The 255,000-nt window shown below is 42.2% G+C and overlaps 27 protein-coding genes and 1 pseudogene across 32 annotated transcripts in view; 27 read left to right on the forward strand and 1 right to left on the reverse strand.

Moving 5' to 3' along the window:
- Positions 1-623, forward strand: part of LOC134080449 (protocadherin alpha-C2-like) — a 27,626-nt gene extending 27,003 nt beyond the window's left edge. The window contains exon 4 of the mRNA XM_062536891.1: positions 1-623. This exon is cut by the window's left edge and continues 3,242 nt beyond it. The gene's annotated coding sequence lies outside the window, so the exon portion shown is untranslated.
- A 12,490-nt stretch (positions 624-13,113) lies between these two features.
- Positions 13,114-16,204, forward strand: LOC134080807 (protocadherin gamma-A11-like). The gene is made up of 2 exons (XM_062537418.1): positions 13,114-15,444; positions 16,121-16,204. The coding sequence occupies exons 1-2, from the start codon at positions 13,117-13,119 to the stop codon at positions 16,202-16,204; spliced, it is 2,412 nt and encodes an 803-aa protein (XP_062393402.1). The 5' UTR covers positions 13,114-13,116.
- Positions 16,205-16,741: 537 nt separating this feature from the next.
- Positions 16,742-19,706, forward strand: LOC134080808 (protocadherin beta-15-like; annotated as a pseudogene).
- A 1,725-nt stretch (positions 19,707-21,431) lies between these two features.
- Positions 21,432-24,930, forward strand: LOC134080809 (protocadherin gamma-A11-like). Its single transcript, XM_062537419.1, has 2 exons — positions 21,432-23,825; positions 24,880-24,930. The coding sequence occupies exons 1-2, from the start codon at positions 21,432-21,434 to the stop codon at positions 24,928-24,930; spliced, it is 2,445 nt and encodes an 814-aa protein (XP_062393403.1).
- Positions 24,931-25,357: 427 nt separating this feature from the next.
- On the forward strand, positions 25,358-27,778 carry LOC134080810 (protocadherin gamma-A12-like). Its single transcript, XM_062537420.1, has one exon. The coding sequence runs from the start codon at positions 25,358-25,360 to the stop codon at positions 27,776-27,778; it is 2,421 nt and encodes an 806-aa protein (XP_062393404.1).
- A 1,824-nt stretch (positions 27,779-29,602) lies between these two features.
- Positions 29,603-32,784, forward strand: LOC134080811 (protocadherin beta-15-like). Its single transcript, XM_062537421.1, has 2 exons — positions 29,603-31,990; positions 32,761-32,784. Exons 1-2 carry the CDS (start codon positions 29,603-29,605, stop codon positions 32,782-32,784), a joined length of 2,412 nt encoding a protein of 803 aa, XP_062393405.1.
- Positions 32,785-33,750: 966 nt separating this feature from the next.
- LOC134080812 (protocadherin beta-15-like) lies at positions 33,751-40,086 on the forward strand. Its single transcript, XM_062537422.1, has 2 exons — positions 33,751-36,218; positions 39,007-40,086. Exons 1-2 carry the CDS (start codon positions 33,795-33,797, stop codon positions 40,084-40,086), a joined length of 3,504 nt encoding a protein of 1,167 aa, XP_062393406.1. The 5' UTR covers positions 33,751-33,794.
- A 1,452-nt stretch (positions 40,087-41,538) lies between these two features.
- LOC134080814 (protocadherin beta-16-like) lies at positions 41,539-43,974 on the forward strand. Its single transcript, XM_062537423.1, has one exon. It carries the CDS (start codon positions 41,539-41,541, stop codon positions 43,972-43,974), a length of 2,436 nt encoding a protein of 811 aa, XP_062393407.1.
- A 2,130-nt stretch (positions 43,975-46,104) lies between these two features.
- Positions 46,105-51,971, forward strand: LOC134080815 (protocadherin beta-16-like). Its single transcript, XM_062537424.1, has 2 exons — positions 46,105-48,513; positions 50,895-51,971. Exons 1-2 carry the CDS (start codon positions 46,105-46,107, stop codon positions 51,969-51,971), a joined length of 3,486 nt encoding a protein of 1,161 aa, XP_062393408.1.
- Positions 51,972-53,523: 1,552 nt separating this feature from the next.
- Positions 53,524-57,309, forward strand: LOC134080816 (protocadherin beta-15-like). Its single transcript, XM_062537425.1, has 2 exons — positions 53,524-53,765; positions 54,991-57,309. Exons 1-2 carry the CDS (start codon positions 53,524-53,526, stop codon positions 57,167-57,169), a joined length of 2,421 nt encoding a protein of 806 aa, XP_062393409.1. The 3' UTR covers positions 57,170-57,309.
- Positions 57,310-58,204: 895 nt separating this feature from the next.
- On the forward strand, positions 58,205-64,817 carry LOC134080817 (protocadherin beta-16-like). The gene is made up of 2 exons (XM_062537427.1): positions 58,205-60,619; positions 63,756-64,817. The coding sequence occupies exons 1-2, from the start codon at positions 58,205-58,207 to the stop codon at positions 64,815-64,817; spliced, it is 3,477 nt and encodes a 1,158-aa protein (XP_062393411.1).
- A 3,964-nt stretch (positions 64,818-68,781) lies between these two features.
- LOC134080450 (protocadherin beta-16-like) lies at positions 68,782-217,005 on the forward strand. 6 transcript variants are annotated; one of them, XM_062536893.1, is made up of 5 exons: positions 68,782-71,175; positions 210,809-210,867; positions 211,490-211,543; positions 212,689-212,795; positions 214,345-217,005. In XM_062536893.1, exons 1-5 carry the CDS (start codon positions 68,782-68,784, stop codon positions 214,617-214,619), a joined length of 2,889 nt encoding a protein of 962 aa, XP_062392877.1. In that variant the 3' UTR covers positions 214,620-217,005. The 6 variants fall into 6 exon arrangements, with proteins under 6 accessions (XP_062392877.1, XP_062392880.1, XP_062392879.1 ...); XM_062536896.1 differs by lacking the exon at positions 211,490-211,543; XM_062536895.1 differs by lacking the exons at positions 68,782-71,175; positions 211,490-211,543 and adding an exon at positions 76,473-79,078.
- LOC134079698 (protocadherin gamma-A10-like) lies at positions 73,025-75,466 on the forward strand. Its single transcript, XM_062535777.1, has one exon. It carries the CDS (start codon positions 73,025-73,027, stop codon positions 75,464-75,466), a length of 2,442 nt encoding a protein of 813 aa, XP_062391761.1.
- Positions 96,495-99,029, forward strand: LOC134079699 (protocadherin gamma-A12-like). Its single transcript, XM_062535778.1, has one exon. The coding sequence runs from the start codon at positions 96,588-96,590 to the stop codon at positions 99,027-99,029; it is 2,442 nt and encodes an 813-aa protein (XP_062391762.1). The 5' UTR covers positions 96,495-96,587.
- Positions 106,158-108,596, forward strand: LOC134079700 (protocadherin beta-16-like). Its single transcript, XM_062535779.1, has one exon. The coding sequence runs from the start codon at positions 106,158-106,160 to the stop codon at positions 108,594-108,596; it is 2,439 nt and encodes an 812-aa protein (XP_062391763.1).
- On the forward strand, positions 110,493-113,299 carry LOC134079702 (protocadherin gamma-A6-like). The gene is made up of 2 exons (XM_062535780.1): positions 110,493-112,919; positions 113,279-113,299. Exons 1-2 carry the CDS (start codon positions 110,493-110,495, stop codon positions 113,297-113,299), a joined length of 2,448 nt encoding a protein of 815 aa, XP_062391764.1.
- Positions 124,732-127,649, forward strand: LOC134079703 (protocadherin gamma-A11-like). Its single transcript, XM_062535781.1, has 3 exons — positions 124,732-124,784; positions 125,064-127,392; positions 127,638-127,649. Exons 1-3 carry the CDS (start codon positions 124,732-124,734, stop codon positions 127,647-127,649), a joined length of 2,394 nt encoding a protein of 797 aa, XP_062391765.1.
- Positions 128,031-130,669, forward strand: LOC134079704 (protocadherin beta-4-like). Its single transcript, XM_062535782.1, has 3 exons — positions 128,031-128,336; positions 129,624-130,387; positions 130,658-130,669. The coding sequence occupies exons 1-3, from the start codon at positions 128,075-128,077 to the stop codon at positions 130,667-130,669; spliced, it is 1,038 nt and encodes a 345-aa protein (XP_062391766.1). The 5' UTR covers positions 128,031-128,074.
- Positions 131,087-133,420, forward strand: LOC134079705 (protocadherin gamma-A7-like). The gene is made up of 2 exons (XM_062535784.1): positions 131,087-131,348; positions 132,636-133,420. The coding sequence occupies exons 1-2, from the start codon at positions 131,087-131,089 to the stop codon at positions 133,418-133,420; spliced, it is 1,047 nt and encodes a 348-aa protein (XP_062391768.1).
- Positions 134,013-136,540, forward strand: LOC134079706 (protocadherin gamma-A8-like). Its single transcript, XM_062535785.1, has 3 exons — positions 134,013-134,362; positions 135,650-136,412; positions 136,508-136,540. Exons 1-3 carry the CDS (start codon positions 134,013-134,015, stop codon positions 136,538-136,540), a joined length of 1,146 nt encoding a protein of 381 aa, XP_062391769.1.
- Positions 137,290-143,365, forward strand: LOC134079707 (protocadherin gamma-A8-like). The gene is made up of 5 exons (XM_062535786.1): positions 137,290-137,661; positions 138,934-139,701; positions 141,274-141,374; positions 142,074-142,953; positions 143,348-143,365. The coding sequence occupies exons 1-5, from the start codon at positions 137,290-137,292 to the stop codon at positions 143,363-143,365; spliced, it is 2,139 nt and encodes a 712-aa protein (XP_062391770.1).
- On the forward strand, positions 143,716-146,130 carry LOC134079708 (protocadherin gamma-A6-like). The gene is made up of 2 exons (XM_062535787.1): positions 143,716-144,065; positions 145,353-146,130. Exons 1-2 carry the CDS (start codon positions 143,716-143,718, stop codon positions 146,128-146,130), a joined length of 1,128 nt encoding a protein of 375 aa, XP_062391771.1.
- Positions 149,609-151,969, forward strand: LOC134079709 (protocadherin gamma-A10-like). Its single transcript, XM_062535788.1, has one exon. The coding sequence runs from the start codon at positions 149,609-149,611 to the stop codon at positions 151,967-151,969; it is 2,361 nt and encodes a 786-aa protein (XP_062391772.1).
- Positions 152,464-154,872, forward strand: LOC134079710 (protocadherin gamma-A11-like). Its single transcript, XM_062535789.1, has one exon. It carries the CDS (start codon positions 152,464-152,466, stop codon positions 154,870-154,872), a length of 2,409 nt encoding a protein of 802 aa, XP_062391773.1.
- On the forward strand, positions 155,355-157,685 carry LOC134079711 (protocadherin gamma-A3-like). The gene has a single exon (XM_062535790.1). The coding sequence runs from the start codon at positions 155,355-155,357 to the stop codon at positions 157,683-157,685; it is 2,331 nt and encodes a 776-aa protein (XP_062391774.1).
- Positions 158,520-160,895, forward strand: LOC134079713 (protocadherin gamma-A2-like). The gene has a single exon (XM_062535791.1). It carries the CDS (start codon positions 158,520-158,522, stop codon positions 160,893-160,895), a length of 2,376 nt encoding a protein of 791 aa, XP_062391775.1.
- On the forward strand, positions 189,833-196,232 carry LOC134079714 (protocadherin gamma-C5-like). Its single transcript, XM_062535792.1, has 3 exons — positions 189,833-192,280; positions 195,210-195,923; positions 196,224-196,232. The coding sequence occupies exons 1-3, from the start codon at positions 189,833-189,835 to the stop codon at positions 196,230-196,232; spliced, it is 3,171 nt and encodes a 1,056-aa protein (XP_062391776.1).
- Positions 217,006-249,311: 32,306 nt separating the features above from the next.
- Positions 249,312-251,073, reverse strand: LOC134079576 (cerebellin-1-like). The gene is made up of 5 exons (XM_062535668.1): positions 250,683-251,073; positions 250,337-250,390; positions 250,186-250,248; positions 249,960-250,088; positions 249,312-249,857 (listed from the first exon to the last, which is right to left on the reverse strand). The coding sequence occupies exons 1-5, from the start codon at positions 250,975-250,977 to the stop codon at positions 249,580-249,582; spliced, it is 819 nt and encodes a 272-aa protein (XP_062391652.1). The 5' UTR covers positions 250,978-251,073; the 3' UTR covers positions 249,312-249,579.
- Positions 251,074-255,000: the final 3,927 nt, after the last annotated feature.

The raw sequence follows: 255,000 nt of genomic DNA on the forward strand, positions 1-255,000 counted from the left end.
CATGCTCGCATGTACGTGCACATACACGCGTGTGCACGCAAGCACACATCCTCACCCAAACACACACACACATGCCAATATCCTAACATTCAATACACCGAGGTCATGCTGGTTTCATCCCTTTGACGTGAACTTAATCTAACCTTCTAGATATATGTAATGACGTAGTGTAATGCTCCAAAACCATTTTATTTGACAACATTTTCTTTTCTTTTGACAATTAAATAGGTCTATCCTTTGTTTCGTGTTAAGCTTTGAACTCATGATCAACCAAACACTGTAACGTGAAACTGATTCATATACACCTATGATATATGTCCCTTTCCCCCTTTGAAACAAAATACAAAAAATGCAGTAAAAAAAAAGAATCAAAAAAGAAAAATCACAAAAAAAAAAACAGTTTAAATATTCTGCTTGTGTGTAGTGAATGTTCATCGGTTGATTAGTGCCTAGATGGCACAAAGCTGTTGAATCTGACAGTGCAGACATGTCAAATAACCTTTTGTACACCGGATCATCAGTGTAATGGTGAAATAGTGTTCCTTTTTTTATTATTTTATGAATACTGGTAACGTGTTTTGTTTATAAATCACAAATAAATTTTCTTTCATAAATATCTGAAACAGCAGAGTTTGAGTGGTGATTTGGTTCTCGGGCGTGCATTGACTCCCTCTCTCATTTCTCATGGCAACTGCTTCTTTTCATCATAGCGATCTGTCTCTGGCCTGCTCTCAAATGTCTCAGCAGTCTTGAACTCAAATAAATGTCATGAAGAATAACCCTATATCGGCACAGCATCGACAACTATAGAGATGTCAACAAACTGATTATTGCATCACATTACATTTACAATACATTTGGCTGACGCTTTTAACCAAAGCGTGAATGTAATGTAATGATGTGGAGTATTGTGTAGGAGGCTGAAATAAATATAGGGGTCTGTCAACACAAAGTAATTACAGTTTTTTTCAATTGCTTACACACAATTTTTCAAACCGAGTTCTTTTTAACAAAATTTAAGCACAGGTATCCAAATGCCACACTCAGTTTGCATAATTCCTAGATTCTTTGCAAAATGAAACACTTCAGTCAAAACAAACACGCTTCAGTCAAAACATACACACTTCAGTCAAAACATACACACTTCAGTCAAAACATATACACATATTTGTAAAAATGCTATTAGTTGTCATTTAACAAACACAGTCCTCAATGATCAGACACTATCGCAGCCAGTTTCACACAGCAGTGATAAATGCAAAACGCATTTGTAAAAAGAAAAATTAGGAAATAGCATGTGCTAGATTTTTGCCCAGGCATTGTTATGTAAGGGATCATTTAGATGTCCAAAAAATAGTGACAAACCCACAACATTCTTCATGATTAGTTCGACATAGGGAAAGTGTACATAAATAGGTCTATAAACTTGCACTTGCACTGTACAACACTGAAGACTGCTGTAGACTGAATATTTCTTTCAATACTTACAGTATTTCTAACCATAATCAGTTACAGTAATCAACCAACAATGAAATCAATTGAACAAATAAAATCTGTAGACAAACAACAACTACTGCATAAAGTACATACACTTTGACTCTGAAGAGCAACTACTGCAAAAGCAACAAGACTGTATAGCACACCTGAGTAATGCGTCTTCAAATTTGCACATGTGTGCTTACACACCTGGTGGATGTGATTATCCAATTCCTTCATTAGTGTAGTCATTGGCGATCCAGGGCTTTGTAATGACAAGGAAGTAACCTCACAATCCATATCTGTGTCTAAGGTGTGGAAATGTGTGTAGAGTTTTACAAATCACTGTGTGTAATGTTTTGCAAAAAGGGTGAAGCAGACATTGTGTGTAATGTTGTGCAAATCTGTGGAGGTGTTTTGCTCCTTGGAGTAAAATTTTGCTAATTGTGTGAAAAAAAATATTTTTGTGTGTAAACAATCGTAAAAAACTGTAAACTGAGGGAATCGTATCATACACACTGATGTTGGTTTAATTTCTTTAGCGATGGGCAATATGTGCAAATACATTTTTTATGGTTGAGGTCCCAGCAATGCCAATAAGAAACCTAACCTGCATGATGTTTCTTTTCTCTATTACAGTTTTTTCCAATTGCTTACACACAATTTTTCAAACCGAGTTCTTTTTAACAAAATTTAAGCACAGCTATCCAAACGCCACACTCAGTTTGCATAATTCCTAGATTCTTTGCAAAATGAAACACTTCAGTCAAAACAAACACACTTCAGTCAAAACATACACACTTCAGTCAAAACATACACACTTCAGTCAAAACATATACACATATTTGTAAAAATGCTATTAGTTGTCATTTAACAAACACAGTCCTCAATGATCAGACATTATTGCAGCCAGTTTCACACTGCAGTGATAAATGCAAAACGCATTTGTAAAAAGAAAAATTAGGAATTAGCATGTGCTAGATTTTTGCCCAGACATTGTTATGTAAGGGATCATTTAGATGTCCAAAAAATAGTGACAAACCCACAACATTCGTCATGATTACTGTAGTTCGACTTAGGGAAAGTGTACATAAATAGGTCTATAAACTTGCACTTGCACTGTACAACACTGAAGACTGCTGTAGACTGAATATTTCAAGTATTTATTTCAATACTTACAGTATTTCTAACCATAATCAGTTACAGTAATCAACCAACAATGAAATCAATTGAACAAATAAAATCTGTAGACAAACAAAAACTACTGCATAAAGTACATACACTTTGACTCTGAAGAGCAACTACTGCAAAAGCAACAAGACTGTATAGCACACCTGAGTGCTGCGTTTTCAATTTTGCACATGTGTGCTTACACACCTGGTGGATGTGATTATCCAATTCGTTCATTAGTGTAGTCATTGGCAATCCGGGGCTTTGTAATGACAAGGAAGTAACCTCACAATCCTTATCTGTGTCTAAGGTGTGGAAATGTGTGTAGAGTTTTACAAATCACTGTGTGTAATGTTTTGCAAAAAGGGTGAAGCAGACATTTTGTGTAATGTTGTGCAAATCTGTGGAGGTGTTTTGCTAATTGGAGTAAAATTTTGCTAATTGTGTGAAAAAAAATATTTTAGTGTGTAAACAATCGTAAAAAACTGTAAATCATCACATAATACTCCTTTAGTAGTAGCAGCCATGTTGCAGCAATGCTGACTTAATCGGCAATGGTGTCTGGGTAGTTTGTTGGATCATAAACCACTGGTTGGTATGAGGCAACACAACTTTCAATACCAACACAGTAAAACTGACAAATTACAAAAAGCTGTCTATTTCATGTGTCCTGCTTAAGGTGGGGAGCCGAACAATCCTTGCGTGCAGTGTGCACTCTCTCTCAGCAAGAGAGAGAGAGAGAGAGAGAGAGAGAGATGATGCCTTTTCAGAAATGGAACCCCTTTCTGTGGCTTTAGACAACACCCTGTTGACTCCACTGTCCTCACAATCATATGTGAGCAAAAGGCTTGGTAGATCGCCGCATGTTTGGGAAGGTTATATAACTTCACCAGACTGCGGCGAGTGGGATGCCATGAGGCCAGAAGTCAGAGACAAGAGAAATCACTGCACAGATTGAAAGCTCAAAGGCACTGGCAGAAAAGGGTGGTTGACTTAGGTGGAGTGTTTGCTATGGCTGGGGCTCTGCATGTTAGAGTGCTGCGTCTATTTTAAATGCCACTCCTCCCTGAGGGGCTTGGCTGGATGGAAATCAAGCCGAGACGCTTCTTTCTGGAAATAAACTCATACATGAATTTGTGCTTAGAGGAGTGGACCAAAGAGTACACTTTGGGAAAACTGAGTGTACACTTGCGGCACAATCCATATTTACCCATATGCAAGAACAGCGTCCTTTAAAAAAAAAATATATATATATTATTGGTACCAGCAAGAGATGTTTAGCACTTTTAAAAGTCAGATCCCAAAAGCATATTGATTCATATGACTGTGTGCGTGTGTGTGTGTGTGTGTGTGTGTGTGTGTGTGTGGGACTAATCTGCAAGCTCCAATATGGTGGGGGTGTAGCCTTCAACAGGGGTGAAATCTGAAATCTGTCACTTGATTCCACACTGAGTGCTCATTTTGGTGCCTCGCTGTGGAATGCCTGTGGGCCCTCCAAGAGACAGAAGTCCATTATTACAAGGTCATTGAGAGGTTGCACAGCATACTGTCTAAATACTGTTCATATCTACATTATAGATAGGCCTACAACATATATATTTTTTAATAAAGCGTTCATCCTGAGAACTGAAATAAACACAAGCCACTATGAGCCACCTTTGTGCATGTGGATGCTGCTACATTCGAATGTACAGTATGTGGATGCTGCTGCTGGCATGTTACGCCCCTCTGCACCCCCACTGGCCCTGCAGTGACAGTGCAGCAGCCTTTGGGTGGTGAATGGGCAAATCAGCCTAATTGTGTACACCTGAAGGTGTGCATAAGAAGCTCCTGAGTTGGCCTTCCAGGGCTGGTATTTTTCACCACACCAGAGCAAGCCATGCTCTTGGGTGTGGGTGTCTTTTTCATATTGAACCCCTAGATTTTAGTGTATATATATTTATTGCAATAAACCCTATATTTTTGATAAACTATGATGTCCGTCTCCATATTATGTTGCGGCTTCTGAGCCGGCCGTAACATAATTGGGGTGCTCGTCCGAGATTTTGAACGTTTTTACTATGGAGACTGGACTAGAGTTTTGGGGTGAGGTCTGTTGTTTTGGTGAGTATGGTTGGTTAGCGTTTGGTTTTTGTTAATGTTTTTTGCAGTTCTTGGACAGATTAGTCTGCATGGAGGCTACCCCGGGGAGGGGGCACGCTTCAGATTGCTGCAGTAGGCTGTCCTTGGTTTACTGTGGTGTACTGAGTTTAGCGTTAGCCTCGAGCCCGGTATGCCTCAGAAGATATAGTGAGGTTAGTTTAGCTAATTTGGTAGGTCCAGGAACTGTTTTTCGCATTGACTTTTTGACAAACAAACATACTCACCACCCTTTTGTTTTGAGTTTTTGAATGGTGTGTACCTGAAAGTTAAAATGATCAGTGGCAGTTTGTGGCTTGTGGGAAGCCCTGTAATGTGTAGGAGCTTTGAGCTTGTTAGAGAGACCATTACTACCAATTGCCTGATTAGTGAAGTGGTAGCACTGCAGCTGTGTGTGTGTGTGTAGTGGACATGCCCACTGAGTGCATGGATATCAGCATTTATGGATGCCTAAACTATGAATGACCATGAGGGGAGTGTATTGTCTTATGTGATGTGACCTTTAGTGTTGTGGTGGTCAGCCCATTTTTGTAAGATCACTTGTGTATGTTGCTAGCTAGGTGAATGCAGCAACTTTGTTTGTGTGGTAGTGAGCCACACTAGGTGATCAGTGTTGTGGGTGTGGCTTTCCAGAATTATTGGTCACAGGTGTGTGTGCTACATTAGATTGCAGTAACTAGTTGTGGTATGGGACCACTGTGTATGTGACCATTTGTGTGGTGACAACAGGCCACTTTTTGGTTGGGATTATTAGTTGCTACTTTTGGTTGATATGTAGTAACTTAAGTGAGTAATCCTTTTGGTTTGTGGCTGTTGTGCTCTACTTTGTGTGGGTCACGTGTTACTGTTTTCTGTGTTCATGTGTAGCAATTTTGTGTTTGATCCTCATGTGTGCATGTGTAGTGGCATCATTGTTTGTTGGGCAAGTCCACTGAACTATTCGAGTGAGCGCATTTAGTTGGAGAGGTGTAGTGCTTGTGTGAGACTGTGACTTTTTGGCCTGTGGCTGCAGCACCCCCATACTTGGATTTCTCTGTTCCCCTCTCCCTCTTTCTCCAGCTTTCTCCTAGGTGTGGCTGACCGAAGACTGGCGGAGATTACAGCAGAGGGGCTTTGAGTCTTTTTAGGGCTCCTAGAGGAACCCTTTTAAGGGGGGAGGTGTTACGCCCCTCTGCACCCCCACTGGCCCTGCAGTGACAGTGCAGCAGCCTTTGGGTGGTGAATGGGCAAATCAGCCTAATTGTGTACACCTGAAGGTGTGCATAAGAAGCTCCTGAGTTGGCCTTCCAGGGCTGGTATTTTTCACCACACCAGAGCAAGCCATGCTCTTGGGTGTGGGTGTCTTTTTCATATTGAACCCCTAGATTTTAGTGTATATATATTTATTGCAATAAACCCTATATTTTTGATAAACTATGATGTCCGTCTCCATATTATGTTGCGGCTTCTGAGCCGGCCGTCACTGTCTCTGTCTCATATCAGCACAACAAAACGGACATCAGTGTCCATCAGCCGAGCTAAGGCCCTAACAGCACACTCTTCATGTCAGGCTTTGTTGCACTATGCATGCCAGAACTCACTGAGATCACACAGCGCCCACTGTGGGCCATCTGATACTTTTTTTTTTTCACTCATGTCCACATTTTTCGCAGGCATGCAACATGTATTCGTTCAGAGTTATGCTATAATTAAGAGAGAGCCACGCGGACTTTCACGAGTAGGCCTATGATACAGCTGTCTGAATATGAAAAGAGGCAGTAACCTCATAGTCTTGAATTTATCCTAGGGGGTCAATAAACTATCTATCTATCTATCTATCTAGTCAATCATGACTTGAAGACAGGCAACTGAAAACAACCCCGTTTCCCCAACACTCAAATCACGTGTGACCCCGCGAGACTACCTGAGACGAAGTTCAAATCAAATGTTTACGCTACATCTTGGCGGTGGTGTTGTAGAACAAGGCAAATTCAAGTCAATGAACGAATTGTAACATGAAATGGAAATGTCTAACATAGTGATAATCCTCGAGATACAAAGTTGGTGAGTAATGAATTCTGGCTTTCAGAATAGCTGCTAGTCCACCTGAAATAGCCAGTCATCGAACAATGGATATCAGTCATCGTTCAATGACTTTTTTGGTTCACAGCAGCCATTTGTTTACATGGAAGTTGTGTCAGGCCCGTTGCTCATATAACGACATATAAGTCCACATACAAGTCGAGCCACCGGTGTGAGGACCTTTCAGTCATTATTGCTGTGACTTGCTTTGGTCCAGCACCCTACATTTAATTTACATGGATGTGCGAGCCTTAACGACTTTTCATCCAGGTGTAGGCCTAACTAATGACAAGGTTCTGATTGTGCTAAACTGAACAGAGACTTCATTAACGTAATCTGGTAACACCTGTGCTGCTTGTCCTACTATTTCTTGTCAAAATGGGTGGTGTGACAAAGGTCTCTTAAGATGGTAACCACAGACACATCAGTCCACACAGCATCACTACGTATGGAGTGTAGTTAACTCAATTTCAATAGTTGGCCGATACATCCATGTCGTCTCAGGCCATCATGCTAACGGCTAATAATCTGATACATTGACACTGTCGATTCATGTTGATTTAGGCCGACAAGGATGCCATTTACGCAAGCAATGCCAGTTTTATTTGTTCAGTGATGCAATTATGTAGGCCTATCATGAAAAAAGTAAATTGTTTGACAAGTTAATATCCCTGGAATGGAAATAAAGCCAACCTATCCATCATGTTTTCTATCTCCAGTCATTTTGACCTGCTTCAAAACAAATGAAAGGCCAAATACACTTTACCTCCATTTTTATCTGTCATGTCTAAAATCAGTGGCAGCTGGTGCAGATGAAACAAAGAAAGGCCTACTTGAGGACAGTCAACCGCTGGTCGTTATGAGGTGGCACAGCTTTCAATGTCAATATTGTGCCAAAATAACTCTATAAGAAGAGGGTTTGAAAGCATTTGGATTAAAGCAGTTTCCAACTCAACTTTATGAACTATACATTCTAGAAACCATTGATACAATTCATCTAGGCTCTGTCTCTTGTCCCTTGATAACATGGTTCTGGCGAGTTGAGTTTATGTGTGATCTTCCTTCTTTATGTACACAGTGGCATCTTGTCCTGACATTAGGCCTACTGTAGTTTTTTTTTTACGCTTTTTAACCAAACCAATAGGTTCAGATAATATTCTGTTGTACAGTGATGTATTTCAAAGACTTGATGCATATTGTGTTGGTTTCTGTTACTTTTAGTTAGAGCCTTGCATGGAGCTCTAGGGAAGGTTGTGGTTCTGCTCTGATATGCTGTTACATTGTTTTGGTGAATCCAGTTACTCCAGACTGTAAGTCATGCTGCTGAGGTTTATTTTCTTTCCTCGTATTATACTGAAGTCTTCCTGTAAATCTTTGTGAATTACTGTCTGTGGGTTGATTATGTTGTCCTCTCTTTCCTTCCCACAGATGCTTCAGTGTGAGATGGATGCTCAATCAGTAATAACACAGCAGCTAGTGGAATGTGTCCAGGTAGGAAAAGTGCTTTATTTCACTACAGTGTTTTGCGGTTCATCATTATGGGACAAACGTGGAAATGTGAGCACCCAACATTTTCTTTTCACGCTTTACTATTAACCAGTGGGAGAGGAAGGCAGGACATTAGGCCGGTAGGAGGCAAGGTGTTGGCAAGACATTGGTCAGACAGATTGTTACTCAGGCATAGTGGTTCACCAACATGACATTTATTGCAGGCAAGAGTTGCTTTACTTAGAAAAGCACTGACACACATGTTCACAAAAAACTCACCGGCAGCATCAGTGTGTGTTCAGATCTATTGGAGAGATGTGTTTGGGGACTACGCCCTCTGCGCTATCCATCTATACCTTTATCTTTACATTTAAGCTATATGATGTTACAAATCACCTTAGATGATTTTAATGACTTCAGACTGTGGACTCTGAGTAATAACTGTTTGCTCAATAGAGACTAGTTGATGGTAGTTGGCACACCATTTTGTAAGTATATGTTAAATTAAATTGGATGCTCAAGGGGGAAAAAGCTGATTTCCTATTTCTTTCATTCTGGTATTCCTGTCAAGTAAAAATGTAGAGTGCAGTGCTCATATCAGACACACATGGCCAGGTATGAAAATAATACAGTGGTGTTTTACATTTTAAGTTTTCAAAAGGTATTTCACTTACTGAAATCTAAGTGACATTCATAATGTGGTGGAGGACACACTGCTGTTACATGGCACATCACTGCAGCATTACGGCATCATTTCACAACCTTGAGCGTTCAGATTCAGAGACACAGCGCCATCTAGCCACCAAAAAGCAGAATTACGCTGTGCACTTGTGCAGCTCTTAAATGTAGATTCCTGAATGGTGTGTAGTGCATTCATTCATACATTTACATGTTTGTAAGGGAATACATATTAATTGTAACACAATGAAACACACATGTGTGATCTGTCAGTGTGATCATTTAGCAGGATCTGTCATGTTTCTCATTTGGACTTTTTTAGCCACACAGTTTTGTCAGGCTTTTTGTCAGTCCTTGTTTATTTTTTCAATGTGTTGATAATACAAAGCATCTTGGATGAAATGCATTTTTTGGAGAAAATGAATCCATGGTGATGCCTTTGTGGTTGTTCTTCACTTGTGGAGTGGGGTCTTGTCTGTGCATGATAGTGGAATAGACTGGTACATTCACTTCCGCTGTTGTCTTCCCACCAGCTGAATGGTTTTGAAACAGTGAGAAGATGGATTATCCTCAGATACCTGTATCACTGTACATCATGCACACACACACACACACACACACACACACACACACACACACACACACACACACACACACACACACACACAGGGAGGATGGGAAGAGAGAAGGAGAGACAAATCAGACAAAATCAGGGTACAGGGTATAAATGGTATATGTCAACCACACTCTTAAAACAACTCTGTTGAAAATAGCACAACTTTTGTGTTGTTTTTAAACACATAGGCCTATTTGTCTAGATTGGGACAACACATTTTGTGTTGTTTCTAACACATCACTTTTGTTTCGCTTTTAAGAGTGCACACATTATGTGTTGAAAATAACAACTTTAAAAAAAAAAAAAAAATCACATCTCTATGTCCAGATAGGGACAACACATATTGTGTTATTTCTAACAAATTAGTTTTAAGAGTGCATTAAATGCTGGTATATGAAAAAATGCTGTCTTGTTGACTGCCATTTGAAGTCACACAAAATCTGAATAAAGCTGCAGCTGCAACTGAAGTATTCCTTGCATCCGGATGACTTCTTGAGATCATTAGGATTTTAAGTGGAGACGTGGGGGTAAAGAAATGTTACCACAGGACGCCTGTAAAATAAATGGCTAATTCGCACGGGGTTAAGAAACCTCTGTACCACAAGTGGGAGGGGTAACTCGATTTACGCACTACAGTCTCCTCCCTATCGCCATGTGTGTGCTACGTTGCTTTCTGATATCGCATTCATACATGACATGGCCTGAATGATGTTTATTTGTTAGTGCAGTGTCAAGCTCACGTTTATTTGTCACATGCTAAATATGTCAAGGACAACTGCAGGCTACAATTAAATATGTGTGATGAGATTCGGGTATTCTACAGGCTACAGATGGAAAAACATCACACACATTCACCCTCCTTGTCGATTACATTGGTAACATAGGCTACTTTACCTTACCAGGCAAAATCATCACTCTGTGGTTGCCTTGTATCATATACCGAGTGCCTCTTCAAGCGCTTTCATGCTAAACCCCCCCCCCCCCCCACAGAAAACTATGTTTAAACAGGATATAACGGAATATCTACATACAGAGGGTCGTATTAGGGTATAGGGTATTTTTTCCGGACCGTTTTGTCGCCGTAATTTCTACTGATATGACGCATTCGGACGAGACTAAAACCCCTGGTAATAATTACTTTACCCGACGTCGCCATGTAAAACTAATCCCGTCCGAACAGGGCTTTAGTTGTATGCTAATGGTCAACATTATTAACCTTCAATATTTGATGGAAGTAATACATTCCCTTGTTTAGATTCTTTATAAAGACTTTGCTTTTTAATCACTCTGGTGTGTGAAGCCTTCCTTGAAATATTTGTTAGAGAAGAGACATAAACTCGTTTTACATTATAATGAATCGTCAGCTGGCACCAACATAGCGAAGCAGTTATTTGCTGAATGGTGCGGTGTCCTCGCGACATTATCCAAACGTGTGGTTTCAATTTCAGTGTGATCATTGTCGTATCAAATCAAATAAATTAGCCTATGCATTGCCAATGTTTTGTTGTGAACGTAAAAACATGCGGCAACAGTGTCAGTGAGCCTATGGATTATTTCGTATTTTTATGGATTATTTCTGGTAGAGTTTATACTATAATGAAACTCGATTTCTTTTGAAACCATTTTTTCCATACTGTCTTTTTTTTAAACCCAGTGTATATGTGAATAACAACCGATTAAGCGATCCCTGTGTAGAGCCACGAGACGTGTCGTGCCAGTGTTTGCAGTTCCTCTTGTAAATCTGTGCGCGCCGCTGCTGCTGTCTAAAATGCGCTGCTGACGCAACTGCAAACATATAGCTTCGCTATGCCACATTTTGTGCAGTCCAACAGCAAGGAATTACGTTTTTTCTTGAAGTTATTTTTATGCTTGATTTGTCAAATTGTCAGACTGTGAATGTGATGCTATTTTACAGTATAACATTGCATAGTGTAAGTTGATCTACATGGACCAAATCAGACCAAATAGCTATCGCTCTAATAATGGGTGATGTGTAGACCGATCTGGAGAATTACGCATGTCCCCTCTCTTGTCAAGCGCGGGGTTGCTGTCCATGGTGCTGACGACCTGCATACCGCCGTAATGCCCTGTCAGCCAAATAAGGTCTTGTCAAACATGGATTTTCCGTCTGTTTTAGACTTTCTTCTTAATCTTATTTTCACAAATTGAATTTGAATAGTTCCAGTTGCACGTAGAGTAATCAATTTCTGTTCTAAATCACGAATCAACTCACCGTAGTTTGTACTCTCAGAGTTTAATCCCGAAACTCTGTTATTTATTTCGTTTTAAACAGAGGAAAATAATAGTAGCTGTTTTTGCAGTATGGACGAGGCTGTGTCTGTGGGGAAGTGGCAATTATTGTCTTCTCTGTTTTGTTTGACGCTAATCCTGTCTGGGTACACGGATATGCGGTATGCTGTTGAAGAAGAAACTAAGAAAAATCATGTAATTGGAAGCTTCAGCAAGGATCCGAATCTGGATTTAAACCGACTGAAAACTGAAGTTGTCGTGTAGTCTGTACAGGCCATTACGCAGATATGGATGGAATTTTCCGTAGGACTTACCATTATGACGACAGGGTGTCAAGTTTGTGACATCATACAATGACAACACCTGCGTTTGGACAGCTGCACATTACTAAAACGCAGCTTTTTGATTTTACTGGAGATTCATCTCTGCTTAAAATTGAAACAAGGTAAGCGGAATTCAACTGATTACTATTTTTTACTCCTTAGTGTTTTTTTCTCAGCTTTAACAGACACTTAATGTAAACACAGTAGCCTATATATCAACTTAATTGACTAGGTCACTTACTTTACGGTATTGATTCCGTTGAGTTCACGTTGGTGATAGATTTCTGCTTTAGTGTGATCAAACGGTGTCTGTGTTTTTTTTTATTTATTTATTTAGTTCGTTTTTCTATGTGTGCATTTGAAATGTGAAGTTAATGGATTGAAGTTCAAACGTTTCCATTTTAAAGGAACAGCGTTGTATGTTTTGAATGAAATCCGGAAAACAATATTTCTGCTTATGGTGGACTAATTTCAGAAAAGTGATACAACCTTGGTGTTTATTGTCGGCGATTTTATCCCGTATTAGACTACAATGTGTAAGCTATGTTGAGATCCACTAAAGTTTATGAGTTCCGTTCTCTACAGAAATTGCGCACCTCTTAAGTGACTTGTTATTTTCTCTTCAACCACCACGTGTCGCTATAGGATAAGAATGAACATGTATGGTTTATTCTAGTAGGTCTAGATGAGAAGTATACGTCAACACCCATTTTGGTATTTCACACTATTCTGCCTTTACCTTTTCTGGTATACGGTAGTGTTTAGTTTTTAACTTGTGAATATTCTGATTTACCGTCGAAATCAAGAAATACAATGGATTATAGACCAGTGTATCGTGATATGGTAGTACGATGGCGCGTTTTTATACCATTTCTGTTCACGATTCCATTCTGCTTGGGAGATGTACGATTATCTATGATGGAGGAGCTGAAACGAGGATCTGTTGTGGGCAAAATTGCTCAGGATTTGGGAGTAGATCTGAAGGCTTTCTCTGCTCGGAGTCCCAAAATTGAATTTGATGGAAGTAAGCGTTATTTCGACATCAATCTCCAGACAGGGGAGCTGATCGTGAACGACCGGATAGATAGGGAGGAACACTGCGGACAAAGGCCGACCTGTAGCCTACAATTCGACTTCTTTTTAGAAAATCCTCTGGAGCTGCATCGAGTCGTGGTTGATGTACAAGATATCAATGACAACGCTCCATCATTTCCTAATGACCATATCAGTTTGGAAATCAGAGAATCTGCGGATACGGGGGCCCGGTTTTCCATCGATGAAGCCCTTGACCCAGACATTGGAATAAACACTGTTCAGGGTTACAGCCTTTCCCCCAACGCTCACTTTACTCTTGCCGTGCATAACAATGCAGAAACAGGTAAATACGCAGAACTTGTCTTAGAAAAAGAATTAGATCGTGAAAAAGAGGACAAGATATCCCTTATTTTGACAGCACATGATGGCGGCAATCCGCTGAGGTCAGGGACAGTAATGATACATATTCAGGTGTTGGATGCAAATGATAACGTGCCTGTTTTTACTCAAACAGCATACAGAGTAAATGTCGCTGAAAACGTGCCGCTTGGGACATCAGTTGTTACTGTTAGTGCAAGTGATGCAGACGAAGGGGCAAACGGAGCCGTCACATACGATTTCAGTCATGTGTCGACCAAGGCTAAAAGCGCATTCACGCTTGACCAGAAAACTGGAGTCATAACAGTGAAAGGACCATTAGATTTCGAAGAAAATCCGTCTTTTGAAATGCGCGTTAAAGCCAAGGATGGGTCTGGTCAAGCAGCGTCGTGTAAAGTAATTGTAGATGTAACAGACGTTAATGATAATGCCCCTATTATCTTGATCAAGTCATTAAAAACTCCCGTCTCTGAAAATGTGCCCGTCGGCTCAGAAGTGGCTATTATTTATGTTCAAGACAAAGACACGGGTCCTAGCGGCAAGGTGTCTTGCTTGATTCTTCACAGCACTAAATTCAGATTAAATGCTTCAATTAAAAACCACTTTTCTTTAGTCACTGTTGATTCTTTGGACCGTGAAGTTGAGTCAGAATACAACATCACAATCGTTGCAACTGATGAAGGCACTCCTTCTCTCTCATCCTCAAAAAATATACATTTGGCGGTTGCTGATGTGAATGATAATCCCCCTGTATTTGAACATCAGTCCTACAGTGCATATGTGACTGAGAATAACAAGCCTGGCTCCTCTGTCTGTTCTGTTACTGCGAGAGACCCAGACTGGAGACAGAATGGCACAGTGTTCTACTCTCTGTTGCCCAGTGAGGTCAATGGTGTTCCGGTCTCCTCATATGTATCCATTAATGGAGACACAGGGGTGATCCATGCTGTGAGGCCCTTTGACTACGAGCAGTTCAGAAGCTTCAAAGTTCAGGTTGTAGCCAGAGACAATGGTTCTCCTCCACTCAGCAGCAACGTGACTGTGAGTGTGTTCATAACAGATGACAATGATAACTCTCCTCAGATATTGTACCCTACTCCAGAAGGAAACTCCTTCATGACTGAGATGGTTCCTAAAGCTGCTCTTTCTGGCTCGCTGGTCTCCAAAGTGATCGCTGTTGATGCTGACTCTGGACAGAACGCGTGGCTGTCGTATCAGATCGTGAAGTCGACTGATCCGGGACTTTTCACTATTGGTCTCCACAGTGGAGAGATCAGGGCTCAGAGGGACATTTCTGAATCTGACAGCATGAAGCAGAACCTTGTGATCTCAGTGAAAGATAACGGACAGCCCTCTCTCTCTACAACCTGTGCCGTATATTTACTCATCTCTGATAACTTGGCTGAAGTTCCTGAGCTGAAAGACATGTCTTATGAGGAGAACAGTTCTAAACTCACATCTTATCTGATCATTGCTCTGGTGTCTGTTTCCACATTTTTCCTCACTTTCATCATTCTCATTGTGGCCATACGGATTTGTCACAGGAGAAAGCCCAGACTGTTGTTTGATGGAGCAGTAGCCATTCCCAGTGCATATTTACCTCCCAACTACGCAGATGTTGATGGAACTGGAACTCTCCGTAGTGCTTACAACTATGACGCCTATATGACCACAGGGTCACGTACCAGTGACTTCAAGTTTGTTACGTCCTACAATGACAACACTCTGCCTTCTGGCACCACTCTGAAGAGGAGTCCAGGAGACAACAGTGACTGCCTCAACTTCACTTCACTTGACTTCACTGAGAATGGATCTCAGTTCTCCACTCTGGTAAATATTAGAAGTGTCTCATATTCTTTTGGACTGATATTGTTTTTATAAAATCAGTGGATACTGCTTTATTGGGCGATTCCTGTGAGTCATATCAAACTAGTCATTTTGCAGTGTCAGAATAAGATATCTTAGATCAGTATGACAAGAAATTGCTGAGTTAATACAGCAAAATAGAAATACATGTCTGTCTGTCTGTCTGCTTGTCCATCCTTTGTATCCACCTGTCAGATTGTACTTTCCCTCTTGACTGTTTTCTTCCTTCCGTTTTTGATTGCTAGATGAATCCCTAACTATTTTGTGTATTCTTCTTCTTATTATTATTATTAATATTATTACACATAAACACCAGGATTTCCCCCCCGCTGCATGTCTTGTGTGCTTGTGCATCTGTGAACAAAGAACAAGCACACTATGAGCAGTAACAATACAGAAAGCAAAGAGACATACTGTATATGTGGTTCCCGTGGAGCCGTTGGGGTTACACTCTTAAAGCAAATGTGTTGAAAACAACCCAACTTGTGTTGTTTTCAACACGTATATCTATGTCCAGATTGAGACATACTTTATTATTATTATTATTTGTCACGCAGTATGTGTTGAAAATAACATAACTTGCGTTGTTTTTTTTACACAACTCTGTGTCCATATTGGAACAACACATTTGTTTTAAAAGTGTTTGCTGAAGGGCACCACAGCTATGAAGTTTGGCTTTGTGCTCAGCTCCCCTGCTCACAATTTTCCCTACCAATCCAGATAATTGATTGCATGACATTTTTATCCCAAGCCCACTTCTGAAGTCTGTAGCCCACCTCACCATACCCTCCTGAGTCCTGTCTGAACTCAATCTGTTTAGAAAAAGGTTTATCTGTGTTACTTTCTTGGCTTGGCTCTATGTTTTTTTCTTGGCTTGAATGAAATGTGTAATTACAACCGTCTTTAGCTGATATTGTACACCGACTAGTGCAATTTTGACGGCAATTTTGATAACATGTAGTGCAACAAAAAATACTCCAAGGGGCGCTATTTACCAATTTTAGCCATTTCAAACGCACCCACACCCCTTGATTTAATATTTCAGTCGAAACTGGGCTGTCCGTGAAGGCGACACAAACGACAGAACCTCTTATGTGGTAGCCCTAGTGTGTATAACTCTACAATTATAGATACATTTTATTTTGCATGGTTATACAACATTCGATATTAGGCTACGTTTTGTTTGTTTCTAGGGCAGGTAGATTGCTTTGCGATAAAAAAAATAATGAAGGGAACAGAGGGGATTTTACATGTACATGCCATGATAAGGATTGCAGTCTTTGTTGTGTTTTTGCGCACTTGCAATTGCGATCTGAGCTATTCTGTGCCAGAGGAAATGAAGAAAGGAACAGTGTTTGGAAATATAGCAAAGGATCTTGGTCTCGCTATTAAAACACTGTCGGATAGGAGGGCTCGGATTGACATGGAGAGTGAAGACAGGCGTTTTTGCGATCTTCAGAGAGGAGAACTGGTTATTGCAGAAAGAATAGACCGCGAACAGCTATGTGGGTCGAAACCATCCTGCACGTTAAATTACGAATTGGTGTTGGAGAACCCCTTGGAATTGCATCGGATTACTCTACAGATCGAGGATATAAATGACAACTCACCTCGTTTTCCGAAGAGTGAATTAAAACTGGAAATCGGGGAATCGTCCATTAAAGGAGCACGTTTTCCTTTGGATGAAGCGCACGATTCCGACGTGGGCCGAAATGAAATTCAAGCTTATGCCCTGGAGAAGAACGACTATTTTACTCTATCCTTGAATTCTCATCCTAACGGACGAAAGTATTGCGAGTTAGTTTTAGATAAAGAGCTTGATCGTGAAGTGCAGCAAGAATTGACATTGTTGCTTACTGCAAGCGACGGAGGCTCTCCACAAAGATCTGGTACTGCGGTCATACGTGTTATTGTCCTCGATGCAAACGATAATCTTCCGATATTCAGTGAAACCGTCTATAAAGTCAGTCTACCTGAAAATTCTCCTTTGAGTACTGTAGTTGTCACCGTAAGTGCTACAGATGCAGATGAAGGGGCTAATGGAGAGATTACATATGAATTTACTCATATATCTGATAAAGCAGTCAGGATGTTCTCCATTGATGAAGTTAGTGGACAGATATCTGTTGTTGGACCTATAGACTATGAGGACCAACATGAGTATGAGTTATGGGTTAAGGCAAAGGATGGTGCAGGGTTGGCATCAAATGCCAAGGTTGAAATAGAGATCACAGATGTTAATGACAACGCACCTGTGATAAATATTAAATCACTTAATGTCCCTATCCCAGAGAATGTAGCCCCAGGCACAGAAGTAGGGATTATTAATGTGCAGGATAAAGATACAGGAGGAAATAAACAGATCCGCTGCTCCATTCAGCAGAATGTTCCTTTTAAATTAAATCCATCTATTAAAAACTATTACACACTAGTTACTACAGCTGAATTGGACCGTGAACTAATAAGTGATTATAATGTAACAATCATAGCTACTGATGAAGGCTCTCCACCATTGTCATCCTCCAAGACTATTCATCTCTCTGTGTCTGATGTAAACGATAACCCCCCTATATTTGAACATCAGTCCTACAGTGCATATGTGACTGAGAATAACAAGCCTGAATCCTCTGTCTGCTCTGTTACTGCAAGAGACCCAGACTGGAGACAGAATGGCACAGTGTTCTACTCTCTGTTGCCCAGTGAGGTCAATGGTGTTCCGGTCTCCTCATATGTATCCATTAATGGAGACACAGGGGTGATCCATGCTGTGAGGCCCTTTGACTACGAGCAGTTCAGAAGCTTCAAAGTTCAGGTTGTAGCCAGAGACAATGGTTCTCCTCCACTCAGCAGCAATGTGACTGTGAGTGTGTTCATAACAGATGAGAATGATAACTCTCCTCAGATATTGTACCCTACTCCAGAAGGAAACTCCTTCATGACTGAGATGGTTCCTAAAGCTGCTCTTTCTGGCTCGCTGGTCTCCAAAGTGATTGCTGTTGATGCTGACTCTGGACAGAACGCGTGGCTGTCGTATCAGATCGTGAAGTCGACTGATCCGGGACTTTTCACTATTGGTCTCCACAGTGGAGAGATCAGGGCTCAGAGGGACATTTCTGAATCTGACAGCATGAAGCAGAACCTTGTGATCTCAGTGAAAGATAACGGAAAGCCCTCTCTCTCTACAACCTGTGCCGTATATTTACTCATCTCTGATAACTTGGCTGAAGTTCCTGAACTGAAAGACATGTCTTATGAAGAGAGCAATTCTAAACTCACCTCTTATCTGATCATTGCTCTAGTGTCTGTTTCACTTTTATCATTCTCATTGTGGCCATACGGATTTGCCACAGGAGAAAGCCCAGACTGTTGTTTGATGGAGCAGTAGCCATTCCCAGTGCATATTTACCTCCCAACTATGCAGATGTTGATGGAACTGGAACTCTCCGTAGTGCTTACAACTATGACGCCTATATGACCACAGGGTCACGTACCAGTGACTTCAAGTTTGTTACGTCCTACAATGACAACACTCTGCCTTCTGGCACCACTCTGAAGAGGAGTCCAGGAGACAACAGTGACTGTCTCAACTTCACTTCACTTGACTTCTCTGAGAATGGATCTAAATACTCCACCCTGGTAAAGTTGAATGTTTTTTTTTTTGTCTTTGGTTCAACTCTATCACTTTATTCCAAGGAAGTTAATGTATAGTGTTTCCTTTCTTTGAAGCGTAACCTTTGAATTTAGCTTGTTGTCCATGTTGGTGAAATGTGCGGATATCAGTTTGTGACCTTCCCTATAATTATATATCTTTTGGTTCTTTGCATTTTCAGGAATATCCAAATACTAGGAGACATGTTATTTGTGTGTATATTTCATACTAGAATGGATTTAAAATGCTTCACTCTAGTACACAAGTTTAATCTTGTTTCATTCGATGATATTTTATAATAATAGATATTGCTGTAAAGATTTGGTCACTTGCTGAAATCTTCAGTAAACGCAATATTTTCTGTTTAGCGAAAGATGCCTTGTTGTTGTTGTTGTTGTTGTTGTTTAATGAGTGGTTACTATGTTTTATTGATGAACTCAAGTGAGTTATATGAAACAAGCCTCTTTGCAGTGTGAGAATAAGAAACCTCAGAGTAGGGAAATTGCTGATTTAACACAAATGGAAACCAGTGTCTCTGTCTGTCTCCCTGTCTATTTATCAGCTACTATTATCTTAGTTGTGGCTTTTATCAATCACCTTCATTATCTTAGTTGTGGCTTTTAGGATTTGCTGAAGGCGAAAGCCCAGCCTGCTGTTGATGGAGTAGCTATTCCCAGTGCATTTGCCTCCAAATTACGCACACTGAAATTCTCCGTATTACATACAATTATGACGCCTATATGACGACACGTACAAACGATTTCAGTTTTGCCCGGTCTTACAATTAAATGTAGCACACTCACTGCTGTTAACACATTGCCAAAGAACTCCAGAGATTTCATTTGTGAAAGCATTTTGTGCTTGACAGATGCAGTTGACCATATTGAGGTATGACTTTGAAATAGTAGGCCTATTGCTTGTTTGCCTTTTGTACAAATGGAAATTAGGCTATGCCTATTATTCCTGCGAAGTGAATTCTCCAAGAAAGTTGTCTAGACCTCAATATTTGTCATGTGTTACATATGCCTCTCCTCGTGGCTGAACTTAGCAAAGTCAGAAAATAATCTCGTTAAAACCTTTTCATTGAATTAAAGACGTCACTCTGTTTGAAAGCATGATGTTGCTCTATCAGCACCACTTCTGTGGACAGCGACCAGCAAAGTCTGGCACCGTCCACTAGATACAGTAATTTATTTATGAAAGCAAATGTACGTTTTCAGTATTAGACTACTAATAACATCGATGCAGCTACTGAGTAAACTGTAGGCTATAACATTTATGTTGTACCGTTAGTCACAGAGCATTTCATTATTGCGGGGTTGATCTGTCACCGGGACATGCCATTTTACTGTATGCAGTTATACTTTGGTTAACTATCGCACATTTTGGGACAGAAGGATAATCTTGCTTCTGTGTTCACAAGCTTTACCTCAAAGGTGTAGTAAATTCACTATTGTTTACAAGAATAAGTGAAGTCGCTTTGAAGGCCAGTATAACTTTTATTTTTCAACAACTGTGGAAGTAGGTAGCGGTAACCTGCGTTTTATTACTTCTTCTACAACAATCTTGAGTGACTATAGTGCGTGTGTTTACAAATTACAATGCTGACGCCTTACCTTCCTCAAACCTCATTCGTATTTTAATACAGGGTTTTCCCATATGCTCCTTAATTAATACACACTTTTCAAGAGACTACCTGTTTATGACATGTCAGCACTAGATTTGTGGACAGCACCCGGGCCTTATTATAATCACCGAAAGGAATGTAGGCTATGCCATGAGCTAAAACGTTGCCATGAATAATACCCCTTTAATTCTGAGTAACACAAAACATGTTCTTCGTCAGCATTTTTATCACTTTGCAAAGTATTAAGAAACAGGCAATTGATGTTTCCTTAAATTATATTATTATGTAATGTACAATGAGATCATATTTATTTTAACTCGGTGTATCGGTATGCATACACCCTTAATACATCTGTCCGAACGCCACTTTAAAATACGTGTGAAAAATATTGCAGTTTTACAAATTAACGCACAGCGTCGCTGTTTACCAGGTTTTCTTCGAAGTGAGGACATTGCTCCACTTGTATGTCTCAGTACCACAAAGGGAGGAGATTTCTAACATTGTTTTTTTCCCCCAAGTGTACGCTTTGGATTTGGGCTTTACAGTGCGTCTTCTACAGTAGGTGACGGCGTCAGTGTATAGAGGATTTAGCACGGTGTTATCTTATATTGCACAATAAACGGGTCAGTTAATCATTTTAAAGTAGTCATCGATGGTTTGAAAATGCTATGCAAAATGATATATCTGGTGATGTGTCTCTCGGTCGTCAACACCGTTTTTGGGGATGTAAGCTATACTATACCAGAGGAATTGAAACGTGGATCAGTCGTCGGAAACCTAGCTAAGGATATTGGACTTGATGCCAAAACTCTTTCATCTAGAAAGGCTCGCCTTAATACAGATGATGGAAGCAAACGTTATTTTGAGATCGAGCGTAATGCCGGCACTCTCATTGTTGGAGACGCTATAGACCGGGAGGAGCTTTGTGGATCAAGGCCGTCGTGCTCTTTGAAATATCAGCTTGTGCTTGAGAAACCACTGGAAATACACGGCATATCTGTTCAAATTCAGGATATCAATGACAACGCACCGCAATTTTCAACAGATCTGATTAATCTGGAGATACAAGAGTCGGCAAATAAAGGGACGCAGTTTCTGTTAAGCGAGGCGCATGACGCAGACGTATTGCAAAACGCAGTGCAAGGATATTCCCTCGAAAAGAATGATCATTTTTCTTTACAAATACGCACTAATTCAGACGGGATGAAATATAGTGAATTGGTAATGGAGAAAGAATTAGATCGGGAGCAACAACAAGAACACAATTTAATACTCACGGCCTTTGATAACGGTACTCCACAGAAATCCGCTAGTGTGGTTATACACATAAATGTGCTAGATGCAAACGACAATGTGCCAGTCTTCAGTCAGCCAATTTATAGAGTGGAGTTGCCAGAAAATGCTCCTTTAGACACCGTTGTTGTCACCGTGAGTGCTACAGACGCTGATGAAGGAATAAATGGTGAGGTGACGTATGAATTAAGTCGAGTACCTGACAAAGTAGCCAGGACGTTTTCTTTGGACAAAGCAAGTGGGCAGATTAAGGTGACTGGGCCCATTGATTTTGAAAAAGAAAATATTTATGAAATGCGAGTTCAAGCAAAAGATGGGCTAGGATCAGCATCCAATGTCAAAGTCATTATTGAAATTACAGATGTGAATGACAATGCGCCAGCAATTGTGGTCCAATCATTGAACGATGCGGTTCCCGAGAACAGTGTAGCTGGTACAGAGGTGGGAATAATCAATGTCCAGGATAAAGATTCAGGTAGTAACCAGCATATTCATTGCACTATCCAGGGAAATGTGCCCTTCAAATTAAATCCATCAATAAAAAACTACTACTCAATTCTAACAACAGGAGAGCTTGACCGTGAATTCATAGCATACTATAATCTAACAATTACTGCTATTGATGAGGGCACACCCCCACTATCGTCCTTCAAAACTATACAAATATCTGTGTCAGATGTAAATGATAATCCCCCTGTATTTGAACATCAGTCCTACAGTGCATATGTGACTGAGAATAACAAGCCTGGCTCCTCTGTCTGTTCTGTTACTGCGAGAGACCCAGACTGGAGACAGAATGGCACAGTGTTCTACTCTCTGTTGCCCAGTGAGGTCAATGGTGTTCCGGTCTCCTCTTATGTATCCATTAATGGAGACACAGGGGTGATCCATGCTCTGAGGGCCTTTGACTATGAGCAGTTCAGAAGCTTCAAAGTTCAGGTTGTAGCCAGAGACAATGGTTCTCCTCCACTCAGCAGCAACGTGACTGTGAGTGTGTTCATAACAGATGAGAATGATAACTCTCCTCAGATATTGTACCCTACTCCAGAAGTTAACTCCTTCATGACTGAGATGGTTCCTAAAGCTGCTCTTTCTGGCTCGCTGGTCTCCAAAGTGATCGCTGTTGATGCTGACTCTGGACAGAACGCGTGGCTGTCATATCAGATCGTGAAGTCGACTGATCCGGGACTTTTCACTATTGGTCTCCACAGTGGAGAGATCAGGGCTCAGAGGGACATTTCTGAATCTGACAGCATGAAGCAGAACCTTGTGATCTCAGTGAAAGATAACGGACAGCCCTCTCTCTCTACAACCTGTGCCGTATATTTACTCATCTCTGATAACTTGGCTGAAGTTCCTGAACTGAAAGACATGTCTTATGAGGAGAGCAATTCTAAACTCACATCTTATCTGATCATTGCTCTGGTGTCTGTTTCCACATTTTTCCTCACTTTTATCATTCTCATTGTGGCCATACGGATTTGCCACAGGAGAAAGCCCAGACTGTTGTTTGATGGAGCAGTAGCCATTCCCAGTGCATATTTACCTCCCAACTATGCAGATGTTGATGGAACTGGAACTCTCCGTAGTGCTTACAACTATGACGCCTATATGACCACAGGGTCACGTACCAGTGACTTCAAGTTTGTTACGTCCTACAATGACAACACTCTGCCTTCTGGCACCACTCTGAAGAGGAGTCCAGGAGACAACAGTGACTGTCTCAACTTCACTTCACTTGACTTCACTGAGAATGGATCTAAATTCTCCACTCTGGTAAAGTTGAACGTTTTTTGTGTCTGTGCTTTATCTTTAGCACTTTATTCCAAGGAAGTTAATGTGCAGTGTTTGCTGTTCTTTCAAGCACAATCTTCAATTTAATTTTGTAGCTACTTAATTTCAAAACTTGTTTTCCTTTTGCTGAAATGTGCCGATATCATAGGTTGTGGCTTTCCCTACGAGTTTGTATATGGCATGTGGTTCTTGTTGTTGTTCGTCTGGGTTGTTGCTTTGTCTGTAGAAAGGAGGGTGTGTGACCCAATGGCTTTTCAGTATTTTAGGGAGAATACATGTTGAGGGGACTTTAGTGATGTTATGATTTTGTGAAATCACTGAATCATATTAATGGGATGCTGGATCATGTAAGTGAATGTGGAAACTGGAAACATTTGCTCACATTTTCAAAAAACATTCTATCCCATAACATGCGAACACTTAAACACATTTGAATACAGTGTATCACTTGTACTGTGTTGAGAAATAAGCGGATGCTTTATTCTCTGGGGTTTCCTGTGATTCACACTTATCCTTCTAGAATTTTCAAATCCTTAGCCATGAGTGTAGGCACATTTTCATGGGAAGAATGATGATAAATTGGATTTCTCTGAATCATGGACTTAATTGAGAAAGTCATTAGATGATATATATTTTAATTAGTTGAAGGCTTTATTCATAAAGGACATGGGGGTGGCTTCATTTTCTGTGTTTCTGGATTACATTTTAATACTTTCTGATTTTGTTTTTGCTCATGTAAACCTTCACCGGTTTGGTCTCCGCTTTTGTAGGAACACAACCCGCAGTGCAGTGGAATGCATTTCAATCGGCATATCATGTGCTTTATGGTAAATGCTTAGTTTTAGGGAAACAGATCATTGAAGACTTCAAGACTCATCAACTACACTGCAGAAAGGCGAAGACCACTCTTTATAGAGTGATACTAAAATAGTTTGACAAAGAGATAGATTTGTGCACATTATAACTTGTGTCAACTTTCACTTGAACATGTTCGAAGAGAACCTCTGACTCTGACAAAATTACACTGTATTTTCAGGTCATTGCTGTTTTTTTCTGGGCTCCCCTGGAAATAGCAGGGAATGTCTAGAAGGGAAGGGTATTCACTTGCAGTGGAGTTTCCAACTACAGCACTTCAGAAACAGCCCAAATGCATCAAGTAAAGAGTCAAGCCTATTAAGTCATAACAGCATTATATACTATAATAACATTTTATTTCTGGTGCTCTAGTAATATAAAACTGATGAAATAGTATGCTGCAGATATAAACTGAGCCAAACTGAATGTGTTATTTCAGGATGTCTGCAGTATGTCAAAGTATACTCTGAGTGGCGCCATTTACCCATTTTATTCTTTACCAAATACGTGCCCACCCCTTCATTTAGAATTCATTATCAAATCCATATATACATGGGCAGGGATTTACGTCAGATGTATCGCTACTTTCCATGAGAAAATACGCCTTGGTTGATCTCCAGCGAGGATATAACGTGTGAGTAAAATTTTGTAATAAAACAATGAAGCAAATCGAAGGGATTTCACATCTCCGTGCTGCGTTCTGGATGGCATTAATTGCTGCATTTGTGCGCATTTGTAGTGGCGATCTGAGCTATTCCGTGCCAGAGGAGATGAAGAAAGGATCAGTTGTTGGAAATATTGCAAAGGACCTTGGTCTTAGTATCAAAGGACTTTCCGATCGCAAGGCTCGAATAGAAATAGAAAGAAATGGCCGTCGTTTTTTTGATCTACAGGGAGGTGAACTTGTTATTGCAGAAAGAATAGACCGCGAAGAGCTGTGCGGATCAAAGCCGTCGTGCTCGTTAAATTATGAATTAGTATTGGAGAACCCTTTGGAATTGCATCGGATTACCTTGCAGATTGTGGACATAAATGACAATGCACCTCGTTTCCCGAAGAATGAGATCAGACTGGAAATCAGGGAATCTGCCCATAAAGGCGAGCGTTTCCCCTTGGATGAGGCGCACGATTCGGATGTAAGAGCAAACGGAATTCAAAGCTACTCATTAGAGAGGAACGAACATTTTACCCTTGATGTGCAGTCTAATTCGGATGGAGGTAAATATGGCGAATTGGTTTTGGACAAAGAACTTGATCGGGAAAAGCAGCAAGAGGTAACTTTGTTGCTGACAGCCAGTGATGGAGGATCTCCACGTAAATCAGGCACAACAGTTATTCATGTTATTGTCCTTGATGCAAACGATAATCGACCAGTATTTAGCCAAAATGTTTACAAAGCCAATCTCCCTGAAAATTCACCCTTAGGAACAGTGGTAGTTAGTGTAAGTGCCGCCGATGCAGATGAAGGAGCAAATGGAGAGGTGACTTATGAATTCAGTCGGATATCTGACAAAGCAGCCAGACTGTTCTCTATTGATGAAGTGACTGGAGAGATCAAAGTGAGTGGCCCAATAGACTTTGAGGATAAATATGAGTATGAGCTGAGAGTTCAGGCAAAGGATGGTGCAGGGCTGGCATCTAATGCCAGAGTTAATATAGAGATTACAGATGTAAATGATAATGCACCTGAGATACATATCAAATCACTTAATGTGCCTATCCCTGAAAATACAGCACCTGGCACAGAGGTGGGGATTATTAATGTGCAGGATAAAGATAATGAGGGAAACCGACAGGTCCGTTGCTCCATTCAGCAGAATGCTCCCTTCAAATTAAACCCCTCAATTAAAAACTATTACACTCTAGTTACGACAGAAGAACTAGACCGTGAACTTATAGGAGAATACAATGTAACAATTACAGCTGTTGATGAAGGCTCACCACCATTGTCTTCCTCCAAGACAATCCATCTCTCAGTGTCTGATGTGAATGATAATCCCCCTGTATTTGAGGAACAGTCCTACAGTGCATATGTGACTGAGAATAACAAGTCTGGCTCCTCTGTCTGTTCTGTTACTGCGAGAGACCCAGACTGGAGACAGAATGGCACAGTGTTCTACTCTCTGTTGCCCAGTGAGGTCAATGGTGTTCCGGTCTCCTCATATGTATCCATTAATGGAGACACAGGGGTGATCCATGCTGTGAGGCCCTTTGACTACGAGCAGTTCAGAAGCTTCAAAGTTCAGGTTGTAGCCAGAGACAATGGTTCTCCTCCACTCAGCAGCAACGTGACTGTGAGTGTGTTCATAACAGATGAGAATGATAACTCTCCTCAGATATTGTACCCTACTCCAGAAGGAAACTCCTTCATGACTGAGATGGTTCCTAAAGCTGCTCTTTCTGGCTCGCTGGTCTCCAAAGTGATCGCTGTTGATGCTGACTCTGGACAGAACGCGTGGCTGTCTTATCAGATCGTGAAGTCGACTGATCCGGGACTTTTCACTATTGGTCTTCACAGTGGAGAGATCAGGGCTCAGAGGGACATTTCTGAATCTGACAGCATGAAGCAGAACCTTGTGATCTCAGTGAAAGATAATGGACAGCCCTCTCTCTCTACAACCTGTGCCGTATATTTACTTATCTCTGATAACTTGGCTGAAGTTCCTGAACTGAAAGACATGTCTTATGAGGAGAGCAACTCTAAACTCACATCTTATCTGATCATTGCTCTGGTCTCTGTGTCTACATTTTTTCTCACTTTCATCATTCTCATTGTGGCCATACGGATTTGCCACAGGAGAAAGCCCAGACTGTTGTTTGATGGAGCAGTAGCCATTCCCAGTGCATATTTACCTCCCAACTATGCAGATGTTGATGGAACTGGAACTCTCCGTAGTGCTTACAACTATGACGCCTATATGACCACAGGGTCACGTACCAGTGACTTCAAGTTTGTTACGTCCTACAATGACAACACTCTGCCTTCTGGCACCACTCTGAAGCGGAGTCCAGGAGACAACAGTGACTGCCTTGACTTTTTTGAGGAGGCATCAAAGTGCTCCACTCTGGTAATACATTGATTATTTTTTCACTAATTTACAAAACTTGACTCCCCTGACAATGGTTTGAAATGTTCCATTCTGGTAAATATTAATTAATTAAATACTCTACAAAATGTTTTATAATTGCAGCTTTTAATTAAAATATATTGTCACTTTCTATGGATTTTACTTTCCTATTCTTTAAAACTCTTTGCATTATAAACAATAGCTGCATTTCAACTTATTGAACTTCAACTTGCTTATGCCTAGATAGGAACTGAGCTGATGCTATGTTATGTGGGGTGTCCTCAGGGTCATGGTATTTCATTGTAAGAATGAGAACTTAAGATGTGTTTGTGTGCTAAGTACACAATTCATTTATTCCCTTGCTTCAGTGCCACTTCTGATTAGTGGGTTTATGTAGGTGCTGTGTGCTGATGTTGTTGAAATGGACATGGCTTTTTCTTCTTATCTTCTTGTGCTGCAGCATAATATGAGGAGTTCATATCTGATCTATCCCAGAAAATCAGAGAATAGTGTTGTTTTGTTTTGCTATTCTACTCGTTCTAATGTTAGAAAGAAATTGTTGACTAAACTACAGTATTCATCAGGTAATATCAGACGTCAATGAAAGATTGTGAAAATGGTTGGGTGATGCCATCTTTTCCTACTGTCTGCAAAGATTATGTTCTTTCACTTCTTTGCATAAGTAGGTAGGAGAGTGTACTGTAGGAGGAAATTATTGGTGTCCTACAGTTTGAATACACATTCATGTCAGTGATGGGTTTACAGTTTACCAGTTTGTCAGACTGGAAGACTATGCATGTTGGAGTAGGAAGTATAGTCTGACATGTCAGACACGTGGTTGATATGAAGTTTCTTGAAGATGACGTGTGAGCTTCTCTAATCTATCTGTCTATCTATCTGACAATTTATTGATCTGCACAGTTCTATTAATCTGTCATTTTCTGCTTGTATTTGTTTCGTCCAGAATCACTAATACTACCAGATAATTACCAGAATAGATAATAATTACGACCAGAATTACTCATTAAGAATTACTATCTATCTATCTATCTATCTATCTATCTATCTGTCTATCTATCTATCTATCTATCTATCTGCTTCATCAGAGCAATTCTCTTTGTTCTCTTACTCTCTTTTTGTGAATGCCCCATGTTTTTCTTTCTAGCAGTTGGTTTTATTTTAATGGCTTGATGTTTTCGATGGATTTTTAGAAAAACAAATATTAGAATGTTCATGGTCATAGTATGAGGGGTACAGTTTAATGCATGCAAAGTTGCAAACAAATGTAATGAAATTGATTCCTGCCCTTCAAACTATAGCAGAATTGTGGGAGAAATATACTGTATACTGAAAATATTAGTGTCTGCTGCAAAGGATCAATTTGCATTTAGATTACATACTCTTTAGATTAATCACATCAAACTGCACTACAGGTAGAAAACAGTAACATTACCGTTCTGTTTTGTTTGTTTGTTTATTAGTGAGGGGACTGTGTAATTATTGCAGCCGCAAGTTGAACGTGAATGCTTATGACCACATTTCGAAGGCGAGTTTGATCATCTATGCAGTACACCAAAAATACTCTGAGAGGCGCTATTTACCAAGTTTAGCCATTTACAAGCGCATCAACACCCCTCGAATTAATATTATAGTAGAGAGTCTAGGCTATCCATGATAACCACGAAAGCGACAATAGACGTGGTAGTGTAATACTGAAGGGCAATTGTCGACGTTTCTTTTTTGTTACGTTACAGTCTATTGGTATTTAGCTTGTTTTTGAACAGAATTGTTTTGGAAAACATAATGAAATCCGAGGTCATTTTGCATTTTACTGCGATGTACTGGGTTGTATTCATCGCTCTCTGTGTGCATACTTGCAATGGCGATCTGAGCTATTCCGTACCAGAAGAAATGAAGAAGGGTACAGTATTTGGCAATATAGCCAAGGATCTTGGTCTCGGTATTAAAGGACTATCAGATCGAAAGGCTCGGATAGATATGGAAGGGAATGAAAAACGCTTTTTTGATCTTCGGGGAGGAGAACTTGTTATTGCAGAGAGAATAGACCGGGAGGAGCTCTGCGGGTCAAAACCATCATGCTCGTTAAACTACGAATTAGTTCTGGAAAACCCTTTGGAATTGCATCGGATTACGCTACAGATCGAGGATATAAATGACAACGCACCTCGTTTTCCGAAAAATGAAATTAAACTGGAAATTGGAGAATCTGCTGTTAAAGGCGCACGTTTCCCACTGAATGAAGCGCACGACTCCGACGTGGGGCGAAACGGAATTCAAAGCTACTCACTGGAGAGGAACGACCATTTTGTCCTAGCTGTAAATTCAAATTCGGATGGAAGAAAATACAGTGAATTAGTATTAGATAAAGAGCTGGACCGGGAGCAGCAGCAAGAAGTGACATTGTTGCTTACTGCTAGTGACGGAGGCTCTCCACAAAGATCTGGTACTGCAATCATACGTGTTATTGTACTTGACGCAAATGATAATCTTCCAGTATTCAGCGAAACCTTTTATAAAGCCAGTCTACCTGAAAACTCTCCGTTGGGTACTGTTGCTGTGACAGTAACTGCTACAGATGCAGATGAGGGAGCAAATGGTGAGGTAACCTATGAATTTAGTCACATTTCTGACAAAGCAGCTAGACTGTTCTCTATTGATGAAGTGTCTGGGGAGATCAAAGTAATTGGAACTATAGACTATGAGGACAAAAATGACTATGAATTAAGGGTTTTGGCCAAAGATGGTGCAGGGTTGGCATCCAATGCCAAAGTTGATATAGAGATCACAGACGTTAATGACAATGCTCCAGTGATATACATCAAATCACTTAATGTGCCTATCCCTGAGAATGTAGCCCCAGGAACTGAAGTAGGGATTATTAATGTGCAGGATAAAGATACAGGAGGAAACAAACAGATCCGCTGCTCCATTCAGCAGAATGTTCCATTTAAATTAAATCCATCTATTAAGAACTATTACACACTTGTTACTACAGCTGAATTGGACCGTGAACTGATAGGAGATTATAATGTAACAATTACAGCTACTGATGAAGGCTCACCACCATTGTCTTCCTCCAAGACAATCCATCTCTCTGTATCAGATGTAAATGATAATGCCCCTGTATTTGAACATCAGTCCTACAGCGCATATGTGACTGAGAATAACAAGCCTGACTCCTCTGTCTGTTCTGTTACTGCGAGAGACCCAGACTGGAGACAGAATGGCACAGTGTTCTACTCTCTGTTGCCCAGTGAGGTCAATGGTGTTCCGGTCTCCTCATATGTATCCATTAATGGAGACACAGGGGTGATCCATGCTGTGAGGGCCTTTGACTACGAGCAGTTCAGAAGCTTCAAAGTTCAGGTTGTAGCCAGAGACAATGGTTCTCCTCCACTCAGCAGCAACGTGACTGTGAGTGTGTTCATAACAGATGAGAATGATAACTCTCCTCAGATATTGTACCCTACTCCAGAAGGAAACTCCTTCATGACTGAGATGGTTCCTAAAGCTGCTCTTTCTGGCTCGCTGGTCTCCAAAGTGATCGCTGTTGATGCTGACTCTGGACAGAACGCGTGGCTGTCGTATCAGATCGTGAAGTCGACTGATCCGGGACTTTTCACTATTGGTCTCCACAGTGGAGAGATCAGGGCTCAGAGGGACATTTCTGAATCTGACAGCATGAAGCAGAACCTTGTGATCTCAGTGAAAGATAACGGACAGCCCTCTCTCTCTACAACCTGTGCCGTATATTTACTCATCTCTGATAACTTGGCTGAAGTTCCTGAACTGAAAGACATGTCTTATGAGGAGAGCAATTCTAAACTCACATCGTATCTGATCATTGCTCTGGTGTCTGTTTCCACATTTTTCATCACTTTCATAATTTTGATTGTGGCCATACGGATTTGCCACAGGAGAAAGCCCAGACTGTTGTTTGATGGAGCAGTCGCCATTCCCAGTGCATATTTACCTCCCAACTATGCAGATGTTGATGGAACTGGAACTCTCCGTAGTGCTTACAACTATGACGCCTATATGACCACAGGGTCACGTACCAGTGACTTCAAGTTTGTCAGCTCATACAATGAGAACACTTTGCCAGCTGGAAGTACATTGAAGAAGAGCCCGAATGATAACAGCGACTGCCTTAACTTCACTTCCCTCGACTTCTCTGGCAATGGATCTAAATATTCAACTCTGGTAAATATTAGTCATGTTTTCCTAAGCCTGTTTTTCCATTAATATTGGGTTGCTTTGTATACATAGTCATTCTCTATCGACATGCTATGCATTTTTTATGTGGTTAAAATTCTGATGATGATGATGATGATGTGTAGACTTCATCAGATACAGAATCCATGTGACAGTCTATCGGGTTATATTTTGCTGGCACTCAAGTTCTGTTGTTAAAGTATCTGTGGCAAGTTTCATATTAAGTACAATGTATAATTGGTCTAGCTTGAAATCAGCATGATAATGTTTTAGTAGAAAAATAGCCAAAGCAACACAAGGTAGTCCTTACATATGCCTTACAAATGTCTTCTCCAAACTCATTTTGATGCTACAGTACACTGACTTTCAGTGATGGATTATCTGACCCTGTTCTCTGAATGATGATTGCAGTATGTAGCCTCTTTGTTGCAGGTAGATGCCATGCCCCTTTTGATTTCACATGAACTGGGTCCCTTCTCAGTGCTAAATGGGTATCCATTAAGTTGGAATTAGCTGGAAAAGGGAATTCTTTTGCCAGCATAATAGGCGATGTTGGACAAAGAACGCTTTTCTTACATTGACACAGGTGATGCAAAATGAACTGTTTGGAGAGGATTTGAAAAAGAGTTGATGATGAAAACATACCTGAAACATTGGTGAATTGCGTTCCTTTTATACATAAATCACAGTCTCCAGTCCAGTTTGTTTTACTAGTAGTGCATTGTGAATGATAACACAATGAAATCACTGTGTGGTAGCGTGTGATTCAGTATGACTACTGACTGTGCAAGAAACTGTGCTAAGATGAGCGGTGTGTGATCTGATGCTCTGGTGACATCCTTTGGACAGAAAAAAATAGCAAGAATGGAACATTAACATGACATACACTATACAATGTATTTTATATGACACACATACTTTAATGGTGAAGGGGATTTCCTCTGATTAGGTCAGACCTTAACATTCCACCAAACTGACAGATTTTTTGAAAAAGTAGCATATATCATTTTTTTTATGTAAGTATCATAACATATTTTAAAGAGTATGATTTCAGTGCATTTATCTTTGGATGTAAGTTGTTGGGAAGATTGCTTCAGCTGAGAAGTGTTGCTGAAATGGACTGATAGATATTTTAAGATGGTCTGCACTTAATCTGTGATATTTTGAAACAAACAAAAAAAATAATTTGAATTAGAATGTTGTAGTTTACTGTGTTGGTAAATGATTGTTGGTAACATTGTTTGAATATTGAATGGAATACCAAAATCAGAAGTAGGTCTACATCTTATTCAAGATTTATGGTACACAGTTCCATCTGATTTGACAGCACAAACTGCAGAATTGAATCTGCTGCAGGGTATGTGCTATCAAAGGTCAAGCAATCACATCCACCATAATTGGTTGAACGAACAGCCATACTAATAGTCACAGGCATCACAGGAATAAAGGCAGATATGTTCCTAGATTTTAACAAAATAAAGTTATAGTTTGGTTGCTCAAGATGGCTAGGCACCTGGCTGTATAGTGAGGCTGGAAATATGCAGTATGCCAAATTGACTCTAAGGGGCGCTATTGGCCAACTTTATTCTCTACAAGCGCATCACCACCCCTTGATTTAATATTATATTAGCTGGCTGAACGCCTCTCGACACGACGAAGCTTTTCATGAGGACTCAGTCCTTCTCGATCGTGTTGTTTTTTGTTGTCTTAACATAAAGCCCGTGGTCAAATCCGTCTCAGAATAATACTTATTTACGCGGCTATAGCCTACACTGATTATTGGACAGACTGCATGATGAAGGACTACAATGTATGTTTACATAATGCAGTTTTCTGGGCTGTATTTGTCATCGGATTTGTGCACCCTAGTAATGGTGATTTAAGCTACTCCGTTGCAGAAGAAATGAAGAAAGGGACAGTGGTTGGAAACGTAGCAAAGGATCTTGGTATCAGTGTTCGAGGACTATCGGATCGCAAGGCTCGGATAGACACGGAGAGTAACGATAAGCGTTTTTGTAATCTGCAGGATGGAGAACTGGTTATACTAGAGAGAATAGACCGCGAGGAGCTATGCGGGTCACAACCATCATGCTCGTTAAGCTATGAATTGGTTTTGGAGAACCCGTTGGAATTGCATCGGATTTTTATACAGGTTGAGGATATAAACGACAATCCACCTCGTTTTCCGAACAGTGAAATCAAACTGGAAATTGGTGAATCGGCTGATAAAGGCGCACGTTTCCCTTTGGATGAGGCGCACGACTCGGATATGGGCCTAAACGGAATTCAGAGCTATTCCTTGGATAAGAACGACCATTTTTCTTTATCCGTGCACTCTAATACAGATGGAGGAAAATATAGTGAATTAATTTTAGATAAAGAGCTCGATCGTGAAAAGCAGAGCGAGGTAACGTTAGTGCTTACTGCTACTGATGGGGGCACTCCTCAAAGATCCGGCACTACTCTCATTCATGTTATCGTCCTTGACGCAAACGATAATTTACCAGTATTCAGTCAACCTGCATACGTTGTCAGTCTATCTGAAAATTCTCCTCTAGGCACTGCAGTTGTGACTGTGCTTGCCACAGACGCAGATGAAGGAGCAAATGGGGAGGTCACTTATGAATTTAGCCGCATATCTGACAAAGCTTCTAAACTCTTCTCTATTGATAAAGTGACCGGAGAAATCAAAGTGGTGGGCCAAATAGACTATGAGGAAAAGCATAAATATGAATTAAGAGTTCAGGCAAAAGATGGAGCAGGGTTGGCTTCTCAGGCTAAAATTAACATAGATATTTTAGATGTTAATGACAATGCACCTGTGATAAACATCAAATCACTTAATGTGCCAATCCCTGAAAATGTTGCCCCAGGAACAGAAGTAGGAATTATTAATGTTCAGGATAAAGATACAGAGGGAAACAGACAGGTTCGCTGTTCCATTCAACAGAATGTCCCTTTTAAATTAAATCCGTCAATTAAAAACTACTACACACTTGTCACAACTTCTGAACTGGACCGTGAACTTGTAGGTGATTATAATGTGACAATCACAGCTACTGATGAAGGCTCACCACCATTGTATTCCTCCAAGACTATTCATCTCGCTGTATCTGATGTAAATGATAATCCCCCTGCATTTGAACATCAGTCCTATAGTGCATATGTGACTGAGAATAACAAGCCTGGCTCCTCTGTCTGTTCTGTTACTGCGAGAGACCCAGACTGGAGACAGAATGGCACAGTGTTCTACTCTCTGTTGCCCACTGAGGTCAATGGTGTTCCGGTCTCCTCATATGTATCCATTAATGGAGACACAGGGGTGATCCATGCTGTGAGGGCCTTTGACTATGAGCAGTTCAGAAGCTTCAAAGTTCAGGTTGTAGCCAGAGACAATGGTTCTCCTCCACTCAGCAGCAACGTGACTGTGAGTGTGTTCATAACAGATGAGAATGATAACTCTCCTCAGATATTGTACCCTACTCCAGAAGGAAACTCCTTCATGACTGAGATGGTTCCTAAAGCTGCTCTTTCTGGCTCGCTGGTCTCCAAAGTGATCGCTGTTGATGCTGACTCTGGACAGAACGCGTGGCTGTTGTATCAGATCGTGAAGTCGACTGATCCGGGACTTTTCACTATTGGTCTCCACAGTGGAGAGATCAGGGCTCAGAGGGACATTTCTGAATCTGACAGCATGAAGCAGAACCTTGTGATCTCAGTGAAAGATAACGGACAGCCCTCTCTCTCTACAACCTGTGCCGTATATTTACTCATCTCTGATAACCTGGCTGAAGTTCCTGAACTGAAAGACATGTCTTATGAGGAGAGCAATTCTAAACTCACATCTTATCTGATCATTGCTCTGGTGTCTGTTTCCACATTTTTCCTCACTTTCATAATTCTCATTGTGGCCATAAGGATTTGCCACAGGAGAAAGCCCAGACTGTTGTTTGATGGAGCAGTAGCCATTCCCAGTGCATATTTACCTCCCAACTATGCAGATGTTGATGGAACTGGAACTCTACGCAGTGCTTACAACTATGACGCCTATATGACCACAGGGTCACGTACCAGTGACTTCAAGTTTGTTACGTCCTACAATGACAACACTCTGCCTTCTGGCACCACTCTGAAGAGGAGTCCAGGAGACAACAGTGACTGTCTCAACTTCACTTCACTTGACTTCACTGAGAATGGGTCAAAATTCTCCACTCTGGTAAATTATTGAATTATTTCTTAGAACAATTATAGCTTTTGATTGACAGGTGTAATTCTGATCTAGGACAAAGCATTGTTTTACCGTTCTGTCTTTACAAAGTCTTCCCATGACATTTAAGAAACTACTGAACTTCCATACGTTTTCCATTGATTAGAAGATGATTCTGTATTCTGTTGGGTATCGTCTGATTGAGATTCTCTGCATTCTCTACATAATGAGACCTATTTTTTTTTCTGCTAATGGCTTCTGTTTGATATCTTCTAAATATCAAGGGTTTTGCCATACATTTAGTTTGGTTGATATGTAATGTGTTGTACAGTAGAAGATTTGGCTGGTATTGTTGAAATAGGCATTTCTTGGCAACCTTAGCATCGCATTGAGAGATAATTGTCGATTTAACTTAACAAACCAAAATATCACTACATAGAGAGATATTCAGTTATTGGAGGTGAGTGAAGGGTTTACTGATTAGATGATGCCATATGTCCCTACTTTCAATGCAGTTCTTTAAGTACTTTGGATTGTTTGGGACTCACTTATGGTGCACTGTGATTAGGTGATGGTTTGTGTGCTGTAGAATATGCACTCATGAAAGTGATGTGTTAACACTGTGGTAATGTCATAGTTCAGCAGGCTGGAGGCTGTTTATTGGTGCCTACATGTGTTAGTATTTCAGACTGTAGATACTGTACCTCTGGGTTATATCTCCTCTTTCCTGACTGTGTTGCCCAATCATGTTTTCTACAAACAATCATGTCTAATTGGAAGTAATACTGTCATAGCAAAGCTGTGTGCAGTGTGATTTATTAAGTGTGAACTAATAGCGGATGTCTTGATTAACAATATAATAAATTAATTCATGCCCTTGCATCTGAAAGAAACCAAAAGGAGAACTAAACTGCATTTAATAAACTGCTGTCATGATACAGCTTTGAACTGGCTTTGAACTGCCAAGTCTGCTACAGGGGATTCCTCTCCGTTTAGGCGATAAAACAAATATTTCTAAACAAGTAGGCCTCTACCCAGCTGCACTAATAGAACATAGAAAAATACCGTTATGTGTGTTGTGTATGGACAAATAGTGTAGCTACAGCAGTCCTCTGTCTAGGTTGAAGGCTTAGGACTCGAGTTCCACTAATATGGGCGTCTTTGTGGGTGCAGTACTCCAAAAAATACTCTGAGTGGCACTATTTACCTATTTTAGCCATTTACAAGCGCACTCTACACCCCTTCATTTAATATTATAATAGAGAGTGGAGACTACACGCTATCCATGAAAGCAACGCAAAGGTGAAAAGCAATGGTGTGGTAGTCCTGCGCTAAAAATATTTACCTAGACCTCGTATGTTATATGTAACGTTTAAATATATAGGTATATAAGTTTTGCTTGCTTCTGAACGGGAGACTTAAATTGTTTTGTGATAACATGATGAAGAAATCCGAAAGGAATATTCGTTTTCGTGCGGTGTTCTGGATTTCATGTGTTGCCGTGTTTTTTCGCACTTGCAATGGCGATCTGAGCTATTCCGTGGCAGAAGAAATGAAGAAAGGGACGGTGTTTGGCAACATAGCAAAGGATCTTGGTCTCGGTACTAAAGGACTAATGGATCGCAAAGCTCGAATAGACATAGAAGGGAATGGCAAACGTTTCTGCGATCTTCAGGGAGGGGAACTGGTTATTGCAGAAAGAATAGACCGCGAGGAGCTATGCGGTTCGAAACCATCTTGTACATTAAATTACGAGTTAGTTCTGGAGAACCCGTTTGAGTTGCATCAAATTATTATACAGATCGAGGATATAAATGACAACCCACCTCGCTTTCCGAAGAATGAAATTAAACTGGAAATTAGGGAATCTGCCGTGAAGGGTGCACGTTTCCGTTTGGATGAAGCGCATGATTCCGACGTGGGGCGAAACGGATTACAGGCCTATTCCTTGGAGAAGAATGATTATTTTATCTTAGCGGTGAATTCTCATTTGAATGGACGAAAGTATAGCGAATTGGTTTTAGAGAAAGAACTTGACCGGGAGCAGCAGCAAGAAGTGACATTGTTGCTTACTGCGAGTGATGGAGGCTCACCACAAAGATCCGGCACTGTGGTCATACGTGTTATTGTGCTTGATGCAAATGATAATCATCCAGTATTCGGTGAAACCGTTTATAAAGCCAGTCTACCCGAAAATTCTCCTGTGGGTACAGTTGTTGTGACAGTAAGTGCTACAGATGCAGATGAAGGAGCAAATGGCGAGGTCACTTATGAATTTAGTCACATTTCTGACAAAGCAGCTAGACTGTTCTCTATTGATGAGGTAACGGGAGAAGTAAAAGTGATTGGAACAATAGACTATGAAGACAAGTATGAGTATGAGTTATGGGTTCAGGCAAAGGATGGTGCAGGGCTGGCATCTAATGCCAAAGTTGATATAGAGATCACTGATGTAAATGACAATGCACCTGTGATATCTATTAAATCACTTAATGTGCCTGTTCCTGAGAATGTAGCCCCTGGGACAGAAATAGGGATTATTAATGTTCAAGATAAAGATACAGGAGGTAACAGACAGGTTCGGTGTTCCATCCAGCAGAATGTTCCTTTTAAATTAAATCCATCATTTAAGAATTACTACACACTAGTTACTACAGCTGATTTGGACCGAGAGCTAATAGGTGATTATAATGTGACAATCACAGCTACTGATGAAGGATCACCACCATTGTCTTCCTCCAAGACAATCCATCTCTCTGTGTCTGATGTGAATGATAATGCCCCTGTATTTGAACAGCAGTCCTACAGCGCATACGTAGCTGAGAATAACAAGCCTGACTCCTCTGTCGGTTCTGTTACTGCGAGAGACCCAGACTGGAGACAGAATGGCACAGTGTTCTACTCTCTGTTGCCCAGTGAAGTCAATGGTGTTCCGGTCTCCTCATATGTATCCATTAATGGAGACACAGGGGTGATCCATGCTGTGAGGGCCTTTGACTATGAGCAGTTCAGAAGCTTCAAAGTTCAGGTTGTAGCCAGAGACAATGGTTCTCCTCCACTCAGCAGCAACGTGACTGTGAGTGTGTTCATAACAGATGAGAATGATAACTCTCCTCAGATATTGTACCCTACTCCAGAAGGAAACTCCTTCATGACTGAGATGGTTCCTAAAGCTGCTCTTTCTGGCTCGCTGGTCTCCAAAGTGATTGCTGTTGATGCTGACTCTGGACAGAACGCGTGGCTGTCGTATCAGATCGTGAAGTCGACTGATCCGGGACTTTTCACTATTGGTCTCCACAGTGGAGAGATCAGGGCTCAGAGGGACATTTCTGAATCTGACAGCATGAAGCAGAACCTTGTGATCTCAGTGAAAGATAACGGACAGCCCTCTCTCTCTACAACCTGTGCCGTATATTTACTCATCTCTGATAACTTGGCTGAAGTTCCTGAACTGAAAGACATGTCTTATGAGGAGAGCAACTCTAAACTCACATCTTATCTGATCATTGCTCTGGTGTCTGTTTCCACGTTTTTCATCACTTTTATAATTCTCATTGTGGCCATACGGATTTGCCACAGGAGAAAGCCCAGACTGTTGTTTGATGGAGCAGTAGCCATTCCCAGTGCATATTTACCTCCCAACTACACAGATGTTGATGGAACTGGAACTCTGCGTAGTGCTTACAACTATGACGCCTATATGACCACAGGGTCACGTACCAGTGACTTCAAGTTTGTTACGTCCTACAATGACAACACTCTGCCTTCTGGCACCACTCTGAAGAGGAGTCCAGGAGACAACAGTGACTGTCTCAACTTCACCTCACTTGACTTCTCTGAGAATGCATCTAAATGCTCCACTCTGGTAAATAATTGAATCATCCTTCTCCTGAAAACATGTCATTGTAGGTAATTTTACATTAGAAGGCATTTTAGAACCTGTTTTGGCAAGCTAAACATCCATTTAAACTGGAAGCTATAGAAACTAGGTGTTTCTTCTTTTTGCATACTTTTTTTTTACCTCAGAAAGAACATTGCCTCGGCTGATAATATTAGAATTGATTTTCACCAGGACATAACATACATAACACATACAAATGTTATCAATGTTTAGGCTAAGTCAGAGAAGCACATAGTTTTGATTATATCCAGAATTTGTTTTCTAAGTACTTTGAGTAGGAGGCAGTTAACAGATATATCAATATGAACATGTGATAGAGATGTATTTAGCTTCTTACAATAGTTTATCAGACTGAAAGGCCATGCCTTTTGGAATAAGTCCAACTTCACTAATGTTGTTTGTATCCTGCTTTTTGTGTTTTATCTTACTGTATATTCTTAAGTGACTTGAGTCATGTAGCTGCCCTTTCACTTTTTTGAAGAAAGCTCCCCATCTTTAAACATATGGCTCTAAGTGTTTTGATTTTAGATTGGTTATGACATACAGTATCCGTGGTCCCATGTTAATATTTTTGACAGCATGTGTCTGCATTCATGAATTACACCCCAATTCACGTTTTCCTGACTGTAGAATCTCAAAATAAGGTTTTAGGAAGTCCATTTGCCAGTAATGCTGAAAGCTAAAACAGTTTTGAAAAGTAGGCCTAATACAGTAGTATGTTTGCATGTGATGCATATTAATATTTAGCAATTGTGTGATTAAATAATACCATAGTATCGGTTGAAATATATGATTAACTGTTCATGGTATTGCTAAATTAAAAGCAATATAAGGCAAAAGTACGCTGAATAGCTACTGAAATTATGACATGGTTGTGTTTTGAGCTGATAATTATGGAGACTGCAGCAGGGGATTGGATTGTCATCAGTTTAGGACAGTTGAAGTTACAGGATGGACCACAAGTCCTCCCAAAATAGCAAACTTAAATTCATTAATCAAAAAGAGTTGCTTTAGGATACCATCACAATATGAAATCAATGCTGCCCTTTCATGCAAGCGTTTGTGTGTTTCTCTGTGTTGAGATAAAGCAGACCTTTAATTGCTGTAGTAGTACATAAGATGGCTCACAGAAATATGGTGTCATTCTGAGGATTCTTTTGATGCAGTGTGTAGTATGCCAGAAATACGCAGAGTGGCGCCATTTACCAACTTTAGTCAGTTACAAACGCGTTCACACCCCATGATTTAATATTATAATTCAGAGTTAAGGCTACCCATGAACGCGACACACGCAGCAAAACGCTTTGGTAGCCTGACACCGATTATTTTCATTTTAGAAGTAATCTACCTTTTAGTTGTGTAACACAGCTTGTTTGATGCTCTACTGCAGGATTACTCTGTATAAACAGTTTATTTTGTGACAACAAGATGAAGGAATCTAAGAGATTTTCACATTTTCATGCTGGGTTCTTCACCACAGTCATTTTTATGTGTTTGAGCGCTTGTAATGGCGATATCACATATTCCGTGCCAGAGGAAATGAAGAAAGGGACCGTGTTTGGAGATATTGCAAAGGATCTTGGTCTCAGTGTTAACGGACTATCGAATCGCAAAGCTCGGATAGACATGGAAGCAAATGGCAAACGTTTTTTTGATGTACAGGGAGGACAACTGGCTATTGCAGAAATAATAGACCGCGAGGAGCTGTGCGGTTCTAAGCCGTCATGCTCTCTGAACTACGAATTAGTTTTGGAGAACCCTTTGGAATTGCATCAGATTACACTGCAGATTGAGGATATAAATGACAACTCACCCAGTTTTCCGAAGAGTGATATCAAACTGGAAATCGGGGAATCGGTGCAAAGGGGTGCACGTTTCCCGTTGGATGAGGCACACGATCCCGACGTGGGGCGAAACGGAATACAGGCCTATTCTCTTGAGAAGAATGATTATTTTCGCATAGATGTGAATACCCATTCGAATGGTCGAAAATACGGTGAATTGGTTTTAAATAAAGAGCTGGATCGTGAACAGCAGCAGGAGGTAACATTGTTGCTTACTGCTAGCGACGGAGGCTCTCCTCAAAGATCTGGTACTGCGGTCATACGTGTCATTGTACTTGACGCTAACGATAACCTTCCTGTATTTAGTGAAACCGTTTATAAAGTTAGTCTACCTGAAAATTCTCCTTTAGGCACAGTGGTTGCGACAGTGAGTGCTACAGATCAAGATGAAGGAGCAAATGGAGAGATTACATATGAATTTAGTCACATCTCTGTTAAAGAAGCTAGACTTTTCTCTATTGATGAGGTGACTGGAGAGATTAACGTGATAGGAGCAGTAGACTTTGAGGACAAAAATGACTATGAGTTATGGGTTAAGGCAAAAGATGGCGCAGGGTTAGCATCCAATGCCAAAGTTGATATAGAGATCACAGACGTTAATGACAATGCTCCAGTGATATACATCAAATCACTTAATGTGCCTATCCCTGAGAATGTAGCCCCAGGAACTGAGGTAGGAATTATTAATGTGCAGGATAAAGACACAGGAGGAAATAAACAGATCTATTGTTCCATTCAGCAGAATGTTCCATTTAAATTAAATCCATCTATTAAAAACTATTACACACTAGTTACTACAGCTGATTTGGACCGTGAACTGATAGGTGATTATAATGTGACAATTACAGCTACTGATGAAGGCTCACCACCATTGTCATCCTCCAAAACAATCCATCTCTCAGTGTCTGATGTGAATGATAATCCCCCTGTATTTGAACATCAGTCCTACAGTGCATATGTGACTGAGAACAACAAGCCTGACTCCTCTGTCTGTTCTGTTACTGCGAGAGACCCAGACTGGAGACAGAATGGCACAGTGTTCTACTCTCTGTTGCCCAGTGAGGTCAATGGTGTTCCGGTCTCCTCATATGTATCCATTAATGGAGACACAGGGGTGATCCATGCTGTGAGGCCCTTTGACTATGAGCAGTTCAGAAGCTTCAAAGTTCAGGTTGTAGCCAGAGACAATGGTTCTCCTCCACTCAGCAGCAACGTGACTGTGAGTGTGTTCATAACAGATGAGAATGATAACTCTCCTCAGATATTGTACCCTACTCCAGAAGGAAACTCCTTCATGACTGAGATGGTTCCTAAAGCTGCTCTTTCTGGCTCGCTGGTCTCCAAAGTGATCGCTGTTGATGCTGACTCTGGACAGAATGCGTGGCTGTCGTATCAGATCGTGAAGTCGACTGATCCGGGACTTTTCACTATTGGTCTCCACAGTGGAGAGATCAGGGCTCAGAGGGACATTTCTGAATCTGACAGCATGAAGCAGAACCTTGTGATCTCAGTGAAAGATAACGGACAGCCCTCTCTCTCTACAACCTGTGCCGTATACTTACTCATCTCTGATAACTTGGCTGAAGTTCCTGAACTGAAAGACATGTCTTATGAGGAGAGCAATTCTAAACTCACATCTTATCTGATCATTGCTCTGGTGTCAGTTTCCACATTTTTCCTCACTTTTATCATTCTCATTGTGGCCATACGGATTTGCCACAGGAGAAAGCCCAGACTGTTGTTTGATGGAGCAGTAGCCATTCCCAGTGCATATTTACCTCCCAACTATGCAGATGTTGATGGAACTGGAACTCTCCGTAGTGCTTACAACTATGACGCCTATATGACCACAGGGTCACGTACCAGTGACTTCAAGTTTGTTACGTCCTACAATGACAACACTCTGCCTTCTGGCACCACTCTGAAGAGGAGTCCAGGAGACAACAGTGACTGTCTCAACTTCACTTCACTTGACTTCTCTGAGAATGGATCTAAATTCTCCACTCTGGTAAATTATTGAATCATCTTTCTCCTGAAAACATGTAATTGTAGGTAATTTTACATTAGAAGGCGTTTTAGAACCTGTTTTGGCAAGCTAAACATCAATTTAAACTGGAAGTTATAGAAACTAGGTGTTTCTTCTTTTTCATACTTTTTGTTTTACCTCAGAAAGAACATTGCCTCGGCTGACAATATTAGAATTGATTTTCACCAGGACATAACATACATAACACATACATAGAAATGTTATCAATGTCGGAGAAGCACAGTTTTGATTATCAGAATTTGTTTTCTAAGTACTTACTAAGTAGTTTTGAGTAGGAGGCAGTTAACAGATATTGCAATATGAACATGTGATAGAGATGTATTTAACTTCTTACAATAGTTTATCAGACTGAAAGGCCATGCCTTTTGGAATAAGTCCAACTTCACTAATGTTGTTTGTATCCTGCTTTTTGTTGTTTATCTAACTGTATATTCTTTAGTGACTTGATTAATGTAGCTGCCCTTTCACTGTTTTTGAAGAAAGCTCCCCATCTTTAAACATATGGCTCTAAGTGTTTTGATTTTAGATTGGTTATGACATACAGTATCCGTGGTCCCATGTTAATATTTTTGACAGCATGTGTCTGCATTCAGGAATTACACCCCAATTCACTTTTTCCTGACTGTAGAATCTCAAAATAAGGTTTTAGGAAGCCAATGTATGATTGCCAGTAATGCTGAAAGCTAAAACAGTTTTATAGATGTTTGGCCTATTTTCTAGTGGTGCCTTATGATGGTGTTTGAGCTTTTTGAAGTTCCCCAGTGAATAATACATGTACACATATTTGTATTCATTATTCACTACACATTGTTTTTTTTTTTACTGTAATGAACATCCATAAGAAGTTCATGTGAGAGTCTGAATACAACAGCAGTCTTTTTTTGGACATTTCCTCTTCCATGCTATGCCATAGTATTCAGTTGAGATAAGGGTCAATTTGATAAGTGATATCATCTGATCAAATATTGAATGCTACAAGGGTAATAATGAGCACTCCAAACGAATGGTGTAGTGGCCCTTTTCAGAAGGATAGTAGAGACGTTGCTCTGGACTTGAAAACATTTTTCTCGCTAGTACCGCATTAGAGAAAATATCAAATGTGTACTTTACTGTAAACTTTCCTACTGACACGGATTCCCCAGTTTACAATCTGTATTATGGATTTGTGAATGTGAAATAATGTTTTAATTAGAGTTGTTTGTGTCCTCATACATCCGGTAATGAATGTTTTCCTGATTTCGTTTGTCGGTAACGTGGCCTGATTTAACTGCACAGTGAATATGTTGTGCACCAGAGAAATCCCCTATCTTTATTCTTGAATTCGGTTTCATGGAGGCGTACCACCTTTTCCTCTTTTCTGCCACTGCTATTTCCTGTCTTTCCCCTCGCATTCTTCTGCAAAGTATGCTTCAATCGCTAAACGCGATGTTCTTATGTGTACCGTTTCAGCACCACAATAGTGGACAGCGACCGGCGCACTCTGTTTAGTTGTGGAACCTTTGACTGCGCGACTTGTTGGCTTTTTAAAACTTTCGTCTTGTGTTTTGAATACTTACACTGCCAAAGAACGTGTGCGTAATATAAAGGCATATTATTACTGTGGAAAAAAGCCTCGTGTCGTGTGTGTATGTGCGTGCGGAATCCATGTTTTCACAGCTTTGATGTTCAACACAGCAGAAAGACATTAATACATGATCCATATCCACTTAAAGTAAACAATATTCATGAAGTCAACCATGACACTTGTAATCCTTGCAGTTCTGATGTTCTTTTCTGGGATATTAATATGATAGATAGACAATGCATAGGCTATATTATTATTTTGTTTCTATCAAGTGAAATGCAGTTCAATTTACATCTGTAGCCTGCAATTCGAGTTCAGTACTCAGAGTGTCGCCCTTGGCTAGCCTTTCTTTTTTACAGCAGGCTGCCTCCCACTACATTAATATTAAGTTTGCGATTACATCCAGAAAGGCGAAACAGTCACTGAAAACCTTACGAGGAGAGCGACTATTATATGGAAGCTCGTCGTAAACATTGTTAGTTTTCAGTTGAATTTGATGTTTTGTTTTCTTATTCAGAGACACATAACACGTCGGTGACATGGGATTTCACAAGGCTTTGTCTTTGTGGATTTTAAATTTGGCATGGATCATTTTTTCTTTTCATGTATGTCATGGCGACTTGAGCTACTCGGTACCAGAGGAGACAAATAAAGGATATGTGGTTGGAAATATAGCGAAGGATCTTGGGCTTGATGCAAAGACTCTTTCTTACCGTGAGTCTCGTTTGGATACGGAGGACAATGACAAACGCTTCTGCGACATAAATCAACAAACTGGCGAGCTTTTTATAATTGATATAATTGACCGCGAGGAGCTATGCGGATCTAAAATATCGTGCAATCTGAAGTACGAACTCGTATTAGAAAATCCACTCGAGCTACATCAAGTGTCTCTCCACATTGAAGACATAAATGACAACTCACCTGTTTTTCCAAAGGACGAGATTAGACTAGAAATAGCGGAATCTGCAGTTAAAGGTGCAAGATTTCCTTTAGACGAGGCACATGACGCTGATGTAGGCCGAAACGGTATACAGAGCTACTCACTGGAGAAGAATGACCATTTTACGCTAGCTGTGCATTCCAATTCTGATGGTGGAAAATACAGTGAATTGATTTTGGATAAAGAGCTGGATCGTGAGCAACAGCAGGAACTTGCTCTGCTGCTCACGGTTACTGATGGGGGTGTTCCGCAGAGATCCGGTACAGTCTCCGTACATGTCACTGTATTGGATGCTAACGATAATTTGCCAGTGTTCACTCAACAAATATATGAGGTGAACCTTCTTGAAAATTCACCTTTAGGCACTGTAATTGTTACGGTGAGTGCAACAGATGCAGACGAAGGAGCAAATGGCGAGGTTACATATGAATTCAATCGTATATCTGATAAAGCAGCCAGGCTCTTTTCAATAGATAGAGTTAGTGGAGAAATTAAGGTAACTGGACCCATTGACTTTGAAGAAAAAAGGGAACATGAAATACGTGTTCAGGCAAAAGATGGTGCTGGGCTAGCCTCTACTGCTAAAGTTATTATAAATATTGTGGATGTCAATGACAATGCGCCAGTTATATTTCTGAAGTCATTCAAGAATCATGTTTTGGAACACGCTTTGCCTGGCACAGAGGTGGGCATGATATATGTGCAAGATAAGGATTCAGAGGGAAATAGGCAGGTCCGCTGTGCTATTCAGCAAAATGTGCCATTTAAATTAACTCCATCTATTAAGAATTATTACTCACTAGTTACCACAGCGGAACTTGATCGTGAACTTGTCAGTGATTATAACCTTACTATTATGGCTACTGATGAAGGCAATCCGCCACTGTCTTCGTCCAAGACAATACATCTGAGTGTATCTGATATCAATGATAATGCACCTGTATTTGAACATCAGTCCTATAGTGCATATGTGACTGAGAATAACAAGCCTGACTCCTCTGTCTGCTCTGTTACTGCAAGAGACCCAGACTGGAGACAGAATGGCACAGTGTTCTACTCTCTGTTGCCCAGTGAGGTCAATGGTGTTCCGGTCTCCTCATATGTATCCATTAATGGAGACACAGGGGTGATCCATGCTCTGAGGGCCTTTGACTATGAGCAGTTCAGAAGCTTCAAAGTTCAGGTTGTAGCCAGAGACAATGGTTCTCCTCCACTCAGCAGCAACGTGACTGTGAGTGTGTTCATAACAGATGAGAATGATAACTCTCCTCAGATATTGTACCCTACTCCAGAAGGAAACTCCTTCATGACTGAGATGGTTCCTAAAGCTGCTCTTTCTGGCTCGCTGGTCTCCAAAGTGATCGCTGTTGATGCTGACTCTGGACAGAACGCGTGGCTGTCGTATCAGATCGTGAAGTCGACTGATCCGGGACTTTTCACTATTGGTCTCCACAGTGGAGAGATCAGGGCTCAGAGGGACATTTCTGAATCTGACAGCATGAAGCAGAACCTTGTGATCTCAGTGAAAGATAACGGACAACCCTCTCTCTCTACAACATGTGCCGTATATTTACTAATCTCTGACAACTTGGCTGAAGTTCCTGAACTGAAAGACATGTCTTATGAGGAGAGCAATTCTAAACTCACATCTTATCTGATCATTGCTCTGGTGTCTGTTTCCACATTTTTCCTCACTTTTATTATCCTGATCATTGCTGTGAGGTTGTGTCACAGGAGAAAGCCCAGACTGTTGTTTGATGGAGCAGTAGCCATTCCCAGTGCATATTTACCTCCCAACTATGCAGATGTTGATGGAACTGGAACTCTCCGTAGTGCTTACAACTATGACGCCTATATGACCACAGGGTCACGTACCAGTGACTTCAAGTTTGTTACGTCCTACAATGACAACACTCTGCCTTCTGGCACCACTCTGAAGAGGAGTCCAGGAGACAACAGTGACTGTCTTGACTTTTTTGAGGAGGCATCAAAGTGCTCCACTCTGGTAAAGCATTATTTCTTTTTTTACTAATGTGCAATGGTGCTAGTTATAGGCAAATTATATGCATAGTCTGGTAGGATGGCATGGTTTTAAATATTTTAAGTTTTTGGAATTCTATACATATTTTTAGTTTTGCTTCGCTACCTCTGAAGCATTTTAGTTGGTTGTAGTTTGGTGTTGAAATCAGGACAACGTTTAGTCAGCAATGAAAACAAACTCTTGTCTTTCAACTTTTGCTTTTCATGTCTCTTTGAAACAGTTTGTAAGTAAGACATATATTCTTGTTGTATTTATTGGGCCTAATTCCACATTACTTTTTTACATTTTTATCTGAAATGCTGGTGTGTGTGTGTGTGTGTGTGTGTGTGTGTGTGTGTGTGTGTGTGTGTGTGTGTGTGTGTGTGTGTGTGTGTGTGTGTGTGTGTGTGTGTGTGTGTGTGTGCGCGCGCGTGCGTGGACGTGCGTGCGTGGACGTGCGTGCGTGTGTGTGTGTTAATGCTGTTGGGTTATGTGTAGTATAAGTACAGCATGCAAGTATGCAAGACATTTTTGCCAATATTGACTTGTTTTCATTGAACATATCTGATGTTCATCGGAGGTTGTTTCGTTATTTTAAGCAGGAGTATGTGTTTTCCCCAGAGCATCTTAAGGCATCGATGTTTTAGTAGGGGTTGCCTTTCATATGACTGTGGTTATTGTTTTGAAACAACAAGGCAATTTGTTACTTTGTGTGGAATTGCTGCATTGTTTCCACATCCTGCGCTCTTCAGGCGTTGCACTTTTCTCACATTCCTCTGAGTGTCGCTATTGACCAGCGTTTAGCAATTGACCTCTCACTTCTTACCACTGCTATAATATTTAGATTGAGAATACGCCCTCCAAAGCCATACAATGTCGCCGTAACAGTCAGTAGCAGATGCGAGATCCTTCTCTTTTTGACCGTAATAACACATGCTCGGCGTTTTACGACGTTTAGGCTATTTTCCCTTCGAAATAACCATTCCATCTGGTTCAATATGTGGACGGGATTCAGGATTTACACTTTTTCTACCACATTTCTATGTTTTACCATTTTTATTGTCCGTCTCCCCGGCAGCAATGGAGATTTGAGCTATACTATACCAGAGGAGATGAAGCGAGGAGCGGTGGTCGGTAACATAGCGAAGGACCTCGGGATGGATTCCAGAGGATTATTGTCACGTAAAGCTCGGCTAGATTTGAAGGGTACCCGCAAACGGTTTTGTGATATTAATGTGCAATCTGGAGAGGTTGTCATTGCGGAAAAGATTGACCGAGAAGAATTGTGCAGTTCTAAGATTTCTTGCTCTTTAAAGTACGAACTTGTCCTGGAACAACCATTAGAATTGCATCAGATACTGGTGCAAATTCAAGATGTAAATGATAACTCACCTCGGTTTTCAAGCGATGGAATTAAACTTGAGATCCGCGAATCCGCAGTAAGAGGCACACGGTTTCCATTAAAAGAGGCACACGATTTGGACGTCGGACGGAATGGCATTCAAGGCTACTCGCTGGAAAAGAACGAGCATTTCACTTTGGCTGTTCATTCGAATGCTGTCGGAGGAAAACGCAGTGAATTAGTTTTAGACAAAGAGCTAGACCGTGAGCAGGAGCAAGAGGTGACGTTATTGCTTACAGCTACAGACGGAGGTACACCGCCAAGATCCGGTACTGTAGCCATACACGTTACTGTACTTGATGCAAACGATAATTTACCAGTATTCAGTCAACCTGTGTACAAAGCCAGTCTACCTGAAAACTCCCCTTTAGGGACAGTGGTTCTCACTGTAAGCGCCACCGACGCAGATGAAGGAGCGAATGGGGAGGTCACATATGAATTTAGTCGCATATCTGACAGAGCCGCCAGGGCCTTTACAATAGACAAGATCAGCGGAGAGATCAAAGTGACTGGACCAATAGACTTTGAGGATGAGACTGAGTATGAAATTGGAGTCCAGGCATCAGATGCTTCTGGGTTAGCCTCCAATGCCCAAGTGTTTATAGAAATAACTGATGTTAATGATAATGCACCTGTGATATTTCTAAAGTCTCTGAAAAATCCAATCCCAGAAAATGTATTGCCTGGCACCGAAATTGGAATTATCAATGTACAAGATGAGGACTCAGAGGGTGACCGCTCTATCCGCTGCACTATTCAGCAGAATGTTCCTTTTAAATTAAATCCATCCATAAGGAATTATTTTTCACTCGTAACTACCAATGAACTTGATCGAGAACACATTAGTGATTACAATATAACCATCACTGCTACTGATGATGGTGTGCCACCATTGTCATCCTCCAAAACTATCCAGTTATCAGTGTCAGATGTAAATGATAACCCCCCTGTATTTGAACATCAGTTCTACAGCGCATATGTGACTGAGAACAACAAGCCTGACTCCTCTCTGTGTTCTGTTACTGCGAGAGACCCAGACTGGAGACAGAATGGCACAGTGTTCTACTCTCTGTTGCCCAGTGAGGTCAATAGTGTTCCGGTCTCCTCATATGTATCCATTAATGGAGACACAGGGGTGATCCATGCTCTGAGGGCCTTTGACTATGAGCAGTTCAGAAGCTTCAAAGTTCAGGTTGTAGCCAGAGACAATGGTTCTCCTCCACTCAGCAGCAACGTGACTGTGAGTGTGTTCATAACAGATGAGAATGATAACTCTCCTCAGATATTGTACCCTACTCCAGAAGGAAACTCCTTCATGACTGAGATGGTTCCTAAAGCTGCTCTTTCTGGCTCGCTGGTCTCCAAAGTGATCGCTGTTGATGCTGACTCTGGACAGAACGCGTGGCTGTCGTATCAGATCGTGAAGTCGACTGATCCGGGACTTTTCACTATTGGTCTCCACAGTGGAGAGATCAGGGCTCAGAGGGACATTTCTGAATCTGACAGCATGAAGCAGAACCTTGTGATCTCAGTGAAAGATAACGGACAGCCCTCTCTCTCTACAACCTGTGCCGTATATTTACTCATCTCTGATAACTTGGCTGAAGTTCCTGAACTGAAAGACATGTCTTATGAGGAGAGCAATTCTAAACTCACATCTTATCTGATCATTGCTCTGGTGTCTGTATCCACATTTTTCCTCACTTTCATCATTCTGATTGTGGCCATACGGATTTGTCACAGGAGAAAGCCCAGACTGTTGTTTGATGGAGCAGTAGCCATTCCCAGTGCATATTTACCTCCCAACTATGCAGATGTTGATGGAACTGGAACTCTCCGTAGTGCTTACAACTATGACGCCTATATGACCACAGGGTCACGTACCAGTGACTTCAAGTTTGTTACGTCCTACAATGACAACACTCTGCCTTCTGGCACCACTCTGAAGAGGAGTCCAGGAGACAACAGTGACTGTCTCAACTTCACTTCACTTGACTTCACTGAGAATGGATCTAAATTCTCCACTCTGGTAAATAATTGAATCATCTTTCTTCTGAAAACATGTAATTGTAGGTAATTTCATTTTACCTTAGAAGGCGTTTTAGAATCTGTCTTGGCAAGCTAAACGTCAATTTAAACTGGAAGATAAAATGAATCTTCTTATATATGCTTTGTGTGAATAGTTTCTGCTATTAGGTGTAAGTAGAAGACATATAGGAAAGCTAATGATGTACTGTTTCCGCCTTAACGTTGTCCTGCTGCAGGTGTCTTTGATGTGCTAAAGACACAGTGGATGAAAATGTTTTATTAAATAGTGTTTGAAATTGTGCTGCTTATTAAGTAGAGTCAGCAATGCACATTGTAACTTTTAGCACAGGTGTTTTCATGAAGAAGAAAATTAATTGACCCCAACTATTCTTGAGATACTTGGCAGTAACGTATAGATCCAGCTGGGTGTTGCAGACCCTCATTTGAAGATCTCTGTCTAACTGTATTAAAACATGCATTTACATGTAAACAGACACACTACTTTCTAAACTATTTTACCCTTTATAAATGATCATCCTCTATTCATCCTCAGTCTGTCTTCAGACTTTTGACAGTTTCATTTGGTCTGTCTGAAGTATTGGTCTTAATAGCAGCAGCATTGCTTCTACATTCGTTTGTTTGGTTGAATGGAATAGTGATGTGACTCAAGACGTTGGTTGCTTTCTTCTCAATATAGAATATCAATTTTGATATTGTCTTAAGGAAATTCAAATTACTTAAATCAGATGCTAAAAGGTTGTGTTCATAATTGCATTGTATGTTTCTGAAACAGTTTCAGAGAGTAGTTTCAGACCCTATACATTAAATAGACTACACATCACTCAACTTTTCATAGTGTAAAATCCAGAACAATGTTTTGAGCCAGTCCATTTCATTGACGATCTGCAGTGAAATTTGACAGTGAGACAATTATTTGTTTGTGGATCATATTTGTTGTAGTTAAATTTGAAAGTTTGCTTTGAATCTTTGAACATCTGAGGAGATTATACAGCACATTATGGGGTTGACATAGTTTTTTTTTTTTTTTTTGTCTGGGATTATATACAGGTGTAGTGGAATATATAGTAAGGTATTGTATTTTATCCATCATTAGTGAATGTGGGTCAAACCCCAGCACCTTTTTGAAACAAGGACACCCAACTACATAATCCTGGCCTTAATACGACCAATGTATATTTTTTTAATGTTGTTTCCATGTGTTGTAAAAGACAAAAAGCTATATATGTTGTATTATGTCATTGCACATCACCAGAATATAGAAATCCAAAGGATGCGCTTCACTACAGGCAATGTACCCAAAAATACTCAGAGTGGCGCTATTTACCAAGTTTTATCTATCTTTAAATACATTCACACCCCTTGCTTTAATATTACAGCAGAGATTACTGGTTATCCATTGGGACGACGGTCACTGCAAAAGCATTGCTTTTGTGCTCTAAACCGGGAAGATTTTTTTCCGACGGTTTTGGTTTTTATTTGACATTATACTCCGCGAAGACGTGTTTGATTAATATACCGCATACTAATTGGTTTGTGGTAGCATAATGGAGAAATCAAAGGGAATTTCACATGTTCGTGTGGCGTTCTGGATTATGTGTGTTGCTGCTTTTATGCGCATTTGTTATGGCGATCTGAGCTATTCCGTGTCTGAAGAAATGAAGAAAGGCACTGTGTTTGGGAATATAGCAAAGGATCTTGGTCTTGGTGTTAAAGCACTGTCCGCACGTAAGGCTCGGATTGACATGGAAAGTGAGGACAAGCGTTTTTGCGATCTTCAGGGTGGAGAACTGGGGCCGGTTTCCCGAAGCCTTCTTAACGCTACGTAGTTCGTAACCTCTATCTTAAGCTCTACCTTAAGTACCTCACGTATTTCCCGAAACCTTCTTTGCTACGAATGTCTTTCGCAAGTCGTTCGTTGGTAAGAGTGGTCTGGAGCACTCTCAGACCTCTCTTAGCTGCACCTTAACAATGTTTCGACTCGCGACGCTAGTCGCCGCCACTGTACCCTACAGCAATTTCCGTTACGCATGCAACTCATATGATACAAAATCACTATTTTGGTTCGCCAATGATTTTATGTAAGCATGCTAATTTAGAAAATAGTTTCTGAAAATGTTTTCATGCAAATATGAAACGTGCACGCATTTGAAAATAGTTAAAGCGCTTTATTCTTTGCTTCCCCCCACCGTCCTACAATGTTTAGGCCTAATGTGCGGGTTTGCTGTCATGTTTAATGTTAACCAAAGGCACACAATACTGAATGAGGATGTTGGTCAATCAGCTGTGATTAAAAAAAAGTCTACATAGCCTATTTCAACGAGAAAACCACAAACCTCCCCCAAGCAAACACATGTAGCTACGCCTCCTGCATCCAGACGGTGATACGAATCACTCACAAAATTAAATAGTTTCTTCCTTGGGTCATTTCAGATCTTCCCTGGAAATTGTATCGAAATCCATCTTTAACTTTTAGAGTTAGCCTATCTTGCAAACAAACGGACAAACAAACAAACTAGAAAAGCACTCAGAGAGCGCAGACGTCTGCTTTCAAACATGAAGCGTTCGAATCTTTTTATCCATGCGGGAAACAAACTAACACACCAACAAACAAACCCAGATGAAAACATAACCTACTTACCTACGTAGATCATTTAATTTCTAGACTACGTTTTTTATCATTGTGTGCTAATAAGTTCATCCACGTTGAAGTTGCGTGAATGTTGTGGGGGCGATAGGCTATTATAAGCAATGGTTTTGGTGCAAAGAACGCTTTCATAAGTCTGTCAAGCCTCCGCGTGAAATAAAAAATCGATTTCTGAGCAATCGATGTCACCTAATTCAGCACCTTCATGGTGGACAGTGCCTTATACGTCGGACGTAAGGAGCTTTTCGTAAGAAGACTCCTAAGTGATAGTTCGGGAACCACGACTAGAAAGGTAAACAACTTTGGTAAGTTATACCTTTGGAGTCTTCGTAGCTCGCTAAGAGTGAACGTTATCGGGAAACCGGCCCCTGGTTATTACAGAAAGAATAGACCGCGAAGAGCTCTGCGGATCCAAGCTATCGTGTATGCTAAATTACGAATTCGTTTTGGAGAACCCATTGGAATTGCATCGGATTACACTGCAAATTGAGGATGTAAATGATAACTCGCCTCGTTTTCCAAAGAATGAAATAAAACTGGAAATCAGGGAATCTGCCATAAAAGGCGCTCGTTTCCCTTTGGACGAAGCGCACGATTCCGACGTGGGGCGGAACGGAATTCAAAGTTATTCCCTTGAGAAAAACGATTATTTTATCCTATCTGTGCATTCCAATTCAGATGGGGGTAAATATTGCGAGTTAGTTTTAGATACAGAGCTTGACCGGGAACAACAGCAGGAGCTGTTATTATTGCTTACAGCCAGTGACGGAGGCTCTCCACAAAGGTCTGGCACTACACTCATACGTGTTATTGTCCTTGACGCAAATGATAACCTTCCAGTATTCAGTCAATCAGTTTACAAAGTCAGTCTACCTGAAAACTCTCCTGTGGGCACTGTGGTGTTGACTGTTAGTGCTACAGATGCAGATGAAGGGGCTAATGGGGAGGTCACCTACGACTTCAGCCGCATATCTGATAAAGCTGCCAGACTTTTCTCTATCGATGAAGTGACAGGAGAAATTAGAGTGATTGGCTCAATAGACTATGAAGAAAAATATGAATATGAATTAAGAGTTCAGGCAAAAGATGGTGCAGGGCTGGCCTCTCAGGCAAAAGTAAACATAGACATAACAGATGTTAATGATAATGCTCCTGTGATACATATTAAATCACTTAATGTGCCAATTCCTGAAAATACAGCCCCAGGCACAGAAGTAGGGATTATTAATGTGCAGGATAAAGATACAGGAGGAAACAAACAGATCCGCTGTTCCATTCAGCAGAATGTTCCATTTAAATTAAATCCATCTATTAAAAACTACTACACACTAGTTACTACAGCTGATTTGGACCGTGAACTGATAAGTGATTATAATGTAACAATCACAGCTGTTGATGAAGGTTCACCACCATTGTCTTCTTCCAAGACTATTCATCTCTCTGTCTCTGATGTAAACGATAACCCCCCTATATTTGAGGAGCAGTCCTATAGTGCATATGTGACTGAGAATAACAAACCTGGCTCCTCTGTCTGTTCTGTTACTGCGAGAGACCCAGACTGGAGACAGAATGGCACAGTGTTCTACTCTCTGTTGCCCAGTGAGGTCAATGGTGTTCCGGTCTCCTCATATGTATCCATTAATGGAGACACAGGGGTGATCCATGCTGTGAGGGCCTTTGACTACGAGCAGTTCAGAAGCTTCAAAGTTCAGGTTGTAGCCAGAGACAATGGTTCTCCCCCACTCAGCAGCAACGTGACTGTGAGTGTGTTCATAACAGATGAGAATGATAACTCTCCTCAGATATTGTACCCTACTCCAGAAGGAAACTCCTTCATGACTGAGATGGTTCCTAAAGCTGCTCTTTCTGGCTCGCTGGTCTCCAAAGTGATCGCTGTTGATGCTGACTCTGGACAGAATGCGTGGCTGTCGTATCAGATCGTGAAGTCGACTGATCCGGGACTTTTCACTATTGGTCTCCACAGTGGAGAGATCAGGGCTCAGAGGGACATTTCTGAATCTGACAGCATGAAGCAGAACCTTGTGATCTCAGTGAAAGATAACGGACAGCCCTCTCTCTCTACAACCTGTGCCGTATATTTACTCATCTCTGATAACTTGGCTGAAGTTCCTGAACTGAAAGACATGTCTTATGAGGAGAGCAATTCTAAACTCACATCTTATCTCATCATTGCTCTGGTGTCTGTTTCCACATTTTTCCTCACTTTTATTATCCTGATCATTGCTGTGAGATTGTGTCACAGGAGAAAGCCCAGACTGTTGTTTGATGGAGCAGTAGCCATTCCCAGTGCATATTTGCCTCCCAACTATGCAGATGTTGATGGAACTGGAACTCTCCGTAGTGCTTACAACTATGACGCCTATATGACCACAGGGTCACGTACCAGTGACTTCAAATTTGTTACGTCCTACAATGACAACACCATGCCTGCTGGGAACACACTAAAGAAGAGTCCAAATGACAACAGTGACTGTCTTGACTTTTTTGAGGAGGCATCAAAGTTCTCCACTCTGGTAATGCACTGATTCATTTTTAACTAATGGCAGTAGTTATAGATAAATTATATACATTTGCAGGCATGATGGCATGGCTTTAAAGAGACTTTTTGAATTGCATATGTTTTTGTGTTTTAGCTGTGCTACCACTAAAGCATTTTGACTGATTGTGGTTTGGTGTGGAAATAATGACACTGTTTAGAAAATATGTTGAGTGATGCTGTTAGTCAGCAATGAAAATAAACTCCTGACCTTTAAGCTTTGCTTTTAATGTCAGATATGTCAGGATCGATTAGATCTTCTTGAAAAAGTGTGCAAGTTAAAAAGATACTATTTTCCTTGTTGCATTTTGCGGGCCTATAATTTTAGATAACTTGATTCATTTTGATGAAACAGTGGGAAAGTAGCCTACACTTTTATCTGAAATGCTTGTGTGTGTGTGTGTGTGTGTGTGTGTGTGTGTGTGTGTGTGTGTGTGTGTGTGTGTGTGTGTGTGTGTGAGTGTGTGAGAGAGAGAGAGAGATATTGCTGTAGGGTTGTGTGTGGTGTAAGTACAGTCATGCAAGACGTATTTACTAATATTGATCGTTTGTTTTCATTGAACATCGTGCACTGCTATTTACTGATGTCTAATGTTCATCAGAGTTTTTTTTTTTTAATTAAAGCAGGCGTATGTGTTTTGCTAGAGCATTTTAATCCATGGCTGTTTAAGTGTTGCCTTTCGACTGTGGTTTGTACTGTTTTGAAGTAACCAGGCATTTTGTTACTTTGTGTGGAATTGCTGCATTGTTTCCACATCCTGCGCTCTTCAGACGTTGCACTTTTCTCACATTCCTCTGAGTGTCGCTATTGACCAGCGTTTAGCAATTGACCTCTCACTTCTTACCACTGCTATAATATTTAGATTGAGAATACGCCCTCCAGTCCAAAGCCATACAATATCGACGTAACAGCGGACAGCAGTCGCGAAATAATTCCCTTATTGAGTTTAATAATATATGTTCGGCGTTATACAACGTTTAGGCTTTTTGTTAATATCATAAGGACCATTCGATCTGGTTCAATATGTGGACAGGATCCAGGATTTCCAGTTTTCCCATCACACTTCTATTTTTTACCATTTTTATTGTTCGTCTCCCCGGCAGCAATGGAGATTTGAGCTATACTATACCAGAGGAGATGAAGCGAGGAGCTGTGGTCGGTAACATAGCGAAGGACCTCGGGATGGATTCCAGAGGATTATTATCACGTAAAGCTCGGCTAGATTTGAAGGGTACCCGCAAACGGTTTTGTGATATTAATGTGCAATCTGGAGAGGTCGTTATTGCGGAAAGGATTGACCGAGAAGAATTGTGCAGTTCCAAGGTGTCTTGCTCTTTAAAGTACGAGCTTGTCCTAGAAGATCCATTAGAGTTGCATCAGATATTGGTGCAAATTCAAGATGTAAATGATAACTCACCTCGGTTTTCAAGCGATGAAATTAAACTTGAAATCAGCGAATCCGCAGTAAGAGGCACACGGTTTCCATTGAAAGAGGCTCACGATTTGGATGTCGGACGGAATGGCATACAAACCTATTTGCTGGAAAAGAACGAGCATTTCACTTTGGCTGTTCATTCGAATGCCGACGGAGGTAAACGCAGTGAATTAGTTTTAGACAAAGATTTAGACCGTGAGCAGGAGCAAGAGGTGACGTTATTGCTTACTGCTAAAGATGGAGGTACACCGCCAAGATCCGGTTCTGTAGCCATACATGTTACTGTACTTGATGCAAACGATAATTTACCAGTATTCAGTCAACCTGTATATAAAGCCAGTCTACCTGAAAATTCCCCTTTAGAGACAGTGGTTCTCACTGTTAGCGCCACCGACGCAGATGAAGGAGCGAATGGGGATGTCACATATGAATTTAGTCGCATATCTGACAGAGCCGCCAGGGCCTTTACAATAGACAAGATCAGCGGAGAGATAAAAGTGACTGGACCAATAGACTTTGAGGATGAGACTGAGTATGAAATTGGAGTCCAGGCATCAGATGCTTCTGGTTTAGCCTCCAATGCCAAAGTATTTATAGAAATAACTGATGTAAATGACAATGCACCTGTGATATTTCTAAAATCACTGAAAAATCCAGTCCCAGAAAACCTGTCGCCTGGCACAGAAATTGGAATTATTAATGTACAAGATGAGGATTCAGAGGGTGATCGCCCCGTACGTTGCACTATTCAGCAGAATGTTCCTTTTAAATTAAATCCATCCATAAGGAATTATTTTTCACTTGTAACTACCAGTGAACTTGATCGAGAATACATCAGTGATTACAATATAACCATCACTGCTACTGATGATGGTATACCACCATTGTCATCCTCCAAAACGATCCAGTTATCAGTGTCAGATGTGAATGATAACCCCCCTGTATTTGAACATCAGTCCTACAGCGCATATGTGACTGAGAATAACAAGCCTGACTCCTCTGTCTGTTCTGTTACTGCGAGAGACCCAGACTGGAGACAGAATGGCACAGTGTTCTACTCTCTGTTGCCCAGTGAGGTCAATGGTGTTCCGGTCTCCTCATATGTATCCATTAATGGAGACACAGGGGTGATCCATGCTGTGAGGGCCTTTGACTACGAGCAGTTTAGAAGCTTCAAAGTTCAGGTTGTAGCCAGAGACAATGGTTCTCCTCCACTCAGCAGCAACGTGACTGTGAGTGTGTTCATAACAGATGAGAATGATAACTCTCCTCAGATATTGTACCCTACTCCAGAAGGAAACTCCTTCATGACTGAGATGGTTCCTAAAGCTGCTCTTTCTGGCTCGCTGGTCTCCAAAGTGATCGCTGTTGATGCTGACTCTGGACAGAACGCGTGGCTGTCGTATCAGATCGTGAAGTCGACTGATCCGGGACTTTTCACTATTGGTCTCCACAGTGGAGAGATCAGGGCTCAGAGAGACATTTCTGAATCTGACAGCATGAAGCAGAACCTTGTGATCTCAGTGAAAGATAACGGACAGCCCTCTCTCTCTACAACCTGTGCCGTATATTTACTCATCTCTGATAACTTGGCTGAAGTTCCTGAACTGAAAGACATGTCTTATGAGGAGAGCAATTCTAAACTCACATCTTATCTGATCATTGCTCTGGTGTCTGTTTCCACATTTTTCCTCACTTTTATTATCCTGATCATTGCTGTGAGGTTGTGTCACAGGAGAAAGCCCAGACTGTTGTTTGATGGAGCAGTAGCCATTCCCAGTGCATATTTACCTCCCAACTATGCAGATGTTGATGGAACTGGAACTCTCCGTAGTGCTTACAACTATGATGCCTATATGACCACAGGGTCACGTACCAGTGACTTCAAATTTGTTACGTCCTACAATGACAACACCCTGCTTGCTGATACCACACTGAAGAAGAGCCCTGGTGAAAATGACAGTCTTGACTTCACTGACAATGGATCAAAATTCTCCACTCTGGTAAATAAGTCACCAAACTGACTTTTTCAAATATGCCTTGTGTGATATTTGTGTTTTTAAATATTTGAAAATCATTCTGGGGGGCTTCAGTGTCGTACTTGATAGAATTAATTCCACCATGAAGAACTCCTTGCAATTTAAATACATTATTATATATGTGACATTAGTATACACATTTGGCAACTTTCAGTTTTATGAATTCATTCCAGGGATAGTTTTATTTGTATTTGCAAATAAACCAGATAATCAGCGCAAGTGTTGCACAGCCAGTACAAGTGTGAATTATTTTTTTACAACTTGAGATCTATAATTTAGGCACATTTGTGTTATATCTATCATAAATGAGTAAACCTAGTCACAGTAATACTAGTCGTGCATGTAGTAGTGGTTCTTCAAAATAAACACTCTTGGAACACTATTAAACACTGTTAATCTCTGTTGAAGATTTTTGACTACATCACAAACTAAATAAGTTTTGGTGAAAACTTGCTTTGTTGCATATAAAACTATATAGCAAACATTATAATTTCCACTGAGGAGAATCATCATCTAATATTTTACTACACCATTCTGGCAAAACATACTCAGTGAGCATATTCAGTCAGTGAGCAGTGCTTTTGTTGACTAGAAGCCTACGAGTGTAAACATCACAGTGCTGTGATGCAGTAGGCCTACTGAACTTTCGTTACTAAATATGTTGGCTCCATAATGCACTTGAACACTTTGTGTTGTTTTGATAATGAGCTTGTGAGAGGAATGTGTCTTTGCGGAAAGTTCACCTTTTAGCTGAGGGATCTGTGAATAATTGCTTAATATTGTCGTATAGGCACTTTGGAATGGGCAAAAATATGCAAAGTTTGTGGATTGTTTTTGTTGTTGCTTATGCAATGCTGCTGTTGCTTGTTGGTTATGTCTGCCTATGCTTGACTCTTGCCATAGAGTCTATACCTTAAGGGTTGTTTACACTTCTATGTATGCATGTGTGTGTGTGTGTGTGTGTGTGTGTGTGTGTGTGTGTGTGTGTGTGTGTGTGTGTGTGTGTGGATCCACTGTTTTCCATGTTGCTAGTCATGTTTGTAATGTGACTGTCTTTTAATACCGTTCTGTCTTTTATGATGCAATTTTAGAATAATCAGAGGCAATTAGCTAATAAATAGAAACATATGGAAAGTTACATTTGAGAATTCAGCAATTGTTCTCAAATGTTCATTTACTTTGGCACATTTGTTCTTCCTATTCAGGCACGAAACACCAAAGAGGTCAATCCAGTTTGCATGGAGTTGTCTTTGTGGGTTTGAAATTAGTCACTTTTGTTTTCCTTCCACACCAATAGAGGAATAGGAGTTAAGGCTACAATTTACCCTCTGGAGAATTGCATTGCCTCCGTGGTTGTGGCTATGGATTGAGATGTGTTCAGGTTCAGAGTCTCTGAATACTGCAAAGTTTTATTTTTCTTTTCTTTCTAGATGTTATTTAAATGGTTTGCCGTTAAAGGGGGCAATGTGTTGAAAGTTATTGCTATTGAGAGTCTTCCTGTCAATGTATGGATCATCCTCATGCAGTTCTCATATTAGTCTCTGAGCGTCGCTATTGGCTAGCTTAGGACAGATAGACACAGTTCTCCACCCAGTGCTCTAATATTTAAATAAAACAAGGACATTCACACGACACAGTATCGTTGAGTAGACAGACTCGTTGTTGGGCACTACGTTGGATCTCTTCTGTGAATTCTTCGATTTTTTTCCGAATCTAAGGATATTTTATGGATTACAGAATGACGTCGAAATACCTCAACTATTCAAACTGGATTTTATTGATGGGCTCCTTCATTGTCTGTCTGCGGTTCTGCCATGGGGATTTGAGCTATTCTATTCCTGAGGAGATGAAACGAGGAGCTGTGATAGGAAATATAGCGAAGGATCTCGGACTCGACGCAAGAACCTTGTCAGTGCGCAAAGCTCGGATAGATTTTGAGGGTAATCGAAAGTCTTTATGTGAAATTAATTTTCAGACAGGCGATCTAGTAATCACTGAAAGGATAGACCGTGAAACGCTTTGTGGCTCTAGAGGATCGTGTTCTGTAAAATACGAGTTAGTTTTGGAAAACCCTTTAGAATTGCATCGGATTACTGTACAGGTTCAAGATGCGAATGATAACTCACCTCGTTTCCCGAAAGACGAAATTAATTTGGAGATAAGTGAATCCGCTGACAAAGGGGCTCGATTCCCTTTAGATGAAGCACACGACTCGGATATTGGAATAAACGGAATCCAAGGATATTCAGTGGAAAAGAACGAGTATTTCATTTTAGCTGTACATTCTAATTCAGACGGGGGGAAATATAGCGAACTAGTTTTAGATAAAGAGCTCGATCGGGAAAGTCAGCGAGAGGTGACGTTGCTACTTACTGCTACTGATGGTGGAGCTCCGCAGAGATCCGGTACTGCAACCATACACGTCACTGTACTGGATGCTAACGACAATTTGCCAGTTTTTAATCAGGCGGTCTACCAAGTTACTCTACCCGAAAACTCTCCACCAGGTACCATAGCGGTGACTGTAACTGCTGTAGATGCAGATGAGGGTGCAAATGGTGAGATAACGTATGACTTTAGTCGCATATCCGATGAAGCAGCCAGTCTTTTCTCCATCGATAAAGTCAGTGGAGAGATTAAAGTTATCGGACAAATAGACTTCGAGGAGGAAAGCTATTATGAACTCCGTGTTCAGGCAAAAGATGGAGCTGGATTGGCCTCCAATGCTAAAGTTGTTATAGACATTACTGATGTTAACGATAACGCACCTGTTATATTAATCAAGTCTCTCAATGAGCACATTCCAGAAAATACACTACCGGGCACAGAAGTAGGCTTACTCAATGTACAGGACAAAGACTCTGATGGAAACAGACAGGTTCGGTGTGCTATTCAGGGAAATGTTCCTTTCAAATTAAAGCAAACAATAAAGAATTATTTTTCACTGATCACAACGGCTGAGTTAGACCGTGAGTTTATAGATGACTATAATATTACAGTTACTGCTACAGATGAAGGCAATCCACCAATGACCTCCTCAAAGATCATTCATCTATCTGTGTCAGATATAAATGATAATCCCCCTGTATTTGAACATCAGTCCTACAGCGCATATGTGACTGAGAATAACAAGCCTGGCTCCTCTGTCTGTTCTGTTACTGCGAGAGACCCAGACTGGAGACAGAATGGCACAGTGTTCTACTCTCTGTTGCCCAGTGAGGTCAATGGTGTTCCGGTCTCCTCATATGTATCCATTAATGGAGACACAGGGGTGATCCATGCTCTGAGGGCCTTTGACTATGAGCAGTTCAGAAGCTTCAAAGTTCAGGTTGTAGCCAGAGACAATGGTTCTCCTCCACTCAGCAGCAACGTGACTGTGAGTGTGTTCATAACAGATGAGAATGATAACTCTCCTCAGATATTGTACCCTACTCCAGAAGGAAACTCCTTCATGACTGAGATGGTTCCTAAAGCTGCTCTTTCTGGCTCGCTGGTCTCCAAAGTGATTGCTGTTGATGCTGACTCTGGACAGAACGCGTGGCTGTCGTATCAGATCGTGAAGTCGACTGATCCGGGACTTTTCACTATTGGTCTCCACAGTGGAGAGATCAGGGCTCAGAGGGACATTTCTGAATCTGACAGCATGAAGCAGAACCTTGTTATCTCAGTGAAAGATAACGGACAGCCCTCTCTCTCTACAACCTGTGCAGTGTATTTACTCATCTCTGATAACTTGGCTGAAGTTCCTGAACTGAAAGACATGTCTTATGAGGAGAGCAATTCTAAACTCACATCGTATCTGATCATTGCCCTGGTGTCTGTTTCCACATTTTTCCTCACTTTCATTATCCTGATCATTGCTGTGAGATTGTGTCACAGGAGAAAGCCCAGACTGTTGTTTGATGGAGCAGTAGCCATTCCCAGTGCATATTTACCTCCCAACTATGCAGATGTTGATGGAACTGGAACTCTCCGTAGTGCTTACAACTATGACGCCTATATGACCACAGGGTCACGTACCAGTGACTTCAAGTTTGTTACGTCCTACAATGACAACACTCTGCCTTCTGGCACCACTCTGAAGAGGAGTCCAGGAGACAACAGTGACTGTCTTGACTTTTTCGAGGAGGCATCAAAGTGCTCCACTCTGGTAATGCATTGATTGCTGTTTCCCTTCATTTGCAATGGCACTAGTTTTTATAAAAAATCATATTGGCTTGTGTGACAGCATGGCTTTAAAGGGGTTTTGGAATTATATGTTTTTGTGTTCAAGCTGTGCTATCACTGAAGCATTATTGGTGGCTATGGTTTGGTGTTGAAATTACAAAGTTTTGGAAACATGTTTAGTGATGCAGTTTGTCAGTTTGTCAGTTAACAGTTGCTAACAGTTGTTAGCTCTTGCAACGATAACACACTACTTGCTGGTAACACTACAATGACAGTAGCAACCGCCTGGACTTTATTGAGCATGGATCAAAGTTCTCCACTCTGATAAATACTTCTCTCTAAAGTAAAAAATATATTCTATTTTCAGTTCATAACTAATACTAGTGTATGTTTATACAACAGGGTTGCTGTGTTTATCATGCATTATCCAAAATATTGAGAGTTATCCAAAATATTGAGAGTTCATTTGAACAATCATCACTCATGTCCAGGTGTATAAAGCAAGGCTATGTGTGTCTGGGGTGTTTACTAACATTGTAATTGCTTTTTTATGTTTTATTTTTCACCTACATAATTGTTTGGCTGTTACATTGTTGCTTTTGTCAGACAGAATAAACATGCATTTAGCTGACAGTTGAGACATGATTTGTGTAATGAATATAACCATTTTAGTTTCTTACTTTTCTGCATGCTTTATTGGTTTCCTCATTCATAATATTTGTTTTCAATGATATTAGGTTAAGAGATAAATTGGTTGAGTGGATTATTGAATTTATCATTAAGGTTTTGGTTTATGAGTTGGATGTTAAGGTTAACCATTGTTGCTCAGTGGTATATGGTTTGCTGGCATTGCTGACTTCAAAGGCCCTGAAAGTCTTTTGTCCTATGTTGTTGTTGTTGGTCCAGTTTGCTTAAAATTAAGCAACTGTGTATTATGGCTGGTTGCATAAGAAAAGGAAAAACATATATAGTTTATAGGCTTGGCTACACTTGGCTACTCTCATCTGATCATTACTCAAGTTTCTGTTTCTACATTTTTCCTCACTTGTATTATTCTCATAATTGCATTTAGGTTGTTTAATATAGCAATAGCATTACCCAGAGCCATATAGATACATGGCTCTGGCATTACCTTTCAACGCAGAGGTTGATGGAATTGGAACTCGTTGTAGTTGCCATTGTTACAATTATGACGTGTATACAGTGCCTATAGAAAGTCATCATACCCTTTTGAAATAGTAACTTTTTTTGTCTTACAGCCTGAAATCAAAACCCATTTAAAAAAACATCTTTTCCAGTTTTATCTACAAATTTAGCTGTACAACATCAAAATAACAAAAAAAAAAGTCAACAGTTCTGAAAATTAATAAAAAATTAAAAACGAGAATAACAGGGTTGGAAAAGTCATCATACCCCTGACTTAATACTTTGTAAAGCTTCCTTTTGCTTTCATTACAGCCATCAATCTGTTTGGATATGTCTCTATTATAGCTTTGCACGCCTAGATTGGGGTATAAAATTCAGTCAAATTCTGTAGGGAATGGCGATGGACTGCTCTCTTCAAGTCAATCCACAGATTTTCTATAGGATTTAAGTCAGGGCTCTGACTTTGCCACTCAAGGATATTCACCATCCTATCCTTAAGCCACTGCTTTGTTCTTTTGGCAGTATGTTTAGGATTATTGTCGTGTTGGAAGGCGAATGACCTGCCCATCTTCAGCTGTCTAGGAGAGGGACGCAGGTTTTCCTTAAGAATGTGGATGTACTTGGCAGCATCCATTTTCCCTTCTATCCTGACCAATTGCCCAGTCCCCGCTGAAGAGAAACATCCCCACAACATAATGTTGCCCCTACCATGCTTCACACTAGGTATGGTGTGTTTTTGGTGGTGTACTGTGTTGATTTTCGCCAAACATTGCGCTTGGAGTTCAGTGCAAAAACACATCTGGAATATTCTGCTACCATGTGGAAAAAGCTTTTATGGTCAGATGAGACTAAGATCGAACTTTTTGGAGACTAAGATTGAAGTTTTTGGACTGAGCTCCAGGCGCTAACCAAACACAGTATACACACCCAAACACACCCAAAACACACCATACCTACTGTGAAGCTTGGTGGGGGCAACATTATGCTTTGGGGATGTTTCTCTTCAGCGGGGACTGGGCAATTGGTCAGGATAGAAGGGGAAATGGATGCTGCCAAGTACACCCAAATTCTTGAGGAAAACCTGCCTCCCTCTCCTAGACAGCTGAGGATGGGGAGGTTATTCGCCTTCCAACACGACAATGACCCTAAACATACTGCCAAAAGAACAAAGCAGTGGCTTAAGGATAGGATGGTGAATATCCTTGAGTGGCAAAGTCAGAGCCCTGACTTGAATCCTGTAGGAAATCTGTGGATTGACTTGAAGAGAGCAGTCCATCACCATTCCCTACAGAATTTGACTGAATTTGAACATTTCTGCACGGAAAATTGGACAAATATTCCCCTATCTAGGTGTGCAAAGCTATAATACAGACATATCCAAACAGATTGATGGCTGTAATGAAAGCAAAAGCAAGCTTTACAAAGTATTAAGTCAGGGGTATGATGACTTTTCCAACCCTGTTTTTCTAGTTTTTAATTTTTTATTAATTTTCAGAACTGTTGACTTTTTTTTCATTATTTTGATGTTGTACAGCTACATTTGTAAATAAAACTGGAAAAGATTTTTTTTAAAATGGGTTTTGATTTCAGTTCTGTAAGACAAAAAAAGTAACTATTTCAAAAGGGTATGATGACTTTCTATAGGCACTGTATATGACGACTTAATCTCGCACAAATGACTTCAAGTTCGGCTAGCACTGTTTTTAGGAAAGTATAATGATTTTCTTTTATGAAGGAGATTCAACTAAGGTAGGCACGTATTTTATGTTGTTGTGAAGTCTCTATTTTGGTTGGTTGTAAAACCAACACCGCTTCTAGCCTATATGTTTTAAACATTACCACAACACTAATCTAAAGGATTATTTACATAGAGTATTTACTTACCAAGAGTTTGGCATTACTTCGGGCAAAAGGTGGACGGCCACAACCTGAATTTCTTTACTTGGTAATACACTTTCATTTTTATGAAAGTTAGTATCGAATGCAACAAGCCAGGGCATGGTTAATTGATAGGGATTTTCCCGTATTTCTATAATGGGTTATTATCAATAGCCTACTGTTCATATTTTGCATACAAACCCTACAGCAAACTGACTTTTGGCATAGATGGAAAAATTACAGTGTAGCCTATTGAACGTAGAGTAATTCTCTCCGCGCTGACTTCTCTCCGGCATCCTGTTCGCGCGCAGTGTCTTTTCAGCACCACAACTATGGACAGCGACATGCAACATTCACAGGCGCTCTTCGCAGCCATAGGCTACTGCTTGAATGATAGTGCTCCTGTTGTGTATTTCTACCACATTGCAGATGAAAAGTTACAAATATAACGTAACTTGTGGTACACTTTCATCATAACATGTTTAATAATCAGTGTTAATAGCATCGTAGGCCACTAGGCCTATACCGTTTCCTCTTATTTATATTAGGCCTATTATTCTTTTTAGTTAATTCGATTTAACGCTACTGTCTGTGACATATCCTGTATGATCATTAAAAAAAGTGAATGGTCGCCTTATCAATGTAAGTTCATTGGGGGAAAGAAGTGTGGATTTATATCGTCCCTGCTATTTTATCTCAGTACTCAGAGTGTCGCTATAGGCCAACTTTATGTTTTTCTGTCCGTTTTCCACCCACTGCTGTAATATTTAAATCGCAAACAAACCCAGAATAGCCCACCCTAAGCATATCGAACAGTATTACTGGGATCCAACTGTGTACGCTTTTCTTTAACAATACAATCAACCCGCATCGCTTTGGTGTATTGAGAACCTCGGATTCCTTTTATGAAACACCGCACGCCTGTTTCTTCTGAAATGAAGCCATTTGTCATCTACTACAGTATTTTAGTTTTTGCATGGATTCATATTTGTCATGGCGACTTGAGCTATTCTCTTCCAGAGGAGATGAAACGGGGTGCTGTAATCGGAAATATTGCGAAGGACCTTGGACTTGATGTAAAAGGACTGTCTTACCGCGAGGCTCGTTTGGATACGGAGGGTAATGACAAACGTTTTTGTGACATAAACCTACAGACAGGCGATCTGGTCGTCGCTGATCGAATAGACCGAGAGGAGCTATGTGGGTCGACGATATCATGTTCTCTAAAATATGAAGTGGTTTTAGAAAACCCGCTTGAGTTGCATCGAATTACTCTTCAAATTCAAGACATAAATGATAACTCACCTCGATTTCGCAATGAAGAAATTCTACTGGAAATAAGGGAATCCGATGCGAAAGGTGCGACTTTTCTCTTAACCGAAGCACACGATTCGGATGTGGGACGTAACGACATACAGAGCTATTCACTGGAGAAGAACGACCATTTTACTTTAGCCGTGCATTCTGATTCCTATGGTGGGAAACATAGCAAATTAGTTTTAGACAAAGAGCTCGATCGTGAACAACAGCATGAGCTGTCATTATTGCTTACCGCAACAGACGGAGGCACACCTCAGAGATTCGGTACTGTAGTCATACACGTCACTGTTTTGGATGCAAACGACAATGTACCAGTGTTCAGTAAACTCATCTACGAAGTCAATCTGCTTGAAAATTCACCATTAGATACTGTAGTTGTGACTGTTAGTGCCACAGATGCAGACGAAGGGCCACATGGAGAGGTCTCTTACGAATTCAGTCACATATCAGATAAAGCTGCCAAGCTATTCTCTATCGATAAAGTGCGTGGAGAAATCAAAGTGATTGGACAGATAGATTATGAAGAAAAACATAAATATGAATTGAGAATTCAGGCAAAAGATGGAGCAGGACTGGCTTCAACTGCTAATGTTTTAATAAATGTTGAAGATGTCAATGATAATGCACCAATAATCCTTTTGAAATCATTTAAGAATAATGTTTTGGAAAATGCTGAGCCTGGCACAGAAGTAGGAATTATAAATGTGCAGGATAAAGACTCAGGGGAAAATAAGCAGGTCCGCTGCACTATTCAGCAAAATGTCCCTTTTAAATTAGTTCCTTCTATTAAAAACTATTACTCAATTGTAACAACAGCGGCTCTTGACCGTGAGACCATAGCTGATTATAATGTGACTCTTACAGCCACTGATGAAGGAAATCCACCTTTATCATGCTCCAAGACAATCCATCTCTCTGTATCAGATATAAATGATAATCCCCCTGTATTTGAACATCCGTCCTACAGCGCATATGTGACTGAGAACAACAAGCCTGGCTCCTCTGTCTGCTCTGTTACTGCGAGAGACCCAGACTGGAGACAGAATGGCACAGTGTTCTACTCTCTGTTGCCCAGTGAGGTCAATGGTGTTCCGGTCTCCTCATATGTATCCATTAATGGAGACACAGGGGTGATCCATGCTGAGAGGCCCTTTGACTACGAGCAGTTCAGAAGCTTCAAAGTTCAGGTTGTAGCCAGAGACAATGGTTCTCCTCCACTCAGCAGCAACGTGACTGTGAGTGTGTTCATAACAGATGAGAATGATAACTCTCCTCAGATATTGTACCCTACTCCAGAAGGAAACTCCTTCATGACTGAGATGGTTCCTAAAGCTGCTCTTTCTGGTTCGCTGGTCTCCAAAGTGATCGCTGTTGATGCTGACTCTGGACAGAACGCGTGGCTGTCGTATCAGATCGTGAAGTCGACTGATCCGGGACTTTTCACTATTGGTCTCCACAGTGGAGAGATCAGGGCTCAGAGGGACATTTCTGAATCTGACAGCATGAAGCAGAACCTTGTGATCTCAGTGAAAGATAACGGACAGCCCTCTCTCTCTACAACCTGTGCGGTGTATTTACTCATCTCTGATAACTTGGCTGAAGTTCCTGAACTGAAAGACATGTCTTATGAGGAGAGCAATTCTAAACTCACATCTTATCTGATCATTGCTCTGGTGTCTGTTTCCACATTTTTCCTCACTTTTATTATCCTGATCATTGCTGTGAGGTTGTGTCACAGAAGAAAGCCCAGACTGTTGTTTGATGGAGCAGTAGCCATTCCCAGTGCATATTTACCTCCCAACTATGCAGATGTTGATGGAACTGGAACTCTCCGTAGTGCTTACAACTATGACGCCTATATGACCACAGGGTCACGTACCAGTGACTTCAAGTTTGTTACGTCCTACAATGACAACACTCTGCCTTCTGGCACCACTCTGAAGAGGAGTCCAGGAGACAACAGTGACTGTCTTGACTTTTTTGAGGAGGCATCAAAGTGCTCCACTCTGGTAATGCATTACTGTTTCCATTCATTTGCAATGGCACTAGTTTTATAAATATCATATTGGCTTGTGTGACAGCATGACTTTAAAGAGGTTTTTTAATTATATGTGTATATGTTTTGTGTTCAAGCTGCTAGAACTGAAGCTTTTTTGGTGGATATGGTTTGGTGTTGAAATAACAAAGTTTTGGAAACATGTAAAGTGATGCAATTTGCCAGCAGTTTGTCAGCTCTTACAACGATAACACACTGCTTGCTGGTAACACTTTGAAGAAGAGTAATAAGGACAGTAGCAACAGCCTTGACTTTAATGAGCATGGATCAAAGCTCTCCACACTGGTAAATAATAACATCTCTAACTTTTGAATTTATGAACATAAAACTGAGTTTGTAGCTATGTTTATTGATCATGAAGCAACCATTTTTAAGCTGTTGAAGATAAATTTAGGTTTTAGGATATTCTGGTTTTGTTTGAAGGAAGTGTGTGTGTGTGTGTGTGTGTGTGTGCGTGTGTGCGCGTGTGCGCGTGTGCGAGTGTGTGTGTGTGTGTGTGTGTGTGGGATGTTCACCTACTCACTGTACATCAGTAATTATCTTTTTTTCTAAATGATCTGTCAATTGTTTTTGTCTGCACTTTCATCAGATAGATAAAAATACACTCAACTGTCAGTTGCTGTCTGGTAAATAAAGTTAGTTTGGTTTCTTTTTCCTCTTTATGTTGGCTATTTAGTAGAGCTTTCCTTTCTCATACAGTATTTAGTTAATGTTGAATTAGGAATCTGTTGAATAATTGCATTACCCATAAAATATTTATTTTGGTAGAAGTTGAAGATCAGGTTATGCATTTTCATGGTTCTTTAGTGATTAGTTTCCTGGTTCGCATGTATTTCTGGACTTAAAGACCATACAAGTTGTATACGGCATAGAAGGGTGGACAAAGAGTTACTCAAACACGTAGGCCATATATTATTCTTAGTCGTATTGTAGTGTTGAAAATTGAGCATCTGTATACTTCGACCTGGATACAGATGATGTTGGCCTGTTGGAAGTGAAAAGCACACACTTGGCTGCATGATTAAGGGCATGATGGTGCCACCAGGCTGGCAATGTCCTCTCTCTGAACAATCGTATCATTTATATGCCCTGCAGGCTGAGTGGTGTGAGGATGATAGGGGAAGGTCAGTGAAAGCCATACTGTATATATGTAGGTATTTCATTTTTCTGCCTTTATGTGTTCTTGGAGGTGCTATTCTTTGCTGAAGAAATGCTGTTTTTAACATTGATTCAGTGAAAAATGATAGCCAGGAGTTGGTTTGGGGCTGCATGGTGTCCTGGCAGTTAAGTAGATGCAGACATCAAAGATAAAGGATAAATTGGATGGACTGCAACTTCTACCAGCATCACACTGGTATATATGTGTGTTATAATGTGCTGTGTGAAAGCATTAAATAGGTCACACTTGCAAAGCCATATTGACGTTTTTGTGTTGTCCTGGTGGTTTCATTTTCGGAATTTTTGACGGTCTATTATCAGAATGATAATGAAGGTATAATATTTACCAGGTGATGGTGGAAAGACATCAATAGTTTTTATCTAAGTGACAACTTCGGGGTCCCACACCCTGCAGTTCTCAAAAAAATACTCCGGGTGTCGCTATTGACTAAGGTAGCTGATGAACTTCAGTACGCCTCCACCTACTGTTTTAATATTCAGATATACACAGTCTGAGAACAGTCATACAAAGGCGTAGAGACGGATACGTGTTCGGCATTTCTTCGTCTTTGGATTTAAACATTACTTTTAATATTTGACATAGCATTATTCCTCATCTAAAAGGTCTTTTTACGGCTGTCGATATGAAGACGGGACTCAAGGATATTCTGGTGTCATACGTGATGATATGGTTGACATTTTTTGTTGCCAGTCTCCGTAGCAGCCATGGCGATTTGACCTACTCTATTCCTGAGGAGATGAAACCAGGAGCTGTGGTAGGGAATATAGCGAAGGATCTCGGACTCGATGCAAGAGGATTATTACAACGGAATGCACGCATAGATCTGAAGGGTAATCGCAAACGGTTTTGTGAGATAAATGCTCAGACAGGTGAACTGAAAATCGCAGAAATAATTGACAGAGAAAAAATATGTGTGTTGAAATCCACATGCTCTTTAAAATATGAACTAGTGTTGGAAAATCCGTTAGAGCTGCATCGAATTATGTTGCACATTCTGGACATCAACGATAACTCACCTCGTTTTCCCAATGAACAAATTAAACTGGAAATCGCAGAATCCGCATATAAGGGCGCTCGTTTTCCATTAGATGAAGCGCACGATCCGGATGTGGGAAGAAATGGAATTCAAAACTATGTACTGGAAAAGAACGAACACTTTACTCTAGCTGTGCATTCTAATTCCGATGGAGGGAAATACAGCGAGTTGATTTTGGATAAAGAGCTCGATCGTGAACAGCAGCAAGAGCTGTCATTATTGCTTACTGCAACAGACGGTGGCACTCCTCAGAGATCCGGTACTGTAGTCATACACGTCACCGTTTTGGACGCAAACGACAATGTACCAGTATTTAATCAAGCCGCATATAAAGTCAGTTTAGTTGAAAATTGCCCAGTCGGTACCGTGGTTGTCACTGTGCTTGCCACAGATGCAGATGAAGGAGCAAATGGAGAGGTTTCATATGAGTTCAGCCGAATATCAGACGAAGCAGCTAGTCTCTTTGTTATTGACAAGTTTACTGGAGAAATTAAAGTGACTGGACCAATTGACTTTGAGGAAGAAACTACTTATGAACTCAGAGTTCAGGCTAAGGATGGCTCTGGTTTAGCCTCTAATGCTAAAGTTATTATAGATGTCACTGATGTAAATGACAATGCACCTGTAATTAATGTTAAATCACTGAAAAATCCAGTTCCTGAAAATGCTGCACCTGGTACAGAGGTGGGCATTATTAATGTGCAGGATGAAGATACAGAGGGAAACCGCCAGTTGCGTTGCACTATTCAGCAAAATGTGCCCTTTAAGTTAAATCCATCAATTGAAAACTACTATTCTCTGGTCACAACTGGTGAATTAGACCGTGAACAAGTGACCGATTACAACATAACTCTTATAGCCACTGATGGTGGTAATCCACCATTGTCTTCCTCTAAAATTATTCATCTCTCTGTGTCTGATGTAAATGATAATCCCCCTGTATTTGAGGAACAGTCCTATAGTGCATATGTGACTGAGAATAACAAGCCTGGCTCCTCTGTCTGTTCTGTTACTGCGAGAGACCCAGACTGGAGACAGAATGGCACAGTGTTCTACTCTCTGTTGCCCAGTGAGGTCAATGGTGTTCCGGTCTCCTCATATGTATCCATTAATGGAGACACAGGGGTGATCCATGCTGTGAGGGCCTTTGACTATGAGCAGTTCAGAAGCTTCAAAGTTCAGGTTGTAGCCAGAGACAATGGTTCTCCTCCACTCAGCAGCAACGTGACTGTGAGTGTGTTCATAACAGATGAGAATGATAACTCTCCTCAGATATTGTACCCTACTCCAGAAGGAAACTCCTTCATGACTGAGATGGTTCCTAAAGCTGCTCTTTCTGGCTCGCTGGTCTCCAAAGTGATTGCTGTTGATGCTGACTCTGGACAGAACGCGTGGCTGTCTTATCAGATCGTGAAGTCGACTGATCCGGGACTTTTCACTATTGGTCTCCACAGTGGAGAGATCAGGGCTCAGAGGGACATTTCTGAATCTGACAGCATGAAGCAGAACCTTGTGATCTCAGTGAAAGATAACGGACAGCCCTCTCTCTCTACAACCTGTGCCGTATATTTACTCATCTCTGATAACTTGGCTGAAGTTCCTGAACTGAAAGACATGTCTTATGAGGAGAGCAATTCTAAACTCACATCTTATCTGATCATTGCTCTGGTGTCTGTTTCCACATTCTTCCTCACTTTCATTATCCTGATCATTGCTGTGAGGTTGTGTCACAGGAGAAAGCCCAGACTGTTGTTTGATGGAGCAGTAGCCATTCCCAGTGCATATTTACCTCCCAACTATGCAGATGTTGATGGAACTGCAACTCTCCGTAGTGCTTACAACTATGATGCCTATATGACCACAGGATCCCGTACAAGTGACTTTAAATTTGTCAGCTCTTACAACGACAATACCCTCTCTGCTGGAAATACTTTACAGAAGCCTCCACATGACAATAGTGACTTCCTTGACTTCATTGATAATGGATCAAAGGTTTCAACTCTGGTAAATACTCTTACATACTCTTAAACACTCATAAGATACTGTACGTTATTTCTGAACAGCAGTTTGAAGTCTGTATTTTAGAGGTGTGTAGCATCACAGTAGTGAACTTGGTACCTTTTTGTCTTATTAAGAGAATGTATCATCTATATGTTTTGGCATATTGCCTGCATAAAGAAAAAAAAAACATAGCACTCTTAGCTGCATGTGTTATTGTATGGGTAGCCTTGAAATACTGATATTAGCCCTCTATGTGAGTAGTAGTGCCATTTAGCTTCTATACTTTGCAATATGGGTGGGGTATGAAGAAAAGTGAAAGGTCAGTGATGGTTGCATTCTGTTCTATTGATCTCATCATCCCCCTCTTTCAATCATACAGCTGTTCTACTATAGATTTGCATATTTGTATTCTCTCGTGAACTGCAGTGTGGTTGAGAATGATTTTATTCATTTGTGTCTTTAGTACAGCATTGGAAAGTCATGCGATGTTTTGGAGTGTGTGCTCCCTTGGAAATGAATGTGTGACCATGTTGATACTCTATTTTTCAGCTAAGGCAGCGGGGTGTTACAGTTGTAGTGAAACATTACATTATTCATCTGGATAACTACCATACAGAGTCACACATGTGAAACATTTAGGCCATATTTGAAGTCAAAACAAGATGGCTCATTTTGTGCTTCCTTTCTACCAGCTTTTATACTAACATTTGTAATGAGGATATTTTAAATGGATGGAGAAAAATAAGTCTGATTGCATAAAAACAGCAAGAATGAACAGCAAAATATTGAAGTCTTGATAATCAAAATGTTAATAATAATCATGCAATGTAGTTGGTTTGACAATCAGTTAAAGTTGCTTTGTGCATTTACTGTATGTAGTTATCGTTTTTATACAGATAACATGATGCCATTTATGTATTTTCTATGTTTACATAAGATAAGAGGCTAAGTTTTTAAAATGTTTCATTACATTTAAAGAAACTATGGGATAACGCATTGCAATTTTAGCAGAATACTCAGAGTGTCGCTATTGGCCAACGTATCCCCCTTAACTGGGCCTCTCCACCCATCATTATAAAAAGTGTACAAGAGCTCCGGGTAAACTAATGGCGTTCTGATGGACAGATGAGCACGTAGGCTATTCTTTTTCGGATACATGTTCTTCGTGTTTTGTAGCTGAAATTGGTTTATTTGTATACAAGGATACCACAACAATTCAGTATGAAGATGGGACTACATTGCCTCGTGTCTCCAAGTGGAATACTTTGGGTGGCATCTTTTATTGTGAGATTTTGCGGCAGCCATGGCGATCTCAGTTATTTCCTACCAGAGGAGATGCAACGAGGAGCGGTGATCGGAAATATCGCGAAGGATCTTGGACTAGATGTAAAAGGAATATCACAGCGCAATGCACGAATTGATACGAAGGGTAGTCGCAAACGGTTTTGTGAAATAAATGGCCAGACGGGAGATTTAGTTATCGCAGAAATTATTGATAGAGAAGAATTGTGTGGTTCGAAGGCTTCCTGTCCTTTAAAATACGAATTAGTCTTAGAGAATCCACTTGAACTTCATCGGATTTTACTGCAAATTCAAGACGTAAATGACAACTCACCTCGGTTTCCCAACCCTGAAATCAATCTGGAGATCCGAGAATCCGCTGTTAAAGGCGCACGCTTTCCACTGGATGAGGCGCACGACTCTGATGTTGGAATAAACGGAATTCAGACGTATTTACTCGAGAAGAATGAGCATTTTATTCTAGCTGTGCATTCTAATCCAGATGGAGGGAAATATAGTGAGTTAGTTTTAGACAAAGAGCTCGATCGTGAACAGCAGCATGAGCTGTCATTGTTGTTTACTGCAGTAGACGGCGGTACTCCGCGGAGATCAGGTACTGCTGTCATACACGTCACTGTCTTAGATGCCAACGACAATCTACCGGTGTTTAGTCAGCCAGTGTATCAGGTCAGTTTACCAGAAAATTCGGTTTTCGGTACGGTGGTTGTTACTGTAAGCGCCACAGATGCAGATGAAGGCGCAAACGGAGAGGTTACTTATGAATTCAGTCGCATATCTGATAAAGCAGCCAGACTGTTCTCTATTGACAAAGTAACTGGAGAAATCAAGGTGACTGGACCAATAGACTTTGAGGAGAAAAGTGATTATGAGCTCAGAGTTCAGGCTAAGGATGGTTCTGGTTTAGCTTCAAATGCTAAAGTTATTATAGATGTCACTGACGTAAATGACAATGCACCTATAATTAATGTTAAATCATTGAAAAATCCAGTTCCTGAAAATGCTGTACCTGGTACAGAGGTGGGCATTATTAATGTACAAGATGAAGATTCAGAGGGAAACCGCCAGTTGCGTTGCACTATTCAGCAAAATGTACCCTTTAAGTTAAATCCATCTATTGAGAACTACTATTCCCTTGTCACGACAGATGACTTAGACCGTGAACAGATCACAGCTTACAATATAACGCTTATAGCCACTGATGATGGCAATCCACCACTGTCATCCTCTAAGATTATTCAACTCTCTGTGTCTGATGTAAACGATAATCCCCCTGTATTTGAGGAGCAATCCTACAGCGCATACGTAGCTGAGAACAACAAGCCTGGCTCCTCTGTCTGCTCTGTTACTGCGAGAGACCCAGACTGGAGACAGAATGGCACAGTGTTCTACTCTCTGTTGCCCAGTGAGGTCAATGGTGTTCCGGTCTCCTCATATGTATCCATTAATGGAGACACAGGGGTGATCCATGCTGTGAGGCCCTTTGACTACGAGCAGTTCAGAAGCTTCAAAGTTCAGGTTGTAGCCAGAGACAATGGTTCTCCTCCACTCAGCAGCAACGTGACTGTGAGTGTGTTCATAACAGATGAGAATGATAACTCTCCTCAGATATTGTATCCTACTCCAGAAGGAAACTCCTTCATGACTGAGATGGTTCCTAAAGCTGCTCTTTCTGGCTCGCTGGTGTCCAAAGTGATCGCTGTTGATGCTGACTCTGGACAGAACGCGTGGCTGTCGTATCAGATCGTGAAGTCGACTGATCCGGGACTTTTCACTATTGGTCTCCACAGTGGAGAGATCAGGGCTCAGAGGGACATTTCTGAATCTGACAGCATGAAGCAGAACCTTGTGATCTCAGTGAAAGATAACGGACAGCCCTCTCTCTCTACAACCTGTGCGGTGTATTTACTCATCTCTGATAACTTGGCTGAAGTTCCTGAACTGAAAGACATGTCTTATGAGGAGAGCAATTCTAAACTCACATCTTATCTGATCATTGCTCTGGTGTCTGTTTCCACATTCTTCCTCACTTTTATTATCCTGATCATTGCTGTGAGGTTGTGCCACAGGAGAAAGCCCAGACTGTTGTTTGATGGAGCAGTAGCCATTCCCAGTGCATATTTACCTCCCAACTATGCAGATGTTGATGGAACTGGAACTCTACGTAGTGCTTACAACTATGACGCCTATATGACCACAGGGTCACGTACCAGTGACTTCAAGTTTGTTACGTCCTACAATGACAACACTCTGCCTTCTGGCACCACTCTGAAGAGGAGTCCAGGAGACAACAGTGACTGCCTTGACTTTTTTGAGGAGGCATCAAAGTGCTCAACTCTGGTAATGCATTGATTGCTGTTTCCATTAATTTGCAATGGCACTAGTTTTATAAATATCATATTGGCTTGTATCAGCATGACTTTAAAGAGGTTTTTTTAATTATATGTATATATTTTTTGTGTTCAAGCTGCTAGAACTGAAGCTTTTTTGGTGGATATGGTTTGGTGTTGAAATAACACAGTTTGGGAAACATGTTTAGTGATGCAATTTGCCAGCAGTTTGTCAGCTCTTACAACCATAACACACTGCTTGCTGGTAACACTTTGAAGAAGAGTAATATTGACAGTAGCAACAGCCTTGACTTTAATGAGCATGGATCAAAGTTCTCCACACTGGTAAATAATTGTGCGTGCGTGCGTGCGTGCGTGCGTGCGTGCGTGCGTGCGTGCGTGCGTGCGTGCGTGCGTGTGTGCGTGTGTGTGTGTGGGATGTTCACCTACTCACTTGTACATCAGTAATTTTTATCTCTTTTTCTAAATGATCTGTCAATTGTTTTTGTCTGCACTTTCATCAGATAGATACAAATACACTCAACTCTCAGTTACTGTCTGGTAAATAAAGTTAGTTTGGTTTCTTTTTCCTCTTTATGTTGGCTTTTTAGTAGAGCTTTCCTTTCTCATACAGTATATTTAGTTAATGTTGAATTAGGAATCTGTTGAATAATTGCATTACCCATAACATATTTATTTGGGTAGAAGTTAAAGAGCAGGTTATGCATTTTCATATGGTTCTTTAGTGATTAGTTTCCTGGTTTGCATGTATTTCTGGGCATAAAGGCCATACCAGTTTTATACGACATAGAAGGCTGGACAAAGAGTAACTCATACTCGTAGGCCATATGTTATTGCTAATCCTATTGTAGTGTTGAAAGTGGAGTATCTGTATATTTCGGCCTGGATACAGATGATGTTGGCCTGTTGGAAGTGAGAAGCACACACTTGGCTGCATGATTAAGGGCATGATGGTGCCACCAGACTGGCAATGCCCTCTCTCTGAACAACTGCATCATCATTTATATGCCCTGCAGGCTGAGTGGTGTGAGGATGATGGGGGAAGGTTAGTGAAAGCCATACTGTATATGTAGATATTTCATTTTTCTGTCTTTACATGTTCTTGGAGGTGCTATCCTTTGCTGGAGAAATGCTGTTTTTAACATTGATTCAGTGAAAAATGAAAGCCAGGAGTTGGTTTGGGGCTGCATGGTGTCCTGACAGTAAAGTAGATACAGACATCAATGGTAAAGGATAAATTGGATGGACTGCAACTTCCATCAGCATCACACAGACTGTGATGAGCAGAAACATTGTATTTGTTACAGCTTAGGATAGATGTTCTTTCTTTGCCTGCCATGTGTTATAATGTGCTGTGTGAAAGTAAGCATTATATACAGTAGGTCACACTTGCAAAGCCATATTGATGTTTTTGTGTTGTCCTGGTGGTTTCATGTTCGGAACTGTTAACGGTCTATCATCAGAATGATAATGAAGGTATAATATTTACCAGGTGATGGTATGGAAAGTCATCAATAGTTATTGTCAAAGTGATAATTTTGGGGTCCCACACACTGCAGTTCTCAAAAAAATACTCCGGGTGTCGCTATTGACTAAGGCAGCTGATAAACTTCAGTACGCCTCCACCTACTGTTTTAATATTCAGATATACACAGTCTGAGAACAGTCATACAAAGGCGTAGAGACGGATACGTGTTCGGCATTTATTCGTCTTTGGATTTAAACATTACTTTTAATATTTGACATAGCATTATTCCTCATCTAAAAGGTATTTTTACGGCTGTTGATATGAAGACGGGACTCAAGGATATTCTGATGTCATACGTGATGATATGGTTGACATTTTTTGTTGCCAGTCTCCGTAGCAGCCATGGCGATTTGACCTACTCTATTCCTGAGGAGATGAAACCAGGAGCTGTGGTAGGGAATATAGCGAAGGATCTCGGACTCGATGCAAGAGGATTATTACAACGGAATGCACGCATAGATCTGAAGGGTAATCGCAAACGATTTTGTGAAATAAATGCTCAGACAGGTGAACTGAAAATCGCAGAAATAATTGACAGAGAAAAAATATGTGGGTTGAAATCCACATGCTCTTTAAAATATGAACTAGTATTGGAAAATCCGTTAGAGCTGCATCGAATTATGTTGCACATTTTGGACATCAACGATAACTCACCTCGTTTTCCCAATGAGCAAATCAAATTGGAGATCAGAGAATCCGCAGTTAAGGGCGCTCGTTTTCCATTAGACGAAGCGCACGATCCGGATGTGGGAAGAAATGGAATTCAAAACTATGTACTGGAAAAGAACGAACACTTTACTTTAGCTGTGCATTCTAATCCAGATGGAGGAAAATTCAGCGAGTTGGTTTTGGATAAAGAGCTCGATCGTGAACAGCAGCAAGAGCTGTCATTATTGCTTACTGCAACAGACGGTGGCACTCCTCAGAGATCCGGTACTGTAGTCATACACGTCACCGTTTTGGACGCAAACGACAACGTACCAGTATTTAATCAAGCCGCATACAAAGTCAGTTTAGTTGAAAATTGCCCAGTCGGTACCGTGGCTGTCACTGTGCTTGCCACAGATGCAGATGAAGGAGCAAATGGAGAGGTTTCATATGAGTTCAGCCGAATATCAGACGAAGCAGCTAGTCTCTTTGTTATTGACAAGTTTACTGGAGAAATTAAAGTGACTGGACCAATTGACTTTGAGGAAGAAACTACTTATGAACTCAGAGTTCAGGCTAAGGATGGCTCTGGTTTAGCCTCTAATGCTAAAGTCATTATAGATGTCACTGATGTAAATGACAATGCTCCTATAATTAATGTTAAATCGCTGAAAAATCCAGTTCCTGAAAATGCTGCACCTGGCACAGAGGTGGGCATTATTAATGTGCAGGATGAAGATTCAGAGGGAAACCGCCAGTTGCGTTGTACTATTCAGCAAAATGTGCCCTTTAAGTTAAATCCATCTATTGAAAACTACTATTCTCTGGTCACAACTGGTGAATTAGACCGTGAACAAGTGACTGATTACAACATAACTCTTATAGCCACTGATGGTGGTAATCCACCATTGTCTTCCTCTAAAATTATTCATCTCTCTGTGTCTGATGTAAATGATAATCCCCCTGTATTTGAAGAGCAGTCCTACAGTGCATATGTGTCTGAGAATAACAAGCCTAGCTCCTCTGTCTGCTCTGTTACTGCGAGAGACCCAGACTGGAGACAGAATGGCACAGTGTTCTACTCTCTGTTGCCCAGTGAGGTCAATGGTGTTCCGGTCTCCTCATATGTATCCATTAATGGAGACACAGGGGTGATCCATGCTGTGAGGGCCTTTGACTACGAGCAGTTCAGAAGCTTCAAAGTTCAGGTTGTAGCCAGAGACAATGGTTCTCCTCCACTCAGCAGCAACGTGACTGTGAGTGTGTTCATAACAGATGAGAATGATAACTCTCCTCAGATATTGTACCCTACTCCAGAAGGAAACTCCTTCATGACTGAGATGGTTCCTAAAGCTGCTCTTTCTGGTTCGCTGGTCTCCAAAGTGATCGCTGTTGATGCTGACTCTGGACAGAACGCGTGGCTGTCGTATCAGATTGTGAAGTCGACTGATCCGGGACTTTTCACTATTGGTCTCCACAGTGGAGAGATCAGGGCTCAGAGGGACATTTCTGAATCTGACAGCATGAAGCAGAACCTTGTGATCTCAGTGAAAGATAACGGACAGCCCTCTCTCTCTACAACCTGTGCCGTATATTTACTCATCTCTGATAACTTGGCTGAAGTTCCTGAACTGAAAGACATGTCTTATGAGGAGAGCAATTCTAAACTCACATCTTATCTGATCATTGCTCTGGTGTCTGTTTCCACATTTTTCCTCACTTTTATTATCCTGATCATTGCTGTGAGATTGTGTCACAGGAGAAAGCCCAGACTGTTGTTTGATGGAGCAGTAGCCATTCCCAGTGCATATTTACCTCCCAACTATGCAGATGTTGATGGAACTGCAACTCTCCGTAGTGCTTACAACTATGACGCCTATATGACCACAGGATCCCGTACCAGTGACTTTAAGTTTGTCAGTTCTTACAATGACAACACCCTCACTGCTGGAAATACTTTACAGAAGCCTCCACATGACAATAGTGACTTCCTTGACTTCATTGATAATGGATCAAAGGTTTCAACTCTGGTAAATACTCTTACAATACATACTCTTAAACACTCTCATAAGATACATTCATACAGAACATAGACCGACTGTATATCCATACGTTTAAACTACTTATTTCTGAACAGCAGTTTTAAGTCTGTATTTTAGAGGTGTGTAGCATCACAGTGAACTTGGTACCTTTTTGTCTCATTGAGAAAATGTATCATCTATATGTTTTGGCATATTGCCTGCATAAAGAAAAAAACATATACACTCTTAGCTGCGTGCCTTATTGTGTGGATAGCCTAGAGATACTGATATTAGCCCTCTATGTGAATAGTAGTGCCATTTAGCCTCTATACTTTGCAATATGGATGGAATATGAAGAAAAGTGAAAGGTCAGTGATGGTTGCATTCTGGTCTATTGATCTCGCCATCCCCCTCTTTCAATCATACAGCTGTTCTACTATAGATATGCATATTTTTATTCTCTCGTGAACTGCAGTGTGGTTGAGAATGATTTTATTCATTTGTGTCTTTAGTACAGCATTGGAAAGTCATGCAATGTTTTGGAGTGTGAATGTGTGACCATGTTGATATTCTATTTTTCAGCTAAGGCAGCGGGGTGTTACAGTTGTAGTGAAACATTACATTATTCATCTGGTTAACTACCATACGGAGTCACACATGTGAAACATTTAGGCCATATTTGAAGTTAAAACAAGATGGCTCATTTTGTGCTTCCTTTCTACCAGCTTTTATACTAACATTTGAAATGAGGATACTTTAAATGGAAGGAGAAAAATAAGTCTGATTGCATAAAAACAGTAAGGATGAACAGCAAAATATTGAAGTCTTCATAATCAAAATGATAATAATAATCATGCAATGTATTTGGTTTGTCAATCAGTTAAAGTTGCTTTGTGCATTTATGTAGTTATCGTTTTTATACAGATAATGTGATGGCATTTATGTATTTTATATGTTTACATAAGATAAGAGGTTAAGTTTTTAAAATATTTCATTACATTTAAAGAAACTATGGGATAACGCATTGCAATTTTAGCAGAATACTCAGAGTGTCGCTATTGGCCAACGTATACTTAACTGGTCCTCTCCACCCATCATTATAATAAATGTACAAGAGCTCCGGGTAAACTAATGGCGTTCTGATGGACAGATGAGCACGTAGGCTATTCTTTTTCGGATACATTTTCTTTGCACTTCGTAGCTGAAATTGATTTATTTGTATACAAGGATAACACAGTCATTCAATATGAAGATGGGACTACATTGCCTCTTGTCTCCAAGTGGAATACTTTGGGTGGCATCTTTTTTTGTGAGATTTTGCGGCAGTGATGGCGATCTCAGTTATTCCCTACCAGAGGAGATGCAACGAGGAGCGGTGATCGGAAATATCGCGAAGGATCTTGGACTAGATGTAAAAGGAATATCACAGCGTAACCCTCGAATTGATACGGAGGGTAGTCGCAAACGCTTTTGTGAAATAAATACCCAAACTGGAGATGTAGTGATTGCTGAAATTATTGATAGAGAAGAATTGTGTGGTTCAAAGGCTTCGTGTCCTCTAAAATATGAATTAGTTTTAGAGAACCCCCTTGAACTACATCCGATTTCACTGCAAATCCAGGACGTAAATGACAACTCACCTCGGTTTCCCAACAATGGAATCAATCTAGAAATCCAAGAATCCGCTTATAAAGGCGCACGCTATCCACTGGATGAGGCGCACGACTCAGATGTTGGAATAAACGGAATTCAGACGTATTTACTCGAGAAGAATGAACATTTTACTCTAGCTGTGCATTCTAATCCAGATGGAGGGAAATATAGTGAGTTAGTTTTAGACAAAGAGCTCGATCGTGAACAGCAGCATGAGCTGTCGTTATTGTTTACTGCAGTAGACGGCGGTAGTCCTCGGAGATCAGGTACGGCGATCATACACGTCACTGTCTTAGATGCCAACGACAATCTGCCAGTGTTTAGTCAGCCAGTGTATCAGGTCAGTTTACCAGAAAATTCCGTTTTCGGTACAGTGCTTGTTACCGTGAGCGCCACAGACGCAGATGAAGGAGCGAATGGAGAGGTCACTTATGAATTCAGTCGCATATCTGATAAGGCAGCCAGACTCTTTTCGATTGATAAGTTTACCGGAGAAATCAAGGTGACTGGACCAATTGACTTTGAGGAGAAACGTGATTATGAGCTCAGAGTTCAGGCGAAGGATGGCTCTGGTTTAGCCTCAAGTGCAAAAGTCATTATAGATGTCACTGATGTGAATGACAATGCACCTGTAATTAATGTTAAATCGCTGAAAAATCCAGTTCCTGAAAATGCTTCACCTGGTACAGAGGTGGGCATTATTAATGTGCAGGATGAAGATTCAAATGGAAACCGTCAGTTGCGTTGCACTATTCAGCAAAATGTGCCCTTCAAGTTAAATCCATCTATTAAGAACTACTATTCTCTTGTCACAACAGATGACTTAGACCGTGAACAGATCACTGCTTACAATATAACTCTGATAGCCACTGATGATGGCAATCCACCACTGTCATCCTCTAAAATGATCCAACTCTCTGTGTCTGATGTAAACGATAATCCCCCTGTATTTGAGAAACAGTCCTATAGTGCATATGTAACTGAGAATAACAAGCCTGGCTCCTCTGTCTGTTCTATTACTGCGAGAGACCCAGACTGGAGACAGAATGGCACAGTGTTCTACTCTCTGTTGCCCAGTGAGGTCAATGGTGTTCCGGTCTCCTCATATGTATCCATTAATGGAGACACAGGGGTGATCCATGCTGTGAGGGCCTTTGACTACGAGCAGTTCAGAAGCTTTAAAGTTCAGGTTGTAGCCAGAGACAATGGTTCTCCTCCACTCAGCAGCAACGTGACTGTGAGTGTGTTCATAACAGATGAGAATGATAACTCTCCTCAGATATTGTATCCTACTCCAGAAGGAAACTCCTTCATGACTGAGATCGTTCCTAAAGCTGCTCTTTCTGGCTCGCTGGTCTCCAAAGTGATCGCTGTTGATGCTGACTCTGGACAGAACGCGTGGCTGTCGTATCAGATCGTGAAGTCGACTGATCCGGGACTTTTCACTATTGGTCTCCACAGTGGAGAGATCAGGGCTCAGAGGGACATTTCTGAATCTGACAGCATGAAGCAGAACCTTGTGATCTCAGTGAAAGATAACGGACAGCCCTCTCTCTCTACAACCTGTGCCGTATATTTACTCATCTCTGATAACTTGGCTGAAGTTCCTGAACTGAAAGACATGTCTTATGAGGAGAGCAATTCTAAACTCACATCTTATCTGATCATTGCTCTGGTGTCTGTTTCCACATTTTTCCTCACTTTCATTATCCTGATCATTGCTGTGAGGTTGTGTCACAGGAGAAAGCCCAGACTGTTGTTTGATGGAGCAGTAGCCATTCCCAGTGCATATTTACCTCCCAACTATGCAGATGTTGATGGAACTGGAACTCTCCGTAGTGCTTACAACTATGACGCCTATATGACCACAGGGTCACGTACCAGTGACTTCAAGTTTGTAACATCCTATAATGACAACACCATGTCTGCTGGCAATACACTTAAGAAGAACTTGCATGACAATAGTGACTTCCTAAGCTTCACTGATGATGGATCAAAGTTCTCCACTCTGGTAAATATTTTTTATCACACAATTTCAATGTGTTTTCAGTTTACATTTATATATAAAAAAAGAGTGACATACTGTATGATTCGATTGGGTCTAATAACTTACTTTCCAATATAAGGTGATCTTTAGTATCTTGTTGTACACAACATATAAAGACAATAAGCTTTATGATTGTAAGTACAGCTGATTTAGTTAACAGTGCTTCCGGTACATATATTTTATTTAGACTTACCTACTTACAATGTACAATGCTCTTCTCGTGAGTACAACATTAAATGCTTGGCAGGTGTTTCTTTTTTATCTATAATTTCTCAGAAATGCATCATACGGCTGGCTGGTCATGGTTTGGTGTAGCTGTGGTTATAAAGTGGATTGGCAGAACTGCAGTTGCATAGCTGTATACTTATTAGCGTAGTAATATAATATGTGCTAGTAGTATTTTTTTGTTTGTTTGTTTTTTGTTTTGTCTTTTACAAATACAGAATCTTGCTTAATGTTATAGCAGTGCGTTATCTAGATTGCAACCCGGATCTCCTAGAAGTTATTCAGTCAGTCAGCTGGTGGCATATTGAAAGGCAATAGTCTCTGCAAGCCAGTGAACACATCTTTGGAAATGAACTGTTATGTTGGCACTGGCCAAATACAGTATGTTGGCTTGATTGTTACAAGTTACTTTAATGTTTTTTTCACATGTACTGTATGCCATTTTTGGCATGGGGAGTCAAGGCGATATGTCTTTCAAACTATAGTCCCACATGAGGTTGAAAAGTGCTTGCACCAGGAATCACTCAATGTTTTGTCAAAGCTGCCTATAGAACATCTTTGCACTGCAGATCCACATTGTTTTGTCTCTTAAGCCTTTACAAGTGTGGAATCTGAGTTAGCTTTCTGGTAGATTAAGGTATTTATAATGACTGACCTGTTTGGATTTTAACTTGATTATTAAGCTTGCATGTTACAATATTCTGTAATCATTTGTTGGCCCAAACATAGAGAAACGAAGGAAAGATTGAGTCAAGGCGCAGGTCACCATAACACCACTTCACTGACAGTGATAAAATGCGTTGTAGTATTAACAGAATACTCAGGGTGTCGCTATTGGCCAACGTAGTGCAATTAAATACTCCTTTCCACCCACTCCTATAATATTCAAATAAAACACAGTGAAGCAGTGCAGACACGGGAGCTATGATGAGGGCACAGTGAACATCTATTCAAACCTTCTTGGACACTAGTAGGCTACGCCGTGCGTTTTACAGCACTTGTGTTTTGAGTGTTTTAATCTACAAAATTTATAGGATTAATCGACCCTCACCCTGCAAATATGTGGATGAAACGCGGTTGCTTCTTTGGTATAAATGGCCTTGCATGGATTATATTTTTTATCACCGGATTTCGCGACTGTCATGGCGATCTTAGCTATTCAGTGCCAGAGGAGATGAAACGAGGAGCTGTGGTCGGAAATATAGCGAAGGATCTCGGGCTTGGTGAAAGAGGACTGTCACAGCGCAGTGCTCGAATAGATTTAAATGGCAACCGCAAGAGGTTTTGTGAATTGAATATCCAGACAGGTGAACTGGTGATTTCTGAAAGGGTTGACCGAGAGATGCTGTGTGGCTCGAAATCCTCATGCCCTTTAAAATATGAATTGGTTTTGGAAAATCCTTTGGAGTTACATGGAATTTTATTGCAGATCCAGGATATAAACGACAACTCACCTCAGTTTCCAAATGATGAGATTAAGCTCTCTATTCCGGAATCGGCCGACAAAGGCGCACGCTTTCATTTGGATGTGGCGCAGGACTCGGATGTGGGTAGAAACGGCATCCAAAGCTATACACTGGAGAAAAACGGACATTTCAGTTTATTAGTACAGAATAATCCCGATGGAGTGAAATACTGCCAGCTGGTTTTAGACAAAGAGCTTGATCGTGAAGAACAGCAGGAGTTGTCATTGTTGCTCACTGCTGTTGATGGAGGCGCACCTCAGAAATCCGGTAGTGCAACGATACACGTCACCGTCTTGGACGCTAACGATAACAGTCCAGTGTTTAGTGAGTCTGTTTATAAAGTTAGTCTATTTGAAAATACCCCCATAGGGACCGTGGCTGTAAGTGTCAGTGCCACGGATGCAGATGAAGGAGTAAATGGCGAGGTGACTTATGAATTCAGTCTTAAATCCGGTAAAGCAGCCGAGCACTTTACAATAGATAAGATGACTGGAGAGATCAAAGTAGCTGGACCAATTGACTATGAAGATGAAACTGATTACGAATTCAGAGTTCAGGCAAAAGATGGCTTTGGCTTAGCCTCAAGTGCAAAAGTTATTATAGACATAATTGATGTAAATGACAATGCACCTGTAATTAATATTAAATCGCTGAAAAATTATGTTCTCGAAAATGCAGCACCCGGTACAGAGGTGGGCATTATTAATGTACAGGATGAAGATTCTGATAGAAATAGTCAGGTGCATTGCTCAATTCAACAGAATGTGCCATTTAAATTAATTCCATCAATTAAAAAATATTACTCCCTTGTAACAACAAGTGAGTTAGACCGTGAACAGATCACAGACTATAACATAACTCTCATTGCTACAGATGAGGGCAGTCCACCTTTGTCTTCCTCCAAGACTATACACCTCTCTGTGTCTGATGTGAATGATAATCCCCCTGTATTTGAAGAGCAGTCCTACAGTGCATATGTGACTGAGAATAACAAGCCTGGCTCCTCTGTCTGTTCTGTTACTGCGAGAGACCCAGACTGGAGACAGAATGGCACAGTGTTCTACTCTCTGTTGCCCAGTGAGGTCAATGGTGTTCCGGTCTCCTCATATGTATCCATTAATGGAGACACAGGGGTGATCCATGCTGTGAGGGCCTTTGACTACGAGCAGTTCAGAAGCTTCAAAGTTCAGGTTGTAGCCAGAGACAATGGTTCTCCTCCACTCAGCAGCAACGTGACTGTGAGTGTGTTCATAACAGATGAGAATGATAACTCTCCTCAGATATTGTACCCTACTCCAGAAGGAAACTCCTTCATGACTGAGATGGTTCCTAAAGCTGCTCTTTCTGGCTCGCTGGTCTCCAAAGTGATTGCTGTTGATGCTGACTCTGGACAGAACGCGTGGCTGTCGTATCAGATCGTGAAGTCGACTGATCCGGGACTTTTCACTATTGGTCTCCACAGTGGAGAGATCAGGGCTCAGAGGGACATTTCTGAATCTGACAGCATGAAGCAGAACCTTGTGATCTCAGTGAAAGATAACGGACAGCCCTCTCTCTCTACAACATGTGCCGTATATTTACTCATCTCTGATAACTTGGCTGAAGTTCCTGAACTGAAAGACATGTCTTATGAGGAGAGCAACTCTAAACTGACATCTTATCTGATCATTGCTCTGGTGTCTGTTTCCACATTCTTTCTCACTTTTATTATCCTGATCATTGCTGTGAGGTTGTGTCACAGGAGAAAGCCCAGACTGTTGTTTGATGGCGCAGTAGCCATTCCCAGTGCATATTTACCTCCCAACTATGCAGATGTTGATGGAACTGCAACTCTCCGTAGTGCTTACAACTATGATGCCTATATGACCACAGGATCCCGTACAAGTGACTTTAAATTTGTCAGCTCTTACAATGACAGCACCCTCTCTGCTGGAAATACTTTACAGAAGCCTCCACACGACAATAGTGACTTCCTTGACTTCATTGATAATGGATCAAAGGTGTCCACTCTGGTAAACACTCTTACATACTCTTAAACAACCTCATAAGATATGTTAATAAAGAATATATTCTATATCCATAGGTTTAAACTACTTATTTCTGAATACCAGTTAAGTCTGCGTTTTAAAGGTATGTAGCATCACAGAAGTAAACGCAGTGCCTTTTTTGCATTTACATAGTGTTTCATGCTCTCTGTAGTTTTGCCTTATTAGGGTGGTTATTGTGTTGTGTTGCTAGTTTATATTTCAGTTTGTGAACCGCATTAATTTAAGTTGAGCAATTTAACATATGATTTAACACATGACCTTTTCAATTCTGATGGGTTTTTTGTATCCTTGAATGCTGACATTGATTCCCCCCCCCTTCTTTTTTTATGTAACAACATGAAGAACATCATCCTGTGTTGACACACATGGCACAGTGAGATTGTGTAATCTTCAATGTTGGTTTTTATGTTGATGGGCAACATTGCGCATATTCCACTGTACTTTCAAGTAGAGCAGGTATGACAATGCTCGAGTGTCAGTGCTTGAACTTTATGGCTGTCAATTTAGAAAAGGCCTCTAATTTCATGCTTATTTCTTCCTAGTATTGCCTTCATTGTGTTTAGGGAACCATGTGTGGCAACTAGACCAAACAGAACAGTGTGTGATTTTCTGTCCTTGCAGTGGAGTGGGGGGGGGGGGGGGGTTATGTGAAGTTCTTTGCAGTTTGGATAGACAGGAAATACACTGCAGTCACCTCAGAACCACCATTTAAAGTTGATGTTTCCAACAAGAGAAATGGGCTTTATCAATAACATAAACTTGAGTTGAAAAGTTGATTCACTGAATCATTGGGACATTTGATTTTGCTTACCTTTATCACACATTATAATTTGAGAATTGTAGCATCACCTTAACCACCTAATAATCTATTGTTCACTTTCAATTCACATGTAGCATTTCTGTAATGAAGAACAGCCCTCGTCAAAAATAATTAGGGCTGTATGTCATGATTGTTTCTGTGTTGTCCTGTGTCCACTGAGAGAGAGAGAGAAAGAGAGAGAGAGAGAGAGAGAGAGAGAGAGAGAGAGAGAGAGAGAGAGAGATTATTTCTGTATTGAGGAACGGTTCTCTTCAAAACATAAGTAGGGATGTATTTCATGATTGTCTGTGTTGTCCTGTGTCCACTGAGCAAACAGGGTAAGCTGTTCCAGAGAGAGAGAGGTTTTCATCCACGTTGGATGTAGTTCGTTGTAATTTTATTTTAGCACTCAGAGTGTCGCTATTGGCTAAGGCAGTGCAATTACTTTCAGCACCCCACCCACTGTTATAATATTTAAATGGTAAATACATTGAAGAGAGCTCTACCCCGGTGGTTTGATGAAGCAAACACTGTGTGCAGTCGTGCTATCTGGGATAGCAGCATTTTAGCGTTTTGCATGATATTGTTTTTGGGCTGTTTTTAACCCACGCGAATTTATAGCATCGACATGAAGGCAGGATTTACTGGCGTCTTCTTTCCAAATGGAATGCTTTGGATTGCATTTTTCATTCTCAGATTTTTCAGCGCGAATGGCGACCTGACGTATTCAATTCCAGAGGAGATGAAACCAGGGGCTGTGGTTGGGAATATAGCTCAGGATCTCGGACTCGACGTCCGGGGATTATTACTGCGCAGTGCTCGAATAGATTTGAAGGGCAGTCGAAAACGGTATTGTGAGTTAAATGTCCAGACAGGGGAACTAAAGATAGCTGAAAAAATTGATAGGGAAGACATGTGTCGATCAAAAGCAACGTGTTCCTTAAAATACGATTTAGTCATGGAAAATCCCCTAGAGCTACACAAAATCTTACTGCAAATTCAGGATATAAATGACAACTCACCCCAGTTTCCAAACGACGAAATTAAGATGTCAATTCCAGAATCAGCAGTCAAGGGCGCACGTTTTTCTTTGGATATGGCGAAGGACTCTGATGTGGGTAGAAACAGCATTCAAAGCTATACACTGGAGAAGAACGACCATTTCAGCTTATCTGTTCAATCTAATGCCGATGGAGTGAAATACAGTGAATTGGTTTTAGACAAAGAGCTTGATCGTGAAGAGCAGCAGGAATTTACGCTGGTGCTTACTGCTGTTGATGGAGGCGCTCCTCAGAGATCCGGTAGTGCGACGATACACGTCACTGTCCTGGACGCTAACGATAACCGTCCAGTATTCAGTGAGCCAGTTTATAAAGTCAGTCTACCTGAAAACTCTCCTGTAGGTACTCTGGTTGTAACTGTAAGTGCTATAGATGCAGATGAAGGAGCTAATGGAGAGGTCACTTATGTATTTAATTTGATATCAGATAAAGTTGCCAGACTTTTTACAATGGATAAAGTTAGTGGCGAGATCAAAGTAGCTGGACCAATAGACTATGAGGATGAGATTGATTATGAAATAACAGTTCAGGCTAAAGATGGCTATGGATTATCCTCAAATGCGAAAGTCATTATAGATGTCACTGACGTGAATGACAATGCACCTGTAATTAATGTTAAATCACTGAAAAATCCAGTTCCTGAAAATGCTGCACCTGGTACAGAGGTGGGCATTATTAATGTGCAGGATGAAGACTCAGAGGGGAACCGCCAGTTGCGTTGCACTATTCAGCAAAATGTGCCCTTTATGTTAAATCCATCTATTGAGAATTATTATTCACTTGTCACAACAAGAGAATTAGACCGTGAACAGATAACAGACTATAATATAACTCTTATAGCCACCGATGAAGGAAATCCACCATTGTCATCCTCTAAAGTTATCCATCTCTCTGTGTCAGATGTGAATGACAACCCACCCATATTTGAGGAACAGTCCTACAGTGCATATGTGACTGAGAACAACAAGCCTGGCTCCTCTGTCTGTTCTGTTACTGCGAGAGACCCAGACTGGAGACAGAATGGCACAGTGTTCTACTCTCTGTTGCCCAGTGAGGTCAATGGTGTTCCGGTCTCCTCATATGTATCCATTAATGGAGACACAGGGGTGATCCATGCTGTGAGGGCCTTTGACTACGAGCAGTTCAGAAGCTTCAAAGTTCAGGTTGTAGCCAGAGACAATGGTTCTCCTCCACTCAGCAGCAACGTGACTGTGAGTGTGTTCATAACAGATGAGAATGATAACTCTCCTCAGATATTGTATCCTACTCCAGAAGGAAACTCCTTCATGACTGAGATGGTTCCTAAAGCTGCTCTTTCTGGCTCGCTGGTCTCCAAAGTGATCGCTGTTGATGCTGACTCTGGACAGAACGCGTGGCTGTCGTATCAGATCATGAAGTCGACTGATCCGGGACTTTTCACTATTGGTCTCCACAGTGGAGAGATCAGGGCTCAGAGGGACATTTCTGAATCTGACAGCATGAAGCAGAACCTTGTGATCTCAGTGAAGGATAACGGACAGCCCTCTCTCTCTACAACATGTGCCGTATATTTACTCATCTCTGATAACTTGGCTGAAGTTCCTGAACTGAAAGACATGTCTTATGAGGAGAGCAACTCTAAACTCACATCTTATCTGATCATTGCTCTGGTGTCTGTCTCCACATTCTTCCTCACTTTTATTATCCTGATCATTGCTGTGAGGTTGTGTCACAGGAGAAAGCCCAGACTGTTGTTTGATGGAGCAGTAGCCATTCCCAGTGCATATTTACCTCCCAACTATGCAGATGTTGATGGAACTGCAACTCTCCGTAGTGCTTACAACTATGATGCCTACATGACCACAGGATCACGTACCAGTGACTTTAAATTTGTCAGTTCTTACAATGACAACACCCTTTCTGCTGGAAATACTTTACAGAAGCCTCCACACGACAATAGTGACTTCCTTGACTTCATTGATAATGGATCAAAGGTGTCCACTCTGGTAAACACTCTTAAATACTCTGAAACACTCTCTTAAGGATATGTTCATAAATAATATGTTCTATATCCATAGGTTTAAACTACTTATTTCTGAATACCAGTTTTAAGTGTGCATTTTAAACGTATGTATCATCACAGTAGTAAACTCAGTGCCTTTTGTGCACTTACATAAAGTATCTCATTCTCTGTAGCTTTGTCCTATTTGTGTGTTTTGTGTGTTGTGTTGATCATCATTCCTAATAATGACAAGAAATTGTATTGCTAGCTTAGATTTAGTTTTGTGAACCACTTTATTTTTAGTTGAGCAATTGAACATGTGAATCAACACGTTACCTGCTGTTTTTTTGTACCCTTGAATGCTGGTGTTGATTTCCCCCCTTCTTTTTTTAATGTAGTAACATGAGGAACATTAGCCTGTTTTGACACACATAGTAAGGAACATTAGCCTGTTTTGACACACATAGTAAGGAACATTAGTCTGTTTTGACACACATAGTACAATGAGATTGTGTACCCTACAGTGTTGGTTTTAATGTTGATGGACAAAATTGCACATACTTCCAAGTAAAGCAGGCATGCCAATGCTGCAGTGTTAGTGTTTGAACTTCATGGCTGTCAATTTAGACAGACCCTTGTCAGAAAAGGCCTCTAATTACATGGCAGTCTGCTGCATTATAGCCATGGATAAATTGCGTAATATGCATACGGTTATTTTGACAGTCTCTCTTCCTAGTATTGCCTTCACTGTGTTTAGGGAACCATGTGTGACAATTAGACCAAACATTAAAGCTTCAGAACAGTGTGTGATTCTCTGTCCTTGGAGTAGAGTGGTGAAGTTATGTGAAGTTCTTTGCAGTTTGGATAGACAGGAAATAGACTGCACACTAGCAATAGCCATGGGTGTTTTGTTTTTGGAGAGGCGGGTTTGAAGGATTGCATTTGTGGTGAAATAACGTGTTCTGAAGTAGATACAGGCTTGAATTCTAGTGCGACTTTTTGAGAAGTAATCTTAACTGAGATGAATGACTGAAGTAAGCATTGTTGACGAGTTTGTTTGTGCTAGTGCTGGACTTCACCTGATATTGTAAATATCAAGCCTACTCCTGAACAACTGCATGCATAGATTATCAATATTTCATAAGATATATATAGACCAAGACCTAATATCGCCACCTGTATCTTTAGACATGATCTTTGTGGTGAACCTCAAGTATGTGTAAATGTTTTGGTCTAGTGAACATTCAGTATGCCCAGGGTGAGTTGCAGGTTGGCTAAATATCACAGGAGAGAGGACAAGGTAAAGGTATATGACTGTTGTATGCACCTCCTCCTTAGGATACTCTACTGATTAATGATAGTCAGGTCTGATGACAGTCACCTCAGAAGTGCAATTTATATTTGATGTTTCCAACAAGAGAAATAGGCCTGATCAATAACATAAACTTGAGTTGAAAAGTAGATTCACTGAATCATTGGTAAATTTGACTTGCTTACCTTTATTACATTATGATTTGAAGATTTTAGCATCACAACCACCTGCATTTAAATCATCTATTGTTCACTTTCAATTCACATGTAGCATTTTTTCTGTATTGAGGAAGGGTTCTCTTTAAATACTACTACCACTTCTACTAATAATAATAATAATAATAAGAAGAAGAAGTGAAACTGTGTTTCATGATTGTCTGCGTGTTGTCCTCTGTCCTCTGCCAACTATTCCAAAACGAGAGAGAGATGTGTGTTCAAGAATGTTAGGCCTACGTTCGTTGTCATTTTATTTTAGAACTCAGAGTGTCGCTATTGGCTAAGGCAGTGCAATTACTTTCAGCACCCCACCCACTGTTATAATATTTAAATGGTAAATACAATGAAGAAAGCCCTACCCCGGTGGTTTGATGAAGCAAACAATGTGTGCTGTCGGGCTATCTGGGATAGCAGCATTTTAGCGTTTTGCCTAATATTGTTTTGGGCTGTTTTTAACCCACGCGAATTTATAGCATCGACATTCAGATATCGACATGAAGGAAGGATTTACTGGCGTCTTCTTTCCAAATGGAATGCTTTGGATTGCATTTTTCTTTCTAAGATTTTTCTGCATTTATGGCGACCTGACGTATTCAATACCAGAGGAGATGAAACCAGGGGCTGTGGTTGGGAATATAGCGAAGGATCTCGGACTCGACGTCCGGGGATTATTACTGCGCAGTGCTCGAATAGATTTGAAGGGCAGTCGAAAACGGTATTGTGAGTTAAATGTCCAGACAGGTGAACTAAAGATTGCTGAAAAAATTGACAGGGAAGTAATGTGTGGATCAAAAGCAACGTGTTCATTAAAATATGATTTAGTCATGGAAAATCCCCTGGAGCTACATAAAATCTTACTGCAAATTCAGGATATAAACGACAACTCACCCCAGTTTCCAAACAACGAAATGAAGCTGTCGATTCCAGAATCAGCAGACAAGGGCGCACGCTTTTCTTTGGATATGGCGAAGGACTCTGATGTGGGTAGAAACAGCATTCAAAGCTATACACTGGAGAAGAACGACCATTTCAGCTTATCTGTTCAATCAAATGCCGATGGAGTGAAATACAGCGAGCTGGTTTTAGACAAAGAGCTTGATCGTGAAGAGCAGCAGCAGTTTACGCTATTGCTTACTGCTGTTGATGGAGGCGCTCCTCAGAGATCCGGTGGTGCGACGATACACGTCACTGTCTTGGACGCTAACGATAACCGTCCAGTATTCAGTGAGCCAGTTTATAAAGTCAGTCTACCTGAAAACTCTCCTGTAGGTACTCTGGTTGTAACTGTAAGTGCTACAGATGCAGATGAAGGAGCTAATGGAGAGGTCACTTATGTATTCAGTCTGATATCAGATAAAGCAGTCAGCCTCTTTACAATGGATAAAGTTAGTGGCGAGATCAAAGTAGCTGGACCAATAGACTATGAGGATGAGATTGATTATGAAATTACAGTTCAGGCAAAGGATGGCTTTGGTTTAGCCTCAAGTGCAAAAGTCATTATTGATGTCACTGATGTGAATGACAATGCACCTGTAATTTATGTTAAATCACTGAAAAATCCAGTTCCTGAAAATGCTGCACCTGGTACAGAGGTGGGCATTATTAATGTGCAGGATGAAGACTCAGAGGGGAACCGCCAGTTGCGTTGCACTATTCAGCAAAATGTGCCCTTTAAGTTAAATCCATCTATTGAAAACTATTATTCACTTGTCACAACAAGCAAATTAGACCGTGAACAGATAACAGACTATAATATAACTCTTATAGCCACGGATGAAGGAAGTCCACCATTGTCATCCTCTAAAGTTATCCATCTCTCTGTGTCAGATGTGAATGACAACCCACCCATATTTGAGGAACAGTCCTACAGTGCATATGTGACTGAGAACAACAAGCCTGGCTCCTCTGTCTGTTCTGTTACTGCGAGAGACCCAGACTGGAGACAGAATGGCACAGTGTTCTACTCTCTGTTGCCCAGTGAGGTCAATGGTGTTCCGGTCTCCTCATATGTATCCATTAATGGAGACACAGGGGTGATCCATGCTGTGAGGGCCTTTGACTACGAGCAGTTCAGAAGCTTCAAAGTTCAGGTTGTAGCCAGAGACAATGGTTCTCCTCCACTCAGCAGCAACGTGACTGTGAGTGTGTTCATAACAGATGAGAATGATAACGCTCCTCAGATATTGTACCCTACTCCAGAAGGAAACTCCTTCATGACTGAGATGGTTCCTAAAGCTGCTCTTTCTGGCTCGCTGGTCTCCAAAGTGATCGCTGTTGATGCTGACTCTGGACAGAACGCGTGGCTGTCGTATCAGATCGTGAAGTCGACTGATCCGGGACTTTTCACTATTGGTCTCCACAGTGGAGAGATCAGGGCTCAGAGGGACATTTCTGAATCTGACAGCATGAAGCAGAACCTTGTGATCTCAGTGAAAGATAACGGACAGCCCTCTCTCTCTACAACCTGTGCCGTATATTTACTCATCTCTGATAATTTGGCTGAAGTTCCTGAACTGAAAGACATGTCTTATGAGGAGAGCAATTCCAAACTCACATCTTATCTGATCATTGCTCTGGTGTCTGTTTCCACATTCTTCCTCACTTTTATTATCCTGATCATTGCTGTGAGGTTGTGTCACAGGAGAAAGCCCAGACTGTTGTTTGATGGAGCAGTAGCCATTCCCAGTGCATATTTACCTCCCAACTATGCAGATGTTGATGGAACTGCAACTCTCCGTAGTGCTTACAACTATGACGCCTATATGACCACAGGGTCACGTACCAGTGACTTCAAGTTTGTCAGCTCTTACAATGACAGCACCCTCTCTGCCGGAAATACTTTACAGAAGACTCAACATGACAATAGTGCCTGCCTTGACTTCACAGATACTGGATCTAAGTTCTCTACTCTGGTAAACAATCTTTCAGTAGTTTGAATATCTAGCTGCACAATAGTAAATAGTTACATTTATTTCACATTTTCACTCCACCCTTTTAGCGTCCAGTGAGTGTTGTTGAGTGTTCTCCAAATCATTCCTGGAGATATGAAATTAATGTCAGCAATGTATATGAAAGTCCATTAGTCCAAATTAAAAATAAGTGCTGATGCATGTTGCCATGAATTAATTGCTTAAACCAGATTTATGGATAAATGTTGCCTTCCTGTAGGGATTAAAAAGGAGAGATGCTGGTGATGTTTTTGTATTTGCTTGTTTCAGCTTCTTCTTTTTTTAAGTCTGGCTGGTGATTTAGGTCATGGAAATTGCAATATAGAGCAGATGTGCGGGGGTTTTTGTGATCTTGTGATACTGCTACTGTATCATGTCATTTTACATGTCGGTGGATTATGCGATTTCAGTTCAAAGGCGGAAAAAATGTCACATTACCTGATGTAATACTATAGCCACAGATTTGCACAAGACGTTTTCATCAGTCTCTGCTTATTCAAAGGGTCAGAGGGAAAGGGAACAGAATGTGTATCAGTGGCCCTGAACATTTTCTTTTGCCAGAATTGGATGACCTGGATTGATTGTCTTCCTCGAAATATCAGCTGTGTCTATATTGCTGGGTTTTGTAAATGTACAGACAGACACAGTTATTATTTTGAGTCTGTGATGTGGTTGTTGTTGTTGTGCTTGTTAATTATGTTGGTCTTCCATGTTCTCTTTGGTGGTGCAGTTCCAGTATTTTTCATATCTTGTGCTCAAGCTCGTTTTGTCAGGCTGCCACAACCAGTTCAGGCCAAAATGACTAGTATGTTGAACTGTCCAGGTGGCCCACCTCAGTCTCTGCAGAGTTTTCCTTTAACTCTCCACTCAACTTTGGATATTTAATCAGGTACTACAGAAATAACCATTGCAGTTGTGCTACTTTTCATTAGTATGTATAGGCCCTGTATTGATACCATTATGCAGTAGGGCCTACTATTTACAGTGTAACTACTTTAGCATCCGTACACAAAGCAGAATCTCTTAATGAGGGTACAGCGGGAACACTCAGCCTGGCAGTAGTTGAAGAAATAATATAGATTGAATAGAAACAAATGAGGAGTTCAATTACGTGAATCTCGTTCTGGACTGCCAGTAATCAGGCAACATTGTGCCAAATCACTGCCAAGTGCATTGCAGTGTCAAGTAAAGGAAGTGTGTAGTGGCAGATGTCCATATCACATAGAACCTATCTGTGATGAACTTCTGAAGTTGCTAATGGTAAAATGTAAGAGAAGAGTGTTTGTAACTATTCTTGCTCAGCCAAAAGCTATAATGATGTGTCCAAAGAAATATTGACCATCACTTAACAATGTAGCAAACATAAAGTTAATTCATTTTAAAAGGACATAAATTCTCCATGTCTTGATTGTATTTTTGCCATAACCTCAATTTTACATCATCTTAAACATTGTTTTGAAAAGCTGGAATGTCTATAAAAGTGGGTCAATTCATTTTTAGGTGAACATGGCTTGGAAAAATATATATATTTTAATGTTGATGAAGCTGTCATCCGAAGAGCTTAAGGTCTGTCATTACAGTTCAGCAACTGTAGGCCTATGCATCAGTGAGATGGATGACTGTCTCCTGTGAATGAAACCCATTACTCTTGAAATGGCATTTACAGTCAAGTCAACTGAGGGAATACTTGCTTGACTGAGAATAGTCTGTCTGTTATGCAAAGAAGTGTGTCAATGAATCATGCAGTTGTTTTGTTGGAAACATGTTTTAGTTAAATACAAAGCTATTTCTTACAGTTTACCAAATCCCATCATTCTTACTGCAGTATAATGTGCATAGCACCTACAATACCATTTATTATACATTATGCATACATGTTGTAGGCCTATGATTTAGATTTTTTTTGACAGTGCATGTACTGTAGTTTGGTTTGCTTTATCCCAGGCACAGAAGTATTCAATCGGTTTGCATTTCAGATTTTCCTTTGAACTAGGCTGTTTCTTTAGGCCATATTTCTACGTCGTTTTTCGTAGTTCTGCCAGAAAACTCCGGGTGTCGCTATAGACCAACACTGATTTTAAAACCCCTCTCTCCACCCTCTGTTATAATATTTAAATCATAAGGACTCAGAGGAAAATCATACCGTGGCGTTGTGGTGAACAAAAACTGGCGTGCATTTACTCTGCAGTCTTGGATATAAACAGTCAGTTGACTTTTTGCTCCAATTAACGTTTCGCTGTTTTTTCTTGAGTTTGGTGTCCACCGAAGACACACGTCTTTGCCGAGATGAAGTCAGGAGTCGGTTCTTTCTGGTTTCCAAACGGAATTATATGGGTGGTGTATTTGATCATCGGATTTCGCGGCAGTCATGGCGATTTGACCTATTCTGTACCAGAGGAGATGAAACGAGGAGCTGTGGTTGGGAATATAGCGAAGGATCTCGGACTCGATGCTCGTGGATTATCACTGCGGAATGCGCGAATAGATCTGAAGGGTAGCCGCAAACGGTATTGCGAATTAAATGGCCAGTCAGGTGAACTAATGATTGCTGAAAGAATAGACAGGGAAGAAATATGCGGCTCGAAACCATCGTGCCCGTTAAAATATGAAATGATCTTGGAAAACCCATTAGAGTTACACAGGATAATGTTGCAAATCCAGGATATAAATGATAACTCACCTCAGTTTCCTAACGATGCAATTGAACTGTTAATCCCAGAATTGGCGGACAAAGGCACCCGCTTTCCCTTGGATGTGGCGCATGACTCGGATGTCGGCAGAAACAGCATTCAAAACTATTCACTTGAAAAGAACGACCATTTCACATTAGCAGTGCAGTCTAATTCCGATGGAGTAAAATACAGCGAATTGGTCTTAGACAAAAAATTGGACCGTGAACAGCAGCAGGAGCTGTCGTTGTTGCTTACTGCTATAGATGGAGGCGCACCTCAGAAATCGGGTAGTGTAACTATACACGTCACTGTCTTGGATGTTAATGATAACCTACCAGTATTCAGTCAACCGATGTACAAAGTCAGTCTGCCTGAAAACTCTTCTTTAGGTACTTCAGTTATAACTGTAAGTGCCACTGATGCTGACGAGGGAGCAAATGGACAAGTCACATATGAATTCAGTCTCCTGGCTGGTAAAGTAGCCAAACTCTTTACAATAGATAAGGTGACAGGAGAGATTACATTATCTGGGCCAATAGATTTTGAGGAAGAGAGTCACTATGAAATTAGGGTTCAGGCAAAGGATACGTTTGGTTTAGCATCAAATGCTAAAGTTATTATAGATGTCACTGATGTAAATGACAATGCACCTATAATTAATGTTAAATCACTGAAAAATCCAGTTCCTGAAAATGCATTACCTGGTACAGAGGTGGGCATTATTAATGTACAGGATGAAGACTCAGAGGGGAACCGCCAGTTGCGTTGCACTATTCAGCAAAATGTTCCATTCAAATTACTACCATCCATTGAGAACTACTATTCTCTAGTGACAACAGGTGAATTAGATCGTGAACACATCGCAGACTATAATATAACTATTGCTGCCACTGATGAAGGGTCTCCGCCATTGTCTTCCTCCAAGACAATCCATCTCTCTGTGTCTGATGTGAATGATAATCCCCCTGTATTTGAACATCAGTCCTACAGTGCATACGTAGCTGAGAACAACAAGCCTGGCTCCTCTGTGTGTTCTGTTACTGCGAGAGACCCAGACTGGAGACAGAATGGCACAGTGTTCTACTCTCTGTTGCCCAGTGAGGTCAATGGTGTTCCGGTCTCCTCATATGTATCCATTAATGGAGACACAGGGGTGATCCATGCTGTGAGGGCCTTTGACTACGAGCAGTTCAGAAGCTTCAAAGTTCAGGTTGTAGCCAGAGACAATGGTTCTCCTCCACTCAGCAGCAACGTGACTGTGAGTGTGTTCATAACAGATGAGAATGATAACTCTCCTCAGATATTGTACCCTACTCCAGAAGGAAACTCCTTCATGACTGAGATGGTTCCTAAAGCTGCTCTTTCTGGCTCGCTGGTCTCCAAAGTGATCGCTGTCGATGCTGACTCTGGACAGAACGCGTGGCTGTCGTATCAGATTGTGAAGTCGACTGATCCGGGACTTTTCACTATTGGTCTCCACAGTGGAGAGATCAGGGCTCAGAGGGACATTTCTGAATCTGACAGCATGAAGCAGAACCTTGTGATCTCAGTGAAAGATAACGGACAGCCCTCTCTCTCTACAACCTGTGCCGTATATTTACTCATCTCTGATAACTTGGCTGAAGTTCCTGAACTGAAAGACATGTCTTATGAAGAGAGCAACTCTAAACTCACATCTTATCTGATCATTGCTCTGGTGTCTGTCTCCACATTTTTCCTCACTTTTATTATCCTGATCATTGCTGTGAGGTTGTGTCACAGGAGAAAGCCCAGACTGTTGTTTGATGGAGCAGTAGCCATTCCCAGTGCATATTTACCTCCCAACTATGCAGATGTTGATGGAACTGCAACTCTCCGTAGTGCTTACAACTATGATGCCTATATGACCACAGGGTCACGTACCAGTGACTTCAAGTTTGTCAGCTCTTACAATGACAGCACCCTCTCTGCTGGAAATACTTTACAGAAGCCTCAACATGACAATAGTGCCTGCCTTGACTTCACTGATACTGGATCTAAGTTTTCTACTCTGGTAAACTATTTTCATTAATATTACCATTTATGTACCTGATACAAAACGGGTTAACTTTACTGTAGCTTTCACCCCAGCCAGTTACTGTGGCATCCAGTGTTTGTGTGATCTCCAAATCTAAATTTCTGAAGATCTGAAATCATGTCAGCAATTTAGGTGAAAAGTAACTCCTGATATCTATAACCATGAATTAGTTAGTACAAATAGAGATAATGGCGATGTTACAACTGGTGATGATATTGTATTTAATTACCTATACTGACGAGGTCAGAGTGGTGACTGAGGTAATTTTAAGTTGCTGTATAGAGCAGATGGTGTGTGTGTGTTTATGTCATCTTGTGATACTATTCCCTCTCCATCATGTCATGCCATTTTTTGTGCCTGTGGATTATTATTAGATTCAAGCCTCTTCCATTAGGTTGCAAAGAAAAAAAATGTTAAGTCACATTTGTCCTAATTTAACATGATAGCCACAGAATTGCTCATGACATGTTCAGCCACCTCTTCTTGTTCAGAGATTGAGGGGGTTAGATAACAGAATGTGTATCAATGGCCCTGAATATTTTTATTTGGTAAAAATGGATGACCTGGATTAAATATTTTTAGACCATGCAGTAGTAGCTGTGTACTGTATATTACGATGTTGAAAATGAGTATGATTGTCAGTGAAGCGGTTTGTAAATACATAGACATTTGTATATAGACTCATGCATAGACGTGCACATTTGTCACTTTGTGTTTGAGGAGGGGTTTTCATCAATTTGACTATGTCCACTTCATTGGTGCACTTTGAGGTAATTTTCACACACTTGGTACATATCTCGGTCTATGTTTTTTTTTTTATTATTATTATTATTATTTGCATCCCAATTTCATCTAACTTTCTATTCAACTTTGTCCAAAATACTATTTTATCAGGCATTACTGAGATAACTGTTACAATTGCACCACAGTAATAATTCTGCAGGAGTTGCTGGTGCTTTGTTTGTGGATGTGAAGAACTGTTGTTCTCTGTGACAGTTTTGACTGTGAAAGTTCTGGAGTTGAAAGTGTGAAAGCATCCAGAGACTCTTAACTCTGTCTCTGGTACCATTCTATACTGTGTTGTACATTGTGTTGTACTGTGTACTATGCAGCTATATTAACACCCATAAGCAAAACCTGAATCTGTTCAATGCAATGTGTGCTGTATTGGCACGACTGTGCAGTGTACAATATTGCCAAAGTGAATCTCATGAAAGGGATGCAATGGCATATAATGGCAGGTGCAAGGCATCCATCAGTCTGACAACAGCTGAAGAAATGTGTGAAATAGAACAGAGAAGAATAAAGTGAATCTGGTTCTGATCTCTCTGAAATCAGGCAGTTTTGTGCCATTTCACAAACCATGCCCACCAGATTCAACTGCTAGAAGTGTTTAGTGACTAGTATCCTGCACATATTCCCTAGAATCTGATTCTACTGACCCACTCCAGTTAGGGTTATCTTTGCACAGCCAAAAGCTATGTCACAGAAAGTGCCAGTCATCACTTTGGCATAAACATTTGCCACAACCGTCATGGTAAATATCCTTCTGTTCCCTTGTTCTACAGGCTGCAAGGTTTTACTATTACAATTAGATTTTCTATGGGTGGATGTGACATAGAGAGATAATCAGTGATATGAATAGCTGTTATCTCAGACATTTCAAAACATCAGTACAGCATAGCAAATATGTGCATGCAGTACAACAACTGTATGCATGAGTGCAAATATGTGCATGCAGTACAACAACTGTATGCATGAGTAAGTCCGATGACTGTCTTATGTGAATAAATGACATACTGTAGCTTTTGTAAGACATGTTCAATCAGGTAAACTGAAGGAATACATGGAGGATAGCAAATTACCTTTCTGTTATTCAAATGACTATCTGAAGTAACATTAGGCCTACAATTGTTTTGTTGGAAACAAATTTTAATGCTAAACAGAACTCTTAAAATCTCTTATAATCACTTATATGTGATTATGTAACCTACAGAGAATGTTTCATTTCCAACGTGTACTATATACAGTAGCCCACATACAGGTAAATGTTGCATTGCTTTATTATTATTATTATTAACGTGTTGAGTTGTCAGACTCCCATATCGTTTCTTGTCATTTTACCAGAGAACTCCGGGTGTCGCTATAGACCAACGGTAGACACGTAAATACCCATCCCAACCCTCTGTTATAATATTTAAATAGATAATTCACAGAGCCAACCCATACAAGGCATTGTGGTGAAGCAAACCTGGTGTGCATTTACTCTGTAGTCTTTGACATTTATTTGTCCTTCGGCTTTCTGCATTAATTGACGTTTTAGTGTTTTTGTTGGTGTTTGGCGACTAGTGGAAACATAGGGTAGGCCTGAGCTGCTTCTCTACCAAAATGAAGACGGGATACTTCTTGTTTTCACGAAAGATGCGATGGATGGCGTTTTTGCTTGTTGGATTACACGGCAGTCATGGCGATTTGACCTATTCAGTACCAGAAGAGATGAAACGAGGAGCTGTGGTTGGGAATATAGCGAAGGATCTCGGACTCGAAGCTCGTGGATTGGCACTGCGGAATGCGCGAATAGATCTGAAGGGTAGCCGAAAACGGTATTGCGAATTAAGTGGCCAGTCAGGTGAACTAATGGTTGCTGAAAGAATAGACAGGGAAGAAATATGCGGCTCTAAACCTTCTTGCCCTTTAGAATATGAACTGCTCTTGGAAAACCCATTAGAGTTGCATAGGATAATGTTGCAAATCCAGGATATAAATGATAACTCACCTCAGTTTCCCAACGATGAAATTAAACTGTTAATCCCAGAATCAGCGGTTAAAGGTGCACGCTTTCCTTTGGATGTGGCACATGACTCGGATGTCGGCAGAAACAGCATTCAAAGTTATTCACTTGAAAAGAACGACCATTTCACGTTATCAGTGCAGTCTAATTCCGATGGAGTAAAATACAGCGAATTGGTTTTAGACAAAGAACTGGATCGTGAACAGCAGCAGGAGCTGTCGTTGTTGCTTACTGCTATAGATGGAGGCACGCCTCAAAAATCGGGTAGTGTGACTATACACGTCACCGTCTTGGATGTTAACGATAACCTACCAGTATTCAGTCAACCAATGTACAAAGTCAGTCTGCCTGAAAACTCTCCTTTAGGTACTTCAGTTATAACTGTTAGTGCCACTGATGCTGACGAGGGAGCAAATGGACAAGTCACATATGAATTCAGTCTCCTGGCTGGTAAAGTAGCCAAACTCTTTACAATAGATAAGGTGACAGGAGAGATTACACTATCTGGACAAATAGATTTTGAGGAAGAGAGTCACTATGAAATTAGGGTTCAGGCAAAGGATGGTTCTGGTTTATCATCTAATGCAAAAGTTATCATAGATATAAGTGATGTGAATGATAATGCACCTGTAATTAATGTTAAATCACTGAAAAATCCAGTTCCTGAAAATGCTGCACCTGGTACAGAGGTGGGCATTATTAATGTACAGGATGAAGATTCAGAGGGAAACCGTCAGTTGCGTTGCACTATTCAGCAAAATGTTCCGTTCAAATTAGTACCATCCATTAAGAATTACTATTCCCTAGTGACAACAGGTCAATTAGATCGTGAACATATCTCAGACTATAATATAACTCTCATTGCCACTGATGAAGGGTCTCCGCCATTGTCTTCCTCCAAGACAATCCATCTCTCAGTGTCTGATGTGAATGATAATCCCCCTGTATTTGAAAAGCAGTCCTACAGCGCATATTTGACTGAGAATAACAAACCTGGCTCCTCTCTCTGCTCTGTTACTGCGAGAGACCCAGACTGGAGACAGAATGGCACAGTGTTCTACTCTCTGTTGCCCAGTGAGGTCAATGGTGTTCTGGTCTCCTCATATGTATCCATTAATGGAGACACAGGGGTGATCCATGCTCTGAGGCCCTTTGACTACGAGCAGTTCAGAAGCTTCAAAGTTCAGGTTGTAGCCAGAGACAATGGTTCTCCTCCACTCAGCAGCAACGTGACTGTGAGTGTGTTCATAACAGATGAGAATGATAACTCTCCTCAGATATTGTACCCTACTCCAGAAGGAAACTCCTTCATGACTGAGATGGTTCCTAAAGCTGCTCTTTCTGGCTCGCTGGTCTCCAAAGTGATCGCTGTTGATGCTGACTCTGGACAGAACGCGTGGCTGTCGTATCAGATCGTGAAGTCGACTGATCCGGGACTTTTCACTATTGGTCTCCACAGTGGAGAGATCAGGGCTCAGAGGGACATTTCTGAATCTGACAGCATGAAGCAGAACCTTGTGATCTCAGTGAAAGATAACGGACAGCCCTCTCTCTCTACAACCTGTGCCGTATATTTACTCATCTCTGATAACTTGGCTGAAGTTCCTGAACTGAAGGACATGTCTTATGAGGAGAGCAATTCTAAACTCACATCTTATCTGATCATTGCTCTGGTGTCTGTTTCCACATTCTTCCTCACTTTCATTATCTTGATAATTGCTGTGAGGTTATGTCACAGGACAAAGCCCAGACTGTTGTTTGATGGAGCAGTAGCCATTCCCAGTGCATATTTACCTCCCAACTATGCAGATGTTGATGGAACTGCAACTCTCCGTAGTGCTTACAACTATGACGCCTATATGACCACAGGATCCCGTACTAGTGACTTTAAATTTGTCAGCTCTTACAACGACAACACCCTCTCTGCTGGAAATACTTTACAGAAGCCTCCACATGACAATAGTGACTTCCTTGACTTCATTGATAATGGATCAACTCTGGTAAACACTCTTACATACTCTGAAACACTCTCATAAGATATGTTCAACTGAACATAGATCCATTGCATCCATAAGTTTAAATAACTTATTTCTGAACAGCAGTTTTAAGTCTGCATTTTAGAGGTGTGTAGCATCACAGTAGTGAACTTGGTACCTTTGTCTCATTAAGAAAATTTAGACAGCACCCTCTCTGCCGGAAATACTTTTTCAGAAGCCTCAACATGGCTATAGTGCCTGCCTTGACTTCACTGACACTCTAAGTTCTCTACTCTGGTAAACTGTTTTCATTAATGTCACCATTTATTTACCTGATATAAAACTGGTTAACTTTACTGTAGCTTTCACCACAGCCAGTTATCATCCAGTGTTCGTGTGATCTCCAAATGTAAATTATTGAAGATCTGAAATCATGGCAACGATTTAGGTGGAAAGTATCTCCTGATATCTATAACCATGAATTCGTTGTTTGATCCAGTAATAAATTCTGCCTTTCAGTAGGGATTAAAAACTAGAGATAATGGTGATGTTACAACTGGTGATGATTTTGCATATGATCACCTACTCACAATTTTTTGCAGCCCAGAGTTAAAGTAATTTTAAATTGTTGCAGATGTTGTGGGGTTTTGGTGATCTTGTGGTACTACTCTCTATGTACCATGCATTTTTTTTTATTATTATTATGAGATTAAAGCCTCTTCCATTAGGTTGCGAAGACAACAAAAATGTTATGTCACATCTGTCCTAATTTTTACATGATAGCCACTGAATTGCTCATGACCTTTTCAGCAACCTCTGCTTGTTATTAGATTCAGGGGAGAGAGAACAGAATGTGTACCAATGGCCCTGAACATTTTTCTTTGGTAGAAATAGATGAACTGGATTGATTATTTTACCCTGCAGTTGCTGTGTAGGCTTACTCTATGTTTCAGTGTTGAAAATCAGTATGCTTGTCTGTGAAGCAGTTTGTATACATGGGCATAGACTTTGTGATTCAGTCAGATCTATCAGATCTCAAGTATATGATGCATTTTTGATAGACTTAAACAAGAAGTGGCATGTTATGCAGTAAACCTGACAAAGTGTCTGTTTCAATGTTTCATATATAGTCCAAAACAAGAACCGTAACTCAAAGCTGACTTGCCTCAAGACTGTTATCCTTGTATTACTCATCAGTGCTATGATTTAAAACTATTCTTAATAACTTTTCTGTTGGTAATAGCACCTTTGATTTTCATAGCCTCACATTTTTATTTCAACCATTTAACATAAACCCTATAAACCCCATTAATGAACTTATCCGGATTATAAACCCAAAGCACTGCTGCACAGACAGTCTAGTTTGGAATGGTTCCCACTTCATCTCTTTTGGTCTCGGTCTTGCTCATACACCATTAGCAAGCTTATGACTCCCAACATTGTTGTTGCTCTCGTTGTTATGTAGTAGTGCCACAACTGTAGATTGATGCAGCCTATATACTGTATGTCTTCTGCATAGGCTGTAATGGTATTGCCAACATGTGGTACACTACCAACAGCAGTTCATTTTACAAGATTAATAATAATAGGCTTAGAGATCAATTTTTACATGGCTCATTTTTATCATACAGATGCTCCTTCCCAAGCATTGTGTGATATGTTAAATGTAGGTTACTGTGTACAGCTGATGCCCACGTTTCTCTCACCTCCCACTGTAGTTTCATAACAGAACTCTGAGTGTCGCCATAGACCAGCTACGTTTCAGGAGTGTTACAGTTCCACCCACTGTTATAATATTTAATTTGATAAAGGCCTTCATTACTCGTCAGTATATCACCATACCAGGTTGAGTAAACTTGACAGTCGTTTTTGATTCGGCATTAAGGATTCATGGTCTCAATCCCCCACTCTGTTTCTCTGTTCATCACCTACTGAGGAGTAACTTGGATATTCATCATGGCGAGGATGGAGATAAAAATAATTTCATTTTTTGAGGTTTTACTCTGCTTTGCGAGCATATTTTCCTTTCTTGGCACTGGCCTTGGAGATTTGAGCTACTCTATTCCAGAAGAGTTGGATGTTGGATCTGTCATTGCAGACATAGTGAAGGATCTTGGACTCGACGCACACGGGCTGTTACATCGCAAAGCAAGATTAGATTCAGATGGGAGCAGCAAACGCTTTTGTGACATAGACTTACAAGCCGGCAGTCTGGCGATCTCCGAGAGAATTGACCGCGAAGAATTGTGTGGCGCTAAAACTGTTTGTTCTTTGAAATACGAATTAGTTCTAGAGTCCCCGCTTGAACTGCATCCCATTACTTTGCAGATTGAGGATGTAAATGACAATACACCGAAATTCCTTAATGACAAAGTTAAACTTGAAATCACAGAATCCGCTGTGAAAGGGGCACGGTTTCCTTTACCTGAAGCGCATGATTCAGATGTGGGACGCAACGGTATTCAAAACTATAAGCTGGAGAACAGCGATCATTTTGCATTGGCTGTGCATTCAAATTCAGATGGGGGTAAATACAGCGAGCTGATCTTAGAAAATGAACTCGATCGTGAAAATGAGGAGGAAGTAATATTTTCCCTGTCTGCTATTGACGGCGGTACTCCTCATAAATCTGGGACTGTTGTAATTCATGTCACAGTCATGGATGCAAACGATAATTTGCCTGTGTTCAGTCAGCCTGTTTATGAAGTCAATCTGCCTGAAAACGCCCCTTCAGGTACTGTTGTTCTGACCGTAAGTGCCACAGATGCGGATGAAGGCGCATATGGCGAGGTCACGTATGAATTCAGCCGCATATCTGACAAGGCTGCGAGACTGTTCGCAATAGACAGTTTGAGTGGAGAAATCAAAGTAATCGGTCCAGTTGATTACGAGGAGAAACAAGAGTATGAGTTAAGGGTCCAAGCCAAAGACGGTGCAGGTTTGGCCTCTAATGCTAAAGTAATTATAGAGATAAGTGATGTCAATGATAATGCACCTTTGATATTTATCAAATCGCTTAATAACCCCATTCCCGAGGATGCGGCCCCGGGCACAGAAGTGGGCATCATTAATGTGCAGGACAAAGACTCAGAGGGAAACAGACAGGTCCGCTGTGCCATTCCAGAAAACATCCCTTTTAAATTGAATCCATCTGTGAAAAATTATTACTCACTGGTCACTGCAGCTGAATTAGACCGTGAAAAGTTAACTCAGTATAATATCACAATAACCGCAATTGATGAAGGCAATCCACCATTGTCTTCATCCAAGACTATCCATCTCTCTGTTGCTGATGTGAATGATAACCCTCCTGTATTTGAGCGTCAGTCCTACAGTGCATATGTGACTGAGAATAACAAGCCTGGCTCTTCTGTCTGTTCTGTTACTGCGAGAGACCCAGACTGGAGACAGAATGGCACAGTGTTTTACTCTCTGTTGCCCAGTGAGGTCAATGGTGTTCCGGTCTCCTCATATGTATCCATTAATGGAGACACAGGGGTGATCCATGCTGAGAGGGCCTTTGACTACGAGCAGTTCAGAAGCTTCAAAGTTCAGGTTGTAGCCAGAGACAATGGTTCTCCTCCACTCAGCAGCAACGTGACTGTGAGTGTGTTCATAACAGATGAGAATGATAACTCTCCTCAGATATTGTACCCTACTCCAGAAGGAAACTCCTTCATGACTGAGATGGTTCCTAAAGCTGCTCTTTCTGGCTCGCTGGTCTCCAAAGTGATCGCTGTTGATGCTGACTCTGGACAGAACGCGTGGCTGTCGTATCAGATCGTGAAGTCGACTGATCCGGGACTTTTCACTATTGGTCTCCACAGTGGAGAGATCAGGGCTCAGAGGGACATTTCTGAATCTGACAGCATGAAGCAGAACCTTGTGATCTCAGTGAAAGATAACGGACAGCCCTCTCTCTCTACAACCTGTGCCGTGTATTTACTCATCTCTGATAACTTGGCTGAAATTCCTGAACTGAAAGACATGTCTTATGAGGAGAGCAATGCTAAACTCACATCTTATCTGATCATTGCCCTGGTGTCTGTTTCAACTTTTTTCCTCACTTTTATTATCTTGTTAATGTCTATGAGGTTTTGTCGTAAGACAAAGCGCAGACTGTTGTTTGATGGAGCAGTAGCCATTCCCAGTGCATATTTACCTCCCAACTATGCAGATGTTGATGGAACGGCAACTCTCCGTAGTGCTTACAACTATGACGCCTATATGACCACAGGATCCCGTACAAATGACTTTAAGTTTGTCCGATCTTACAATGACCATATCCTCTCTGCTGGTAATACTCTAAATAAGAGACAGAGTATGCATGACAACAGCGATTGCATCAACTTCTTTGATAACGGATCAAAATATTCAACTCTGGTAATCACTCATTTGAGCTTTTTTTTATATAATTTAGTCCTGTTCCAAGTTGCTTCATAATGCCTATGAATAGGTGGTGCTAAAAAAAGATGTACAAAAGTGAGAGGCTGATGTTTGTTTATCTGTGTGTGTGTGTGTGTGTGTGTGTGTGTGTGTGTGTGTGTGAGAGAGAGAGTTTCATCAGTTATGAATTTAGAATGTGTTGGATTGATTTGGGTGCATTAACATTTACACTTTTTTTGTCCTAGTATTGCCACAGTGGTTTGATATTTTTGTCACTTTTGCAGAAGAGTTGTTGGTCATTCTTGCTACACAGATTTGTGTGAATAGTGAACACTAATTGCATTGTTTGTTGTCAGATGGGCGCGCAGTATGCCTGACAGCCTCAAGGAGACAGCTCTTTGGTTAATTAGAAATCTACACAGATGTGTACTGCTTCATTATATTGTGTTTTTGAGAGGGAAGTAGGTCAGAATAAAGGTAGAGCTGTGTGTGTGTGTTTGTGTGTGTGTGTGTGTGTGTGTGTGTTTGTGTGTGTGTGTGTGTGTGTGTGTGTGTGTGTGTGTGTGTGTGTGTGTGTGTGTGAGAGAGAGAGATAAAAGTTAAAGAGCAAGAGTTGTTTAGAAGTACTTTTCCAAACCAATGTGCACATCAACGCTACAAACAGACACACACACACACACACACACACACACACACACACACACACACACACACACACACACACACACTATTTTGTTCTCTCTGTCCATCTTGCTCTCACCCAGGATCACATAGAATACAGACACACAACAAGATCAAGAGACAAAATCAAAGATAGGCTTGTGGGGAAAAAACACACACAGGCATAAATATGAATGATATTATTTATTGTTCTTTCTTTCTGTTGTCCAATCACAATGACATTGTACCATGAAGGGTGGATTGTCCCAGATTCTCACAAAACCATGTACTGTATACACACCTGAAATTAATTTCTTTGCTTTTTGAAACCGGTCTTGACTCAGCTATTGGCTGTTGATGTGTCTCGGTCATTTCCTTAATTTCGCCATGAGCATGAAAACGTAGGGGCTGCAGTGGCACTCTGGGAAAAGTTACCTCAGACAAGCTGTGCACAGCATCTGCCATGACCGTTGATGGGCAAGGGATGCATTGCTCTGGGAGTTGCAGTGTTTTCATGTCGGTCCTCAGGGTCGCGAGGTCGTCTCAGAGCACATCATCACAAATCACTGCAGCAGATCAGGGATTTCCAACACTATAAAATAATACAACTTTACGTACTAACGTCTCAGATGTGAATGGCAACGCGTCCGTGTTTGTAAACAGTGTGTGTATACATAGCCCATCTGTCAGAGACTAATGAAGTGGGTGTGTGTCTGTGGCCTCTGTTCATGCCAGAGATTGAGACTCATCAGAATGCTACAATATCATACTACGTGGAATGGATGGCACTTGTGTCTGTGAAGGTGCCATTTCTGAGATGATATCAGTGAATCAGAATGAAGACAGTGAGCTGCAGTGGCAGTTTTGGGAAAAGTTACCTCAGCATCCGTCATGAGAATCTAACAGTACTGTTGGGTCGCTATGGCATTTGGAGTGTTGTCACATATCTTACTTTGGTCATTTTGAATAGAGAACTTAAATATATATGCGTAAATATATATTATATATTTGTTTGCACATACATGTATCATCTGCAGTAATACATTCATTCCCTGTTTTCTCTGAACTTCTCTGGTTTGTAGAGCTTTGTGCTCTTCTTTTTTATTGTTGCTCTTGACAGGTCTTGTGTATTGTATGTACACTCTATGTGCTAATATATGATCTGTGAGTCTCACAGTCACTGTGTGTGTGTGTGTGTGTGTGTCTGTCTGTCTGTCTGTCTGTCTGTCTGTCTGTCTGTCTGTCTGTCTGTCTGTCTGTCTGTCTGTCTGTATTAATGACAAATTTTTAGACAGAAAAATAATTTGTCCTCCTCAGGCTTCCGTTGTTCACACTTTTATGTGTCAAAACACCTCTACCTGCCTGCTCGTTTATAGACATGTACAGTATATTGACTTACCAGTAAGTGAACTGTCTTATGGCAATACTATGAGTGATTTGATTGTAAACATGTGGATAAATTATTGACCAGTGTTATTTCTTTTCCTCCCATGTTCTCCTGCCCTGTCCTGTACTGTCCTGTCCAACCAAATACAAAAGGTAAGACAATCTTTTATATCACTCTATTCTTTAAAGGCAAGGGACATTGCTGTGCACCCCAGCCTGTCAGCATAACAGCACACTTAATTTGCAGGAGAGTTTCATGTTGTTCAACCAAAGAGCTGCGGCTAAAAATGGAAAACAAACCTTCTTGCCAAAAACTGGCAATGCAGCGTAAAAGTAAGGTAGCGCTAGCAGCTGGCACCCTCTACACAACAAAGTGTGTCCTATCTTTATTCATTAGGATGTGGTGCATTTAGCCTGTTCCCCTGTGCAACTCTCTCTCTCTCTCTCTCTCTCTCTGAAACATGCATGCGCGCACACACACACACACACACACACAGTTTCTCTCCTTTCTGACACAGTCCTGCTCTTCCTCTATTAATCTCTCTCTCTCACTCTCTCAGAAACACACACGCACACACACACACACACACACACACACACAGTTTCTCCCACTTCCTCTCTGACAGTCCTGCTCCTCCTTTATTAATTTCTCTCTCTACCTCTTCTTTTCTCCTCTCTCTCTCCCTCCCTCCCTCTTCCTTTCTCAAACACATGCATACTCTCTCTCTCCCTCTTCCTCTCAGACACACTCTCTCACTTACTTGCTCTCTCTCTCTCTCTCACTCACACACACACACACACACACACACAGGCACACACACACACACACACACACACACACACACACACACACACACACACACACACACACACACACACACACACACACACACACACACACACACACACACACACGGGTACATTTACAGAGGGTGTGGGTCTGTATTCACACTAAAGAGCACTGCACTGCTGGGTTAAAGTAGGTCAGTAGGAGGATTGCCTCATAGCATCACAGCTCCACATGTCCCGTTGCTTCAGAGGTTGTGCAGTATCTTTCCTCTGCCTCTAGTTGAACTGCAAAAGCTGTAATATTATTTATAACAAATATATAAAATGATCACTCAGAGAAGAGAATCACTCAGGTTTGCTGGTATTACAATAAATTTGTGTGAGAGAGCAAGAAGGTAAAGTTGGGTAGGACATTTCATGGAGTTGCAGAGTCTATTAGTGGGGAATTTAAAAGTAGCAGATATAATAAGGTCATTAACATTGCTGAAAGTGTTGACACATTCATATGCAGAATATTGGACATAATTGCAGTAGGTGGCAAATTCACATTCTTGACACATTCTTGATTTTGCCTGCCTATATGTTTTGGATGATTGTGCTCATGCTTGAGAGAGAGAGAGAGAGAGTGTGTGTGTGTGTGTGTGTGTGTGTGTGTGTGTGTGTGTGTGTGTGTGTGTGTGCATGCCTGCGTGCCTGCCTGCGTGTGTGTACTGTAGTATTTTCAAAGAAGGCCCAATCTACTGAATCTCACTCACAGTTGTTTCATACAGTATATGAGAGACTTTCTCGTCTTGGATGACCAACACTGTCCTAATATAAAACTTCAACCTCAGCTCACAACACAACACAGCTCTGAACAATCAACAATGTACATTCCAACTGCCCATGGCATGTCACTGTTTAATTGTGACATCATAAAATGGTCAAATATACATTGTTCTAGAATGTGTCTGTAGAAGTCTTGTGACTTTGAGGTAATTTCCAAATGCCAGTGATTCACATTGAGAGGCTGATGCTTTTTTTTGATGGTGATGATGTGATGTGATGCCAGTGCTAAGGTTCTGAAGAGCTGTGAGTGTATACATCAACCAGGTATGTAAAGTCATATGTCAACGAGGCTGTGTTTAACTTTATCAGCGGTCGCGCGTGTGGTGTTATTCGGTCGCTCTCCATGGTGCTGAAACTGGAAGGAGCGCACACACGCATGCCATTCAGTGAGAAGATGACTGGGTATTAGTTGATTAACAAAACCAACAAATAACAAAACTAAAGATAATAATGCTAATGACAGATAGCGTTTAGTACATCTATTATTTTCCATATTTTATGTAAAATAATATGCTAATGCGTCTTTTGAGTTGTGGTCGGCAATTTTATTTGTTGGTCTCTTGGAGCCGCTGTTGATCAGCAAGTCGATTTTGGTCCACATTGATGGAACCTCCCTTCTTTACCAAGCTTAACATAAGGAGAAACACCATCTTTTCCCCTCTGCACACCGATGGAACAACACATTTTGACATGATAAAGCGCAAAGGAATTACCTCGTGAGATCTATCCAAATACACTTGCGACATCTGCCGTTGGGTCAAAAATTGGATTATAATCACAATAACTGTTTTCCACTTGCTCGAGGACAATGTACAAGCGAGAAATGGATTGGGCACCATGTCGCTGGTATGCACACATATTTATTCTATCGATGCTGCAGATAAATGCAACATGGTGTCAGGTGAGGTACTCTATACCAGAGGAAATGGTTAAAGGGTCTTTAGTGGGTGATGTGTCAAAAGATTTAGGAGTGGACGTCAAGAGACTGAGAGCGGGTCGAGCTCGCATAGTTTCCGATGACAACAACGACTGTGTAGAGCTAAATGCGGACAAAGGGCTTTTGCTTGTGAAAAAACGCATAGATAGAGAGGAGCTGTGTGGACAGATATCTCCCTGTAGTTTCAGCTTTGAAATTGTTTTAGAAAATCCGATGGAATTGTTTAGTATTACCGTTGAAATAACGGATATAAATGACAATGCACCTTCTTTTGCAAGTAAAGAAATCTCTCTGGATATTAGTGAGTCTGCATTACCTGGAGCACAGTTCGTGTTGGGCAGCGCCGTTGATGCCGATGTAGGGACGAATACACTTCAGACTTATACTCTTAACCCAAGCACACAGTTTAATCTGAAAGAACAACTGCTCGCCGACGGAGGGAAATATGTGGAGATGGTACTGCAGTCTCATTTGGACAGGGAAAAGCAGAGTGAACTGTTACTAACACTGACTGCCTCCGATGGAGGTACTCCTCGTCGAACAGGGACAGTGAGTGTAAGAGTTAACATCCTAGATGCTAATGACAATGAGCCGTCGTTTACCCAAGCAGTTTACAAGTCCACTGTACTGGAAAATTCACCCATTGGAAGTTTAGTAACAACTGTGACTGCAACAGACGCTGACGAAGGACTAAATGGACATATATCTTATTTCTTTGACCATTTAACACAGCAAAATGCCATTCCTTTCTCTTTAAATCGTACACATGGTCAAATTAAAGTATCTGATTTAATTGATTTTGAGAAATCGAAGCAATTTCAAATCAATGTAATCGCTAAAGATGTAGGTGGGCTCTCTAAGTCCTGTAAAGTTATAATTGAGGTGATCGATGTAAATGACAATTCCCCTGTTATAGGATTGACTTCGTTTTCTAATACGGTCCCTGAAAATTCTCCGATTGGGACTACTTTGGCTATCCTTAACGTCAAAGATCTGGACAGTAGTAAGAATGGGCTTGTAAACTGTAGCATTGACGCGTCACTTCCGTTTAAGATTAAGTCATCACTCAACAGTTATTATACATTGGTTACAGACGGTCCTTTGGATCGCGAAGTCGTCTCGGAGTACATCGTCACAGTCACTGCCTCAGACCAGGGCTTTCCGTCGCTTAAAACTAATAAAACTTTACGTATTAAAATCTCAGATGTGAATGACAATGCTCCAGTGTTTGCAGAGAGTATGTACATAGCTCATCTGTCAGAGAACAATGAACCGGGTGTGTCTGTGGCCTCGGTTCATGCCAGAGATGAAGACTGTGATCAAAACGCTAGAATATCATACTATTTGAGTGACTCTCACGTTAAGGAAGGTGCCATTTCAAAATTAATATCAGTGAATTCTGAAACCGGGATAATCCATGCCATAAAGTCTTTTGATTATGAGCAAACAAAGGTTTTTGAATTTCTAATAAAAGCCCAAGACGGAGGCTCACCACCTTTAAGTAGCAATGCAACCGTAAAAGTAATTATTCAGGATCAGAATGATAACTCACCTCACATACTTTACCCAGTGCAGACAGGTAATTCTGCGGTGGCTGAAATTGTGCCTCGCTCAGCAGATATTGGTTATCTCGTCACTAAAGTAGTAGCTGTTGATGTGGACTCTGGACAGAATGCCTGGCTCTCATATAAACTACACAAACCTGCAGACAGGCCGCTGTTTGAAGTGGGCTCACAGAATGGAGAGATCAGAACTGTGCGCCAGGTGACTGATAAAGATGCTGTGAAACAGAAACTCACTGTTGTAGTGGAGGACAACGGACAGCCCTCTCGCTCAGCTACAGTCAATGTGAACGTGGCGGTGGCTGACAGCTTTCCTGAAGTGCTTTCTGAATTCACAGACTTTACGCGCGACAAGGATTACAACGATAACCTGACTTTTTATTTAGTTTTGGCCTTAGCTGTGGTGTCCATCCTCTTCATCTCTTCTTTAGTTGTCATAATCTCAGTGAAGATCTACAGATGGAGGCAATCGCGTGTCCTCTATCAGTCAAATCTACCAGTTATCCCATATTATCCACCTCATTACGCAGACACCACAGGAACAGAAACTCTAAAGCATGTGTACAATTACGAGGTGTGCATGACGACAGACTCCAGGAAGAGTGACATTAAGTATCTCAGACCGGTCAGTCAAAGTTTGCTCAGTGTTGATGGCGGTGGAACAGACACATTGACATCTGCACGAAAGGATGACACACCAAGTGGATACTCTACCTTGGTGAGTCTAATTTCTCCCCTTTATTTTTCCCTCAGCTTTGATAGCATTTACGCATTTTAGTTATCTGAGTGCTGTCCTGAGGAGAGTATACAACCACATTTCCCTGAAACAAAAGCAACAAATGTTTTATGTAAAAAGGGTTAGGCTACTGACCACAAATTAAGTTGATCGTTAGTTACTCTGATCTAACGTTACCTTGGTAAACGTTGTAGCAACCAACCGCTTCGCAAGTGGTGGGCATCCCTCGGGCAGTGTTTCGATAAAAAGAAAATACATTTTTGAGATATTTGTAAGTACAGTAGGCCTATGTGTAACATAATGTAACCCCGCTGTATGTCTACTGGTCTGACTACCACGCTGCCTACCACTCCAGTTGTAAACGAACGGCATTATGACATGATGACGTACGTAGATGCAAAACCTCAATAGTAATTTATATGTAGGCCTATAGGCTATATTTTTTCTGTTGTTTTTAATTCAGCATCGTAAACACTGGACAGCGTTTGTACGTTTCCTTTGTTTTATTATCCATCCATGATTATAGGCCCCTACGCCTGAAAATCTAGATTTTGCTTTGGTCGATATGGATCATCGTTTAATGTCCAGTCGACATTCATTTTGACATTAATGTTACTTGTATCAGTAATACAAGTGTATCATAGGCTATTCTAATGTTTGTCATGCAGTGGTCTCGACTCTGAGGGCCGCTGTTGATCAACGAAAAACGACTCAGTGGAATGTATAGGACCTCCTCCTTACATGCTGTCAGAGGCACAGAGGGGAGGAGAGTGAGATAGGAGAAAAGAGAACAAGAGAGCTAGCGATACAAACTGACTTGAAACACCGTCGTTTTTTATGATTATTAATACAGTTGTGTCATTTCAGATGATCTGCGTGTGACGTACATTTTGACCGAGTAGTTGATACCTGTATTGTTATTATGGAGATAGATTTGTTTCAATATTATTTGTATACACATGCACCATGATCCACACGAATGATATTATTTGCAAGCGCAAAGACAAAATTTGCAAGCGCAAAGACAACATTTGTGACTTGTAAATCGGGATTTGCTCAAAGGTGTATTGATTTGTTCAAATGTTTGGAAACTTGCAAGTTAAATCATACCAAATTTGTAAACATATCTCACGTTTTGCATGCGCATCTGTTTGGAAATGTCACTTGCGACTCCTACGTTCCTTGTGTGAAGTGTTGAATCTGCATTTGCAGATCACTCAACACGCGCATGAATCCCTGCTTCCGCTTACGTAATTTTGAGACATTCGTTCCGCTTTTTCCAACCCGATTCGTATCCGCAAAGGGCTGGATTCGCAAAGGGCTGGATTCGCAAGAGCTACCCACCTCCCCCCCACCCCAGTAGGTGGCGGTGCAACGCTCTTTTTGGCCACTATGTGCAAATATACCCGATGTGTCGCTATTGAGCACAGTACGTGAACCGCAATTTGAAGAAGAAGAAGATTGAGCACAGTCAAGAGTTCCATGGACGCTTTTCCTCGTTTTTCCTCATTTTTCCTCAACATTCATTAACCAAAGGTAAGAAGTGTTATCTCGGATACATTCAACAGGTAATGAATCAGTTTACATTATGATTACGTTTGTCGTAGCCTTTTGCTCACCAACAGTTAGCTGTTAGCTAATGCACTGTGTTTGGAGAAATGCCACCGGCTTTTCTGTTTTAGACCGGTTTTGTCTGCCGTGAGTGGCAACTAGAATGAATATCAACATGTGTTTAGTTGATGGGTCTTACTTCTCACGTTTATGTGGGACGTTATGGCGTAGTTGTTACAATACTGACGCTGGTTTTAAGGTATCAGATGGCTATCTTAGCATCGTAGGTTTGTCCAGCTACAAACGAGGCTTTTGGTGAAATGTCGCAGTAAATGATGAATTCATACCATGTATTTATTTGTTCAGAAGTATTGTTAATGACCGCGCGTTATATAAGCTCATGTGTCTGATTATGTCATGAAATAACGGTATGTTGTCAACGGTAGTGAGTCTAGCATAGTAGCCTATGAGCCTGCGGTCAGTTCATCAATGGCCCTGGCGATCTCTGGAAGTCCACTCTTTGTGAACGTTGGGAGACCATAGTCTTAGTTAGAGTATTGGTTCATTTGCCGGAGGAAGACCCAAGGGCCGAAACGTTACTTTTTATAAACACAGGAGCTCAAGCAGTGTTAGCGACGTACGTCTTCTGTTACATCTCCCTAGGAATTGTTAACAGTTCAGGTCTATAAGCACTGTGATCAGCTCTGTCTTTTGATTAGTACATGTAATTTGTCTTTTGCTTGTGTGTTTATGCAGAACAACTCATCGTGATGGAGCACCTGTACTCCCTGATACAGCAGGATCTGAGGGGATTCCTCAGACAGGACGCAGAAGTGGATTGACAACATCCTGCAGTTTAACTTTATTAGAATAAGTGTTGTTTTGAATAAAGGACAATAATTGAATTATTTTACATACTACTGTATGTTAACCTGACTCACCACTTGAATTTCGTTCCACCTAGCTCCTCACATTCATCTGGAACTACTCCATTGGAAATGTATTTCAGAAGGCAGGGCCTTGTCAAAAGTCCTTTCATATGATTGGATAAACTAATTTATTGACATGCTACTACAACAGGGGTATGCAAACTAAGGCCCAGGGGCCACATGTGGCCCTCTGCTCTGTTTCATGTGGCCCGCCATGAAGTCAAACACATAAAATTAAATGTGGCCTGTTGTTAAATTAACCTGATATACATCCATCACACAGCATGGTTTCATAACTGATGTGCTATGTTTGTCAATAACATCATCAAGCTGTACTTTTGGGAACTCTGACTGAATAAATACATTTTTTTGGAAGGTAACATCACTTTTTCATTGCTTAATTAATCATAGCATATAAGCTTACCATTCTTAACATCCAACTACTTGGTAACTTTCTAATGTAGCTTGGCATTTTCTGTATAGTTGGTTAACGAGAAACCTATGTATATCAACAACAACAGCAATATCAACAGTCACAACAGTGTCCACGTCCACTGGGTGTGCGATGGACCAGGCAGAGTCAGCTAGCCATGTGCGGAGCATAGCTGCGTTTGTTTGGTTTGTAAAGGACACAGCAGGAGAAGGGTGAGCTGGGTTTGTGGCGGCTGGAAGAGTCTGCAGGTGTGCAACGGACCAGGCAGAGCCAGCCGGGTTTGTGAGGGAGAGAGCAGCGTCTGTTGGGAGTGTGAAAGCCACAGATCTCAGAGCCACCCTGAGGGGCTGGGCAAAGCCTGCTGTGTGTGTTAGAGACACAATAGGGTCTGTTGGGTGTGTGAGGGATGGGGTACAGCGCATTGTGTATGTGAGGGACACAGCTAGATCCATCGGGTGTGTGAGGGATGGGGTACAGCGCATTGTGTATGGGAGAGACACAGCTAGTTCCAAACGGTGTGCGAGGGGTGGGGCAGGGCAGGGCAGAGCTCGTCTGGTGTGCCGCAGGTAGCCTACTGTGGAGCAGAGTCTCTCAGGTATGTGAGGCACACAATAGGATCCACCAGGTGTGTGAAAGACGCAGCGGACTCTGTCTGGTGTGTGGTGCTGTGCTGCAGATGGAGAAGAGGCCGTCAGCTGTGCTGTGTTGTGCTGCAGATGAAACAGGGACCGATGGTTGTGATGGCAATGAAGCAGAGGTTGACCAAAGACTGTGTGGTGTGTATGGGACAGAGAAGAGGTCGGTTGAACAGGTCAAACTGCATGTTGTCAATCCACATCTGCGTCCTGTCTGAGGAATCCCCTCAGATCCTGCTGTATCAGGGAGTACAGGTGCTCCATCACGATGAGTTGTTCTGCACAAACACACAAGCACAAGCAAAAGTCAAATGACATGTACTAATCAAAAGACAGAGCTGATCACAGTGCTTATAGACCTGAACTGTTAACAATTCCTAGGGAGATGTAAGAGAAGACGTACGTCGCTAACACTGCTTGAGCTCCTGTGTTTATAAAAAGTAACGTTTCGGCCCTTGGGTCTTCCTCCGGCAAATGAACCAATACTCTAACTAAGACTATATGGTCTCCCAACGTTCACAAAGAGTGGACTTCCAGAGATCGCCAGGGCCATTGATGAACTGACCGCAGGCTCATAGGCTACTATGCTAGACTCCCGTTGACAACATACCGTTATTTCATGACATAATCAGACACATGAGCTTAACGCGAGGTCATTAACAATATACTTCTGAACAAATAAATACATGGTATGAATTCATAATTTACTGCGACATTTCACCAAAAGCCTCGTTTGTAGCTGGACAAACCTACGATGCTAAGATAGCCATCTGATACCTTAACAGCGTCAGTATTGTAACAACTACGCCATAACGTCCCACATAAACGTGAAAAGTAAGACCCATCAACTAAACACATGTTGATATTCATTCTAGTTGCCACTCACGACAGCCAAAACCGGTCTAAAACAGAAAAGCCGGTGGCATTTCTCCAAACACAGTGTATTAGCTAACAGCTAACTGTTGGTGAGCAAAAGGCTACGACAAACGTAATCATAATGTAAACTGATTCATTACCTGTTGAATGTATCCGAGATAACACTTCTTACCTTTGGTTAATGAATGTTGAGGAAAAATGAAGAAAATGAGGAAAAACGAGGAAAAGCGTCCATGGAACTCTTGACTGTGCTCAATCTTCTTCTTCTTCAAATTGCGGTTCACGTACTGTGCTCAATAGCGACACATCGGGTATATTTGCACATAGTGGCCAAAAAGAGCGTTGCACCGCCACCTACTGGGGTGGGGGGGAGGTGGGTAGCTCTTGCGAATCCAGCCCTTTGCGAATCCAGCCCTTTGCGGATACGAATCGGGTTGGAAAAAGCGGAACGAATGTCTCAAAATTACGTAAGCGGAAGCAGGGATTCATGCGCGTGTTGAGTGATCTGCAAATGCAGATTCAACACTTCACACAAGGAACGTAGGAGTCGCAAGTGACATTTCCAAACAGATGCGCATGCAAAACGTGAGATATGTTTACAAATTTGGTATGATTTAACTTGCAAGTTTCCAAACATTTGAACAAATCAATACACCTTTGAGCAAATCCCGATTTGCAAGTCACAAATGTTGTCTTTGCGCTTGCAAATTGTGTCTTTGCGCTTGCAAATAATATCCTTCGTGTGGATCATGGTGCATGTGTATACAAATAATATTGAAACAAATCTATCTCCATAGCCTTTGCGATTGTTTGTGTCAGATGTGTCTATGCACAAATACGGTACTCCATTCCGGAGGAGATGAGGAAAGGCTCGCTTATTGGGAATATCGCGAATGATCTCGGCTTGGATGCAAGAAGGCTGCAGTCAGGAAGAGCTCGTATCGTCAAAGGAGACAGCCTACAGTATGCTGAGCTGAATTCAGACAAAGGGGTTTTGGTTGTCAGTGAAAGGATAGACCGCGAGGAGCTTTGTGGCGATACGACTCCGTGCAGTTTCACCTTTGAAATTATCCTCGACAATCCTATGGAATTACATCACGTCACGGTTGAAATATTGGATGTAAATGATCATGCTCCAACTTTTCAGAAAGATAAAATTAATCTGGAGATCAGTGAATCGGCCACGCCAGGAGCGCGCTTTTTGCTGGGCAGCGCAGAGGACCTTGACGTCGGGGTAAACGCACTGCAAAATTACATTCTGACTGAAAACGATAACTTTGTTCTTAAACAGCATGCTCGCCCGGATGGGATCAAATATGCTGAGATGGTGTTACAGAAGCCATTAGACAGAGAGCTGCGTCCACAGCTGTCTTTAACTCTCACAGCTGTGGATGGAGGAGACCCCCCGAGGTCTGGCACTCTTAATATTAAAGTGACTGTACTAGACGCTAATGATAATGCACCTGTATTTAACCAGTCGGTATACACTGCGTCAGTAGTCGAAAATGCACAGAGAGGCACATATATAACCACGGTCAATGCAAGTGATGCAGACAGTGGTGCATATGGTTTGATTAATTACAGTTTTGCAAATCTTAAAGGGAATGTTGCTACGATCTTTTCAATTGATGAGGACACAGGTGTGATTTCCGTTATAGGAGATCTCGACTACGAAAAGGTCAAGAAATATGAAATTGGAATCGAAGCGAAAGACCAAGGTGGTTTAGGGGACTCCAGCAAAGTGATAGTTGAAGTGATTGATGTAAATGACAATGCTCCTACTATAAATGTCATGTCTTTTTCATCACCTGTGTCAGAAGATGCACCCCTTGGCACATCAATTGCAATACTCAACGTCAAAGATATTGATTCGGCGGAGAATGGAAACGTGGAGTTAAAATTAGATCAAAGTATCACTTTTAAACTGAAATCCTCTTTAAGAAATTATTATACATTAGTTACTGATGCTCTTTTAGATCGCGAGCGTGTGTCAGAATACAATATCACAGTCACGGCCACAGACTCAGGCTCTCCTCCACTTTCCAGCCAAAAAACATTAACCCTTAAAGTGTCTGATGTTAACGACAACGCTCCCAAGTTTGCCCAGAGTGTATATGAAGCTTATTTTTTAGAAAATAACCCTCCAGGCGTGTCCATCTTCACAGTTAGTGCTCGAGATAACGACTGGAGCCAAAACGCACGGATATCTTATCTTTTAGACGAAAGTGCATGGGGCGGAAACCCCGTATCGTCATATATCTCCATAAATGCGGAGAGTGGAGCTGTTCATGCAGTTCGGTCTTTCGACTATGAGCAGATGAAAAAAATAAAAGTTTGTGTCAAAGCCCAGGATGGAGGGTCCCCTCCTCTTAGCAGCAACGTGACACTGAACATTATTATCCAGGATCAGAATGATAACGCACCTCAAATACTCTACCCAGTGCAAACAGGTAGCTCTGTGGTGGCTGAAATTGTGCCTCGTTCAGCAGACGTTGGCTATCTGGTCAGCAAAGTGGTGGCTGTCGATGGGGACTCTGGACAGAATGCCTGGCTCTCATATAAGCTGCATAAAGCTGGAGACAGGCCGCTGTTTGACGTGGGCGCACAGAATGGAGAGATCAGAACTGTGCGCCAAGTGACTGATAAAGATGCTGTGAAACAGAAACTCACTGTTGTAGTGGAGGACAACGGACAGCCCTCTCGCTCAGCTACAGTCAATGTGAACGTGGCAGTGGCAGACAGCTTTCCTGAAATACTCTCAGAATTTACAGACTTCACGCGTGACAAGGATTACAATGACAACCTGACATTCTTTTTAGTTCTGGCATTGGGCGTGGTTTCCTTCCTCTTCATTTCATGTGTAGTCGTGATCATCTCAGTAAAAATCTACAGGTGGAGACAATCTCGCCTCTATCATTCCAATCTACCGGTGATTCCGTACTATCCTCCGCAGTACGCAGACGCAAGCAGAACAGGAACTTTACAGCACGTCTACAATTATGAGGTGTGCATGACGAATGACTCTCGGAACAGTGACCTGAAATGTATACGGCCCGTTAGTCAGAGTCTGGTTAGCATCGACGCAAGTGGCAGAGACACTCTGAGGCTAGCACAGAAAGCAGCATACCTATCTGATTCACCTGAAGAGGTAAGCGATGCCATGTTCTTTTTAAATATCCTACTTTATTCTCTTCTTTTTGTTTAAAGCCTGTTTGCATGTAGAGGCCCATGAGTAGCTCTCTCTCTCTCTCTCTCTCTCTCTCTCTCTCATAGTTGTATACATTTGTTTTTATTTATTTCAGCACCCTGAAAAGTGGACAGCGCCGTCATGCTTTCTTAGTTTTAATACTCTAATTATTATACACAACGAGCCTTATAATCCATGTTTTCTAGATAATCGTTTAATGGAGACATTCATTTCGATTGTATTAGTGACATGAAAAAATGTATTATCGTAGAGTATTATACTGTTTGTCATACAGTGATTTGGGCTCTGAGGGCCGCTGTTGATCAACGAAAAGCGACTCAGTTTCATGAGTAGGACCTCCCCGTGTTGTCAGAGGGAAAGGAGGGAGGTAACGAGAAGAGAAAAGAACCAGGGAGTTAGCAGCACTAACGGACTCCATACTTCGTCGTTTTTTTATGATATTAACACAGTTTTATCATTTCAAATAATCTGCGTGATGTACATTTTTGATAGCTGTATTGTTCTAGTTTAGTGTTAGAAAGAACAGCCACGGACAATGAGATCGGCTAGAGCAACACAGCGGAGAGCAGAATGGATGATGGTGGCCTTTGCGATTGTTTGTGTCAGATCTGTCTATGCACAAATGCGGTACTCTATTCCGGAGGAGATGAGGAAAGGCTCGCTTATTGGGAATATCGCGAATGATCTCGGCTTGGATGCAAGAAGGCTACGTTCAGGAAGAGCTCGCATTGTAACCGGAGACAGTATTCAATATGCTGATCTGAATTCAGACAAAGGGATTCTGGTTGTTAGCGAGAGGGTAGACCGTGAGGAGCTTTGTGGCGATACGACTCCATGCAGTTTCACCTTTGAAATCATCTTAGAAAATCCCGTGGAACTACATCACGTTACAGTAGAGATTTTGGATGTAAACGATCACTCCCCGACGTTTCAGAAAGATAGAATTAATCTGGAGATCAGTGAATCGGCAGCACCAGGAGCGCGCTTTTTGCTTGGCAGCGCAGAGGACCTTGACGTCGGGGTAAACGCACTGCAAAATTACATTCTGAGTGAAAACGATAACTTTGTTCTTAAACAGCATGCTCGCCCGGATGGGATCAAATATGCTGAGATGGTGTTACAGAAGCCATTAGACAGAGAGCTGCGTCCACAGCTTTCTTTAACTCTCACAGCTGTGGATGGAGGAGACCCCCCTAGGTCCGGCACTGTTAACATTAAAGTGACTGTATTAGATGTGAATGATAATGCACCTGTATTTAACCAGACCATGTACACGGCATCGGTAGTTGAAAATGCACAGAGGGGAACTTATATAACTACAGTTAATGCAAGTGATGCAGACAGCGGTACGAATGGGTTGATTAATTTCAGTTTTGCAAACCTTAAAGGAAACATCGCATCAATCTTCTCTCTGGATGAGAATACAGGTGCGATTTATGTCATAGGAGATATCGACTACGAGAAAGTTAAGAAATATGAAATAGGTATAGAAGCGAAAGACCAGGGCGGATTGGGAGACTCCAGCAAAGTGATAGTAGAAGTTATTGACGTAAATGACAATGCACCTGTTATAAGTGTTATGTCATTTTCATCACCTGTGTCAGAGGACGCAACAGTTGGTACAACTATAGCAATCCTCAACGTCAAAGATATTGATTCGGGAGAAAATGGAAACGTGAACTTAAATGTTGATCAAAGTATTACTTTTAAATTGAAATCGTCTTTAAGGAATTATTATACATTAGTCACTGATGCGCTCTTAGATCGCGAACGTGTGTCAGAGTACAATATCACAGTCACGGCCACAGACTCAGGCTCTCCTCCACTTTCCATCCAAAAAACATTAACCCTTAAAGTGTCTGATGTTAACGATAACGCTCCCGAGTTTGCCCGGAGTATATATGAAGCTTATGTTTTAGAAAATAACCTTCCAGGCGTGTCCATCTTCACAGTTAGTGCTCGAGATAACGACTGGAGCCAAAACGCACGGATATCTTATCTCTTAGATGAAAGTGCATGGGGTGGAAACCCCGTATCTTCATATATCTCCATTAATGCGGAGAGTGGAGTTGTACATGCAGTTCGGTCTTTCGACTATGAGCAGATGAAGAAAATAAAAGTTTGTGTCAAAGCCCAGGATGGAGGGTCCCCTCCTCTTAGCAGCAACGTGACACTGAACATTATTATCCAGGATCAGAATGATAACGCACCTCAAATACTCTACCCAGTGCAAACAGGTAGCTCTGTTGTGGCTGAAATTGTGCCTCGTTCAGCAGATGTTGGCTATCTGGTCAGCAAAGTGGTGGCTGTCGATGGAGACTCTGGACAGAATGCCTGGCTCTCCTACAAGCTGCATAAAGCTGGAGACAGGCCGCTGTTTGAAGTGGGCGCACAGAATGGAGAGATCAGAACTGTGCGCCAGGTGACTGATAAAGATGCTGTGAAGCAGAAACTCACTGTTGTAGTGGAGGACAACGGACAGCCCTCTCGCTCAGCTACAATCAATGTGAACGTGGCAGTGGCCGACAGCTTTCCTGAAGTGCTTTCAGAATTCACAGACTTTCCGCGCGACAAGGATTACAATGATAACCTGACATTCTTTTTAGTTCTGGCATTGGGCGTGGTTTCCTTCCTCTTTATTTCGTGTGTAGTCGTGATCATCTCAGTAAAAATCTACAGGTGGAGACAGTCTCGCCTCTATCATTCCAATCTACCGGTGATTCCGTACTATCCTCCGCAGTACGCAGACGCAAGCAGAACAGGAACTTTACAGCACGTCTACAATTATGAGGTGTGCATGACGAATGACTCTCGGAACAGTGACCTGAAATGTATACGGCCTGTAAGTCAGAGCCTGGTTAGCATCGACGCAAGTGGCAGAGACACTTTGAGGCTAGCACAGAAAGCAGCATACCTATCTGATTCACCTGAAGAGGTAAGCGATGCCATGTTCTTTGCAAATATCCTACTTTATTCTCTTCTTTTTGTTTAAAGCCTGTTTACATGTAGAGGCCCATGAGTAGGTCTCTCTCTCTCTCTCTTTCTCTCTCTCTCTCTCTCTCTCTCTCTCTCTCTCTCTCTCATAGTTGCATACATTTGTTTTATTTATTTCAGCACCCTGAAAAGTGGACAGCACCGTCATGCTTTCTTAGTTTTAATACTCTAATTATTATACACAACGAACCATGTAATCTGTATTTTCTAGATTATCGTTTAATGGTGACATTCATTTCGATTGTATTAGTGACATGAAAAAAAATATTATCGTAGAGTGTTATAATGTTTGTCATACAGTGATTTGGGCTCTGAGGGCCGCTGTTGGTCAACGAAAAGCGAGTTTCATGAGTAGGACCTCCCTGTGTTGTCAGAGGGAAAGGAGGGAGGTAACGAAAAGAGAAAAGAACCAGGGAGTTAGCAGCACTAACGGACTTCATACCTCGTCGGTTTTCATGAAATTAACAGTTTTATCATTTCAAATAATTTGCGTGATGTACATTTTTGATAGCTGTATTGTTCTAGTTTAGAGTTAGAAAGAACAGCCACGACAATGAGGTCGGCTGGAGCAACACAGCGGAGAGCAGAATGGATAATGGTGGCCTTTGCGATTGTTTGTGTAAGATGTGTCTATGCACAAATGCGGTACTCTATTCCGGAGGAGATGAGGAAAGGCTCGCTTATTGGGAATATCGCGAATGATCTCGGCTTGGATGCAAGAAGACTACGTTCGGGAAGAGCTCGCATTGTAACCGGAGACAGTATTCAATATGCTGATCTGAATTCAGACAAAGGGATTCTGGTTGTTAGCGAGAGGATAGACCGTGAGGAGCTTTGTGGCGATACGACTCCATGCAGTTTCACCTTTGAAATCATCTTAGAAAATCCTGTGGAACTACATCACGTTACAGTAGAGATTTTGGATGTAAACGATCACTCCCCGACGTTTCAGGAAGATAGAATTAATCTTGAGATCAGCGAATCGGCCACACCAGGAGCGCGCTTTTTGCTTGGCAGCGCAGAGGACCTTGACGTCGGGGTAAACGCACTGCAAAATTACATTCTGACTGAAAACGATAACTTTGTTCTTAAACAGCATGCTCGTCCAGATGGGATGAAATATGCTGAGATGGTGTTACAGAAGCCATTAGACAGAGAGCTGCGTCCACAACTTTCTTTAACTCTCACAGCTGTGGATGGAGGAGAACCCCCGAGGTCTGGCACTCTTAATATTAAAGTGACTGTACTAGACGCTAATGATAATGCACCCGTATTTAACCAGTCGGTATACACTGCAACCGTAGTCGAAAATACACAAAGGGGTACATATATAACCACGGTAAATGCAAGTGATGCAGACAGTGGTGCATATGGTTCGATTAATTACAGCTTTGCAAAAATAAAAGGCAACATCGCATCAATCTTCTCTCTGGATGAGAATACAGGTGCGATTTCTGTCATAGGAGATATCGACTACGAAAAAGTTAGAAAATATGAAATAGGCATAGAAGCGAAAGACCAGGGCGGTTTAGGAGACTCCAGCAAGGTAATAGTAGAAGTTATTGACGTGAATGACAATGCACCTGTTATTAGTGTTATGTCATTTACATCACCTGTGTCAGAGGACGCAGCCGTTGGTACAACTATAGCAATCCTCAACGTCAAAGATATTGATTCGGGAGAAAATGGAAACGTGAACTTGAATGTTGATCAAAGTGTTACTTTTAAATTGAAATCGTCTTTAAGAAATTATTACACATTAGTCACTGATGCGCTCTTAGATCGCGAACGTGTGTCAGAGTACAATATCACAGTCACGGCCACAGACTCAGGCTCTCCTCCACTTTCCAGCCAAAAAACATTAACCCTTAAAGTGTCTGATGTTAACGACAACGCTCCCGAGTTTGCCCAGAGTATATATGAAGCTTTTGTTTTCGAAAATAACCCTCCAGGCGTGTCCATCTTCACAGTTAGTGCTCGAGATAACGACTGGAGCCAAAACGCACGGATATCTTATCTTTTAGATGAAAGTGCATGGGGCGGAAACCCCGTATCGTCGTATATCTCCATAAATGCGGAGAGTGGAGTTGTTCATGCAGTTCGGTCTTTCGACTATGAGCAGATGAAGAAAATAAAAGTTTGTGTCAAAGCCCAGGATGGAGGGTCCCCTCCTCTTAGCAGCAACGTGACACTGAACATTATTATCCAGGATCAGAATGATAACGCACCTCAAATACTCTACCCAGTGCAAACAGGTAGCTCTGTGGTGGCTGAAATTGTGCCTCGTTCAGCAGATGTTGGCTATCTAGTCAGCAAAGTGGTGGCTGTCGATGGAGACTCTGGACAGAATGCCTGGCTCTCATATAAACTGCACAAACCTGCAGACAGGCCGCTGTTTGAAGTGGGCGCACAGAATGGAGAGATCAGAACTGTGCGCCAGGTGACTGATAAAGATGCTGTGAAACAGAAACTCACGGTTGTAGTGGAGGACAACGGACAGCCCTCTCGCTCAGCTACAATCAATGTGAACGTGGCGGTGGCGGACAGCTTTCCTGAAGTGCTTTCAGAATTATCAGACTTTACGCGTGACAAGGATTACAATGACAACCTGACATTCTTTTTAGTTCTGGCATTGGGCGTGGTTTCCTTCCTCTTCATTTCATGTGTTGTCGTGATCATTTCAGTAAAAATCTACAGGTGGAGACAATCTCGCCTCTATCATTCCAATCTACCGGTCATCCCGTACTATCCTCCGCAGTATGGAGACACTGCAGGCACTGGAACTCTGCGACACGTATATAATTACGAAGTGTGTATGACGGCAGACTCCAGGAAAAGTGATTCCACTTTTGTCAGACCCAACAGTCAGAATGTGTTACTCATGGACCCAGTCTCCGCAGAAACAATGCAGCGAATGCAAAGAAAAGAGATGCTGATGGAATGTGACTCTCCTGAGGTATGTCAGATCATTTAATTGATTGCTTAGTTGTAATTGTATGTTCCTCTTGCAGAAATATCGTCGTTGAACGCGATGTAACAAATAGTCGAACATTCTTTGGCTGTGCCAGTTGCGTAACTATTTCAGCACCACGGCCGATGGACAGCGGCGTCTCCAAACGGCGGGCTGCTATTCCTCCTGCGTTTGCTCATGTTTTGTTTTCTTTGTTGTAGTTGCGTCGACACATTGCAGTATCATTAATTGTAGATCCAGTACTATTGAGACCCTCGTTACCACAGTGCCATACTAATCATGTTGCTTATTACTGTAAGAGTGAATTTACACAGATGCCTTTCTTTCAGCGGTCTGTAAGAGCCGCTGTTGGATAAGAGAATGAGGCTTATACATACCAAGGTACCTCCCATTTTACCAGGACACACATAGCATAGCATATCGATGTCAGTAAAAGAAAACCTATTGCGGGAGTAAAGCGGCCATCACGTTTTTCTGAGATTATTGATCTACACGTTTCTTTACAGTTTAGTTGTGAAGATATTATATTCTCTCCGTTTCTAAAGGTTACTCTGGTCTTTCACCTGGGTTTGGATGTAAAATGGCTTCCGGGAATATGTGGTGGTGTCTTCACGACAGAGGCTTTCGTGTTTTCTGGCTTCTTGTGCTTTCGTGTGTTTGCAACGTGACTGGACAAGTGCGATATTCAGTACCAGAGGAAACGAGCAAAGGTTTTGTCATCGGTAACATCGCAGAGGATCTAGGCATCGACTTAAAACGGCTAAGGGGCGGCCGAGCTCGTATTGTAGCCGGGGACAACAGTGGTTATGTTGAGCTGAACACAGACAAAGGGACGCTGGCGGTGAGTGAGAGGATAGACCGGGAGCTCCTCTGTGAACAGATTTCTCCCTGCAGTTTCACCCTAGAGATGATATTAGAGAATCCGATTGAGTTATATGAAGTGACCATAGAAATACTCGATATTAATGACCATCCACCGTCATTTACCAAACAGGAAATTAATATTGAAATATCTGAAAATGCTATACAGGGAGCTCGCTTTATTTTAGACAGCGCATATGACCCTGATGTCGGAGTAAACACCATACAGTCCTATACATTAAAACCAACAGACAACTTTGTTCTGAAACATGATGTACATTCGAGCGATAATACAAACATTGAAATTATGTTGCAAGTCCCTCTAGATAGGGAGAAAAAAGAACATTTCTCCTTAATTTTAACCGCAATAGACGGTGGCAATCCACCTAAGTCTGGAGTCATGAAAATAAACATAGTAGTATTAGATATTAATGATAATGCTCCAGTTTTTGCCAAGAAACGTTACAAAGCTTCAGTTCCAGAAAATGCACCTAAAGGAACATTTATTGTAAAAGTTAGCGCCTTGGATGCAGATAAGGGGGTTCATGGTGAAGTGATGTACGCTTTGCGGCATGGAGCTGAACGTACGAGTGGCCTGTTCAAGATTGGCGAGAGATCAGGCGATATAGTATTAAGTGGAGATATAGATTATGAAACTGCTAGAAAATATGAGTTGAAAGTCGAAGCCAAAGATCATGGTGGCCTTACGGACTCATGTGTTGTCGTAATTGAAGTCAGTGACGTGAACGACAACTTCCCTGTCATATCGTTGACGTCATTCAGTAATTCAGTGCCTGAAGATGCACCTGTCGGCACAACAGTGGGTGTCATTAATGTGAAGGACTTAGATTCTGGTGTAAATGGTCAGGTGAGCTGTTCTATCGACAAAAATATCCCATTTGTCATCAAATCCTCATTAAGGAACTACTATACTTTATTGACAGATGATAGTTTAGATAGAGAGATTAACCCCGAATTCAACTTTACAATTACGGCAACAGATGATGGATCACCGCCTCTTTCCACAACGAAAACAATTCACTTACGAGTCAATGATGTAAATGACAACAAACCTATGTTTGAAGAAGCCACATACACAGCAGCAGTATTTGAAAATAATTCCCCTGGTGTGTCTTTATTCTCTGTAAGTGCCACTGATGCCGACTGCTGTCAGAATTCACGTGTCTCCTACATACTTGAGGAGACGCAGATAAACGGAGCTCTGGCGTCATCATTGGTCTCCATCAATGCTGAGACAGGAGTCATTTACGCAGCGCGCTCCTTTGATTATGAGCAGCTTCGGGCATTTAAAATTAGTGTGAGAGCTCAGGATGGTGGCTCACCCCCTCTAAGTGGTAATGCCACCGTCCAAATTATGATACAAGATCAGAATGACAACGCACCTCAGGTCCTTTACCCAGTACAAACTGGTGGTTCTGTAGTGGCTGAGATTGTGCCTCGTTCAGCTGATATTGGCTATCTGGTGACCAAAGTGGTGGCTGTTGATGCGGACTCTGGACAGAATGCCTGGCTCTCGTATAAACTACAGAAACCTGCAGACAGGCCGCTGTTTGAAGTGGGCTCACAGAATGGAGAGATCAGAACTGTGCGCCAGGTGACTGATAAAGATGCTGTGAAACAGAAACTCACTGTTGTAGTGGAGGACAACGGACAGCCGTCTCGCTCAGCAATAGTGAATGTGAACGTGGCGGTTACGGACAGCTTTCCTGAAGTATTATCGGAGTTCACAGTGTTCACACACAGCCATGATTACAATGACAGCCTTACATTTTACTTAGTGTTGGCCTTGGCTGTTGTATCTTTTCTCTTCATTTCGTGTTTAGTCGCTATCATTTCAGTAAAAATCTACCGATGGAGGCAATCCCGCCTGTTTTATCAGTCAAGTCTGCCCGTCATTCCATACTACCCGCCACAGTATGGAGACACTGCAGGCACTGGGACTTTACAGCGCGTGTACAATTATGAGGTGTGCATGACGACAGATTCTAGAAAGAGTGACCTAAAGTGCATGAGACCTGGCAGTCAAAGCATCATTAGCCTTGACACTGGAGGGACACTGACTCTGCCACTCCCATCAAGAGACAAAGCAATCTTTGACACTGATGATAACCAGGTGAGATGTTTTAGAAACACTTAAGTGATAGTATCGTCTGATAGTCTCATTGTCATTATTTGTTTTGAATTGTACTGATTCTTGTCTGTTCTCAGTTAAAAAATCAGTTTAATGTTCCAGATGTTTAACTATATTTTATCAAAATAATGATAAGTGAAGTTGATCAAGTGGCCTGCATATTAGTCAGAAGCAACGTTTTTTGGTGAAAATGAAAATATTTGTTATGCTGGATGACTTGATCACTTTCATTTTCTGAAATTAAATATTCTCATAACGTGACGTTTGACGTCAAAGTTTCATCACCTGAGGAGGGGGAGGTCTCGTCAGTGCAAGCACAATACTTTCTGCTGCCATTGTCCAGTCCAGGCTATTCTTCTTTTTTCCGACTATATTACAGCATTTTAGTATACAGTCTCCTATTACTCATTTGCTGCATGCTGTAGCTGTCAATCTTAAACATTGTGAAAGTATCGCCTGGCTGATCAATACTGCTTTTCTTGTGATGCTGTTGAATCACATGTATAAGCTACATATTTAATTCTACTTTCAAACAACAAAAAGCGATCTGTTGTGATTCTTTCATTTGGTCTGTAAGGGCCGCTGTTGGCTCGGTGAATGCGATTTCCGGTTGGAAGATAAAACGCCTCCTCCATCCTGAGATGATGTCTGCAGACAAACGCTCACGCACACATCTCCGTATTTATAAGTAGGCATCTTCTCCTGTATGTGACGATCCGAGAGAATGGGAACTATTTGTGCTGGCTTTCTTAATTAATAATCGACTCTACGACTGTACTACTGCGGACATTGATTTGCTACCATGCTTAGTGTGTGCGTTTGGGTTCCATTTAATCTGATCCATGCAGGGATGTACAGAATGGATATCAAGGCTGTGTGCGGCGGTAATATCTGGAAACACATTTCGTTGTTGCTACTGTTGTACATCTCAGTTGCTACTGGACAAGTACGATATTCTATTCCAGAGGAGATGAGCAAGGGTTCGGTTGTTGGACATATTGCGGAGGATTTGGGCATCGACTTGAAACGGCTTCGCAGCGGCCGGGCCCGCATAGTAGCCGGGGACAACAGCCCTTATGTTGAGCTGAACACAGACAAAGGGACGCTGGTGGTGAGTGAGAGGATAGACCGGGAGCTCCTCTGTAAACAGATTTCTCCCTGCAGTTTCAACTTCGAAATGATATTAGAGAATCCAATCCAATTGTATGAAGTGACTATAGAAATGTTGGATGTTAACGACCATTCTCCGACATTCCCAAGAGAGGAAATAGCTATTGAGATAAGTGAGGGCTCTCTCCCAGGAGCACGTTTCTTATTAGACAGGGCATACGATCCTGATGTCGGAGTAAATGCTATACAGGGCTATACTCTAAAACCCGGAGACAATTTCATTTTAAAACATGAAAACCGACCAGATAGGAATAAATTCATTGAACTCATTCTTCAATCTCCTGTCGATCGCGAGAGTAAGGAGGAACTCTCGCTCATTTTAACAGCGAGTGATGGTGGCAAACCGCCAAAAACAGGACAGATGAGGATCAAAATTAAAGTCTTGGATATAAACGATAATGCCCCACGGTTCTCAAAAGAGATCTATAGAGCCTCTATCCCCGAAAATGCACCAGTGGGCAAACTAGTCACAACCGTAAGTGCGTCAGATGCCGATAAAGGCGTCAATGGAGAGGTCTTGTATTCACTAAGACAAGTGGATGACAGTGAGATTGGCCTTTTTATGATTGATGAACATTCAGGAGAAATCACAGTTTCAGGAGATATAGATTTTGAGAAAATGAAAAAGTTTGATTTGAATGTCGAAGTCAAAGATCATGGTGGCCTTACTGACTCTTGTGTTGTCATAATTGATGTCATAGACGTGAATGACAATACTCCTGTTATATCTCTGACGTCATTCACAAATCCAGTTCCTGAAAATGCCCCTGTTGGAACAACAGTGGCAGTAATTAGTGTAAAAGACGCAGATTCAGGAGTAAATGGTCAGGTCAGTTGCACTATCAATAAACACATTCCATTTGTCATAAAATTGTCTCTCAGGAATTACTACACGTTATTGACAGATGAGAGTTTAGATAGAGAAATCACACCTGAATACAATATTACAATTACGATAACAGACGAGGGGTCGCCACCTCTGTCTAGTACAAAGACAATTAATCTAAAGATTTCTGACGTTAATGACAACAGGCCTATTTTTGATAGTGTTTTGTATACTGCTAGTGTAGACGAAAATATCTCGCCAGGCGTGTCTATATTTACAATCAGGGCTGAAGATGCAGACTGCTGTCAAAACTCGCGTGTGACATATTTGCTGGATGAGACGCAGATAAACGGAGCTCTGGCGTCATCATTGGTCTCCATCAATGCTGAAACAGGAGTCCTTTACGCAGCGCGCTCCTTTGATTATGAGCAGCTTCGGGGATTTCAAATCACTGTGCGAGCTCAGGATGGTGGCTCACCGCCATTAAACGGAAACACCACAGTACAGATTGTAATACAGGACCAGAATGACAATGCGCCCCAAGTGCTCTACCCAGTACAGACAGGTGGTTCTGTTGTGGCTGAAATGGTGCCTAGATCAGCTGATATTGGCTATCTAGTGACCAAAGTCGTGGCTGTCGATGTGGACTCTGGACAGAATGCCTGGCTCTCATATAAATTACAAAAAGCTGCGGACAGGCCGCTCTTTGAAGTTGGGGTTCACAATGGAGAGATCAGAACTGTGCGACAGGTGACTGATAAAGATGCTGTGAAACAGAAACTCACTGTTGTAGTGGAGGACAACGGACAGCCCTCTCGCTCAGCAATAGTGAATGTGAACGTGGCGGTGGCTGACAGCTTTCCTGAAATACTCTCGGAATTCACAGACTTTACGCGCGACAAGGATTACAACGATAACTTGACTTTTTATTTAGTCTTGGCACTGGCTGTTGTATCCTTCCTCTTTATTGCATGTCTAGTCGCCATAATCTCAGTCAAGATCTACAGGTGGAGACAGTCTCGCTTTTTATATCAGTCTAAACTTCCCGTTATCCCGTACTATCCACCTAATTACGCAGACGCTGGAGGAACAGGTACTCTGAAACAGGTCTACAACTATGAGGTGTGCATGACGACAGATTCCAGGAAGAGTGACGGAACGTTTGTCAGACCTTGTAGTCAGAACGTTTTAATAATGGACCCAGTTTCAACACAGACAATGCAACGAATGCGGAATAAAGAAATGTTAATGGACGATTTTGATTCACTGGATCAGGTGAGCAGTAAGCTTTGTAGCTGCATGTGATTTACATTGTGTAACCCCCCTACTTTTGTTGTGTTCTAATCCCACCTTGATTAATTTTTATTGTGACGTATTTGTATTTTCACCAGTCTCCAGAGCACCTTTGGTCCTTTTTGGGGTCGCCATATTCCTTTACGCACAACAAAAATCACACTGATGATCTGACTTTTTATTTATCTTAGCTTTGGCTTTATCCTTTCTCTTATTTCGTCTGTAGTTGCCATCATTTCAGTAAAAATCTACTGATGTTTTATCAGTCAAGCCATACTACCCGCCACAGCATGGAGACACTGCAGGCACTGGGACTTTACAGTGCGTGGGACTTTACAAAGTCTGTACTTCACATAGAAAAGTTCCATTTTGATTACAGGCCTACTTAAAACGGAAGAGAGAGAGAGAGAGAGAGAGAGAGAGAGAGAGAGAGAGAGAGAGATACAGCATGATCAAAATGAATGATGTGTTTTCACTATGATGCATGCCTGCGTTAGTATCTTTTTTCTTCGATATATCTGCTCTTGTGAAATTATATTTTCAATGAAGCCTGCATATTTTGCAGTTCTATATTTTAACTCACAGGGTCGCTGTTGGTCATAGAGTTTTCAAGTTATCCTTATTATCTCAGAGAATAGAAAAGGGGGATGTACCGATAACGCACACTCGCACGTCGCACGTCGGTACGACTGCGACTACAGTGGCATCGATTATTTTCATTCGCGTGTTTGTTTCATATTTCTCACGAAATGTGTTTGTAAGATTTGTAGAAACCTTCCGGAATATACTTTTTTCCTCGCATTAGGCCTATGCTACGAGGCAGGACGGCAAAGAGCGCGGAGAATGTCGTGCATAACAATGGTGTGGCAAGTACTCTCGATCTCTTTCTTCGTATGCGGTATACACGGACAAGTCACTTACTCTATTCCCGAGGAAATGTCGAAAGGCTCTTTAGTTGGGAGTATTACTCAAGATCTGGGATTGGAACTGAAGAGACTGAGGTCAGGAAAGGCGCGTATATACACTGGGGATGGAACAGAATATATCGGTCTGGATAAAGAAAGAGGGGCGCTTTTCATCAAGGAGAAAATGGATCGGGAGGTGCTTTGTGGAAAGACAACACCTTGTGCTTTACATCTGCAAGTAATTCTCGAAAATCCCATGGAATTGTATAGAATCACGATTGAAATCACGGATATAAATGACAATGCCCCTAGCTTCAAGAAAAATGAGATGAAATTCGAAATTAGTGAATCCGCTATGACTGGAGCTGTATTTATGTTAGAGAAAGCCGTGGATCGTGACGTCGGAAGCAATGGCTTACTGACCTATTCGCTGAAACCAACTGATAATTTCGCCTTAAAATTGAACAGTCATGCAGATGGAAGTAAAAATGTTGAAATGATTCTTCAAAAACCTCTTGATAGAGAGAAACATGAGCGGTTGTCTTTACTATTGACAGCTAAGGACGGTGGCGAGCCACAAATGTCAGGTACAGTGCAGATACACGTAACTGTTCTGGATGTTAATGATAATGCCCCTGTGTTTACACAGAAAATATATAAAACAACCCTGACAGAAAATGCTTTAAGAGGCACTAAGCTTGTCACTGTGTCCGCGACCGACGCAGACGACGGATCAAACAGTGTGATTAGGTATTACATGTCACATACAATGGAGGGGTTGACTGATTTATTCAGTATAGACCCACAAAGTGGAGACATTACCGTTGATGCCGTGGTTGATTATGAAATTTCAAGCCGTTATGAATTGGATGTGCAAGCAAAAGACCAGGGAGGCCTCTCTGATTCTTGTAAAGTAATAATTGACATGATTGACGTTAATGATAACAAACCAACAATTAGCATCATCTCTATGTCCAGTTCGATTTCTGAAGAATCAAAGACTGGAACAGTGATTGCAATGATGAATGTAAACGACAAGGACTCAGGCAAGAATGGCCAAGTAAAATGTAATATTGAAGACAGTATCCCCTTCACAATGAGATCTCCATCAAACAACTTTTTCAGTCTCCTTACCCATAGTGACCTGGATAGAGAGAAAACATCTGAGTATAACATAACTATTATTTGTTCAGATGAAGGAGCGCTTCCGTTATCCAGCAATGTTACTCTCCGCTTACAGATTTCAGATGTAAATGATAACGCACCTATGTTTGAGAAAGATCATTATGAGGCCTTTGTGGTAGAAAATAACTCGCCTGGTTTAGCTGTATTTACAGTAAAGGCCAAAGATGCTGACTGGAATCAGAATGCTCGTGTTAATTACATACTCGAGGAGAGCTCCGTTAGTGGTGTGCCGGTCTCCTCATACGTGTCTGTGCATGCCGACAGCGGCGTCATCCATGCCATACGGTCTTTTGATTATGAACAAATGAAGAATTTCCAGTTTACAATAAAGGCGCAAGACGGGGGCTCTCCACCTCTAAGCAGTAACGTGACTGTGCAGATTATCATACAGGATCAGAATGACAACGCGCCACAGGTTCTCTATCCAGTGCAGACAAGCAGCTCGGTCGTAGCTGAAATTGTGCCTCGTTCAGCAGATATTGGCTATTTGGTCACTAAAGTGGTGGCTGTTGATGTGGACTCTGGGCAGAATGCCTGGCTCTCATATAAGCTGCATAAACCTGCAGACAGGCCGCTGTTTGAAGTGGGCGCACAGAATGGAGAGATCAGAACTGTGCGCCAGGTGACTGATAAAGATGCTGTGAAGCAGAAACTCACTGTTGTAGTGGAGGACAACGGACAGCCCTCTCGCTCAGCTACAGTGAATGTGAACGTGGCAGTGGCGGACAGCTTTCCTGAAATGCTCTCAGAATTCACAGACTTTACGCGCGAAAAGACTCATAATGAAGATTTGACCTTTTATTTAGTTTTGGCTCTGGCCGTGGTGTCCTTTCTGTTCATCGCGTGTCTAGTTGCCATAATCTCAGTAAAGATCTACAGATGGAGACAGGCTCGCCTCTATCAATCAAATCTTCCTGTCATTCCTTATTACCCGCCTCATTACACAGACACTGGAGGAACAGGGACGTTAAAGCACATGTACAATTATGAGGTGTGCATGACGACTGACTCCAGGAAAAGTGATGGAACTTTTCTAAGACCCACTAGTCAGAACGTGTTAATAATGGACCCAAATGCCAGTGAAACCATGAAGCGAATACAGAAAGAACAGCTTTTCTTAGATGATTTAAATTCTCCGGATCAGGTGAGGTCATTGGTTTCCTTTTGATACATTTGACATTTTTATGTAATCTATGACACAGTTTTCCTGTTGACCTTTTGATTTACTGGCCATTTATTTTAGATGCTTGAATCCTGTGTCTCTTTTTTATTTTCTCTGTCTTTCTCTCTTTCATCCTACTTTCTGTCGGTATCATTTGTCAGATTTGAAGCGTTTGCGTTTGGTTTCAGCACCATGGGTGGTGGACAGCGACATCCGTTGTGGCCTCTTTTAAAGGGCTTAGTTCATGTTTCTACTCCTTCCGCACTAACTATTTGCCATTAATAACTTTCAAATGACCATATACTATAATGTGAGAACTTAGTGTGCCTTTTTAAAGAAACAAATGATAAAATATCTCTCTTCTGCTCTACCTCAGGCTGAAAATGGGATTTAACACCTGGACTTCGTAAAGTTACATTTTAGCCTACCTGTACCTAAATACCCCTATGTTTGATTCATTTAGTGCAAAGTTGTAGAAGGTAGTTGCGCTTCTGTTATCGGTCTGTAAGTGCCGCTGTTGGTTAAGCGGAAGACAGATGAAGGTCTTGTTATTTGAAGAAAAAAAATCATTCTGCTATTCTCGGAGAGACAGAGCAGCACTCTGCTAGCGCCTTGGTGCTAAACATGGATGGATTTGTGGATGACCGCTGTCGTATCGAAGACCTCTAATTGGATTTCGCTTATTGTCTGCATTGGGGATACACATACTCTGCATTGGGGATAGAATTTCGATTATTCTCAAACATGGCAGCCAAACGTCTACGCAACTTCTTTTTCAGAAGCGTGTGTGTGACAGTCAGCCTTCTATGCTGTTTTTGCCTTGTGAGGGCACAAGTGCGGTATTCCATTCCGGAGGAGATGGTGAAAGGTTCTTTAGTAGGAAATGTCGCAGATGACTTGGGTATCGACATGAAAAGACTTCGGAGCGGTCGAGCTCGTATTGTAGCCGGAGACAACAGTCCTTATGTAGAGCTGAATACAGACAAAGGGACGCTGACGGTGAGTGAGAGGATAGACCGGGAGCTTCTGTGTAAGCACATATCTCCGTGTAGTTTTAGTTTCGAAATTATCTTAGAAAATCCTATCCAGCTGTATGAAATATTAATAGAAATTTTGGATATCAATGATCACGCCCCGACATTTCCGAAGGACGATATCACTATTGAAATCATGGAGAATGCAATCCCAGGAGCGCGCTTTCCACTAGACAGCGCGTATGACCCTGATGTCGGAGATAATACTATTCAGAGTTACAGTCTAAGACCAATTGATAATTTCATACTGAAACACGAAACCCGTTCAGACGGGAATAAGTACATTGAGATGATGCTACAGTCCCCTGTAGACAGGGAAAAGACTGAGGAATTATCTCTAACATTAACTGCGAATGACGGTGGTAACCCATCCAAGTCTGGAGTGATGAAGATAAACATTAAGGTGCTAGATGTCAATGATAATGCTCCGGTATTCACAAAAAAGTTGTACAGGGCATCTGTCGCAGAAAATTCCCCTAAAGGAAGCCCTGTCATTACGCTGAGTGCCACAGACGCCGATAAAGGTGTCAATGGCGAGGTGATATATGCATTTCGGCACGTATCAGAAAGCGAACGTGGGCTGTTTGAAATAGATGAGAAGTCAGGAGACGTGACAGTAGCTGGGGTTATTGACTATGAAAAGGCTAAAAAGTACGAGATAAACATAGAGGCCAAAGATAATGGCGGTTACACTGATTCGTGTGTTTTGATTATAGACATAGTCGATGTCAATGACAACTTTCCAGTGATATCATTAACATCCTTCTCGAATGTTGTCTCCGAAGATGCCCCCATTGGCACAACTGTGGCTGTTGTAAATGTTAAAGACTTAGATTCGGCTGAGAATGGACAGGTCAGGTGCCAAATAAACAGAAATATTCCTTTTAGCATCAAATCCTCTCTAAAGAACTATTACACTGTACTAACGGATGAGATGCTGGATAGGGAGCTGTTATCCGAATATAACATTACTATCACAGCCACAGATGAGGGATCGCCACCTCTTTCAACGAATAAAACCATCCAGTTGCGCATAGCTGACATAAATGACAATCTGCCTGTTTTTGAACAGACGAGTTACCTTTCGCATATACCGGAGAATAACTCACCAGGAGTGTCTATATTTACAGTCAGAGCCACAGACGCAGATTGTTGCCAAAACTCTCGTGTTTCCTACATACTTCAGGAGACACAGATTAACGGAGCTCTGGCGTCATCATTAGTCTCCATCAATGCTGAGACGGGAGTCATTTACGCAGCGCGCTCCTTTGATTATGAGCAGCTTCGTCAATTTAGGATACATGTTAGAGCTCAGGACGGCGGATCACCGCCGCTATCTGGCAATGCCACTGTTCAAATTCTAATACAAGATCAGAATGATAATGCGCCTCAGGTGCTCTATCCTGTACAGACTGGTAGTTCTTTGGTGGCTGAAATGGTGCCTAGATCAGCAGATGTCGGCTATCTGGTCACTAAAGTGGTGGCTGTCGATGTGGACTCTGGACAGAATGCCTGGCTCTCATATAAACTGCCAAAAGCACTGGAGAGGCCGCTGTTTGAAGTTGGGCTTCACAATGGAGAGATCAGAACTGTGCGCCAGGTGACTGATAAAGATGCTGTGAAACAGAAACTCACTGTTGTAGTGGAGGACAACGGACAGCCCTCTCGCTCAGCTACAGTCAATGTGAACCTGGCAGTGGCGGACAGCTTTCCTGAAATACTCTCCGAATTTACTGACTTTACGCACAAGGATTATAATGGAGATTTGACCTTTTATTTAGTTTTGGCTCTAGCCGTGGTGTCCTTTCTCTTCATTGCGTGTTTAGTTGCCATAATATCAGTGAAGATCTACAGGTGGAGACAATCGCGCGTTCTGTATCATTCCAATCTGCCAGTTATTCCATATTATCCACCTCATTACGCAGACACCACAGGCACTGGAACTTTGAAACAGGTGTACAATTATGAGGTGTGCATGACGACAGACTCCAGGAAAAGTGACCTGAAGTGTAGACCTAGTAGCCAAAGTGTCATTAGTTTTGATCCCAGCGGAACTCTGACACTTCCCCACATTCAGAGGAGGGAGGACAGTGAGGAGTTTCCACCTCAGGTGAGATATCATTGACCACTTAAATGCACTGTGATATCTATTAGCCTGTTGCATAAATTATGCTATTATGCTCTATTGCATCAGTTTGTCTGTCGTCCTATTTCGATAGAAGTTTTAATATAATGTATATAAACATATATGTATGGTCAACTGGAAGCTGCAATGTAAGAAAATAAACTCTAAGGGCCGCTGTTGAACAGCAATACACTATTTTGGACACTTGAACAACAGTCACTCCCCATCGGCACCTACCTCCATCTTTAGGCATATCAACTTTGTATGCAAAAGCGTTAAGACTGTTTTGCTCTCATGTGCATTTGGGGAAGTATGCACATTTAGTTTCGTGTTTATACTAAACGTTTTTGGCTGTTTTTCCACAATCATGGGTGACGGATATTATGTCGAGCTGAGAAAAGGCGGAATTAGACTCTATTCGTGGCCACTGAAGCTCATTGTTTTGTACATTACCGTGGTTGGCATTAATGGACAAGTCCGCTATTCTATCCCAGAAGAACTTCCGAAGGGATCTGTTGTGGGAAATATCGTACATGATTTGGGTCTGGATATCAAAAGATTGAAAACTGGTCGTGCACGGATCTTTACAGAGGACAGTCGTGAGTACGTAGCATTGAACAATGACCGAGGCACTCTCATTGTGAGGGAAAAGATTGACCGAGAGGAAATGTGTGGCCAAACAGCTCCATGCTCTTTACATTTTCAAATAATTCTCGAAAATCCCGTTGAACTGCATCGTATTGACGTCGAAATCTTAGATATTAACGATAACGCTCCATTATTTCCAGATGCAATAGTAAAATTAGAGATAAGCGAGGTGTCTATCATAGGGACTCGCTTTTCTTTGGAAAACGCGGTAGACCCTGATGTTGGAATTAATTCCATTCAGTCATATTCTCTTTTACCTAGCGATCATTTTAAACTTAAGCAGCATTCACACTCAGACGGTAGTAAATATCTGGAAATGGTTCTCCAAACGACACTTGATAGGGAAACTAAAGAAGAGCATGTTCTAATACTGACCGCTGTAGACGGAGGCTCTCCCAGCAGAACAGGGACAGTAAAAATACACATCGATGTATTAGATGTGAATGACAATGCGCCAATGTTTAATTCTCGGGTTTTTAAAGCGTCTATACCGGAAGACTCTTCTAAAGGCACAGTCGTTTTGACAGTTAGTGCCTCTGATGCAGATTCTGGACTGAATGGAGAAGTGTCTTATTCATTCTCATATTCCACTGATAATATGGCGGATGTGTTTGAAATGGACAGTACTACTGGTGATATCAAGGTGATTGGGAATCTAGACTATGAAAGCAACAAACAGTACAAAATAACTGTGAAAGCAATTGATCACGGGCGTTTAAGTGACACAGCCAAAGTGTTGATTGATGTGCTGGACGTGAATGATAATGCCCCTGTCATCACTGTTATGACATTTTCAGACCACATACCTGAAAATGCCCTCCCGAATACAGTGGTAGCAATGTTAAACGTTAAGGATTCCGACTCAGACAAAAATGGTGATGTGCGCCTTTATGTTGACAAAGATTTGCCTTTCAAAATCAAGTCTTCATCTTCTAATATTTTTAGTCTGGTCACTGATCAGAACCTGGATCGCGAAAGGATTCCTCAGTACAATATAACACTAACAGCAACTGATCAAGGATCTCCTTCATATTCGACAAATAAAACTCTTATATTGAAAGTATCGGACATTAACGACAATGCACCTGTCTTTGAGTCAGAAAGTTACACTGCCTATGTCATGGAGAACAATTCGCCGGGCCTGTCTGTGTTCTCTGTGGCGGCCAGTGATAAAGACGCAGGGCAGAATGCTCGAATATCCTATTATCTGGAGGAGGCCCAAAGAAACAGTGATCTAATTTCTACATATGTATCAATCAATTCAGAGAGCGGTGTCATCCACGCAGTGCGTGCTTTTGATTTTGAGCAAATTAAAGAATTACGCATTCAAGTCAAAGCGTTGGATGGTGGCTCCCCGCCTCTCAGCAGCAATGCCACCGTAACTATTTTCATTACAGATCAGAATGACAACGGACCTCAGATTCTGTATCCCGTTCAGACCGGTGGGTCGGTAGTAGCTGAAATGGTGCCTCGTTCAGCAGATGTTGGCTATCTGGTCAGTAAAGTGGTAGCCGTTGATGTGGACTCTGGACAGAATGCCTGGCTCTCATATAAACTACATAAACCTGCAGACAGGCCGCTGTTTGAAGTGGGCGCACAGAACGGAGAGATCAGAACTGTGCGCCAGGTGACTGATAAAGATGCTGTGAAACAGAAACTCACTGTTGTAGTGGAGGACAACGGACAGCCCTCTCGCTCAGCTACAGTCAATGTGAACGTGGCAGTGGCGGACAGCTTTCCTGACGTGCTTTCTGAATTCTCTGACTTTACGCATGAAAAGGATTACAATGACAAGTTGACTTTTTATTTAATTTTGGCACTTATTGTGGTGTCCCTCCTTTTCATGTTTTCTGTTATTGCAATCATATCTGTCAAAATCTATAGATGGAGACAGAGGAAGTTGTATTATAAGTCGGCCAATAATCTCCCCGTGATTCCATATTACCCAACAATGTACTCTGACGGAACTTTACAGCACGTGTACAACTACGAGGTTTGCGGGACCACTGATTCGAGGATGAGTGACGTAAAACACATCAGACCGTACAGCCAAAACACGTTGGTGAGCCTGAGTCGGCCGGGGACCGTGCAGAGACAAAAGATGCAACCGCAGGATGCAGATTTCTCCACAGAGGTGAGATATTTGGATAAAAATGGAATTTCAATCAATACACATAGGCCTAATATATGTTTCCATAGATGTTATTTTGTGGCATTACAAATACACCGACCAATCATGTTATAGTTGCTGACACCAAGATACTTGTGCACACGTCTATCATTGTAGCCAGCCATTGTGGGCTTCACAAGAGCATGCATTATTTGCTGATTACAATAACATATTGATCATGGTTGATTTTCGTATATAACAGTTTAATATATTATCCACATTTTCATGATGAGATTCATTACATTTCTTCATTAGTATTTACTCATTACAGACTCTTTGTAAAAAAATGGCATTTCTTCATAATATTGCAGAACATGATCTATTCGAACCATTAGGCCTAGTTGAAATGTAATTCGTTTTTTGAACCCTAAGTGCCGCTGTTGATTGCGTGTACTTGGCTACCCTCTGTTCCTCCCATCATGTATAAACAGTAAAAAAGGTTCGGCCCAAATCACAGTGCTTGCAGTTATCGTGTCAGCTATATCTTTTAAATGCTGTCGCGAAGCCTTTGGGTAATTTAAATACCGGTAGTCTTATCCTTTTTTAACAACATACGGAATATTTCGGCTCTTTGTTAGTTTAATAGCATATTTTCCTTGGACCAATATCACGATGAAGAAGGGGATCTGTCGTCAGAGATGGACATTATCGCTCTTGTGGATGTTGATATCGCTTGCGGTTTTTGCAATGGGACAAATCCGTTATTCAATACCTGAGGAAATGGCAAAGGGATCCATTGTTGGAAATATTGCGAACGATCTTGGGATTGAACTGAAGCGGCTTGCGTCCGGAAGGGCTCGAGTGTTCACATCGGATGGCAGTGAGTACGTTGGGCTAGATAGAGAGAAAGGACAGCTTGTAGTAAAACAAAGAATGGACCGCGAGCAGCTCTGTGGAGAGGTAGCCGCTTGTAGTCTGAGTTTTGAAGTGGTTCTTGAAAATCCCATGGAGCTTTATAGTATTAACATTGACATACAGGATGTTAACGACAACAGTCCTGTTTTCCTAAAGAATGAAATTGAACAACATATCAGCGAATCCGCCCTTCCCGGAGCGCGTTTCTCCTTGGGAGGCGCAATTGATCCCGACGTGGGGTTAAACACTTTGCAGAAATACGTTTTGCACCCCACAGAACATTTTAATTTGAATGTACAGAGCAGTTCAGATGGTAGCAAAAATGTCGAAATGGTCCTCAAAACGCCGCTGGATAGAGAGAGTAAGGAACATCATTACCTTACTCTAACCGCTATCGATGGAGGCAACCCACAAAAATCTGGGACAGTAAAAATCCACATTTCTGTTCTTGATAATAATGATAACGCACCTGTATTCAACCAAGCGGTATATAAAACCTCTGTCCTCGAGAACTCAGCAGTATCAACGCTGGTGACAACAGTTACGGCGACTGACGCAGATGAAGGGACAAATGCTAATATACAGTATTATTTTGAACACGCTCCAGCCAGCGTCATGGCTTTGTTTGCTATTGACTCGGAAACTGGTCAAATAAAGGTTGCAGGACCCATTGATTATGAAAAGCACAAGCAATTTAAGATAAAAGTAATCGCTAAAGACAACGGTGGTTTATCAGACTCATGTGAAGTCATTATTGATGTCACTGATGTAAACGATAATATTCCGCGAATTACCGTCATGTCTTTTTCTAGTGCTTTACCTGAAAATGCAGCACTCGGAACAGTTGTTGGTATGATTAATGTCCAAGACCTGGACTCCGTTGATAATGGAAAAGTCACATGTTCAATTGACCGCAATTCGCCATTCAAAATAGTGCCATCGTTAGCAAGCTATTACAACCTAGTGACCGATTCAGCACTGGACAGAGAACACATACCCGAATACAACATCACCGTGACCGCAGTAGACGGGGGCAACCCATCCCTTTCCAGTAGAGAGACTCTGAATGTAAAGATATCAGACATTAATGACAATGTTCCGCTGTTTGAACAGGAAATGTATGATATACATGTAATTGAAAACAACTCTCCATCTTTGTCTATATTCTCGGTAAAAGCTAAGGACGCAGATTGGGGCCCAAATGCACGAATATCTTATTTTCTCGACGATGGGAGTTTAAATGGGACACCCCTGGCATCATTTATTTCTATAAATACAGACACTGGCGTGATCTACGCCATGAAGCCTTTTGATTATGAACAGATGAAGTCTCTGAAAATAAGAATCAAAGCACAGGATGGAGGCACTCCCCCTCTGAGCACCAATGCAACACTGAACATCTTTGTGCAAGATCAGAATGATAACACACCACAAATACTCTATCCAGTGCAGACCGGTGGCTCTGTGGTGGCAGAAATGGTTCCACGGTCAGCTGATATTGGCTATCTGGTCACCAAAGTGGTGGCTGTTGATGGGGACTCTGGACAGAATGCCTGGCTCTCATATAAACTACATAAACCTGCAGACAGGCCGCTGTTTGAAGTGGGCGCACAGAATGGAGAGATCAGAACTGTGCGCCAGGTGACTGATAAAGATGCTGTGAAACAGAAACTCACTGTTGTAGTGGAGGACAACGGACAGCCCTCTCGCTCAGCTACAGTCAATGTGAACGTGGCGGTGGCAGACAGCTTTCCTGAAATACTCTCAGAATTCACAGACTTTACGCACGACAAGGACTACAATAACAGCTTGACTTTCTATTTAATATTAGCTCTGATTGTAGTTTCATTGCTTTTCATTTTCTCTGTCATTGCAATCATATCAGTGAAAATCTACAGATGGAGACAGAGAAAGCTATATTATAAATCGGCCAACAATCTCCCAGTTATCCCCTATTACCCCACAATGTGCTCTGATGGAACAATGCAGCACGTGTATAACTACGAAGTGTGCGGAACCATGGATTCGAGGATGAGTGACGTGAAACCTAGGCCATACAGCCAGAGCACCCTGGTGAGCCTGAGTCGGCCAGGGACAGTGCAGAGACAAAAGCTGGATGCTGAACTCTCTTTAGAGGTGAGAATGCGCGAAAATACACAAGTTTGAACTGGGCCTTCTGTAGGCAAGTGTTAACTCTTAATTACCTTTGCAGTGTTCAGATTGTGTTTACCTTTTGACCTGAGACGCTTTTAAACACATATAGCCTACCACTTCAGCAAATCCTTTGGCAAAATAGTTGTGTTCTGTTTCTTAACTGTTTATAATAAATTGCTTTTCTTAATAATAATATGAATGACAGAATATGACATATTCGAACCATTAGGCCTAGTTGAAATGTTGTAATTCGTTTTTTGAACCCTAAGTGCCGCTGTTGATTGCGTGTACTTGGCTACACTCTGTACCTCCCATCATCTATAAACAGTAAAAGAAGGTTCGGCCAAAATCACAGTGCTTGCTGTTATCGCGTCAGCTATTGCTTTTAAATGCTGTCCCGAAACCTTCGGGTAATTTAAATAGTATATTCCTTTCTTTTACAACGGAAGAAAGATTTCGTCTCCCTTGTTAGTTTGATAGCATACCGTGCTTGGACCAATATCACGATGAACAAGGGGTTTTGTCGTCAGAGATGGACATTATCGCTGTTGTGGATGTTGATATCGCTTGTGGTTTTTGCAATAGGACAAATCCGTTATTCGATACCTGAGGAAATGGCAAAGGGATCCATTGTTGGAAATATTGCGAATGATCTTGGGATTGAACTGAAGCGACTTATGTCCGGCAGGGCTCGAGTATTCACCTCGGATGACAGTGAGTACGTTGGACTGGATAGAGAGAAAGGGCAGCTGGTAGTAAAACAAAGAATGGACCGCGAGCAGCTATGTGGGGAGATATCCGCATGCAGCATCAGTTTTGAGGTGGTTCTTGAAAGTCCCATGGAGCTTTACAGTATTAACATTGACATACAGGATGTAAACGATAACAGCCCTGTTTTTCGTAAGAATGAAATTGATCAAGAAATCAGCGAATCCGCCCTACCCGGAGCACGCTTTTCTTTGGTAGGCGCAATTGATCCTGATGTGGGGACAAACTCGTTGCAGAAATATGTCTTACATCCCACCGACAATTTTCAGTTGAGTGTGCAGAGTAGTTTTGACGGTAGCAAAAATGTTGAAATGGTTCTCAAAACACCTTTAGACAGAGAACAGAAGGAACATCATTACCTTACACTCACTGCTATAGATGGCGGGAGTCCACAAAGATCGGGGACAGTAAAAATCCACATTTCTGTTCTTGATGCAAACGACAATGCCCCTGTTTTTAGTCAGGTGACGTACAAAGCTTCTGTACTCGAGAATTCAGCAGTAGCAACACTGGTGACAATAGTCACAGCAACTGACGCCGATGAAGGGTCGTATGCTAACATACAGTACTATTTTGAGCATCCCTCAGACAGCGTTATGGCTTTGTTTGCTATTGACTCGGAGACTGGTCAAATTAAAGTTACTGGGCCGATAGATTATGAAAAATACAAACAGTTTAAAATCAAAGTAATAGCCAAAGACAGCGGAGGTCTAATAAACTCATGTGAGGTCATTATCGATGTCTCTGATGTAAATGATAATGCACCGAAATTAACAGTCATGTCATTTTCCAGTGCTTTGCCTGAAAACGCAGCGCTCGGAACAGTGGTCGCCATGATTAATGTTCAAGACCTTGATTCAGGTGACAATGGAAAGGTTACGTGTTCAATTGATCGCAATTCGCCATTCAAAATAGTGCCATCGTTAGCAAGCTATTACAATCTAGTGACCGATTCAGCACTGGACAGAGAACAAATATCTGAATACAACATCACTGTGACCGCAGTAGACGGAGGCAACCCATCGCTGTCTAGTAGCAAGACACTGATGCTAAAGATATCAGACATCAATGACAATGCTCCACAGTTTGAACTGGAAACATACGATGCATATGTGCTTGAAAACAATTCTCCATCTTTGTCTATATTCTCGGTTAAAGCTAAAGACGATGATTGGGGCCCAAATGCACGTATATCGTATTTCATCGACGATGGGACCATGAATGGCGTATCATTGACATCATTAATTTCCATAAATACAGACACTGGCGTGATCTATGCCATGAAGCCTTTTGATTATGAACAGATGAAGTCTCTGAAAATAAGAATCAAAGCACAGGATGGAGGCACTCCCCCTCTGAGCACCAATGCAACACTGAACATCTTTGTGCAAGATCAGAATGATAACACACCACAAATACTCTATCCAGTACAGACCAGTGGCTCTGTGGTGGCAGAAATGGTGCCTAGATCAGCAGATATTGGCTATCTGGTGACCAAAGTAGTGGCTGTCGATGGGGACTCTGGACAGAATGCCTGGCTCTCATATAAACTACATAAACCTGCAGACAGGCCGCTGTTTGAAGTGGGCTCACAGAATGGAGAGATCAGAACTGTGCGTCAGGTGACTGATAAAGATGCTGTGAAGCAGAAACTCACTGTTGTAGTGGAGGACAACGGACAGCCCTCTCGCTCAGCTACAGTCAATGTGAACGTGGCGGTGGCAGACAGCTTTCCTGAAATACTCTCAGAATTCACAGACTTTACGCACGACAAGGACTACAATAACAGCTTGACTTTCTATTTAGTGTTAGCTCTGATTGTTGTTTCATTGCTTTTCATTTTCTCTGTCATTGCAATCATATCAGTGAAAATCTACAGATGGAGACAGAGAAAGCTATATTATAAATCGGCCAACAATCTCCCAGTTATCCCCTATTACCCCACAATGTGCTCTGATGGAACAATGCAGCACGTGTATAACTACGAAGTGTGCGGAACCATGGATTCGAGGATGAGTGACGTGAAACCCAGGCCATACAGCCAGAGCACCCTGGTGAGCCTGAGTCGGCCAGGGACAGTGCAGAGACAAAATCTGGATGCTGAACTCTCTTTAGAGGTGAGAATGCGCGAAAATACACAAGTTTGAACTGGGCCTAAGCGAGCAAATCCATTGTCAAAATAGTTGTGTGCTGCTTTTTAACTGTTTGTAATAAATTGCTTTTCTTTGTAATAATGTACAGAATTACAGAATATGACATATTCAAACCATTAGGCCTAGTTGAAATGTTGTAATTCGTTTTTTGAACCCTAAGTGCCGCTGTTGATTGCGTGTATTTGGCTACACTCTGTACCTCCCATCATCAATAGGCTAAACAGTAAAAGAAGGTTCTGCCCAAATCACAGTGTTTGCTGTTGTCGCGTCAGCTCTTGCTTTTAAATGCTGTTCCGAAGCCTTTGGGTAATTTAAATAGTATATTCCTTTCTTAAACAACGGAAGGAGGATTTCGTCTCTTTGTTAGTTTGAGAGCATACTGTCCTCAGACCAATATCACGATGAACAAGGGTTTTTATCGTCAGAGATGGACATTATCGCTCTTGTGGTTGTTGATATCACTTGTGGTTTTTGCAATGGGACAAATACGTTATTCGATACCCGAGGAAATGGCAAAGGGATCCATTGTTGGAAATATTGCGAACGATCTGGGGATTGAACTAAAGCGACTTGTGTCCGGGAGGGCTCGAGTGTTCACATCGGATGACAGTGAGTACGTTGGACTGGATAGAGAGAAAGGGCAGCTGATAGTAAAACAAAGAATGGACCGCGAGCAGCTATGTGGGGAGATATCCGCATGCAGCATCAGTTTTGAAGTGGTTCTTGAAAATCCCATGGAGCTTTATAGTATTAACATAGATATACAGGATGTAAACGATAACAGCCCTGTTTTTCCCAATAATGAAATTGACCAAGAAATCAGCGAATCCGCCCTACCCGGAGCACGCTTCTCACTGGTAGGCGCAATTGATCCTGATGTGGGTACAAACTCGTTGCAGAAATATGTCTTACATCCCACCGACAATTTTCAGTTGAATGTGCAGAGTAGTTTTGACGGTAGCAAAAATGTTGATATGGTTCTCAAAACACCTTTAGACAGAGAACAGAAGGAACATCATTACCTTACACTCACTGCTATAGATGGCGGAAGTCCACAAAGATCGGGGACAGTAAAAATTCACATTTCTGTTCTTGACGCAAACGACAATGCCCCTGTTTTTAGTCAGGTGACGTACAAAGCTTCTGTACTCGAGAATTCAGCAATAGCAACACTGGTGACAACAGTCACAGCAACTGACGCCGATGAAGGATCGTATGCTAACATACAGTACTATTTTGAGCATGCCTCAGCCAGCGTTAAGGCTTTGTTTGCTATTGACTCGGAGACTGGTCAAATTAAAGTTACTGGGCCATTAGATTATGAAAAATACAAACAGTTTAAAATCAAAGTAATAGCCAAAGACGGAGGTCTAAAAGATTCATGTGAGGTCATTATCGATGTTACTGATGTAAATGATAATGCACCGAAATTAACAGTCATGTCATTTTCCAGTGCTTTGCCTGAAAACGCAGCGCTCGGAACAGTTGTCGCCATGATTAATGTTCAAGACCTTGATTCAGGTGACAATGGAAAGGTTACGTGTTCAATTGATCGCAATTCGCCATTCAAAATAGTGCCATCGTTAGCAAGCTATTACAATCTAGTGACCGATTCAGCACTGGACAGAGAACAAATATCTGAATACAACATCACTGTAGCCGCAGTGGACGGGGGCAACCCATCGCTGTCTAGTAGCAAGACACTGATGCTAAAGATATCAGACATCAATGACAATGCTCCACAGTTTGAACTGGAAACATACGATGCATATGTGCTTGAAAACAATTCTCCATCTTTGTCTATATTCTCGGTTAAAGCTAAAGACGATGATTGGGGCCCAAATGCACGTATATCGTATTTCATCGACGATGGGACCCTGAACGGCGTATCACTGGCGTCATTTATTTCTATAAATACAGACACTGGTGTGATCTACGCCATGAAGCCTTTTGATTATGAACAGATGAAGTCTCTGAAAATAAGAATCAAAGCACAAGATGGAGGCACTCCCCCTCTGAGCACCAATGCAACACTGAACATCTTTGTGCAAGATCAGAATGATAACACACCACAAATACTCTATCCAGTACAGACCAGTGGCTCTGTGGTGGCAGAAATGGTGCCTAGATCAGCAGATATTGGCTATCTGGTGACCAAAGTGGTGGCTGTCGATGGGGACTCTGGACAGAATGCCTGGCTCTCATATAAACTACATAAACCTGCAGACAGGCCGCTGTTTGAAGTGGGCTCACAGAATGGAGAGATCAGAACTGTGCGCCAGGTGACTGATAAAGATGCTGTGAAACAGAAACTCACTGTTGTAGTGGAGGACAACGGACAGCCCTCTCGCTCAGCTACAGTCAATGTGAACGTGGCGGTGGCAGACAGCTTTCCTGAAATACTCTCAGAATTCACAGACTTTACGCATGACAAGGACTACAATAACAGCTTGACTTTCTATTTAGTGTTAGCTCTGATTGTTGTTTCATTGCTTTTCATTTTCTCTGTCATTGCAATCATATCAGTGAAAATCTACAGATGGAGACAGAGAAAGCTATATTATAAATCGGCCAACAATCTCCCAGTTATCCCCTATTACCCCACAATGTGCTCTGATGGAACAATGCAGCATGTGTATAACTACGAAGTGTGCGGAACCATGGATTCGAGGATGAGTGACGTGAAACCCAGGCCATACAGCCAGAGCACCCTGGTGAGCCTGAGTCGGCCAGGGACAGTGCAGAGACAAAAGCTGGATGCTGAACTCTCTTTAGAGGTGAGAATGCGCGAGAATACACAAGTTTGAACTGGGCCTAAGTGACTGTTCAATTACCTTTGTAATGTTTAGATTGTGTGTACCCCCGACCTGAGATGCTTCAAACTAATGTATCTCATTAAGCGAATCCTTTGTTAAGATAGATGTGTGCTGTTTAGTCTGTTTATTGTCAAAAGACAGGCATGTCTGAAATGTAAGCTACAATAATTGATTACAATAAAGCTTATGATTCAATATCACCTATTGAACAGACTCAACTCCACTATTCAAGTTTGTAGGCCTACATCTCGATGCATGCCCCTTCATGGTCTGTTCCTCTTCATAACTGCTCATTACAACGTGTAAACGGTTGCCTATGGATTCTTGTGGTTTCTTTGTGAAATACATTGGTATGGATATATTTGATATGTGCGTTATATTCAGGGAACTGTACAAAAATGCTAGGTAAGCATAGATACTGTAGCCTCCATCATCACAGGTTCACCTTGATATTGCAGTACCTTTGTCGGGCCCTAAGTGCCGCTGTTGATCGCATGTAGGTTTTTCTACCACGTACCTCCCATCCCTTTAAACGCAAAGGAGTGTAGCTACAAAACGAGATTATTTTCAGAATGTGTTCTAGCAGTCGATATTCGCTGACCAGTAAGGTTTAATTAGTGTTGCTAAGACGTGTACTTTCTGGATCCTGTTATAGAGACATCCTTTTAAGACATTTCTTCGGATTGCTGTTCTTTGAATTGCTTATCTGACATTTTGGTAACACCAGTGGACGTTATATACTACATCAAAATGGGGAACCGTTGCTGTTTTCTACGACACCTTTTGTTACTTGTGCTGTTGGGCGCCTTCCTATTTCAGCTCGCGATGGGACAAATCCGATATTCTATACCTGAGGAAATGGCGAAGGGTTCTATTGTCGGGAATATAGCAAACGATCTTGGAGTTGAACTGAAGCGGCTTGTGTCCGGAAGGGCTCGAGTATTCACCTCGGATGGCAGTGAGTACGTTGGGTTGGATAGAGAAAAGGGGCAGCTTGTTGTAAAGCAAAGAATGGACCGCGAGCAGCTATGTGGGGAGGTAGCCGCTTGTAGTCTGAGTTTTGATGTAATTCTAGAAAACCCCATGGAGTTGTATCGTGTAACCGTTGATGTAGTGGATATAAATGACAATAGCCCTGTATTCCCAGGGAATGAAATCGATCAAGAAATCAGCGAATTAACCCTACCGGGAGCACGTTTCTCTTTAGAGAGCGCGATCGATCCAGATGTGGGCATGAATACCTTACAAAAGTATGTTTTACATCCCACAAACCATTTCAACCTGAACGTGCAAAGCAACGCACATGGTAGTAAAAAGGTTGAAATGGTTCTTAAAACACCTTTAGACAGGGAGAAAACGGATAATCACTACCTCACTCTCACCGCTTTTGATGGCGGCAATCCACAACGGTCCGGGACGGTAAAAATCCACATTCGTGTTCTCGATGTGAATGACAATGCGCCTATATTTAATCAGCTATCATACAAAGCCTCGGTGCTCGAAAATTCACCGATAGGTACATTGGTAACAACTGTTACAGCAACGGACGCTGACGAGGAATCAAGCGCTAATATCCAGTATTATCTTGAGCATGCCACGGCTAGTGTCAAAACCTCATTTAGTATTAACACATTAACTGGTGAGGTAAAGGTAGCCGGATTAATAGACTACGAGAAATACAAACAATTCCAGATAAACGTAATGGCTAAAGACAACGGGGGTTTGAAAGCCTCGTGTGAAATCATAATTGATGTTATTGATGTAAATGATAATGTTCCAAAAATAACCGTCATGTCATTTTCCAGTACTTTGCCTGAAAACGCAGCACATGGAACTGTTGTAGCAATGATTAATGTTCAAGACATAGATGCGGGTGAAAACGGTAAAGTAACATGCTCAATCCCTCGGACATCTCCATTTAAAATAGTCTCGTCGTCCTTACCAAATTATTACAACCTAGTGACAGATTCAGCACTGGACAGAGAACAGACACCCGAGTATAATGTAACCATAACTGCCGTAGATGGAGGGAATCCGTCGCTATCCAGCGAAGAGACACTATGTGTAAAGATATCAGATGTCAATGACAATGCGCCAGAATTTGAGCAGGAAACCTATAATGCCTTAGTACTTGAAAACAACTCCCCATCATTGTCTATATTCTCGGTAAAAGCTAAGGACGCCGATTGGGGCCCAAATGCAAGAATATCTTATTTTCTCGACGATGGGAGTTTAAATGGGACACCTCTGGCATCATTTATTTCTATAAATACAGACACTGGCGTGATCTACGCCATGAAGCCTTTTGATTATGAACAGATGAAGTCTCTGAAAATAAGAATCAAAGCACAGGATGGAGGCACTCCCCCTCTGAGCACCAATGCAACACTGAACATCTTTGTGCAAGATCAGAATGATAACACACCACAAATACTCTATCCAGTGCAGACCAGTGGCTCTGTGGTGGCAGAAATGGTGCCACGATCAGCTGATATTGGTTATCTGGTGACCAAAGTGGTGGCTGTCGATGGGGACTCTGGACAGAATGCCTGGCTCTCATATAAGCTGCACAAACCTGCAGACAGGCCGCTGTTTGAAGTGGGTGCACAGAATGGAGAGATCAGAACTGTGCGCCAGGTGACTGATAAAGATGCTGTGAAGCAGAAACTCACTGTTGTAGTGGAGGACAACGGACAGCCCTCTCGCTCAGCTACAGTCAATGTGAACGTGGCGGTGGCAGACAGCTTTCCTGAAATACTCTCAGAATTCACAGACTTTACGCACGACAAGGACTACAATGATAACCTGACTTTCTACTTAATCATAGCCCTGATAGTAGTGTCATTCCTCTTCATTTTCTCTGTCATTGCAATCATATCTGTCAAAATCTACAGATGGAGACAGAGAAAGTTGTATTATAAATCGGCCAACAATCTCCCAGTCATCCCCTACTATCCTACCATGTACTCTGATGGGACTATGCAGCAAGTCTACAATTATGAGTTTTGTGGGACCACTGATTCGAGGAGGAGTGACATGAAACCTATGAGACCGTACAGTCAGAACACCCTGGTGAGCCTGAGTCGGCCAGGAACAGTACTGAGAGAAAAGAAAGAACAGCTGGATGCTGATTTCTCTCTAGAGGTGAGGTCAGCATACTTGTATGCTTTAGACTTGCACTACAGGTCACTTGGAATTTAGGCCTACAGGATCAAAATCTCCCTTTGGTCTTTGGTCTTTGTGTGCGTGTGCGTGCGTGTGGAGGGGGGGGGGGGGGTCTGTGTTTTTGTTTTCTAACACTTTCAGTCCTACTTACATCATACAGAATATGAGTGCATTTAGTGGACCACTGGAATTTCAGCAGCCATGTTTAGCTTCCCATTGTAAGTGACTGAATCACCTGAGATACACTCAAAAGCCAGTGAACAGGACTAGGTCCAAGTCTCATGAGCAGGGTTGTAGTGAAGGCTAAACGCAAGTAAACACAGTTCATCCTCCTCTTATCAGAGTTTGTCCACCTCTCAAAAGAGTTATTCACCAACTGCAACTTAATTCAAAAATCACACTGTATTATCCACATTCACAGTGTTCACGCTTATCAACACTCTAGGAGCTATTTAATTGCACTGGTATCGTTATAAACCTTGGACAATAACCTCCGCCATCATTAAGCATGTTCTGATGTTTTTTTAATTTTTTTTTTAAACATACCACATGCCGCAATCCGCCTTACCGTGATCACAGAATTCACAGTTTATCCACCTCTTATTTTATCACTACACCCCTGCTAGTAAGATGACATCCAGTCCAGACCATTTGAACAGATTCATACTTACAAATTAACACAGTCATCTAACCCTCCTCAGTACTTTCAATATCGGTGGTCACCCCTTCTTTCAGATACCCCACACTAAAATACTGTTAGTTGTTGTGTTACTGTTGGCAGTGTGCGAATTGAATAGTTCTGTTTGGCCTTTCTCAACACAGCTTGGTGAAACACTTGGTTTATGAGATGACAGTGACCACATACACTATCCACTATCCATTACGCCTTCATTCATTGGCTAAATCACACATAAGAAGCATAGTCTTACACTGTTTTGGTGTTGTTTGTGTGAGATACTGGCTTTTCAGCGTGCTCTCATGTTCTGTATTGTAAAGGATAACTGTGGGTGAGCTGAGGCACTCAGAATATGACTCAGAGTCTTTTTCCCGAAATACATTTGACAAAAATATGATCAAACTCCTCCCAGTGTAAAATATCTTCTAATTAAATACAAACACAGTAATTATGGTTCGAGTCACTATAATAACATAACTCATAGCTTCTGACTCGTATCGTGGTTAGTATGTGGACAGTCTCAGAGGATTACTTCCGAAGCAACTCGTCTAAAGCCTCCTTTTGCACTCCTCTCCCTTTCTTCCCCTCCCTTTACTATCTCTCATTCTCATTCCTTCCTTGTTTCCCCTTCTTCCTCTCTCCCCCTCCCTCCCCCTCTCCGCAGCCTAAGCACACTGACCCACATTCAGTCGACTCTCTCTCACACACACACACACACTCACACTCACTCGCACAGCTTTAATATTCTGACTGTACTGTAGGGATGCTCTGTTCTCCTCTCGTTTCTCCCTTACTCCATTTCACATTGCCCTCAGTCTTAACTGAGGGTTAGCAGTGGCTTTTTCCCTCTCTCTCCTCCTTGTTTGGGTTTCCTATTGAATAACCACTGAAGCCATGCAAAAGGGAGTCGGTGGCTATTACTGTGTATGAGTCAGGCTCTTGTGGTGGGCTTGTTTTGCGTCCTATTGACGTTGCAGTCAGAAGCGAGTTGTGTAACACTGGAACTGTGAAAAAAAAAACTGTACTGTATTCCAGCAGGGAAGAATCCATAGTGGTACAGTAACAGTAGAGAGGAAGGAGAGGCTTCAGTATTCCATGTGCTGGCAAACATGATAAAGCTAATGCTAGCTATGTGCAGGATGTAAAACATAAACATATCACATTGTTTTGGTGCCCAGAGTACCCAACTCCTTGTGTAGCTGCAAGTGATTCCCTTTGTTTGTGTCATGGAATTGAAATGGCTGTGAATTGATTTTAGATTGTGTTTGGCCACATCCATACATAACTGGACTTCATTGCAGATGTATACACACCCTCGGCCCACTCAGGCCCATATGCAGGAGAAGTCTGCAGTGTTGTGCTGTGCTGTGCTGTGCTGTGCTGTGCAGTCCTTGCCTCGTGCAGACCCCCCTTGCTGCATTCCTTTCCTACAGTCGCCGCAGAGACTAGCAGCAAGGTCAGTCCCGGTTGTCACGGCAACAGTCGGTGCTGCAGAAAGGAGGAGAGAATCTGAGATGAGAAGCACAGCTGAACACCAGCTTGTGCTTATTACTGAGTTCGTAGGGACAGACAACCCACACTATGCCATCGTTAGAAGTCCTGTCATGCAGTTATATAACGTAGTGGTATTGTGGCAATCGCTAGTATACTGTGATGTATTTTGTTACATTTACAACCTTACTTGCAGTTCGCAATTATGCCCTATATTCAAACATACCACGTCATAGACCCTTCTCGAATCTAATCCCTTCAGCCTTGAACTGGATCCCATAGTATGCCACTGAAGGTGGATATCAGATTATGTGTTTCAGTGGTACGGAAGAATCTTTAGATTCACATGTGACATAACAGCCGTAAGGAGGGCGTCGGCCAGTTATCGTGATGGCGATGCTATGCTTGCTGCGCATGTTTCTGTTGCGCAGACGTCCCATACCTGTGTGTTTGTAGCAGTTGTAGCATTTCATCTGAATGCTGCCCACAGATGTAGTGAGGTGTGACTTCATGATGTACAGTACATGAGACAGTAGACTGGTCCAGAAAAGGCTGAGGATGTTTCTGCATTGCACTACTGTATAACAGATGTGAAGCACCTCATAGGAGTGGCTCACATACTTGCTTACAACAACACCACAGAGCTGCTTTGTTATTGAGTACCTCAAGCGAGAAGGCAAGTGAGTGCTGATTTGCTCTGATACCCCCATGTGTTTTTATTTAATTTAAACACTCTCCTCATAGTATACAATTCAATTTAGTCAGCCACACAAATGGCTACAGTGCACCTCACATTTGTAACCAGCTCATCTTGTGGAGACATATTTCATTATGGCCTCTTACTGTCCTGAAGGTACATCAGTCAGTGCTCTATGTCAGGCACATCAATGAATGCACCATATCAAGTACATCAGTCAGTGCACTATCACAAAGGTACAGTTTTCTACAATATTGGCACAGTCAAGGACATGACAGCCTGGTTTAGTTGTATACTTGTTTGAAATGCGCTGCATTTGATCAAATGCTGACATGGCAAAATAAGAGCTAGCTGTACATTTAGTTGCTTATTTGGATTACAGATGTTACTCTGAACATACCATATGTTCTTTAAAGGTCTCTTAGTAGTTTTTGGTGGACCCAGTGAATGACAAAGCAGAGCCTTGTGAATATCAACTATTATCAACTATTGAATTGCTTGGACTGATGCTCTGATTACCAATTGGATAACGTAGTCAGTACACAGACTTGTTTTCATTTAGTTGTCTGTCTGCAAAATGTTGATGTCAACCTTTCAGCTAAGTTAAATATGATCACATTGAGTGCATGTTGTATAGTTTGGTGTGCATAGTATCTAAGAACTAGGTTTCCCATAGGACTAAGTTTTAACACAGACTCACACAAACCTCAAACATACCAACACCCAAATGAATGCACAGCTATATAAACAAGCAGAGCCAAGGCAATCGGCCATTTGCATCACATTACAAAAGAAAGAATAGCAAATCAAGTAGGAGTAAACATGGTCACTTGGTCAGGTTAAGTGGCCAGAGGGTTTGGGCTGGTTCATTTAGCATCAGAACACCTTTGAGGGTTTTTGTTGGGACATATCCGCCACGTTAAGATACTTTATTTGTCTTTTGAAGGAAATTTGTCCACTGCATTTAACCAATCCGGTGGTACACACACACACACACACACACACACACACACACACACCCGACACACTAGGAGCATTGGGCTTACTAGAAGCACATATACACTCCCAGAGCAGTGGGCAGGCCTTCATCCAGTGCCCAGGTTGGATACCTTGCTCAAGGGCACCTCATCTGTGGATGTGGGAGAGTGCTGTTCTGTCACTCCATAACAAGACACTGAAGATGGCATAGCCTGAAACGCATTTATTAATTAAATGAGCTAAAGCATGAGAGTTCATTTACTTTTTTGTTTTATCAGGTGCTTCCTGTTTATGCACGAGTCGAGCGCACCCATTTCTGGCCTGTTCTGTCACTCCCCCACCTACATTTTTCCTACCAGTTAGGGATCGAACTTACTACCCTTCTGTTTCCCTCCTATTTCCTAACCAGTCGGCCACAGATGCTGCCATTGTGATGTCAGCATCTAGCATCCATCCATCCCAAAATATTTTACTGAGAGGTCACTTACAGCAGTAGTTACTTGGGGGTGAAATATTCAAGGACGGGGAATGTACACGGCTGAGCACTGAGTAGGCTGCTGTCACAGAAGGACACAGGCCTGGGAGAAGAAACCCTCAAGGTCTTAGTTGTGTACTGAATGGTACTGAAATGGCACATGGTCTCAGTGCTGGGCTGTATAGCAGGAGGGTTGTTTATTTCAACAGTTGTTATGAGCATTGCGCAAATGCTTGTGTCATGTTCTGTGTTGCTTTGTTGCCAGTTTGCTAACAATTTGGACGGATCAGCTATGAGCTTTAGTTATGAGCTCTATTGCTTATTATTAGTGAGGCTAATCACTTGGTCCTGCACTGTTTGTTTGCTAAAAAGGCCACAGTTGCTTGTGGACTTCCAGATTTTCCAGTCATCACCCCATTTCTATCTCTCGCTCGGGGCATCTTAACATTATAATATTTTAATAATGTTATGTTCCCTAAACATATTACATCATCATACACAATGTTTGTTTAAGTTCAAGTCAGTTAGATTTGCAACGGCAAACATAAATTTGTCTTTCATTTGTATGCAGCTATATAATACCATCACACACAGGAAAACATTCAATTAATTTACTCACAAAAAAATAGTAAGAGGAAAACTGTGCATGATAAATCAGCAAATGTACTCCCATCATGCAGATATTATAGATGGTCCAGCGATCAATGTTTTAATGTTATTTTACATGTTAATGTGCTGTTTCATTGTTCTTTATGGTTTGACAACACTGTATCTCAACAGTCATGCTTATAATCAACACTGAACAGTGTATGAGAGAGAGAGAGAGAGAGAGAGAGAGAAAGAGAGAGAGAGAGAACCAGAAATCATTCTGTTTCTTGGGACATGTTAACATTGTGAGGTATACAATGCAGGTTCGTCACACAGATATGTAGAAGACTAGTTGTCCCGCGTCAGATCTGTAAAGCATCTGTTCCCTTGACCCCAGGAGCATGTGCCTGCTCTCACAACTCCACACCAAAACACGCACACCTTACAGCACACACCAGTTAGCTCTCATGGCACAGAGAACAAATGAGGATTCAGCCAGCACAGGGGCTTGATCATTTCAATCTATCTGGAGATGGCTTGCGAACATCCATGAAGAATTTCTATTATTGTTGAAAAGGGTCATTTTATTTTTGCTTAAGCATATATACTGTCTATGATGTTTGGGGGTACAAGTGAACCTTTTTTGTCCATGCTGTGCCTTCTAATGCCGTTAGTTGCTGTTTTGTTGTTATCAACATTTAAATGTGTTAGAATTCATGTGAGCTAACCACTGTGGTGATATAAAACTTGGGCTTGAACAGAGACATCTGACCCTTGACCTTTTAGTGGTTATCCCCTCTATGATATATTTCAATGCCAGTGTGGTGCTTTATGTTGCACTGGTACTCTATTAATGAGCTAGCGCCGCATTGTGCCGCGAAGGCAAATAGAACCGCAGTGTGCACGCTTTATATTGCTTCAAACAGAGCAGCTTTAGTGCAGTCACAAACCAGGATGTGTCTATGCGTTTGCAAAGCAACTAGCCATACATAGGCTACTAGGGAACAGCCTATCCCCATACAGTGCTGAGAACAGTTGTCTATGGGATGAGGAGAGAATGAGATTTGTTTCTTTCAGCTCTGTGTCCTATATGTGTGTATGTGTCAATGGATCTTTCTTTGTATGTTAGATTGGGTTATTGATATTCTTACTGATGTCAAATGGGTGTCTGTTTTAATCCTCTTGAGCTTTATCAGTTAAAGAAGATGGAAGTAATACAGATATACAGACCATACACACACAGAGAGAGAGAGAGAGAGAGATTCAATACAGACACGGAGGAAAGATAGTATGTACTGTAGTCATTCACTCTGTCAGTTTCAGTGATTTCTGATGCCTAATGTTGCCTGTGACTGTCACTCCTGTGACTTCACTTCCTTCATCCCCATGTCTGAGCCGCATCTCTTATGTCAAAGCCCCATCTAATCCCAGAGCTCAAATGTGAAGCTACAATACCGAATGTAGTAATTTAACACAAACTGTCTTTGTCATCACACAAGATAGTATACAAGATAGCTGCTTATATACAAATAAGTGTTCAGATGCGCCAACAAACAACCAGATAACCATAGAGGATGGCATTCACTAATATAGGCCACTTGTTTTTAATCTTTCCTCAGTGTTAGAGGCATTGCAGTGCCTTAGTGTTTTGTCTGACCTGAATGTGCCATGCCATGCTTTCCAGCCTGTGAAAAAGGCTGTTTTTCTTCCTGCTGCCTGCTCACGCCCCGCCCCGCCCCGCCCCCACCCCCCTCCTATAAACACACACACACACACACACACACACACACACACACACACATGCACGCACACACACACACACTCTACCAGACCAGGATGGGTTGCCATGGTAACAGGCTTAGTCACGATGTAGACTGGTCCATTTTCTCCAAAAACACAGGGGGTACCTCCATTGTATAGAGTCAGTGGGGTCTGTGGTCTGTATATGCTGGCAGTTTGTTAACTGCTCCTCTGTATGTGTGGGATGTGTGGAACATCTGATTCTAGTTATTGTCAACCCACGACTGTTCTACTGACTGATTGTGTAGGGTGTTTAATGTCACAATGCGTAGAAATGTCGCAGTCTCATCATCACATGCTCAAAAGTGGTGCGGTCCAGTATAAACAAAGGATATCTGATTCCCAAATGATACGAACCCCATATGGCACACTGGAATGTGTGATGAGTTGGAACGAAGTAAGGTGTGCAGTGTGTGTGTAATGGTCTGGGAAGTGTTATGAACAGTGTGCTGTATTTTGAGAAGCCATGTTTTCACAAACTGCATATGGCAGTGAAAAACATGTCCGTGTTGATGTTGCTAAAGTGTGCTGGCGTGTGTGGTGCTGAGTGGTTATGGTTTACTGGGTGGATGATTTTTTGCTGTGTGTGTGTGTGTGTGTGTGTGTGTGTGTGTGTGTGTGTGTGTGTGTGTGTGTGTGTGTGTGTGCGCGTGTGTTCATATTAACCGCTACTGACAATTTCACTGCATTCTCTGACAATTTCACTGCATTCTTTACTTAGCAATCATATGCATGTGACAAATAAGCCTCCTTGTATCCTTGTACTTGCCACTTTTGCCATCAATGCAATTAAGCAACCCATCATGTTTCTCATTAAATAACATCCATTGTCACCTTGGCTGTATCTCCTACCAGCACTGATGTGTTCATGATATGGTCAAGAGTCTGATATACTGTTATGTAAACAAGGCTATTATCATAATGTGCACTACGTACAGATATGTTTTGGTCAGTTGAGTCAGACTCTGTAGTGAACTGGCCGTATTGTGAGGGTTAAAGGGACATTAAATGCAGTTCAGTTCAGTTTACAGTTTTTAATCTTTGCTTTGACACAGTTTTTGCTGTTGTGTAATGAAGGATACTGCAACAAATCCAAGGAAGTTCAAGTTCAAGTGTTATGTAATACTCACATGGCAGTTTTCCAAGAAAACTGAAATACATTAGCGTTTACAGTTTGAGCAAAATAGTTAAAGGTTGTATCATTTAAAATACACAAGAAGTTTCAGATGAGTTACAAGGCATTTCAAACTAATTTGATGTCCCAACATGGTAGGCCTACATCCTGTCTCCTGTGTGGGTCTGGCCAAAGCACGGCATACATCTCTGTATGTTGTGAGTACTGATGCAGTGTGGTTCTCTCTGTATGTTGTGAGTACTGATGCAGTGTGGTTCTCTCTGTATGTGTAACTACTGATGCAGTGTGGTTCTCTCTGTATGTTGTGAGTACTGATGCAGTGTGGTTCTCTCTGTATGTGTGACTACTGATGCAGTGTGGTTCTGTGATATATAGCGTGCAGTACTGTGGGCACAGTAGCATAGCACAGAGAGGATGGGCCCATTTACCTAGTTCATAAGGGTAGGAGCAGGCTTCACTCAAGAGTTATATTTTTTTTAGAGTGCTGACTAAATGATAAGCTATCATTGAAAAACAGGACTTTTTATGCATTATGCATAAATAATCACCATTTATTCCACAGACGTGTTTCGGCGTTCTGCCTTCCTCAGCGTGTATTTACCTAGTCTCATTTCAAAATGTCTCGTAATGTTATTTATACACACTGTATACATTATGGGCATGGTGGAGCAGTGGTAGTGCCATCATCTTAAAATTGGTGGGCCTGGGTTCTATTGGGTTTGGGCATGGGTTCTATTCCCGACCCCGCTGCTCTGGGTCTGTGTGGCTTTGGATTAGATAGTCTGCTAAATACCAGTCAACTGTAACTTTACCTATACTAGCTCAATGCCTGATCTTTAAGTGAACACAATAGCCATAATAAGTATTTGCACCCATGAGGATTGAGGTTTTTTCATGTGACATTTGCATTATGTCTAATGAAGAGAACTTTGTGTTAAAGTTTAGCAGACCAGGACAAGCTACTTGAGTTAGTTTACCAATAAGTTCAATGGTTGTGTCCTAAGAACCAGATTTTGTCTTAGCAATTGCAAAGCAAATTAACTGTGGGAAGCTTGCATTTACCAACACTTGTAGCAAAACTATCAGGGTGGTAGTGCAACACTTAAGGTTGGGTCTATCTGCCTCTGTGTGGTGGTAGCCTTCTTTGCTCTCTCACAACACTCTCTGTCCATGTCTTGTTTTCCTGTAAACAGGTAAGTGCGATCTCATGTTTGTTTTGTCCATCTGCCCTGTGACATGTGGCTTCTCTCTTAACCAAATTCTTCTTTCTCTTCCCCATGTTTCTGCCTCACCCTCTCTTCATCATCTGTATCTACTCCAGGTAAGAGACACATTTCTTCATCCATCACAGTAGAGTGGAAACAATGGACCTGATTTTTTAAGCATTCACAACAGATCAATGGTCTTCTTTAAGCTAAACAAAAGCTTCTTTAAGCTAGCAAAACAAAACACAAAATGTATCAAATCTAATTGGAGATATACAGTATGTATTTTACCTTTAATGTGTATATCAATATACTGCTGAAAACAAGTTTAAGTCAGGGTAAAGTTTGAAATATGAAAACTTTCAAAATCAGGTCTATTTGTTTTACTGTCAGTTCCATGTTGATAACTATGCCTGTGCTCTACAGTGGGTTAATTGTAAGACTTGACCTATAAACATCAGTACTAGAGGGGCAACTTCTGAGCAAATGTTCTTTTTTTAAATGTCAGATGTTTATGCATCATTTTACTCATTCTGAACAGAAATACAAGTTCCGTATACTCCAAGCAGACCAGTATACAGTGCCTAATGTATAGTGCCTAGTAACTAGGCTAAACATGTTTTGAATTACAACTGTCCCACTGTACGAGAATGTGTATTCTATTGTCTGTTGTTGCAATCACACACACATGTGCTGAAGTGCGCGTGCGCGCGCGCACACACACACACACACACACACACACACACACACACACACCTGAGTGACATCTGAGAGCAGTGCATCTCCCTCTCGCTATTGCTATTTTGCTCTCTCTCTCTCTCTCTCTCTCTCTCTCTCTCTCTCTCTCTCACACACACACACACACACACACACACACACACACACACACACACACACACACACACACACACACACACACACACACATACACACACCAATACTGTGGAACCCTCACACATACAGTACTATGCAAAAGTTTTTGGCATGTTTGAAACATGAAAAATAACACAGAAAGTGCAGAATACCAAAAGTGCCTTAATCACTTTCATTATATTCAAGAAGTTTGAATATCTAAATGTAATATTTCTATTGACACTAATGCAGACCATACAAAATGTGTTAAGACAAAGGACAAATGCCTAAAACCTTTGTGCAATGCTGTACACCTATACTGTACATACATTTCTACACATGTACACACATACTGAGAAACGTACATAATTATTTGCATCCATCCATACAAATAACATGTACAGGAGTACAGAGTAACTCCAAACACACATCTTGGACTTTGTCCTCTTTACCATCCTGGAAAATAGGGTCACTAATTGCCTCTCATCCATCCCAACACATTGGGGAATGAAAAGCCACTGAATGAAACTTGTTTTAACACTATTTATTGGTGAATTATTTGAGTGTCTTATAGTTAACATCTCTAAATCAAGACTCAAGAGTCATAATATTAGATTGTTAGAATATTAACATATCCTTCAGAGCATCATTGATTACAATGTCACAACACTTAAAGGTGGAGGTTTGGCAGCAACCTGATTCTAATGGTGTAGCAGTCATTCCCTTCATTAACTCTCAAAGTCATTGAGAGTGATTTTCCCTTTGGTTTTGCTTTTCTTCACCACAATTTGACCAAACTGGTACTCTAGTAACTTCTAAGATAGAAAGATACCTCTAGTAAGGATTTGATGGGTTTCTCTCTCTCTCTCTCTCTCTCTCTCTCTCTCTCTCTCTCTCTCTCTCTCTCTCTCTCTCTGTGGAGGGGAAGTTCTTATTTATTTATGTGTGCCTGTGTGTGTGCTTGTCTTGGCAATAGATCATTTCCACAGGTCCATACCAAGTTGATGTTACTAGGTTGATCATGTTTAGTCATGAAATCATTGCTTGTGTCTTTTTTTTTTACATTCAAGGAAATATTCTTTCCAACATACTTTTTGCCTTTTACTACTTACTTAGTATATGAGCCAGCCTCAAATGGAAAGATGAAACACCCCAAAATGTATTATGTGTCTGATAGTGTGCTAAATCGTTTAAATGGGGACAATCTTCACGTGTGCGATAACCTCATTTAGCATGTCGTGGTGTAACCTTCTATGCTTGACGAATTATAATTTTGCGTGGTAAATAATCCCTCACTAATACACAGCACTAGTAAATACATTTCGAAATGAATCATTCGAAATATATAAATCGAAGCAAAGCTTGTCGTCATGTAACATGAGCTGTAAGTAAGTAAGGCACACGTGGAGAGGCGTGTTTTGTGTAGAAGTGGGTCAGTCAGTCAGTCAGTCGAATGCATGCAGCAGCGCCTGTTCACCGCCTGTGTGGCGCTGTCCACCCGCGTGGTGCTGAAACCGTACCCTCTTTGTGTGATATGGACGCAACCATCTTGCAATGCATCCTGGTAGGCTTCTTTGTTGCTAGGGAGATCAGAGCGCATTTAATCATTAATGCGGTATTTTTGTGAAGTTGAAAAACGCATACATTATCTTATCATTAGTACAATTTTATAATCATATAAACCCTTTAAATACAGTCATGGAATTGTGTCATCTGCAGATGGCACATGTTTTGGAATACGCACGTTGCACCGAATCACAGCACTCTTTGTTTTACCCCAATCCTTTTAAAATGATATTTCATAACATGCATATTTATTTGAATTCGTTCTGTAACTCATCTGCATCATGATTTTTGTGAGTACTTGAACTCTCTCTCTCTCCCTTCCTCACTCCATCTCATTGGTATCGTCATCAAACAACGCCACACACTCCACACCCCTCCTTTCTCTCTCGTTCCCTCTGTTCTCTCGTATGAGCTCCCACTGCTGTTGACACCGTTGTAATTACATGAGAAATACTGTTTTTGTGAGTCTCCTGCACTACCTTCGCATCACCACAGGAAGGCAGACAGAGAACAGGGAGAGCTATGCAGACACAGACAGGAGCGAGTGGGGAAGAGAGGGGAAAAAATACATTTGTCCAAGAAATAAACACTTTGTTTCCTCCGTAAGAGTGGCTTGTAATAAATACTATTTGATACTGTTGAAAGTGGTACTGAAGAGCAATAGATTTCAGAAATGCCTTTGGAATAATAATAAACATATATCACTTCTCACAATATGTTGCTGTAATTACACTCAAGATTTCAATTTCAAAATGCTTCAAAATGTCAATTGTATAGAGGTATAGACGCATTCTGTCTTCTGTTCACGTATGTAGGGCTTGCTTTGCTCTATTCCAGTATACTTGCTCTGCACAGATTGCCTGTGCCTTTAAAAGTCATGTGCATTTCATTGGTTAGGACTCAGATGCCTGTGCATCCAATGGCATGCAGTATTGTACAAAGAGATCCACTCCGTCTCTTTGCTGCTTTCATTGCTCCGATCTATTGGAGCATTAGCAAGAGAATTACACAGAAGAGACAAAGCGTTTTAGATTTTATGAGCTGACAGTATGGGGACAACAAGCAACAAGAAATCTCTCACTTTGATGGAAAACTGTATTTCAGAGAAGGACTCGCGGTGAACATTTGGATTAAGGATGATGGATGTGTTTTATTTTTACCAGTGGAGGACTCTGTGTTTTACCCTCCTGTTGTATACAGTAGAGGGGCAAATACGATACACCATACCAGAGGAGTTAAAGGAGGGATCAGTTGTTGGAAATATAGCAAAAGACCTTGGTTTTGGATTATCAGATATTTCTGATCGCAGACTAAGGATAGCATCTGACACCGGTAAGCAGTACTTTCACATAGACTTGGGGAGAGGTGACCTTACTGTTAATGAGAGAATAGACCGGGAGACGTTATGTGCACAGACAATTCCATGCGTATTACCTTTAGAGGCCATAGTTGAAAATCCCTTGCAATTGCATCGTATTGAAATTGAAATACAAGACATTAATGACAACAGCCCTACATTCCACTCGAATGAACGTGTTTTGAAGATTCCAGAAAATGTTAATCCAGGCGCTACGTTTCCTCTAGAAAAAGCAGAAGATCCCGACGAGGCCTCTAACTCGTTAAAGTCCTATACTCTTGGCAAAAACGATAATTTCATATTAAATGTAAAAAATCAGGACGGTTCAAAAATTCCTGAACTAGTTTTGGAAAAGTCCTTAGATCGAGAAAAACAGGCGGTGCACAAGCTCATATTGACTGCTGTAGACGGGGGGAATCCAGTGAGATCAGGTACATCTGAAATTACCATTACCGTGTTAGACACAAATGATAACTCTCCCCAGTTTGAAAAAACATTCTATGAGGGGAGCATAGAAGAAAACGCAGCCCCTGGCACAGAGATTTTGAGAGTCAGAGCCATAGATTTAGACGAGGGTCCGAATGGAGAGGTTGAATATGTTTTTGGAGAGCAGTCGACCGACGCAACGCGACAGTTGTTTGACATAAACTCAGACACAGGTATAATCACTGTAAAAGGACAGCTAGATTATGAAAAAGCAAATTTACACAAATTTGACATATTTGCTAAAGATAAGGGCAGTCCACGAATGGAGAGACATTGTAGCGTTAAGATAAAAATAACAGATGTTAATGACAACTCTCCCGAAATTGTCATAACTTCACTGACCAGTCCAATACCTGAAAATTCCCCTATAGGTACTGTGGTCGCCCTTATTAGTGCAAAAGATGCAGATAGTGGTGAGAACGGAAAAGTGAAAGTTCAGGTAGCTTCAGACTCACCATTTAAACTTAATCATTCCGTATCCAACCACTACATGTTGCTCACGAATGCACAGATTGACAGGGAGATTAATTCGAAATATGATATTCAATTAAATGCTGTCGATTTGGGTTCACCTTCATTATCAACGAGGAAAACTATTTCTATTTCAATTTCTGATACGAATGACAACCCACCAGTGTTTGCCCAAAAATCATATACAGTTTATGTGAAAGAAAATTGCACCCCTGGGTCAATGCTGTTTTCAGTATCAGCTACGGATCCAGACATAGCGAAAAATGCACAAATCAGTTATTCTATCTTAGATTCAGGTTCGCAAGACTTTCCAGTTTCATCGTATGTTTACATAAATTCGGAGAATGGTAGCATATTCAGCATGCACTCGTTTGACTATGAAAAACTGAAAGTTTTTCAAATTGTCATACAAGCAAAAGACCAGGGCTCCCCGTCACTTAGCAGCAACGCCACAGTTCATGTCTTCATTATGGATCAAAACGACAACGTCCCCGCTGTCATATATCCCTCCGCGGTCATGGGCTCTGTGTCTCATCAGAGGATGCCCCGCTCTGCTAAAATGGGGCACCTGGTCACTAAGGTAACAGCTGTGGATGCTGACTCGGGCCATAACGCCTGGATTTCCTACAGACTCGCGGAAGCTACAGACTCGTCTCTGTTCGCTGTGAATCTTTACACTGGAGAGGTGAGGACTAAACGCTCTGTTTCAGAGCAGGATGACGCCTCTCAGAGACTGCTGATAGAGATCAAGGACAATGGAGAGCCAGTCCAGTCCACCACAGTCACAGTGGATATACTGATAGAGGACGGACTACACGAACCGATCTCTGACTTCAGACAGAAAGCTACAGAAAAAGACAAGAAAAACAGCAAAATCACCTTCTATTTGATCCTCTCTTTGGCATCAGTGTCTGTATTATCTCTGCTGACTTGTTTCATACTTCTAATTAAGTGCGCTAGAAACAGTAGAGGCGATGCTGGCTGCTGCATTAGAAGAGATTCTGATGGATACAAGAATCCCAACAGAAACCTACAGATCCAGCTCAACACTGACGGGCCTATTAAGTATGTGGAGGTTCTGGGAGGAGACATGATGTCTCAGAGTCAGTCGTTTGGGTCCTACCTGAGTCCAATGTCAGAGTTCAGTGACCTAACTTTCGTCAAGCCCAGCAGCACTCTAGACTTTAAGGATACATTACGTGGACTCGATGCGTCATTGCCAGACAGCGCATGGACGTTCGAGTGTCAACAGGTGAGCACTTTCTAAAAACTTAAAAACATACTCCTTTCACATGTTGCACAAGTTCCACCACGTGTATCTTTTTCACGATGACAGACATTTGCATACACAAACGTGTTGTGTTGTCTTTGCATCATTATGGTAAACAAAGATTTCGCATCATCATTCATACTCGTATGCCATGCAATATCCACAACTGAAGGATAAATAAGAGCTGGATCATTTATACAACACACTTAAAAGCACCTTGAATTAAATGTAGTTTGATCATCGTGGTTTGAGAGAATTCTAAAAAAACAATTGATGAATGTATTACGTAGCTTTTATGATCTAAAGACAAAGCCAACACCATGCATACGTTTCAAGTGCACTGTTCCTTTAAGGCCATTTGCGATTTTGTCGTGGTAGTCTATTGGAGGGCTCTCTCCACCAATAGTAAGAATCGCTGCACAAAGAGATCCACTGTCTCTCAGCCACCGCTTGTAAACCATGTACTGTCCAGACCACGGATAAACGGAGCCGAGGTTGACAGCACTCCAGCAATAATGCAGTAGCATCTTTGGAAATATTTGGATAGCAAATCTCACAGGAATGACATGTACACAGGATATATAGTCGTCATGCCAGAACACCGTCTTTGGAAATGGGACCATTGATGAGAAAAATGCCCACAAAGCAGTGGGTGCTCTTGCTGTTTCACGTAACAGCCTTGTGGAATACAACGGACGCGCAAATTCGGTACACTATTCCGGAGGAATTAAAGGAAGGTTCGGTTGTTGGTAACATTGCCAAAGACCTTGGTTTGGAGGTGGCTGAAATAACCGATCGTAGATTGAGAATAGCGTCTGACTCTGGTAAGCAGTACTTCGACGTAAATGTGGGGAAAGGCGAGCTTATTGTGAATCAGAGAATTGACAGAGAGGAGCTATGTGGGCAGAGCTCAAGTTGTCTTTTGCCTTTGGAGGTAATAATAGAAAACCCACTAAATCTATATCGTGTTGAAATAGAAATCCAAGACATAAATGATAATTACCCAGTATTTCAGACCCACGGACATGTTTTAAATATTGCAGAGTCCACATCACCGGGAGCAAGGTTCCGTTTGGAGTCTGCACAAGACTCCGATGTGGGCTCACATTCATTACGATCTTACACACTGACTAAAAACGATCATTTTTCATTAGACGTCAAAACAAACAAAGACGGAACTAAATTACCGGAGTTGGTTTTAGAAAAAGCTCTGGATAGAGAAAAGCAATCAGTACACACTCTTCTTCTAACAGCCATAGATGGCGGTACTCCAGCACGGTCTGGGACAGCAGAGATCACTATACATGTTCTAGACAATAATGATAATGCCCCAGTCTTTGACAAAGCTATTTATGATGTTCAGCTACAAGAGAACACACCATTTGTACAGGTAGTCGTAACCGTCAAAGCAGTTGACCAAGATGAAGGAGCGAACGCTGAAATAATGTATGCATTCGGTCCGCACACAACAGAAGCTTTACAGGAACTGTTTTCAGTTGACCCAGCTACAGGCGAAGTAAAAGTGAAAAGTCAAATAGATTATGAATCTGGCAGTTCATACAAATTTGATATAGTTGCCAGAGACAAAGGCGTACCTGCCATGGAGGGCCTTTGTAGTATTAATTTAGATATTTTGGACATAAACGATAACGTCCCAGATATCATTTTGAAGTCATTACCTAGCCCTGTTAGAGAGGATGCGCCTATTGGGACTGTCGTGGCTTTGATAAGTGCGAAGGATGTGGATACAGGTGACAATGGGCGTGTCCGTCTATCTCTAGCACCTGGATTGCCATTTACTTTAAAACCATCGATTTCGAACAACTATGCACTAGTCACAGCAGCTGCATTAGACCGAGAGATGCACCCTGAGTTCATGGTTGAAATACGGGCGACTGATTCCGGATCACCGCCACTGACATCAAAGAAAAACATCAAAGTTGACGTTTTAGATGTTAACGACAACCCACCAGTATTCCCGCAGTCGCTGTACACGGTGTATGTGAGGGAAAATGGCGCGGCCGGTTCCATATTGTGCTCTGTGTCAGCCTCTGATTCTGATCTAGGAGAAAATGCGAAAATAATGTATTCAGTGATCGATTCAAAGGGAGGAGACATACCGATATCGTCTTACGTTTACATCAATTCAGAAAACGGTAGTATCTTCAGTATGCACTCTTTTGACTATGAAAAAATCAAAGTGTTCCAGTTTCTAGTACAGGCTAAAGACCAGGGCTCCCCTACGCTTACCAGCAACGCTACCGTTCATGTTTTTATTCTGGATCAAAACGACAATATCCCCACTATCATTTACCCCTCCACGGTCATGGGCTCTGTGTCCCATCAGAGGTTGCCCCGCTCCGCTAAAATGGGGCACCTCGTCACCAAGGTAACAGCTGTGGACGCTGACTCGGGCCACAACGCCTGGATTTCCTATAGACTCGCGGAAGCTACAGACTCGTCTCTGCTCGCTGTGAATCTTTACACTGGAGAGGTGAGGACTAAACGCTCTGTTTCAGAGCAAGATGACGCCTCTCAGAGACTGCTGATAGAAATCAAGGACAATGGAGAGCCAGTCCAGTCCACCACAGTCACAGTGGACATACTGATAGAGGACGGACTACACGAACCCATCTCAGACTTCAGGCAGAAAGCTACAGAGAAAGACAAGAAAAACAGTAAAATCACTTTCTATTTGATTCTGTCGTTAGCATCAGTGTCTGTATTATCTCTGCTGACTTTTTTCATACTTCTAATTAAGTGCGCTAGAAACAGTAGAGGTGATGCTGGCTGTTGCATTAGAAGAGATTCTGACGGATACAAGAATCCAAATAGAAACCTACAGATCCAGCTCAACACTGACGGACCTATTAAGTATGTGGAGGTTCTTGGAGGAGACATGATGTCTCAGAGTCAGTCGTTTGGGTCGTATTTGTCTCCAATGTCGGAGTTCAGTGACTTAACTTTCGTAAAACCGAGCAGCACACTTGACTTTAAGGATACATTACGTGGGCTTGATGCGTCATTGCCAGACAGCGCATGGACGTTCGAGTGCCAACAGGTGAGACATGCTCATTGCGTAATTCTCCTTTTAACATGCATATTTTGTTGAAACATTATGATTCCTCAGTATGAAACTGCCGTTATGCTTTTTATGTTTGTGTTGTTTCGTGTGTTTACATATGTGTTGACGGCGTTGGAACTACACATAACGTTCTCTGATTTTGCACACGTTTTGAAGTTATGGGGAGTCGGATTTGTGTGTCCTTCCAAATGTTTACAGTTCCAATTATTTCCTACACTTAACTACCAGTGTATCTGCACATGAGTGAAAAATGCATGCATTTGCATGTGTTTGAAATTAACGCAGTGTACGTCGCAGGTAGCTTATAGCAGTTTTAGTGACACCTCATTTCAGCACTGAGAGAGTGGACAGCGACAATCGCTGTCTGAAATCCGCGCTTTCATTTGAAATGAATGCCGTCTCTTAGTTCAGCATTTTTCTTTTCTCTTTTCATGTCTGCACTGGCCAAACAAACCGCATATAGCTTATATAAAATCTAAAACTGGAGAACGTTTTGAATTTGTTTTCATGATTCCCTGTCATATTAGTTGCCTTATTAATCAACCACGAAAGCAATACACATTTGAGTCCATAACAGTGAATACTGTGCCTTTAAAATGTATCTCGCTGCTCATTGGGTTAGACTGAAGAAACCTTGCATCCAATAGCATGCCAGTCTGCACAAAGAGATCCACTCCCTGGTTCTTGTACAGCTGAAGCCTTTGCACTGATCAGAGCTTCACGAGATGAGGGTGTGCTCACATTGACAAAGATGGTAGCAATCGCTTTGTGGATTTCTAAATGTGCATAGCATGAGTGGTGTTTGTGTTAGTGTTAGTATGTGGATGGCAAAAACACGTTTTTTAAAGGAGATGTGGACACCACCGTCGGAAAAATGAAACACTTCAAACGTTTGGGAGGGTGTACATGGTGGACATTATGCGTATTTGTTATCGTTCTTTTGTGGAGGACAGCTGAATCTCAGATTCGCTACACCATTCCGGAGGAGTTAAAAGAAGGGTCTGTCGTTGGAAATATTGCAAAGGACCTGGGCCTTGAAGTATCCGTAATATATGATCGAAAATTACGGATTGCATCTGAATCCAGCAAGCAATACTTTACCGTGGATCTGGCGAAGGGTGAGCTGGTTGTTAATGACCGGATAGATAGAGAGACGTTATGTGGACAGAATGCTGCTTGTTTGTTGCCGTTGCAAATAGTTATTGAAAATCCTTTACAACAACACCGTGTAGAGGTTGAAATACAAGACATAAACGACAATGCTCCGCATTTTCATAAAAAAGAAATACAGTTAAAAATACCAGAATCTATAGCTCCCGGAGCACGATTTCCATTGGAAAGCGCAGACGACCCTGATGTTGGTAGCAATAGCTTACACACGTACACTTTAAATAATAATGATTTTTTTCGCCTGAATGTGAAAACACTTAAAGATGGAAGAAAGGTGCCTGAATTGATAGTAGAAAAAACCCTGGATAGAGAGAAACAAGCAAATTACAGAATCATTTTAAAGGCTTTAGATGGAGGCAATCCGGTGAAGTCAGGTACGGCTTTGATTCAGGTAACTGTTCTGGATACCAATGACAATGAACCAACATTTGGCCAAACATTGTATAAAGCAACTGTTAAAGAGAGTGCTACAATTGGACAAAGTGTGCTATCTATAATGGCCAGTGACTTCGATGAAGGTCCTAATGGAGAAGTCGAATATTTCTTCGGCGAGCACACTTCTGATTCAGTTAAAGATGCGTTTGGTGTGAACTCACTAACAGGAGAAGTTACAGTTATTGGTCATCTAGATTACGAAGACGTTAAAATATACACGTTTGATGTTAGCGCGAAAGACAAAGGGCATCCAGAATTGCAAGGGCATTCTTCAGTTCAAATAGATATTATCGACGAGAACGATAATGAACCTGAAATAAAATTAACTTCAATACCAAGTCCAGTCCGTGAAAACGCCACTGTCGGAACTGCTGTGGCCTTGATAAATGTTAAAGACTTGGATTCTGGAGACAATGGAAAAGTTAAACTAAGTGTTGCTCCTGGTTATCCGTTTAAATTAAAGCCCTCTTTCGATGACCATTACTCTTTAGTGACAGACTCTCTTTTGGACCGTGAAGTTAATTCAGAGTATGATGTCAAAATAACTGCTACTGATTTGGGTTCACCCCCATTAACAACAAGCAAAACTGTTAACGTTAAAATACTTGACATCAATGACAATCCTCCTGTTTTTACGCACGCATCCTATGATGTATATGTCAGAGAAAATAATCCAGCAGGGGCGTCCTTGTTCTCTGTTGTCGCCACAGACAAAGACCAGGATAAGAACTCAATGCTAACGTATTCTATAGGAGACACTAAGTTCCAGGATATACCAGCCTCTAGCTATTTTTATATCAATGCTGAAAATGGCACAATTTACAGTATGAATTCATTTGATTACGAGAAACTGAAACTATTTCAAATTACAGTGCAGTGCAAAGACCAAGGCACTCCATCTCTTCGCAGCAACGCTACCGTTAATGTTTTTATTCTGGATCAAAACGACAACGTCCCCGCTGTCATTTACCCGTCCGCGATCATGGGCTCTGTGTCTCATCAGAGGATGCCCCGCTCTGCTAAAACGGGGCACCTCATTACCAAGGTAACAGCTGTGGATGCTGACTCGGGCCACAACGCCTGGATTTCCTATAGACTCGCGGAAGCTACAGACTCGTCTCTGTTCGCTGTGAATCTTTACACTGGAGAGGTGAGGACTAAACGCTCTGTTTCAGAGCAGGATGACGCCTCTCAGAGACTGCTGATAGAGATCAAGGACAATGGAGAGCCAGTCCAGTCCACCACAGTCACAGTGGACATACTGATAGAGGACGGACTACACGAACCCATCTCTGACTTCAGACAGAAAGCTACAGAAAAAGACAAGAAAAATAGTAAAATCACCTTCTATTTGATTCTGTCGTTAGCATCAGTGTCTGTATTATCTCTGCTGACTTTTTTCATACTTCTAATTAAGTGCGCTAGAAACAGTAGAGGCGGTGATAGCTGTTGCATTAGGAGAGATTCAGACGGATACAAGAATCCCAACAGAAACCTACAGATCCAGCTCAACACTGACGGACCTATTAAGTATGTGGAGGTTCTGGGAGGAGACATGATGTCTCAGAGCCAGTCGTTTGGGTCCTACCTGAGTCCAATGTCGGAGTTCAGTGACTTAACTTTCGTCAAACCCAGCAGCACTCTAGACTTTAAGGATACATTACGTGGTCTCGATGCGTCATTGCCAGACAGTGCATGGACCTTCGAGTGTCAACAGGTGAGACAATGCTGTTGATGTTGTGCTGTGATTATGATATATATGCCTATATTTGTGTCCTTTCACACGTTCTGATTTTCATTCTTTTTTATACTTAACTGTATGTGTTAATATTCCCATGGATACAACCACATACGTCTGCATGTGTGTTAATTGAATGCAGTCCGTGACAGTGGTACCTCATACTGTAGTAGCCGAGTTGTTTAGTGGCACCAAAGCGGGTTGAAGCGGTCTGTAATCAAGGAACTTTGGTGACACCTACAGGCATTTGGCAATCAAAACAGCATGACGGCAATGACGTTCACGTTTAAGCACTGAGACAGTGGACAGCGACAAGCACTGTCCAAAATCTGTGCTTATCTTGAAATGAATTTTGTCTTTATAATTAGTTCAACATTTTTCTTTTATCTACTCATCGTTGTATTCGCAATTGTTCCTCATATGGATAAAAAGTGAAACTGTATAAAGAATGGAATGTATTTACATGATGTTCGCTTAATTAGTTGCGTTATCATCAGCCACACAGCCAGTATGCATTTGAGTCCATAACAGAGAAGAGTGTGCCTTTAAATAATATCTTGCTGTTCATTGGGTTAAATTGAAGAGACCTAACGTCCAATAGCAGGCGAGCCTGCACAAAGAGATCCACTCCTTGTCTCCTGCACCGCGTTGTAGCTCTTGCACTGATCAGAGGTTTATGAGACGAGGATGTGCTCGCTTTGTTAAACATGGTAGTGATCGCTTTGTGGATTCTCAAACATACATATGAGTGATGTTTATGCTACTGTTAGCATGTGGATGGGGAAAATACGTGTATTGATGGAGAAATCGACACTACAGTCGGAGAAATGAACCATTGCAGGCGTATTCGAGGATGGCCATGGTGGACGTTGTGCATATTGCTTATCGTTCTGTTATGGAGTACAGCTGAGTCTCAGATTCGCTACACCATTCCGGAGGAGTTAAAAGAGGGGTCTGTTGTTGGGAATATTGCAAAGGACCTGGGCCTGGACCTTACGGCCATATCTGACCGAAAATTGAGGATTGCATCTGTGTCAAGTAAACAATACTTTACCGTGGATCTGGCGAAGGGTGAGCTGGTTGTTAATAATAGAATAGACAGAGAGACTCTTTGTGGGCAAAATACTGCTTGCGTGTTGCCTCTGCAAATAGTTATTGAAAACCCACTGCAGCAACATCGCGTAGATGTTGAAATACAGGATATAAACGACAATGCTCCTCATTTTCATAAAAAAGAAATACAGTTAAAAATAGCAGAATCAATCACCCCCGGAGCACGATTCCTATTGGACAGTGCAGACGACCCAGACGTTGGTTCCAATAGCTTGCACTCTTACACTTTGAATAGTAATGACTTTTTTCGTCTAAATGTGAAAACATTGCAAGATGGAAGAAAAGTACCCGAACTGTTAGTAGAGAAATCTTTGGACAGAGAGAAGCAAGCCATTTACAGGTTAATTTTAAAGGCTTTAGACGGAGGGAACCCAGTGAAGTCGGGCACGGCTTTAATACAGATACATATCCAAGATATTAATGACAATGAACCCAAATTCGGCCAAACGTTGTATAAAGCAACTGTAAAGGAGAGTGCAGATATTGGAAAAAGTGTACTTTCTATACAGGCCACTGACTTAGATGAAGGACCTAACGGAGAGGTCGAATATTATTTTGGTGAGCACACCTCAGATTCTGTGAAAAAATCATTTAGTGTGAATTCTGAAACGGGGGAAGTAACAGTTATTGATCAACTGGATTATGAGGACGTTAGAATATATACGTTTGATGTGACCGCAAAAGACAAAGGACAGCCAGAACTAGAGGGGCATTCGTCTGTTCAAATTAATATTCTTGATGAGAATGACAATGAACCTGAAATACAATTAACATCTCTACCTAGTCCAGTCAGTGAAAACGCTACTATCGGAACTGCTGTGGCCTTGATTAACGTCATAGACTTGGATTCAGGAGACAATGGAAAAGTTAAACTTAGTGTTGCTCCAGGTTATCCATTTAAACTAAAACCCTCATTTGATGATCATTATTCTTTAGTGACAGATTCTCTCTTGGATCGTGAAGTTAAAACAGAGTATGATGTGAAAATAATTGCCTCTGATTTAGGTTCGCCCCCATTAACAACAAGCAAAACGGTTAACGTTAAATTACTTGACATCAATGACAACCCCCCTGTTTTTTCGCACGCATCCTATGATATATATGTCAGAGAAAATAATCCAGCAGGGGCGTCCTTGTTCTCAGTTTCCGCCACAGACAAAGACCAGGATAAGAACTCTATGCTAACGTATGCTATAGGAGACACTAAGTTTCAGGATATACTAGCCTCTAGCTATTTTTATATCAATGCTGAGAATGGCACCATTTATAGCATGAATTCATTTGATTACGAGAAACTGAAACTATTCCAAATTATTGTGCAGTGCAAAGACCAGGGCAATCCATCTCTTAGCAGCAACGCTACCGTTAATGTTTTTATTCTGGATCAAAACGACAATACGCCCTCTGTAATTTACCCCTCGACAGTCATGGGCTCTGTGTCTCATCAGAGGATGCCCCGGTCTGCTAAGACGGGGTACCTCGTAACCAAGGTAACAGCTGTGGACGCTGACTCGGGCCACAACGCCTGGATTTCTTATAGACTCGCGGAAGCTACAGACTCGTCTCTGTTCGCTGTGAATCTTTACACTGGAGAGGTGAGGACTAAACGCTCTGTTTCAGAGCAGGATGACGCCTCTCAGAGACTGCTGATAGAGATCAAGGACAATGGAGAGCCAGTCCAGTCCACCACAGTCACAGTGGACATACTGATAGAGGACGGACTACACGAACCCATCTCAGACTTCAGACTGAAAGCTACAGAGAAAGAAAAGAAAAACAGTAAAGTCACGTTCTATTTGATCCTGTCACTAGCCTCCGTATCTGTGCTGTCTCTGTTGACGTTTTTCATCTTATTAATTAGGTGTGCTAGAAACAGTCGAGACAGTGATAGCTGCTGCATGAGAAGAGATTCGGATGGATATAAGAATCCCAACAGAAATCTACAGATCCAGCTCAACACTGACGGACCTATTAAGTATGTGGAGGTTCTGGGAGGAGACATGATGTCTCAGAGTCAGTCGTTTGGGTCGTATTTGTCTCCAATGTCGGAGTTCAGTGACTTAACTTTCGTAAAACCGAGCAGCACACTTGACTTTAAGGATACATTACGTGGGCTTGATGCGTCATTGCCAGACAGCGCATGGACGTTCGAGTGTCAGCAGGTGAGACTGTGATTTAATCATATGCCATCACATTTTTGTAGATGACCTTGTTATCTATGGGTAGCTTTGCTGGAGCTACATAATCACAGGCAATGCTATGGACAGTACTGTTTACCTCTGCTTTTTTTTGTAATACAGTTCATTCTTGATGTCCTTCTACACTTCTCTGTCTCACACACACACACACACACACACACACACACACACACACACACACACACACACACACACACACACACACACACACACACACACACACACACACACACACACACCTTCATGTTCGTGTCTAGGTAAAATCATAATAATCTGTAACGCATCACAAGCCCCAAACATGGCGTCAGGCTATATTTCAAGTTCAACTCAACATCGGTTAGTGCAATTTTGTAGCTCCTCTGATCTATTCAGAAAGAAAATTGTAGAAAATGTTACATACATAGACTATAACGCAAACTAGGTAATGCTTTTCATACTGAAAATAATAATAAAAAGAAATTGAATGTAGGCTAATCAATTTATTAAACAGAACATCAGTGTGTGTGTGTGTGTGTGTGTGTGTGTCCCTTTTGGTAACAGCCCAGTGCATGGAAGCTGCGACTTTAAGAACCACTGTGCCAGTCATTGGAGTAGACCTGGCTGACGGTTAGACCAATAGCGTGTGAGACTGTACAAAGAGATCTACTCCCTCCCCTCGCCCAGCTTTGTATCCAATCCTCTCCGTTGGCAGAGCATTCGGTAACAAAGAGCGCACAGTGGTAGCATACATGATCATCCATACAAACCGACCGGTTTTCCAAAGGGAACGCTACCCCGAGCAGGGACGCGATGATTTTTGGATATAGGATGTACACGGATCTAAGGAGAGGACTGTAACATCGGAGAAATGAAACATCTCTGGCGTATCAGGGCTTGGGTATGGCGGGCATTGTGGATATTGCCTTTGGTTCTTTTGTGGAATCCCGTAAAAGCGCAGATCCGCTACACCGTTCCAGAGGAATTAAAGGAGGGCTCTGTAGTTGGAAATATTGCTAAGGACCTGAATTTGGACGTTCGTGACATCGCAACTCGTAAGTTACGGATAGCCTCAGAGTCTGGTAACGGGTATTTCACTGTGGATTTGGCGAAAGGTGAGCTGCTCGTCGATCAGAGAATAGACAGAGAGAGTCTTTGTAGACAAAACGCAGATTGTGTCTTGCCATTACAAGTCGTTATAGAGAATCCTTTGCAGATGCATCGTGCTGAGATACATATACAAGACATAAATGATAATGCCCCTGAGTTCCATTCAAAAGAGAGCGTGCTAAAAATCGCCGAATCTATTACACCTGGGAAGAGGTTCTCTCTTGAAAGCGCGGAGGATCCTGATGTTGGCAGCAATTCTTTACAGTCATATTCTCTATCCGACAACGACTGTTTTCGGCTTAATGTTAAAACTCTAAAGGATGGAAGAAAAGTACCAGAGTTAATCGTAGATAAAGCTTTAGACAGAGAGAGGCAATCGATACACAATCTTGTGCTAACTGCTATAGACGGGGGAATACCATCAAAAACAGGCACCACTCATATACAAGTGCATGTTCAAGATATTAATGACAACGAACCCAGATTCGAACTAACGTCTTATAAAGCATCTGTATCTGAGAGCGCCACGGCTGGGTTTGTTGTTCTTACATTAAAAGCCACAGATTTAGATGAAGGACCAAATGGAGAGATTTCTTATTATTTTGAAGCGCACACATCCGATGCTGTAAAAAGCGCCTTTGAAATCAATGCTGACACGGGAGAAATCACAGTAATTGGTAAATTAGATTACGAAGAGTGGAAGTCATACACGTTTGATGTTGGCGCTAAAGATAAAGGACAGCCAGAGTTACAGGGTGATTCCTCGGTCAATATAGATATTGTGGATGAGAATGATAACGCACCGGAGATTATACTTACATCCTTGCCAAGTCCGGTAAAGGAGAATGCTCCAATTGGAACTGTTGTTGCCCTGATTAATGTTAGAGATTTAGATTCTAATGCAAATGGCAAAGTCAATTTAAATTTGCCCACAAAATGTCCTTTTAAGTTAAACTCGTCTTATGAAAATCATTACTCTTTAATTACGAATTCAGTATTAGACCGCGAAATGACTCCGGAGGTGAGTGTAGAGATATTAGCTTCAGACTCGGGTTCGCCGTCTCTCACCACTAGCAAAACTATCAAAGTAAAAGTCCTCGACATCAATGATAACCCACCCTTGTTTGCTCAGTCTTCATATGAAGTTTATATTAAAGAAAACAACCGAGCAGGCACGTCATTGTTCTCTGTAGTTGCATTCGACAAAGACCAAGATAAGAACGCAAAGATTATGTATTCTCTCAAAGACACGAAATTTAATGACATCCCGGTCACATCCTATTTTTATATCAATAGCGAGAACGGAACAATCTATAGCATGAACTCATTTGATTATGAGAAAGCAAAGTTATTCCAAATCATAGTTCAAGCTAACGACCAGGGTTCTCCCTCTCTCAGCAGCAACGCTACTGTTCATGTTTTTATTCTGGATCAAAACGACAATATCCCTGCTGTCATTTACCCCTCCACAGTCATGGGCTCTGTGTCCCATCAGAGGATGCCCCGCTCTGCTAAAATGGGGCACCTCGTTACCAAGGTAACAGCTGTGGATGCTGACTCGGGCCACAACGCCTGGATTTCCTATAGACTCGCGGAAGCTACAGACTCGTCTCTGTTCGCTGTGAATCTTTACACTGGAGAGGTGAGGACTAAACGCTCTGTTTCAGAGCAGGATGACGCCTCTCAGAGACTGCTGATAGAGATCAAGGACAATGGAGAGCCAGTCCAGTCCACCACAGTCACAGTGGACATACTGATAGAGGACGGACTACACGAACCCATCTCAGACTTCAGGCAGAAAGCTACAGAGAAAGACAAAAAAAACAGTAAAGTCACGTTCTATTTGATCCTGTCACTAGCCTCAGTATCTGTGCTGTCTCTGTTGACGTTTTTCATCTTATTAATTAGGTGTGCTAGAAACAGTCGAGACAGTGATAGCTGTTGCATTAGAAGAGATTCTGATGGATATAAGAATCCCAACAGAAACCTACAGATCCAGCTCAACACTGACGGACCTATTAAGTATGTGGAGGTTCTGGGAGGAGATATGATGTCTCAGAGTCAGTCTTTTGGGTCCTACCTGAGTCCAATGTCGGAGTTCAGTGACTTAACTTTCGTCAAGCCAAGCAGCACACTTGACTTTAAGGATACATTGCGTGGGCTTGATGCGTCATTACCTGACAGTGCATGGACATTCGAGTGTCAACAGGTAAGATAACAGTCCTGCCTGAATACATGGTCTCCTTTGTTTGATAATGTCTTTGTTTGTGACACCTTTTTGTTTGGTAAATAGATTGGTGTATCCTTTGTATACTTCGTTTGTGTACTACTATTCCTTTTAGTTTGTGGCGACAGTGTATCTCAAGAAAGATCTGCAGCAGAAAACACATTTTTCCCTCTGCGAAATGATGTAACAACTGATGTCCGAGCACCGGCTGTATGTGAGGCAGTGTGATTGAGCGCGCATGCGTGTTTGTGTTCCCCTCTGCGTGCACGCGTATGCCAGTGGCTTCAGCACTCTTGTTGCGGACAGCGACACTTCCTTTGCAGTGTTATTCAGTGGTTGACTGTCAGCCATAACGATGGCGTATACACTTTGTACAGAAATGACGCTGTTTACACATTAATACAGTTCTTTGTAATACAATTGTTTAATACATTGTGCCATAACTATGACTATATTAAACCACTTGATTTATACTTTTTGGCACACATGAATACATTTTCACTACATCATGCTTTAGACTACTACATAGCCTAACACAAAGGCGTGCATGTCGACATTTCACCTTGTAGCAAAACATAATGGTTGCTACGACTTTAAGAATTGTGTCAATGCTCATTGGACAGCTCTGTAGTAGGAGCTAATCCAATAGCATGTGAGACTGTACAGAGAGATCTACTCCCTCCCCCGTCCATCTTTGAAAGCAGTACAATGCTCAGAGCTTTGGTCGGAGAGGATGCGAACACACCGATAGGAACATGCTTAGATCTACATGAAGTAACGTATTCTTTTCAGTCCAGTCATGGATTTCGTCCTCAGGATAGGGCTCTTTGATAAAAGATGAACATTTTTGACGGTGAACGATAACGTCGGAGAGATGGCGCGTTCTTTGCACGTTCGCGGGTGGAGTTGGCGCACGCTGTGGATTTTATCTTTTGTGTTCTTGTGGAATAATGTTCAAGCCCAAATCCGTTACACCATTCCAGAGGAATTAAAGGAAGGATCTGTTGTGGGAAATATTGCAAAGGATCTCGGTTTGGATGTGTCTGACATTACAAACCGCAAATTGCGGATAGCTTCTGAATCTGGTAATCAGTATTTCACTGTGGACTTGACAAAGGGTGAGTTGGTGGTGAATGAGAGAATAGACAGAGAGAAGTTGTGCGGGCAAAGTGACGTTTGTGTTTTGCCCTTGCAAGTCGTTGTCGAAAACCCACTTCAGCTGCATGGTGTGGAAATAGACATTCGCGATATTAATGACAACACCCCAGAATTTCATGCGAAGGAAATCATACTAAAAATCGCTGAATCTACCACCCCAGGGAAAAGGTTCCCTTTAGAGAAAGCAAGTGACCCAGATGTTGGTAGTAATAGTCTGCAGTCTTACATATTAAGTAAGAATGACTATTTTCGTTTAAATGTAAAAACTCTGAAAGACGGAATAAAGCTTCCTGAACTGATTGTGGAGAAAGCTCTGGATAGAGAGACTGAATCATCACATCAACTTGTGTTGACAGCTTTGGATGGAGGTAGTCCTGCAAGAACCGGAACAATGTTGTTACAGATAAACGTTCAAGATGTTAACGACAATGACCCTAAGTTTGAATCGGCAACGTACAAGGCATCTGTGCAGGAAAACGTTGAAATTGGGCATTTGGTCACCAAATTAAAAGCCACGGACTTAGATGAAGGTCCAAATAGCGAAATAGAATACTCGTTCCCCGCACACACAACCGACACAGTTAAGCAGACATTTACAATTAACCCAGAAACGGGTGAAATATCAGTGATAGCTGCTTTAGATTATGAAGTTTGTAAGTCGTATACTTTCGATGTTATAGCGAAAGACAAAGGAGCTCCAGAACTAGAAGGCCATTCCGCTGTTCAGATCGATATTCTCGATGAAAACGATAACGCACCAGAAATAATATTAACATCTCTACCCAGTCCCGTGACAGAAAATGCCAGCATTGGCACTGTTGTAGCATTAATTAATGTTAAAGATTTGGATTCTGGTGACAATGGTAAAGTTGAACTGAGCGTATCTCCTGGTTTTCCGTTTACCTTGAAACCGTCCCTGGATAAGCACTATTCGTTGGTAACTGATTCACCATTGGATCGCGAAGTAACACCAGAGTACAAAGTCGAAATCATAGCATCAGACTCTGGAAACCCCTCGTTGAAAAGTAGTAAAATGATCAAAGTTGAAGTGTTGGATGTCAATGACAATCCACCGTTATTTTCACAATCTTCTTACAACGTGTTTCTACGAGAAAATAATCCTGCAGGGTCATCATTGTTTTCTATAACTGCAACAGATAAAGACCAAGGAAATAACGCAAAGTTAATTTATTCAATTGCAGACTCAAAATTCAATGATATCCCAGCTTCATCATATTTTTATATCAATGCGGAAAATGGAACAGTGTATAGTATGAACTCATTTGACTATGAAAAACTAAAATTATTCAAAATCGCAATCCAAGCTACAGATCAGGGTTCGCCGTCTCTTCGCAATAACGCTACCGTTAATGTTTTTATTTTGGATCAAAACGACAATGTCCCTTCTGTCATATATCCCTCCACAGTCATGGGCTCTGTGTCCCATCAGAGGATGCCCCGCTCTGCTAAAATGGGGCACCTCGTCACCAAGGTAACAGCTGTGGATGCTGACTCGGGCCACAACGCATGGATTTCCTATAGACTCGCGGAAGCTACAGACTCGTCTCTGTTCGCTGTGAATCTTTACACTGGAGAGGTGAGGACTAAACGCTCTGTTTCAGAGCAGGATGACGCCTCTCAGAGACTGCTGATAGAGATCAAGGACAATGGAGAGCCAGTCCAGTCCACCACAGTAACAGTGGACATACTGATAGAGGACGGACTACACGAACCCATCTCAGACTTCAGACAGAAAGCCACAGAAAAAGACAAGAAAAACAGTAAACTCACTTTCTATCTGATCCTGTCGTTAGCCTCGGTGTCTGTGTTGTCGTTGTTGACGTTTTTCATCCTGCTAATTAAATGTGCCAGGAGCACTAGAGGCGGTGATAGCTGTTGCATTAGAAGAGATTCTGATGGATACAAGAATCCCAACAGAAACCTACAGATCCAGCTCAACACTGACGGGCCTATTAAGTATGTGGAGGTTCTGGGAGGAGACATGATGTCTCAGAGTCAGTCTTTTGGGTCCTACCTGTCTCCAATGTCGGAGTTCAGTGACTTAACTTTCGTCAAACCCAGCAGCACACTTGACTTTAAGGATACATTACGTGGTCTCGATGCATCATTGCCAGACAGTGCATGGACGTTTGAATGTCAACAGGTGAGATTTAAACGTAATTTGACTTAAACTTTGTCACTGTATGAGTATGCACTATTAACTTGCATCCATTTTACGTTTCAAGCACTACAACATGTCACTACAACACATGTTTGTCATGTTGTAGTGACACACACACACACACACACACACACACACACACACACACACACACACACTCTCACACTCTCTCACACACACGCACTCACCTCATAAACTCATAAGCACAACTCATCTGCGTCTGAGTAAAGTGTGATGGTCAGGCCTAGCAGCACTTTTGACTTTAAATACACTTGGGTTTGTTGCGTCATCACCTGACAGTACCTGGACGTTCGCGAGCCAACAGGTAAGAAGACAGTCATGTCTGAATACAATGTCTCCTCTGTTAATGATCACTTCGTTTGTAACACTTTCTGTTTGATGAATAGATTATAGTTGTAAATAGATTACAGTGTGTCCTTTTGCCTCTTTTCTGTACCTCTTATCGTTTTAGTTTGTCCTGACAGTGTCTCTTAAAAATTATCTGCAGCAGAAAGCTAAGTTTCACTACGAAATGACACAGCATTTTGTCCTAACACTTCTTTGTGCGTGCACGCGAATCCCAGTGATTTCCATGATTTCAGCACTACTGCTGCGGACAGCGACATTGCTTTTTCAGTGTTTTGTTCAGTGGTTCAGTGGTTCATAACTATGGTCACTTTGTACAGAGATTACGCTTTTCACACAGTAATACACACACTTCTTTATAATATGCTCGACTAACACCTCATGACATAACTATAATAAATACCTTAATCTGTAATTTTGGCACATACAATGTAAATGCATGTTTGTATTATGCTTTATCGCATAATACAAAGGGGTGCATGCCGACGAACCACCATATAGCAGTTATCAAAGCATAATAGGTTGGTACGACTTTAAGAATGGAATCAATGCTCATTGGACAACAGTGCAGTGGGAGCTAATCCAATAGCATGTGAGACTGTACAGAGAGATCTACTCCCTCCCCCGTCCATCTTTGAAAGCAGTACAATGCTCAGAGCTGTGGTCGGAGAGGATGCGTACACACCGATAGGGACATGCTTAGATCTACATTAATTAACTTCTTTTCAGTTCAGTCTTGAATCTCGTCCTCAGGATAGGGCTCTTTGATAAAAGATGAACATTTTTGACGGTGAACGATAACGTTGGAGAGATGGCGCGTTCTTTACACGTTCGCGGGTGGAGTTGGCGCACGCTGTGGATTTTACCTTTTGTGTTCTTGTGGAATAATGTGCAAGCCCAAATCCGTTACACCATTCCAGAGGAGTTAAAGGAAGGATCTGTAGTGGGAAATATCGCAAAGGATCTTGAGCTGGATGTGGCTGACATTACTAACCGCAAATTACGAATAACGTCTGAATCTGGTACTCAGTATTTCACTGTGGACATGAGCAAGGGTGAGTTGGTGGTCAATGAGAGAATAGACAGAGAGAAGCTGTGCGGGCAAAATTCTGTGTGTGTCTTGCCCTTACAAGTTGTCGTCGAGAGCCCTCTACAACTGCATTTCATAGAAATAAACATTCAGGATATTAATGACAATGCCCCCGAGTTCCACACGAAAGAAAGTGTGCTTAAAATTCCAGAATCAATTGCACCAGGGAAAAGATTCCTTCTCGAAAAAGCAAGCGATCCAGATGTAGCTAGTAATAGCTTGCATTCGTATACATTAAGTAAAAATGAATACTTTAGGTTAAACGTAAAGGCTCTGAAAGATGGAGTAAAAATTCCTGAACTGATTGTGGAGAAGGCTTTAGACAGAGAAACTAAATCGTCACACCGACTTATACTGACTGCTTTGGATGGAGGTAGTCCACCAAAAACAGGCACAACGCTGGTACTGGTAACAGTACAGGACAATAATGACAATGAACCTAAATTTGAAATGGCAACATACAAAGCGTCTGTACAGGAAAACGCAGAAATCGGGCATGCTGTCATTAAGTTAAAAGCTACGGATTTAGATGAAGGCTCAAATGGTGAAATAGAATACTCATTCCATACACACACGCCTGATAGCATTAAGCAAACATTTGCAATAAGTTCAGACACAGGGGAAATATCGTTAATTGCCGCTCTTGATTTTGAAGAGTCTAAGTCATATACCTTTGACGTTATTGCTAAAGACAAAGGAACTCCTGAACTAGAAGGAAATTCAGCGGTTCAGATTGATGTTCTAGATGAAAACGATAACGCACCAGAAATCATATTAAAATCTCTGCCCAGTCCAGTTGAAGAGAATGCTCCAATAGGCACAGTTGTAGCTTTAATTAACGTTAAAGATTTAGATTCTGGTGATAATGGCGAAGTTGATCTTAGCGTACCTCCTGGTTATCCATTTACTTTAAAGCCGTATCTAGATAAACACTACTCTTTGATAACGAATTCCTTATTAGACCGCGAGGTAACACCACAGTATAATGTCGAAATCATAGCAGCGGACACTGGAACCCCGTCATTGACAACTAGTAAAATTATCAAAGTTGAAGTGCTGGATGTCAACGATAACCCACCGATTTTCTCTCAGTCTTACTACAATGTGTTCCTAAATGAAAATAATCCTGCAGGGTCGTCTTTGTTCTCTATAACTGCAACAGATAAAGACCAGGACAAGAACGCAAAGTTAACATATTCAATTGCAGATTCGAAGTTTAATGATATCCCAGCGTCTTCATACTTTTATATCAACGCAGATAATGGGACAATCTATAGCATGAACTCATTTGATTACGAAAAACTAAAATTATTCAAAATCACAATTCAAGCAGCAGACCAGGGTTCTCCGTCTCTGAGTAGCAACGCGACTGTTAATGTTTTTATTCTGGATCAAAACGACAATGCCCCCACCGTCATTTACCCCTCCACAGTCATGGGATCTGTGTCTCATCAGAGGATGCCCCGTTCTGCTAAAATGGGGCACCTCGTTACCAAGGTAACAGCTGTGGATGCTGACTCGGGCCACAACGCCTGGATTTCCTATAGACTCGCGGAAGCTACAGACTCGTCTCTGTTCGCTGTGAATCTTTACACTGGAGAGGTGAGGACTAAACGCTCTGTTTCAGAGCAGGATGACGCCTCTCAGAGACTGCTGATAGAGATCAAGGACAATGGAGAGCCAGTCCAGTCCACCACAGTCACAGTGGACATACTGATAGAGGACGGACTACACGAACCCATCTCAGACTTCAGACAGAAAGCCACAGAAAAAGACAAGAAAAACAGTAAAATCACTTTTTATCTGATCCTTTCATTAGCCTCGGTGTCTGTTTTGTCGTTGTTGACGTTTTTTATCTTGCTAATTAAATGCGCCAGGAGCACTAGAAGCGGTGATAGCTGCTGCATTAGAAGAGATTCTGATGGATACAAGAATCCCAACAGAAACCTACAGATCCAGCTCAACACTGACGGGCCTATTAAGTATGTGGAGGTTCTGGGAGGAGACATGATGTCTCAGAGCCAGTCGTTTGGGTCGTATTTGTCTCCAATGTCGGAGTTTAGTGACTTAACTTTCGTCAAGCCCAGCAGCACACTTGACTTTAAGGATACATTACGTGGGCTTGATGCGTCATTACCAGACAGTGCATGGACGTTCGAGTGTCAACAGGTAAGAAAGCAGTTTACTTATAGCCTAATAAAAAAAAGAAGGAAAGAAAAAGTGTCAGTTCTAATTGAAGCCTCCCTAAATCTTAATAGTTACACATGACAGAAGCCCATTTCTTGCTCGGATTTATAATATTTTTTTGGTGTCCTGATACTTTGGGTGTGCGTATTTGAGTGGCTGTGCGCCTGCGTGTTTATGTCTCTCTTTGCGCGCATGCGTGGGCTGGTGATTTCAGCACTCTTGTTGCGGACAGCGACACTCCACTTGCAGTGTGATTTCTCTTAACTGATCATCATTTCTTAGCTCGTGTAGGCCTTCTAAAACGCTGTCCCACAAATAGTGGTATGATGTACTTTTCACATTGTAGTCATACAGCTCTGATACACACGAATAAAGTGTCTATTTCTTATTATTATATTATTATACATTTTTATAGTATTCATCACAATGTTTTGCCATACATATAAAACATTTGATCTTGATTCAGTTCCTAACACGAAAGGATCGCACTCTGTCAAGCAATATGGATGTATCCAAACCCAGTGCGTAAAGGTTGCTACGACTTTAAGAGATTGTCCTAATGTTCATTGGACTACTGCGATGTGGGAGCTAATCCAATAGCATGTGAGACTGTACAGAGAGATCTACTCCCTCCCCCTTCAGCTTTGTAACAAGCACAATGCTCAGTGCTGTGGACGAACAGAATGCGTACACACGGATAGAACAACTGGTTAGGGCATATATGAAAAAACATATTCTTCTGACTTAAAACATGAATTTTGTGTTAATGATTGAGTTCCTTGGTAAAAGATGAAGACGTTGTGACAAAACGGTAACGTCTGAAAGATGAAGCGCGTTCTGCACATTCGCGGGTGGAGTTGGCGTACACTGTGGATTTTACCTTTTGTGTTCTTGTGGAATAATGTACAAGCCCAAGTCCGTTATACCATTCCAGAGGAATTAAAGGAAGGATCAGTAGTGGGAAATATCGCAAAGGATCTTGGTCTGGACGTAGCTGACATTACTAACCGCAAATTACGGATAGCGTCTGAATCTGGTAATTATTTTAACGTGGACCTGAGCAAGGGTGAGTTGGTGGTAAATGAAAGGATAGACAGAGAGAAGCTGTGCGGGCAAAGTGATGTTTGTCTGGTGCCTTTGCAAGTCGTCGTCGAGAACCCTTTACAACTGCATGGCATAGAGATAAACATTCAGGATATTAACGATAATGCCCCCGAATTTCATGTTAAAGAAAGCATTCTTAAAATAGCTGAATCGATGACACCAGGTAAAAGACTTCCTCTAGAAAAAGCAAGTGACCCCGATGTTGGCAGCAATAAGTTACGTTCTTACACGTTAAGTAGTAACGAGTATTTTCGACTGAACGTTAAAGCCCTTAAAGATGGGGAGAAGGTTCCTGAGCTGATTGTTGAAAAGCCATTAGACAGAGAGACCGTATCGTCACACCAACTCATATTGACTGCTATAGATGGGGGTAGTCCCGCAAAAACAGGCACGATGCTTCTGCATATAAACGTGCAAGACATTAACGATAATGAACCTAAATTTGAATTGACAACATATAAAGCATCTGTGCAGGAAAACGCAGAAATAGGGCATATTATTATCAAGTTAAAAGCTACTGATCTAGATGAAGGTCCAAATGCTGAAATATTGTACTCATTCCATACACACACGTCTGACACCGTTAAGCAGACATTCGGAATAAATGCAGACACGGGTGAAATATCAGTGATTGCAACACTAGATTATGAAGAGTGCAAATCATATGCTTTCGACGTTATTGCTACAGACAAAGGAACTCCTGAACTAGAAGGGCAATCTGCCGTCCAAATTGATATCATTGATGAAAACGATAATGCACCTGAAATTATATTAAAATCTTTGCCAAGTCCGGTTGAAGAAAACGCTCCTATAGGCACAGTTGTAGCATTAATTAATGTTAAGGATTTGGATTCTGGTGACAATGGTAAAGTTGATCTGAGCATATCTCCCAAATTTCCATTTGCCTTAAAACCCTCTTTAGATAAACACTACTCCTTAGTAACTGATTCCTTATTGGACCGCGAGGTAACATCAGAATACAAAGTCGAAATAATTGCATCAGATGCTGGAACCCCGTCATTGAAAACAACTAAAATGATTAACGTTAAAGTCCTGGATGTCAATGACAACCCACCGTTTTTTTCGCAATCTCACTACAATGTGTTTCTAAAGGAAAACAATCCAGCAGGCTCGTCACTGTTCTCAATAACTGCGACAGATAAAGACCAAGACAAGAATGCAAAGTTATTATACTCAATTGCAGACTCCAAATTTAACGATATTCCAGCTTCTTCTTACTTTTATATCAACGCAGAGAATGGAACAATCTATAGCATGAACACATTTGACTATGAAAAACTGAAATTGTTCAAAATCACAATTCTAGCAACAGATCAGGGTTTTCCATCTCTTCGCAGCAACGCTACCGTTAATGTTTTTATTCTGGATCAAAACGACAACGCACCCGCTGTCATATATCCCTCCGCGGTCATGGGCTCTGTGTCTCATCAGAGGATGCCCCGGTCTGCTAAAACGGGGTACCTCGTTACCAAGGTAACGGCTGTGGACGCTGACTCGGGCCACAACGCTTGGATTTCCTATAGACTCTCAGAAGCTACAGATTCGTCTCTGTTCGCTGTGAATCTTTACACTGGAGAGGTGAGGACTAAACGCTCTGTTTCAGAGCAGGATGACGCCTCTCAGAGACTGCTGATAGAGATCAAGGACAATGGAGAGCCAGTCCAGTCCACCACAGTAACAGTGGACATACTGATAGAGGACGGACTACACGAACCCATCTCTGACTTCAGACAGAAATCCACAGAGAAAGACAAGAAAAACAGTAAAATCACCTTCTATTTGATCCTCTCTTTGGCATCAGTGTCTGTATTATCTCTATTAACATTTTTCATACTACTTATTAAGTGTGCTAGAAACAACAGAGACAATACTAGCTGCTGCATCAGAAGAGATTCTGATGGATATAAGAATCCCAACAGAAACCTACAGATCCAGCTCAACACTGATGGGCCTATTAAGTATGTGGAGGTTCTGGGAGGAGACATGATGTCTCAGAGCCAGTCGTTTGGGTCCTACCTGAGTCCAATGTCAGAGTTCAGTGACTTAACTTTCGTGAAGCCGAGCAGCACTCTAGACTTTAAAGACACTTTACGTGGGCTCGATGCATCATTGCCAGACAGTGCATGGACTTTTGAATGCCAGCAGGTGAGATCAATGTTTGAGAGTTGATTGCTGTGACATACTTTTCACAAACTTTACAGAAATGTTTCTAATTCCACTACTGACAAGTTTGCTTCAACAGGCCAGTGATTGATACATAGAGATACACACTTAATTTATCTAGAGGGAAATTGAGGCATCCAATAGCTTATGACATCCACATACACACATGCAGAACATGAAACACTCACAACAGGATGGATAGAATCAACAGGATGGAAATATAATTGAGAGATGATTGTCTATCAGATATTCACAACACTCAGTGCTTCAACTTATTGATTATGTATGTAAACATGTTTGATATTACATACATAATCAATAATGTATGATGCTGTCCATTCCACTCTCTCTAGTCTCCTGTTTTGGGGACATACGGAAACACTTCATTTAGACAGACAATGTATGAGACTGAAAGTCAATATTTCGTCACTAACAACCTACATCTTTCCTTTGTCACATGCAGTTGCACGTTCAGTCCTGGACAAAACTGAGTAATTTGAGTATGCAGAAACCTTGTGAATGAACCAAGTCACTGGCAGTTAACCTCTTAAATGATACATATAAAAAAGACTTGTTACATCAGTGAGTTAGTGAATCTGCCCATATAGCTTTATTAAGGTTCTTTGGAGTAGGCTTATGTGCTACTCCAGCATTGGAATGTTTTCTTAAGCCCTGTAATCCCTGCCAACAGAAAATTTGAACATTTTTGAGTCTGTGTGTTTTTTCAGTCATTCATCTATTCCTTTGTATGTTTTTCATTTTCTCTTTCTCGAGTTTATCTTCTCTTTCTCAAGTCTCACGTTTCAGATAGCCGAGATTGTGAGCTACATTCTTCCATGCTCTCTCTTATCATAGACCTGCACGTTGGAAGTGTAGTTCCACTTTAAGAGGCTGCTCGTTTGCTATTGGTTTGGGGCTGCAGTCGGCTCGAGCCAATAGCTCGCTGGACTGTACAAAGAGATCTACTCCCTCCCTCACAGTGAAGAGTAAAGCCATCAGTAATGATTGTATGAGAGAAGCTTGTACACAGAATGATGGAAAATGTCGGTCGGTCCAAAAGAGAGGCTCTCTGCAATGTTCCTATCACGGTTGGATAAAGAATCTTCGAGTTTGTAGGGTGAAGGATACGTATATAAATGGGGAGTTCGGCTGTTTTTTCGTGGAAATGAACTACTGCAGGAATAACCGTGTTTGGAGATTGCGGGCGCCTTGGCTTTTTTATTTTGCCGTTTGGTGGAATGGAGTTAATGCTCAAATACGCTATACCATCCCGGAGGAACTGAAAGAAGGTTCGGTTGTTGGAAATATCGCTAAGGACCTTGGTTTGGGAGTCGCAGATATTGCACATCGCCAGTTACGGATAGCCTCAGAGACTGGAAAACAGCAGTTCGATGTGGATTTGGTAAAGGGTGAGCTGGTCGTTAATGAGAGAATAGACAGGGAGTCTTTATGCAAAGAAAGCGTTACTTGTGTGTTGCCCTTGCAAGTTATAATTGAGAATCCATTAGAACTGCATCGTGTGGAGATAGATATTCAAGACATAAATGACAACGCTCCACATTTTCACACAAAGGAGAGCGTATTAAATATACCTGAATCAATTAGTCTACAGTCACGTTTTTCTCTGGAAAGCGCTGAAGATCCAGACGTCGGCAGTAATAGTTTACGCTCGTACTCGTTAAACAAAAATGAATATTTCCAATTAGATGTAAAACAAGGACATGACAGAAAAGTTCCAGAATTGGTTTTACAGAAACCTTTAGATAGGGAAAATCAGTCTGTACATGACTTGGTTTTGACAGCATTTGATGGGGGAAACCCAGTAAAATCTGGGACATCAGTGATAAGAGTCAGAGTCCAAGATGTTAATGACAACAAGCCAACATTTGATCAGTCCTTATACAAAGGATCTGTGCGAGAGAATGCTAACCTCGGCTACAGTATCATAGCCTTGAGAGCAACTGACATAGATGAAGGCGTAAATGGAGAGGTGCAATATCTCTTTGGGGCACGCACCCCTGAATCTGTAAGAAAAGCCTTTAGTGTTAACGCTGATACTGGGGAAGTAACGGTCATTGGCGAAATTGATCATGAAGCAAGTAAATCATTCACGTTCGATGTGAGCGCTAAAGACAAAGGAACACCGGCCTTAGAGGGTCATACATCGGTTCAGATTGACATTCTTGATGAAAATGATAATGCGCCTGAGGTCATATTAACTTCAAAGCCCAGGCCGGTGAATGAAAACGCCCCTATCGGGACTGTTGTTGCCTTGATAAACGTTAAAGACCTAGATTCTAGCGACAATGGCAAAGTGGATGTGAAAGTGTCCCCTGGTTATCCGTTTAAATTAAAAGCGTCATTTGATAACCATTACTCATTGATAACAGATGCACTGTTAGACCGAGAAATAAATCCGGAATATAATGTAGAAATAGTTGCGAATGACAATGGCTTTCCTTCGCTTAAAACAAGCAAGTTTGTACCTGTCAAAATCACTGATGTCAATGACAACCCCCCAGTGTTCTCACAGCGTTCCTATAACGTGTATGTGAAGGAAAATAACCCAGCTGGATCGTCATTATTTTCAGCGACAGCGACGGATAGTGATCAAGATAAAAACAGCATACTTGTTTACTCCATTCTAGATTCAAAATTCCAGGACATTCCGGTTTCATCTTATTTTTACATTAATGCTGAGAATGGCACTATTTATAGTATGAACTCCTTTGACTACGAGAAAATAAAATTATTCCAAGTAATAGTTCAAGCGAAAGACCAGGGATCTCCCTCACTGAGCAGCAATACTACCGTTCATGTTTTTATTTTGGATCAAAACGACAATGTCCCCGCTGTCATTTACCCCTCCACAGTCATGGGCTCTGTGTCCCATCAGAGGATGCCCCGGTCTGCTAAAATGGGGCACCTCGTTACCAAGGTAACAGCTGTGGATGCTGACTCGGGCCACAACGCATGGATTTCTTATAGACTCGCGGAAGCTACAGACTCGTCTCTGTTCGCTGTGAATCTTTACACTGGAGAGGTGAGGACTAAACGCTCGGTTTCAGAGCAGGATGACGCCTCTCAGAGACTGCTGATAGAGATCAAGGACAATGGAGAGCCAGTCCAGTCCACCACAGTCACAGTGGACATACTGATAGAGGACGGACTACACGAACCGATCTCTGACTTCAGACAGAAAGCTACAGAAAAAGACAAGAAAAACAGCAAAATCACCTTCTATTTGATTCTGTCGTTAGCATCAGTGTCTGTATTATCTCTGCTGACTTTTTTCATACTGCTAATTAAGTGCGCTAGAAACAGTAGAGGCGGTGATAGCTGTTGCATTAGGAGAGATTCTGATGGATATAAGAATCCCAACAGAAACCTACAGATCCAACTCAACACTGACGGACCTATTAAGTATGTGGAGGTTCTGGGAGGAGACATGATGTCTCAGAGTCAGTCGTTTGGGTCCTACCTGAGTCCAATGTCGGAGTTCAGTGACTTAACTTTCGTCAAGCCCAGCAGCACTCTAGACTTTAAAGACACTTTGCGGGGGCTCGATGCGTCATTGCCAGACAGTGCGTGGACGTTTGAATGTCAGCAGGTGAGAGTGAAATGTGATTTGACTTCAGCTTTGTCACTGTTACAATGTCTATGCACCATTACATTGGGTGTACACTACAAACACTAGGACATGGCAGTGATTGTCATGTTTTAGTGACACACACACACACACACACACACACACACACTCACACTCACACTCACACACACACACACACACACACACACACACACACACACACACACACACACACACACACACACACACACACACACACACACACACACACACACTGCTGTAGTAATCCAGTCCTAGCAAAAGGAGGCTTTACCATCAGCGTAAAGTGTGCTTTATTTCTTTCAGCTCAATGATTTTCAGCACCACGTCTTTGGACAGCGACACGTAGCCCTGCGACTTGACTATCTGAATAGAACTGAAGTGCTTCTGTAGCCATCACTGTAGGGATTTCGTTTGTTTTAGACACAAAGATAATACAACTCTGTGATACTGTTTGGGTAACCAGCCTTTAATAGGTGGTCAGAAACTGTAGGTGTGCTATCCTATCCTGCAATTAACGGCTGATATAATAGCTGAGAAACACGATACAAACGCACATTTCTACATTCTGTTTCTGGTCTATATTGTAGCTCCATGAGCTGTTTCTTTAAGAAATGTCTCGTTTGCTATTGGATTATACAGACGGTCGATTTGCACCAATGGCGTGCTCGACTGTACAAAGAGATCTACTCCCTCCCCCAGTCTCAGCCGTGTATACCCAACAATGATTAGAATGTGGACAGAAAGACAGTCGCTCCTTTTGCTGGGAATCATAATGGATGTAAACGTATTTTCAAACGGGAATGGGCAGTTCTTGTCTTTTACATTTTTCAGTTAAACCACCTTGGATGTAATAATTCAGATTTTTTTTTATTCATAATAATGTGCTGATGGGAGAAAGCGAGGATGTCAAGCCAGACATTCACCTTTGGAATAAGGCTAGAGCTATGGCTCCATGTATTTCTGATGTGGACGACTACAACAGCTCAACAGATTCGCTATACTATACCAGAGGAATCAGGCGTGGGGTCTGTTGTTGGACGTATTGCAAAGGACCTTGGTTTGGACCTCAGTGAGATTTCTGATCGTAAATTGCGTATAGCTTCAGAGGCTGAGCATTTCTCTGTGGATTTGGGGAGGGGAAATTTGCTGGTAAGCGACAGAATTGATAGAGAAGAGCTATGCAGCCATAGCAATAGCTGTATGATACCATTAGAGGTTATAATTGAGAATCCCCTTCAGCTCTACAGAGTTGAGGTAGAGATACAGGATATAAATGACAATTCTCCCAGTTTTCAGTCAAAGGAGCACACGTTAAAAATAGCAGAATCCACGGCTCCGGGTGTGCGTTTCTCTTTGGAAAGTGCACAAGATCCAGACGTTGGAATTAATTCTTTGAAGTCGTACACACTAAGCAAAAACGACCATTTTAAATTAAATGTGAAAGTTCTAGGGGATGGGCGAAAAGTTCCAGAGCTAGTGCTAGACAGATTATTAGACCGTGAAAAGCAGGCAGTGCATCACTTATTACTGACTGCCTTAGATGGAGGCAATCCAGCTAACTCTGGAACATCACAAATTTTAATAACTGTCCTTGATAACAATGACAATAACCCCGTGTTTGATAACACTTTATACAAAGCTACGGTAAGGGAAAATAGTGAATTAGGTACGTCCGTTCTCAAGGTGGAAGCAACCGATTTGGATGATGGACCAAACGGCGAAATTGAATATTCATTTGGCAAACGCACCCCTGAGTCGGTGCGTTCTTTATTTCAGATAGAACCACAAACTGGACAAATATCTCTGAATGGGGTGGTTGATTATGAGACCACACATACTTACAGAATAACTGTAATTGCCAGAGACAAAGGAGTTCCAGAAATGGAGGGAGAATCTACTGTTGAGATTGACGTAGTCGACGTGAATGACAACCCTCCTGAGATTATGCTCACCTCACAGCCGAGCCCGGTAAGGGAAGACGTGCCAAACGGGACTGTGGTGGCACTGATAAGAGTGCGAGACCCAGACACAGGCGACAATGGCAAAGTAACGGCGATTATTCCACCGAAACTTCCCTTCACTCTAAAGCCCTCATTCTCCAATAATTACGCGTTGGTGACAAGTGGGCCTCTAGACCGTGAGAGATTTCCGGAGTATAATATACAGATAACAGCATCTGATTTTGGTTCCCCTCCACTTAGTAGCCAACGAACAATCCCAGTTAGAATATTAGATGTGAATGATAACGCACCAAAGTTTTCTCAGTCGTCGTACAACGTTTATATAAATGAAAACAACACACCAGGTTCTATAATATATTCAGTCTCTGCAGCCGACGCAGATGTTGGTGAGAATTCGAAAATAACATATTCTGTATTAGAATCGAAAGTCCAGGATATAATGGTTTCATCATATGTCTACATAAATGCAGATAATGGGAGCATTTTTAGCATGAATGCTTTTGACTATGAGAAAATAAAAGTGTTCCAGATCTTAGTGCAAGCTAAAGACCAGGGTTCTCCACCACTTAGCAGCAACGCCACTGTTCATGTTTTTATTCACGATCAAAACGACAATGTCCCTGCTGTCATTTACCCCTCCACGGTCATGGGCTCTGTGTCTCATCAGAGGATGCCCCGCTCTGCTAAAATGGGGCACCTTGTTACCAAGGTAACGGCCGTGGATGCTGATTCGGGCCACAACGCCTGGATTTCTTATAGACTCGCCGAAGCTACAGACTCGTCTCTGTTCGCTGTGAATCTTTACACTGGAGAGCTGCGGACTAAACGCTCTGTTTCAGAGCAGGATGACGCCTCTCAGAGACTGCTGATAGAGATCAAGGACAATGGAGAGCCAGTCCAGTCCACCACAGTCACAGTGGACATACTGATAGAGGACGGACTACACGAACCCATCTCTGACTTCAGACAGAAATCCACAGAGAAAGACAAGAAAAATAGTAAAATCACTTTCTACTTGATCCTTTCTTTGGCATCAGTGTCTGTATTATCTCTATTAACGTTTTTCATACTACTTATTAAGTGCGCTAGAAACAACAGAGACAATACTAGCTGCTGCATTAGAAGAGATTCTGATGGATACAAGAATCCCAACAGAAACCTACAGATCCAGCTCAACACTGACGGGCCTATTAAGTATGTGGAGGTTCTGGGAGGAGACATGATGTCTCAGAGTCAGTCGTTTGGGTCCTACCTGAGTCCAATGTCAGAGTTTAGTGACCTAACTTTCGTGAAGCCGAGCAGCACTCTAGACTTTAAAGACACTTTACGTGGGCTCGATGCGTCATTACCTGACAGTGCATGGACTTTTGAGTGTCAACAGGTGAGAAACTGCACAGACATTTCATGGTGAAATCTCTCTCTCTCTCTCTCTCTCTCTTTGTGTGTGTGTGTGTGTGTGTGTGTGTGTGTGTGTGTGTGTGTGAGTGAGTGAGTGAGTGAATGCGAGAGAGAGTGTGTGTGTGTGTGCGCGCGCGTTCCCGCAGAGAGCAGATGTTATGCCTTCAAAAGAAGGAGCACTCTATTATTATTCTTTTGAGAGAAGTTCAGATCGGTCCTCCAATGGGATCGCATGTCCTTTGTTCCAAACTATGCCTCTTACCCCAACACCCACACCACCAACAGTTGTTTCAGTGTTTCAGTGTTTCAGTCTGGTTAAACTTACACACGCACAGTGAGGTCTAGTCAAACCACCCATACGTATCACTATCATGTTTTCTTGAGCTCAGGGTGGTAAAAAAAAAAAGGTAAAGTGCTAAGTTTTTCAGCACATTATGCGCGATTATTTAAGATAATTCTATAGACAATCAGTTGCGATGAAAAAGTGTTTTGTTGTGGATTCTATTGTGATACGATTCAGACATGGAGAGGAGCATCTGGGAAATGGAGACTGCGTGCCGACACAGGATTCTGTACTTACTTCCCTTTTTGTTCCTGGCAACAAGTGCGGCGGACTTTTCTTATTCCGTGTTTGAGGAATTAACGCCTGGAACCTATGTCGGAAATATGACTAAAGACTTGGGCATAGAACTTAGGACAATCCATCGAAGGAACCCGCGCGTTGTTTCAGAGCCAAACTCCAGATTCTTTTATTTTAATGCTGCTAATGGAGCACTGGTTGTTAATCAAACTATTGACAGAGAACGTCTTTGTGGGAGCCGTTCTGCATGCTCTTTGCGTTTCAAAGTAATATTACAAAATCCCATGGAAATGCACCGTGTCGTAGTGGATGTCGTGGACGTCAATGACAACACGCCACAGTTTCAGACTAAAAACACCACATTGGAGGTGTCCGAGGCAGCCGCTCCTGGTACGAGATTTCGGCTTGAGAGTGCTCAGGACCTGGATGTTGGTGTCAATACTTTGCATATATATGACCTCAGCCCTAATGATAATTTCATTTTAAACGTTCAAACAAAAAGCGATGGTAGCAAATACCCAGTCTTAATTTTGAACAAACCACTCGACAGAGAAAAGCAGGACACGTTTACTTTGGTCCTTTCTGCTGTGGACAGCGGGACTCCAGCCAAATCAGGTACCACTCTAATTCATATGCACGTCCTGGATGTCAATGACAACGCGCCGGTCTTTGATCACCCCATTAAGAGAGTGAGCGTGTTGGAAAACTCTCCTCCTGGGGCTCTAGTCACACAAATCAATGCCTCCGACTCAGATTATGATATGAACGCGGAAGTATCATATCTTTTTGATAAATACACTCCCCAGGACGTTCTCAAACTGTTTAGCGTGGATTCGACAACAGGTGAAATTCACATAAAAGGCGAGTTGGATCGCGAGCTGGCAAATGTTTATGACATCACCATTATAGCCAGGGATCGTGGAACGCCGGCCATGGAAGGTTCTTGCAACGTCAAAGTAGAAATAATGGACGTAAATGACAACACGCCAACTATAGTCATTAACTCTCTCTCCAACGTCTTCAAAGAGGACGTAGAATCAGGCACTGTGATTGCTGTAATCACAGTAAAAGATGAGGACGCAGGTAAAAATGGTGAGGTCCGTGTAGAAATTCCTCAAGGCTTGCCTTTCAAGCTGAGCCCTCCATTCGAGGAACACTATACTCTCATGACAGATGGCCCACTGGACAGGGAAACTGTGGCTGAATACACAATCACTGTTATGGCCACAGACTCTGGCTCGCCTTCCCGCTTCCAAAAGGAGTCTTTTGTGCTGAGCCTTTCAGATGTAAATGACAATGCCCCCCTATTTACTCAGGCCTCCTACACAGTGGAAATAGCAGAGAATAATGCCCCCAACACTCCTATTCTGACAGTGTCTGCGTCGGACCCAGACTTGGGTGAGAATGGCAGTCTGACATTTTCTATCTTGGACACTGAGGTGCGTGGGTCCCCGGTGTCCTCCTACGTGTATATCAATGCTGAAAAGGGCCACATCTACGCCCTGCGCCCTCTCGATCACGAGCAGATGAACGCTTTCCAGATTCACGTGCAGGTCCGCGACGCAGGGAGTCCGGCGCGCAGCTCGAACGCCACCGTGCACGTTTTCGTCCTCGACGAGAACGACCACGCGCCGTCCGTCCTGTACCCGGCGCTGCCCGCCGACGGCGTCCTGCAGCTGACCGTGCCGCACTCCGCCGGCGCGGGCCACCTGGTCCAGCGGCTCGTGTGCGTGGACGGCGACAGCGGTCACAACGCCTGGCTGTTCTACAGCCTCTCCGGGCCCGACGCCGACCTCTTCCACGTCGGCGCCCACACGGGGGAGCTGCGCGTGGCCCGCAAACTCGCCCTGGAGGAGGCCGGCCTGGTGCTCAGCTTCGCCGTGCTCGTGCAGGACAACGGCAAGCCCGCCATCTCCACCGCCGTGGCGGTCAACGTGACCACGGTCGAGAAGGTGGCGGACGTGTCCTCCTCGCAGCGGCGCAGCGCCTTCTCGCGGAAAGCCCGCGGCTCGGACGTGACCCTCTACCTCATCTTGACCCTGTCCTGCGTCTCCGTCGTGTCGTTCCTGACCTCTGCGCTGCTGGCGGTGCGATGGTTCAGACGCCGCGGTCCACTGTCCTGCCTCGGCCACACCTTCTTCTCCAAACACGCCCTCGACAAACACAGGCACCAAGACCTCCACCTGCAGATCAACATGGACGGGCCCATGAGATACATCGAGGTGGTGGGAGACTCCAGGGATGCACAAAAACGCACTTTAGGGCCCTGCTACTCCACATTGTCCAGCGTGAGCGACTTTGTGTTCGTAAAGTCACCGCTCACCGGTCAGAATGCAAGGCGCATGAGCCTCTCCAAGAAACTGTTTGCTAACTCAGTGAGTAAGGTGAGCACAACAACCCCCCCGAGTCAACCCTCAAAACTTTCTCTCTAGATGTGCAGCGGTCCTGATATACTGTACAGGGTGATCCAAAAGCATGAGACCATTACATGTTATAAATGAAATATGCTGTGATGTTTGGGAGAGAGGGGTGTGTGTATAAATAGTGATCATCTAGTGCAGTGGAGCATCCCTTAAATATTTAAGACGCCTGAGGGGGCTCACTGAGGAACACTAGTGCACTTCCTGGAACAGAATAGCAACCGTGTCTCACAGCAGTGCACACATGGTTTGTGTGCACAAGTTTCTACCTGTGGTGTGTGTGTGTGTGCGTGCGCATGTGTGTGTGTGTGTGTGTGTGTGTGTCTGCGCATGTGTGTGTGCGTGCGCACACTGGGGGAGTTGGAGCAGGGGCTATGTCTACTTCGCCATCACATAGAGTGAGGGGGAGTATGTGCATTATGTATGTGTGGGTGAGTGAGTGTGTGCATGTGTGAGTGAGAGACAGGAATATCTCCATTCTCTGTGTTTGTGTTGTTTTTCTGGGATCACAGTATCATCCGGCTCAATCACCCTTACTGACCTCTTTATCTGTGTAACCAGTACTGTGGCCTCCGTGACTCAATCCCTGCTGCCCTCAGCTTTCTGACTCAGGCCCCCGGTTGGCTCATTCACTGACATACTAAACACAGCAATGCACAACAGACACTCTTCTAGGAAAGAGCACTATGTTAAGGTGTCTAGTCAGTAGCGCGACATTTTTGAGAGAAATAAGACTGAAACAGTAGTAGAAACTAGCACTGAACATTTAAAAAATGTTTCACTGATTAGGGAAATTCTTGCAGCACGTTTTTTGATGTCAGGTCTTACTATAACGATTGGAATATAGCAAGAGGTATCATTTCTTTGGAAAAGGTTTTAGTGGGTCGTGACACCCAGTGAATCTGACTTACTGAGCTTCCTGCGGATAGCACACGCGCTCAGTTGGTGGTTTGGATGGCGAGCGGGGTGTGTAATCCTGTCTGGGGTTTAAGGGATCAGTAGAGCAGGGCATTAATGCCACACGTGCTCCTCTCTGAGCGAGCAGAACTAGGTTGGACTCATGGAAAGAGAGGATTTAGCGATAATTTGAGCTATAAATGCAGAGAGACTGGGTCAGTTCGGACTGGACTGGACTATCAGTATAAGTGCATTAGAAAAGTTGTAATACATGGACTTGGGGATAGGGGAAATGCTTTGTTCACTCATGTTTTTTTTTTGTTTTTGCCAAGGATGTGTCCATTCTTGTCTGTAAATGAACTCAGGCGTGGCAGCAACAGAATAGCTCCTTCAATTATTCACACTCTCATCCCCTCTGTGGCATGTTCTCTCGGGCAGGCAGCCTTGGCTTTGCTCTCTCCTCCTGTCCTTTTCTCGCTCTCTTTCTCTCCATCACAGGCTACTGTTACAGCTACTGCAGTCATTTCTCATTGTGACCTCATAAATGCTTCCCTTCTAGATGTGTTCGACCTTTATGACATCACAGTATTCAAGACGGCAAGGATCCGGACCTGATCAAATTGACTGGACCAGCATACTTAAAATGTCTATAGAAAATGTCTAAATAGTGTTTTCTTCTCTTGTTCCTCTAGCAAAAACCACCCAACAATGACTGGCGCCTTCCACCGAACCAGCGACCTGGACCCAGCGGGTGAGTTGTTTAACAATCACAACCACAAAAATGCTGTCTGACACATTTTATCGAAACAATTTAAATGGGATCAATGAGAGATATCCATCAAACACACTGCACTATCCAGATGAAGTCTGTTTCAGTACATGGCACACTCACATTTGAGAGCCCTAATCTGACTTCCGGAACCACTTGCCCTTCAAATCCAATTAATTTTATGGGTCATGCTGTTCTTGTATCTCTGTGAGTGAATTTATTTCTACATAATGTCATGGATGTTACAGGCCAACAGATTTTACAAGTGGTCTGGCCAGAACAACAGAGCAGCTTCAGTATGACAAATGGCTCTGAAACAGGGAACTACATGCATTATTTTCACTGAATTGAAATGATGTTTAGGAAGGTTTTTGAAGAATAAATGTCTCATACGTAAAGCCTAGTACAATAGTGTAAAGTTTGTATTTAGACTTCTATCACAAGTGAACTTCTTCGCACACCTGCGAAATTCACATGAGGGACAGACAAACCAATCTCGGAGCCTATGGTATAGCTTCCTTAGTCGCTTCGCCACGAGGCCGACACTGCTCATGCTTATCCATGTGGAACAGAGAGGCTGAAAGGCCTTGTCCTTGTGTTTCAGCCAGCACAGGTTCCACACCATTCAACAGAGATGGACCCCATACGAGAAATCGAGGTAGAGTGGAGTGGCGTAGGACTAGCAGGCTGTGTGCAAATGATTTTTGGCTTGTGGTAGAAAGAGAGTAATTTTTTTTTTTTACCTCTGAAGCGGCTTTTTTTTTTCTAAAGAGCTCTGTCTCTACCCCAAGCTTGGCTGTTTTCTGTCAAGCGTGAAGCCCCACTGTCTGTTGCCTGTGTTTGTTTAGGCTGTGGGTACATACTCTCTACCCAGAACCTGCTAGTATGTTTTCTGTATAAGCGAGTCCACGGTAGACATTTCATCTTTGATGTCATTTCTTCTGAGTGATGCATTTAGTCTGTGTGTGAGCCCTTTTCTATGTGTCTTTCAGTTATCAGATGTAGCAGCACATGCATAAATGAACATGGCTCGCTGTATGTTGTGTATATCGAGCTGTGTGTCTTGTGTGTAGCATAGACCTGTTTTTGCCTGTGCATTCCCAGCAAGGTTGTAGGCTTTCAGTTGGAGATGTCTAGTTTGTCCTTGTATCTTTAGTATAGACTTTCATGTTACCGTGGTTCTTCTCTCTGGTCCCCTCTCCGCTCTCTTTCTCTGTCTTGATCTATCGCTTTATCTCTTTCTCTCTTTTGTGTGTGTGTGAGAGAGAGAGAACGAGAGAGAGAGAGAGAGAGAGAGAGAGAGAGAGAGTGTGCGTGTGTGTGTGTGTAACATTGTGGACTGACTGATTTCTGGGTGAATCATAATCATTCAAGGTAGACTGTTCTCTGGTAAAAGGTACAGTGTAATAATAGGTGTGAAACAGTGGACTGGTTATTTCAGTCATCTAGGAGAGTGTGTGTGTGTGTGCACACGCGTGCGTGTGTGCGTGCTTGTGTCAGTCAATGTTGGTTTATATCAGGCTGCTCTGTTAGTCCACCATGCTGGGTGTGCTCCCTGTGTCTTGGTGCTGCTGATGACGCTCATGTGTTGTCTTGGCTCAAAGCTGGGACCGCTGCTAAAACAAAAAAACTCAAATCACCTCATTCATCATTATTTTAAATGTGCCTATGTGTGCAAACAATTGGAGAAATTAAAACGTTGGCTGTCGGTGTGCGTGTGTGTGCGTGCCTGCGTGTGTGTGTGTGTGTGCGTGTGTGTGTTCACACGAGCATCCCTCTAACCAGCGTCCCTCTCTCCCCCAGAGCGGGCCCCCTCCCTGAGGGAGCAGGTGTGGTTGCCGGCACTGGACCTTGGCCACAACCCCCCACCGAGGCGGAGCAGCTCCAAGCTCTCATGGCCGGAGCCAACGGTGAGTGTGGCCCCATCACAGATCACAGATCACAGGGACGAGGGGGAAGAGAAATGGGGGGGAAAAAAGAACTTGTGGGCTTAGGGAATGGAGTGTGTGTGTGTGTGTGTGTGTGTGTGTGTGTGTGTGTGTGTGTGTGTGTGTGTGTGTGTGTGTGTGTGTGTGTGTGTGTGTGTGTGTGTGTGTGTGTGTGTGTGTGTGTGTGTGTGTGTGTGTGTGTGTGTGTGTGTGTGTGTGTGTGTGTGTGTGTGTGTGTGTGTGTGTGTGTGTGTGTGTGTTGAGTATATGAGGCAAAGAGGGTGATTAATACATCCATAATACTGACTGCAAGACTGAACGGAAACACAGACTGGAGCGGACACACAAGGCTCACAGGATAATTCTGTTGTGATGGAGGCTGGAAGTCTCTAACTCAATAAGAGGAGGTCTGTTAGTGAAGCATCCTCTGCCACCCAGTCTACATACAAACAAGTCTGCTCTCCTCACATTATCAGTGAACTGCCTCTTCCTCCCTTTGTGCTGGCTTGTCTGCACGAGCAGGGAGAGCTTAGAAGATACACACAAAGATAACACACAGAGTGTGTGTGTGTGTCTGTTCATGGAGTGTGCATGTTCATGAGAGCAGTCATTGACTTCGGATTGACTGGAGGAGAGAGAGTTAGGACAGGGAACCCTTTGTTCTCATTCCACACAGCTGCACTCAGTGCCTGAAACTCTCACTGTCTTTCCAAGTGTGTGTGTGTGTGTGTGTGTGTGTGTGTGTGTGTGTGTGTGTGTGGTCAGCATTAACACTGGTTTCTGCAACAGAATTCAACCACCATGACAAGGATTCTTAGAGAAATGAGCACAAAGCTCAAAGGCTACTAGCATCTCTGCTAGCTTTAGTGGGCTAAAAGCCACCCCCAAGACAGAATGTGCTAGAAGTGGCTATTTCTGTTTTATACGAGACCTCAAATGAAATTAACTGCCTGTTCTCAGTACGTGTGTAACCGTGTGAGTGTGTGTGTGTGTGTGCGCGAGTGTGTACGTTGCATGGTAGAGAAGCAGGGAGAGAAGGAGGTCATGGCTGACTGATGAGTGGGAGTATGTGTGTGTGTGTGTGTGTGTGTGTGTGTGTGTGTGTGTGCACTGTGTGATGGGCTGGGGGAGGGGAGGCTTGCTTCCTGGGAACAAATCTCGTTTGCTCTGCCGGAGCTGCAATGCAGCACTGCGCTGACTGGTGCCTGTGAATTATGAGCCTGTGTGTCCCATAAACACCTCAGCTATAACCTCTCCTGCGTCTCTTCTCTTCTCTCCTCATCCCCCTCTCCTCTCTTTCTTCCTTCATTCTCTTTCTCCTTTTCTTGTGTTCTCTTTTCTGGATGTATTCTATCCATCTATTTCATCCCTTTTTATCTATCTATCTATCTATCTATCTATCTATCTATCTATGTCTCATTCTACCTATGTCTCTATCTATCTATCTATCTATCTATCGTCTCTCTCTCTCTCTCTCTCCCTCTCTCTCTCATATCCTTCTCCCCATCTCCACCGCTGTTGTCTCCTGCAGCGGTGAATGAAGCCACGGCCACCATGGGCCCGCGCTACAACGCCCAGTACGTGCCCGACTATCGCCAGAACGTCTACATCCCCGGCAGCACCGCCACCCTGACGGCCAACCCGCAGCAGCAGCAGCAGCAGCAGCAGCAGCTCCAACAGCAGCAGCTCCAGCAGCAGCTCCAGCAGGCACTGCCCCCGCCCGCCGCCATGCCCCCCGTCGACGTGCCCAAGGCCGCCCAGACCCCCGCCAGCAAGAAGAAGTCCACCAAGAAGGACAAGAAGTAAGCCGATGGCGCGCGGTGTTTTGGAGGCAGCGGCTACACAGCCCAAAACATGAGCTGATATGTCTCTCTTATCTACTCCTGATGGTGTGTTAGCTTCCTGCTTTTTTTTGGTTTTGTTTTGTTTTGTTCTTCTTTCACGGTTTTGTTTGAGATTTTAAAAAAACAAACAAACAAAAAAAGCTACAGAAAAAGAGAACCTCAAGCACTGAGGTTGTAGTATTTTGCTGTACTTTGTTTAGAGATATTTTTTTTTGTCCTTTTTTATTTGTCCTTTTTCTGTCCTTATTTAGTCGTATGTATACAGTCTATCTTGCTCCTTGGTCTTGACTTCATATTTTGAACGGCAATTTCAATCTTCAGTTAAGGTGAGGGTTGCATGTGATAGGGGAGATGTATTCACATGCTATTTCAAGACCTGTAGTTCAAAACAGGGACGTGTATCCCTATTGTGTAAGATAATATTACTGAGTGAGGTTAAAAAAAAAGAAGAAAAGAAAGACTAAAGAAGAACGATTACAGGTCATTTGTCATGTAAAGGCTTTTAATGTTCCTTTCTAAATGAAAAATAGATGCTTCTTGTGGTGACAAGAATGACAATGTTTTGTTAGACTTCTTACTCTAAGAGGATGTGCCATAGCTCGAGACAATTGCATGATCCAAGATAACCTAAGGAATTAGACCCATTAAGACTATGCAGTGAAGCAGAGATTTTTTTTTTTTTTTTTTTTTTTTATGAACCTGAATTGATACGATCTAAATTTGAGCTTGTTACACGAATGGCAAGAGCCACCTTCAGTGTTTGAGTCATATACAAGAACCAGACCAAACTCATGTTTATAAGATTATTTTAAACAAACATAGATTTTAGTATGACAAGAAGAGATAAATGTGAAGTCTGCACTGTTCCACTTGTACTTAGACTTCAGCCCAAAGGTTTCTCTCTCTCTCTCTGTATTTACTGTTCTAACCTTATGAACGCGCATCACACCAAGTATTGTATGAACCTTGGATTAGAGTCGGCTTGATATTGAATGGATTTTTTTGTTACCTATCTTACCATTTGATTAGTGTTACGCCATATTGGCCCAATCAAACAGGGCCTGTTGTATGTGGTAGCGATGGTCCAATTGACAGAGCTCTACTATCCTGAAGTGCTTGTGAAGGAATTCTATATGAAGTTGTTAGGGAATTAGGATTAGAAGGACTGGGTAAAGGAGGCAGGGGTTTTGGGGAAGTGGATACTAAATGGTGGGTGAACTGGATAGAGAGAGAAGACTCTCGTAGCACTGACAAGAGACACGGAAAACGCCAGATCTGGAGTTGTTGAGGGAAAAAAGGAACATTGGAAGGGTACTGAACATGTAGACAGAGAAAATAAAACAAAAACACCAGACTAGCGCACAAGGGATTGATGGTTTCCTTTCGCCGCAGAGGAAAGTGTTTCAGCTACGCGTCAACCACTACAACAACACTTGCATAACCCTGAGTAACAGCGTGGTTACTTGCACTGTAATAAGAGCACACACAGGCTTTTGGTCACACTTACACTTATGGCAATACCTGCCACACAGGTAGCAGTTGGGCCACCAACAGACTACACACACAAAAAAACGATGGCTGACCACTCTGACCTAGTGGGGTTTTTTTTTTGTAACGTTAGACTTGCCCAGAATGTTTGACACCTGCCTTTTACTCCACTACCCCAAGAGCACCCACCACTCTACCCTAATGTATATAAACAACACATAGCCGGTCCGTATGAGCTTCATCAGAGCCAGCAGGTTGGCATCTACTGGAATGTTTAGACTATTTTTAAGAAAAACAAAGTAAAAAAAAAAAAAAAGATGAAAAAAAACTGTTTAACCTCTTCAGATTATGTGTAGTGCTATAGAATGCGCATTTAGGCCACAGACTAACCAACCTGTAAATAATCAAATTGAAAAACTCTCGCAAAAGACACGCAGTTGTAGGCTTGAGGCTCGTAAAATATTGTGCATATTTTTGTGTTTTTTCCTCTCTATCGCGTTCGCTCTTTGTCCTTCTCTGATTTTCTTCTTTTTTGATCACGGAGACTTTGAAGAATAACACAGCGCACTAAAATGTCTTTGAGGTGTTTCCTCATTCCTGTGTACTCTTTTCTGTGTTTGTAATTTCAATCAATCGTTAGTGTTGCTGGAATGCCATCCCTGTCCAAATGAATATAAATATATATTAATGTGTGTCTTCTGCTGGAATACTTAATATACTGTAATATCTTTCATATTAAATGCTTAGAGCTTCATGTTACACGTTTATTTTATATGCTAATATTTATATTGCTGTTTATTTGTTTATGTTTTTCTTTATTCCCTGAACACTGACATTTCAAAATAAAAGTTCATCGGAGCTTTTGAAAAAATGTTGATGTTTGGTCTTTTTTTTGGATGTCCAGTTGTTCCTACATTTGCTATGCATTTTTTTGTGCTTAATGGGGTCGAATGGATTTACTGGGTAGGGTTTAATAACAGTCCAAATTAGTGTCTTGCTGAGTTGAAAAGGATTTGAAGCCAATGCTTAATCATTTGGTATTTATAAAACAGTGTTTAAACATTGACAGTAAAATATAGAGTTCATAATCCTTATCCCCACTACATGTTACCTCCAGACACACAAATAGACTACTCAATTCCATTTCAATTTCATAGGGCTTCTTCACCGCAGTTCCCCTGATCCTCCAGTAATTGATAACAATAGACATATTGATAATCTAGCCTCACACTTTCATGACTTGTGTCTTTTGTGTGGATCATTCCCTCTGCTCTCCCCATCTCAAGCCTGACTCTGCAGCAGCATAATGCATGCTCTTGAAGCAATAGCTCTAAATCGGAGATGACCCATTTTATCCACCCGGCATTTAATCAGCTCAGAAACACCAAGGAAGGAAAAACATCGCAGTCAATTTGAAAAGGGAAGCTCTGCAGAGATTTGAGAAGTAGGACGTCAGCCCCCTTTCCCTCCGCGCACTCACACCAAAAAATCCATTTTTAGCGCCAGCGTACGTCAAAGGGAGAGGCAGAGGCGGGAGACGGACGACTATAGCGCCGTTTCCCAACTGCAGCAGGGCAAACCAGTGGGAAGCAAACCAAGGACCTACTGGGCAACGCGTCGCCCCATAAAACACGAGAGAAAGCCCTCTGGGACACACTCTTCATGCTGCTCAAATCTGATCAAGCTCTCTAATGCACGTAGCAATCCGAGGGTATGAATGGTCCCCGAGGACTGCAGATGAAAAGAGAGGGATGGGAGGAGGGGAGAAAAATAGACGAGGAGGAGGGGGGGAGGAGGGGAGGAGGGGAAGAGGTGCCTGGAAGATGATGACTGAAACACAACAACACACATCTGGACCTTGGGTAGAACGAGAGAGCGGCGCAAACGGTGTCAGTGTGGCATGAGCATAATCTAGTCTATAAATAGCCACCGGAGCCGCATGCCTGGCAGACGGAAACGGAGTCACAAGTGGGATGAGTCCGGTGGTGCCAACTGTAGCCACAGCGGCGTTTTATAAACACACAAAGTAGATTTTCTGACTTTGTGTTTTTTTTTCTCTTATTTGACATGGATTTAGCCTAGAGAAAAAACAATAATGAAATGACTCTTTCTTTTTTTAACATAGCTAACAATGCTTTTTCAGGGTCCTGTGTCAAATGTCATGTAAAATGACTATCAAAGCTAACTGCCAATGTGCCATGGCTTCAGGAGAACAGACAAGAAAAAGACCGGCATCGAAATGCCTTTCTCCTCTACCGCCATTACAAAATGGCCGATATCTCAAACCTCTGCAACGGTTGCCAAGGTGACGGTGAAAGAACTGCATACTCGGAAGCAGCTTCCCACCCTTGTGGAGAGCAGGCGGGGTAGAGAGCGAAGCACTGACGACATACACACACACACACACACATGCACTCTTCAACCAGCCATGTCAAGCATCTTAATTGCAATCAGTTCCAGAAAATTCTAATTATGACACTGCGATTGCTGTCACATGCCCTGTGTTGTAGTGTCACGACAACAGTGAGTGACATCAGAGGAGAGACCTGCTAGTCTACACTGCCCCGGCGCAATGTCAGCCAGCACTCTGCCATGCCAGACAGCCTCTCCTTCCCTCCACACCACGGGCAGGAGGCAGGAAGCAGATAAGCAGGCTGAGATTTCACCTTGTCAGACACAAAAAAGGTGCACCTTTGTTTCCCGAGCAGTTTTGCATAATAGAACAAATGCAGTGTCTGGATGCCCCGCAGCCATGGCTGTCTGATTTGGGGGTTTTTTTGGCAGCAATTCAGCTCGCTGGTGGTTTGGACATGTGGTAGTAGTGCCCTCTGTCCATTTTTGACTTTTCCACCCTCTCTGCCCAGCTAAGATCCCAGCGATCCTCCTAAGCGCTTTAGAGAGGGCAGTGGAGTAGCTCAGACTGCATTAAAGGATGAGATGAGAGGGACACACAGAGTGAGTGAGAGAAGAGAGAGAGAGACAGAGACACAGAGTGACAGAAAAAGAGAGAGAGAGAGAGAGTATTGGACACCGCTGTCGCTGCCCACAGCTGCCGTGGTGTTAAGCTTTCCATTTACATGCCGAGAGCATGATTATTCGGCCAATCAAGGCCATTAACCAGCATCGAGACCAGAGAGGAGAAGAGAGCCTCAGCGTTGCATCTGAAACAGCACAGCACAGCACAGCACAGCACAGCACAGCACAGTCTCAGCTCAATGTCACTGGCAGTCATGACCACCAAGCCAAAAGACCTCCTCCATTCTTCAAGCCTTCCCATGCTCTAGTGCCTGCCTGCCCCTAAGGCTTATGCTATATTCATAAGCAATGCACAATAGAAAGAAATGGCATATGCCTCTTTCATCTTAATCTGGACATTAAACCGAACAGCAAACACATACTCAGAGCACTACTAGTGGGGTTCACTCTCTCTCTCTCTCTCTCACACACTCTCTCTCCCCTTGAGAAAGCAGAGAGGATCACTAGTCAGCCAACCATCTCCCAACCACCTTGAGAAAGCAGAGATCACTAGTCAGTCATTCAGCCACGCATGTGCCCAAGCTGGCTGGGGAGGCATGTGGCTCTGATCAGGGCCGGCTCTGGCCCAGCGTCGGCTGGCCTCTGGCTCTGCTCTCCTACATTTCGTCACCTCTCACTGTTACCAGGCAGACCTCGGGGAGAGGTGTGAACAGTATGCACAGTTTAAAAAAAAAAAAACTCTCATTGGTCATCTCCGCTCTGCTGACCGGTCCCTTATGACGTCCGTGCGTCTGCGTCTGTGGCAGATGTTCCCTGCAGATGCCAATGGCCCGTGTCTAAGGTCGCCTTCATCAAGAAAGGTCAAACGGTTATTGCGTCACAGAGACTTCAAGGCATTCACTGCCCACTCGACAACAGGTCGCCATGTGTCCTACACATTTCTGACATGACAGACATGGGGGAGTATCGGATGGTTCGGGTCAGACTGTGAATGTCTTGGATGGGCAAAGAGAGTGTGTGTGTGTATATATGTGTGTGTGTGTGTGTGTCCAAAATAGCTTGAGTATTGTCTTCCGAAGCCCCCAACGTAGCTGTATGTGTGTGTGTGTTTGCGGTGTGGCCACACTTTCTTTGTTCTGCTTTTGTTCTGTGGTAGTGCTGAAGTCATTCACTGTGAATAAAAGATCCAGAGAGAAAGAGAGAGCAGGGGGGGAGAGAGAGAGAGAGTTATTCTGCCGGAATAAAGGACTCCATCTGGTAAGCGAACGAGTCAACCAATCCCCCAACCCCCAGCCAACACTCCTCCTCTCCTCTCCTCCTCCTCTCCTCTCCTCTCCATCCCCCCATCCCCACCCTCTCCCTCTCCCTCTCTCTCTGCTGACGACCAACAGCACAGCACAGCACACACAGCCTCGGAGCCCCGAATGAAAGGAAATGAAATCCACTGCAGCTGCCGTTGTCATGGAAACTGGGCAATGTCATCTCGGCCCTCCCACCGGCAGCAGTCATGAAGAGAGAGACACAAAAATGATCATTTGAGGGATGAAGAAATCAGGGCTGGGGTTTTTACATACTCTTTTGTTCTCTCGCACCTCACACACACACACACACACACACACACACGCACACACACAAAACCTAATTTCATACACCAACATGAATATTGACTGTCTTGAATGCAAATTCCCATAGCACATACAGTATAGCACATGTTCTGTGCTGCCCTCAGTACAGTTGAACTGAGCATGTGTCTAGCTGCTACTGTAGGTGAAGGGGCTTGCTCCACATCTAGATGGAATGGCTGTAGCCTGGTTTGATTCGATGCTAATTGCCCTAACCAGGCAGAGGCAAAAGAGGTGAAATAATCATGAGGTCCGGGGAGATCTTCTAAGAAAAGCTTTGGCTGACGATGTCAGAGCCCTCGGCCTACTTGAGTGCATCAAAGCTAAAACAGCATGACGTCATGCCACCTATGCAGCACCCTCTGTGTCCCACGCTCGCTCTCTCTCTCTCTCTCTCTCTCTCTCTCTCTCTCTCTCTCTCTCTCTCTCTCTCTCTCTGTATTTCTCTCTCTCTCCCTTGGTCTCTCAGTCTTCCACTGTCAATCTCTTGCTCTCTCTCCCTCAGTCCATCTCTCTCTCACTCTGTCTGTCTGTCTGTCTGTCTCTCTCACCCTCTGTCTAATTCTCTCTCTCTCTTTCCCCCTCAGTCCATCGTTCTCTCCGTCTCTTTCTCTATCACTCTCTCTCCCTTGGTCTCTCAGTCTTCTTGTCTTATTTCTCTCTCTCTCTCTCCCTCCCTCTCTTTCACTCTGTCTGTCTCTCTCTCACCCTTTGTCTATTTTTCTCTCACACTCTCTCCCTCTCTGTCCACCTTTCTCTCTCCCTCTGTACATCTCTCTCCATCCCTCTCTCCCTCTGTCCACCTCTCTCTCTCTCCCTCTGTACATCTCTCTGTCCATCCCTCTCTCTCCCTCTGCACTATTTATATATTTGGTCGGTCCTTTATCCGTCCCTGCGCGGCCACTCTCTCGCCCGCCACGCTTCTCTAGCCCTGCACTCTGTAATATTTATGGGGCACGGAGCGCAGACATTCTGCGGAGACTTCATCAAACATGCCTGCTCCCCCGATTCCTCCCCCGCCCCTCTCGTTACCATGGCAACCCCTCATCCCTCTCAACCTACATTCTGGGGGTATCAGGGAAAGGAGGGGCTAGACTTGACGTCTTGAAGTGTGTGTGTGTGTGTGTGTGTGTGTGTGTGTGTGTGTGTGTGCGCATCCATACAATCCCAATTCAAATCCATGTATGTCAGCACACATGTGAATGTATGTGTCTCTGTAGATGTGATTGAAATGACAACTGGGAGACTAATGGCAATTGGAACACTCAGTCTCTTTTGTTTGCAAGCTTCTCTAAATCGGCCCCTGTTAACGGCCCTACCCAGTTGTTGCTGATCCGCCCGCACTTCACCAGCAAAAACACATCAAGCGACAGCAGTACTGTTTCCCAGTAAGAGGATTACAGTCTGTCTCTGTCTCTGCATCTCTCTCTCTCTCTCTCTCTCTCTCCCCCTCTTTCTTTCTCTCCTCTCCTTGTGTCTCATCTCTCATTCATTGCAATGCTGTGGTCCAGTGACCTTATCTCTATCAGGATCTCAGACACAAGGAGTGATAGACAATTCTGATGTACATACAAACATATTGTTGCCTGCACGCCTGCACACACACACACACACACACACACACACACATACATACACACATACACACACACACACACACACACCCAGAGGGAGGGAGAGGACCAACACGAGCAAGGAGCCAGGTAACTATGGCAACAGACATGGAAAGAAAGAGCGAGAAATGACATGCTTCCTCTCCTCTCCCACCGCTTGTAGGGTAAACGGGCACGGGAGGGGGAGGTGGCCGCCTTCGACACACCGCCATGCATTCTGACATTCTCGCTCTCACACACACACACACACACACACACACCACGGTTTACTGGGCACTCTCCAGTCCATTTGGACTCGGAACCTCTGCTGATGGTCGCACACATTTCACATTTCGAAATCCTTTAAAAATGAATGAGTTGGACCAAATCCTGGCAACTCTTTCACCACAGCGGACAGATTATAACACAGTCTCTCACAGACAAAGGAATGGCTGACACGTTCTCAGACAAAGGCGCATGCTCTGAGCTTTTTTAGATGATGACACACCCACCTCTTTGTACATCAAAGCATCCGGGAGAAATGCTTCTTTTTATGCATTCATTAAATTCATCATGCCTATGCCTAATGTTAATATTTAATGTTAGTCTCTGTATACTTTTCCCATGTTTAATTAACCATTTCCGTTTGTCTCGAAGACATGTGCTATTTGTTGCGCTGTTGTGTTGCTTTGTTTATCTCCATCAGGCCATTGGGGCTTTCGCTGAGCTGAGCTGAGCAGAGCAGATGTAGGTAGGAGGGTGGGAGGCTAGTGTGGGGGTGGGGGTGGGTGGGGGCGGGGAGGGAGGGGTTAAGAGGATGAGGAGGGTCGCAATTTAGCGGATAATCACCCCATTGCCGGAGAAATGCGCTGTTGTTTGTGTGTGCTGTCCCTCAGAATCCACTGCACACTTGAGAAAACAGGTCTCTTACCCTGAGCCACGTTCCCGCGGATAAATAAGTCATTTCTTTATTAATAACTATTGATTCTACATGCCGCACAGAACCTCAGAGGGACCATGACTGTGGGACATCTGAGGATTTGACAACAACAATTAATAGCTTCTACCTCGTAAACAAGCCATCATAAACAAGTCTACTTTGGCTTGGCTGCTACTCCAAGGCAGCAAATGATCTTACTTTGGCCAGAGAGTGCACTTCCCCCAGGACTCATCACATGAGTCACCTCCAGTGGCGCTAAGAGAAGTGCACTAAGCCAGAGGACTGGAAGACGGCCAAGAGATACAGGAGGAGAGGAACTGGCAGACTGGCGGACAGACAGAGAGACAAACCCACAGACAGATGCCCAGAGAGGGACTGGGGGGCACTACGACCCCCCCCCCCCCCCCCCCCCCCCTGTCTCATCCACGATGGCGGCAGAGGTGCAGTGGAGCGCGTGGTCACAGTGCCCTGGGGCTTTAGTGGGGGGGGGGGGCACCGATCCAGTGATCTGGCCAACGCCCACGTCAGATCAATAACGTCACCCACGAACATGAAGCGTGAGAATTGCCCTAGATTCAGTGTCAGACCTACGCACGTTCTACGCACACTCTCTCTCTCTCTCTCTCTCACACACGCACCATAATACACACAAAGAGAGACATAGACATAGACACTAAGACACACATGCAGATAGCACACATTTCCTCGAGAGGGAGAGAGACAGAGAGACAGAGAGAGAGAGAGAGAATGGATTCTCCAATCCCATCAGATTTACACCAGATTAATATAAAGACAAAGAAATTCCACTCCATCATTGCCAATACTACTGTTCATCAACCCATTAAACACAAAGGCCGAGTTGCTAAGAACAAGCCATACGAAGGCACTATGCACCTATATAAGCACATCACTGAAATGGCTATGGAAGGAAACTAATTGGCCTGACCAATATCAAGGAATTCCAGGAAGGGGTTGTGACCTCTTCAAAGAGGTGCATCGACCAGATTCACTTCACAGCTCAATGCTTCAGCAAAACACTGGAGCATGTTGCTGTGTATATCTGTATAGAGTTCACATGCCAGGTAGGCTCATCCCACATGTTGGTAGTGTGTATTTTTTGGTAGTGTAATTTGTTGTTAAATGTGCTATTTTACAAAGCACTTGTGTTGTCGCTATTAGTGTCAATGCCTGCATGTATTTTTATCCCTCTGGTGTAGTATTTAGTATATTTGTCCACCATTTATCCAGCTGTGCTGTGTGTTATGTGTGTGTTTGTAAAATCCCTACCCACTGGCCATTTTGTTACAGTCGCCTGGAACTGTGTTTGCTTAATAAATGGCACAGAGCCAAAGAAGAGCCCGCCTCTTGTGTTAGCACTTAGGCCTAAATACTAAGTTGCTTATTCAGCACTTGGGCTTGAGTTAGAACTCTGGTAACAGTGAAATGGTTGGCATTGTCTAAGGTTGCTTTCACACTAGGTCCATTTAACTGGAACGGACCCGAATGCGGTTACTCCTACCGTAGTTGATCTCTGTTCACATTACATGTTTGTCTGCGCACCCTGGTCCGTTTGCATCATAAGCACCACCATCCTTCTAGACACGAACTTCCAGAATATGGGGGTTCTTGTTTGCAACTATCACTTGGCAACACAGCAGAAGGCGGTGCAATGAAGACAAAGGTAAAGATTCTTTAGATTCTTTAGAACGTTTGCTTAGCAACCTGCTCCAGCGTTCTAGTGAACCGGACCCCAGACCACCTCTTTCACCTCCGGTCCTGGGTCCGCCCCTGAGTTTGGTACAGTTGCGTTCACATTATCAAAAGCAACCGAACCATCAAACTAAATGAACCCAGGTCTGGTGCAGGGGACCTAGTGTGAATGCGCCCCAAATACTCTCTCCCTCCTTTCTCTCTCTCCCTCCCTTTCTCTCTCTCCCTCCCTCTCCCTTTCCCTCTCTGTCTTAGTCAGAATATTCTCAGAGGTTTTGGGATCACACAGAGCTATACTACACAAGATGTCCGATACTCTTTGCTTTGCAAAAAGAAAAGATGAATCAGAGTGGACATGTTAACGTGTCCACAGTCCAGTGCAAGTCACATTGCATGTGTTGCTCCGAGAGGCGTCAGCATACAGTATGAAGTTGTGTACACAGCGTCTGCTGCGAGGGCCTTGTCTGGATTGAGTCGTCACTCTGACAGATGACGGTCAGCACGCTGAAGTGGACGGACAGTGTGGCCTAGTAGTGCAAAATGAGCGTGTCCTCGCGATTCCGCACAGCGTGTTTTACACGCAGCCGTGTAATAGGCGGTGCATGTCGGACATTAAACTCATGAAGACTATTAACAGTCACTGCTTAAGATTAAGAGGACGTGAGTACATGAATCAGGTCTGCTGGTGTTTCTGGCACAGCGGAGAATTCACACTGATCTGGAATCAGTCTTTTCCTCAAGACATTTAATATCCTGGTGTGGTTTGTTTGAATAGATAAGAAAACCTCATCTCCCTCACTCCACATAGAAATGGACTCTATATAGATCTGGCCCTTTGTTGCTTTCTCGTTTGACCTTGCCAGCAATAAAAATAACTCTTATAAAACCACAATGAAATATAAATGAGCGCTGATGTGTGTGAGAGAGGTCAATCTATTTGGAACTTAAATGCGCATCTACCCTCATGATTAACCTCCACTGTTGTTGTCGAAGGACTGCTGTCACAATCGATATCGTGTTCCCCCCCGAAATGGCAAGGAGTCAGACTAAAGGGACAATGGAGGTTGTTTTTCTTCCTCCGTAGGGTGACTTGTTCTACCTGGAGACTCCCGCACCCGTCCTCCAATCAGCACCTTAAGACGCTGACTCCTCCTACCGATTGGCTGTCTGAGCCTCCGAGGCTCCATGCCAAAGTGATGTAAAGGCTGCAGGGCGATGGAGGGGAGGAGGAGGAGTGGGGGTAGGAGGGGGGTTGGGATGGGGGTGGGGGTTCGTCTGAACCAGCCATGACCCAAAGCTTGTAATGAACAATCCGTCTTTTTTTTTTTTTCTTCTTCTGGCACGACGGAGAGGGGCGGGGGTGTTGATCTCACCGTGGTGGAGAAATAGGAAAACAACGCTGCAGGAATGCTGTCATCCACAAAGCCCCGGCAAGACTAATGCTTTTAATTGATCGTGCATTTACCTTCATCAGCAAGACATTTATGATGTCGATCTGTCTCTGTCTAATTACATTCAAGCCAACCTTTCACCAAAAACCACAACAATGCAATAGGCTACTTCTTTTGGCGACCTGCAGTAACTATATGGATTTGGTTAATTCATTTGTTTTCAACACATAAAGGAAAGTATTTGAGGGGAAAATAGCCCATGCTTGTTGGATTTCTGTTCAAACAGTATATGACAGATATGGGCAGGTCTTTCTGCATGCTAGACTGGGCTGCAGTGATTTTCAGTCATCCATTTCTCTGTTGGACAGGCAATGTGAGGTGAGTTATCCGATTGACCTGTTTCCGCTCGGCGTGGCTGAACCAAATGAGGCAGGATACATTCACCACCTGAGGCCCATGGCACACCCTAGACAGTTCCCATTTCTGAGACTGTACACAGCCTTAACAGTCTGAGTAGGACACACAACCACAAAGACACACAAACACACACACACACACACACACACAAACTCTCTCTCTCTCTCTCTCTCTCTCTCTCTCTCTCTTCCCCGCATAAATTGTACACAGTTGTAGATTTCCTATAAATGGTCCCCTAAGCAGTAGTAAAACGAACACAATCATACTAGATGTTCCTTTCCCATTAAGGACACCCCAAAATAGGCACTGCAAACCCGTAAGCACAAAAAAGAATACACTTTCATTCCTGTGTGGAATAACCTAACCAAACTGAAAACTCTGATGCCACATTCAGGTTTAAGAGCCCTTTAGGACCCAGGTTTGATTCTGACCCACAGCTTGTTATTTCCAGACCATACTCCCATATCTGTTTCCCTCTTATCTCATGTTAAGCTCTACCATCTTATCTCAATTAAAGAGATAAGATGGTAGAAGAAAATCGGTCAGTGTTGGAGGGTGAAGTGTTGAAGGTTGGAGGATGTACTGTAGGGTAAATATAGCATCCTAGGAATCTGCCCAAAGCTTTGAGATGGGTAACTGGCACTTGGAGACCGTAGGCTGTCCTTCCGTCCTGACAAAACCCTGACGCTGCACTCAGGCTGTCATTAGAGTCTCACCTCACATGGCAGTCCCCATAGCCTCACTGACACAAACACACACACACACACACACACACACACACACACACACACACACACACACACACACACACACACACACACTGACTAAAATAAAACAACACATGGGTCATCCATCTGGGCACACTCCCTTCCCAATGCGCTATCCTCTTACCTTACCTTGCCCTGGCAGGCACACAAATGACCTAAAGCACGCACACACACACACACTCAAACATACAATGACTCACAACAGTGATGCTACATGAGAAGAGGGCTAATCTCACAACTTCATACAAAAGGAGGAATATGAATATAATACAACACATACTGTACATTATTAGTGTGTTGTGCTACAAAAACAAACTAAGAATTAACGTGACATAAATCCCTGTGTAGCCCATTGTGTAGTCACTGTTGTGACACTGTCCTGAGAGGTGCAGACTTCAGGGAAAGGACAAAAGACCACCTCTTCATTTGATAGGCTGACTGATAAACCTAAAGCACAAGCAAACTGACGTAGCTTTAACCGATGTGCGCGCGTGTGTGTGTGTGTGTGTGTGTCATTATTCTCCTTTACAGCCATGCTTCCCATAAATACAAAGACATCCCCACAGTCCTATGGTCCAAACCACAAAAAGCTAACAAGTGTTAAGTGTGTATGTGTACATGAAATAATATGAACTGTATGTCAATGAACTCCTCTAAAGCAGGACTGCATGCCTTCTTGTCCTGGCTGTATGTCCCATAGCCCGAGTGAGAGAAAACAATGCCTCAGCAACAACACAAACGCAAACACATAAACATAAACGCAAACACATAAACATAAACACAAACACATCCCAACAGTCCTATGGTGCAAACCACAAAAAGCTAACAAGTGTTACGTGTGTATGTGTACAAAAATAACATGTAACATTGACACAGTATGTCAATGTATGTCAATAACATTGAATCTGTATACACCACAGAGCTCACTGAGCCTAGCAGATCTGTATACATTCTGCCCTATAATGTCTCTTAGCCCCGGTGAGGGAGAACAATGCCTTAGCAACAACATGGCTCCTCCACGCCGAGCCCCGGCACATCTGCCCTCCTCCTCCGGCTCGGCTCGGCTCAGCTCAGCTCCACGTGCTGCACAGACAAAGCCCTGGGCCCGCGCCCACAAGCACAGGCACGGCAGCGCGGGGCTGATCGGATCTAAGCTCAGTGACACCAGATTATGCTCAGCCCCTCATCCCTCTGGAGAAACGCACAGTGACACACACACACACACACACACACACACACACACACACACACAGGGCCCGGGCCAGCACCATGGACAACGCCCACATGCAACCCCCGTCGTGATGAAGCATGGACAGGGTCAGGGTAAACAAGTAGCCTGCTGAGGACTACTGGGGCCGAGCAAACACACAGATGAGAGAGGAGAGACCCTCCACTCATATGCTTTTATATGGATTCACCTGTTATTGTCATAGCAGCTACATATACTATACTACACTAGAGTGTGCTACACTAGAGTGTGCTTCACTGTGTGTTCACTAATTCACGGATTGGGATAAATGCAGACTGAATTTCCCAGTCACAGGATCAAAAGAGTATATAATACTACTTATACTGACACCATCTTATGGCAACATATTCTAGGGGAAATTACATTCACTGTAGCTAGCTGCAATTACAGTAAGAAACACAATCTAGTAAGAACATGTACAGTTTGTATAAGATAATCTGGTGTAAGACACAAAGTGAAATTTCACAAGACGCGTACTGTGCAGCGCTGATCAGAGTACAGCAGTAATGGCAGTGAGAACTGTGAGGGGAAATAGCGGCTTGTGTGAAGGACTGCAATGAAAGGAGAGAGAGAGAGAGAGAGAGAGAGAGAGAGAGAGAGAGAGAGAGAGAGAGAGAGAGAGAGAGAGAGAGAAGAGAGGAGGGGGTGTGTGTATGACGTACACTCTTATAGCTGTGTGGTGGCCATTTTGGATTATTTAGGTCACTGGGAGATTCTGAAAGGGTGGGGCTGGTATAGTTAACCCCTTCTGCGCTGTATCTCTATATGTGTCAATACGTGTTGATGTGCTTCTGCACGTCGTCCAATTGTGTGTATATGTCCGTGTGTGTGTGTGTGTGAGAGAGAGAGAGAGAGAGAGAGGGAGAATTACACAGAAAAAGGATTATTCCAGAAGCGGTGATAAGACCACCCTGTGAACACACACAGTTGAGCTCTCGCCGGTGGGACCGGTGCATTGGTCCTACTGGTAGTGAAGAGCTGGGCTGTGGTGATGGAGCATATGTGCAGAGCCCGGCTGCCCTTTAACCCTCTGGCCAGCTGCTAAGGCTGCTGCTGCTGACAGGGAAAGGATTTTTTTTTTTTAATGAAAATGGTCCATCATGTTTCCATTATGGCACCACAGGGGTCACCATCAGAGATGGCCATGAGCACATTTTCCATCACACTTGTCACACATTTTCAAATAATCATGTTTCGTTCAAGCTTTTTCGAAAGGGAGAGTATGTGTGAGAAAGAGCAAAAATATATAAAATTAAAAAAAAATAAAATGAAGGAAATAGAGCATGACTAGGTAGGATGGTGAAAGAGGGGCTGCTTCACTAAATCATGAGGAAATGTAATACAATATTAAAAGACACCTGCACAGGATCAGCTACCTGCTACCAATGCATCAGTTCATGGACAAATGCTATAGAAATGTAATGCTTAAAAATGTTCCCCTATGCATACATGGCAGAAGCATGCTGAGGCGTGCTGCCCACTAGTGTCTGCCAAAGGCAGTACAGCCTCACCGTCACTGGCTTTTAGAAGTGTGTCAGCAACTATACAGTGTGTGTGAGTGTGTGTGGCTGTGTCTCTGCGTGTGTGTGTGTTTCTTTGTGTGGGAGAGAGAGAGAAAGAGAGAGTGAGTCATCCGCAACAAGCAAAGCAGGCTACGCACATGACTATGTGAAAAGGTGCAAACACATTTGCCCTGCGCGGCTTGTCCTTTTAAGTGCACTGGCTATTTATAACCCGGGCAGAGTGCAGGAAGGCCTGGATACAGCTCTAATGGACCCATCTGCTCCAAAAGGAAAAAACGGGATCTGGCAAACTTCAAACTAAAGAGGAATAATGGACCTGTCTCTAGCACACACAGGCTTCACAGGGCATAGTTTTGTGTCTGTTCAAGCCTGGTAGGAAGTGCTGATGGTGCAGTACGCCAGCAGGCATGTGTGTGGTTGTGTGTGTAAATACATTTTTGTGTGTGTGTGTGTGTGTGTGTGTGTGTGTGTGTGTGTATGTCAGCCTGTGTGATGAAGACAGCAAAATACAAACAAACTGAATAGAGGATTTGACTGGTGGTGTGTGTGCGCGCAGAGAAACCGGTATTGTGCGTGTGTGTGTGTGTGTGTGTGTGTGTGTGTGTGTGTGTGTGTGTGTGTGTGTGTGTGTGTGTGTGCATGTGTGTGTGTCTTTGAGTCTTTACGTGTGTTGACCCACTTTCCTATATGCTTGCCTGCATTTTCCTGACTTTCACCAAGTTTCCTTTAAAGAGACAGCGTCTGTGTGCATCACCAGATCCCTCACAGAAATCCCATCAGCGCTGGTATCCTCTGAGAGTATAGACCGTCTGACTACAGCAGCATTAGACTAACTGAAACCTATTGACATAACCTCCAATGAAACAAGACAGAGTTATCATCCCTGATGACGAGGACCATCAAACTCACAAAGCTGCATACAGTTTCCAAAAGAAGGGAAAAAATGGCACAGCTTCCCTTAAAAAACGGTTGACGAACAGTAGCTTTCTCTCTCACACAAACTCTCTGTCTGCCTTTTTATCTCTATCTCTCGCTCCCTGCCTGGTGACGAATACCCACACAGTAGTTGAGATTTCCGCGGGCCTTTGAGTGGGCTTGTGGCCCACAGCAGCTTTACGATGCCTCTCTGAGACCATTGAGCGAGGCGTCACTGCTGGGCACTTTTGTGGCTCCGCAGATGGGCCCTTTGTTCAGGCCGACCCACCACTCCGTCAAGAGAGAAGGACTACTGGTGTGTGATTATGAGGCACCAACACACACACACGCACACACACACACACACACACACAGAGAGAGAGAGAGAGAGAGAGAGAGAGAGAGAGAGAGAGAGAGGGAGGGAGAGGGAGAGGGAGAGAGAGAGTGTCTAATTTACGCCCCATTCCACCACACAAGCTGACCAGTCAGCCTCGCTGCATGCGACACACGTCCAGTGTTTGTGTCGCACACAAAGCCCCTCTGAGCGCTTTTGGGGGGAGGAAAGGGGTGTGTGGAGCGAGAGGGACGCAGGCGGCCTTTTGTGCCCCGTAACGGAGTGTGCTGGGGTGGGTGAGTGAGTGGCGGACGCGTGGGATATATTAGCCTCCTATTGAGGAGGCCTGTTGAGACAACTGGGCTTGTTTTTCTTTGGGGTAAATGCCTATGAATGGGAGGACAATAGAAACAGAGGCAGTGGAGACATCTGCTTGACCTGAAAGTGGGGTTCAAAGGTCACATTTGTCTCCATGGAGACATAGTTGGGCTGTCTGGACTTCCACTTGGAGAGCAAAAGTAATGGAGAGAGGTGGGCTGATATCTTAACCTGCAACTAAATAAACGGATAGAGTTTTTGTTCACAGATTTTGGATTTAATGCCAAATAAACACTCAAGAGAAGCTTGATTTGATGATCATTAATTGGAATGTTATTACCTCTGCCAAAGGGGTTATGTTTTCACTGGGCTTTGTTAGTTTGTCTGTCTGTTTGCTTGTTTGTTTGTTTGTTTGTCTGTTCGTTTGTTCGCAAGATAACTAAAAAAGTTATGGACGGAATTCTTCATAAAGTAATGAATATCCAAAAGTAATGGATAGCGATGCTGCAGTTGGAAGATATATTGTGTAAAGTTGAACAATTACATTCGAGAAATCCTTGAGGAGAAACTGCACCAGAGAAATCATGTGTAGCTTGATGATGTATAGAACCAACAGCTGACCTCTTTCCAGCAAGCAAACACATCAAACTGGAGGAAACAAGTAAGCCTTGTGAATAAAACACACCGCCAATTTCAGCTCCAAGAGTCACCACCGAGCCCCATCAAAATTCAAAGACAATTTCTTTGTCTGAGCTGACTGTCCTATCAGAATGGTGTACTAACCCATGAACTCAAACATGGATTCTGGAAAGAGACGATGAGAGCATCAGCCAGAAAGAAATGACCGTGGGGCATAAAGACCGCTTGCCATCCAGATTTTAGGGTGTGGCAGTGGCTAGGCCTCAGGCGTCTGTTGTCACACCATGTAGCGAGGGTTTCACTTCTGCTCGTTTACCCGCCAGGCATCACCACTGTGACACAGATTCCAGCCTCTCCTCTCTCACACAGATATAGCATGGCTAGCTCTACAGCACCAGCCAGGCAAATGCAGTGCTAATAGCCTCATCGCTTAGTTGGGTCTGATCTCTCTCCCAGTCAAACATAATCAGGGGAAAAACAAATAAAGGAATGACTCACACCCCCCCACAGTATGCCAGGGTCCGCTAATCAGATAAGGGCAGCGTCCGTAAGCTGGCCCATGGTCACTCAATCAAGCCTGGCCTCGCACAGTGGACAGAGGTACCGGCTCAGTCCAGGGAAAGCACAAACACAGCGATTAACGATCGTCACACGATTAAGCAGCCGGCAGGGCCACAGAGCAAGGAGGCGTAGAGTAGAAGCAGGGAGGATTGGAATCTCAGAGTTTTTTCATTATTCCCGAAGACAACAGATGGCCCTGGCCTCGGGTGCCAATGCGGTTGACCTTGGTTTCTGATTATCTGTGCTACCCTGCGGGCACCTCGTGGGATCAGGGGGAGTGGCGGAGCAAACACCTCGCATCTCTGGCTCTGGCACGACATGTCTGACTGCACATGTGACTGTCACATGCAGGAACAACAATAACAACACAGCAACAGAAGCCATATTAAGTGATCTGTCTTATATGCCAACAACAACAACGGTATCCTGCCTTCATTGTCAAATGAGTAAGAGAATGTACCGGAGGACAAATATCTCTCTCTATCTATCTATCTATCTATCTGTCTATCTATCTATCTCTCTCTCACACACACACACACAGACACACACACACACTCACTCACTCACACTGACTCACTCACTCACTCACTCACTCACTCACTCACTCACTCACTCACTCTCTCTCTCACACACACACACACACACACACACACACTCAATCTCCTAAGTGTGTCTGTATCCCCCTCTCAGTTCATTGCAGGCCTCTGTTATGTAGCTAATCGCATTGCACTGACAGTATCAGTGTTGTGACATGCTGACCATGCCAAATGCACATGCTGCTTACGTCTCACACATTGCAGCCCAAGGCCTCAACACAAACACATTACAGCGAGTGAGCACTCTACCTTACTCCGAAGACTGGCCTGGGACTGATCTCAGCACAGCACTCACTGCAACAAAAGAAATGAGGGGCATACATGTATGAAGAGTTGCCTCTCTTGCTGACATAGAAATTAATAAAGCAACATTAGAAGGAAGATTAGGCCTACAGTAATTAATATTTTAACTTAGCAACAGCCTAAAAGGTTGAAAATAGATCACAGACCTAGAACTGTCAAACAACCTTTACATTCTAGCTCCATCTGCAGAACAACACAAAACCCAACGGTCTAAATGTCTGGCCTAGAACACAGCGCTAAAAGTCAAAGGCCCATCAGTGAGACAGGGGAGGGGTTTTCATTTTAAGTCTGGGTGTCGATAGGCCTAAGTGTAGACCTACTTCAGACTACGATTGGACATTTTTCCCAGTTATGAGCCCCTTAAGACCTTCTGTTGGGCCTAGGCTAGCATTACACTTTCCCTCCAACCAACAAAGGTTGATCTGCTGCTTTTCAACTCAAAGTCGTGTTGCGATAGGATAGCCTAGAAATCTAGTTTAGTTTTGGCTTGCCAGGCTAGTGTTGTAGGCTAATTTAACCCATAACAGGGTTTGATAGGACTTTACTAGGCCTACAGGTATGAGGCATAGGCTACACGTATAGCATAACAATAGAATTCTGATTTCGTCCTTCAAGTAAAAAAAATCAGTTAAATGAATGTTAAAGGTCATTTTACTGTAGGCTAAGAAGCCCACCTTGTTATCCAGTTAGCAAACAGCTAACGCTCATTATAAAAAGTTCATTGTACCTTTAGTGGTGTATCACAAGTTTGTTCCTGGGGATGCCGCAAGCTGACGAGCCTCATGCTGAGACCTGGCTACAGGTTCAAATGTTCTTCTGAAGTGCCATGACAACAACAATACGACAGAACCTTGGTGTGTAACTGCTTCTGTGACGCAGGATATTCCATTAAGGTGATTGTGATGCAACATAATAATGGTAATAACAAGACTCCGCTTTAACCCTTTCTGGTAATAGAGATGTTGCCAATGTTATCACGATTGAAAGCTATGTCCTGGAAACCACCCTTACTCAAGTTTAAAGAAAAATGTATTTGGACTACAGTAACCAAAGTGTACAGTACACCATGAAGTTCAGTGTAACTGTTAAGATGGTAAGATGGTAATGGTTGCTTAGCAGACGCCTTTGTCCAAAGTGACATAGCCTACAAACAAAAACAGTACAATAATTAAATTTAGCAGTTGATCAGACTAGTGTCGACTAAAGAGAATAGCAACATAAACAATAAACAGTATCAATATATACAGTATAATAAGATCCCCTGTGCCCTCTTCAGGCCTGGCATGGCCAGTGCACACCATCTGGCCTGGAGGCTTTAATGTCTCTCTCTCTCTCTCTCTCTCTCTCTCTCTCTCTCTCTCTCTCTCTCTCTCTCTCTCTCTCTCTTTAGTTATAATGTCCAAAAATGCATACAACTACAAGAAACACCTCACCTCACCTCAATAGGTTTCAAAGGAAGAGAATATGTAGCTCAGTTTTGACAAAGATGTCAGAAAGAACCTTATAATTCTAAGGGGGTGATCTTTATGTCTCTCTCTCTCTCTCTCTCTCTCTCTCTCTCTCTCTCTCTCTCTGGGTCACTTCTTGGTTTAGGCACTTTTTTCACAGGCACCTTCTCCCTTATGTTTAAATGATATTAAACATTAATAATTCTAAATCCGATTCATTAGGCTATTAGCTTAGGCCTTCTTACAGAACTAACTCAATATAATAAATTGAGTTAGTGAGCCTCGTATGACAAACATGTCTATGTTGAGGGGTCTGATGAACTGGGGTAGCAAACTCCTCGGTCCCTCAGTTTTGGCCATCGGACTGTTGAATCGACTGCCTGATTTCACTAAGATGAGCAGGATGCTACTGGGATGAGTGGAGTCCTTGATCATTTTTCACGGCTCTTGTCCTGCATTGCCTAGTGTATTTGGGATGCGGTAAAAGTAGAGCGACCCTCGAGATGTGCTCCACTGAGCACACCTCTCTCTGCTTACTCCACTGAGATACACTTCTCTGTGGCCTGGTGTGAAACGTAAAGGGTCACTGGGAGGACCCAACATGTCCTGTCCAGCAATGTCTGTCCCCACATCCCTATCATAAATAGGGTCTTACACAGTGAATTATATTGTAAGGGCCACTGTGCATTTTTTTATAAATATATATAGAACGAATGAAAGACAGGGTGAGGAAGAGATTTATGGATTGATAGACGTATACAGGATTAAACTTAATCCAGAAATTCCAAGCATTCTTGCTCTCATTCAGTAAACAAGCCCTCTGAAAGGGAGGGCACCACCAGCACAGCTTAAGGTTTCCTGCTCTCTAGAGTGAGGGCACAATAGTTTCATGATCATGTGACTTCCATCATTGTGGACAGATTACTCACCACCAGCAATGATCCAAACACAACAAAACAAGTTCAAATAAATAAATACATACATTTAAAATACAACACTGACAAACCAAAAGGAGAAATAACCTATGGATGGTGACTTATTCAGTTAGTCAGGGAGGTACAGCACTGGATGCTTTCCTTTCTCAATGCCGGTCCCCTACATTTATCCACGTGGACTCTTCCCGGCGTGACACAGTTTCATCCTGCCCTCCTAACCCAATAAAGATGGTCTAGAGAGCATGTGCAGAAAGAAAACAAGGAAGTGGTCGCTATGATGGCTCTCACATGCCACCCTATGGAGAAAGTGTAGAACTGTGCTCAAATAAGTGATGGCTTGTCTTCTATCCCAAAGCAAAACTCATATCAAAGGCACTGTGTTAACCCATATCAATGGACATGTAACGGGCAATGGTGAATGTATTGATCTTAAAACATGTGAACTTGAACCCAGCTTGGTACAGACACAGATGTCGAAACAATGTCAGACATGTCATATGGCAGAGATTGATTCACTGTATTGAAAACACAGTGTCCTGTAGCAATAACCTTTTCAATGCCCTAATGCTCCGGATGGAACCACAGTGGGTGTCCTTGACAATGACAAACCATTAACAGCTAAAAATACAGAATAAACAGAGATAACCAGAAAAAAACAAGGAAAAGGTGTTATGTAACAAAAAATAACAAATAAATACATGCTTGCATACATGCATGCATACATACATGCATTAAGGTGACCAGATGTCCAAGACCAAAACTGGGGACATAATCCCAAAAATGTCGAAAATAAAGGGGACATTTTCAGTTTGTCTATTAATCTGATTTTCTGTATTTTCCAGAGGACGGGCAACCAAAAATGGAGACTGTCCCCTGAAACCGGGGACATCTGGCCACCCTAACATACAGTACATACATACATACATACAAATACACACATACATACATGCATACATAGGCTACATGCATGCATGCATATATACATACATAGTATACCATGTTAAATAAGTAAAGGCAATAGCCATAAAAATGGACTTTGTACATAATGGGCTGAATGATGCAAGTAGGAGCTTAATCATGTGTAATGCACTTATCATTAGCAAATAATCCTCAAAGTTAGTCCACGAGTGTGGCCATCCATAGTAACAGTCACACACAGTAGCCTCTCACTGATGCTCAGCAGGAATCTACACACAGAGAGGGGAAAGCATCAGTGTGTGCTAAGCTAAGCTAAGCAAAACTAAGCTAAACTAAGCTAACTGGATACGGCACCAGCACCATCTGGCTGAGAGTAAAAGCATGGTAATCCCACTCAGCCATCTGCTGTCTACGCTCTCTCTCAGTGCCCATCTCTCCAGCAACACTGACAACCACAGGAGGACGAGGGAAACTGCACCTGACCCATTTCCTCCGCATCCGTGCAACGCCCTAGTGATGCTCTCCATCTCTGACACACATTCACTGGAGGATGCGCAGGCTTAAGCTGTGAGGGACCCACAGACTGTCTCTACTGGTGCAAGAGGAGCCTCTGCAGGCTGACGATGGGAGCTGCAGGAACTCATCGCTCGCCCCCCCCCCCCCCTCCCCTCTCCTGATGCTGTTATCTCTCATTCATAATACTGGGGCGATTGCGCAACACTCCAGGCATACAGAATGTGACACAGAGATAGAGATGCCGCACACTCCGAGTTATAAGGACGTTTTTTTTTAATACAGTGGTAACGTTTCGGCCTTTATGGCCTTCTTCAGATCGCATACAGAATGTGGCACATCACTCATCTGGGGAAAGATAGAAAGATAGGTGGAGAGAAGGGTTTATAGCAAGATAAAGAGTAAGAAGCAGTGGTTTACAGCAACATTTTTATTCCAAGGAAATACTCAAATTCTTGGCCATGAAGAATATGAAATAAGACGTGGCTCAGAAATCCTCCCTGTATTTTGAGGCCAAACGACGGAGAGCTGAGTGCGTCCACATCCAACAGGAATGTTCAGAGATGAGATTAGGTCTATTCCTGTTGTCCCACTGGAGGCAAGGAGAGTTGGGTGAACATGTTTAAAGCATGTTTCAACAATGTTTTGATGGTCAAACAGAAGATTTTGACCATCAAAACACCCATTTTAAATGCTTTTATTTGAGGGTCACACACTTAGGCAGGTCTGTTTAATGATTTAGAAGATGTACACATTCCTGTGTCCTGCAAAAACAACCACCCACACACACACATTCGCACACACACACACACACACACACACATACACTTTCTCTCTCTCACACACATGCAGACATCGATACACCATCTTACATAAACACTCACACACACACACACACACACACACCAACACACACACACACACACACACACTTCTCAGGAATTCTCGGTCACAGTAGAGGGAGCTTGTGTAACCAATCTCTGTGGAAAAGTTGATGAAAAACAGATGTGTGGAAATATATTACAAGTCTCTGGCCTAGCAGAAGCACAGCCAGCCCACTCCAGCTCAAAGCAGTTCGCCATGCGCAAGGCAGCTCCACTTCAAGCTTGAAATGAAATGCACAATGCAGGGTTCTCAAACAGCAGTTTCGGCCTCTAATGTATGTGAGTTGTCTGACTTTATATGAGATAGTGTGCTAAGTAAAGACAGCAGGGGAGGAGAGGCTAGGAGGATACAGTAGATTGGGATTTCTGTTTTGAAACTACTGCAGGACTTGTAAAGGTTTTTCTCTCTCTTTCATTTGCTCCGATTCTCTACGACACACACACACACACACACACGCACACACACACACACACACACACACACACACACACACACACACACACACACTCACACACACACATATTTCATTCATGCCCCACATTACAGATGTGACACTATTACATCCATATCTCTGAGGCCCAGATTGAGCCTATACTTTCTCTCTCTCTCTCTCTCTCTCTCTCTCTCTCTCTCTCTCTCTCTCTCTCTCTCTCTCTCTCTCTCACACACACACACACACACACACACACACAGAGAGAGAGAGAGAGAGAGAGAGAGAGAGAGTCTCCCAGGGTTCAGCTCTCCAAGGGCTACAGCCTGACATCCTCAGAACAGGCTTAAAACTGTGCTGCACACCGATAAGAGGTTTACGCTCTCCTGTTCTCTTGTGTGCAAGAGTGTAAGCACCACCATTTTCATTTCCCTCTTTTATATGGAAGAGCCAGCAGCCCGGTACACAAGGGATTCATTTCAGTGAAAAAGACGAAGAGACGATGAAAGAGAAGGAGGAGGAGAAGGGGAGAGAGAGAGAGAAAAAAGCAGAGGATGAAGTTCAACAGAGGGAGAGAAAGGGAGACATTGGATAGGTAAAACGAGGGGAGTATGGCAGCGAAGGAAAGAGGGAGTGTGTGCCAGTCTGTGAGTGGGAACATGTGCTGAAGGTGACTGGGACCTGATCAGTTCAGATCATCACTGCAGCCCTTCTCGCTGCAGTACACAGGCTGAGGCATGGCCTCACAGCACTAACTGACATACAAAGTCACACATAGACACACACACACACACACACACACACACACACACACACACACACACACACACACACTCACACAAAACCAAGAGATTGTAGAGTGAACACAAGTCTCCTGACAATGTATGACCTACCTTCTGCTATAAGTCGATATGTCACACACACACACACACACACACGCACGCACACACGCACGCACGCACGCACACACGCACGCACACACACGCACACACACACACACACACACACACACACACACACACACACAGTCACACATATGTACACATAGAGAGTGAGTGTGTGTGTGTGTGTGTGTGGGGGGGGGGGGGATGTACACATCAGTGATTATGTGATATTGGCGTGCCCCCAACTGGTTACAAAACACTTACAGTAGACATACAGTCAGACTATATAGGGCAAACTGTCTTGTCCCCTGTCTTGTCCACAGGGTTGTGTCACTTTAGACACATATTGTGTAACAAATAACAAAAGCAATGTGTCACACAAACTGTGCTGTCCTTACCGAAACACATCAATGTGTTATTTCAACACATCGTGTAGGTTTACAGATTTAATGAAAGATTAGATTACATTTCTAAGTCATTATCAGAATGGTCAATGAAGAATGTTGTGATGTTTACAATAAAACATAAACAGTCACTGGACAATCATATATATATACACATGTAGCTTGTGGTGGTTTTCAAACAATTTGCAAACATACAAAGTGTGTTCCTTCGCATGCAAAATAAGCATATTGACCTAGCGTGTGTGTGTGTGTGTGTGTGTGTGTGTGTGTGTGTGTGTGTGTGTGTGTGTGTGTGTGTGTGTGTGTGTGTGTCTGTGCCTGTGTCTGATTGTGGTTGTGTGTATGTTTGTTTATGAAAATAAAGTTTTGCATATGGTTCTCCTATGTGCAGGTGTGTGGGTGTGAATATGACTGTGTGGGTGTTTTGCTGTTGGAGATGAAACCTAGCACATGAATAGAATGGGAATTAGGGGAAGCGACATTGTTACAAATACAGGATGGCAAAGGACAGTGAAACTGTAACATTTTACAAACTCACTGCCCCCCTCTTCTCTTTCTCCTTGTCACACACAAATACACACACACACACACACACACACATAGAGAGAGAGACACAGACAACATCAGCAGCAAACAGAGGCTGACACACCAGCAGCTGGTCTTGTGTTGATCCTCGTCATGGCTCTAGGGTCAAATCGGCAGCTGGGCATTCTTGAGAGGAGACGTCCAACTGGAGCAGGAGGGACAGGACTCTATTCATCCAGAGACCACTGGAATTTCCCCAAGGAAGGAGACCACAATTACAAGACCATCTACATCTTATATATATCTACACCAGTGGTTGCTCTGCCCCAGATTAAAAATAAAATTGTCATTCTCGTCTCTCTCTCTCTCTCTCTCTCTGTGTGTGTGTGTGAGAGTGTGTGTGTGTGTGTGTGTGTGTGTGTGACTATGTGCATGTGTGTATATGTTTTCCATTTTCGTGAGGGTGTCTTTGTGTGTGTTCTCGATTGTATATAACCAACTTTATTTAGAATGAGGTCAGGGCCTAAGGCCACCACTCTCATGCCACCATGTGATTGATGCTTTGACTCCGCTTGTTGCTGAAGCCCAGCGGGACGGGGCAACATGTGACACAGAGAATGGAGCTCACTTGATGATCCACAGTAATGCCCAAAGCCATTCTGAGTAGATTTTCCATCTTTACCCGTCAGCTTTGGCAGAGTTCAATACATATGTGTGTGTCTGTGTGTGTGTGTGTGTGTGTGTGTGTGTGTGTGTGTGTGTGTGTGTGTGTGTGTGTGTGTGTGTGTAGCATTATGTAACATAGCTTGCGTGTGTGGGTGTGTGTGTGTGTGTGTGTGTGAGAGAGAAATGGGCTAATCTCTACCTCTCATCCGTTGACTCAATGCAGCTGTCCCTTTAAGACCCCTCCCCCACTCTCTCTCCCACGCCAAATCTGTGTCAGTGTGTCTGTGAGTGAGGCCGTGCGTGTGTGTGTGCAGTGTGTATGTGTGTTAACATGGGAAGCCGGAATGAGTAAGCACTGCTGGCTCTGGGGAGCAGACTGCGTCGAGCGATGCGGACACCACAACAGCTATAATGAATAAAAGATCACAGACATACCTCCTGAATTATGAAAACACACAGATAGGTGTATGCATAAACACCTTCCGAGATACCGGTACGGCTAAAATGGGGGATGCTATTTCACAAATAGTTAGAAAATGGCTGTGGAAGTGTTCGCTGGTAGCACAGAAGTGCTCCATTCATGGTTCAACATCGCCCCCTATTGACAGAAAAAGGGAGTGCTTCACTCAAATTCAACCAGCAAGGAATGCACATCAGGAATTCCACACCAAGGTTAAGTTAATAATCACTAGGTTCAACCTCGTGAAAACTATTTGTATCTGCTGCAGTCAGTGGAAGGATTCTTCCAAACAACATGTCCTGTATCTGCCCAAGGACAGAGGGAAGCACTGATACATGCAAGGCTAGTTGTAAACTTTTGTTTGAGAAGTGGGAGAGCACAGAGAGAAGTAGGCCTACAGGGATATAACTGAACAATACAACTTTCTGGATGCCATTTCGCTGTTTGTGCTCCTCTAAAGTAGACATGGTTTCATGTTACAAACTCCAAAAGTGATCTGTCTTTGTTTAGTTTCACACAGACATCAACTGTAACATGTCTCATTCACCATCCCTCTCTCTCTCTCTCTCTCTCTCTCTCTCTCTCTCTCTCTCTCTCTCTCTGTTGTGTCTCATGGTTTCTTTCCTTAAAAGGCTTGAGACAGTGAGCCAAGGAAAATGGGGGGAGGGGTGACATGCTTTATGAAACAATGAATGAGTATCAAAAAGTTACTACAAACTTTCTGTATTTTTTATCTCAGTCCCTTAGGTTTTTCTTAAAAGAGTGTGAAACAAAGAAGCCAAGAAAGTGACGGTATTTCACAACCTAACATTGCTCAGTAACATTCTTGAGAGGTTTGTCAAGAGGAATAGCTTCATCTTTCCTGCCCAGTGGGCAAAACATCATCGCCTCAGATGACTCCCACGTCCAACAGGCTGTTTTCATTTAGTCTCATGTGTCAGGTTACGTAAGAACAATTTTATAAAAAAAATGGATTTGCATAAAGTATAACACATTTGACACTATACAAATAAACTATGTAAACTGACGATGCTCTCTTTATGGAGAATGTGTAGATAGTTGGGCTAGTTTAGGCTATTGGCAGGCCCATAGCTTTTCTGTGTATCGACAAAAAACTATGACACATCATGCGCTGTATATGTCTAAGTCATCTTTCTTCACTCCCTTTAAAGTTTAAAGCCCACACAAACACACAAACTGCATGTGGGCAAAGTGTTTTGTCCTTTTGTCAGACCCAGAGACTCTGTGTTTACAGGCCGCTAGGCCGCTGGTTGCTACTAGTGACAGCACAAAGGAAAGAGGAGGGGCGGGGAGAAGCGCTGAATAGGGCCTTTCATCCTGTTTGCGACAGAAAGGCAGGAAGAAAATGGACTGAGGAATGGCGGCAGCTGGGAAGCAGGAAATGTCGGCAGATGGCCGGGTGGGGCCAGGAGAAGGGGGGAAACCAAGGCGGGGTTTCGAGGGGAAGTGGGAGGGCCGGAGGGGATGGGGCGGTCAAAGAGGAGGGGCATGGGTGTTGCTCACTTGCGCACATCTGGTGGGTGTTTGGTGTAACTACAGGCTTTAACCACTAATTAGTGGTATACTCTCATTAAATAATTCATATAAAATAACAGGAGATCAAACACACAAAAGGTTTTTCACTATAAATATCTTGAGGGTGTCTGCATTATACATGACAAAGATCTCATTGAAAGCAATGTCCTTTGTAGTAAAAAACATGCTTGCAAATATACAGAGGACAGTCCTTCAAAGACAAAATACTTTTTAAATTAAAGTTTTCGACTGGTTATGAAATTCCAGTATCATTGAAATTAAACAGGATTGCAATCTAAATATATTACCCATTAAAGTAACTCAGAAGTGTTGGCATACTAATATCACCAAATAATATAGCCACAAGAGACAAATGCTATGGTGACATGGTTAAATTCAATTAGGTTAAACATTAATTTAGTAGGCAATCAGCAGCACAAAATCTCAGATGACAAGGTGTGGTTAAGTTATCTTCAGATTATTTATCTTATTGATATTTTATATTTTATTTATTTGATCATTTTTAATCTATTCTAAGACAATACCTACAGTGAACTCACACAATTGAGCCAGTCTTATTTGGTAACCTGTTTACTGTAACATGCATCAGTTTGTTATGATATATGATAAAGATATGTTCACATTTGAAAAAGCAGAAAGCCTCCAAGAAAAACTGTAGTTTCTTCTATTATCAAAGATTTTAGGCCTGGCATGGAGTTTTGCGTAGACGACGTGTTCGACTTTCAGCAGAGTGACAGTGCTGGATGCATGTTTAAAAAGGTTAAAAAGGTAGCGATGTGCACATCCAAAAAGTAAAGGTGCTGGACAAAAAAAAACGTAGACCAATGAAACAAACAGAATGTCCGCACACTTGCTCCCGTTTAGTTTTTTTGGTGATCATTAAAAAAGAAAAAAAAATGTGAGCAAGTGTGCGGACATTCTGTTTGTTTCATATGTTTGAAAAGGTTGCCATTGGGGTAATTAAACAACTGAATAATTTGCTGTTGATTGATTCTACATCAGACTGATTGCCACTGGTGCAGGAAAGACACCTTAAAAAACAGATTAACAGTCAGTGATTTCCCACTTACCTTTTTTATATGTGTATGAAAGTATGGATATTTGTGTACGTGGGTTTTGATGCATGCGTGTGTGTATGGTGTGTGTGTGTGTGTGTGTGTGTGTATTTGTACATGCAGGGTTTCCCGCAGCGCTTTCCTGCTAAGGCGGCCGCCTTAACAACACAGGGCTGCCGCCTTAACTAGCGTCTTCAATAAATAAATGAATAAATAAATACATAAATAAATATATTATGTATAGTGATATTCGCCGTATTACTCTGTCATGTTTTCTCCATGTCATTCCAAACCGTAGCCGCTAGTCTCCCTTCTCAGTAGAACGCATAAAAAAATAAACTTTTTCAAAATCGAGTTGGCCTATGCGCACAGGCGACGCGCTCATTCAGCATGAGTATTTGATCAGGTCAGGTGCCACTGCCACGCATATCTCAGAGTGACTGCGAACACAAATAGCCTAAACCTAGCTAGATTTGACGACTCTCACAGGAATGGTTCTCCGTTGAATCTACCAAATGTGTGGGATGAGCGGCATAACACTTTTGAGCGCTTTATCTTTTCTTTTTTTAATCACTCGTCTACTATGAATGCATAGCCCACTGCATCTTGTAATTTGTTGTGACAAATACTTGTGCCATCTAGCCTACAGCTAACAACAACTTGTGACGGCTATTCATTCACGTGTTGTAAATTGTCTGAGGTTTACACAGGCTAGTTTAAACTTTAAACTATAGCCTCTTGTCTCCCATGCCAGTTTCATTCATCCCGACCGGGCGGGACGCATGTTTCCGTTTTGTAGAAATAATTCCTGGATGTTTTTGTTCAGAGCTGAACATGCAACTGTATTTGACAGATCACAGATCTGGTTGCTAGTGACAAAATATTAGTGTTCAATGCGGTACGATCTCGCTAATTATATTTTAAAAAGCATTAAAAACGTTCCGGCTCTCTTAGGCTATAGCCTATGAGCAACAGGCACGCACAATAAAGGCCTACAGCTTCAATCAAAGAATTGCAGCTTTAGCCTACTAAATCACAATTCATTAACTATACCATACAGTCGCAATGTTACATTTTCATACAGTTTCATCTTTATTTCATGATATATTCTAAAATATCCACCATTGCAAATATTCTTGGTTTTAATAGAATACTATAATATTGACTGGCTTTAAAATATATCCTATGGTGCTATGCTGAGCAGTGCAAAGGTTTTGAAAGATACAAAAGGCCCTGCATTGGAGTTGTAAACTTTTAAGGTATAATATTGTCTAAATTGTGTTAATGATGTTTAATTGGTTGCTGATTCAATTAAATCTGATACAATGAATGTGAAATCCAGGTATATTGCTGTCATTAGTGTCAAAATTCAACATTTTCAACATTAATGAAATGCTGACAGCCTACTAATTTTTTACTTCAGCTGACCTCCTTGTCTTAAAGTAAATCAGAAAAGAAGTTATTTAGACAAGTGTGTGCTAGACTGCTCCTGTAGCCAACAATCTCTACCCTTTGGGAATTTAACTGTTATATGATCCTTGGTGATGTAAATTATGAAAACCTCTTTCTTTGGTTGGTCTTGATGCGGCCTTGACTCCTTTAAGACTCAGTCTCGACTCAGACTTGCTTCCTAAAAGACTCGGCCGTTGTCACTCGGTCTGGCTGCAGTTCAACCAACGGTCTCGACCCCCCCCCATCGAGGGCAGTGGCGGCGATGTGGCGGGGACGCTACGGCGACGCCCCCTTCCCCTGGACAGACACCACCTTAACTAACAAATTTTCTGGGGGAAACCCTGACATGTACTGTATTTCTAAATGGTTATACTTGTACATTATACTGCAGGTTTACCTATTACAGGACTGTTTGCATTGCCAGAGCTTGTTCATGCCTTAGTATACACCAAAGTATAGTATGGACCCAGCATTGGTTAAACCAGTAGAGAGTGTCACCTCAGGTTTCTATGATTGAAAACAGGTGTACAGGATAAAGATAAGATGAAGGTAAGTTACACAAGACTGGATCAGAACCACCAAGGAACAAGGCATGTCATCATATGTAAATAATGCTAAAATCTTACAGTGTCTTTAGAAGCTGTCCAGCTCTATGTCAAGGGTTCATAGAAGTTCTTTCACCAGCAATACCTTGCTTCACTGGAGGCAACAATTCTGGGAACACCTGGGATTGGGAACATGAAACCTGAATTTCTTTTGGCTAAAACTACCTGAACTCCCTGAACACCCAAGATTCTCTGTCATTTTCATGGTATGTTGGTCTCAAGGGCTGACATTGCAGCCCCTCAGTAGAAAAAAAAATGCAACAACATTCAGATTATATCGCCAGTATCTTTGGTTGAGATGTTCTTAACTGCACCAAATTTCATGTGTGTGATAACACTGACACTGACAGCCTTTGGGTATATGCTAAGCTTCATGGAATTCCATCCATGGGGAGGCCTTACAATAACATTAATGTATGTGTACATTTAGTGACTGTACACCCAAATGGCCTGTAGATGGTGTTGTTGAGCGAATGGTTGCTGGTAGGGTTTGGTGAGAAATCACACCCACACACACACCCACACCCACACACACACACACACACACACACACACACACACACACACACACACACACACACACACACACACACACACACACACACACACACACATACAGATGGAGAAGGAGATGGAGACAAATGAACAAGAGTGGTTTATTTTGTACTTATGTGCAGAACTGAGCATCGGTCATATCTTGTACCGCTATGTATATAAAGCTTAGCACACATCACTGCAGTGCCATTTTCAGACATCATCTCATAAGTAGCCTTATGAAGTCTTTTGTTGTGTTCTAGGTCTCCTTGTTATTTTTCATCGCAATGAGAGTGCACACACACACACACACACACACACACACACACACACACACACACACACACACACACACACACACACACACACACACACACACACACACACACACACACGCACACACACACACACACACACACACACACACACACACACACACACACACACACATGCACCCACACACACACACACACACACACACACACACACACACACACACACACACACACACATGCACACACACCCATGACCAATTAGAAAACGAGCTCATGTTGGAATTAAAATGCAGTTCAGTTGAATAGAACCTCAAGTATTATGGTTGCAAGCATTGGAGAGTTACTGTAACAAAGACCCAATAACTTGAGTACAAATATTCTGTATAGGCCAGCAGTTTATTTGACATGGTGTCATATTAGGCATCTATGGCTACTTTTGCTGTGTCGGTTCCCCAACGTCCAGGCAGATATTTACAGTTTTTTCCAATCGTATACACACTAAAATTAAGGTTATCAGACAGTTAACAATACTTAACACTTAAGAAGCAAAACACCTGCGCAGAGCAGTACAACATTAAGCACAAATTCAGCTTCACACTTTTTGCAAAACATTACACACAGTGAATGTCAAAACGTAAAACACATTTTAACACCTTAGACACAGATAGAGATTGTTAGGTACTTCCTTCTCATTACAAAGCCCTGGCTTGCCAATGACCACACTGATGAACAAATTGAAATATCACATCTACCAGGTGTGTAAGCACACATGTGCAAAATTAAAAACGCAGCACTCAGGTGTGTTATGCTCGATCCTCGAGGGGCGTTCCCACTGATCTATAACTAACACTGGATAGACTATCCCATTGTTTTTCGCCCCATTATTCTTTATGTCGATCAGTGAGGATCGAGGCCCGAGGAGCGATGTAGGAGGATGTATAAAAGCCCAAATGAGAGGCACCCTTAGCCTGTAATGTGGATGAACTCTCATGGCTTGATCCAGCTAGACAGAGAGATGATTAGAGTATTACGTATTGTTGTTACTTGTTTGTATTGTTGCTTTAGTTTTTCTTCAGTGACTGTAAGTGTACAGTACTTTTCATTTGTGTACACATTTTTATTTTTCTACATTTTACAGTTGTAAGAACTATTATTTTGCCATTTTCTGTTGATTGACTTGTCACTGTAACTGAACATATGGTACAGTGAAAGAAAGAAATATTGTCTGCAGCATCAGTTTTGTGCATTGCTTGATGAGGGTTCATCAAAATATTTTTGTAATCTAAATTGTCCTAATGCTCTCAAACAATATGTCTGAATAAGATCCATATATTGGAAGAGGGTTTTTACAGATATGTTTTGAATTTATTGTGTTGGTGTGTATAAGATAGCGACAGTGTGGAATCATTCAAAGAATGTGTTAGTGATATGAGAACAGTATAAGGTTTTATCAATGTGTTTATTGTTTTGACAGAAATATTTCATTTTGCTAACAATCTGTTATGTTCTGCTGATTGGGTGTTGTGTTTGGTTAGATGTGTGATGTGTTTAGACAAAAAGAGCCCCGTTTTCAAAATTGTGTGTAAACTATTGGAAAAAACTGTAACTAAAGTGGTCATTCTTTCATCTGTCAAGGGAGCGCCACTAATACGTGTATCTCAAGCAAGAGTTGATGGGACTACATTGGTGGCAATGAGTAGAGTGGGACATAAGCTTGTTGTGTGAATAGAGATCTTGAGAAGGAGCTGGAGACACATTTTATTCTTTTGCCATTTACAGTCATTTATTCAGCGTAACATGGGTAAAATAGTTACATAAAGCTCATCTATAAATTTTTTCATAAATAAAAAAACCCACAAATATTTACATTTATTCATTGCATAGATACTTTTAATCCAAAGTGACTTACATATGTCACCATAGAGAACCGCTATATGAACCCATGAACCTTTTTTTCCCCCACGTGTCTTTCTCTGCTACTGTACATGAGCCACAGAAACAAATGTGTGAATATTGTTGTGTGTATTCACCCAAATCATAGAGGGAAGATCAGGAAGCCACTGAAGGTTGTGTGGTTGTCTGTGTTATCAAAAGTCTGAGAGGATGAGGGGAGCTGCATGTAGATGAGATCCCCCACCTCTAGCTGCAAAACCACAGCATTATTCACATATTCATTGCCATTGGGATACTCATACATAGCCATTATCTGCTGTCCATTCTTCATCAGTCGCATGACCAATTTATTGGAGGCGGATATTCCCTGAGCTGTGAACCTGATATAGTACACTCCTCTCAATGGAGCGGTGAAGATCCCTTAAAAAGGGGATAAGAGAGAGGAACATATTTCAAAATGAAAATTTCTCAATCTCAACTTGAATCAAACTGTGCCCTGCGGAATATGCTTTGGCATCATACCTGTAACATGGGAGTACGCATTGCCAATGTTTGAGAAGATCTTCTTGTACACCAGTGTGATGTCAATGTTGTATGGTCCAACATATCCAGCATCCGTCAGTGCAACAGAGAATGCCACCTTGGGTGTGTCTGTAATGAGACCAGTAGAGGGCCAAACAGTTAGCTGTTTAAGACAATGCTATTACTGTATCCTGGCACACAGGAGCCATAGGACAAAGTCTCTCACCTGAGATGTTTATCTTCAGATTTCCCATTTCATTCTCCACAGAAGTCAGTCTGATTTCTACATCTGCAAATTAGTATGCAAGCTATAAGTGATGTGCTGCTTGAATACAACAACTTAGCACTTTTACTGAACTTTCATAAACTGAGATTACCATTATTTTCTGCTATGATCTCCCTCATTTCATTGTTCAGCCTCACCTCCATGGCTAAAAGAGGAAACACAAATTAACACATTTTTCATATATAATAATAATAATAATAATAATAATAATAATAATAATAACAATAATGATGATAATAATAATAATGATAATAATAATAATAATAAATACATGTTGTTCAGTCTGATTCCTGGGACTCTGTTCTGGGTGGATACATTGATACTTTGATCATGTCCAGTATGGGCCTCATTGTTATCACCTTTGTGAGCCTCATTGTTATCACCTATATTGTGAGCCTTATTGCTATCGCCTATATTGTAGGCCTCATTGTTATCACCTGTATTGAGCTTCTTCAGCTCCTGCACTTGGGCCTTGCTGTGTTGTAGCTCCACTCTCTGCTCTGCCAGAGTAATGGCAAGTCCCTGCACCACATGTCTCATCTCGCGGAGCTCGGCCCAGATATCTGGCTGGCCGGTTGCATCTGAAGTCCCTGCAGTCGTCCTGAGCTTGGATTCAGTCTGATCCTCATCGCCTCTGCCTTGGCCGTGAATGTCCAGATCTTTCTCCAGGACATTCCCAACAACTTCTCTGCAGGCCAGGTGAAGAAACAGCAGCACTATGAAACTCCTCATGATTGCGTTCAGTCACATCGGGTTTGAAGACCTCTTTATATATAGACATCCCCTGGAAATCCAGTGTTCTCACGAGAGCACAATTTGAATTGTGTTCGCAAGCACGTGCACGAGCGAAGTCCAGAATCAGTCAGAGTAAACATTGGTCGTGGTCTTATCTAATTGGGTGCAGTGAGATTTTCAAATGCATGCTTGGTGCCGCCCCTCGAGTTGGGCCATTTTCATTATTTGTGGCCACACCCTAATCTGAAAGATTCCAGGGTCTGGTTTACTACCAGCCTAATATAAACATACATTTAGTAGATAACATCCTGACAGGAAAAACATGTTGACAAGAAACATGAAGGTCATGTTCATATTCTGATCTGACAGGATGAGTGGTCTAGAGGCTACAAGCACTAGGGGATACCTCTTGATGAAGAGACAATGTTTTTAATATCCAAAGTAAACAGCACAGCAACTACAGTAGGGCGAGATAAGGTAAATTGGGACACTTTTTGGTAGATCACAAATAAAACTATTTAAAATGCCAAACAGGGTGAAAGTGAAGACTTTTATCACTTCATATGAGTCTTAGCAACATTTCTGTGCAGAAAATATGCTTCCAAATACAGTATAATATTTTTAAAGATATTAACCTTCAAAGACCACAAGACACCATACCTCAGTCCAAGAAATTGTTCAGGTAAAATGGGACACTCGGTCAGGTAAAATGGGACAGTCAGTTTAGAATTGAAAAATGTGCAACAAATTGTAGAATAATGACAATGTTTATTTGTATTTTTTAATCATTTAATGATAGTGTTCAGATGTGTGTGTGTGGGTGCGTGTGTGCACAAGCACAAGCGTGCAAGTGTGTGTAAGTGTGTGTGAGTGTATGGGCCTACTTTGAGTGTGAAAAGGCTAATATGCGGCTAATATGCTAACACCTTAACGCTAATGGCAAATGTAATGTAAAAGTGTCCCATTTTAGCTGATTTTTTTGTCCCAATTTGCCTGATGCACACCAAAGTCACTAAAATTAATTTTCCTTAAAAAACTAAAGGACACTGCCCAAAAGTTTTGATATTAATTTAAACCTCTCATGAAATAGCATACATTTCATGAGAGTTTTGTATAATATTGTTTTTGTTTCAACTACAATATCCTTATGATCATTAATCGGCTTGCCATAGGGCTTTCCTTGCAATTATTGGGTCCACTGATGTTTTTAATCTTGGCACCTCCCATTTGTGATACTTTAGACCAATCAAAATGATTTTATTTGGTAAAGGACATATGTAGTGACAATATAATGACATATTTTCTGATTGGCAGCTAATATTTAAAGAGATAAAGGTCTAAAACCAACTTCGTCCCATTTTACCTGATGTCCCAATTTACCTTATCTCACCCTACTACAGTATTATCAACTGCACAATTACTAAACGAATGCTTTCTCTCTCTCTCCCTCCCTCCCTCTCTCTCTCTCTCTCTCTCTCTCTCTCCCCTGCCTCATGCGCCTTTGTGAATTCTTCAGAGACTCCAGTATGCTTTCAAAGGTAAACAGGTTTCAGCGTTGCCCACAGCCATGGATCTCTAAATATTTAACAAACACAACAGATTGGAAGTTCTCACCGTTCCCCCTAGTCATGCACTCATCTGCTGGAATGAGCGCAGAGGGAATTCTCTGACCCATTTGGCTACTGCACCTTAGCTCCTTCCTTCAAGTCAGCAAAACCTCCACAGTTTTAATAATGCACACTGTTCTGTGTTTGGCTAAGCTTTTGTTGTTTGGTTTTCTCTACGGGGGGTATCTATTTGCTTACTAACAATTAAGGAGACTGTGTGTGTGTGTGTGTGTGTGTGTGTGCGTGTGTGTGTGCAACTGTAGTATTTTTGCAATATATTTGTGTGTGAAAAAGAGGACTGCAATATATTTGTGTGTGTGAGAGAGAGCGAGAGAGAGAGAGAGAGAGGGAGAGAGAGAGAGAGAGAGAGAGGGAGAGAGAGAGAGAGAGAAATAGTTAGTGTCAACACGTTTTGCATCTTATACTTTCCACTGCAGCTGTGGTCCTTACGCTGACAGATGCACACTCAACTACAGTATGTCCTAGACACAAACCACAGCATAATCAAAAAGCTCAAAAACTCTCACAAGCAGTTTCAGACACTCTCGAACACACACTCTTTATGTGGAAGATGAGCATAAGCACATTTTTCACAGACACAAACATCTTGCAGTCCGCAAACACACACACATACACACACACACACACACACACACACACACACACACACACACACACACACACACACACACACACACACACACACACACACACACACACACACACACACACACACACACACACTCTCTCTCTCTCAATGAATCATGAATGGGATGTGTATCCTGTGTCCTGTGTGTAGAGACATGGAACCGTTAACATGCAGACTTTTAAGTGCATTCTGGCGCAGGGCTTAAATCTCATGAATCTCAAAGGCTTCCTGAGCTCAGGGCTTGTGCCCATGGGGGGGTGACCGATGCCAATGTGAGCACAAGCACTGGCACACCTCTCCGAAAGCTAACGGCGTTTCGCCCTAATTTGGGCATGGTGCCATGCTTTTGTGGTGTGGGCAGAGTGTTATTCAGTTACTCTCAACAGAATCATTAACAGTGATAGAACACAGGTGGTCTACTGGCTGGCCCTCTCACAGCCTGGTTCTCCTGCTGTGGTCAAGGCTACAGCCAAGTCTGCTGCTCTGCTCCCGGGGAAACCGAGGGGTTGTTTAGTCCCCTGTTGTGCTTTCCGTGGAAGCCAATTTACAGCATTCCATTTTTGCACCATCTTTTCATTGTAGTGTGCTAAGCGTTATTTTAAAAGTAGGCCAGGCTTGGGTTCTGTGTGTCTGAACACACCGAAGCGACGCCGACGCCGATTGTACGTTCTGCGCGTTCGCGAGGTGTGATGCATTACCCATAACTGCAGGCTTCAGAGTCAGCCGAGTAGTTATCAAGCAGGATTCGCCGAAAGAAATGCCACTAGTTTTCGGACTTCTCTGATTAAGCAACGAGAAAAAGGACTCATGATCATGGAGGTGTGTTGTCGTTCAAAAGAGACTTGCAGCCGCCAACCCAGAGCCATTTCCAAGAACATTATTCTCACAATCTGTCCTAGTCCAGGTGCAACTGGCTCTAGAGAGATGCTTTGATGCCATGAGAGGCAGCCTGATGTTTTCCAAGTCAGTCTTAGGTTATTCTAAGGTAGCTGGAGACCAATATAGTTATCTGTGGAGAATCTCTTCTGCACAATCTTTATGAGTGGCTAAAAGTATAAACTCTCAAGATATGCAGTTTGACAATTTCCTAGTTTATTAGTATTTTAGCATACTTTCCATGTCCTCAGTGGTTTTGTTTTTGTTGAATGCTGTGTCACTTTTGATGAAAAGATATAATACCAGCAACTCCGAGGTGAAGATTTCAAGCTTCATGATTTCAGTAACCAGGCCCATAACAAACTGATCAGGATGAATATGCAAATGACAACCAGTTTGAAAGACGACATCCAAGTGAAGACACTTAGAGCAAAGTAATTTATGTCCCTTGAGATTCTGATGAATATGTTTTATTAAAATTCTCCCACTCAGTTCTTGCCTTGGTGAATTCAAACGATTCATCTTAATGCAAAAGATGTGTTTTTCCAGACAGGATGCTCTCCACGGCACCAAGTCTCCGTCAGGTTTTTATTCAAATAAGTGTCGTTCTGCTAAGCCATTTAGGGACCTTGTGTTTGGAAGTAAGTGCGACAAATACTGGGAAGTCCTTTGATATGCACCAACAGAAAAATGTACTTAAGATCCCATCATTTCTCCAGGCTCTGGGGGGACTGTGAGGGGGTGTAGGAATCATTTGGAAAGATGCACAGAAACCTCAGAGGAAAAACTCGGAACTGAAAATTAGTGCATTTGCACGCATGCCTGAGCACAGGAAAACAAATGGTCTCAACAGCTGTGAGAGCAATCGATGTAAACAGACAGAAGTTC

Source organism: Sardina pilchardus, chromosome 5 (genome assembly GCF_963854185.1).
Source record: "Sardina pilchardus chromosome 5, fSarPil1.1, whole genome shotgun sequence".
In the NCBI taxonomy this organism is placed as follows: Eukaryota; Metazoa; Chordata; class Actinopteri; order Clupeiformes; family Clupeidae; genus Sardina; species Sardina pilchardus.

Excerpts from the sequence above, each read along its gene's own strand:
- LOC134080807 (XM_062537418.1), top strand. The coding sequence starts at position 13,117 with ATGATGGAGGAGCTGAAACGAGGATCTGTTGTGGGCAAAATTGCTCAG. Across the intron at positions 15,445-16,120 it reads GATCTCAGTTCTCCACTCTG|TGTTTGCTGAAGGGCACCAC; the intron begins GTAAATATTAGA and ends TTGTTTTAAAAG.
- LOC134080809 (XM_062537419.1), top strand. The coding sequence starts at position 21,432 with ATGATATATCTGGTGATGTGTCTCTCGGTCGTCAACACCGTTTTTGGG. Across the intron at positions 23,826-24,879 it reads GATCTAAATTCTCCACTCTG|GTCATTGCTGTTTTTTTCTG; the intron begins GTAAAGTTGAAC and ends CTGTATTTTCAG.
- LOC134080810 (XM_062537420.1), top strand. The coding sequence starts at position 25,358 with ATGAAGCAAATCGAAGGGATTTCACATCTCCGTGCTGCGTTCTGGATG.
- LOC134080811 (XM_062537421.1), top strand. The coding sequence starts at position 29,603 with ATGTACTGGGTTGTATTCATCGCTCTCTGTGTGCATACTTGCAATGGC. Across the intron at positions 31,991-32,760 it reads GATCTAAATATTCAACTCTG|CGTGTGATTCAGTATGACTA; the intron begins GTAAATATTAGT and ends ACTGTGTGGTAG.
- LOC134080812 (XM_062537422.1), top strand. The coding sequence starts at position 33,795 with ATGATGAAGGACTACAATGTATGTTTACATAATGCAGTTTTCTGGGCT. Across the intron at positions 36,219-39,006 it reads GGTCAAAATTCTCCACTCTG|CAGTCCTACAGCGCATACGT; the intron begins GTAAATTATTGA and ends GTATTTGAACAG.
- LOC134080814 (XM_062537423.1), top strand. The coding sequence starts at position 41,539 with ATGAAGGAATCTAAGAGATTTTCACATTTTCATGCTGGGTTCTTCACC.
- LOC134080815 (XM_062537424.1), top strand. The coding sequence starts at position 46,105 with ATGGGATTTCACAAGGCTTTGTCTTTGTGGATTTTAAATTTGGCATGG. Across the intron at positions 48,514-50,894 it reads CATCAAAGTGCTCCACTCTG|TTCTACAGCGCATATGTGAC; the intron begins GTAAAGCATTAT and ends TTTGAACATCAG.
- LOC134080816 (XM_062537425.1), top strand. The coding sequence starts at position 53,524 with ATGGAGAAATCAAAGGGAATTTCACATGTTCGTGTGGCGTTCTGGATT. Across the intron at positions 53,766-54,990 it reads TGCGATCTTCAGGGTGGAGA|CCTGGTTATTACAGAAAGAA; the intron begins ACTGGGGCCGGT and ends GGGAAACCGGCC.
- LOC134080817 (XM_062537427.1), top strand. The coding sequence starts at position 58,205 with ATGTGGACAGGATCCAGGATTTCCAGTTTTCCCATCACACTTCTATTT. Across the intron at positions 60,620-63,755 it reads GATCAAAATTCTCCACTCTG|TCCTACAGCGCATATGTGAC; the intron begins GTAAATAAGTCA and ends TTTGAACATCAG.
- LOC134080450 (XM_062536893.1), top strand. The coding sequence starts at position 68,782 with ATGAAGCCATTTGTCATCTACTACAGTATTTTAGTTTTTGCATGGATT. Across the intron at positions 71,176-210,808 it reads CATCAAAGTGCTCCACTCTG|CAAAAACCACCCAACAATGA; the intron begins GTAATGCATTAC and ends TTGTTCCTCTAG. Across the intron at positions 210,868-211,489 it reads CAGCGACCTGGACCCAGCGG|CCAGCACAGGTTCCACACCA; the intron begins GTGAGTTGTTTA and ends CTTGTGTTTCAG.
- LOC134079698 (XM_062535777.1), top strand. The coding sequence starts at position 73,025 with ATGAAGACGGGACTCAAGGATATTCTGGTGTCATACGTGATGATATGG.
- LOC134079699 (XM_062535778.1), top strand. The coding sequence starts at position 96,588 with ATGAAGGAAGGATTTACTGGCGTCTTCTTTCCAAATGGAATGCTTTGG.
- LOC134079700 (XM_062535779.1), top strand. The coding sequence starts at position 106,158 with ATGAAGACGGGATACTTCTTGTTTTCACGAAAGATGCGATGGATGGCG.
- LOC134079702 (XM_062535780.1), top strand. The coding sequence starts at position 110,493 with ATGGCGAGGATGGAGATAAAAATAATTTCATTTTTTGAGGTTTTACTC. Across the intron at positions 112,920-113,278 it reads GATCAAAATATTCAACTCTG|ATGGGCGCGCAGTATGCCTG; the intron begins GTAATCACTCAT and ends GTTTGTTGTCAG.
- LOC134079703 (XM_062535781.1), top strand. The coding sequence starts at position 124,732 with ATGCGCGTGTTGAGTGATCTGCAAATGCAGATTCAACACTTCACACAA. Across the intron at positions 124,785-125,063 it reads CAACACTTCACACAAGGAAC|ATGTGTCTATGCACAAATAC; the intron begins GTAGGAGTCGCA and ends TGTTTGTGTCAG.
- LOC134079704 (XM_062535782.1), top strand. The coding sequence starts at position 128,075 with ATGCGGTACTCTATTCCGGAGGAGATGAGGAAAGGCTCGCTTATTGGG. Across the intron at positions 128,337-129,623 it reads AAATCCCGTGGAACTACATC|CACTGAACATTATTATCCAG; the intron begins ACGTTACAGTAG and ends GCAGCAACGTGA.
- LOC134079705 (XM_062535784.1), top strand. The coding sequence starts at position 131,087 with ATGCGGTACTCTATTCCGGAGGAGATGAGGAAAGGCTCGCTTATTGGG. Across the intron at positions 131,349-132,635 it reads AAATCCTGTGGAACTACATC|CACTGAACATTATTATCCAG; the intron begins ACGTTACAGTAG and ends GCAGCAACGTGA.
- LOC134079706 (XM_062535785.1), top strand. The coding sequence starts at position 134,013 with ATGTGGTGGTGTCTTCACGACAGAGGCTTTCGTGTTTTCTGGCTTCTT. Across the intron at positions 134,363-135,649 it reads ATTGAGTTATATGAAGTGAC|AATTATGATACAAGATCAGA; the intron begins CATAGAAATACT and ends TGCCACCGTCCA. Across the intron at positions 136,413-136,507 it reads TTGACACTGATGATAACCAG|TTAAAAAATCAGTTTAATGT; the intron begins GTGAGATGTTTT and ends GTCTGTTCTCAG.
- LOC134079707 (XM_062535786.1), top strand. The coding sequence starts at position 137,290 with ATGGATATCAAGGCTGTGTGCGGCGGTAATATCTGGAAACACATTTCG. Across the intron at positions 137,662-138,933 it reads TGACTATAGAAATGTTGGAT|ATTGTAATACAGGACCAGAA; the intron begins GTTAACGACCAT and ends ACCACAGTACAG. Across the intron at positions 139,702-141,273 it reads ATTTTGATTCACTGGATCAG|AAAATATATAAAACAACCCT; the intron begins GTGAGCAGTAAG and ends GTGTTTACACAG.
- LOC134079708 (XM_062535787.1), top strand. The coding sequence starts at position 143,716 with ATGGCAGCCAAACGTCTACGCAACTTCTTTTTCAGAAGCGTGTGTGTG. Across the intron at positions 144,066-145,352 it reads GAAAATCCTATCCAGCTGTA|CACTGTTCAAATTCTAATAC; the intron begins TGAAATATTAAT and ends ATCTGGCAATGC.
- LOC134079709 (XM_062535788.1), top strand. The coding sequence starts at position 149,609 with ATGTTGATATCGCTTGCGGTTTTTGCAATGGGACAAATCCGTTATTCA.
- LOC134079710 (XM_062535789.1), top strand. The coding sequence starts at position 152,464 with ATGAACAAGGGGTTTTGTCGTCAGAGATGGACATTATCGCTGTTGTGG.
- LOC134079711 (XM_062535790.1), top strand. The coding sequence starts at position 155,355 with ATGGGACAAATACGTTATTCGATACCCGAGGAAATGGCAAAGGGATCC.
- LOC134079713 (XM_062535791.1), top strand. The coding sequence starts at position 158,520 with ATGGGACAAATCCGATATTCTATACCTGAGGAAATGGCGAAGGGTTCT.
- LOC134079714 (XM_062535792.1), top strand. The coding sequence starts at position 189,833 with ATGGCGCGTTCTTTGCACGTTCGCGGGTGGAGTTGGCGCACGCTGTGG. Across the intron at positions 192,281-195,209 it reads GGACGTTTGAATGTCAACAG|AGGATGCCCCGTTCTGCTAA; the intron begins GTGAGATTTAAA and ends GTGTCTCATCAG.
- LOC134079576 (XM_062535668.1), bottom strand. The coding sequence starts at position 250,977 with ATGAGGAGTTTCATAGTGCTGCTGTTTCTTCACCTGGCCTGCAGAGAA. Across the intron at positions 250,249-250,336 it reads GATCATAGCAGAAAATAATG|ATGTAGAAATCAGACTGACT; the intron begins GTAATCTCAGTT and ends ACTAATTTGCAG. Across the intron at positions 250,089-250,185 it reads TCTGAAGATAAACATCTCAG|ACACACCCAAGGTGGCATTC; the intron begins GTGAGAGACTTT and ends GTCTCATTACAG.